At 42.3% G+C, this 288,358-nt stretch overlaps 4 protein-coding genes across 10 annotated transcripts; 3 read left to right on the forward strand and 1 right to left on the reverse strand.

Moving 5' to 3' along the window:
• Window positions 1-57,366: 57,366 nt before the first annotated feature.
• On the forward strand, window positions 57,367-184,176 carry FBXW4 (F-box and WD repeat domain containing 4). 2 transcript variants are annotated; one of them, XM_069979036.1, is made up of 9 exons: window positions 57,373-57,736; window positions 89,123-89,218; window positions 95,838-96,023; window positions 101,152-101,284; window positions 107,061-107,155; window positions 137,630-137,695; window positions 174,442-174,582; window positions 183,345-183,486; window positions 183,856-184,176. In XM_069979036.1, the coding sequence occupies exons 1-9, from the start codon at window positions 57,546-57,548 to the stop codon at window positions 183,985-183,987; spliced, it is 1,182 nt and encodes a 393-aa protein (XP_069835137.1). In that variant the 5' UTR covers window positions 57,373-57,545; the 3' UTR covers window positions 183,988-184,176. The 2 variants fall into 2 exon arrangements, with proteins under 2 accessions (XP_069835138.1, XP_069835137.1); XM_069979037.1 differs by lacking the exon at window positions 183,345-183,486 and having other exon boundaries at window positions 57,367-57,736.
• A 10,468-nt stretch (window positions 184,177-194,644) lies between these two features.
• DPCD (deleted in primary ciliary dyskinesia homolog (mouse)) lies at window positions 194,645-206,021 on the reverse strand. Of its 3 annotated transcripts, none has more exons than XM_069980180.1 (6): window positions 205,998-206,021; window positions 204,358-204,438; window positions 204,107-204,231; window positions 202,724-202,857; window positions 197,491-197,593; window positions 194,645-194,825 (listed from the first exon to the last, which is right to left on the reverse strand). In XM_069980180.1, the coding sequence occupies exons 2-6, from the start codon at window positions 204,395-204,397 to the stop codon at window positions 194,721-194,723; spliced, it is 507 nt and encodes a 168-aa protein (XP_069836281.1). In that variant the 5' UTR covers window positions 204,398-204,438; window positions 205,998-206,021; the 3' UTR covers window positions 194,645-194,720. The 3 variants fall into 3 exon arrangements, with proteins under 3 accessions (XP_069836281.1, XP_069836279.1, XP_069836280.1); XM_069980178.1 differs by lacking the exon at window positions 205,998-206,021 and adding an exon at window positions 205,808-205,988; XM_069980179.1 differs by lacking the exon at window positions 205,998-206,021 and adding an exon at window positions 204,956-205,324.
• On the forward strand, window positions 205,622-224,277 carry POLL (DNA polymerase lambda). 4 transcript variants are annotated; one of them, XM_069980173.1, is made up of 9 exons: window positions 205,622-205,798; window positions 209,232-209,351; window positions 210,761-211,058; window positions 212,204-212,369; window positions 214,262-214,576; window positions 214,687-214,860; window positions 215,066-215,194; window positions 222,025-222,193; window positions 222,544-224,277. In XM_069980173.1, exons 1-9 carry the CDS (start codon window positions 205,720-205,722, stop codon window positions 222,903-222,905), a joined length of 1,812 nt encoding a protein of 603 aa, XP_069836274.1. In that variant the 5' UTR covers window positions 205,622-205,719; the 3' UTR covers window positions 222,906-224,277. The 4 variants fall into 4 exon arrangements, with proteins under 4 accessions (XP_069836274.1, XP_069836276.1, XP_069836275.1 ...); XM_069980175.1 differs by having other exon boundaries at window positions 205,709-205,790; window positions 222,544-224,276; XM_069980174.1 differs by having other exon boundaries at window positions 205,750-206,143; window positions 222,544-224,276.
• Window positions 224,278-245,427: 21,150 nt separating this feature from the next.
• On the forward strand, window positions 245,428-286,933 carry LOC138799255 (serine-rich adhesin for platelets-like). The gene is made up of 8 exons (XM_069980181.1): window positions 245,428-245,570; window positions 259,464-259,518; window positions 261,735-266,775; window positions 269,979-270,131; window positions 278,481-278,622; window positions 283,152-283,288; window positions 284,871-284,975; window positions 286,615-286,933. Exons 1-8 carry the CDS (start codon window positions 245,549-245,551, stop codon window positions 286,768-286,770), a joined length of 5,811 nt encoding a protein of 1,936 aa, XP_069836282.1. The 5' UTR covers window positions 245,428-245,548; the 3' UTR covers window positions 286,771-286,933.
• The last annotated feature ends 1,425 nt before the right edge of the window (window positions 286,934-288,358 follow it).

The raw sequence follows: 288,358 nt of genomic DNA on the forward strand, positions 1-288,358 counted from the left end.
TACACATAAAATGTTATTTCAAAAAGTTAGTGCTATCTGTAAGAGCCGAATAGTTTCCACAATGAGCAGTCCATGGAAACTTCTCTGACCTTAGTGGCCACTGCAACTTAAAAAAAAAAAACTTTTTCAGAAGCAGATAAGATAACACACCATCCCTGATTACACTCATCTCTAATAAGTTCAGGTCCAATCCAACAAAATGGTTTTCTCCGCTATTTATAGGTCCCGTATCACAATTGTTTGGTATGTTTCCTAGGAGGATGTTTCCCAAACCTTTTCTCAAGAAACCCCTAAAGGCCATGATTCGAGGCTCTCCTTAAAGGTGTTTTGCAGGACTTAAAAATTGATGTCCTATCCTAAGGAAAGGCCATCAACGTTTGATTGGTGGAGGCCGACTCTTGGGATCCTTGCCGGTCCATAGAATGATTCCACAGACGTGGCGGCTCATCTGTAGTGGTAATCAGCACATATGTTTTCTCTCTGACAAATCAGGCCGATTTTCCTTGAGGACAAGTTTGGGAAACAGTGTCTTAGGGCATGAACAGAGTGTACTTTGTGCACATTATTTTAGTCAACAAACTAATCACCAATATTTGAAGAGCATATCCCAAGATAGGGATATCACTGGATAGATACAACAGAGAGAAGGAATAAAAAATTATTTTCATTTATATGTTTCCATCTTTGGTTCAAAAACTGTATTTGTGATTTCACCCTTAAAGGGAAACTATCAGCAGGTTAGAAGCATCTACCCTGCTGATACATCCCTATAGCTCACAGGGCGCTAGGGATGCAGGTAATTTTCTTACTTTGATCCTTAGTGACATTGTCAGGGATATTTGTAGGTTATTTCATATGTTAATAAGGTGCACTGGGGGTAGGGCTACCACCCTCGGTGTACCGATCTGCCCCAGCTGGCCCACACTTCCTAATGAATATTGGGGTGGCACTCTGCTCTGCTAATACTCATTAGAAGGGGCCCTCTGGATGGGGTTGAACAGTGCACTGATGGTGATAGTGCTGCCCCCAGTGCACCAAATGCCACATTAGCACAACTATTCTTGTAACAAACAAGCCCTTACATGGCCTTGTAGATAGAAAACTGAAAGTGCTAGAGCTCTTAGAAGGGGATGAGGGAAAAACAAAAGCGCAAAGATCAACATTTGCGCGGTCCACTGGGTCATTTTGGGCCTGGTCCTCAAAGGGTTAACATACAAAACAGGTCAGCTACTTTTTTGTGTACATTACAAAAAACTGATTCATATTGATCAATTTTTTATTTATAATGGAAGTCAATAGAAAAAACGGATTGAAATGGATGCACACAAATGCATACGTTTTTTGCAAAAATGTATAAAAAAAACTTAGTGTGAACCCAGCCTAAGCGATGCTATATCTTTGATCTTAGCCTACAGGAGCATAGACATAGACATAAATAAACATCGCCAAAAACAAACTCAGCCTGGAACTGCCCCTTTAAATAGGTAACAGCTGGCAACAATGTAGCTTTCCACCCAAGTATAATAATTTCTTTCAGTAAATAACCTTTGTCATATAGTAAGTGACACATTTCCCTAATTTATAGCCTTATGTCCTAGAACTATTGTATAAGGACAGACATAATTATAGCAGGAAGCATCAGGAAGAAGATAACTATAGATGTAAACATCACAGAAACGTCCATTCATTAATAACTTTTTTTGTGATATCCATAACCCAGGCTAGTAATTTTGTGCACCTGCAGTACTTTCCTAAGCAAGCAAATATATTCTCAAACAGTACTCTAATGTGGGCCAATTTTTACGCCTCCCTGACCAAACATTGCTCAGCCACATAGTTGAGGTTGGAAATATTTTGGTTGAAGTCCTTTTTTTTTTAAATTTAATAAATAGTAAAACCTATGAATTGCTTGCATTTGGCCATTGAAAGTTGTCCCATCTAATAGCTTTCAGCGTTTTTATTTATTCCATTTTCAAATAGCAACAAACATTAAGGTTTTTTTTTTTTTTTTTCGTGAAGAACGTATTACAAGTTCCTTTGAAATATCCATGACATTCCTGTGTTTGCATTTCCTCTCAGCAGTCTGCATTTTTGCAAAGAAATGGGCAAAAGGACAGAGCCTGGGATTTCAGAAGCTCAGCTCCTAGTCCACTTCTTTGCAAAGTGCTTAAAGTAACATTTAAGTATTCAATGAGTTTGTAGCCAACAAAAAAAAAAGAAAATCTGTTTAATCATATTTCATTTATTTCCTTTGCTACTATCAGAAGATGTTAAAGCGATATTCCATCCCTAAAAATATGTAAAAAAAAAAAAAAAAGCATTTCTTCTCATTTGATAAAGTGCTATAATAAAGTCCATGGGAACACAGCTCTCTGTGTATATTGTAAAAAAAAATTGTTTTGTTTTTTACACAGTTTATGCACAGACATTTTTCCACTTTTGCTTAGCAGATTATTAAATAAAAAAAGGCCATTTTTTATTTTACAGCCTTATTTAGATGTAATCTTGCTCTGATTGAACCCCTAGCATAAAGGTTCTGACACACCTTATACTTTAGTCGGCTGCATCTGCTGCTCATGATGGGTTCAGCCATTGGTATAAGGTGTACGAAGATCTCCCGACTGCCAACGAACAGATTACATCCTTCCCCATAGAGAACACAGGATACCATGTTGAACATTCCTGTGTATGTGAAGGACGGGTGTTGGATGGGAAAGACAACTGATGGCCTAACGATCACTCAGCAATCAGTTGTTCAAGGTGTATGGCCAACTTAATAGCCAATGGAGGCTATGTGGCTGCCATAGGGCCCTGGAGAGGTGGATGATCCTATGGTGTTACTATTGCTGGGGTTGGAGGGGGGGTGAGGACCTATGCAACATTCACCTTACCAGAGAAGCTTAATTGTTAACAAATAAAACTCTCGTTGTAGTTAGTGAAGAAAGTGCAAAACAGGAGTCCGTGGAGCCTCAGTTGCGAGTCTCAAAACACGGGACAGCCAGATATCACTAGCCTGTTGCCACGGGGTGCCTCCATGATAGGGAGAGCACCACACCACCCTGATAAATAGCCCCTTAAGTCCCACTCGGTTGCGAGTATTGGAACATAAATAGGGAAGCACCAGGGTGGCCCCTTTTTGTCAATGTCTAACTCAAGGTGCGAGTATTGCGATCATGACAAGGGCTTGCCAAGGCAGGCTTCCATCCACAGGCAGCCGTTTCGGGGTTTTTGCCCCTCGTCAGTGTGGAGTAGGATTCTGGCTAGTTGGGGCAATAGCAAATCGACCAACAAAACACAGTTATCACTGAACTCAAGGAGAACTGTGAAAAAAAATTCCAATGAAGTACTCAATCAAGAGTCTCCACTGATGCCCCCCAAAATTTTAATATGCAAAACAAGAGTCCGTGGAGCCTCAGTTGCGAGTCTCAAAACACGGGATAGCCAGATATCACTAGCCTGTTGCCACACGGTGCCTCCATAATAGGGAGAGCACCATACCACCCTGATAAATAGCCCCTTAAGTCCCACTCGGTTGCGAGTATTGGAACATAAATAGGGAAACACCAGGGTGGCCCCTTTTTGTCAATGTCTAACTCAAGGTGCGAGTATTGCGATCATGACAAGGGCTTGCCAAGGCAGGCTTCCATCCACAGGCAGCCGTTTCGGGGTTTTTGCCCCTCGTCAGTGTGGAGTAGGATTCTGGCTAGTTGGGGCAATAGCAAATCGACCAACAAAACACAGTTATCACTGAACTCAAGGAGAACTGTGAAAAAAAATTCCAATGAAGTACTCAATCAAGAGTCTCCACTGATGCCCCCAAAAATTTAAATATGCAAAACAGGAATCCGTGGAGCCTCAGTTGCGAGTCTCAAAACACGGGATAGCCAGATATCTCTCGCCTGTTGCCACGGGGTGCCTGCATGATAGGGAGAGCACCACACCACCCTGATAAATAGCCCCTTAAGTCCCACTCGGGACTCAGTGCCCTGAGCTCTAGTTGATCCAATACTTTTTCTTTTGGTTGGTGAAACTCTATGCAGGATTCCCCTCCCCAGAGGAGCTGAATTATTAGCAAACAAATCTCTGCTTGTAGTGACCATCCCAAAAAGGGACAAAATATGGGTGCTATGGGACCCTTGAAGGGAGTGTACCAAGCTTTTGTACTATGATTTTGTCATTTGATGGGGACAATCTAGGCAGGACTTCTCTCCCAGGAGGAGAAAAATTCATAGCAAAGAGGTGGGGCACTGACCCACGTTTGTCCTGAGTGGTAAAACATGCAAACATCCATCATTTTTGGGAGGCATTTAGGATGAAAATCTGTTCAGTTGATGAGATGGTCACACAACGAGAAATCTCACTACCCGGACTTAGATCTGTATTGAAAAATCCCTGTATGATTATCCTATACACAGGATGAATTGTTAGTATCTGGTAGTAAACAAAGGTTCCGGTGCAACAATGACAAGCTAAGAGACTGATGACTGACAAAACTGTGAGGAATACAGAAAGTACAAAAAGAAAAACACAAAAAATCTGAGAGGTCTCCAGGTTTCGGCAAATAATTTTACATGATGCATGATGTAAAGTACAATTTTTCAAAATAATATATGTATCAGTTTCTCACAGTTCCTGAAGTGAATCTGTCAGCTTTATTTTCTGCCAACGGCTTTGGATGTCTGTTAGGCTACATATTGTACAATTCCTGGAGCTGATGGTGGTTGTCAAACTTATGAAATTACCTTTTAACATCTCAGCCAAGTGTCAAGGAGGTGGAGCTTAGCTGCTTAAGTGTCAGAGCCTGGCACACCTCCTAACTCACCCGCCCCTCCCTGCCCATCCTTCATGTCTTCTATGTCAACTTCTTGCTCTAATAAATAGGGAACTTGCATTGTTTATTTCCAGTAAATAAAAACCTGTCCTTGTCCACACAGCCATGATATTAGTCCAGTTATAAGCAATGTACCGTGGTGTCCATTACATGACTTTTATCCACTGCAAGCAATGAAAGTCCCTACTAAATGACAGTAAGTAAAGATCTCAAAAACTGTGAGAGGCTATGTTCACACAACGTCAAAAAAAGAGAAAAGGCGTCCCCTTTTTCTATTTAAAAAGACGTCCGTGTTTGCCGCAATTTAATTGACTTCAGTGCAATACATTGAAGTCAATGGGATGACGGACATCCAATGCACACAATGTATAAAATAACGGATGTTGTCTGCGCGGACTTCAAAGTAATGATCATGTCAATTATTTCTGGACTTCTAAGCAGCGGTCGTTATTTTTTAGTTGTTCACACACAGTTTTTCTTTTGTCATCGTCCTTTCTCCGTTTTTACTATTAAATTCAATGGACTTTTCAATTAAATGCACACCTATGCGTATTATGCGTAAATGCACACTATGCGTATTATGTACCTCTGTACTGTATGCATAGAAAAAAAAGCGCTGCGGAATCTGTTGGCGCTATACAAATAAATGTATTATTATTACCTAAAGGCCAATTAGTAAACTCCATCGTGAAATCCATCATTTTAAACTCAAAATGACCAATGTCATTTTAAACAGAGCTGAAAAAACATTGCGTGAACATAGTTGGAAGGTGATACACAAAGTATATAATAAAATGATAAAATGTTTCATTAAACAAAGGACATATATATTCAAGAAAGGACAAAAAGAGTATTAAAAAAGAAACTAATATAAAATGTAAAAAAAATAAATAAACTAAAGGCTAAAAAAAAAAAAAAAAAGCTAAAACAACTGTGTGAAAATATAGCCTTTCAGTTTTTACTTATTAACTTCTTTTTTAATGCTAGATCTGTGGAAAGAATACATTTTATTTACCATAATCCTAGTTAAATCTGCACATAAAAATACCTAAACCCAATATAAACTCTATCTAAGTCTATTGTATTAAACGATCAGTAAAATTTTATTATCGGTACAACATCAAAATAAAATAAAAATTAAAAAAATAAAATGGTAAAATTACAAATAAAAGAACTGAATAAAATAAAACACATAAAAGTAATTCTATTGTGGGGAACAAATAAATAATTCGAAAATCCATTTTTAAATGGTCCCATTTGTTAAGTCTTTCATTATCTATTACAAAGCCCAGGATTACGTATCAGTAATACACCGTCCAAGTATTCCTAGAGATTCCCAAGATTATATCTTAAGCAATCAATGAACATGAAGTCAAGTGAAAGAAATGATTAGAGGATAATCTATCTCCAATATCTATAACATACCTTTGAATGGGACATGTTCCTGGAGTGAGAATATGGGCTACTGTTACTTGCTGAATGGAAGCCACTCCAAGCTGTTTTTCCCTGTGAATAGGCTGGGGTCAGAGAGTTGCATTGGGGGACAATGGTAGCCACAGAGTGGCTGAATTTCTTACACTCACACACCATACCCCCTGATCAAATAGCTCTTTTGTTAATGTGATCTAAAACATGTCATACAATGATGATTTGGAAGAATAACATGGATATGCTTCCCAAAGAGATCAGAGGAGGCCTGTCATAGACAAAAACATCAGAGAGCTGCTCGAAACAAACAAGTGCTTGGGGATGAAAAGGCCGCTCAACAGGCCAAGTATTCTGAGATGAGTGGGGATCGTATGCAGGGACTCCTTACTCGCTCCAAAACCCTTCTTATGGTATGCAGGTAATATCAACCATATGTTCTTCGAGGCTCTGATATCACAGTTGTTAATCTATTTAGCGTATAAATTAGTCAGCTGCTTAAACTAAATAACATAGGCTTCTGTCCCGATCTGGATAGGATTTATGTGGAAAATTCACAATCTGTTTTCCCCATATAACAATTGGATTTAAGGTCTCTAGTTAGCATACATGTGACCCAGCAGTCCCATACATAAAGAGATGCCAATATTAGCTTCCCGTAGGCTGTACAGCGCCATAAACCAACGCTCTTACCAACCGCTTTCCAAACTTTTGAGTCCATCTGCAAAAATAAGTAGATTTTAAAGCATGCCTTTCCCAGACTCAAGAAGTGCCTTACACACTAGCTTTGGCGACTATAAATGTCAAGGAGAATAAGAAAAGGGCTAAGTTATATACTGTTTCATTCAGATACACTTAGAAAAACAATATTGGCCGGCTGGCCTTCCCCCAGTGCTCCATGGCGGCTGGTGCTCGGGAATAGACCAGTGCTGTGTGCGGGAACCAAGCAGTTTAAATAAAGGACCATGCCACTGGCATCCCCATTCCAGCACTGATCCCTGGCGTGGGGATGCCGGTAACAAACCCAAAGCGCTTAAAAATTTTATAAATAAAATAAAGTTTCACGTTTCAGGTTAAGGCTATGTTCACACTACGTAAAAGTACGGCCGTTTTTGCCATCGGCAACCACAGCCGCACTTCGTGCGGTGTGTAACATAGCCTATCTTTTATGGGATCCCGGCTGGAGCGTATACACATCGTACACGCTCCAGCCGGGATCCTGTACAGGGCCACAAATAACTGACATGTCAGTTTTCTGCAGCCACAATTCAATGAATTGCGGCCGCAGAAAGACCTGTCAGTTCACACAATGAAGCGAGCGGCTCCGGCTCACACTACGTAAAAGTACGGCCGTTTTTGCCATCGGCAACCACAGCCGCACTTCGTGCGGTGTGTAACATAGCCTATCTTTTATGGGATCCCGGCTGGAGCGTATACACATCGTACACGCTCCAGCCGGGATCCTGTACAGGGCCACAAATAACTGACATGTCAGTTTTCTGCAGCCACAATTCAATGAATTGCGGCCGCAGAAAGACCTGTCAGTTCACACAATGAAGCGAGCGGCTCCGGCTGTGGGAGGTTCTGATGCGGGCGCACACTGATGCAACCGCATCAGGACCCTGCGGCTGAAAAGATCATACGGAGACCGGCCGGCCGGGTCACAGAACGGCCGGTCTAATACAACGTGTGAACATAGCCTAAATACGTATCTGCGTTATACAAGAATCATTATGTTCTTTAACCAGATTGGTATATAATAATGCCCAAGACACATAATTGAATAATGACAATAAAGACATTGGGGGAGATTTGTCAAACTGGTGTAAAATAGAATTGCCCCAGTTGCCCCTAGCAACCAATCAGATTCCACCTTTCATTCCGCACAGATTATTTGAAAAATGAAAGGTGGAATCTGATTTCTACTTTTTCTACAATTCTACTCTACACCAGTTTGATAGATCTCCCCCACTGAGTATGTAATGCGATGTATTATATATGTATGTGTATATGTCAGTCAGCGGTACAAGCATTATACAATGGGATGTGAGATTTAGTTGCACATTACCAGGGCTAGACAGGGGCCATAAATAAGCTTTCCCAGATCAAGACCACCTGTTTATATTGATATCTTTATATTGGCACTACTGCCAACCATAGTAAAATGGAAAGCAGATGTTTCATAGCTGATTTATTAAAAGCGGAGCTAGCAGGCTGACATGAGGCTAAGCAGACCAGATCCAGACGAATGAATTCACTGCAGATCACTAATACTCTACGGGATCCCAGACCTATTTGCAAGAGGCCAGATTTGTCATATTTCCTATCTGGGTCTGTCCATTATTTCCCTCTTCTACTGTTTGTATTAACCTTGTTAATACCATGGGTCACCTAAAGCGAGCACGGCGGAGTCTGTGACTCTATTCCAATATTTTACTGGGTCGCAATTTATTATCTGTTCTGCACATGTCACTATTTGGTAACTCAAAACTCTAAACTAGAGATGAGCAAACCTTGATTATGCTAGAGTTTGTCCGAACCCAAGCATGTGGCATTTCATTACTAGTGGCTCAAGAAGTTGGATGCAGCCCTGCCTGGAAAACATGGATACAGCCATAGGCTATGTTCACACAATGTATTTTTTTTTTTACAAGAATGGCCGTTGTTAGCCATTTAAACAATTGGTCGTTCTTGAAAAAAAAGAATGCACTGTGTGGAATCCTATGGGGGACAGCGGCCTCTGTCCACACAATGTATTGCACAACGGCCAACTTGTCAGTTATTTCCGACAGGCAGACTGTGAACAATGGCCGTGCTCACGGCTATACATTGTATTGAGGTCAATTGTAATTTGGATTGCAGGCACACCCAAATATGCCCACAATCCAAATTAAAATAATATTCATGTAGCTGATACTGCAGAAAGACATCAGCCATTTTTTGACACGGCCATGTCAAACAACGGCCGTTGTCAATACATAGGGGGAGATTTATGAAAGGGTGTAAATATACGCCTGGTGTAAATTGCCCACAGCAACCAATCACAGCTCAGCTTTCAGCTCTGGTAAAATATAACAGGAGATGTGATTGGTTGCTGTTGGCAGTTTACACCAGGTGTATATTTACACCCTTTCATAAATCTCCCCCATAGTGTGAACATAGCCATAGTCTGTATCGATGTTTTCCAGGACTCCCTAGGGCTGCATCCAATTTCGCCAGCCACTAGTAATCAAATGCTGCACTTTCAAGATCACTTATCTACTTATCTCTATTCTTAACATATACTTAACTTTATATTTCCTATTTTTTATTTCCTTTCCTGGCTTTGGCCCAAAAAAAGAACTGCACTAAAAACGGCAAAGACATGTTTTTTAAAATGAAAATAAAAAGAAAAAAAAAGCTAAGCGTGAACCACCCCTAATGTTATAATGTTCTGTTTGCCACCATCTTCAAGGCAATACCAGCATCAGGTCATTTTTCATGACTTAAAAGGGCTATAAAATCTGTGCTCTATCCACTCCTGCCAGCTCATAAACGCTGGCACAGATACTACAAGTAGCATTCAAGTCCAAGTAGTTTGTGAGGCAAATGACAACATGCCCTGCCTGAGCTTTCAATTAAGATCAGTGATTTCTATGATAACACCTGCTCAGACTGCAGTGACTACAGGCGAGGCGGAAATGCTACTAAGAAGACTACGTGCCAGGTGGGACATAAAACAGAACTGTGAAGAATTATTTTTAAATAAAGGATGATATGTAAAAATATTAATAATAATGTGCAGAAGGGACAGACCGGCCAGAGGAGTCTCTGTTGGCTATATTTATGGACTCCGAAAAGTCTGACAGTATACCTCAAAATTAGAAGCCACAATTGGGGACAGACAATTACACGAAACGATTATCGTTCGAATTTTCCCGATAACGATCGCATTTGAGCAATAATTGGCTCGTGTAAACACAGCAAACGATCAAACATCGAGCGAGAAATCGTTCATTGTGATCTTTCAAAATGTTCTCAAATCGTCTTTGTTCACTCGATAAAAATTTGCAGATCACTTTAAGTAAACAGTCTTTCACCGATTCACCCTATGTGTGAGATGGGCTTAAAGTGACTGTACCACCAGGCCCAGGCTGAAGCAGTGGAGGCGGGCCGACCCACTCTAAGTGGGAGGAAACCCTAGCCCCTCTATGAGTCACATAATGGAGGGGCTGGGGTTCTTCCCACTAAGGGTGGGTCGGCCCACCTCCAGTGCTTCAGCCTGGGCCTGGTGGTACAGTCACTTTAAGCGATCTTAAAATGATCGCAATAACGATTTTTCAAACGATTTTTCACTTCGTCTAAACGCTGATCGTTATAAAAACCAAATAGTTGCTTCAAAATTGTTAAACGATCAATTGGGCGAATTATCGCTCCGTGTAAACGTAGCATTAGGGTCTAATTTAGGGTGTTAACCAATGACCTAGTAACATTACATTTATCCACAAAAAGAAAAAGAAAAACTGTGTGTGAACAACTAAAAAATAATGTCCACTGTTTGCACAAGACGTAAAAAATAATTGACATAATCCTTATTTTGACGTTCACGCAGATAACATCCGTCATTTTATACACTGTGGGCCACATGTATCATCCGGCGAACGGATGATTTTCGGCGGAAAGTGCCGATTTGCGTATTTTTTTATACACAAATGGCCGATCTGCGAATAAAATATTCGCAAATCGGCACTTTCCGCCGAGTACGCCAGGGGGGCGGAAAGGGGGCGTGTAGTGGGCGGAACGGAGGGCGCGGACTCAGAGTCCGCGTGATTTACCATCCGTTCCGCCCAAATGTACGCCGAAAACCTACTCCAGTCCTCAGCTGGCGTAGGTTTTCGGCGGTGCGCACCGGCGCGCACAGGATTTATGGAGAGGCAGTCCACCTCTACATAAATCACCATAGAAGCAGAGGAGCTGCGGGGGCATTTATAAGTCCGGCGTAAAAAACGCCGGACTTAATAAATGCCCCCCTGTGTGCCTTGGACGTCCATCATTCCATTGACTTCAATGCATTGCATTAAAGCCAATCAAATCGTGGCAAAAATGGAGGTCTTTTTAAATAGAAAAAGCGGACGCCTTTTCTGTTTTTTGAACATTATGTGAACACAGCCATAGCTGGAGACTAAGGGCACTTTTAGATGTACAGATAAATCGCATAAGCGCTTGATTAGCAAAAGACGAAGTTTTTTTTTCTTTTAAAGGATAGGTGTTTAGAAGAAAAGATAAATAGCTAAACGTTTCGTATGTATACTGTGAATGATGAGTGTTTACAATGAAAGACTTGGGAACGATAAACAACGAATTTGAGGTCAGCTCAAAAGATACAACCAACAACATGCAAATGATTTTACGTTCATCATTTGATCGTTTGAACCACAAGATTATCGATTAATAGAGCTGATTTGGTTTCCTGCAGCACAGTATAAAACTCCTGTGAAGCTCGCAGCAAGTACCGGCCGTGGTGGCAGCAGTAGCTTTATACCAGAGAAAATGAAGTTTAATCCCCTCGCATGCAGCAGGGAGAGTGGCAGCAGGTAGTCATCTAGGCGGCTCCGCGCTTGTGTCTAGTCACCGATCTCTCCATTTCAGCGCGCTCGGCAGGGATGAGTGATATCCATTACTGGATGACAGGGAGAGAGCGGTGACTAGACATGGACAGGGAGCCATTCAGATGGCTACCTGCCACCCGTGGGGGGATTAAACTTAATTTTCCTAGGTATAAAGCTGCTTCCGATGCTGATGCAAGTTGCACAGCAGCTTTATACAGTGCCCAATTGGGCTGATTGGTACCCTTTAAATTTAATCGATTTAGCAGTTTATAGCACAATAATCGTCCTGGACCTGGAAACAATGTGGAAAACATCATGAAGAGGCCTTCACAAGGGAACGTGTCTTACACCCAGAATTATGGGGTGGGGTGGCACAATGTATGGTAGCTGGACCACTCTAATCTTCATTCTTGGTACACTCACAGCTTGACGTTACATTGATTGGGTTGTGGAACCAGTGGTATGACCATTTCTTTAAAGTGTTCCAGGAGCCATTTTTCATCATGAAGCCAGGTCACGAGTTGTTGTTCTACTGTAAGCAGTCTTCATGGACTAAAGTATCCCCAATGAGCACATCTAGGACATCATTGGTGAGGTATTGGAAAGGGAGCTGCCAGCAACAGCTCTTGATGATTTTCCTTCCCAAGTACATTCAGCATGACAGAACACTGCCCAAACAACCATTAAAGGAGTAGTCCGGAGAAAATTTTTTATTAAAGTATTGTATTGCCCCCCAAAAGTTATACAAATCACCAATATACACTTATTATGGGAAATGCTTATAAAGTTCTTTTTTCCCTGCACTTACTTCTGCATCAAGGCTTCACTTACTGGATAACATGGTGATGTCACTTCCTGGATAAAATGGTGATGTCACTTCCTGGATAACATGGTGATGTCACGACCTGACTTCCAGAGCTGTGCGGGCTGTGGCTGCTGGAGAGGATGATGGCAGGGGGATGCTCAGTGTCCCTCCAGTGCCCTGTGTCCCTCAGCATCCCTCTGCTATCATCCTCTCCAGCAGCCACAGCCCGCACAGCTCTGGGAGTCGGGTCGTGACATCACCATGTTATCCAGGAAGTGACATCACCATGTTATCCAGGAAGTGAAGCCTTGATGCAGTAGTAAGTGCAGGAAAAAAAGCACTTTATAAGCATTTCCCGTAATAAGTGTATATTGGCAATTTGTATAACTTTTGGGGGGCAATACAACACTTTAATAAAAATTTTTGCCAGACTTCTCCTTTATTACCCTCCTTGATAACAGGGCAAGGCAAGTGTGTGCGTATTGCAATCAGTGTTCCCATTTGCACAGCAGTAGAAGGTTTACTGACCCTGTGGTGTCTATAATCCTACAACTTTTAGAAATATCTGTCCAATCGGGGTCACAAGTTCATAGTAATTCGTTCTAACTGCACTCCCATATGTTTACTCCTTGTACAAGACTGGTATTCATCACATCTTAGAGAAACATTCAGACTTACATTTTGATATTTCATGGATTATTATTTATGTGAAGAGCCTGTAGACAGAAAAAACATCTTTCAGATGTCTAACGTATACAATCCCCTCTGCCTCATAGTCTTGAATGAACGGACTTCCTGCGTTTTTCCATCCTCACCTGCCGTCTCGCTGCACAGTACTTAAAAAGCAATTTGTGTCTGTAACTGTCCACCTCTCCTTCTCCTCAGATATTGATTTGTGACCACTGTGGTTTGTAGTTTATGTAGTTATAGGATCATACAGGCCGCAAATTTAAAACAGGTGCAACGTTAGCTTGACTTACTAAATAATCCCAAAATAGAGACATTTTCAGAGAGTTCACAGAAGTCTTTAATTAACTCATCATCAAATACATAATGCGTTTTCCCACAGGATATTTCCAGTCGGAATGTAGTGTCCCTTTTAATTAAAGTAGCAAAGGCATGATATTACCATCAGAAAAGACGTGAAAGAGGCTCTCCGATTCTCCACCTAAAGATATTCTTCACAAAACTAGTTACTGTGGCAGCAAGAGACAGAAAAGGTGTCACTTATCACCCATTCTCTGCCCTCCGTTCAGTAGCAATTCTGCTTTAGGCCAAAAGGAAGCATCATATGAGGCAGATAGGTTGCTAAGAATAAAGAAAGATAGATAGATAGATAGATAGATAGATAGATAGATAGATAGGAGATAGATAGATAGATAGATAGATAGATAGATAGATAGATAGGAGATAGATAGATAGATAGATAGATAGATAGATAGATAGATAGGAGATAGATAGGAGATAGATAGATAGATAGATAGATAGATAGATAGATAGATAGATAGGAGATAGGAGATAGATAGATAGATAGATAGATAGATAGATAGATAGATAGGAGATAGATAGATAGATAGATAGATAGATAGATAGGAGATAGATAGATAGATAGATAGATAGGAGAGAGATAGATAGATAGATAGATAGGAGATAGATAGATAGATAGATAGATAGATAGATAGATAGATAGATAGATAGATAGATGATAGATAGATAATAGATAGATAGATAGATAAGAGATTAGAGATAGATAGATAGATAGATAGATAGATAGATAGATAGATAGATAGATAGATAGATAGACAGGAGATAGATAGATAGATAGATAGATAGGAGATAGATAGATAGATAGATAGATAGATAGATAGATAGATAGATAGATAGATAGGAGATAGATAGATAGATGACAAATTCAGACTGATTAGAATTATGATGGAAATAGAAAACAATAAAATAAAATCGTAACCAGTGAAGCTCGGATAATTGCAGTATATAATACAATACACATATATACATCTCTAACATTTCCATCTGTTTTGTGTTCAGGTTTTTCATCTGTAAAGTCCTTTTCCCTGCAGAGCGGAGGGTGGCGGGTAAGATAGCTTATGTTACTTGTAATTAATACATGGTCAGTAGGATGGCTTGATTTACATGCATACAAATAAGAAGATCACAGGATTTCCCTCTGAAGACAAGATTTAGCAAAAGGGTAAAAACGTTACATTAAGTAAAAGAGACGAGTTGAATTGCTTTTAGCCCGTTCAGGTCTAGCTGTAAAATACAATACAGTGAAACAGCCCTTTGGATAGCAAAGTCTTTTTCTAACGTTTTCCCAGGGCCTAAAGTGGGAGGGCTTCAAAGAGAAAAAGTAATGCAAGTGGAAGGCTTTACTTAGGAGAAGACAAACAGTTTCTTTTTGTACTTCGCAGCAACTTTGATGTCGTCCTCCATAGCTGAAGACTCTGAAATGTTTAGCCTCTCGCCTATTATGCAATATTAGGGTTAGAGAGTTAGCTATTTACCAGTCTTTCTAAATCATCCGTCTAGAATAAAAAAAAAAAAAAAAAAGACCTGAAAAGGTATAAAAATAAAAATGTTGCGTATAAAAAATTTCTGATCTTTTCTATTTCCCTGGTCAGGCCCATGTATTTGCACATGTCAGCTGGATTTTATGACATGGGATTCATATTTGGTTGCTAACAATGAAATAGCTGTGACCGTGGAACAGACCAGCAATAATGTTTTCCAACATCCTAAAATAGTTTCAACCTTGTTTTTACATTAGGGAATGTGTTCTCAGACAGGTACTCACACATGGCACAGGGTCTTACGCTGTATCTCATCCAAAAGTGGACATTGGATAAACACTCGCAGCTTATTAAATGATTCACTAAAGGCCAAAGATCAAGACAGACACTATTCAGCCCAAAATCCCCCAGCCATTTACGCACAGAAAAGAAATGCCATTAACTTGGGGAAACTTGATGAATAATTTGGTGCTGAAGGTGACAGAATGTACGCCCAGGGACAGGGGCGTAGCTAGGATTCACAGGGCCCCATAGCAAAAAATTTTAAGGGGCCCCCCTCCCCTACGCACAACACAAAGCACAGCACATATATACATATATCTGCTTTACTGCTGCTGCACTGATAACCCCTGACCTCTGCATGGAGCTCTGCACATTTTCCTTTCCTACTTGACTGCTGCAGGTAGCTGGAGAAGAGAGGTCAGAGGTTATCAGTGCAGTGAAGCAGAGGTCTCTGTCTTATGCTTGTTAACCCTTTTTTGTGTTGCAGCATGCAGCATGTCACTTACACACTGCAGTACATAAGGGGTTAAGGAGAAGGACACATGCTCTTACCTTCTCCCCCGGGCCCCCCTCCTGCATGGGCCCCATAGTAACTGCCTACCCTGCCTCTATGGTAGCTACGCCACTGCCCAGGGAGGAGGAGGTTTTTGGCAACCTTTATGGGGTTAATTAATAGTTTTTACGATATTTGAATAGTTGAGTACATGTTCTGCCTTGGTTATACAGGCATAATGTTGGGGACCAAACTTTTTATTGTTATACTTTTTGCTATTACATCACAGGTGTAAAACTCGTGGTTCTCAGGCTGTTGCAAAACTACAATTCTCATCATGCCTGGACAGCTAAAGCTTTGGGAATTGTAGTTTTTCAACAGCTGGAGGGCTGCGAGTTTGACACCCTGTATTACTTTATATCGACATTGCATTCTATAAAATGCTTTTATTTGTATAGTACCAACTGATTCCATAGCACTTTACATAGTTTGTCAATTTTGGTCCCAGTCCCCATTAGGGCTCACAATGTTACCCTTGGTTGGATTTGAACCCAGGAGCCCAGTGCTAACAACTGAGCCACCATGCTATAGATATACCAATGTAAAGTATTTGTATAAAGGTATTTATATGAGCAGGAGAACAGACTGGCTATGTTCACCCAAGGTAAAAAAAAAAAAAAAAGGTCCACCTTTTCTATTTAAAATGATGTCTGTTGCTGCCGCAATTTAATTGACTTCTATGCAATGAATTGAAGTCAATGGAATGACGGTCGCCCAATGCACACAGTGTATAGAATGACGGACGTTATCTGCGCAGACGTCAAAATAATGATCAGGTCGATTATTTTCGGTCGTCTATTGCAAATGGCAGACTATTTTTTAGTTGTTCACACAGTTTTTCTTTTTTCACTGTCCTTCCTATTACATTCAATGGACTTTTCAATTAAAGACACACCAAAAAGGCAATTCGTCCACCTGAACTAGAATACGGTACCAACAGCCATCATTGCACTGATGGGTGGCCAAACAGCCAAATGACGGATGTCATTTTTTCTTTTCAAAAAATGGAGAGGAAAAAACTTTGTGTAAACATAGGCTATAATGTAAAAGTGTCAAATACCATCATATTGCATATATTATATTACATATATAGAAACACAGAAGATTGTCGGAAGTAAAAACACCTGGTCTATCTAGTCTGCTCTATTAGTATTACCTTTCTTACTACCTTAGGATAGATATATGCCAGGCAGGCTTACATTTAGTTGTCAATTTACCTACCACATCTGCTGGATGTTTGTTCCAAGAATCTGCATCTACTACTCTGTCAGTAAAGTAATATTTTTTGGGCTGTTTTGCATGTTTCTTCCAAACAACTTCAGATAATGTCCCCTTGTTCTTGTGTTTATTTATTTTATTTTTTTTAAATAAAAAACTCCTATGGCAGGATGGAAAATATAAAGGGAGGACTTTTACTTCTTTTTCCTGTTGGATCTTCTTCTGGTTTTGGCAGAAGAAAAAAAACTGCAAGCATACATGTTAAGGCTATGTTCACACTACGTAAAACTACGGCCGTAGTTCTCGCCGCAGAACTACGGCCGTAGTTTTGCGGAGTTGAACATAGCCTTGTGTGCAATTGGATCCCGGCCGGAGCGTACACACATCGTATACGCTCCGGCCGGGATCTGTGCGGCGCTGGAAAAAACGGACAGGTCAGTTTTCTGCGGCCGGAATGCAGAAAGACCTGTCAGTGCACACAGTGAAGCGAGCGGCTCCAGCCACTTGCTTCACTGTGGGCTATGGGAAGCTCTGATGCGGGCGCACGCTGATGCGCCCGCATCAGAGCTCCGCGGCCGGAAAGATCACCCGGCCTGTACTTAAGTACCGGCCGAGATGATCCGGCCAGAGACAAAGTTTAATACTTCATCTTGTGCTGAAAAAAAAATGTTTTTTCCCCTCAATACCACTTTCTGTCACTGTCTAAATGGAATGATGTAGTGTCTGTAATCCACAAAAGACCAATGAGGAGTGTAAGCAGGGGGACATGTGAGTCCCTTTTTTCTTCTGGGTTTGCTTAGCTTTGCCTACCTATAGGTCCTTCCTTGGTTGGATGGTAATATAGATAGATAGTTATGAGGTAGACAGATAGAAAAAAAGATAGATAGATAGATAGATAGATAGATAGATAGATAGATAGATAGATAGGAGACACAAAGGGGGACATTTTCTATTGACACTAAAACGTGCAACAAGTATTCATCTGTTTTTACCTAGCCAAATAGGACAAATTCAACAAATGTTTCATAAATTTGTAAATAGAACATTCTCACAATATTTACAGAATAATCGCAAAATTAAAATATTCGTTTAAAAAAAATTGCGCAAACATATTTACCTGGTACCGACCAGACATAGGCCTGCTTGTGCGTTTTTTTTTTTAAGTTGCAAATGATAAATTGGGTGCAAATCCCAGACTATGGTAATTTTTGGGTGCATACTCAAAACAGGCAGATTAAAAAAAAAAGTTGCATCTAAAAAATATTTGCCTGTCAAATACTGGTTCATAAATAGAACTTAGACTAATAATGGGAAAAAAAACAAATGTTGTTGTTCAGTTTTTTTTTTTTTACTACTATATTGGCTTAAAAAATTAAAAGCAGTGTTCACCTTCCTGATCCCCCACCACTGCCATTTCAGCTGTACCCAGTTTGTTGTTGCTCTCCCCTTCTGGACACAAAGCAATGCCTGCTCAGCCAATCCGTAAGGTGGGTAAGCACTGAGACGAGAAACTGGTTAGAAGGGCATTTTCTGTTTGTTCAGAGCCCACCAGAAAGTTGTGATAAGCAACAACTTTGGTATTGTCAGAAAAGCAGTTTTTTTTTATTTTTTCATCCATCCTAAGCACTTTTTTATTGATCTGTATGAATTGTTAGACTAGGATAAATAGGGCACAACTTCAAATTTCTGACAAGGAATATGTGCCCATTCTATCGAGTAAAATTAGAATCACATGAGAAAAAAAATTAAGTCTTCCCAAGAGATGAGGAGCAAGGCCAGGTAGAAGAAGTGGTGTATTTTATTGTTTATTATTGTAATATTTCATGATTTGTAATGTAGCTGCTTGTGTGTAACCGAGCCGCCTGCTTGTCACATACTCTATATAACAGGCCAACTGTGTTAGTTATCCATATATTATTAGCCAGCTGGTAAAGTCATCACTGGTCTCTCCTAGTTACAGAGTACAACATCCACTGTTTGGCTTCTCTTAAGGACAAGTGAAGTTGTTGCTAACTGGCACTGTCTATGGACCTTTCCATTGAAAATGGCATCCAATTCAGTAGCTTAGCCGGCCTAAGTTGAGTTCAACTGTTATTCCTGTTAAAATATGTTCCTTTTGACTCTTTCTGCAAATGCAGTTAAGGTAATGAGTCGGAGGCCAGCTTAGAAGGAATGTTCCTTGCACGGCACCGCATGAGATTTTTTGACATGCCCTCACAATGCGTGGTTTTAGCCACCTTGATCATAATGATGAATTAATGCTACATAATATGGATTGCCCTGTAATAAAACTATGGTAGAAAATAATAAATCACGCTTATGTTTAACAGGAGTAGTAACTGGTGGCTTGGCAGTGCTGGTCAGATGCAGTAATAAAAATGTTCTCCGCACTTTGCAGTTCTCCCTCTTACTGTAATGTTTTTCCTTTTACCTTGGGACTGGAATAAAATGTATCAAAAAAATGAGGTACAACTAAGTGTTTAAAAAAAGTGACAAAAAGAAATCAGAAAACCAATTCCATTCAGGACCATGAAAAGTGAAATTTATTAGGAAAAGTGAAAAGTTATTAGGAAAACCCATTGGTTTGATCAACCTTTTGTGACTTGTGCATGATTTGTGCCAGCCAGGTTGATAGGGCTTACGATGAAGGGGGCATGGCTTGGCACAAAGGGGACAACTCCACATGCTTAATTTATTACAATGAAGTGGAAATCTGTGCCAGCTGTGAGCTGGACAGCCTCAAAACCTGACTGGTGTATCAACAGAGGTGAACCCGTAAATATATTCAGTGCAAAAGAGCACTGACGGGGGATTACTTAAGACCGTCGGTCTTAGAATATCCCCCTTCCCTCCATAATGGTTATATCAAAAAAGGAAGAGGCAAGTAGGCAGTGCCATTTGTACAACTTAGGCCCCGTTCACACTATGGAACTGGCGCCGAGATTCCGCACGCACTCGGAAACGAATCCTGCCTTCAGTGTATTTAAATGGGACTTGTGTGCCTACGCTCTCCGCGCCTCTCCGCTTAAAGAATTGACAGGTCAATTGATAAGGGTTTCCGCACGGAATCTCGTCGCCGATTGATGTGAACCGGGCCTTATATAGAGAAACTTTGACACCCTTCAGACTCTACTACTCTACTGTATCTCTACTACCTGGTCCTATCAGCCAGTGGTGGGGGTTCGACAATGTGAATACTGAGATATATATATATATATATATATATATATATATATATATATCCCAGTTTTGCTCTTTTTTAAATATAACCAGATGGAAAAAAGGAGGTAGTATACAAATGATAGATAATAGCTAGCTCACACTCATTCACGTGTGTAGCTGTCGCTTCTCCATCGTACAAGGTACATCTCGAGCAGAGATGAGCACAACTCGTGCATGCTACAGTCTAATCACTTGGCATTTGACTACAGACGGTTGAAGAAGTTGAATGCAGCCATAGGGTGTCCTGGAAAACATGGATACAGCCTATGGCATTAAACATCAGCTCAAATTATTCACAGAAAATCCTTGAAGGACAGCTCCAGTCTAATAGGCTTTCTGCTGATTAAGCCTGCCTGTGGCAAATTCAATCAGCAGAGTGCCGATCAGACCGCACGGAGGGATTTTAGAGATAGGGACCCCTGCAGGCACACTGGGGGGGTCCCGATCGGTAAGTGAGAGGAGAGGCCCCTGTCATATACACTTTAAGGCTATGATCACACTGCGTATGAGTCCGGCCGCATTTCGTACACCGCCGTACATGTGTGGCTGAAACTACGGGCGTGGGAAAAATAGACATGCAGCCGGATGCATACGAACCGCGAACATACGGCCGTAGTACAGTTATGCTTCCCTAGCTTGTTTCGAAGCGATCTGAAACAGGTCATTTACTTGGAAATCTTCGCCCAGCCCCGTAAACCACACAGAACTTTTTGGATCGAAAAATCAAGTTCAATTTGGCTGGAATAAGTACTCCGTACGGGACCGCATGTAAATCCACGGCCGTGAGTTTCAACATTTCCGTCCTCAAACAATGGTCTTGTTTATTTTTCATGGCGCCGTATATGATCCGGCCGTAAGCTCATACGTAGTGTGCACTGTGCGGGCGTATATCGTATACTTTCAAGCGAACGCATCAACCTCAAAACTACGTGCGTATATTCGCGGTTCGCACTACGGCCTGAATCATACGCAGTGTGAACATAGCCTAACGCTGCGGTCTGTCATTAACGGTGAGGACCCGGCTGCTCACTGCAGCCAGCCCGCACCTGCTATGAAGCACGCTCCACTTCGGAGAGCGCTTCATAGCTCCCTAGAGACCCAGGACGTTATGTACGTCCAGGGTGGTCTGGTGACAGACTTCCAGTATGTACATTTACGTCCAGGGTTGTCTAGGGGTTAAGAGTAACTTGAATTAAGAGCGTTTTGCAAGAAGTTTTTCAAAATTGGAACTTGCTTTAAGAGCTTTGCTTTGGTTTAAGAGCTCTCTGTACTGGGTAGGAGGGCGAGTGGGGGCGAGTGGGGGGGGGGGCATGGTCTGCATAGCGGGGTCTACAGCACTGTACTCTGACCTAGGAAGTCTCCCTCACCTTCAAAATCATAGCAGCTCCACTTCAGGCTGGGGCTTACATCAGGGGACAGGACTGTAGAGGCAATATCTTCATAGCTGTAACCCCTCTTTCCCTGGACAGAGAGTGCTGCATGTATGTGCCCACATCTGCCTTGCTCATTCCTTCATGCTGCCTTCAGTCTCTGTCAGCCATTGTGTTTCCCGTCCTCTCCATTCCTGCTATAATGTACCTGCACTTACACTCAGCTATAAACACTGCTGCTATGTGATTGCACTTACACTCAGCTATACACAGTGGCATAGCTATAGGGGTCGCCGGGGTCGCCATGGCGACCGGGCCCCTACGCTAGGGGGGCCCGCATGGCCCCCCCTTGCCACTTGTGACAGTGTCACTTTAAGCATCCCGAGAAGCTGTGGCCGCGCAGCTTCTCGGGATGCACTGATCGCTTTGCGGGCGGAACATTAAAGCGATCAGAATACAGGAGAAGGACCTGTCAGCGTCCTCCTCCTGTATTCCCTCCCATAGGCTGCCGGGACTTCATACCAGCAGCCTATGGGAGGCCGGGCCGTGACCTCTCCGGCAGGCGTGACGATGTGACGTCATCACGTCTGCCGGAAGTCCCGTCCCTGCGGCTCGCAAGATGGAGCCCGCAGAGAAGGAGGAAGAGCTGCTGCCTGCACAGCGCGGATTAGGTGAGTAGGATGTTTGTTTTTTAGGGGTACCTCTGGGGGCATTATTAGTGTATGGGGGGCACCTCTGGGGGCATTATTAGTGTATGGGGGCACCTCTCGGGGCATTATTATTGTATGGGGGCACCTCTGGGGGCATTATTATTGTATGGGGGCACCTCTGGGGGCATTATTATTGTATGGGGGCACCTCTGGGGGCATTATTAGTTCTTGGGGGCACCTCTGGGGGCATTATTTTTGTATGGGGGCACCTCTGGGGGCATTATTAGTATATGGGGGCACCTCTGGGGGCATTATTAGTATATGGGGGCACCTCTGGGGGCATTATTAGTTCTTGGGGGCACCTCTGGGGGCATTATTAGTTCTTGGGGGCACCTCTGGGGGCACTATTAGCTCATTATTGTATGAGGGCACCACTGGGGGCATTATTAGTATATGGGGGCACCTCTGGGGGCATTATTATTGTATGGGGGCACCTCTGGGGGCATTATTAGTTCATGGGGCCACCTCTGGGGGCATTATTAGTTCATGGGGGCACCTCTGGGGGCATTATTAGTATATGGGGGCACCTCTGGGGGCATTATTAGTGTATGGGGGCACCTCTGGGGGCATTATTAGTATATGGGGGCACCTCTGGGGGCATTATTAGTGTATAGGGGCACCTCTGGGGGCATTATTAGTGTATGGGGGCACCTCTGGGGGCATTATTAGTATATGGGGGCACCTCTGGGGGCATTATTAGTATATGGGGGCACCTCTGGGGGCATTATTAGTATTTGGGGGCACCTCTGTGGGCATTATTAGTTCTTGGGGGCACCTCTGGGGGCATTATTATTGTATGGGGGCACCTCTGGGGGCATTATTAGTTCTTGGGGGCACCACTGGGGGCACTATTAGCTCATGTGGGCACCTCTGGGGGCATCATTATTGTATGGGGGCACCTCTGGGGGCATTATTAGTATATGGGGGCACCTCTGGGGGCATTATTAGTTCATGGAAGCCACCTCTGGGGGCATTATTAGCTCATGGGGGCACCTCTGGGGGCATTATTAGCTCATGGGGGCACCTCTGGGGGCATTATTAGTTGATGGGGGCAACTCTGGGGGCATTATTAGCTCTTGGGGGCACCTCTGGGGGCATTATTATTGTATGGGGGCACCTCTGGGGGCATTATTAGTTCTTGGGGGCACCACTGGGGGCACTATTAGCTCATGGGGGCACCTCTGGGGGCATCATTATTGTATGGGGGCACCTCTGGGGGCATTATTAGTATATGGGGGCACCTCTGGGGGCATTATTATTGTATGGGGGCACCTCTGGGGGCATTATTAGTTCTTGGGGGCACCACTGGGGGCACTATTAGCTCATGTGGGCACCTCTGGGGGCATCATTATTGTATGGGGGCACCTCTGGGGGCATTATTAGTATATGGGGGCACCTCTGGGGGCATTATTAGTTCATGGAAGCCACCTCTGGGGGCATTATTAGCTCATGGGGGCACCTCTGGGGGCATTATTAGCTCATGGGGGCACCTCTGGGGGCATTATTAGTTGATGGGGGCAACTCTGGGGGCATTATTAGCTCTTGGGGGCACCTCTGGGGGCATTATTATTTTATGGGGGCACCTCTGGGGGCATTATTAGTTCTTGGGGGCACCACTGGGGGCACTATTAGCTCATGTGGGCACCTCTGGGGGCATCATTATTGTCTGGGGGCACCTCTGGGGGCATTATTAGTATATGGGGGCACCTCTGGGGGCATTATTATTGTATGGGGGCACCTCTGGGGGCATTAGTTCATGGGGGCAACTCTGTGGGCGTTATTAGTTCATGGAAGCCATCTCTGGGGGCATTATTAGCTCATGGGGGCACCTCTGGGGGCATTATTAGCTCATGGGGGCACCTCTGGGGGCATTATTAGTTGATGGGGGCAACTCTGGGGGCATTATTAGCTCATGGGGGCACCTCTGGGGGCATTATTAGTATATGGGGGCACCTCTGGGGGCATTATTAGTTCATGGGGGCACCTCTGGGGGCACTATTAGCTCATGGGGGCACCTCTGGGGGCATTATTAGTTCATGGGGGCACCTCTGGGGGCACTATTAGCTCATGGGGGTACCTCTGGGGGCGTTATTAGTTCATAGGGGGCAACTCTGGGGGCATTATTAGTTCATGGGGGCACCTCTGGAGGCATTATTAGTTCATGGGGGCACCTCTGGGGGCATTATTAGTTCATGGGGGCACCTCTGGGGGCATTTTTAGCTCATGGGGGCCACCTCTGGGGGCATTATTAGCTCATGGGGGCACCTCTGGGGGCATTATTAGCTCATGGGGGCACCTCTGGGGGCATTATTAGTTGATGGGGGCACCTCTGGGGGCATTATTAGTTCATGGGGGCACCTCTGCGGGCATTATTAGTCCATGGGGGCACCTCTGGGGGCATTATTAGCTCATGAGGGCACCTCTGGGGGCATTATTAGCTCATGAGGGCACCTCTGGGGCCATTATTTGTTCATGGGGGCACCTCTGGGGGCATAATTAGCTCATGAGGGCACCTCTGGGGGCATTATTATTGTATGAGGGCACCTCTGGGGGCATTATTAGCTCATGGGGGCACAGCAGGGAATCCTACATACAGGGGGCATCCCACATTCCTACTCACTTTACTGCACATTACACCAAACAGTGCAGTTACTATGGGAGCCGACAGGAGGAAGGAAGGGAAGGAAGTTGCTAGAAATGTGCGGAGCCTAAATTGTTTGTCTCGCGGGTTCTAAGGGGATGAAACGTATCTGGAAGGAATCATCATGGAGGTCTGGGCCGGATGGAGAGGAAAAGGGAAAGTGACGCCTCAGATCAAAGAAGACATCACCGGTGAGTCACTGTATGACGGTTTTCTTATTTTGTAGAACATCATTTAGTAGGGGTGCCCCGAGGTGGAAAAGGTTGGGAAGCACTGCACTAATCTGTCCCGCTGCGCCCGCTGGCACATGCTGTCATCTGATTAGGCCTCTTACCTAATCAGATGACAGCAAGTACCAGCGCCCCCTCCTCCAGACATCTGCCTTGGCGGCCCAAGCTATGTCCTATGGCCGTATCTTTACCGCGTTGAGCTCCAGCTTGTGCTGCATCTACATTATCTGTACTCAGAGATATCACTGTGTTATCTGTGGTGTTACATAGGACTGCAGGGGACATCTACTACATGATCTGTACTCAGAGATATCACTGTGTTATCTGTGGTGTTACATAGGACTGCAGGGGACATCTACTACATGATCTGTACTCAGAGATATCACTGTGTTATCTGTGGTGTTACATAGGACTGCAGGTGACATCTACTACATTATCTGTACTCAGAGATATCACTGCGTTATCTGTGGTGTTACATAGGACTGCAGATGACTACTACATTATCTGTACTCAGAGGGATATCACTGTTATCTGTGGTGTTACATAGGACTGCAGGTGATATCAGGTGACTTCTCCAGGTTGCAGAAGTTCAAACTTCATCGTGCCCTGCTGACAGTTTATAATGGGAGTTGTAGTTTTGCAGCATGTGGCTCTTCAGGTTGCAGCACTACAACCCCCATCGTTTCCAACTGGCAGTTCATGATGAGAGTTGTAGTTTTTCAGCTGTAGAGTCAAAGATTGGAATACAATGATTAGACAATGACACAGTACTGTCCATTAATTATAGGGGGCAGTAGTGCAGTACATGAGGTGGAGGCAGTGACAGGGCATTAGAACATGGTGGCACATTAGAGTAATTGGATATAACGTTAGATAGGACTTTGCCTGATCGGGGGGAGATGGGGGGGCCCCAAGCTAAAATTTTGCACCAGGGCCCATCAGCCTTTAGCTACGCCCCTGGCTATACACACTGCTGCTATAATGTGCCTGCACTCACACTCAGCTATACACACTGCCGCTATGATGTGCCTGCACTCACACTCAGCTATACATACTGCTGCTGTAATGTGCCTGCACATACTGTACACTCAGCCATTCACACAGCTGTATAGAAGTCTCTGTCACTGTCCTCCTGCACAGCTCTGTGATTCTCACCTCCTGATTGGTCCATGCTGAACACACCCCCCTCCCCATTGCTGTCATGTGACCACACAGACCTCTGACGGCAGCCCTGCTTCTCTATTCTAGTCTGTTGTACTACACTACTTCATTTAGGTGGATCTGCAGCTCCATCCTGTATCTACAAACTGCTGCTGTTCTTTCAGGTTTATGCACTTATTATACATTATACTTCACATGCTGATTGCTATACTGTACAGTAACTTATAACATGACATATTCAGCTGTTTCTCGTTGTTTGTTTCATCTGTTCTACATGTTATTCAGAATTTAAAAAAAAAAAAAAACATTTTTGCGGTGTGGAACCAATCGTCTGCATTTCAGTGATTTCCTATGGGAAAATTTGCTTTAGTTTAAGAGTGATTTGGATTTCAAGCACGGCCCCGGAATGAATTATGCTCGTAATCCAAGGCACCACTGTACAAGGCAGTATGCAGGGTAATCATATAGGTTGTGTGTATGTATTTCTATGTATTTTAAAGGTGTCTATAGCCATTATGCAGGATTTGAAAAAAAAAAAAACAAGTGGGGTATTACAATTTAGCTCCATTCACTTTAATGGAATTGAGCAGCAAAAATCACACCCAAACTGAGGACAGGGTGATGCTGTTTCTGGAAGAAAGCAGCCATGTGTTTCAGAAAGAGTTTAATATTTTTAGGGTTTTAGGTTTTTTTTTATTTCATAAGCAATCTTTTTTTTCAGTCAGTGTTGCCATGTTTAGTACATACTAGAAAATGTACCCGGCGCTGCCCGGGTATAAAGTGTCAGTGTGTTAATTAGATTTGTTCTAAGGTGCCCAGGAGGCCAAGCTAAAGGTATTGTTTAATCTGAGTTAATCAGTGGAATTAGTGTATATCTGTAGTGCATAGTTGGAGGGGTTCTGTATACCCACAATGTATAGTTTTTAGGGGTCTCGCATATCTGTAGTGCATAGTTGGGGGGGCTGTATACCTATAGTGTATTGTTGGGGGGGTCCTGTATACCTGTAGTGTGTAGTTGGGGAGGGGCTGTATACCTGTAGTGTATAGTTGAGGGAGGTCCTGTATACCTGCAGTGTACAGTTGGTGAAGGTCCTGTATACCTGTACTGTATAGTTTGGGGGTCCTGTATACCTGTAGTATATAGTTGGTCCTGTATACCTGTAATGTATAGTTGGTGGAGGTCTTGTATACCTCTAGTTTATAGTTTGAGGGTCCTGGATACCTGTAGTGTATAATTGGTGGAGGTCCTGTATACCTGTAGTATATAGTTCGGGGGTCCTGTATACCTGTAGTGCATAGGTTGGGGTCCTATATACCTGTAGTATATAGTTGGTGGAGTTCCTGTATACCTGTGGTATATAGCTTTGGGTTCCTGTATACCTGTAGTGTATAGTTTAGGGTCCTGTATACCTGTAGTATATAGTTGGTGGAGTTCCTGTATACCTGTAGTAAAGAGTTGGTGAAGGTGCTGTATACCTGTAGTATAGAGTTGGTGTAGGTCCTGTATACCTGTAGTGTATAGTTTTGAGGTCCTGTATACCTGTAGTGTATAGTTTGGGGTCCTATATACCTGTAGTATATAGTTGGTGGAGTTCCTGTATACCTGTAGTGTATAGTTTTGGGGTCCTGTATACCTGTAGTGTATAGTTTGGGGTCCTGTATACCTGTAGTATATAGTTGGTGGAGGTCCTGTATATCTGAAGTATATAGTTGGTGGAGGTCCTGTATACCTGTAGTGTATAGTTTTGGGGTCCTGTTTACCTGTAGTGTAAAGTTTGGGGTCCTGTATACCTTTAGTATATAGTTGGTGGAGGTCCCGTGCACCTGTAGTGTATAGTTTTGGGGTCCTGTACACCTGTAGTGTCCTGTATACCTGCAGGGTCGTATTTACAATTAGGCACCCATGGTCTGGTGCGTAGGGTAGCACCTTGCAGAGGGGCAGTACCCTCCCGTTCAGACTTGCCAGAAAATCTTTGGTCAGGTCTTGTATAGCAGTGTTATTCAGTCACAGTATGGCGGCATTGGACAGGTCTGGTATGGCAGTGTTATTCAGTCACAGTGTGTCGGTATTGGTCATGTCTGTTATGGCAGAGTTATCCAGTCACAGTATGGCGGTATTGGTCAGGTCTGGTGTGGCGGTGTTCTCCAGTCACAGTGTGGTGGTATTGGTCAGGTCTGGTATAGTGGTGTTATCCAGTCACAGCATGGTGGTATTGGTCAGGTCTGGTATAGTGGTGTTATCCAGTCACAGCATGGCGGTATTGGTGAGGTGTGGTATGGCAGTGTTATCCAGTCACAGTATGGTGGTATTGGTCAGGTCTGGTATGGCAGTGTTATCCAGTCACAGTATGGCAGTATTGTTCAGGTGTGGTATGACAGTGTTATCCAGTTACAGTATGGCGGTATTGGTCAGGTCTGGTATAGCAGTTTTTTCCAGTCAAAGTATGGTGGTATTGGTCAGGTGTGTTATGACAGTGTTATCCAGTCACAGTATGGTAGTATTGGTCAGGTCTGGTATGGCAGTGTTATCCAGTCACAGTGTGGTGGTATTGGTCAGGTCTGGTATAGCGGTGTTATCCAGTCACAGTATGGTGGCATTGGTTAGGTCTGGTATGACAGTGTTATCCAGTCACTGTGTGGCGGTATTGGTCAGGTGTGGTGTGGCAGTGTTACCCAGTCACAGTTTGGTATACCTGTAGTGCCCTGTATATACATGTCCTGTATAGATGGAGTAGGGGGCCCTGTATATACATGTACTGTATAGATGGAGTAGGGGGCCCTGTATATACATGTACTGTATAGATGGAGTAGGGGGCCCTGTATATACATGTACTGTATAGATGGAGTAGGGGGCCCTGTATATACATGTACTGTATAGATGGAGTAGGGGGGCCTGTATATACATGTACTGTATAGATGGAGTAGGGGGCCCTGTATATACATGTACTGTATAGATGGAGTAGGGGGTTCTGTATATACATGTACTGTATAGATGGAGTAGGGGGTCCTGTATATACATGTACTGTATAGATGGAGTAGGGGGTCCTGTATATACATGTACTGTATAGATGGAGTAGGGGGCCCTGTATATACATGTACTGTATAGATGGAGTAGGGGGCCCTGTATATACATGTACTGTATAGATGGAGTAGGGGGTCCTGTATACATGTACTGTATAGATGTAGTAGGGGGTCCTGTATATACATGTACTGTATAGATGGAGTAAGAGGTCCTGTATATACATGTACAGTACTGTATAGATGGAGTAGGAGGTCCTGTATATACATGTACTGTATAGATGGAGTAGGGGGTCCTGTATATACATGTCCTGTATAGATGGAGTAAGAGGTCCTGTATATACATGTACTGTATAGATGGAGTAGGGGGTCCTGTATATACATGTACTGTATAGATGGAGTAAGAGGTCCTGTATATACATGTACAGTACTGTATAGATGGAGTAGGAGGTCCTGTATATACATGTACTGTATAGATGGAGTAGGGGGCCCTGTATATACATGTACTGTATAGATGGAGTAGGGGGCCCTGTATATATATGTACTGTATAGATGGAGTAGGGGGCCCTGTATACATGTACTGTATAGTTGGAGTAGGGAGTCTACCAGTTATTACTGTGGATGTTGTGAGGCAGCTTCCCTAGCAACCATTGCTCCCTGTGAAAATGAAAGCAGTAATCCTATTGGTTGCTAAGGCTCCAACTGCCGTGTCTGCTGCAGCTAATTTTATCACCTGTGTTTGCAGTGAGGAGATTTTTCCATTCATCTCAATGGGGCGCCGCTCTTTCCCCTCCCCCTCCCTTCCTGTACATCTGGCGGGGACGGGACCTTCGCAATAATCTTCCCGGGCACCCAATGTATCTGTGTGCCAAATTTGGGGTCAAAAGGTTCAGGCGTTTGGAAGTCTATTTGGGACAGACAGACAGACAGACTTTGATTTTTATTATATAGATAACTAATTGATTAATTTTTCTGACAGGAAATGGAAAAATAGTGAAATTTCATTATTGTTTTTACACTTTATGGCTATGTTCTCACTGCGTATGAATATACGCACATAGTTTTGAGGTTGATGCGTTCGCTTGAAAGTATACGATATACGCCCGCACAATGCACACTACATATGAGCTTATGGCCGGATCGTATACGGCGCCATGGAAAATGAACAAGACCATTGTTTGAGGATGGAAATGTTCCAACTCACGACCGTGGATTTCCATGCGGTCCCGTACGGAGTACTTATTTCAGCCAAATTGAACTTGATTTTTCGATCCAAAAGGTTCTGTGAGTTTTATTGGGCTGAGCGAAGATTTCCAAGTAAATGACCTGTTTCAGATCGCTTCGAATCAAGCTAGGGAAGCATAACTCTACTACGGGCGTATGTTCGCGGTTCGTACGCATCCCGCATGTCTATTTTTCCCACGCCCGTAGTTTTAGCCGCACATGTATGGCGGCGTACGATCTACGGACGGATTCATACGCAGTGTGAACATAGCCTAAATTTTACCTATTATATAGATTGCAAAGTGAATCATTATATACATACTTTTTATGTTTAACTTCAAAATAAAACATTAAAATACATGTTTTTGTCGTAGATTTCGAGATTTGTACCTTCCTTCCTCTGATGTAGCCATATGTGGCCTTACTATTTACAAGAGGAGATATTCATTGGTATCATTTTGGGGTAGATGAGATATATTGAATAACATTCATAATTTATTTGGGGGGGGGGGGATAAATTTTGCCACTGTTTTTTTTTCATTTTTCTTTATTTATGGCACTAACCAAGCAGTTTTAATAATGTATTAACATCTTTGTTTACATTGTTCGAGTGTTTAAAATCCCTGCGATATCATTTATATGTACTTTTACAAACTAACATTTTATAAATGTGTTTTTTGGGGGTTTTTTTTGCACTTTTTTAAATTAACATTTCACTTTATTTGATTATTATTATATTTGGTCCCACCTGGTGCAACTTTTTGATTGTTGATCTAATGCTTTAGAAAGTACAGTATACTAAACCTTTATGGTCCATCTGTGTAATGTTTGCCATGGGGACCATTGGCATCCTTGATTGAATTTGTGCAGTGCTCATGGGCATCCTTGGGAAACCCCTGTCTCCGTCATCCTACCTTGACATTTATTGAACTCTGTGGCATAGCCAGACTCCTTCAGTGGTTGTACATGCAAAGGTCCTATGCCGGTGTGATTTGAATCATGCATATATATATATATATATATATATATATATATATATATATATCAGGGGTTAACAGCTTCCAAAGCAGTACCATCTGTGCTAACATCATTTGCAGAGAGTGACTGGAAGGTAGAAGTAGCTGAACCTTCATCATTTACAGGAGAAGGCAGTACTGTCTGGGCCTACACCAATTACAGTAAGAGCTAAGAAAACAGTACTATCTGTGCCCACATGATTTAGGTAGATAGATAGTTACCCACAAACTGTAGGCACATATTCTTATAAAAATATTGACAACCATGCTAAGAATAATAATAAGGAAAACATGAAGGCCACAAGGTTTGAGTACACGCGGGAGGGGTCAACTATAACATAGTAAAAAAAAAAATTCACTGGCGCTTTCCAGTAAGACTTGTATGTAAACAGACACACTGTATTAATCACACAGTGCTATATATAGCATAGTATGTTACAGAACATGACATTCTCTAGGAATCGAAAAAGTCTTGAGCAACGGTAGACTTACATTAAGCAAGACATTCCAACAAGATTTCCACCACCGCACAGCAATAACATTTCTGATACATCTGGAATTCAGAATGGACTATTTTCACACCTACATTCCACGAAAATATAAATACAGAAGAGGTCAAGTTTATGTCTGTATTGCCATGATGAGAATTTTTTTTTTTTAGAGAATTACAAATATTTCTCTTGTTTATTCAACTTATTTTTTAACTATACTGTGTTTCCACTCTTAAAAAGCACATAAAACCAACTATATGTATCGGTATAATAATATGACATAATTGTACATGTCTTATTGCAATATGCAAGATTTCCTGAATGTCAGGGAAATATATTCAGAACTATGCAGGTGGAATCCAGTAGTACTAACTAACTAAAATCTCCCCCCCTCCCCCCTCTTTCGCCTTTACTATAGGAAGAAGGCTGGCTCAGGATAAGGTTGTCCAGTGATACAAATTACCCACCTGCCCTATCCCTGACCATTACCATTTTGTTGGTGCCCATGTATCCATTGATCTCCACTTCCTGGTTCCCTACTAAATATATAGAAAAATAAAATAAAAAAAAATATATTAAACATAAGCTCCTAAAGGCCTATGATGAGTGTAGTTTATATAGATTACATGGAGATTACAATGGGAAGATTTCTTCGTTGGAGTCTGCACCGATTCGGCCGGCTGGGTTGATTATCGCTTCATGTAGTAGAGACAATGATTAGGCGAGGACAACGATCATTGGCTGATCGTGTCTTTAGGTCCAAATCAAAAACCATTGCCACCGACCTCGCATTTCTACTTGTAATAGCGATGCATGGCCAGCGGCTAATGATTAAATAAACCATTATACATTACCTTTCCATGCTTCCGGTTTTCTCCTACCCTCTGGTTTCACTCCCGGCCAGTGACTGGCTGAGTGGCCTGTCAGCTCAATCAGGCCTGGGAGTAAAAGCAGAGGGCAGGAGAAAACCGAGAGAGTGGACAGGTAATTTATAACACTGTAGGGCAAAGGCTGCACAAATATCACTAACAATGTCCGTGCAGAACTTGCTAAAGAAGCTCAGTAAGCGAGCACCAATCTAGCAGATTGGCGTGTATTTATATTATCTAGAATCTGGCGTGTATTTATATTATTGATGAGGCCGCCATGGGCCTGTCTAATAGGACCCTAAGGTTACTGACTGTGTGTGAGTGACCATTATATAGTGACTCTGTACCCACAATCTTACCCCCCCAAAACCACTTGTACCTTCAGATAGCTGCTTTTAATCCAAGATCTGTCCTGGGGTCCGTTCAGCAGGTGATGCAGTTATTGTCCTAAAAAACAACTTTTAAACTTGCAGCCCCGTGCTCTACAGGCATGGCCTAGATTGTGTATACATTAGGCTGGCACAACCTCTCTGTCCCTCCTCCCCGCCCTCTTCATCATTAGGAATGCTCCAGGCAGATTTTCTCCTATTCATCAGCTGTGTGAATACTGAACATGGGCTGGATCGTTAAGGACCTGTGCAATGTTCAAACAGGAGAAAATGTTCCAGTGGCATTCCTAATGATGAAGAGGGTGGGGAGGAGGGGTGGTACAAAGTTAGGGCACAGATACTCCCGTTGGGCACGGGGCTGCAAGTTTAAAAGTTCTTTTTAAGACAATAACTGCATCACCTGCCGAACGTACCCCAGGACAGATCTTGGATTAAAAGCAGCAATCTGATGGTACAAGTGGTTTTGGGGGGGGGGGGGGGGGGGGTCAGATTGCGGGTACGGAGTCGCTTTAAGTGTCAGTATGGTGGCAATGATGAGACTTCTTTCTTTATTTTTTGTTTAGATTCAGTATGATGGTATTGCTCAGTCATAGTATGGTGTTGTTACTCAGTCATGGAATGGAGGTACAGCACATATTATTATGGGGGTGATATTTAGTCAGTTGAAGAAAAAAAATTTTTTAAAAGATATTCTGATACAGCACTGTGTGCTCTGTATTCCCATTGACTCTTGCTCTGGTGCTCCGTGAACGGTGCTTCGGACCGTGGATTCAACTAACTGCAAGGGAATGGTGCCGAGGAGGAAGGTAAGAGACATACCACCTCAGCGCCCTATATGGAATATATCTGAATGTGTACCCACTACCCCTACAATTTAGAAATATGCTAGCAGGGACTACACTGCAACTTTTTGTAGCGCTGCAAGATTGATTTTAACTATGAAGCTACAGCCGCAGCTCATAGAAATACATTGAACTGTACACAATGTTATGGGCTGTAGCTGTCACTTAATGGTTAAAATCAATCTTGTAGCACTACAAAAAGTCACAGTATAGCCCTAGCCTTAGTGGAGAGATGGCTATTTGTATTCTGAGCTGTCTCAAGTCTAGTCTATGGCAGTTACAGAAACATAGTGAAACACATATCTGTAAAACATTGCCAGAGAGTCCGTACAGCAGAGAGTATTACCTGAACTGTTCACCGTAATGAAGCAAGAGCTTAATCGTTTCATCAACACACAACAAAGCTGACCGTGGTCCTGAAACCATTCTTCTCTTTCTCTGCTTTACATTTATTGTATTATACACCATGAACGAGTGAGAAAAGTTACCATAATACATTCCAAGTGATAAAGTATATCTGTTCACTAAATACTCAGAAAAATATGAGAACCATCGGGAGCGCTGGCTTTTCTGAGAGGTTAAATAACCATGTTTTCATTTGCAATGTATTCAGACCTGAGCAGCATTATAGATGGAAAGCTGCTCCATTGCATCATGTGTCACTTCAATTATTGATCTGTTTAACCAACAATGAGCCATCAATGCACAGATGTCCGTACGAATTTACTCAGTGTAGCAGGAGGCCTAAGGGCCTAAAGTTAATGTTAAGCCTCACTGGTCCTAACAAACTAGATAGATAGATAGATAGATAGGAGATAGATAGATAGATAGATAGATAGATAGATAGATAGATAGATAGATAGGGGATAGGTAATAGATAGGAGATAGATAGATAGATAATAGATAGGAGATAGATAGATGATAGATAGATAATAGATAGATGATAGATAGATAGATAATAGATAGGAGATAGATAGATAGATAGATAGATAGATAGATAGATAGATGATAGGTAATAGATAGGAGATAGATAGATAAGAGATAGATAGATAGATAGATAGATAGAAGATAGATAGATAGATAGATAGATAGATAGATAATAGATAGGAGATAGATAGATAAGAGATAGATAGATAGATAGATAGATAGATAGATAGATAGATAGATAGATAGATAACACAGGTCAACAAAAAAAAAATTTACTGGTGTCCAAAATATTTTAATGATTTTGGGGTATTTTTGGGGTGCTGATTCTGAATATGCTATCAGTTTTGCCAGATTGGCTCAAGTTTTTTTTCATGTCTTGTTCATTTTTGAAGATTACTTTCTAAAACTAGTTAAAATAAACTAAAATCAACATTTACTTTGTAAAATTTATTGTATTCATGACAATAGCAATAAAGTTAATGTGCGTGTAGCAAATTACGTCTTTTTTTTTTTACACATTTCACGAAAATTCTCAAAAACTTGAGCCAATCTGGCAAAACTGATGACATATTCAGAATCAGCACCCCAAAGTTACCCTAAATTCGTTGAAATATCTTTGGCCCCAAAAATGCTGTTGACCTGTGTAATAGATAGGAGATAGATAGATAGATAGATAGATAGATAGATATTAGGTAGGTAGGAAGGTAGATAGATAGATAATAGGTAGGTATATAGATAGATAGATAGATAGATAGATAGATAGATAGATCATAGGTAGATAGATAGATAGATACATACATAGATAATAGGTAGGTAGATAGATAGATAATAGGTAGATAGATAATAGGTAGGTAGATAGATAGATAGATAGATAGATAGCAGAAAAAAGAGCTTAAAATATCACTTTTCTTAATACTTGTTTAAAAGTTCAAAAAATAAACCAAAATGAATAAAAAAAGTATATCAAGCAGCCATCACAAATGATATGCGTTTCTTTGGAGTTAGGTACTTATTCACATTAGTGGTATGCATTTTGTTGAATTGCTTGTGTGTCCCTTTCAGTAGTTTCTAATTCATATACATCATGCAGTTCATTTCACATTTTGTTAGACCTGTAATAAAAGGAGCGGCCACCCTGTCCCTACACACCACAACTGCGGCAAGGCCCCTGAAGATTTACCACTGATGAAACGCGTAGGACCATCTGGTATAAAATCTAAGGGGCTTCCAAGCATATAAATGCAAGATAAAGGGAATTACATATCTTCAGTTTTCCCTTATTACAGGTCTAACAAAATGTGAAATGAACTTCATGGTGTATATGAACTAGAAACTACTGAAAGGGACACACAAGCAATTCAACAAAACGCATACCACTAAGGCTAGGTTCACACTGCGTTTTCAGCATCCGTTTAACGGATCCGTTTTTTTTAACGTCCAGAAAAATAGGGTCAGCAACGTTTTTTGGTCCGTTTTGGTCCGTCAAAAAAAACGGATCCGTTTTTTTTTATAATGGAAGTCAATGGAAAAACGGATGCACACAAATGAATCCGTTTTTCATGCGTTTTTTTGCAAAAAACGGATGCGTTAAACGGATGCTAAAAACGCAGTGTGAACCTAGCCTAATGTGAATAAGTATCTAACTACAACGAAATGCATATCATTAGTGTGAATAAGTTTAATAATAGGACAGTGCAATTTAAGAAGAAACTAAACTTAAGTTTACACTATTTGTGACCTTTTACACGAGGTTCCCATAGAGCCAGTGGTGATGGCTGCTTGATATAGTTATTTATTCATTTTGGTTTCTTTTTAGAACTTTTAAACAAGTATTAATAAAAGTGATATGTTTAGCTCTTTTTTTCTACTCAGTAAGATACATACTAAATAAAGAGGCTATACGGACAAAAAAAAATATTGATTGTCTCAAGAAACTAGATAGATAGATAGATAGATAGATAGATAGATAGATAGATAGATAGATAATAGATAAATACAAATTGTTATAATATTTTTAAACTAAATTAAAAAAAAGTTAAAGAAAATATATTTTTATTTTCATGTCACTGTGCTGGGACCAGGGCTTGAGCAGCCCTGTAGTTCAAATTACAGCCATTGGTGGCAGCAAAGGATCTGTGTACCCCCTTCCTCCTGCCACTAAGTTAAATATTACTTTTTTTTTTTTTTGTACAACTTTATAGGGGTTAGACTATGTTCCTACAATGTTTTTTTGTCCTGTCTATTAAATTTTAAAATCAGGTCCCTCATTTTACTGTTTGGCCGCCTGTTGGCACATTATTCTTGTTTAGGTGGTCTAATTGTCCTTTGGATGTGTTTTTAAATAAAAAGTTTAATATATTTAATAGTAAAGGACACTGAAAGGATGTTGAAAAAAGAAAAACTGTGGGTAAACAACTCAAAAATAACGTCCAGTGTTTGTAAAAGACGTCCGAAAATAATTGTCATGATCATTATTTTGATGTCCACACAGACAACATCCGTTATTTAATACACTATGCACATTGGATGTCCGTCATTTCATTGTCTTCAATACATTGCATTGAGGACAATTAAAATGCGGTAATAACTTGTACTTAGCGTGAACATACACTTTATAAAAATTTTTAAAAGGCTAACTACCATCTTTAGTGGGCAGCAGGATACACTGTCAAAATCTTGCCGCCACACTTCCGATGCAGATGCGTGCCGGAGAGACAATTGTTCTGGCAGTTGACTGCATTGTATACAATGGCACTGCCAGAAGAAATCCATCTCTGGCACATGCCTGCATCGGGAGCATGGTGGCAGGATTTTGACAGTGTATCGTGCTGGCTGCTAAAGATGATAGGTACACTTTTTTTAAAAAAAAAAAGGTAGACATTGGCAGGAAATCCACGAATACTTACAAAATTGTTACAATTTCCCATTAGGTGGGTCCAGGAATGGGATTATTGATCCCTGATGTGGACGACTTGTCTGTTAATGATCTTACAATTATTATATATGTTCTGCTAGTGGTTAGGAATAGTATCGCCCAAAACTGGCAAAGCGACAAAATTCCCACTTAAGCAGAGGTTATTGCCAAAGTCCAATGTAATTTTGTGATGGAACGCATGATCACTTATAAACTTGGGAATATCAGCAAATTTCGTCAAAACTGATCTAGATGGACACTAGGAGGTCTAGTCAGAAATGGACAACAGTAAGGTGGGAGGGCTGTACTTACTCATGTTGAGCAAAGGAGGTATAGTTACATTATACATAGGATGAGTAAGAATTGAAAGAATTCAGTTCTTGTCTCAATTATTGTATGTTCATGTTATGTTAAATTTGTTAAATAAGTAGGTATTGTGCAGGGATGCTGTTGCTCAATGCTTTCTGAAGTCTATTTCTGTATCCCCCTGACTACATTGTAATTGCTTTGCACTCTATCTGGGTGCGCTATTTTCAGTCCTTCACAACACCTGTCTTGCAGGACACATTTTATTGATCTGTGTTTATTTTGTAATTGTAATAAATTCCAATAAAAATTTGTCGTAAATGTATTTTTTTATTTTTTTTAAATTTGCTGGAATACTCCTTTAACTTTGAATACTGGGCAGTTATAAGTGGATATACCATTTTCATTATTTACACAAACGTGTGCAATTGGCTTGGACACTTTGGGCAACAGGTATGAATGCTAGTGCTTTGCTGATTATATTCAGACATTAGACCAAAAATCATAGGATTCCTATAATAACAAACAATACAATGTTGTACAGTAGTTACCTTGTAGACATTTCAGCAGACAACAGAGCACCATTCCTTAAACCAGAAGGTGCAGTTGCCAGATCTATTACAATGGGGCTTCATTCTATAGTTTAGATGCATTTAAATTATATTTTTTTTCTTCATTGTTCTGTAGACATTGCTTTCAAAGCAATTTGAAAGATGGCTCTATAGTTTAAATTTATGGCTTCCATTAATCTTAAGGCTGGGTTCACACTATGTATATTTGAGGCTGTATTTGGTCCTCATGTCAGGTCCTCATAGCAACCAAAACCAGGAGTGGATTGAAAACACAGAAAGGATCTGTTCACACAATGTTGAAATTGAGTGGATGGCCGCCATATAACAGTAAATAACGGCCATTATTTCAATACCACAGCCGTTGTTTTAAAATAACAGCAAATATTTGCCATTAAATGGCGGCCATCCACTCAATTACAACATTATGTGAACAGAGCCTTTCTGTGTTTTCAATCCACTCCTGGTTTTGGTTGCTATACAGCCTCACAAATACAGCCTCAAATATACATAGTGTGAACCCAGCTTAAAGGAGAAGTCCGGGCAAAGCTATTTTTTTAACAAGGGCTAAGGAGGAGGATAAAAGGATAACATGCTCTTACTTTCCCTACTTCAGCACTGGTGGCCGCATACTGCTGCTTGGGTCCCGGCTGCTTCCTGGTCTGAGCGAGGACCCAGGTCGTGATGAGTGTGGTCCACTCAGCCTGTCAGTGGCTGGAGCAGGGGAGGTAAGACCACATTATTTCTTTTATTCTCTTCCTCCCCCGCACTTGTTAAAAAATAATATTAATCCTACCGGTAAGACGTTTTCTCCGAAACCTTTACGACGGCACCACAGGAGTTAACTCATGCCCTAGGGACAGGAAAAGCACAAACACGAGAGGTTAAAAGCCCCTCCCCTTCCCACTAGCACTAACGCATTATAACAATTTCTGAGCACCACGTGAGTATTGTATTCAGCAATACAATATAGGGAGGGATGTTGGTGCCGTCGTGAAGTTTTCGGAGAAAACGTCTTACCGGTAAGACTAATACTATTTTCTCCCCTCACCTTCACGAAGGCACCACAGGGGAGATACCAACAATTTCCTTGGGGGGGGGCACAACCTGAAGACCTTTCTTACTTAAACCTAAAACCAGGTCTTCACTGAGCTGAACTGCCGACTGTGATGCATGGCAATAGTAGTAGACCAGGTGATAGCTCTGCAATCTGATCTAAAGATGTGTAATTAGCCTATTACACGGGTCGTTTAGAGGAGCAAACGAGCGCTCTCAGCGCTCGTTTGCTCCTCGTTCCCCGCTCGCTGCTGCCGCTATTCAACGCGGCTGCAGCGAGCAAGTGAGTGCGGGAGGGGGCGGCGGGGAGCTGCGGGGGGGCTGCCCGGGGGGTCGCTGATCGTCCGGGCAGCCCATAGGATATAGCAGCGTCTGCTGCCGACGCTCCTATTCAATGGAGTGACGGCAGCAGATCGCTGCTATATCAGTCGCTTGTTTTTCAACATGTTGAAAAACACGCGACTGCAACGATCAGCCGACATGAATGATGTCGGCTGATCGTTGCACTCTATTCCACGGGACGATTATCGTCCGTAGCGGCCGGTATCGGCCAAATACGAACGATAATCGTTCCGTGGAATAGGGCCTTAAGCCTTCTCCGCCCAAGAAGTGAATACAGCCCTGAATGAAAGGCCCTTGATCAATAAGGATAAAGGTAAGTCCTATACCTATGCTTCCATACAGCATTCCTGATTCCACAAGCTAGAAACTGCTGGAAACCTCTTCAGTATATTCTTCCTCTGGAATTGAATGAAGATCAACCTGATCTTTTCCTCCAGGTGTTACAGGATTCCAGGAACTATATTACCGCTTCCCTACGGTCCAGGAATAAAGTTTCCATCCTTAATCATGTTTGGAGTTGTTACAGAATGGTCATAAAACAACGAAAGATGATACCACCGTGGAACAAATCAGGATCGGTATGACACTATTCTGTCCCTCTGGAAAAGACAGGGTCACAGATAGTCAGTGTGCGGGTCTCCGATTCGTCTTATCTAAGATTATGGTCACAGGAAGACAGTCTTGTAGAACAGGAACTTGAGGCTGTACTCCAAAATAGGTTTGGAAGGAAGACGATTAAGGTCTTCAAGTACAATGTTAAAATCCCAAGGAGAAAGTCGATTTAAAGTAGGATTCCTGTTTAAAAGCGTTCCTCATAAGATCTAAACACATCTATGATTCATGATGATATAATGATAAATAGCAGATGATATATGATATAATGATAAATAGCAGATGATATATGATATAATGATAAATAGCAGGTGATATATGATATAATGATAAATAGCAGATAAGGTTGCAACATGCACCTTAAGACTTGAGACCTTCAGATATATCCTAGAAGAGAAAGGCCTCCTATTCTTCTAGACTGTAGAAATCACAGACTCAGAGAGGCCTCTGCTCCTTAACATAGACTCAGGATTCAGGTCGACATCTTGAGTCTTGACAGATCCAGACTGAATTGGTCCCTGATGATGTAGAAAGCGAAGGCTCAAATCCAAAAGTGCCCCAGAGAAAAAAAAAGAACCTAGAGAGCTCCAGGACCCGTCTCCGCACAAGGCCTAACCATACCTTCTGGCCGAAATGGTACCAGATAATGACAGCTGTTTCCCCTGTCAGGATTTCCTGTAGTGTCCCAGGAATGAGCCAAAGATAGAGAAATGTATACAAGACTGAAAATCAAGGCTGTTCAAGTACATCCACAGCCACCAGATTGTCTCTCGGAAAGAACTTCTATACCTCCTTGTTCTGACAAATCTGTGAACAAATTAGAGGCAGACCCAATTGAGGAAGAAAATCTGGACCTTCCTCCTTGAGACACCCTTCACTCATGAGAATGGATTGACTGCTACGATAAACCATAAATATGTCGCTCCCCTAGAAGAAGATCCAATCTGAATGGACTGAAGCGGATTCTGCTCTGCACTGTCCTGGTGTCTCAGATGTGCCACAGTGGTACTGTTGTCCAATAGGATGTAATTGTTATTCCAGATATTCTTTGCCTGCTGTAAGGCAACCTGACTGCCTGCATTTCTTTAAGGCCTGAGGACCTTGCTGCTGTCCTTGGAGACAGCTGCAACTGGCCAACGTCTGTGACTAATCTTATCCTAGGAAGAGGGATCTAAAGAAACCCCCATCTTCAAGTAAGCAGTGTAGGCCAACAGATAGAGACCACCAGACCTGTGGAGAAAAGGATTGTCAGGGCTGCGGCGGCGACCCCCTCACCTTGTCCTGCAGCCGCCGGTGTCCACATGCAGGGTCCCGGCGCTGCTGCCACTTCGGCCCCTGGGGGCGCCTCCTAGGGCGCCCGCACGCCGGCTGTCTCAGAGTTAAAGGGGCAGTCCGTCCCTAATTGGTTCCTGCTCGCACTCTCCTATAAATTCCAGCCCTGTCCCACCACAGGTGTTGGAGCCTCTACATGCTTCCCATAGCGTTTGGCTCAGCTCCCTGTTGTTCCTGACCTCAGTCCTTGTTCCTAGTTCCTGTCCGCTGTCCCGGTCCCTAGCTCCTGTCCGCTGCTTAACCCGTTGTTTCCTGAGTTCTGTCTGCCACCTGCGGTTACACCTACAGACCTCTGCCTGCACTATCTTCTGCCTACTGCTCCTGCCACGCCTCGCCTGCTGTCACTAGCAACCAAGCCAGGGGTAGCGACCTGGGGGTCGCCTGCAGCAACAAATCCATCCCGCCTTGCGGCGGGCTCTGGTGAAAACCAGCGGCCCCCTTAGTCTCCGCTCCCTGGTGCGGTTAGTGCCATTGCTAGTGACGGTTCAGTGGATCCACGACTCCAGGCGTTACAAGGATACCTGTGTCTGATTCAGAATGACAAGTTTCTTAGTTTATTACAGTAAGAATCTGGAATGAGTCTGATTCTAAGGTGCCACTGGAAAATAAGTGGTTATGGATTCCAAATGGACATGGTCCTCAAGTGTAAACAGGCCTCCTACATTTAGAAGAGTCTGGTCTTCTCCATCAGGGATACTTAATCTGAGGGGAAAGAGGACATTATTACCTTGGAATCTGGAGAATCCCCAAATATATTTTGAGTGTCTGGGTTGAGATCAGATTTCTGATTGTTTATCGGCCACCCCCAGAAGTGAAGATCATCACTGGCTGCCGTTATATTCTGAACAGCTTCTATGCGGAATCTGTCAAAGGAAGAAAACTCGACCAGACAGGCGGAAATATTTATCCCAAACCGATGAAGGTAGGGAATAACCCCGCCCCCCCCCCCCCCCATAAACTAGAGAAGAAGCAAAAGGGTTGAGGAAATCCCGAAGGAGAAAGAGCTGAATTGATAATGCTGGACATAACTGCCCATGCAACCCGCAACTAAAGACAAGAGTTAAAACATAGTACAAGCATCTCTTTAAGTCGATTAACACCATCATAGCATCCTATGGATTAAGTGGAGTAGTCGACTACATGGATTCCATCTAGAATCCTCTGTATCAGACAAATTTGATGGGTTTTCGGTTCATACTAAGCCTATATATTCCATTTAGTTACTAAATAAGGAACAACTGAAAAGTACCCCTTCCCTAACCCTGGCACTGAGACAGAGGTCACAACACAGGGCATTATCAGCTTCTAGACACTGTAGAAGAGCCCAGCCAGTACTATACAAAACTGACCCCTAGCAGACTTTAGTTGGCACACTTACCACCAGCAGTGGCAACAGCAGGATTCCTCATAGGAGAGGAAGTGGATCAGACCTCAGAAGATGGATGCAACATAACTCAGATTTTCAAAACTTGACGCACGGCGTCCTCAGAAGACCGAAGTTCTGCCTCTTCCTGCATGTGGCTTCAGCACCCCCCCACAGAAGGCACCGCTGAAAGACTAGGCCTCAGGCCTCACCTCCGCCAAACGCCCAGACATTGCGGCCGCAAACACCCGACCACTAGGCAGCAGCGCCTGCCACAGCATGACTGGTCCCGTGACGCGCGCATACAAAGGAGAGGTCCAGAGGCCGCAGCAACGAAAAACTCTCGGCACGCCCCCACCATGTAAGGGATGGCGTGAGAACCAGCGGGCCATCCCTAATCCCAGATCCGAAGATCAGCCAGCCGCATCCCTGGGAAGGAAGGAGGTTAAACCCTTATCGATTCCTGCTGGTAAGGGGAAAATAAATCTTCAAACGGGGGGGATCTTCTCATCTTCACCACTCACCTCTCGTGCCTGCCCTACAGGGACAGGAAAAGCACTGGTGCTAGTGGGAAGGGGAGGGGCTTTTAACCGCTCATGTTTGTGCTTTTCCTGTCTCTAGGGCATGAGTTATCTCCTGTGGTGCCGTTGTGAAGGTGAGGGGAGAAAAATAGCTTTGTCCGGACTGTGCAAACCATCATAAGCCATATATTTAAAGTGTATTGTTACTTTTAAAAACAATTTTAAAAACCTGTATGTGTTTGTTACATTAATTTTTCAGGGCAGTCACAGGATGATTTTTAGACAACTCCATGGGGAACTCACTAAGTACTCACACCTGGATTTCCTGTCCCTGGCCACGGCGGTCCCACTGTGGTCCCAGCCAGTGATTGGCTGAGCGGCCTGTCAGCTCAGACAGGCCACTCTAAAGCTGGAGTGCGCGGGACCCGGGGAGAAGAAGACCGCAAAAGGAGCCCCGCAGCCTGGACAGGAAATGTAAATCGTCAGTCACCGGCCACGCAGCCCTAATACATATAGCGATGCGAGGTCGGCGCCCTACAATTATAGGTTTAAACCTATATCAACGATCAACCGATGATCGTTGTCAACGGCTGATCATTGTATTTATTCCATGGAGCGATAATCTGCCGAATCGGGCCGTAGAATAGGCCCCTAAGTCACAAATCCACCTCTGTTGATGGCAAAGAGCACAATTGACAAAGACCTAAGCTTTTTATATATACATTCTCACAAGGTATAGAATAAAGCATGGGACATTGAAAAATCAATCTTGGTATTATGTACTTCACTAGGGATACACATTTTTCAAAATAATAAAAGTATCATTAGCCCTATTTTCCAACTCTTCTGCATTGTCATAGTAGGATATGATCTAACAGGACCGGCCATCCACAAGGCCAACCAAAGGGGAAAGTGTCCCACTTAAAGTTATACCTGACGCCGGCAGCTGCTATTACTGGTTTACATACGTCAACATGACACCAATTTCTCTTGAAGTTTCGGAGAGGAAATAATTAAAGGGAAGTTATAAGAAATGAACTCAATGTATATATAGTAATGGATAGAATGACTCTGTGCACTATACGACTACAGGGTAAAAACATACATAAAACATATAAAAGTCAACATAAACGTCACTGACATCAGCGTTACAAGCCGAATTCTCAGATCACAGTGGAGGGAAAACAAGTGGCCAACCAGCATATATTTCTTTTTCAAGTGGAATTGTATAACAAAATACTAGGAGGGTGTAGCTACATTTTTAGGCCTTGCAGTTTTAAAACATTTTGAAAGGAAATAGTTCTTAGCTTCACAGCCAGCCTATAGCAACAGCTGTGAGACTACTTATTTCTTCAAAATGATCTTTCAAGCAGACACCTGAAAAATAAATGTACCAGGATAGACACATTACTTCATTTAAAAGTCCCCCAGATGTAAAAGTATATGAAATGGAATGCAAGGCATGCAAATCACAATCTATCTCATGGTGGTATGAAAATTCTTTAAGATAAACTTGTGGGGGCAGCAGACCTGCTATACTCTTCTAGTAGTTAAATTCTTGGCATTATCTTTAATTATGTGCTATGAAGTCTTGCAATAAAAATATGGTGAGTATTACGGGTTTTTGAAGACTAATTTAAACTGAAGAAAAGTAAAGGGCTTATCCAAGAAAAGCAGATGAAGGCAGACGGCCGATTGCCCCCTGTTTATTTTGAGCTTTTAGAGAAGATACGTAAAAGGCAGAATGAAGGAGCAGAGGCATAGCTGTAAGGGGGGCAGAGGTATAGCTGTAAGGGGGGCAGAGGTATAGCTGTAAGGGGGGGCAGAGGTATAGCTGTAAGGGCGGCAGAGGTATAGCTGTAAGGGGGGGGGCAGAGGCATAGCTGTAAGGGGGGGCAGGGGCATAGCTGTAAGGGCGGCAGAGGTATAGCTGTAAGGGGGTAAGAGGGCCTAGATGTAAGGGGGGCAGAGGCAAAGCTGTAAGGGGGGCAGAGGTATAGCTGTAAGGGGGGCAGGGACATAGCTGTAAGGGGGGGCAGAGGCATAGCTGTAAGGGGGGGCAGAGGCATAGCTGTAAGGGGGGGCAGGGGCATAGCTATAAGGGGGGCAGAGGTATAGCTGTAAGGGGGGGCAGAGGTATAGCTGTAAGGGGGGGCAGAGGCAGAGCTGTAAGGGGGGGCAGGGGCATAGCTGTAAGGGGGGCAGAGGTATAGCTGTAAGGGGGTAAGAGGCCTAGATGTAAGGGGGGCAGAGGCAAAGTTGTAAGGGGGGCAGAGGAATAGCTGTAAGGGGGGTCAGAGATATAGCTGTAAGGGGGGGCAGAGGCATAGCTGTAAGGGGGGGCAGAGGCATAGCTATAAGGGGGGGGCAGAGGTATAGCTGTAAGGGGGGCAGGGACATAGCTGTAAGGGGGGCAGAGGTATAGCTGTAAGGGGGGGCAGAGGTATAGCTGTAAGGGGGGCAGAGGCATAGCTATAAGGGGGGGGGCAGGGGCATAGCTGTAAGGGGGGCAGAGGCATAACTGTAAGGGGGCAGGGGCATAGCTGTAAGGGGGGCAGAGGTATAGCTGTAAGGGGGGCAGGGACATAGCTGTAAGGGGGGCAGAGGTATAGCTGTAAGGGGGGGCAGGGGCATAGCTGTAAGGGGGGCAGAGGTATAGCTGTAAGGGGGGGCAGGGGCATAGCTGTAAGGGGGGGCAGGGGCATAGCTGTAAGGGGGGCAGAGGTATAGCTGTAAGGGGGGCAGGGACATAGCTGTAAGGGGGGGCAGAGGTAAAGCTGTAAGGGGAGCAGAGGCATAGCTGTAAGGTGGCAGAAGCATAGCTGTAAGGGGGGCAGAGGTATAGCTGTAAGGGGGGCAGGGACATAGCTGTAATGGGGGGGGGAGCAGAGGTATAGCTGTAAGGGGGGCAGGGACATAGCTGTAAGGGGGGGGGCAGAGGTATAGCTGTAAGGGGGGCAGGGACATAGCTGTAAAGGGGCAGAGGCATAGCTGTAAGAGGGGCAGAGGCTTAGCTGTAAGGGGAGCAGAGGTATAGCTGTAAGGGGGGCAGAGGCATAGCTGTAAGAGGGGCAGAGGCTTAGCTGTAAGGGGAGCAGAGGTATAGCTGTAAGGGGGGCAGAGGCATAGCTGTAAGGGGGCAGAGGCATAGCTGTAAGGGGGGGCAGAGGCATAGCTGTAAGGGGGGGGGCAGAGGCATAGCTGTAAAAGGAGCAGAGGCATAGCTGTAAGAGGGGCAGAGGCTTAGCTGTAAGGGGAGCAGAGGTATAGCTGTAAGGGGGGCAGAGGCATAGCTGTAAGGGGGCAGAGGCATAGCTGTAAGGGGGGGGCAGAGGCATAGCTGTAAGGGGGGGGGCAGAGGCATAGCTGTAAGGGGGGGGGGCAGAGGCATAGCTGTAAGGGGGGGGGCAGAGGCATAGCTGTAAGGCGGGCAGAGGCATAGCTGTAAGGGGGGGGCAGAGGCATAGCTGTAAGGGGGGGGGGCAGAGGTATAGCTGTAAGGGGGGGGGAGCAGAGGCATAGCTGTAAGGGGGGGGGGCAGAGGCATAGCTGTAAGGCGGGCAGAGGCATAGCTGTAAGGGGGGCAGAGGCATAGCTGTAAGGGGGGGGCAGAGGTATAGCTGTAAGGGGGGCAGAGGCATAGCTGTAAGGGGGGGCAGAGGCATAGCTGTAAGGGGGGCAGAGGCATAGCTGTAAGGGGGGCAGAGGCATAGCTGTAAGGGGGGGGGGGCAGAGGCATAGCTGTAAAAGGAGCAGAGGCATAGCTGTAAGGCGGGCAGAGGTATAGCATAGAAGTTGCATCCATCTTTGCCACCTATTATAAATGAGACATGGTAATTGGGGGGAGGGCGGATTACAGAGTTTGCACTTGGCCTCCATGAAGTCACTTATATACATGTACCATTTAGAATGAGAACACCCAGGGTTAAAATGAGACTCCAGGCATTGCAGTGATATGAATGATAATAGGGCTATACTATATATATTTTATACTTTAACATAGACATCTGATTTTCTATTTGAAATTTAAATTTTTAACCATTTTTCCTCCTGGGCGGAGCTTAGCTGGTGTCTGACGGTAGGGACCTGTCAAGTGATCGGAGCACTACATAAGGGTGTAGTGTCTACCCTATTTTTTTTAACAAGGGAAATGTGAGTCAGAGTTTTGTCGGCATGGAAAATTTGTGTCATGTTCACACAACTGTGTTCAAGCCGGGTCAGCAGATACAGAACCGTTTTATTCATATAAATGTCTCTGTATTGATTTTCTTTTTTTTTAGCGGTTTCTTCCAAATTATACAAGTGATGAATTTAAAAGTGGGATCAATTAAACTTGTTCCAATCTATAAAAAGCTTTGTATAACTCTCCACCGGAGCTGCAATACTGTACACAAACCGAGGACAGATGTAGCACTGTTTCTGTATGAATGTAGGAAAACAGCTGTTTTTCTATTCTGTGATCATGCAATAGTGAAAATTTTCTGCATGCAATGGTGTTACGGCCGCGGCGGCGTCCCGCGTTCCGGGCCGCCGCCGCGACCGCTACCTGCCCTATGCAGCAGCCGGTGTCCATAGTCGGGGACCCGGCGCTGCTGTCACCTCGGCCCCGGGGGGCGCCTCACCTCTCCACGCTCCTGTCTCCCGCTGTGCCGGCCGGCGCGCGCGTCCCCGCCTCCTCGGGCGCGCGCGCGCCGGCTGTCTCAGATTTAAAGGGGCAGTGCGCTCCTAATTGGTAGTTGCACCCAATCACTCCCCTATAAATCCCAGCATGCCCTGTCCTTAGTGTTGGAGCCTCTACATGCTTCCCATAGCGTTTGGCCCAGCCCCTGTTGTTCCTGAGTCCTATCTGTTACCTGGTCCCAGTCCCTGTTCCTGAGTCCTATCCGTTACCCGGTCCCTAGTCCCTGTTCCTGGTTCCTGTTTCCCAGTCACTCCATCTGTTCCTGCGTTCAGCCTGTCACGTGCGCTCTCACCTGCAGACCTTTGCCAGTGCCATCTCCTGCCTACTGCTCCTGCCACGCCTCGCCTGCCGTCACCAGCAACCAAGCCAGGGGTAGCGACCTGGGGGTCGCCTGCCGCAGCAAGTCCATCCCGCCTTGCGGCGGGCTCTGGTGAAAACCAGCGGCCCCTTAGACTCCGCTCCCTGGTGAGGTTTGTGCCATCGCTGGTGCCGGTCCAGTGGATCCACTACTCCAGGCGTTACAGTAGGCTCCAACCATGGATCCCGGCGAGGTGCCAGATCTCCGTGACGTCGCCAGAGTGGTCGCGCAACAGGCTCAACAAATCCAGAAACAGTCACAGCAGATCCAGCAACTCACTGCCGCCTTACAGCAGCAGACTACTGCCCAGCGCACACCATCTCCTGACGCTGCTTCTTCACTCCGACTGGCCCTCCCAAGCAAGTACTCTGGGGACTCTAAGTTGTGCAGAGGATTCCTGACTCAGTGCACCATGCACATTGAACTTTTGAGTAGTCAGTTTTCCACCGAGCGCTCTAAAGTGGCTTTCATCATCAGCCTATTAGAGGGTAGAGCCCTGGCCTGGGCCACGCCACTGTGGGACCGTGATGATCCTGTGGCTGCCAATCTCCGGGCCTTCCTATTCGAGTTTCGCTCCGTCTTTGAGGAACCTGCCCGTGCTTCTTCGGCCGAGACTGCTCTCCTCAACCTCTCTCAAGGCAGCTCCTCTGTCGGTGACTACGCCATCCAGTTCCGCACCCTGGCAGCTGAATTGGACTGGAACGAGGCCGCCCTGTTGGCCACCTTCAAGAAGGGCCTGTCTAGTCGAGTGAGAGACGTGCTCGCTGCCCGAGACCTGCCTACCTCCCTGAACGAACTCATTCTACTGGCCACCCGAGTTGATACTCGTTTTTCGGAGAGGGAGGAGGAGGTTCGGCATGAACATTTACTAACCCATTCTCGTCGCCACCCCCAGCTGGCGCCGGTTTTCCAGAATCCTGACCTTCCGATGTCCCAGCCCTCTCCTGAGATTCCTATGCAGGTGGAACGGGCTCACCTGACGCCTGATGAAAGAATCCGGCGCCTGGAGCAGAATCTCTGTCTCTATTGCGGTGGTTCCGATCACTTCCGGCTGGGATGTTCCCTACGTCCCCAAACATCCGGAGGACGCTCGCACCTAGGTCCGGTGGGACAGGTGTCCCTAGGTGCGAATGCCACCATTCCAAGTCTGTCTATGCCTGTTTCCATCCGGACTCCCTCAGGACAAAATCATCAGACTACTGCCTTCCTCGATTCTGGCTCAGCAGGCAGTTTTATTGCGGCAACATTGGTCCAAAGATGGCGGCTACCCGTGACCCGACTAGCCAGGCCCCTGACTATCTCCTCGGTCACGGGCGAAATTCTTACCGACCGTGTGTACTACCAGACCGCATCTTTAGTCCTCCAGGTGGGTCCTTCACATCAAGAAGAGATATCCTTCTACGTCCTGCCCCATTCTTCCCCCGCGGTCCTCCTGGGACTCCCGTGGCTACAAGAACATGCCCCTCAGCTGGACTGGAGAACCGGGGAGATTCTCAGTTGGGGTCAGGACTGTTCCCACCAGTGTCTCAAGTCACCTCAGACCAAGTGTATTATGTCATTTCCTGTCCCGGCCAAGCCTCTATCCGGCCTACCGGCAGAAGACCAAGACTCGGCGGATGCCTTCTCTGCCGAGGTGTACCCTCTCCCCGTACCCAAGACTAAGGTCGTGTCCTCTCACCACCGGAAGAACTTACAGAAGGTCCCTTGCCACGTTATACCGCCTGATCGCCTAGTACCAGTCGTCACCTCCACTCTTCAGAGAGTACCCCCCGGAAAGACTCATGTCCACCCTGCGCTTCGAAGAGGTATTTTGAACTGGGGACATTCCTCGTTGGAGGCCGGGCACCCGGGAGTCCGTAAGACCGGCCAACGGATCTCTCGCCACTACTGGTGGCCCAGCCTATCCCAAGATGTCAAAGACTTTGTGGCTTCCTGTGCCATTTGCAGGCAAGAAAGAGGGGGAGGCCAAAGGGGGGGGGTACTGTTACGGCCGCGGCGGCGTCCCGCGTTCCGGGCCGCCGCCGCGACCGCTACCTGCCCTATGCAGCAGCCGGTGTCCATAGTCGGGGACCCGGCGCTGCTGTCACCTCGGCCCCGGGGGGCGCCTCACCTCTCCACGCTCCTGTCTCCCGCTGTGCCGGCCGGCGCGCGCGTCCCCGCCTCCTAGGGCGCGCGCGCGCCGGCTGTCTCAGATTTAAAGGGGCAGTGCGCTCCTAATTGGTAGTTGCACCCAATCACTCCCCTATAAATCCCAGCATGCCCTGTCCTTAGTGTTGGAGCCTCTACATGCTTCCCATAGCGTTTGGCCCAGCCCCTGTTGTTCCTGAGTCCTATCTGTTACCTGGTCCCAGTCCCTGTTCCTGAGTCCTATCCGTTACCCGGTCCCTAGTCCCTGTTCCTGGTTCCTGTTTCCCAGTCACTCCATCTGTTCCTGCGTTCAGCCTGTCACGTGCGCTCTCACCTGCAGACCTTTGCCAGTGCCATCTCCTGCCTACTGCTCCTGCCACGCCTCGCCTGCCGTCACCAGCAACCAAGCCAGGGGTAGCGACCTGGGGGTCGCCTGCCGCAGCAAGTCCATCCCGCCTTGCGGCGGGCTCTGGTGAAAACCAGCGGCCCCTTAGACTCCGCTCCCTGGTGAGGTTTGTGCCATCGCTGGTGCCGGTCCAGTGGATCCACTACTCCAGGCGTTACAAATGGGGCCTTAGTAAACCCCCCTCCCTTTTTTTAATTTTTTAATTTTACACATTGGTGCTGGCACGGGGATCCCAGTGGCATGGTCTGTTCTTTTGCAGTGCACTGGTCGGGCTCTATACACTGGGGGCAGGCCTGCAGCCCCGCTGTGTTACCATATCCCCTCTTCTCTGTGATGCGGCTCCATTGGAGTCAATATTAAAGGTCTGTTAAAGAGGGACTGATGATAGAAAAATTGTTTTTACATCAACTGCTACCAGAAGGTTATATATACAATTATTTCTATCTAAAAATCTCTCAAGTACTTATCAGCTGCTGTATTGGTGTATTCTTTCCAGTCTGACACATTGCTCTATGCTGCCACCTCTGCCATGTCAGGGACTGCCAGAGCAGTAAAAATCACCATAGCAAACCTAGCCTGCTTTGGACAGTTCCTGACATGGACAGAGCTGGCAGCAGAGAGCACTGTGTCAGACTTTAAATAATGTACCACTTGCTGCAGGACATACAGCAGCTGATAAGTACTGGAGGACAATTTTTTTTTAATAAAAATAAATTACAAATCTATATAACTTTCTGAGTTAACAATACTCTCCAGAGTTCCTCTTTAAGCCAATCCCGGGCTGTAGTGGCGAGTCACCTCAGCAGGTGATAAGCTGAGCAAATGGACAGATGGCAGGTGGTTTTGCCATATTATATAGGATCCAAGAAAAGGTGTAACTAGAAGAAATGAGTGCATTGATTGAAATTGATTAGCAGTGGCTGCAGAAGTTGTATGCAGCCCTATGGAATCCTGGAAACATGGCTACAGCCACCGCTAATCAAATGCTGCACACTCGGGTTAAGGAGGACCCGAACATGCTCATGTTGCACTCATCTCTAGTAGCTGGTCACGTTTTGTTGCAATTCCTTGTAATGAAATCACTTCTATTAATCATTTCTTCAATAATAAATCGAGCGGAGTGATTTTTCCATATTTTCCCCTAGATTTTAAAGTTACATTTGCAGCATCAGCCACTTAATAAACTGCTCCCTTAACATAAATAGACAAAAAAAGAAAAGTACAGTATGCAGTCCCTTAAGAAATCTTACAGCCAATGGAATCTGGGTTTTATTGTCTACATTCCTTAGTCATGATATCCATGTCCTTGTGTGATACTCCTGTCATCCAGTGCACTCCTAAATTACACAGTGAGTACCCTCCAAAGGTTCCATAAAACACAACAGGGTAGCTTTTCCTTGTCCAAGTCAATATCAGACAATGATAATTATTATACTTTATTGTTATTTTTTTTAGTGATTTTACTTTAGCAACAGTAGAATTTATGACATGATTACCACAACAGGAATATGCTTCACGCTTGACATCCAGTCTTCTGTTTTACTGAACTGGAACATTTATCGTCTAGTGCTGGCAAAGACAACCATAGATCCTGGAGGGGGACAAAACCAAATAATTAAAATGTGCTAAATACTATCATTCGGGTAAATATAAATGCAAAAATAACATTAAAATGTTACGTTAGCATAAGGAAGGTGTATATGCATCATTCAACTTAGAGCTTTTTTTCCCCCTCTCAATTATCAAACTTTCCTTTATTATAACCTAAAAGGGAACTCCGGATAGGGAAAATTATTTACTATTAAACAATACATTGAAAGTTATATAGACAGGGGGAGATTTATCAAACATGGTGTAAAGTGAAACTGGGTCAGTTGCCCCTAGCAACCATCAATCAGATTCCACCTCTTATTTTCCAAAGAGTCTGTGAGGAATGAAAGGTGGAATCTGATTGGTTGCTAGGGGCAACTGGGCTAGTTTTACTTTACACCATGTTTGATAAATCTCCCCCATAGTCTCTATATATTACCATGTTTGCGCAGTTCTGCCGCACTGGTGGTTGATATTTCAGTTAGTATTGTGGTCCTCATATTGCAACCAAAACCAGGAGTGGATTGAAAACACAGAAAGGCTCTGTTCACACAATGTTGAAATTGAGTGGATGGCTGCCATTTAATGGCAAATATTTGCTGTTATTTTAAAACAACGGCTGTTATGCCTTATTCACACGTCAGTATATTTTTCCAATCCGCAAATTTCATTCAGTAACAATCCGCAAATTCAGTCCGTATTGCATCCGTAAAAAAATACGGACCCCATAGAGTTGTATTGGGTGTGTCAGTTACTGTCTGTACTAGGGCCTGTCCTTTTTTTTTTTGCGGAACGGATTGCAGCCCAGTACACAACACGGATGTGTGTATGGGTCCATTGAAATACATTGGTCCTATTTTTCTGCGGATTCGCAATTGCGGACAGGAACAGGATGTGTGAATAGGGCGTTATATTGAAATAATGGCAGTTATTTACTGTTATATGGCGGCCAGCCACTCAATTTCAACATTGTGTGAACAGAGCCTTTCTGTGTTTTTAATCCACTCCTGGTTTTGTTTGCAATATGAGGACCACAATACTGACTGAAATATACGTAGTGTGAACCCAGCCTAATTGGGTTTGTGACTTCTCCAATAGGATTAGGAACTACCATTTCTGGCATGTTTGGCCAACTGAGAGTGAAGGTCTACCAATTCTCCCCCAATAGATGATGTCTGAATAGAGAAGGTTTGGGCATGTTGGACTTTACCTGTCTGATACATTTGCTTTCTGAATGCTACTGAGATTCGGAGCGGATTATAGTGTGAAACTTGCAGGATACAGTACGTGTGGACCCTACAGCATGGACTCAGACAGCATGTTTTTACAAAAACAAAGAAACAAATAGAAATGCCAAAATGTTAATGGGGAAAATGAACATGCTACCCACATGACGTTTTTGGTTTGTCATTTTTCAGTGAAGTTTGGCATTTTTGAGTGCAGAAAGAATGTCATGTGCTACATTCAAACAGGCGTACAAATCCTGAAATCAAATTATGAAAAAAAAATTGTGACCTGTAATGAGGGGAAAAAAACAGGGAAAAATGATAATACACTTAAATAAGAAAACACCATTTTTTTTTCAGCCCGAAAAACCACTGCAAAATCTGTGTCTAAGGGGAAGCCTAAAAGATACAAGCAGATAGCATATATTACTACTGATAGAAAAATACAGTGGTACCTTGGTTTAAGAGTAACTTGGTTTAAGAGCGTTTTGGTTTAAGAGCTCACAGTTTTTTAAAATTGTGACTTGGTTTAAGAGCATTGCTTTGGTGTAAGAGCTCCCTGTACTCAGTGGGAGAGCGAGTGGCGGGGGCATGGTCTGCATAGCGTGGTCTACAGCTCTGTGCTCTGACCCAGGAAGTCTCCCTCACCTTCCACATCATAGCAGAGCCACTTCAGGCTGGGGCTTACATCAGGGGACAGGACTGTGGAGGTAATCTCTCCATGGCTGTAACCCCTCTCTCCCCGGACAGAGAGCGCTGCATGTATGTGCCCTCATCTGTCCTGCTCATTCCTTCATGCTCCCTGCAGTCTCTGTCTGCCCTTGTGTTTCCCATCCGCTCCATTACTGTACAGTAACTTATAATATCACATATTCTGCTGTTTCTGAATGTTTGTTTCATTTGTTTTACATGTTATTCAGAAGAATAAATCATTATTTTTGGGGTGTGGAACCAATTGTCTGCATTTCTATGATTTCTTATGGGAAAATATGCTTTGGTTTAAGAGTGGATTTGGATTACAAGCACGGTCACGTAATGAATTATGCTCCTAATCCAAGGCACTACTGCTGTATGCTGTAAAATACACAGAAATTCTGAGAATAGCTCCTGATTTCTGACTATTATGACCACACCTTCTTTTGCGGTTGTGGACACGGACTAGCCACATGTCCATCCTGGATTTCTGATGCTTTTTTATTTTATGTAGATTATTGGGACTGACTAGTCACTTCTTCTGACATATTAGAAACAGGCACAGAAAAATTACTTCTGTAAACAACAGTATTGCACACTTTTTTTGCACATTTTTATTTAGTAATACCTACCAAAATTGGCCTCAAAAACACTTTTCATGACCCCGATCGAAGGACTTATCCCTGGAGGAAGCTGAGACCAACAGAGACACAGCAGCCATGGGGAGGGGGTGAGTATTATATGTTTAGTATTTTTACACCACTTCCAGCCATAGAGCATATTTCAGATCCTTTGTATGTGTATGCATTTTCATGTTTATAACCAAAACCAATATTCAAATTGAAATCTACAACTTTATTTGTAAAGACTTTACACGAAAAGTATTTTCCAAAGTAAAAATATATAGAAACATATAACTATATATTAAATAATTAGTACACATCAAATAATTGTAGACATAAGCATACCCACCACACCCGCGTCTGTACTTTTAGGTATGCATGTACAGGAATGTATGTTAACAAGGTGATCTTTCCTTCATCCTCAGTATCTGTACCTTATTCCCTATGTAAATGACACAGTTTGGTGCACTGGGGGCGGGACTAGCACCCTCAGTGCACAATCTGTCCCAGCCAGCTCCTCCTAAAGAATATTCAGCCCCAGAGGGACCTCACCCAATATTTATTTGGAGGGACAGGACGACCGGGGAGGAAGGACGCCCCCAGGTCACCAAAACCCCTAATTTGCATATAGAACAAGGTGTAAATTTCCTGAAAACGACCGAGGATCAAGGTGAATAAATTTAATTTACCATCCGGGCCCCATGCACTGTAGGTTAGAGACCTTTAACCTGCTGTCAGTTTCCCTTTAAATAGCTAAAAGTACAGGTCCTGAAAGAAAAAATCTAATTTTTCCCCCTTTAGTGTGTTTTTTCAGCCGCCTTAGGTTCGTATAATGGCCCAACAAACTATGGGGGAGAGTTATCAAACCTTAGGCATAGGAACAGTGGAGCAGTTGCCCATATCAACCAATCAGATCGCCTCTTACATTTTTTTAAAAAGAAAGCTGTAACCTGATTGGTTGCTACGGGCAACTTCTGAGCTGTTCCTCCGCACAAGGTTTGCTAAATCTCCTTCTATGTGTGAACAAGGGAAGAAACTGAAGAGCCTGGACAAACACAGGAATAAGAACCATGGTTTCCTAGTTACATATAATACAGGGTATAAAAACTACTAATCAGACAGCTTGATGATCTAATGTGCCTTGTTAGGTTGCTATGGGCAACAGAATTTGCTGTGGACCTCATTGGACCATACATAAACTGAAACCTTTGCTCACAGCAACCAATCAGATCTCTTCTTTCACTATCCATCCTGAACGGACACAAGCGAAAGCTGGATTCTGATTGGTCCGCGCACCTCACCGCTCTGATCTATGTATCAGTCCGGGTGCTGCCGCCGCTGAGAGTTCCTGTTAGTCACGTGACTCGGTCAGACACTGACATGGCTCCCAGTCCCAGCTACTTGTGACCCGAGCACCAACCATGGGAGAGAAGAGAGTGCAGAGACCAGAACCCCTCCAGATCCTGCGCGCCGGGCGCCCCCTGACATGGGAGCCCATATTCTGCAGCTGCCTGAGGAGATCCTCCTGCTCGTCCTCTCCTACCTGGACGGCCGGGCGCTGGGGCGGCTCGGGCAGGTGTGCAGGAAGCTCTACCACGTCAGCTGCCGGGACGCGGTGTGGCGGAGGATAGCCCGGCGCTGCCTCAACTCCGGCTTCGTGCGGCAGGGCACAGACGTGTGAGTTACCTCTCCGCTCTCAGGCTGCGGCCTAGTCTCTGGGGAAGCTTTACGTGAACTACGTGGTTGCTAGGGCGTATCGTCACTGACTCCTGCGTGTTTTACGTAAGAAAATAGCGTACACACTGCTATTCTCAGTCTGTGTAACTCGTAGCCTGTGCAACACCACAAGGCCCAGCAACACCTGACTAACAGTGACAACTAACAGTGATAGTGTGCCCAAGCTGACTCTGCTGCTGAAGAACTACAACTCCCATCCCCTCTCAGTGCATGATAGGAGGGGTAGTTTTGCTACAGCCAGGGGACTCCTATGTCAGGATATAATTTTTATATATATTATTATTTATATAACTTTTATAACAACGCTCCGGATTATTCTGTGGCTCCTGGCTCAGCCAATCAGGACAGCTAATCGGGAGCCACAGAACAAGCTGGAGAGCGGACTGGGTAATGTATGCACTGGGGGTTGCCGCTTACATACTTGCAGTGGGATGACAAGTCCGCTGCGAGTATGTAATCCTATTGAAACTAACAGGAGGGGAATCGCAGCGGATTTTGCTGTAAATTCGCAGTGTGAATTCCCACTGCAATTCTGTTACGTGTCAAGCTACCCTTTTGATAATTGAGGCCTAAGGATATCCTGAGGCTAATGCAGGCCTAGTACTTGTCTCAACCGAGAGATTGCTACAATTTGATGACATTGTGGCAATGTTTTGTAAACTAAGCAACATTGTAGCAACCTGTACAATATTAAGTCTATAGATTGTCTGGACTGGACACAGTTGTAACAAATTCAGTATCCAATGCAGTATCAGGGTCTTTGTACATGAGAAGCCCCCATCGACTTGCTCAGGGTATTGCAGATGTATACAGCAGCATACTGACAGCGAAACCATCACATTTAATGGACTGACCACAGTGAATACAGTGCATTTCCCCAATGCATTAGTTTATGTTGTGTGGTCTGCTGTGTTTTTGAGTCCAGCAAAAAGATGTGAAAAATGGTCCAAAGTCGCCACATTTGTCCATTGAAGTCAATGTTCCTGCTGTCAGTATGCCATGGTATAGGATGGCAACCTTTTTTGTCAGGTTGCTGGTGTATATCTTAAGTGAATGTGATGTATGCATAGCCTCAGACAACCCTTTTTGTTAAGACATCAAATTTTTTCAGCTACATTTATCATGTAAGCAAGGAAAGCACCTGATGTACATGCTAAATGTCTCTATAGGGTTACATTGGGTTACGGTCAACGTAAGGAAGCCAGAAGGCTAGCGGTCACTGTCTCCTATCACCAGCCATATATTTCTCACGGTTCTGCAGTGAATCACTGACAATCACAACCTGATGGCTAGCCAGTCATTCATTTGCGTATTAGGTGTGGAGGTCTGAAACATAAGAAATGCATTGCTGGAGATCAGGAGGCAGTGTCAGCTAAGTCAGTCTTGTGATTTTCTTAAAGGGGTACTCCTGTGGAAAAAAACCTAATATGACAAAGTTATACAGATTTGTAAATTCTGTTTAAAAATCTTCCAGTACTTATCAGCTGCTGTATGTCCTGCAGGATGTGGTGTTTTGTCTCTGCTGCCACATCTGTCCATGACAGGAACTGTCCAGAGCTGTAAAAATCCCTATAGCAAACTAAGCCTGCTTTGGACAGTTCCTGACATGGACAGAGGTGGCAGCAGAGAGCATTGTGTTAGACTGGAAAGAATACATCACTTCCTGCAGGACATGCAGCAGCTGATGACTGAGATGACTGAGATTTGAGATTTGTAAGTAAAAGTAATGTATACATCTGATTTGAAAACCTTTTCTTACCCCTGTAAGTTCACCTAGTAATAGGCCCTCTTTAAGTGCATGCCACAGTCCCCTATGGCTGTCAGATGCAACATTCATTGGTGTCTCTCTGTGGCTGATGGGCAGTCAGTCACTGCGTGTATAGTGCAGGGAGGAATCAGAGACTTAAAAAGCCACAGAAGACAATATCGGTACTATATACTTACATTTGGGGCCATGGCATACATTTTGCTTTAGGACCCAAGAACTTTAAAGGAAACCAATCACATAAAAAATGCCTATTAAGCTAGGGAAATGTGCGGATACATCACCCAGCACACTTCCCATACGTGTTCCTGTCCCCATGCGTCCCTGCAATGTAAAAGTTATACACTTTGGCTGGGTTTACACTATGTTTTTGCAATCCGTTTTTTTCATCCGTACTTTGCAAATAACGGATGGAAAAAACGGGTGCATGCATGTGCATCTGTTTTGATCCGTTCTTCCATTGAATTCCATTATAAAGAAACGGATCAAATCGGATTTTTTTTTTTTTTAATGTACACAAAAACATAGTCAACCTCATTTTTGTGTCCGTTAAAAAAAAAACGGATCCATTTTGATCCGTTTTTTTAATAATGGAATTCAATGGAAAAGCGGATCAAAACGGATGCACACACTTGCATCTGTTTTTTCCATCCGTTTTTAGGGTGTGAACCCTACCTTGCTTTTATAAATTGGCGTGCCGTATGTAAATCGCCCACAACTAGTCATCTGGGCTGTGAGCCTTTTGCAAGTAGTCACTGTCCCCTGGACAGTCCTGTAATGTAATCACACCTCTCTGGGCATGAGGGGCGTTATTCAAAAAGCATCGGTACCATGACGTCATCCAGAGGCGCACCTACATTCTCATCACGCCGTACATGCGCAGTACAGCAAGTATAGCCAATTTATAAACGTAAATTTACAACTTTTACTTTGCAGGGACGCAAGGGATAGGAACATTTATGGGAAGTGTGCTGGGGGATGTATCAGCACGTTTCCCTAGCTTAATACGTATTTTGTTGTGATTGGTTCCCTCTAAACATGACCATTCCATAGATTAAGGCCACATTCACACACCTGTAGTGCAGTCCGCGACTGTGGACCGCCCTACGAATGTGCATCCTTCATTCACTTCATTCACCCTAGCGATCCGTGCCACAAAACCGGTCCGCATTACAACATGATTTTTTGCGGCATGGATCGCGGCCCCTCATACACGTACGGACGTGTGAACGGGGCCATTGAATAACATTGGTTGTTGCGGGCACGCAATTGCGGACAGAACAACAGACTTGTGAATTAGGCCTAATACTCCAGCGAGTAATCATAATAGACCATTATTATAATGTACGTGTTATAATCTGTGTATAGTGGCTGTCCTGTAATGGAAACAAGGGTGTGGGATAACACTTAATTTTATCATTGTGGCATCTATTTATAGTGACTTCTCATAGAATTGTCTGCTCCGAGTTTCTAAAACTTTCTTTCAGCAAGTGATAGAAACATGAGGGTGGAGAAAGCATAGGCAAGACACTGCTAAAAATGCTGCATTGTTTGTCTGCTCCCAAGATGGCGATAAGACATTTAAATAGAAGTTGGTGTAGTCTCCAAGTGATCGGACAGATTCCCTCTTTGGTGCCACAGCCATGATAACATTGTTACTGTACAAAGAGTGTTCTGCACTAGAAATAGTCATCGCTAGTTGTCGTCCAGCGTCAGAGATCTTTAATTCGGGCATTTTCAGTAGCTGCTTCTATCCAGGAGGTTTAACTATATGGCTTACCATAGTTCTGTCTTCACATCTCTATGACTAAAGAAGGGGTATACGGACATGGGTCTTATAATACAGTGGATGATGTTCTCCTTGGATTAGGTGTTTGCTCTGGGTCAAGGATTGGGAACCTATGCTTTCCAGGCATGATGGAAATTGTAGTTTTGCAACAGCTGGAGGTCACCCATCCCTGGTCTTGGTGTACAGAACAGGCCTGGACTTATTGTTGCATATGTCTAGGAGGTATATTAGAAAAAGTTAGAGACCATTGGGACGTGTTCACACTACAGAATTTAGTGCATATTTTGCCACATATTGTTTAATGCAGATTTGCATTTAGAAGACCTAATAAGTGACATGTCATGTTTTATGGGGCCAATCTGTGTCTAAAACCATGGCAATATCTCCAGAGGAGGCTGGAGGTATCGTTCAGTTGCAATGTACAATATAGTATGAATACTATTGATGATATGTAAAGTGCAATGAAACGTATCCAGGTTGTGTGTGATCTATTCAGTATGTATTGTTAGACAAAGGAGGAATGCCCAGATGGTGTTTTACCAGGATCATTGGACTTGAGAACTTGATGGTATGTAATTCTCCCATATAGAAGATAAAGCAGTAAATAAGTTACAGATTGGAGTGTAAAGAGATACTGCTCAGGCTGGGGAGCACAGTTGGTGTGGCATCCATACAACGCCCACTTAGTTCCACGCATGGATCTATTTCTGATTAATGTAGCGCTGTATACAAAGTAAGAACACCAAGGTGCACATACGTGCGGTTTCTCCTATCGGGAAGAGACAAGGAATCTGTAGAGAGTACATAGGAATTTATCATGGTATTGATCCTATAAGTTGTGCTGTAGGCACAGCTCTGTTGTGGGTCTTAAAGAGCGTTCACACGAACAGATTTACGAAAGATCAGTGTATGACTAACAACGATTTGTGAACTTGCTCACTCAAAGACAACGATGAACAATTTATTACTCATCTCTTGATTGGCCCAAGTGTTTACACGGGGCGATAATTGTTAAGATATGGTTGTTATACCAAAAATCTAAACGATAATTGTTGCGTGTAAACCTGGGCTGTAGAGTCTGTAAGCCGCAGCTCCAACTCCTATACCAGGGAAGTTATTTATCACACTGGCTTAGAAGCTTCTCCCTAATGTCCTACATCTTCTGAGGGAATGAGGAAGGATATAAAGCAGATTCTCCTGTGTGTGCAGTGGATGCAGCTAGTCTCCAGCCTCCATGTCCTGAACTACTCACAACTAGACTAGATGAAGCAGGTGGTCTTTTTCTGCTGACAATCTTCTATGTTTCTAACTAAATATTCACCATACAGACAGAAAAACTGCTAACAATGCCAGATACCTGTAATATAGATGTCAGTCATAGTGATATAGTGGGGGTCACACAGTGATATAGAGGGGTCACTGTGGGTGAGGGGGCACGCCATAGCGTGCGCGCGCATACAAACACATAGCGTGCGCGCATACACACACACAGCCTGCTGCAGCCATAGCATACACACACACACAAACAGCCTGCTGCAGCCATAGCACACAAAGTCCTACACACACGCACAGCCTGCTGCAGCCATAGCATATATACACACACCCACACACACACACAGCTGCAGCCATAGAACACTGAAGGAAAAACACCACACTGAGGAAAGAGGTTACTGCTATACTACTTTTGTCTTATCCTCCTCTATATTACACAGGATATCTTCATATTACACTGCTGCTTATATACAATCATCCAGCATCCAGGAAGAGAACAGTACAGATCTCTCCCCACACAATGGACTCATCCAGCTCAGAAACAAACCAAATAGTGACCGACAACTTTTCCCCGACCCCCCTTATGTAATAGGGCCAGTGTCCTATTACTGATATATTCCCCGACCCCCCTTATGTAATAGGGCCAGTGACCTATTACTGATATATTCCCCCGACCACCCTTATGTAATAGGGCCAGTGTCCTATTAGAATGTTGCTCATAATATATATTGATGAGCAAAACTTCATATCAAAACTGAATTTTAAATTATTCTAAGATTATTTTTTTTAAAGCTGGAGTCGGACTCGGTACACTTTTTCCGACTCCGACTCCAGCCAAAATTGGTTCCGACTCCACGACTCCGACTCCCCAGCCCTGGTGTAAACGCACCATAACATATATCACTTACAGGGGATGCTGCCTCCAACAGACCCTGACCAGTAGAAGAACATTGCTGTTGGTGAATGGAGCTCACAGATTGTTGTGGCATTGTCTGCGCGACATATTAAATGTTTTTTTAAAATGTCAATAACACTTTAATGCTTAAGCACCATAACATTTTGGAGAGTTGTTGATTCTAAGATTGTAGTAACTGTTTTGGTTCGGCCATTTTCTGCTCCAGAATAACAGCAAGGACCATTCAGACTTGGTTGGGAAGAACTTGACTGACCGCCAAGAGCCCTGACCTCACCCCATCTCACTCCTTAGGGATGGACTAGAACAGAGATAGTGAGGCAGGTCCTGTACTCTATTAGTGTCTGACCCTCATCGTCTGGATGACTGGGCAGAAATTCCCCTATACACATTGTGTCAGATCCCGTACAGATTTATTGTAGCTTTTACTCATTGACAGCAGTCAAAATGCACAATACGCAGAAATGTTGCGACACTTTTATTGTGTCGGGTTCATTTCTGGATGTGTATACATAAGGAATACAAACATACCCAAATACATATAGAACATATATCAAATGTATCTATTCTTACACAATAAAAAAAGATCTATATTCTTATTCTTTCCATGGTTTTTATTTAGCACTTTTAACCCCGTTTCATTCCCAGGGGATGGACGGGCTCCTGGAAAGAGATGTATTAATACAAAGTCTACATGTGAAAGCTATCTGGCCACAAATTGGCACTTATTTCAGCACCAATGAATTACAAGGTGTAACTATAACCGTAAGGACAACTGTGCATTCTCAGCCTCCAAAATTCAGCTTAAATCCACATACAAAGTGATTGGCCTTGGCAGTATTCTTCAGTACATGCTAGTGCCATGGCTGAAGCAAGTGATAGGCTACATCATGTGGATCTATGGCATGTCATTGCTGCAGAAGTAGTTGAAGACCATCAGCATGGAGGACCACTGGACCATGTAGACAACACTAACCACCTCTAACTTTCTCATCTCTGTTCTCATTATTATTTAGAGAGAGTTTCCCAGCTGAGACCACCTGGGACAGGTACCTTTTGGATGAGCTTAGCGCAAATGTGCGGGTAGTGTGGGTAGTCACACGTATAGCCAGCAATATTGTATATACCATTCGCTATAAATACAGTAACGGAACGCACTCCAACAGTAGAAAATAAAAAACTTTAATATAGGCAATGTGTTTTTGCTCTCTATAAATGGAGCACCTTCCTCAGACATACAGTACCAACAGACTCACATTCTTATATGATAAATTATTATAATAATTAACCATATGTTGTGTCAAATACTTCCAGGTGAAACCGCGCCATCACATAGACTATACAATTGTACTTTTTGTACTTGTATTTTCGATCCTGAATACCTTTGTTATAGTATAAAGGTATTTAGGATTGAAAATAGGTGTATATGGACTTGCGCACAATATGTAATAGAGCTTGCACAATTGTATAGTCTGTGAAGCCACGGTTTCACCCAGAAGTATCTGACACAGCATAAGGGTAATTGTCTATTCTATATAAAAATGTGAGTCTAATGGTGCGTTTACACGTAACGATAATTGGCCCGATCGTACGATTAACGATGTCGGAGTAACAATTTTTTTTCATAACGAGCAGCGTTTAGACGGTACGATATATTGTACGGAAAATTCGTTTTGCGAACGCTTAAGCCTATCTCAAACATTGGTTAAATCGGCGAACGACTTTTCACACGGAACGATTTGCAAATTTTTTGCGAACGACTATTTGATAACATGTTGAAAGATCAAAATGAGCGATGTATCGTTCGTCGTTTGATCGTTCGCTGCGTTTACACGTACGATTATCGTTCGAATTCGATCGTTAGCGTGCAAATTCGAACGATTTATCGTTCTGTGTAAAACCACCATAAGACAGTGCTTCTCAAATCCAGTCCTCAGGCGTCACCAACAAGTCATGTTTTGAGGATATCCCATACAAAGAACAGCTGTGATAATACCTGATGCACTGAGTAGAATTATATCAACTGTGAAATTCTAAAGAAATCCTCAAAATATGACCTGTTGGTGAGGCCTGAGGACTGGAATTGAGAAGCACTGGTGTAAGACATAGGTGTGAGGTGCAGCAGCTCCTTTCTCTCCATGTCCGTAAGAATGTGAGTCTGTTGGTACTATATGGCTGAGGAAGGGACTCCATTAATAGAGCGCCAAAACCCGTTGCCTATATAAAGTTTTTTTATTTTGTCATATTGGAGTTCATTTTGTTACCACGTTTGTAGTGAGTGGTATATACGATAAATACTTTACACTGGCTATATGTGTGACTACCCATACCCACACGTGCACATGTGCGCTAAGCTCATCTAAAGAGTACATGTCCCAGGTAGTCTCAGCTGGGAAACTTTCTCTACGTTGTACACTCCGGTCCTTGACCGTGTGTGTCCTGGAGCTAGCTGCGGTGGGGGAGATGTTTGTGCGCGCTTGATAGAGTTGTGCCTATTACTTAGCACAACTCCCCTAGGTGAGTGAGCCCTACACTATTTCCTCCTATCTGGCTGAGTGAGATATACTACATCAGTCTCTTTTTCTCTTTCTTCTTTCTCCTTATTATGACCTATTAGCTGTACATGCACAGCAGACGTTGGCCTGTACAGCAATATATGAGTCTGTAGTTATTTCAGGTTGGTGCCGTCACCGTACACTTGTCTTCAGTGACCACCATCATTTTCCACTTCCCTCCTTGCAGAGTATCCAGCTCCTACTCACGCAGTCATTAGGTATACATTGTTTCTCGGCTCACATTTCAGCCCTGGGTTTTATGATTACACAGGATAAAAAAAACAAAACACTGTTTTATTAATTTGCATTGTTTGCGGCCCAGTTGAGATAACTGTTATAACGCTTTCCACATGAGTTAATAAAAAAAGGTTTATTTTATATTCAAAATAGTTTTGTACAGCAGGAAATGACCCATCTTAGCAAGCACTTAAATCATTTATTGGGGGGAAACCTGTCTGCGTCGCCCTCTTCCCCACCATATAAGTGCAAATCCTCCTTTTCTCTCCTTGAAAGTTGTAAAGCAGGAAATCTCCTGGTTTTTATATCAAAAATTAACCAGACCCCAAAAGTAGTTCTTTAAATTCCATAATGTTACCTCCAGTAGATTTAGAACAGATACGTCAATAACTTCTAACTCGTGTGACTTTGTTTCAGGAAGTCTGTCTGCACTTGGTTTTGTGTTTATATAGGCTTAGAAAAAGAATTGGCTCTCCGTCCATTCATTTCATAGTACAGGGTCAACACAACAAAATAAGTAAAAGGCGTACGCTTGATTTTAGGATGCGGTGTATCGTTGTGTCCTCACATTTGCAGTTTTGTTTACATAATTAGAGCTTAATTAGAAGCAACGTGAGAAAATATTACTTTACTGAAAGAGTAGTAGATGCTTGGAACAAACTTCCAGCAGATGTGGTAGATAAATCTACAATAGCAGAATTTAAACACACCTGGGATAAACATATATCTATCCTAAGATAATGAGAAGGGAAATAGTAAAAAGGCAGACTAGATGGACCAAGTGGTCTTTTTCTGCCGACAATCTTCTATGTTTCTAATCCATTAAAGTGTATCTGTCAAGTGTATCTTGGACTGGGGTATCTGGGGCCCACCAGAGGAAATGATCCTGGGGGCCTACCAATGAAGAAACAGTGAGAAACGACATGTCAATCACTGTTAGTGCAGGTTCTAAAGCTGCGGGGATCCTCCAATCCTCCGGTAGGCCAGTCCAACACCGTGTCTGTCCTATCTAACAGAGACATGTCAAAGGTATCGGTATTGATCGATAAGGGTTTGAGTGTTTAGACTGCGATTGTACAGAAAGGGGAACAAGCTGCAAGAAGTCTGTGTGCAGCATGTTCTTTCCCGACTCTGTATCATGTGACCACGATGGCCGCATAATGTAAGTCTAAGGGGCCGCCCAGGAGGGACTCGGAGCAGGAAGAAAGAATGTTCTGCTCACAGACTTCTCTTCACAGACTAGAGACGAGCGAATTCACAGTATTAGCGAAGCGCTTTGCTAGACTTGTCGGTCGGCTTGTCAGACAGTTTCCTTTGAACTTTGTGTCTCTCCATGCCGCTCTGCTTTGGGTGCCTGGAAAAGCAGGATCCAGTCCTAATAAACTTCTCCCATTTTCCCGGGATCCAGCTTTTCAAGGCAAGAAGTGGCATGGAGGCAGCAGGTTTACAAGCTGACCGCCAAGCCTAGGGAAGTGCTTAGCTAGTGCTGTAAATTCACTCATCCCTACTACTGACTCCCTGATTTTCCTGATCGGTCCCAATGTGAACACTCAGATTCCGACTGATCAAAAATGGTACATAATAAGAAAATGGAGATCCAACAGCACCGTAAAATGAAGTCTGTAAACACAGCTTGTGTAGGTGGATGCAAACTGGAAAGCTGACACTCTCAATGTTGCCAGATAGATGTGAAGAAACGATGGAATCCAACAGCATCCAGTTTTGAAGCAAAAATCCAAAGATTTTATTACATGTCCATGGTAGAACAGCGACGTTTCAACCCATAGAGGTCTTTTTGCTTCTAAACTAGATGCTGTTGGATTCCATCATCACTTCATGTGTCTTTTGACATGTCAAAAGTATTTTTATAATAGGTACACTTTATGGGCGCTCTGCAATTTTGTTTAAAATTGACTGTCTGTGCTTTGCTATGTGATTAGCCTTACCAGGCTTCATCAGATTTTAATAGGAAGATAACTGCAATTAAACCTTTTAGGGTAACTTCACACACACCGTATTGCAGAAGATTTGATCAAAATAACTGAACAAAGCATCAAATCTGCTGCGGATCCTGTACGTGTGAACGCACCCTTAATGTTGATCACATGGCAAAGCAATTTAGGAAAAATTGCAGAACCCACAAAATCAAATGGGGTTCTAAATATGTAAACAAAGAAACACAATAAAGCTGTGAATCTGGGAAGACAGCCTAAGGCTTTGTGTATATAGCTATGCATGTTCTCCTTATGAGCTGAGTGCTTGTGGACACACATTCTCAGTCACTTACAATCTTTTCTCTGCATAGCTATATTCTGTGCAGTTAAAGGAGAAGTCTTGCCCCCAAAAGTTTTATACAAATCCCCAATATACACTTATTACGGGAAATGCTTATAAAGTGTTTTTTTCCCTGCACTTACTACTGCATCAAGGCTTCACTTCCTGGATAACATGGTGATGTCACTTCCTGGATAACATGGTAATTTCACCACCCGACTCCCGGACCTGTGCGGGCTGTGGCTGCTGGAGAGAATAATGGCAGAGGGATGCTCAGTGTCCCTCCAGTGCCCTGTGTCCCTCAGTGTCCCCCTGCCATCATCCTCTCCGGCAGCCACAGCCCACAGCTGGGTTGTGACATCACCATTTTATCCAGGAAGTGAAGCCTTGATGTAGTGCAGGGAAAAAAGCACTTTATAAGCATTTCCCGTAATAAGTGTATATTGGTGATTCATATAACTTTTGGGGGGCAATACAATACTTTAATAAAAATTTTTGCCAGACTTCTTCTTTAAAGTGTCACTGTCGTTTAAAGTACAGGTGATTTTAAGAAACTTTGTAATGGGGTTTTGCCGAAAAATGCATTTTTATCATGAGAAAGCAGTATGAAGCTCTCCCCCCTGCCTTAATGGTTTTCTCTGGAGAGGGGAGGGGTGGAGAGAGATGAGGCACCAAAACAGGACAACAATGAGTTAATTTACAGCTACATCACAGGGCTATCTCCTCTGAAGTCAGCACTGACCTCTGAATACCTGCTTTCACACAGGTCCTGCTGTGTAATCCTTTGTTCTGTGCTCTCTGCTGGCGACTAATCTGCCTCCTTCCTCCTCCCCCTTGCCATAGAACAGATAGGGCCCAACTGATGTAAAAGAGTCAAAATTTCCTGATAATGAGCAGTGAATGAGAGAGAGGAGGGAGGGGGACCTGGGGAAAGTCTTTTTGAATGCAGATAATGGCATATTTGCCTAATAAACCGAATCACAAAGTTTTTTTTTAAATCGTCTGCATTATTGATTTCTGCAAAAAAAAAATAAAATGAATAAAATGACAGTGACACTTTAAGCAAAATTACTTTTTGCTTGTAGGGAATACAGTGGATCCTCTACAGAAGCATATCAGTATAGCTGAGAAGACTCCTGCAGGGCGGTAAGACGGAATATAATATGCTGCGGATCCTGTACGTGTAAACGCACCCTTAGGGATATTAAAAAAAAAAGAAAAACCTTTGCTACAAGCACAGTATTATCCTTGGTTCCCAGATCTCCCGCAGGTCAGCCTGGCATTACCCAGTGGTAGTGGTTGTCCAGCCGCGGTTTGATATCCTGCTGTACAAGTGACTAAATATTGGCTGATATGGTAGACAGATGAAGGTGATGACACAGTGCTTCCCGTTTTAAGCAAATACATATCTCTCCTCCCTCTAGAGCCTCTCCAAGTTATTTTCATTTGTTTTCAGACTCCACAGACCTCATTTATTATTCCCTGTTACAATGTACCTGAGTTTCTCTATTTTTATCAGCTATCTTTCCCAGCTGCGCCTGACAAAGCGTAGGACCAGCCAACTACCATTATTAATGATGCGATCATCTCCATAATGCACAGGGATATGTAATTTTTTTCATATTTCCTCTTGGAAGACGTGATGCATGATGAAGAGGTCTCTTGTTTACTGAGGCCAAGTCTTCCTGGAAAGTGTTTTCTGCATCGCGCCAGTTAGCAGAACACATAATAGGCTTATACATTGGTTAAACAATAAAAAAAGTTATATTTTCCAAATACCGCACTATAAACGCTGTTGGAGTTGGCGCTTCTCTTTGTAGGGTAGACAGATCTCTATTTTGTTTTCTTCTTTGTAACGAACGTTACAGTATGGTGGTCGTGTAACTCCGCTGTGTATTGGATAACTTGTGCAGATCTTTTAGTTTGAGTCTTTTTGTGCATAATATTAAAGACACCGGGGTGGATTTATTGATGGATTTCCATTTAGAACCCCATTTTTCTGTGGTTTAGGAATTGGAAAGGGAACATGACTTAACGTTTGAGAGATTGCACCTATTTTTTAGTACGTAATATTGGCACAAAGTATACCAGGCAATAGTTGGCATAAACGAACATGTCTTATCATGTGCAAAATGTATCGCACAAACACGAGCCACTGCAAAGATTTTGAGCCTCTTTAGAGCCCTATTACAATATTGTCAGGAAAATCATTACATCGTTAAAATTTAAACAATAATCGTCCCGTGTAATTGCAGGCAACGATCGAAAAATCATTTATGTGTCATTGATTTAGTGATGCTAAAAATAATCGATAATCGTTCGCTGTAATTCCACATTTCTTTGCTGTTTTTCCGCATTTGTTCACTAATCGTTCAGTATAATTGCACATCATTCCTTCTTTTGCTGGCATCAGATGGAAGTAAACGATTGTAGTAATGATTGTTATAACGATCGTAACTAACGACTATCGTTCTGTGTAATATGCTGAACGATTAATGATAAACAATCTTGTTTGGGATCGTTTATCATCATTCGGTAAAAACACTTTGTCTAACAGGCCCCTTAGAGTATGTAGATGGACCAGACTCTTCTGCCATGGATTTTTACTTTCAGTGCTGAGGTTTTTGATGCCTTTTATCCATTTTAGGCTGATTCACACCCAAGCACCCTGATACACCCTGATACACCCAAGCACCCTGATATAGATTTTTTACATGTCTTTTCTCAGAAATCCAGGTTACTTTCAGCACCCTGATACAGATTTTTTCAGCAATACAGCATTTACTTTCTTTATGCTTTCTTGGTATATTATGCTTCTCTCCTGGTCAGACCTAGACTGTATATTTGCAGCCTAGGGCTATGTTCACACAAAGTAAGTTTAGTATTAATCACAGCTGTTGTTGCCGATTTGCAAAAACGTCTGTGATTAATACTTAAAGGGGTAGTACGGCGTTAGAAAATTATTCACTAAATAACACACATTACAAAGTTATACAACTTTGTAATGTATGTTATGTTGGTGAATGGCCCCCTTCCCCGTGTCCCAATTGCGGCTGAGCAGCTGATGACGCGTCCCTCATGCCGGCCCCCCTCTGCCGCGTCATCAGCTGCTCAGCCGCAATTGGCTGAGCTTAGTTATGCTCAGCCAATCGCGGCTGAGCAGCTGATGACGGGTCTAGCATGGGTGGGGGGAACACTGGGAAGGGGGCCTTTCACTAACATAACATACATTACAAAGTTGTATAACTTTGTAATGTGTGTTATTTTGTGAATAATTGCTTAGCGCCGCACTACCCCTTTAACTTACATTGTGCTGCAGCTAGAGGGAATCCCAGAGGGAGCGTATGTACATAGTATACACTCTGGCCAGGATCGCTAGTGGCCGCACAAAAAACATGTCAGTTCAATGGAGTGTGCAGCGCTGAATTGGGATGCAGGCCCACACGGATTGGCCCGCATCCCAATTCAACAGAAATGAAGATCATCCGGCCGGTATTGCAGTACTAGTGGGGATGATCTTCAGTAACAACGGCCAGTATTATACTGTGTGTGAATGTGGCCTGGCAGTGTTTGAGACTGAAGCCAGCTAAAACCCATGGTCAAGACTTGTGAGTCTATATGATTCACCAGTGGACTTCTCAATAAAAAGGGGATGGATATCACAGTTGGGGCAGGGGCAAAATTCAGGAGCGACCAAATTTCACTCTGTTCCCCTACCTTTTAACAAGGGCTGAAAGCCACAGTGGGGGTTAATGTATGAAGAGGAGGTATAGTGATGTCAGTGGGGGCAGGGGATGGAAAAGCAATGGAAGATCTCTGCGCGCAGCAGTGATGTAGAATCAGACACTGCTTCTCCACAGTTTTTAACTGGGAACAACCATCTAGATCATATTTTTGGAAATTTTTATTGATGGGATATGCAAAGGAGCCCCTATGGAAACTATTAAATGGGAGCCATCGGTCACCCTCCCCATTTATACACATGCACATTATAACTTTTAGCTAGTAGTTTATTAGTAATGTGAAGCACTTTATTTACTTTGTTATTGAAACCATATTCACCCAAAACCATAGAAGTCCTGAAAAATCAACACAGGATAATATGGTGGGTAAGGAAAGTATTCAGACCCGTTTAAATGTTCCCTCTTTGTTTCATTGCAGCCATTTGGTAAGTTCAAAAAATTAATTTACACTCTGCACCCCATCTTGACAGAAAAAAACAGAAATGTTGATATTTATGCAAATTTATTAACATGAAAAACTAAAATATCACATGGTCATAAGTATTCAGACCTTTTGCTCAGTATTGAGTTGAAGCCCCCTCCCTTTTGAGCTAGTACAGCCATAAGTCTTCTTGGGAATGATGCAACAAGTTTTTCGCACCTGGGTTTGGGGATCCTCTGCCATTCTACCTTGCAGATCCAATCCAGTTCCCTCAGGTTGGATGGTGAATGTTGGTGGACGCTATTTTCAAGTCTCTCCAGAGATGATCAATTGGGTTTAGGCCAGGGCTCTGGCTGGGCCAGTCAAGAATGGTCACCGAGTTGTTGTGAAGCCACTGCTTTGTTATTTTAGCTGTGTGCTTAGGGTCATTGTCTTGTTAGAACCTGCGCCTCAGTCTGAGGTCCAGAGCACTCTGGAAGAGGTTTTTCGTCCAAAACATTTTATATTTCCTTCATTTGCATCAAGTCGTCCTATCCCTGCAGCTGATAAACACCCTTATAGCTTGATGCTGCCGCCACCATGTTTCACTGTTGGGATTGTATTGGGCAGGTGAAAAGCTGTGCCTGGGTTTCTCTCCACTCATACCACTTAGCATTAACACAAAAAAATTCAATCTTCATCTCATCAGACCAGAGAATCTTATTTCTCATAGTCTGGGAGTCCTTCATGTGTTCTTTGGCAAACTGCACTGAGGAGAGGCTTCCGTCGGCATACTCTGCCATAAAACCCCAACTGATGGAGAGCTGCAGTGATAGTTGACTTTGTGGAACTTTCTCCCATCTTCCTACTGCCTCTATTGCACTCCACCACCGTGACCTTTGAGGTACCTCTTTCACCAAGGTAAGATGAATGCGGCCAAGTACAGAGAGATCCTGGATGAAAACATCTTCCAGAGTGCTTTGGACCTCAGACTGGGCCGAAGGCTCATCTACCAACAAGACAATGACCCTTAGCACACAGCTGAAATAGAGCAGTGGCTTCAGAACAACTCTGTGACCATTCTTGACTGGCCCAGCCAGAGCCGTCTTCTAGACCCAATTGAGCATCTCTGGAGAGACTTGAAAATGGCGTCCACCAACGTTCACCATCCAACCTGAGGAAACTAGAGAGGATCTGCAAGAAAGAATGGCAGAGGAATCCCCAAATCCAGGTGTGAACAGACTCATGGCTGTACTAGCTCAAAAGGGAAGGTGCTTCTACTCAATACTGAGCAAATGGTCTGAATACTTACAACAATGTGATAGAATTTGCAATGAAACAAAGAGTGAAAAATTTAAAGGGGTCTAAATATATATTTTTTTGTACCCACTGTAAATGATCCTCATCGGGGTACAGTATGTCAGTGGTTCCACTTCTCTGTATACAGCACAGTTCCATTCCCTCTGTTTTCATGTGTATAGTCTGTGGTTCCTATTGTTTCTTTTAAACTTTGAGTCCACTTTTTGTTATTTTATATCAAAGACAATAGGTGCCAGAATAGTGTTCTCTAAGGCTGTACGAGGAAGAACTGTGCGTCCTGATGGGCAATTAGGATTCTGTCCCTAAGGTCCAAACACTTCCAGTAACATTGGAAGTTTAAGAAACCTATATGCAGAAAGCTAATATAAATTGCCATAAGAGCGCTGCCTCTACCTTAAACAGCTTAACTACTCAAGCAGATTACTCCTAAAACAATTTGTAAGTCCCCAAGGGCTTTTCTCTTTTAAATGGATCAATTAGACACCTCCTTAGTACTACTACAGAGGAGAGGGAGGGCGGTACATGGGCTCAGATGGCTTTATGTATTCCCTTCTATCGCTTTCTTACCATTATGGTATGAAATTCTTGATTTAAATATAGAAGATTAAGTACAGGCTTCCTAAAGAGTCTCTGTCAATAAGACAACCCCTTGTCTGCCCAGCGATCAACTGGTACCACTGAGGGAACATAATCTGGTGCCTATTTAGACTATTTTAGTGTCTCTCTCCATTGGCCAATACAAAGAGGTCTATAGCTGTGGGCTTCCTCTCTATGGTGGCCATATGGTTATTCACACAAATATGTAAATGTTTCTGGGGGTTCACATGAAAAGCTATGTACACACAGTATCTTGGGAATTCTTTTCCCTAAGAAATTGCTTTTTAAAAAATTTGCTGTAGTATGAGAAAAAGTTAAAAAAATACTAAGGAATAGAGATGAGTGCAACTCGAGTCCAATCATTTGGCATTTGAATACCGTTGGATGCAGCCCTAAGGAGTCATGGAAAACATGGATACAGCCATAGGCCTAGAACTGTATCCATGTTTTCCAGGACTCTCTAGGGCTGCATCAAACTTCTTCAGCCACAAGTATTCAAATGCTGAACGATCGGGTTCGGGTTGCACTCATCTCTAATAATGAATAGTGTAGCTGCCTTGTCTAGGATTTACCTGCTTAACATTGTCCACATAGGGACTGACTACTTTGTGGAGCAGTGATGTCAGACTTGTGGCCTCCAGCTGTTGCAAAACCACTATTCCCATAATGCCTGGACAGCCAAAGCTGATCATAAGTGCCCATGAGGCAAACTCTTTATGCTAAGTGCTGTGAGCTCTCTGCATTGAGCCCTTCCCCAGTCCCCATCTCAGTGCTGTGTTGGCTGAGAGGAGGCATGAAGAAGTGCTTCTGCAGGGTCACCACTGAAGGTAGGTTTATACTGCTCTTCCCCTCTTGCTCAGAATTGGTGATAGACACCTTTTAAATTAGTTTGGTTCCTCCCAAGATCTATAGCAAATATTTTTTTAGACATATAGACATCATAGAGGGAGGTGCCTTGTTCTGGACATCTATTCTTGAGCCAGAATGAAGAACTATGTGTATGGGGGATGTGTAATATAGCAAATAAAATAAACACTCATTGTAAGAAGTGATTGCCTACATGGGGTGGCCTCTTTAACCCCGAGGGCCTTATTTCATACTTTATATGGAGAAAGGTAGGCTTATTTGCCACAACCAATCAGAGCTCTTCTTTTGTTTCCTAAACTGCTGGAGGCAAATGAAAGCAGTGCAGTGATTGGTTGCCATAAGCTGACAGTTTTGGTAAGTGAGGCCCACTGACTGTAATGACCTATAGGTTACAACCCCTGGTAAATGAATATAGAAAAGCTACCAAGTCTACCCATACGGAAAACAGATCACTGATTTTAGGGAGACCAGCCAAAGGTGACACTGTCGGCTAAAGTGCTAAATACAGTGAAATCCTAGGTGCACTGCTCCCTGGGATATATGAATATGCAAAAAAAGAGCATGTAGAGTCTTATTTAATAGTTTAATAACACAGGACGAGCCAGATATCCCTCCGGGAAGGGCCCTGCCTAGGGGTGGTTCCTTTATGGAAACCACAATATTAAGTGGTCCTATAAGACAAGGGAAAAACCAAGGCCAGGTAACCATCCACAAACAGCTGTTTTGGGGTGTTGCCCCTCATCAGTGTGGAGCAGGATTCTGGCTAGGTGGGAGCAATGCCTTGTAGAGCCATACATGAAACAGATAACTGATCTCAGGGGGACCAGCCAAAGACAACACTGTCGACTGCCGGCTAAAGCGCTCAATACATTAAAATCCTTGGTGCATTGCTCCCTGGGTTATATGAACATGCATTAAAAGTGCAAGAGTATGAGCCCTTCCCGGAGGGATATCTGGCTAGTCCTGTGTTTTGAGACTCCTAAATGAGGCATATTCCAGTATCTATCCAAGAATTTATGTATCATAATGTCCTTATTATATTATAATTTTCTAATACATTGCTACTATTAGGCTTTGGGTACAAAATCTATGGTTACTTGTAGAGTGTTATTGTACTACTGACCTGTTGCCTCACAGGGCGGATTTCTTATAGGAGAATTGTAAGTCTGGGAATGGAGAGTCTCAGAATAAGACAGTCCGACCTCTTCCTGGACCCAGCTCTCAGACTTCACACGACTCTTACAGGCAAGAGCTTCTGGAATACTCAGCCGTGACCTCAGCCACTGGCAGAGAACGCTTCCAACAACTGGAAGACATTCCAAGGCATAGATGTGTTTTTTTTTTATTTTTAGATTAAAGACAAGGAAAAATTAGAAAATATTGCACATCTAAAACATTTTAACATTGTTTAAGGCTTGCAATGTGTGTTATATGGAAAACTCATATCGGAGGAGTTATAAAACAGCAGAGTTTGGAAAACTTTTGAAGTTTTATATGTCATCCACTTTAAATGTATTTGCCTATTGTTCCTGTCACTGTTACCCACTATGTCTTTTATATAGATCAGAAAAAGAGGGAAAAATCTTTAATTCTGAACCTGCTTCCTGCATTCAAAGTACAAGGACTAGTGATGAGCAAACTTGCTGAACGTTTGGGTTTATCCGGACCTGAATCTGAACACTTGGTGTTTGACTCCCACTGCCTGGAGAAGTAGGATACAGCCCTAGGGCGGCCAGGAAGACATGGATACAGCCTATCACCTCTGGCTGTGTTCTTGTTTTTTCAGGATTCCCTATGGCTTCATCCAACTTCTCTAGGCAGCGGTTGTCAAATGCCAAGTCTTCAGATTCAGGTTCGGATGGACAAATTGTCTATGCCAGATTGCTGATCGCTAGGAAATAGCTTTCATCCATAACACCTACTATTATTGAACGGAAGGCCTTAACTGGTACACTTGAACGGTATCACCGAGATATCAGGTAAAGATGCTCTGCTGAGGCTGGATGGAGTGAGCACTTCGGTAGATTTGGGGGGAAGAGCTGTTTTTTTTTTTGTTTGTTTTTTTTTATTTATTTATTTATTCTTCATTTTCTGATTTATGTCTTTTTTTCCCTCTTAGCTCTCAGTGTTGCCAGGGGGAGGGGTTGGAGAGTGGGATGGTACTGCTTTCCTATGTGAAGCAATGGATGTGTGAAATATAGAAAGACTGTTTTATGGGGGAGCTTGTTAGTTATATGGGAATCGATGTGTTGTTTTTTTTTTCTCTTTATTCTGGGTTCACACTACGTATATTTGAGGCTGTATGTTTGAGGCTGTATAGCAACCAAAACCAGGAGTGGATTGAAAACACAGAAAGGCTCTGTTCACATAATGTTGTAATTGAGTGGATGGCCGCCATTTAATGGCAAATATGTGCTGTTATCTTAAAACAACGGCTGTTGTATTGAAATAATGGCCGTTATTTACCGTTATATGACGGCCATCCACTTAATTTCAACATTGTGTGAACAGATCCTTTCTGTGTTTTCAATCCACTCCTGGTTTTGGTTGCTATGAGGACCTGACATGAGGACCAAATACAGCCTCAAATATACATAGTGTGAACCCAGCCTTAGTGATGATATGTAAATGTGTACTAGATTCCTATGAAACTGGAGGGTTTTGTATGTACTTAAAACTAAATAAAATTAGTTGTTTGCTGGCTGGTATATAAGAGGTTAATGGCGCTTGTGGAATGACGGTGGTTTTCTTGCGTGCCGCGTTGGTGACTAGTGAAAGTTTCCAGCTCAGGTGCAACAGTTCAGTATTAATGGCAGCATATGGTGTTCATCAAAGCAGAACAAATCACTTTATAATCGATACAGGTAGAATTTTCTTCTTTTTGATTTCTTTTTTTTTTTTTTTTTTTTCTTTCTGTTATTATTTTATTTTTTTCCTTTTCCACATGGTTATTTGACTCTCGTGGTGATGCAGATGCCCTGGTAATTTCAGCAAGTCCAGCAGATTATTAAAGAATTACTTAATTGTGTTTCTGTCAAAGAGGTCTACAGCAGATCGTAGCAGAGTAACTTTATTAGGCAGCGCATGTTAGATGAATGGCTATGTTGGCCTGTTCTTTTGCAAAGTACAGAACTTTATTTTCCTCGAGAGAATACGTTGCCTGTGACGGACTTGGCTGATAATCCCACTAGAGACTCGTTCTACGAACCACACCAGCAGTTTAGTGCACATTATTACCATTCAATTGATAATGCAGAGCTCGGAACATGTCTTAAAGGCACACAGACCCTTGTTTTTCATTTCAGTCTCTGATTGTACAAATTTTATGTTTTTTGTTTTTTTTTTAATTCCCAAATCACATATTGGAATTTTATTATTTACACCATTACGGTAATATAGATTTGTTGCCAGGGATACACTGTCTAGCAGTTACACCCTATTCAGTGGAATTTTCACTTTCCCAGCAGCCAGTCTGGAGCAGAGGGCAGAGGAGACGCGTACTATACATGAAGGGGATAGGGGTGTGTGCGAAAATGAGGCCAGCGTGTAGCTGTGTGTGTTCTGTAGTGGCATTTTGGCACAGAAGGTCAGTCATCCTCCAGCAAAATTATCACAGCTAGGCCATAGTTAGACAGCCGTGTGTTGCTGTAAATAGGGAGCAGTCGGGGTATGACTGTGCTGTCTTCTGGAAATCAAAGCCCCACCGGATCTACATTGTCTACATTGTTGACGGATCCTATTTTAAAGTACTGCTGTGATATCAGTTGGGTTAGTGCCTGAGCTAGACATGTGATGTTCATATGCTGTGAGTGGACATAAGGACAAATTATTTCACTAAATATAATAATGGTGCGTTTACACGAAATGATAATTGGCCCGATCGTACGATTAACGATGTCGGAGTAACAATTTTTTTTTGTTTCATAACGATCAGCGTTTAGACGGTACGATATATCGTACGGAAAATTTGTTTTGCGATCGCTTAAGCCTATCTCACACATTGGTTAAATCGGCGATCGACTGTTCACACGGAACGATCTGCAAATTTTTTGCGAACGATCAACGACGATTTGAGAACATGTTCAAAGATCAAAATGAACGATTTCTCGCTCGTCGTTTGATCGTTCGCTGCGTTTATACATAAGATTATCGTTCGAATTCGATTGTTATCGCGCATATTTGCACGATAATCGTTACGTGTAAACGCAGCATTAGACTATGTTCACACGGCGTATCAGACCGCCCGTTCCGTGACCCCGGCCAGAGCCGCTCGCTTCACTCTGTGCACTGACAGGTCTTTCTGCATCCAGAATTCACTGAATTCCGGCCGCAGAAAACTGACCTGTCAGTTTTTTCCGGCGCCGCATGGGATCCCGGCCGGAGCGTATACGATGGGTGTACGCTCCAGCCGGGATCCCATTGCACATAAGGCTATGTTACACACCGCAAAACTACGGCTGTAGTTCTGCGGCGAGAACTACGGCCATAGTTTTACGTAGTGTGAATATAGCCTTGATCTGGAAAATCTTCTCTTAGCATTCTGCCTTGCGTCATCCCTCATATTTAGTTTTCATGTTCTGATTGGACAGTGACAGTGCTGACCTATCCCTCAGCTGACAGTTTCAATTTTAGAACAGAGTATCTCTGTATTCTTGAAGAATTTACTAAAATAGGCTTTACAGAGGAGCTCATTGGTTCTCCTTCCTGCCCTATGACAAACCATAACATCATACGAACGACAGTGTAAGGCTGAGTTCACACTACGTTTTTACAATCTGTTTTTTTTCTAATCCGTTTTTAGCAAAAAACGGATGGAAAAATGGACGCGTATGTGCATCCGTTTTGATCCGTTTTTCCATTGAATTCCATTATATAAAAAAAAAATTATCAAAACGGATCCTTATTTTTTACGTACACAAAAACATAGTCGACCTAATTTTTGTGTCCGTTAAAAAAAAACAAAAAAACATTTTGATCCTTTTTTTTATAATGGAATTCAATGGAAAAACGGATGCACACACATGCATACGTTTTTTTTCCCGTCCATTTTTCATCCATTTTTTTTAAATAACTGCGAAAACTTAGTGTGAACCCAGCCTTACCTCTGTTCTCAAACTGCTCTGAATTCAAACAATTTGGTTTTCAAACAATATACTTCAATTTGCTTCAGAACTCAAACACTCTTTCTGCACCCAGTCTTGAAGTCTTGTGTATAACCGGTATAACACACCACAGATCACACATAGAGACATAGGTGCAATTTGGTGTCACTTTGTGGCTGCTATTCCACCTGCTTGAGTCTTTCCCTCCAGTCCTCCCATATACTGTATTGTCTGTACCGGCTTCTCCTGCTGATGCCATGTACCTGCACTAAAGAGATTGAGGTGTGAGGGTCTTTGTGTGCATTATTTTGCTTTACATCTATAGTTATGTACTGTAGTGATTAAGCTGTACATACAGGCACAGTATTAGCTATTAAACAAATTTACATTACTTCTTATGGGAAAAACTGCTCGGTTCTCCACCAGCCTGCCAGGACAGATTGTGGTTGGGAACAGAGGTACCTCTGTATACATTTTCAGCAAATTGACGCTCTACCACAGCATAGAGAGTGGACACACGAACTGTTACTGTCGTACTATGCAGCTGTCTAATAGCCAGAATCATACATATCCACCCTGGACATCTAACTTCTCAGGTGGCAGGGTGCTGATTGGTTGGCGTCGTAACCGAAAGCCTTCGTAATCAGACGATTATGCTGAAGTCGGATTAAAAAAATAAAATAAAGTGTTTAAATATATTAAAGTGTCACTGTCATTTATTTATTTTTTGCAGAAATCAATAGTCCAGGCGATTTTAAGAAACTTTGTAATTGGATTTATTAGGCAAATATGCCATTATCTGCATTTAAAAAGACTTTTCCCAGCCCCCCCCCTCTCCGCTCTCTTATTTACTGCTCATTATCAGGAAATCTCGACTCTTTTAGATCAGTCGAGTCCTGTCTGTTCTATGGAGAGGGGAGCAGGAAGGAGGGAGATTAGTCCCCAGCAGAGAGCAGAGAACAAAGGATTACACAGCGGGACTTGTTTGGAAGCTGTATTCAGTGGTCAGAGAGGTCAGTGCTGATGTCAGAAGAGATAGCCCAGTGATGTAGCTGTAAATTAACTCTTTGTTGTCCTGTTTTGGTGCCTCATCTCCCTCAACCCCTCCCCTCTCCATAAGAGAACCATGATAACAGGGGGGAGAGCTTCAAAATGCATTTTTCGGCTAATAAACACAATTACAAAGTTTCTTAAAATCGCTGTACTATTGATTTCTGCAAAAAAGTTGCTCGAGTTGCGCTCATTTCAGTTGCAACCTGTTTGCAGATAACTTTAACCCATTTGCTATGTCCCAGGTAAACTTTACTGTGGATACGATGGTATTTTTGTTCCTTTACTTTTCTTCCTTGGCAGACAATAAAATATGATTCCATCCGATCCCTTCCAGAACATGTTCAGCTATTACATTACATGGGTTATTTCTCCAGGCTGGACATCTCAGTGTCTGAGCATCATCACCGCTGCTTTGGGAGGGTCTCTACTAATCCCCCATGCACTCTCCTTTCAGAGTCAGAGGCTCTGCGTGGGATAGATAAAGTGGCTGTAAAGTTCCGTTCCTTGTTGGTTGTGGAGTTGCGAGCCTTCATTACAGCTCCTTCCTGCAGCTGGAACCTGGAGCTCGCAAGGGATATTACATTTCTTCTGCTGTACTGGCCAAGTTAGAGAGGAAAACCTTCATTTGAAGACCCCCCTCACCTCCTCATTGTTTTCTTACATATTTTTCATACAATAAAGTTATCTGCTTAGGGGAAATGTGCTGTATACCACGTTTCATTTGTACTGGTTACTGGTTGAGCCCCAAATGTATATTTAGTACTGCAATGCTATATTATGGAAGGAAAACTACATAGCATTGCATATTATGAATGTAAGCATTGCTTTTGGGGGGTAAAATGGTGCTTCAGAGAGACACCATATGACCGAATGCAGTCCTACGGGGTCTTTAGTAGAGATAATCGAACAGAGATGATCGAACCATCGGCATTTGACTCCCGCAGTCTTCCCGTTCATTGGGGAAGGTGGAGATAGCCCGAGTGCTGCCTGGAAAACAGGAATACAACCTATGGCCCAGGCTGTATCCCTGTTTTACAGGTGGGACTCGGGCTGTCTCCATGACTTCAGCCCCAAAACCCCCCAAAAAACAGCTCTAAAGTCTTTCCTACTAGGTGTCTCCCTTCCCTGTAATCTGCTGTCAGCTTCCTGTTTCCCTGTAATAGCCCTTTTACGCACAGGTCATTGAAGCCAAAGCCAGGAACAGACTATAAACAGAGATCAGGTCATAAAAGGAAAGACTGAGATTTCTCCTCTTCTCAAATCCATTCCTGGCTCAAAAATCTGTCAGATAATCTGTGTGTGTAATAGGGCCTTTTGGGGAAATCTGTCTGTAGTTACACCCTCAGGAAGACATATTACAGGAAGGGGATGTGGCATTCCATATGCGCTGTGCAGGAGGATGAGCAACAGAGAGGAGAGCCTAGGTTCTTTATTTCCTGTCACAGCACCCTACAAAGCCAGTGCATCAGTAACCCCTTCTCCACATGACATCTATAGTATTGTACTGTTTAAATCACCCCCAGCACAATGCAGCCTGTTCAGTGCTTGCTGTGGTGCTGCTGCTGGTTTTTATTTCTGCTCTCATAGCACCTTGTAAGGTCTGGGCACCAGTTCTACTTAACTTGTCATCTACAGTAAATATTAAATGCCTTAAAAAACATGTTTTTTGTGGTATATTTTAGGCTGTTATCCATACAGTGAAGTCTCATCCCTTATTTTTCCATTCTGGTACATGGTAATTTTGGCTTCATCTGCACGGGGAATCTTTGAGTGTTTGAGATAAACCCCTCTGTATTTACCATCATGAACACTTTGACAATGATATACCAACCTCCTTAAAGGAGAAGTCTGGTGAAAATTTTTATTAAAGTATTGTATTGCCCCCCAAAAGTTATACAAATCACCAGTATACGCTTATTACTGGAAATGCTTATAAACTTTTCCCCCTGCACTTACTACTGCATCAAGGCTTGACTTCCTGGATAACATGGTGATGTCACTTACTGAATAATATGGTGATGTCACTTCCTGGATAACATGGTGATGTCACGACCCGACTCCCAGAGCTGTGCGGGCTGTGGCTGCTGGAGAGGATGATGGTAGGGGGACACTGAGGGACACAGGACACTGGAGGGACACTGAGCATCCCCCTGCCATCATCCTCTCCAGCAGCCACAGCCCGCACAGCTCTGGGAGTCGGGTCGTGACATCACCATATTCCCCATAATAAGTTTATATTCGTGATTTGTATAACTTTTTTTTTTTTTGGGGGGGGGGGGGGGATAAAATACTTAAATAAAAATTGTCACCAGACTCCTCTTTAAGAATGTACTTGACTTGGCTAGAGGTTGTGAAAGGGTTTTTCTCTACCAAGGAAGCATTGGTGGGAATTGTGTCACTACTCAAATACTTGTAGACCCATCTGTCCGTAGACCTGACGTAGACCTTCCGAAACGTCGCACGGCATGTGAACGCAGACGTTCCATCAAGAATTTGATCCGAATGGACAAATAGAGCTCGGCTTGAGCCTTGGACTTTATATTTCTTCCTTGTTTACTTCGAACTTCAAAGTGGTGAAATGTTTACGAAATGTAAGATTTGAACTTTCATATAAAGAAAATCGCTATTGAATTTTGTGTGTGTGTTTAAATAGGTTTTTTTTCACCTTTTATTTTTTTCCAATAACTAAATATTTTATAGATCTCATGTAAGTCGCCTGCACTCCACTGTATCTGTATACACCCTGCCTTCGCCTCATTCGGATATCTTTACATAAAGTTAAAATAAGCATGAAGGTCCCGGGTCTCCCCGCATACAGCTTGGAGGGGAGAGATTAGCACGATGTGTGGTCTGTTTCTGTGCTATGGCATGCTCTGTTTGGGTAACCAATTTGCTTGAATGCTGAAAACAGTTTTTTTTTTTTTTTTTTTTTTTTCCCCCAATTACTTCTTCAGCCTGCGATTGTTACTTTCTGATACATTTTGGCATCTATATTCCATTGGGGACGTTACGCACCATTGACTTTGTTTTTGCGCTGAGTTTTCAGAGCACTAGCCATAAAGTTCAGCACAAGTGCAGTTATTGATATATAGGTTGGGGGAACGTATTGTGTGTACATTGAATTTAATGTTACACGGGGACTAAACTATTCTTTGGGATACGTCTGCATTTTTTTTTCCTCTTCTTCTGGGAACCAACACAATTATTACTTTTTTTTTTCTTTTTAATTTCTGGAATCCTCCCTCAGTAGAGCAGTTGTAAGACCTCTAAATTATTCTCTGGTCTAGCTTTGCTGATCATAGGCCAAGTGCCGGCGAAGATTTAAATGATCGAAAAGCTTTGCTTTTTGTTTTGTTTAAAACAGGTCAGATGCCCAGGAATGCAGTCAAATTATAATGGTCTCTAAGTGCCGGAAGATGGAGAAGAGAGAGACGAGTGAAAAATGAGCCCTGGGCTTTGAGAAAGGGCTGGGAAAATGGAGATTTAGGCAGGCCCCGAGGCCAGGTTAGAGATTCCTACATGTATTAACAGCTAGGTGTGATGTTTATATACACGGGACTAATCGTTTTTTATGTGGCCTCTCCTCTCAAAGCCTCCGCTAATGGGCTGCGAGTTTTACCCAGGGTTGTGCCTATTCTTCTCTCTGTTTTGTTTTTTATCTCCTGGTCCGAAGGGATTTTTTACTGAAATATTTGACTTTCTTCATTGTGATATTTGGCCTCTCTTGGGATTTGCTTGAACCGTCATTTCTTTGAACAATACATTTTTGGTAATAGATTTAATTTGCAGCAGCAAAGAAAAGGAAACAAATCAGAATGATAAAGTATAGCAGCGATGCCTTTTATCATAGGACTGACAAGTGTAATACAAAAACGTACCAGCACCTATGATAAATGATTCCAAAGAGTCCTGGAGGTTAGTTCTGGTTATTTAGTTACCACTGATGTAACCTTCATAGCTTCATGTTTTCTTGAAGGGATATGTTCACACAATGGGGTAAAACCTGTCCCATATTTCTGCAGCAATAATTTCCGGCTGATCCTCAGATTTCTGCATTAGATTTGCTGCAGTTAGCCTAAGGGCCAGTTCACACTGAGGAATCAGCGCTGAATTTTAGTGCTGATTCCTCACTGAAAATTGTGCCTGATAATATAATGAGAGCCAAATTCCATTGAGTTCAATGGAATTTGCGCTCTGCAGTTCACACGGTGTGGAATTTTCAGCAGTGTATCCGCTGTCCGCCACAAGAATTGACATGTTAATTCTTCTGGCGGATTCGGCTGGTGGAATCCCATGGAAATGAATTGAGCAGTGAGTTTCTGATCTGAAATTTTTCAGCACGGAATCAGCGTGGAGTGCTCACTGAAATTTAGTGCAGAATTGGAAAAAAACGAATTTGAGTTAAATGAAAAATTAATTTGCACGAGGTCCGGCTGGAACACTTTTCTTGCACATTCTGCGCAGAAATCTGTGAGAATTCTATGCAGAATTCTGCGAGTCTTCCAGGACATATCAGCTGCTGTATGCCCCGGAGGAAGTGGATTTTATTTTTTTTAAAGCGTACCCTTTTAGGGTAGCTTCACACGTACCGTATCATAGCACATTCAAATTAGATTTGTCTAAATGAATGAACACATCATCAAATCCGCACTGTCAAATCTGCGGCAGATCCATAGCAGATTTGATGGTGCAGATTTGATGCTGTGTTTATTCATTTAGTCAAATCTGCGGATCAGCAGCAGAAAGTCAGAAAGGTACGTGTGAAGATACCCTTAGGGTGCGTTCACATGTACAGGATCTGCAGCAGATTTGATGAAAATTTTTTTTTTGATATGGTAAAACTTATGGAAAGTTATACAAATTTCTAATGTACATTAATTATGGGAAATGCACATATAGGGCTATTTCCCTTCATTTAGTAGATTATGGAGTGTTAGAATCAGGGGCGTAGGTAGGATTCACGGGGCCCTATAGCAAAAAATATTAAGGGGCCCCCCTCCCCTACGCACAACACAAAGCGCACTATATATATATATATATATATATATATATATATATATATATATATATATATATATATATGAGAGAGAGAGAGATATAGCACTGATAACCCCTGACCTCTGCAGGAGCTCTGCACATTTTCCCTTCCTACTTGATCGCCATTTGGAGAACAGAGTTCAGGGGATATCAGTGCAGTAAAGCAGAGATCTCTGTCTTCTGCTTGTTAACCCTTTTTTGTGTTGCAGTATGTAAGTAAACATTGGGTTACTTACACACTGCCGTACATAAGGGGTTAAGCAGAAGGACAGACGCTCTTACCTTCTCCTCCGGGCCCCCTCCTGCACAGGCCCCATAGCAACTGCCTACCCTGCCTCTATGGTAGCTACGCCACTGGTTAGAAATACTTTCAGAAACAGTGACGTCACGACGAACGGTGTAATTCCTATGGAGTGTCCAGCAGGGGGCGCTCTATATGTAGAAGTCTATGGGACTTTATTGTGTCTATGGATGTCTATATAAACTAATGTAATGTTATGTACAGTGTGCTTTATTGAATGAATACATTTATGCAATACTTCGGGAGCAAGTGTCCTTGCTCCCCAAAGTATTCCATATATGTATTCAATCAGTACATTTGCAGGGCACCGAGCAGGGAGGGAGAGATGTGCCGGTGCATCTACCTCCCCCCTCCCTCCCTGCTTGGTGCTGCCGCCGGCATCAGGCAAGTGATAGGCATAACCCAACTACTACTCCCATCACCTGCTCATACTATGAGCAGGTGATGGGAGTAGTAGTTCAGTGTATATAGCTCAGTGTGGCGGATCGGCGGGCATACCAATGATGGAGATCAGCCCTGGTACTATTCCCCCATCATCTTGTCACACTATGAGCAGATGATGGGGGAATAGTACTGCGCATAGGTGGCCGCGGCAGCACCGAGCAGGGAGGGTGGGGGGAGGTAGATGCACCGACACATCTCTCCCTCCCTGCTTGGTGCCCTGCAAATGTACTGTTTGAATACATATATGGAATACTTTGGGGAGCAAGGACACTTGCTCCCCGAAGTATTCCATAAATGTATTCATTCAATAAAGCACACTGGACATAACATTACATTAGTTTACATATACATCCATAGACACAATAAAGTCCCATAGACTTCTACATATAGAGCGCCCCCTGCTGGACACTCCATAGGAATTACACCGTCGTGACGTCACTGTTTCTGAGAGAATTCTAACACTGTATGATCTACTAAATTAAAGGAAATAGCCCTATATGTGCATTTCCCATAATTAATGTGCATTAGAAATTTGTATAACTTTCCATAAGTAATAACATATCAAAAAATAATTTTGGCTGGACTTCTCCTTTAAGAAGTTTTTATACAGCTTGATCATTGTATGTGAACAGGGTGGTAGAAACTGCTTTCACATACATGGAATATTGTCATCAGATCTCATGCAAGTTTTGGTGTGGAATATGCTTCCAAGTCCCTTTTGTAATGGTTCATGTACATGAGTGTGTTGGACATTTCTCTACCTCTGTTAGGCAGGGTGCACGAAGGATACGCCAGGGTTCATTTGTAGAGAATACACAGTGATATTAGTAAAGTTATGTTTAATGCTGCATTTCTTTATTCCGTAGTTTGGCCTGTATGATGTACAACGTATGAATAGTGTCATGTCCATCTGAATGTTGTTCTGCACATTCTGGCTTTGCTATGTGCATGAGATTTTATTCCTGGAGCCTCCTCACCTACATTGTGGCTGGTAGTGAATATGCATATACATGTAGATGTAGCAGAGCTGAATTAGTCTTTGACTCTTCAGGGTGCAAAGTTTGTGCCCTCAGTTCTATGTAAAACCACTGAAGGAATCCTAGTGATATAATCTTCTAAATGACATAATGTGCTCAGTCAGTCAGTCATAGCCGACCCCTAAGCTCTTCTACACTATAGAAACCAACATATAATGGGATTCTGGGTTTTTGCTTTATACTAGATATCTAGTCTATAGTTACAGCTGTGAAGCCTCTATACTATTTGAGTTTTGTACCATTTCGAAACTTGTGTGATCAAGGGAATAGGGGATATGTCTGTGGCAAATTATGTAAAAAAAAATAAAATGTTATATATATATATATATATGATGGGCGTGGAAGTGATTGTATATGTGTAATTCTATATACTAGATAACGTTCTACTATTTAAAATTAGAATTTACCTGATTTTATAGTTTTATCATCATGATGTGTGTTTTTATGTGTTTGTACTGGTTCATACCTGCATTCTTAACTTGAACGGTCTTACTATAGGAAAATGTACCACTACTTTACTTTTCCTTGAAGTTGGACAGGTAAAATGGTTTAATTCCTTATGTAAACCGAAGAGCTTTTCAGACGTGGATTTGAGGAATAACACCAGTCTTTGTCTGCAGGGTTCCTGGAATTCCTGTGAAGGAAAGAGTACGGGTTTCTCAAAACTGGAAAAATGGACGTTGTCGGCGGGATATCCTACTAAAGTGGAAACGCAAGCAAGTGACTCTTCCTTACTACTGTCCTATAGTATATATTTTTAATGTGAATTGCCTACATGCCACAAGTCTTTTTATTGTAGCAGTGATCTTGACTTGACCCGAGTAATTTTATTGTATTTTGTCTCTGCCATTACTAGAGCAAAACGCCACAGCTGTTTATTACATAAGATCCTCTCTAAATGACTGAAAAATGTTGACTTTAGCATAGGCAGAACACATCAATTTATGTGATTGGAAGACCCTTTAAATGTGTATTCCAGCTCATAACGCATATCCCCTCTCCATAGGACAGGGGTTAAGTGTCTGAACGCAGCATTCTGATCATTTAATCACACACTTATGCTCTGTCCTATGGATATGTGTTATAAGCTGGAATACCCATTTAAAGGGTCTTCTGATCACATTAGTTGGTGGCATGTCATTAGTATATTTGCAAAAAAGACCAATACGCACTAAATCATTTATAAGCAATACCTCCACACTACCCGATTCCACAGTAATCCGGTATCAGTCAATATTTATACAAAAAAGTGTGGAAAGAAATGGATATCTCACCATTCTGCTGTCATCTTTTGGTGAATAGATTTCTTACTGTCCGATATTGACATCAGGCGAATAATGACTCTTGGGGATTCATCCACCATGTATTCATTTATTTCATTAATTGGTAAGATGCAGCATACAAAAGAGGCTCACAGCTGATGGTATAACTCTCGGATGCCCAGACATGCCACGCTCCCGTGTTTCTTGAGAATGAAACCGGATCGGTTTAGAAAAGTGTTGTGTCGCCATGAATGTTTTTACAATAAATTTTTAGTTATTATATTCACGTTTTGCATCACTTCTGGACCTGCGCCCGAATACACCCTGGTTGGAGTGAGGTGTTTTTTTTTTTATAGATTTTTTTTATAGATGTTTTGTTATAGATGGAACAGGTCTGGCTGAGTTAAAGGAGAAGTCCGGCGTAAATTTTTATTAAAGTATTGTATTCCCCCCCCAAAACTTATAAAAATCACTAATATACATTTACTACGGGAAATACTTATAAAGTGCTTTTTTCCCTGCACTTACTACTACATCAAGGCTTCACTTCCTGGATAACATGGTGATGTCACGCCCCGACTCCCAGAGCTGTGCTGGCTGTGGCTGCTGGACAGGATGATGGCAGAGGAATGCTCAGTGTCCCTCCAGTGCCCTGTGTCCCTCAGTGTCCCCCTGCCATCATCTTCTCCAGCAGCCACAGCCCGCACAGCTCTGGGAGTCGGGTCGTGACATCACCATTTTATCCAGGAAGTGACATCACCATGTTATCCAGGAAGTGAAGGCTTGATGCAGTAGTAAGTGCAGGGAAAAAAGCACTTTATAAGCATTTCCCGTAATAAGTGTATATTGGGGATTTGTATAACTTTTGGGGGGCAATACAATACTTTAATAAAAATTTGCGCCGGACTTCTCCTTGAAAGACAATGTATGTTCTTGTAGTATTATGCTGGCTCATAGGGGGTCATCAGTGAGAAACCCTGCTCTATGACCTCAGTATATAAGGAAATAGGCTGTTGCCAAACCTCTTAATAATCGCAGAGAGGTGCGATAATCGCACCTCTCTGTATATATTTTATGAATATTCCTCATCTGTCAGACATTCTTATCCAGGTCTTCTTACTGATGGCAGTGTACTTTAAGGCTGGTTTTCTGTGAATTAATGTCCTGAATAAATCAGTTTTAAAGTTGACTTTATCTCTGTAGGGAGCCATATTTACACATCGCTTTGATATATAGCCGCAGTCCATTCCCATGATCCGAGCAGTCTGCTCACATCCTAGGCTTTTCTAGTTATCCCCTTTGAAACATGTTCAGGTGCTGAGGAGGTAGGAGGTGTCTTCTCCGGAATGAGATGTGCAAAATGGGAAATAAAAAAGACGTTTTGCAGTTAAGTATAGAGTGGCACGCAACACAATCTATAGTTTTGCCTATCGACTTTAGTGATGTATGATGCAATTAGGAAAAGGGGTAAAATACAAAGGCTTGTGATGCTGGTGGCTTTGTACCTGCTGCTATGCAAGCAGAGAAGCAAAGATGGATGTGTGCGAGCAGGAACTCCTGTCCCCTAAAACATCTCCTGCCTCTGCCGCTTCATAATCATCTACTTGTGATGACAGAGTTCGCTGGGAAATGACTCTCCTGTCATTGAGAATCTAGACGCCTGGCGTTAACTGTAGGAATGCCTGAAGGGTGACCAGTGCCTGAGCCCCACCACTCGGGGAACATTACAATATCTCATTTCCTGCCTTGAACTCCAGACTTTTTATTAATCATGCTGGCCATTGAATAGTTGGAATCAAAGCTGGATACAGAGGATGCTTCCAGATGGGAATAGTCCCTTAATTGTTCAATTCTTTTACATTTTATGTTTAATTACTGGCCTGCGATACCATTGCGGTGACTCAGAAGTTAGAAGCGTGATCCTATGCGTTCCTTTTGTAGCGGCCTGAATATCCTAAAATCCTAAGGCCTATTCATGAGTCACTAATGAATATAAAGGGAGATGACTTTAAGGAATTGTTCACTATTTGCACCATAGGAATTAATGATCACTTCCGTTTTAAATTAAAAAGTCTTGAGTAAATATAAACCACCGAGTTGTTTTTATGTTGAACGGGGTTAACCTACGAGGGCAACCTCTTTTCTCTAGGCAGCTATGTGGACAGGGCTTAGGTCAATCTCTTTTAAAAGGGAACCTGTCACTCTAAACATACAGTCTGATGTACGGCCAACAAGTTATGGACCAGGAGGAGCTGAGCAGATAAGACTCAGCGTAACTTTTTTTCATTTTAATTTCCTATCTTCTAGGCTTAGAGGACAGAAACAGTCACTAAATGGCAGTATCCTATGTACTGTATGTACAAGGAGGTTTGTTAAATGGGCACTGTCACCTTTACACCAGGGTTCACATTTCCATTGGGGCACCTCCATGGACACTAACTAATACAGACTTACACCCAAGAGATCGTCCTGACTTCCCTGGGGTCCATTGGGTTTCTGTCTGGTGTCAGTTTATTTTGCAGGACCTATAGTGAGGCTTCCTTTAATATGGTCTGCCTGCTTCTTATCTTTCCCTTCTGCACTTTCCCCCTTTTCTCTGTATCCCGGGCTGTGGTACATATAGTACCTGCTCTCCTTCTTCTGCTCTTTCCCCCTCTATTCTCTATCCTGGGCTGTGGTACATATAGTACCTGCTCCCCTCCTGCTCGTTCCCCCTCTATTCTCTATCCTGGGCTGTGGTACATATAGTACCTGCTCTCCCTATTCTGCTCGTTCCTCCTCTATTCTCTATCCTGGGCTGTGGTACATATAGTACCTGCTCTCCCTATTCTGCTCGTTCCTCCTCTATTCTCTATCCTGGGCTGTGGTACATATAGTACCTGCTCCCCTCCTTCTGCTCTTTCCCCCATTATTCTCTATCCTGGGCTGTGGTACATATAGTACCTGCTCCCCTCCTTCTGCTCTTTCCCCCTCTATTCTCTATCCTGGGCTGTGGTACATATAGCACCTGCTTCCCTCCTGCTCGTTCCTCCTCTATTCTCTATCCGGGGCTGTGGTACATATAGTACCTGCTCTCCCTATTCTGCTCGTTCCTCCTCTATTCTCTATCCCGGGCTGTGGTACATATAGTACCTGCTCCCCTCCTGCTCGTTCCTCCTCTATTCTCTATCCTGGGCTGTGGTACATATAGTACCTGCTCCCCTCCTGCTCGTTCCTCCTCTATTCTCTATCCTGGGCTGTGGTACATATAGCACCTGCTCCCCTCCTGCTCATTCCTCCTCTATTCTCTATCCTGGGCTGTGGTACATATAGTACCTGCTCCCCTCCTGCTCGTTCCCCCTCTATTCTCTATCCTGGGCTGTGGTACATATAGTACCTGCTCCCCTCCTGCTCGTTCCTCCTCTATTCTCTATTCTGGGCTGTGGTACATATAGTACCTGCTCCCCTCCTGCTCGTTCCTCCTCTATTCTCTATCCTGGGCTGTGGTACATATAGCACCTGCTCCCCTCCTGCTCGTTCCTCCTCTATTCTCTATCCTGGGCTGTGGTACATATAGTACCTGCTCTCCCTATTCTGCTCGTTCCCCCTCTATTCTCTATCCTGGGCTGTGGTACATATACTACCTGCTCCCCTCCTGCTCGTTCCTCCTCTATTCTCTATCCCGGGCTGTGGTACATATAGCACCTGCTCCCCTCCTGCTCGTTCCTCCTCTATTCTCTATCCTGGGCTGTGGTACATATAGCACCTGCTCCCCTCCTGCTCGTTCCTCCTCTATTCTCTATCCTGGGCTGTGGTACATATAGTACCTGCTCTCCCTATTCTGCTCGTTCCCCCTCTATTCTCTATCCTGGGCTGTGGTACATATAGTACCTGCTCCCCTCCTGCTCGTTCCTCCTCTATTCTCTATCCCGGGCTGTGGTACATATAGCACCTGCTCCCCTCCTGCTCGTTCCTCCTCTATTCTCTATCCTGGGCTGTGGTACATATAGCACCTGCTCCCCTCCTGCTCGTTCCTCCTCTATTCTCTATCCCGGGCTGTGGTACATATAGTACCTGCTCTCCCTATTCTGCTCGTTCCTCCTCTATTCTCTATCCTGGGCTGTGGTACATATAGTACCTGCTCCCCTCCTGCTCGTTCCTTCTCTATTCTCTATCCTGGGCTGTGGTACATATAGTACCTGCTCTCCTCCTGCTCGTTCCTCCTCTATTCTCTATCCTGGGCTGTGGTACATATACTACCTGCTCCCCTCCTGCTCGTTCCCCCTCTATTCTCTATCCTGGGCTGTGGTACATATAATACCTGCTCCCCTTCTGCTCATTCCTCCTCTGTCATCTATCCCGGGCTGTGGTACATAGAGTAGAAATGCTAGAAGCCTAAGAATGCAATAAACCAATTCCAGAGGAGGAGGATTAAAACCATCTTTGTGGTTTGTGGTATTTATTCACCTGCGCTCCCTTACCCCATCATTGTCCTGCGCAGTAGAAGCAGGATTTGTGGTTTCACAACTCATGGGATTAAAATCAAACATTCAGCCAAAGCGTAACCTGTTAAAATGTTGTGGTACTTTATCCTTATTGGCTGTTACATAATGTATATTGTGCTCCCTGCTATAAATTATTGAGAATATTACAAGTTACATGATCTGACTTCGGTGAAACAGCAGACTGATGCAGGGAACCTTAGGGGGGCAACCTATTTGAATATGTGCGTTGTCAAACCACAGCTGCTGCACAACCTCTTTCTGAAAAGTAAGCAGGAGCTTCAGGCCGATCCCAGATTTTATCATTTAAAGGGATTTTTCAGTATTAGAAAAAACACTGCTACTTTCTTGCAAAAACATCACCACCTCTGTCCTCGTATGTGGTATTGCAGTCCAGCTATATTAAATATTAGTCCTTTTGTTGTTTTACAGCATTGTAAAAAAGAAATGATGGCAAATTATGGAAATTTGAGGCTTATGACTTCATCCATCAAACTTAAAACCACTTTTGACATAGAATACCATAAGACAGAGACCACTAACCCAGCAGGGTGTAACCCTTTGTGCTATCTTTAGTTTAATAGAAAAAAATATGCTTAATAAGAAGTACTTTAAGGGTGGGTGCACACATAAGGGATCCACAGCGAATTTAACGCTGCGTATTCTCAGTGAAATCCGCTGCGGATCCTTAGCTGTCATTTTCAATGAAAATCCATACTCCCAGCAGGATTGTCATCCCGCTGCTCCCGGTGCTCAGCCAAACAGTGCGCTGCCCCGCCGTAGCACATAGATTAGCTGAGCAGGACGTCCAGATGCCGGGAACCCACGAAGCAAGCTGGAGCGCGGAACCGGTAATGTATGTACCGGGCCGCGGGGGTTAAGGGGGCTGACTTTAACATACACAGAACGATGGTCGTTAGTTATGAGCGCTACTGCAATCGTTATTGCGATCGTTACTATGATCGTTAATTCCTTCTGATCCCAGCAAAACAATGGACAATGTGCAATTACACTGAACGACTAGTAAAAAAAAAAAATTCGTAACTTGAGCGAACGAATGTGGAATTACAGGGAACGATTAACGATAATTTTAGGTTCAGATCTAAATCAACGATCAACGACATTTGAACGATTCAATCGTTGCCTGCAATTACACAGAACTATTATCGTTTAAGTTGGAATGATATAACGATTTTTTTTGCACGATAATTGCCCTGTGTAATAGGGCCCTAAGTGTTGACATGTAACTAGGACATGGCGTCACTGTCTGATCAGTGGGGTCTGATCTGCTGAACTCAGACGAGTCTCAGAGAGAAGGGATCCTGCAGAGTGAGTGTCCAGGAGCGCAGCTGTGCCAGAGGATTGCTGAGGGACCTTTTACCTTTCTCTACTAAGTAAAACTAACCACATGCTTCTAATATTATTTTCTGTTACTGAGATTAAAATAGAGTAAATCCAAAGTTTCATATGATTTGTGATCTACTGCTTGCTTGTCCTCAGTGGTAATGCTTTTCCTGTTGCATTTTATGACTTTACCTTGTATTTCCCAGCATTCCCAGTGTATCATTATACTTCTCTCTAATTCCTTTTAGTTTGATGCCCTGGTTACAAGTACATGGGGACGTGTTATATTTTACTCAGGCTGAAGAGATCAGAGCACACCAGCTCCGAGCTGATGGCGGCGGACTTCACAAAAGACCCTTTGCAGTGTTTTTGGGTCATCAGGAAGATGTCTGCCGCTTTGTTATCGACGATTCTCACATAATCAGTGGAGGAGGGTATGTTAACACTCATGAATTCAATATATATTTATGATCTGTACCTATTGAAAAACAGTAGATGAACTTTTGTTTGTAGTCTGTTACTAAGTAGACACAGATAAAAATATGAGCTGTAGGTTTAGGTGCAAAAAAAATGTTTAAATATTCATACATTAGCCTTTTAATAAGAACGTGGTAGCTAATGCCTTTAGGCTATGTTCACACAGCGTTTAAACCACGGCCACTGTTTGCCGCGTAAAACAACGGATTTTTTGACATGTTCCTTCAACCGATGTTAACATATCACCCGCAAAAACATAATTTTATTTTATTTTATTTGGATTGCGGGCACATTTGGGTGTGTCTGCAATCCAATTAACAATTAAAGTCCATGCAATGTACGGCTGTCAGAACAACGATACATTGTGTGGAAAGAGCAGGAACGTCAGTTACTTGTGCAACTGTAGGGGAACAACGGCCGTTGTTCAATACAGTGTGGGAACAACAGCCGTTTTAATTTCCAACAGCTGTTCTTGTATTAAAAAAAAAAATACACTGTGTGAACATAGCCTCATATTGAACATGACAGTTGTGTTAATAAAAATAGTCAAGCAATATTTTTGCTTACCAGAGCCCGATAGATATATAGGAGACTGGTTTTCAAAAAAGCTTGCTTCCCATCATGCTTTGTACTATTTCCTGTTAACAACAACAGTAAATATGCCCTGCAGTTCTATATCACTATATTGAATAGTACATAAATAATGTTCACTTTAATTCTCTCATTTCTTAATGAGGTTGTAAAGGGGTATTTCTATCTTATCTCTAGGATAGGCCATCAGCTTATGGCTGGTAGGGGTCAGAGCACTGGGACATCAATACATCATATTCATAGTTTGTCATAGTTTAATAATTCAGTTACTAGTCAGATGGGGGTGTATTTAATTTTAACAATGGCAGTGACTATCGGGCGATGAGTGTGATTATAAAGTCAGGGGTGTATGTTAGGTATTACATGTTCCTCAATGAAAAATATTCACACCCATCACCTGACATTCACTCCCATTATCAAGACTAAGTTCACCCCCAGGTGATTGTTAACTGAATTGTCAATGTATAAACCCACATATTTTGGGAACAGTAGGGGATATTAAGAGACTGTAAAAAGGTGTATGACATCATGCATTAGCTACAGGGAACGTGTCAACAGACAATGACTTATTGTTTAAAAAATGTTTAATATTAAACCTACTTTATTTTTCATTCTCACCACTGGGGCTAAAACTAAGCTGAGACTCTGTTTTGTCTCTAGTGATAAGTGGATGCAACTGTAAAGTAATTTGTACAGCATTGCAGCAACATGTGACATCAGTAGATAGAGGAGACAATAGCAGCTCCCTGTGGAATGACTTCTTCAAAGGTCACAGAGCGAGCTCCGAAATGTTTTAGATTCATCTCAAGGAAACAGAATCTGTCTGTTATCGTCTATGTCCATGAGTCTTGCTGTAAAGCATGTCACTAAGTGCTGTTAAAAACAGCTCAGGCAAGATGGCAGCCTCCTTATCAATGTAAAAAAAGTGAAATAATGGAAAAAAAGATACAGTCACAAAATAGAAACGGATTGGAATAAAATAACAGGTTTTAGTATCTGTTTCTAATCAGTAAAAGAACATTTAGGTGACACATTCCCTTTAAGGAGATTAATCAGCATAAGAGAACAGTATCTCTCCAATGCAGCATGCAAAAGATTCATCAGCGGGACATTGTGATGTCCCATCACCTTTTTCCAGTAAAGCCCCTATTCCACGGCCCGACTGGAGGAGCAAATGAGCACTGTCAGCGCTCGTCTGCTCCTCGTTCCCCACTCGCTGCCGCCGCTATTCCATGCATCGGCAGTGAGCGGGTGAGTTCGGGGGATGGGGGCGGGGAGCTGCGGTGGGGCTGCCCGGGTGATCACTAGGTTGTCCGGGGAGCCCATGGCTTATAGCAGTGTCTGCCGCCGCCGCTCCTGTTTCAAGGAGCAATGGGAGCAGATTGCTGCTATATGAGTTGGTTGTTTTTCAACATGTGGAAAAACAAACGACTGCAACGATCAGCCTTCTATTCCACGGGGCGATTATCGCCCGTAACAGACGATATAGGCCGAGTATGGCTGATAATCGTTCTGTGGAATAGGGCCTTTAGTTCTTATGTCTTGGCTAAGGAATGAGGTCCTGGGTGGGAATTGTCCCTATGTAGTAATTGGGTTTAGTGTAATTTATATGATCACTTAAGTCTTGGAAATATAAACCTGTAAAAAAAAAAGTCAACTAGTAAATTTGGTAATATCATAAACTGGAAGTAGAGTGTCTCTAATGTAATGTCTTGGGCTAAACTTCCCTATGGTTGACTATTGTTTTGTCATTCCTATGTTTTGGCATTTTTAGTACTTTTTGATCTCCCCTGTAGCTCCCACTTGTCATGGAAGGTTACAATTTTTGCCCCAACACGTACACATAAGACAATGTAGTTCTTCAAAGGTACAATGTATCCGAAGCCTAAACCTGGGCTGAGGTCATGGCTTTTTGAAGATTCACTCTAAAATGTCAGTATGAGCAGAAGAGTGTTAGAAGATAATCCTCTTCATAAAAGAGATGAATAGTCTTACTCATTCAACGGCAAGCTCTGTTGCATTGCTTAAAGGTGAGTTCAATGGATAAGCCTGCTGAGGCAGGTAGGAAGTGCAGCGCTGCAGCATCCCCCTTTGTGTGTAATGCCAACTGCATAGGAAAATGTTAAGACATCGGCCTGCTGAGCCATTCAGCATCCTCAAAGTGATGGGAAGAAAAAAAAAAGTTTGGTGTGGAATTTTTAATGGAATCCTTACTTAAGTAAGCCTGGACATGGGCATGTAAAGGAATTATATCAATTATGTTTGCTTTGAGCAACAGTTTATAGCTGGAAACATTATAACTAAGATTTACTTTGATCCCTAATGTATGGTTTAATCGTCTTTTTCCTGTGCTATCGCTCGTCCTGCCTCGTGACTCATCAGGATGATTGCAGGGCTCAGTGCAGAAACACAAATCATATGGCCATGGCTTTTGTAGTTGACCATATATCATAGTTTTCTTTCTTTTTTACATTAAGGAACTTGTTAGCTAATTGTATATGTGACCGTTTCATAAGGTGGCCCACATTATCAGTATAATTGAAGGATAGCAAGCCTAAACTCTTAGGCTACGTTCACATCAGCGTTTGACCATCCGGCACCGTTCCGTCTACCTTTTCAGTTTTGGAGTAAGCAAAACGGAAACTGTCGGATCCGTTAAAATCCCCATAGATTCCCATGATATATTAGTTTGCTCCGTTTGCCCTAATTGTGCTCCGTTTGCATGCAATCCGTTCAAGATCAGTTTTTTTGAACGGAAGAAAAAATAGTGTTTGCAGTATTTTTCTTTCCGCTTAAAAAAACGGATCACGAACGGAAAGTGCGCTTCCGTTTTTTTTTACATTGTAGTCAATGAGGACAGATCTAAAGCGGAAGGTATTTCCGTTTTTTTTCATCCGTTTTTGCACTGAGCATGCGCAGAAGCAGCAAGAAACCAAAGAAAAATAAACAGATAGAAAAACGGATGCAAACTGATGTACAAAAGTCCGTTTTTTTAAGCCAAAATACAAACGGACCATTAAAAAAAATAAACATTTTGCAATCAGTTTGCATCAGTCTGCTCATCAGTTTATGCTCATCCGTTTAATTAATATGGTTGGATCCGTTAGAAACAAAGAAAACCGCTAGTGTGGCCGAGCCTATTCCACGGAGCGATAATCGGCAGAATCAGCCCGATTTGGATGATTATCGCTCCGTGGAATAGAGACAACGATCAGCCGATGATCGTGTCATCGGCTGATCGTTTATTTAGGTTCAAACCTAAAATCATTGGGCACTGACCGTGCATCGCTGCGTGGAATAGCGATGCGCGGCGGGCGACTATTTCACCAGCATCATACATTACCTAAGCATGTTGCAGAGCTTCTCCTGTGCTCCTTCTTCCTCCCGGTCCCAGCAGCAGCTTCGGTGCGGCCTGTCTTAGCTGACAGACCGCTCAATCACTGGCCAGGACCGCCGCGGCTAGTGATTGGCTGAGCGGACCGGGAGGAAGAAGGAGCGCAGGAGAAGCCCTGCAACATGGATAGGTAATGTATGGTGTTTAAACAAGGGGTGTAAGGACATCGGTAACGATGTCCCTGCAGTCTCGCTAAACGATTATCAGCCCGTGTAATAGGCCCAGTAAACGAGCGCCGATCTAGCAGATCGGAGCTTGTTTACATTATTGATCGGGCCCCCATCGGCCTGTGGAATAGGACCCTTAGTCTCCAACAATGTTTAGTTAAAGTTCTATCCACAAATGCTAAGATCATAGGTTTGCTAACAAAACTTTGCCCAAAGCATCACTCTGCCTTCTTCCCATAGTAAATCCTTGTACCTCCTCCCCAGTTAAGCAATGCACCTGCACCTAGCTGTTTACATGATGTAAAAAAGAGTGTGATCCATTAGACCAGGCCACATTATTCCATTCCTTCATGGCTGGTTCTGATGCTTATGTGCCCACTGTGGGCACAGGGGCCAGTATCGGCGTTCTGACTGATGCAGTCGCACATGGATTTTGATTTTCCTGAGAAAGAGCACGATTCTATTTAATAAAAAATAATCTAGAATACCCTTTTCATCTGTTGTGGAAAAATCAAAAGCCTTTCTATGCAATGTCAGCTTTTCCGGGGCAACTAGAATGCCAAAATGGATAAAACAGCCTTGTTGCCAATAGCAACCACATCTGGGTGCAGCCTTTATGCCTACAGAACAGGGTAAGCAATAAATACTGATTCTGATTTGTCCTTATGGGCAACACAGACATTTTCTCTGTTAGACAGCTATGATGGGCCAAATCGAGAGGGATTAACATTTTTTTTTGTTTATAAAAACATAAATAAATCTCTGATCCCTGGCTTTATTTGTATTCTTTTTATTATTTTCAATGTTCCTTAAGGTCATTTGCAAGCAGATCACAGGGTATTACCTGCCGTCTTTTTATAGCAGCACAAGCCATGCAATACAATTCTCCCCTTTGATTCAGCTAATGAATCTGTGACTTCGATCTTACTGCAGGGATGGAAAGATCGCCCTTCATAATCTTCACAGCACTGCCAGCATCCAGTTCACTGCACACGAGCAGGATGTGAACTGCGTGGATTGTCATGGAGGAATTATAGTCAGCGGCTCCAGGGACAGGACTGCGAGGGTAAGTCCTCTTGAAGCTGTCACTCAATCGTTCCATTTGACCACTGACTCCCAGATGGATGGTGAACAAGAGAGATTGAGTACTGCAGTAAAGCACATTACTCACACTCACGCCGAAAGTTGATTAGCTAAAAAGGTACGTGTAGTGAGGAGCAGGAGCTGGACGTGTGCCACACTATTCTCATTGCCATTCATCTCATATATTTCATGGAGCTTGAGCACCACCATTCTGGCAATTCATTTAAAGGGGTGGCTTGATTTTCTGCCATGTTTAACTCCTTGCTGTCTATTGCAAGAATTTTTAAGTATGTGACCCAAGTATGTATACATAAACATGACTCCATTTAACTCTTATTGAAATGTAAAGTATATGCGTCACTACTTCCCACACGACAATACATTATATTTGTCACAGTTTAGAGATTAGTAATGTGCGTCATTGTGCTGGCAATTAGGTATACCCTACATTTAGTAAATTGTGCCAGACCTCTGTCATTACTCCTGGAAATGTAGGAACAAGTTGGCAACTAGGTGTTAAAGTGTTACTGCGGACAACCAAACAACGTCTTATTTCACAGAACGGTGCGCAAACAATCAACAATAAAAATAGGTCCTAATTCTATGAAAAAAACCCTGAGATTTCTTGTTGGTTGTTTGATCGTTGTTTGCTATTACGCGAAACGATTATCGTTCAATTACGAACGATCTTAGAATGCACAGGTCATCTTTAATGATTCTATTCAGCCATGTTAGCCAAGTTAGCCCATGTACTATGAGGGTAGCTTCACACGTACCGCATCCGCAGCAGATTTCACGCTGCGATTTGCAGTGAAATCCGCTGCGGATCCTGGTATAGTGAAGCTTTATGGGGTCACATACTCACAGCGGAATTTTCATTCCACTGCAGATATGTGACCCGGCCCCTTTAACCCCCGGCTGGGTCACGTCACGGCAGCACTGATTGGCTGATGAGGAGCAAGGGGAGCCGGGAGCTTCACACAGCCGCGGTGCCGAGCAGGTAATGTATGCTTCGGGCTGGGGCTGCGGGCGGCCGGGGGGTTAAAGGGGCCAGGTCACATATCTGCAGCGGAATGAAAATTCTGCTGTGGGTAATTGACCCCATAGAGCTTCACTATACCAGGATCCGCAACAGATTTGCTGCAAATCGCAGCGTGAAATCCGCTGCGGATCTGGTACGTGTGAATCTACCCTAAAAGCCACATGATAACCACAACAACTATGTTTCCAGCTCCAACATGGTTCATCCATCTTTCAATGGTCTGTAAAGGTAAATCTTACTACTTGGTCAGGGATATAACAGCAGAATGGGATCACCAAGTGCAGTGTCTTTGATGTGTGAGAGAGTTGAGAGCTGGATAGAACAACTTAACAGGTAAAGACAAATCGGGGACATGTACGAACAGTACTAGTGAATATATAGGGAGAAATGTTCTTTCACAAGAAGAGAAATGCTAAAATATTATAGATAAAAGCCAGTGAAATATAATACCTGAGTGATAGCACTACATTCTTCTCATTGGTCATCTCCACTTAGGCCTCATTCACACTTTCAGTAGTTTTTCACAATCATATATTCTGTCCGCAATTTGCAAAAAAGTTGTCTGTAGTGCATCCCTAATCCGTATTTTATTGCAGATCCAGATTTGGTTTCCTCCATAAACATTACAGATTCTATGGGTTAATCCAGATGGCAGATCTGTAAAAGTAGGGACAGTGTGAATACCCCCAATAGAAATCAATGATCTTTAAATTTGTCTGGATCCTCAATTACAGATCCATTTACGGAACATGTGAATAAGGCCGTAGTCATCTGCCTTCAACTATGTCAGACAAGTTCACTGACATTCTCATATTTTATAACCTGACAAACCACCACATAGCAGATTAAAGGGGTTGTCTGGTGGTTAAGGACTTGTCATATCTGGAGCAGGGCAAGAGGTAGTCTGAAGATGAGACACTAGTCATGGACAGAGCTTCTATTTTCCCTCCTCCCTCCATGAGCTGTAGAACTCTATAAAACACTTCCAGGCAGCGTCTGCTGGGAATAATCTGACATCGCAGTTAAAATGTTCAAACTGGTTTCTCCAGAGCAATGTCATGCAGAAATCTTGTTTCCAGCTGGTTGTACTACGGTTACTCATGTGGGAATTCGTACCGTTTGATCTACACGGGCACTTTGAAAAGAGTTAATGAAGAAGTGAATTTCTGAAGGCCGAGCATGTTTTAAACTTTTCCGTATTCGGATTTTTTGATTATTATTTCAGGTTTTTATGCTATTGTTTTAGTTTATAGTTTGAAATGTTGATTTTTTTCGGTTCTGAAACTAGAACCATTGCCCGTAGCAACTTTTAGAATGGCTATCCACCAAAAGCAGTCATCAGTAAACGTTATTCCTTCTACTTCTGTGTAGAAGACGTCCAGTTTTAGATGAAGAATGAAAAAAGTCCTAGTAAATGCAAGACAGCCGATTGGGTTATTTTGAGTCATTGTCTGCACATGTTCCGGTTTAATGTGGGTTGTGCGGCTGAGAAATGATAACACAGGTCCACACAAATTATCCAGCAACCATTTGTGCACCCCTACTCATTGTAAAGGCTCTGCAAACAAGCTCAAATCTACAGGGTTGCCACCCATTTTCAGTCCAAGTCAGAGAGCCTATTAGGGCAGTTAATCTAATCCTGCAATACTGGATTAAAATGAAGTAGTCACAATGAGACCTAAGGCCCTATTACACGAAACTATTATCGGCCGTTACGGACGATAATCGTCTTGTGTGATAGAAGGCAACTATCATCCGGCATTAACGATGTCGGCTGATTGTTGCAGTCGTTTGAAAAACAAACAACTTGCATAGCAGCGATCTGCTGCCGTCGCTCTGTGGAATAGGAGTGGTGGCAGCAGACCGCTTCTATCTGCTATGGGCTGCCCAGACAATCTAGCGATCACCCTGCAGCTCCCCGTGACCCCCCAGCTCGCACCCACTTGCTGCCGACGCGTGTAATAGCGTGGGGAACAAGTAGCAAATGAGCGCTTACAGCACTTGTTTGCTCCTCTCCTCTCAGGGGCTTTAAAGTGATTGGACCATCAACAAGGTTTATCACCAGGTAGGCAATAAATGTATAGAAACATAGAAGATTGTCGGCAGAAAAAGACTACTGGGTCCATCTAGTCTGCCCTTTTAGTACTTTCTTTCTTATTATCTTAGGATAAATATATATGTTTATCCCAGGCGTGTTTAAATTCTGTTATGGTAGATTTACCAACCACCTCTGCTGGAAGTTTGTTCCAGATATCTACTACTCTTTCAATAAAATAATATTTTCTCACGTTGCTTCTGATCTATTCCCCAACTAACCTCTCACTGTGTCCTCTTGTTCTTGAGCTCAGTTTTTTTTTTACTAAAAACACTCCCCTCTTGAACCTTATTTACTCCTTTAACGTACTTAAAGGTTTCAATCATGTCCCCCCTTTCCCTTCTTTCCTCCAGACTATACAGATTCAAATCCTTAAGTCTTTCCTGATATGGTTTATGCCTCACACCCTCCACCATTTTTGTAGCCGTCTTTGGACCCGTTCTATTTTATCAATGTCCTTTTTTAGATGAGGTCTCCAGAACTGGACACAGTATTCCAGATGTGGCCTCACCAGAGCTCTATACAGCGGGATCACAATCTCTCTCTTCCTACTGGTTATACCTCTAGCTATACACCCCAGCATACGATTAGCTTTCCCCATCGCCTGGTTGCACTGGTGACTCATTTTAAGGCTGTCAGAAATCACTACCCCTAAATCCTTCTCTTCTGAAGACTTTTCCTACAAAGTACTGCCGATGTGATACTCGGATAGAGGATTCCTCCTCCCCAAGTGCATTATTTTACATTTGGAAACGTTGAACTTCAATTTCCACAGTTTGGACCACTTATCTAGCAAAGCAAATTCATTTTCCATATTACTGACACCTCCTGGAATATCAACCCTATTGCACACTTTTGTGTCATCAGCAAACAGACAAACTTTACCTACCAAACCTTCTCCTATGTCACTTACAAACATATTAAAAAGAATAGGACACAGAACAGACCCTTGTGGCACACCACTTGTAACCCGTCTCTGCTCAGAATATTCACCATTAACAACAACCCTCTGATATCTATCCTTCAGCCAACCACAAATCCACTGAACTATCCAGGGATTAAGTCCAATTTTCTCCAACTTCTCTATCAGCTCTTTATGGGGAACTGTATCAAAATCAAAAAAAAGATCGTCTGTGATCCGAATAATGTGTCCCCTTCCAGCCATGAGTACCAGGTTCATGTATGTGCACTGCTGCTCTATTTACTGTATGTAAGATATCGGTAAAGATTTAAGGATTTGAATCTGTATAGTCTGGAGGAAAAAAGGGAAAGGGGGGACATGAAATCTTTAAGTATGTTAAAGGAATAAATAAGGTTCAGTAAGGAAGTGTTTTTAGAAAAAAACTGAACTTGAACAAGAGGACACAGTGAGAGGTTAGTTGGGGAAAAGATCAGAAGCAAAGAGTAGTAGATGCTTGGAACAAACATCCAGCAGGTGTGGTTGGCAAATTTACAATAACTGGATTTAAACATGCCTGGGATAAACATATATCTATCCTAAGATAATAGGAAGTGAAATACTAAAAGGGCAGACTAGATGGACCAGGTGGTCTTTTTCTGCCAACAATCTTCCATTTTTCTAGGTAAGAGCGATGGATTTGGCTAAGCACCAAATTTTATCTCCATCAGTCCAATAAGTAGTGAACCAAGTGACAGTGAGCAACTTATAACCTGCTTTCTCCTGATTGGAGGGGTCCCAGAAATTGGACCCCCAGGAATTCTACATTGACCACTTATCCATGGGATGGGTGATAAATGTTGTCTCGGTCCAACACCTTTACAATTCGATAAAGTTGCAATGCCATGACGCCACTGGTTCTGTATAAAACTAGAATTCACATGTCATGGTAAGAACTAAGCAAAAGGATTATATAATATAATATGCTTTTATATTGAATCTGTGGTTCAGTTACATTTTTACTAGCTTTTTCACAGAGCTATGAACCTGATTGTTAATACTGATTTTAGGTGAATTGGGGCAATGTAAAGTTGATTTTGAGGTTTATTTTAGCTTTTATCATGATTATTTAAATACATGGCACATATTTGCGCTCTATGCATTTATACATAGTCATTCTTTGGTTGCTGGAGTCCCAAGCTAATGGCAGCTCTAAATGCAGAAAGTGTGGCTGGGACGGAGGACTCGGCGGAGTGTTGATTAGTGTTAAGCCCAGAGAAGCTGCTAATGTACATTCCTCACTGATAGTCAGGAGATAGGCTGCTCCCAGCAATATTTTTAACCTGTTGAAGATAGGGAAGCTTAGGCTAGTTAAGCTTGCCACCTTCATTTGGTTACTCGTGGCGCGATAGTAAATTCCTGTTGACATGAATAAAACACAATGCCCTTTGTGGTCAATAAACACGTGCGCGAAAAGAATTCTGAAGATTTGGGGATCTTTTGTGCATAAAGAAGGAGATTAGGCATAAAAACACAAACATTCATCAGACAAGGTCTTCTGACCGCAGGGGAAGCCATCTCCAGCAGTGCTCTAAGACACATTTAGTATCTTTAGTTTTATTTATAAACTCTTGATATATAAAAAAAAAAACATGAGCCACCCCTATAATTACTGTATGGTCTTTGTATCAGGCTCATTTTATGTCTTGTTGCAACCTTTGCAGGTGTGGTCTCTTTCCTCCACCACAGACGGGAGATGGTTGCACACCATTCAGACAGAAGACAGAGTATGGTCAGTTGCCATAAGTCCACTTTTAAGGTAATGAAATATTTATTGCCTCAGAATATAATTCATATTTACATAAGACCAATGTGATTGACAGCTCATTTTACAGAATAAATTGTTGGGCACTTTCTCAAAAACTACATACTCTTTCTAGCTATTATATAACTTTGTGTGCTGCTTTTATGCTGCATTCTGCTCCCCTATCTCTTTCACACACTTGCACACAAGCAACAGCAGCATGACTGGTATTATAAAATAAAGCTGAGCTGTATTTCTATGACTCTAGGACTGTGATGAAGCTGCTCCCTCCTCCTCCCCCTACTTTCACCATAGGCTTCTATGGGCAGCAGCTATAACTTGATCTCTCAGTGAGCTGTCAAAGTATGAATTTTACCAGTAAATTAAAGCTAATGTACCATCAGATACAGCACATTAATAGACTGGTGCGGGGATGTGGGCCAGTTCCTGGGCGTGGCGCTGGTCTATTACCAGGCATCGGACTAGCCTGAAGTGACGTTCTGTTCTGCCCTCCCCTCTGTGTGGTCCCATTACAACCAATGAAGCCAGAGGGGGTTTCCTAACACTAGGGGCCGACTATCAGCCTAATGTTATAGAGCAGAAGTTGCTGATCAGATTGATAGATATATCTTTATGGGAAACTTGTAATTTATTTATTGAAATCTCTTATGGTGCATTTACACAGACAGATTTATCTGACAGATCTTTGAAGCCAAAACCAGGAGCAGACTATAAACAGGGATCAGGTCATAAAGAAAAGACTGGAATCTATCCTCTTTTTGAATCCATTCCTGGCTTTGGCTTCCAAAATCTGTCAGATAAATCTTTCTGTGTAAACACACCCTTACATTTCCATGCTAAGGGCCCATTCACAATTCTTTGGGCGGAGTGCATATAAGGCATCCTACTGAATCAATGGAACAGGTGGAACTTCAAGTAGGGTCCGCAGCACAGACTCCGCTTTAAATTCCGCCCTAATTCCGTAGTGTGATCGGGCCTTAAGAAGTCCAGTGAGTGATCCTACCATTGAGTGGCACTGTTCACTGGACTCCTTAAAGGGGTTGTGTCATGAAGCTAAGAAGATGTAATCAGATGTGTACCACATATGTATTTAAAAATGAGAAAAAATATGCTGTTTTTAGTAAAGCAGCTTACATCACTGTATCTGATTCTTCCTGGTTTCCTCTCTGAACTCTGACCCTGCTGTCATCATGCAACAGTGCAGACACTTTCCCACAATTCCCCTTTACCACATGGGAAGTTAAAAACCAATTGCCAGTACTAATCAGACAGATCGTGTGACTGGGATTGAACAGAGCATGAGTGACCCAAGAAAGTGGATGCCTGGTGGGCCGTTACCAGGGGCAACAGGTTGTCAAACTAATCAGCACATGGGGGGATTAGTCAGTCTCTGTCTCTCAAACGATACAGTTTAAGAAATGCTTGTAAATTGAAAATGTTTTGTTTAACAGTCCATCACTACAGACCTAGTTTTCTTCATGACGCCACCCCCTTTAACACACTGTGATCAGGGATTTCATTCAACAAGCTATACTAAATCTTTTCTCGCACTGCTATATATCAATCTGCTCAGCTCCCCCTGCTCTATAATATCCTGTCTATAGCTTAGCCAGCACTGGCTTGGTGACGGGTTACCTTTAAAGGGGTTGTCCAGCGAAAATCTTTTTCTTTCAAATCAACTGGTGTCAGAAAGTTATATAGATTTGTAATTTACTTCTATTTAAAAATCTTAAGTCTTCCCATACTTATCAGCTGCTGTATGACCTGCAGGAAATGTTTTATTTCCGTCTGACACAGTGCTCTCTGCTTTCCTGCCGAGACAGGAACTGTCCAGAGCAGGAAAGGTTTTCTATGGGGATTCATAGAAAATGGAGACGGAGTTCCTGTCTTGGCCAGAGATGTCAGCAGAGAGCACTGTGTCAGACTGAAAATAAAACATTTCCTGCAGGTCATACAGCAGCTGATAAGTATGGGAAGACTTGAGATTTTTTAATACAAGTAAATGACAAATCTATATAACTTTCTGGCACCCGTTGATTTGAAAGAAAAATTTTCGCTTGACAACCCCTTTAAGGCAAAACGTAAGCTTGTCTTGTAGGGGTTAACTAATTCTGATAGGTTTACTTTGACTAAATATACATTTTATTATAAGCTTTTGGATTGCAATCTGAACCATGACATTTTCCCTCTTAGTTTCTTTAGCATATTGGGAGAATAGATAAATGAAAGACAATATGTGCTGCTCTCTATATAGTAGAAAGACCCCCGAGCCTTCCTCCAGGTACATGGTAAATGCTGTTCATAGGCTTTATATAGTAATGTGCCACAATAGTTTGACCGATTGGCGCCAAGTTGCACAAAGTTCTGTATTTTGTCAACTTTTCAAATAATACATCAAGGTTTAATCTGTAATAGCCGTCTATGGGTCTTCAGATTTTATATTTTAGACCTGATTACACAGATGCAGGTTTTTTTTTTTTTTACAGACTTTAGGATTTATTTCTTCTCCAGACTAATGGGATTGAAAAGTTCATGGAAAAGCAATTTTCTGTCCTAGCACACCAACTTTTCCAAAACTCATTTTTTTTCTAGTATTCCCCAAACAAAGTCACTGAAGAAATAATGTAATATATTTTTGGCATGTGAATCTTCTTTGAATTCAGGATTGGAGCACAGGGAAGTATCCTAGGATGATGTGCACAGGCGTCCATGCACAGTCCTCTTTGATCATTGTAAAAGTACACATGATGGGTCCTTCCGTCAATCATTCAGGGTATTGTCTGGAGATGGTCCTCCAAGTTCTCGGCAAACAAATTAAACTTTTTTTTCACTTTTCTTCTACTTGGTGTATGAACCATGAAATTGCCTGGACGTTTAATTAAACAGTAAAGACGATAAAAACAGTAGTCAAATGTAGCATGCCTTATATCTGCAAAAGTATATGAAGCAGCATTGCAGTTTCTTCCCACCGGTCACTAAAACAAAGGCAAGAGGCACTCGACTCAGCACTGTGCACCTTAGTTTCTGCTCAGCGCTCCTCAGAAGATGTGTATGGATTCAATGAAAATCTTATGAGACCCCAACCGAGAGAGAAACACTGGGCTAAGTGCCTCTCTGCCCAGTCTCTGTGCACATAGTCAAGATGGACCCATAAACTTACATGGGAAGTTTGTCTCGGTCACGTGGCACAGAGCTAGGAAAGCGCACGTCTTTTATATTTTGCTAACGATATAACTAATAAGATGGATGAGGTATAAATGCAGTTTAGAATTAATCCTAGGTGCTCAGCATTTCGCAGAAAAGCCCAGCATGTCCTGTGAGTTTTAATGTTTGCACGAAAAAGATCACATTCAGGGGTGAGTTCCCTCTTCATTTTTCTTCCGTTGCTGGATTGTTACGTTTTCCTTATATTTCAAGAAAGTGAGCACCAACCAGTGATCTTACACTGTGCACGTACTTGGTCGGCCATATACAAGATTTTTGCTGTCAGTGATGCCTCCAGGAGTAGTGCCGGTAGCTTTTGCTTCCTATATAGCAGTTTAGAATTAAGCTACTAGTTGTATAAATTTATGGTAGTTCCCATTTATAACCCAAGCACCAGTTGATCTGACTTTTTTTTACAAGATCTACAAAGAATGATGCTCACAGTTGAGGCTTCCACCAAAATAGAAAAAGATCTGAGAAAAATTCTATTATAGAAAATTTCTACTATGGTGATCAGGGGATTAGTGTGTTACATGTTTAAAGTGAAAAGCCTACAGAGGTACAGTAGAGATTGCATTCCCCTTGTTGACCCACTTTATGGAGAACCAAGACTGGTTTAAGTGATGACCCTTTTAAGCGTGTGTCTCGTCAGGTCAGTGTCACCTTTACCCTGGCTCCGTTTTGAAGCGGTTCACCGTAGACGTGCACACTCTTACTGTCACAATATTTACTCAGAGTGTTTTCTTTATAGGGCTGGATGATAGACGTGTCTTCACGAGGGGGATGCAGGGTTTGGGGCTGCAGCCCTCCAGTAACTAGGCTTGAATCAGTCACCCATTTTATGTGAGGCCATGAGGTTCTCCCTTCGCCCCAATTACCCATCCAGTCTCCAGTCCATGCAAATTCTTCTTGAATTAGAGACCATTATCCACGTCATTAATTCTTCAATTTGATGGCTGGTATAGCAGGGCCTGCAACACACTACTGACCTCAGATAATGGAAACCGCTCTTTAACATATTGATGATGAGAGAAGTTAATTAAAATTCCTGGGAGTAAAGGTGTCGGCCAGCCTATAAACCTGTCATCTGACAACACACAGGAGTGATCTACAATAGGAGAAAAGAAGAGAGGAAAAATAGGTGTTCAGGAGAGTGGAGAGAGATCAGAAGAAGATACATTTCCTAAAATAATAACCAAGTCTCTTCCAGCATGGACCAGCAGTTCCAGAGATCAGACTGCGAACGACTTGTGGCTCTGGCCATATTTTAGCACAGCTGAAGAACACTTGACCCAGCCTCCACGTACAGTGTGTGCACTCCATATGGATCCCGAGTGCTTCACAGATAATGTTATGTGTTCATGCCTCATCATGATAACATAGCAGAACACATGTTGCTTTTAGGAAATATACCCCATAGGGCAATAATTTATACACTGGTTAAATAAACATCTCAAGGATCAACCATGCCCCTCCACCGTGCCGTGTATAACCGATTAAGATCCCACTGAGGTTTGAAGGATTGTAAATTCAGCTATGTGGTGGTCCTGTGAAGTGTGCCTCACTGAGAATATTTGCTGTTCTGCAAGACATTAAAAACTTCCAATGATGTCTTAATTTTTTTTATCATAGAGTTACTGTGAAATATCTCTGTGTAAGAAAAAAAATCTAAAGTTGGGACAGAGAAGAGTTGTGATGCTGGCAAGCAAATCACAATATCTTTTTTTATTAAGGATTATTTGTCCTGCAGGGGCTTGAGACGTGACGTTTCAAGTCTGCCCAGCCAGTCAGTAGCAGAGGCGGCATCCCGCCTCTGCCACTGATAAATGTAAGGGGCCCAATCGCATGATCGATTGAGCCATTTGAAGATTCAGCAATCGCAAATTACCAATATCATTACCATGGCATCGTCAGCCTGTTCAATGTTTTTCTCTTCATAGTGGCTTCTGAACAGTGTATTGCAGTGTGGCACAATTTAATTCAATATGGCCTACTGTGTTCCTGGGATCACTGCTGTGCACGCTGCAGCACTCAAGCTAGGGCTGGGCAGTATACTGCAAAAATACCGATACTGTAACTGGCGTCGGTTAACAGACTTCAACTTAGGGCCCTATTCCACCGAACGATTATCGTTCAGATTATCGTTAAATCGTTTGAATCTAACTGATAATCGTTCGGTTGAAATGCAATTAACGACCGAACGAGAAATCGTTGATCGCTTTATAAGACCTGGACCTATTTTTATCGTTGCTCGTTCGCAAATCGTTCGCATTGAATAAGATGTCGTTCGGTTGTTCGCGATAGATACGAACGCAATAGCGATGAAATAGCAAAGAAAAAAATGATCGCAATTACGATCATAAGTAACGATTATCGTTCCATGGAAATGAGTGAACGTTTTCAGGTCTTTCGCAATATCGGTTGTTTGAGATCGTTAATCGTTAACGATTATGCAAACGATAATCGTCCGGTGGAATAGGGCCCTTAGCCAGGACTGTAATTGTGGTATTTCTGTATTTCTATGTCCCCACGCCTGTCCTGTCAGAGCCCCACGCACACACACGAGCCACCCGGCACAAACGCTGCACATCATGTGCAGGGACTCCGGTATCGGAGCGGGAGTTGGAGGAGCAGCAGGGCCCAGGTGACAATGCTGTCCGCCCCGCTCCCATCTGGTCCAAGCGACCCTCCCCGCTCTGTGCACGCACCTGTCCGCCCTCTCCGAGGCCCCGTCCTGCCGCACCTGTCCCGTCCATGCGCCTATCACCCGCCCGGTCCCGCGTCCCTGCACACTGAGGGGAGTACAGGACAGCCGCCCTCACGTGCTGCTGCTCCTCCAGCTCTGACATGGCCACCTCCCTGCGTGTGCAGGGACGTGGCCATGCCAGAGCTGGAGGAGCAGCAGCACGTGAGGGTGGCTGTCCTGTAGTTCCCTCAGTGTGCAGGGATGCGGGACCGGGCGGGTGGTGACTGCTGTCCGCCTCCCCCCCCCCCCCCCCCCCCTGTACAGTCATACACCACTGCCTGCCCCCCCCCCCCGTACAGTCATACACCGCTGTCCCCCCCCCCCCCCCGTACAGTCATACACCCCTGTCCGCCCACCCCCCACCCCCCCGTACAGTCATACACCCCTGTATAGTAAGACACCCCTATCTGCCCCCCCGGTATAGTCATACACCCCTGTCCGCCCCCCCTGTATAGTCACTGGAACAAACTAGCAAGGGCCAAGAGCCCAAATCTCATCCAGTAATACCTTCCACTAAAGTAAAACGTAGCTTTTATTGGCTCTCTTATTAAAATGTAACCTCAGTTATTGTTGTGACACTTAAAAACCCACTGCTACTAGTAGTCATCAAAGTATCAATTCATAATATACATAGTGATCGTAGCTGCAGACTACTCACTATCTCACAGTTGTAACTGTCTAACTAAACTCTTAGTGCAGTGAAAGTTAAAATACAGCCGCAAGCCCCTCACCTAGTTTCACCCATACATGGGCTTCATCAGGAGGAGGGCTTATAAGAAAGGTAAATAGATTTGTAATTTACTTCTATTAAAAAATCTCCAGTCTTCCCATACTTATCAGCTACTATATGTCATGCAGGAAATGTTGTTTTATTTTCAGTCTGACACAGTGCTCTCTGCTGACATCTCTGGCCGAGTCTCGGTTTTCTATGAATCCCCATAGAATACCTCTCCTGCTCTGGAGAGTTCCTGTCTCGGCCAGAGATGTCAGCAGAGAGCACTGTGTCAGACTGAAAATAAAACAACATTTCCTGCATGACATGTAGTAGCTGATAAGTATGGGAAGACGTGAGATTTTTTAATAGAAGTAAATTACAAAAGTGTATAACTTTCTGACACCAGTTGATTTGAAAGAAAAAGATTTTCGCTGGACAACTCCTTTAATGTCTAGCTGTCATCTGGGTCACTGCCGGATTAGTGGTGAATGCCACACTGCTGGCGGAAGTTCGGGTCTTCATGGCTGTGAACACGGGTGAGATTGTAATGCTGCGATCCCTATTGGGTCAGAATGATGTAACTGGTTTTATATATATATATTTTTTAAATACTGTTCATAGGATATTACATTGGGATGAAGTTATATTGACTGTCTGTATACGATACCATTTTGTTTCTAGCTGTGAGCTGTAGTGTGTTTCCGCCTTTGGCCTGATGAATTATGCTGTGTAGTTTGATGGTGCTGGGCAGTGCGCCTTTGTTTTTTCAGCTTTGATCAGCGCCCTGCAAGCAGATAATTTAGCAATCGCATCCCCCGGTGGAAGTGTGGAGTTAATGTTAAAATTACTTTCTTTTCCCCCCTTTTTCTGTTGGGTGATGAAGCAGAGCAAGAGAGAGGACAGGGGCTATAAATCCTACTATTACAAGACGCTGTCTCTGTACATCAGTCCTGCTTTACCTACACTTCAATGTTTGTGGAGGAATCAGTAAAGCTTGTTTTTTCAACAAGAATAATAATTTACTTGAAAATCCTAGACTGTGTTTTGTTGTACAACAAGGCTGGAAGAGTCTGAAAGCGAATGAGAATGTTTTAAAAAATTGGACTCATTAGACACGTAGACAATGGTCTGCCTTCCATAGGCATCTCTAGTCCAGAAAAATAAATGCTGATAAAATATACCACTTTTACAAAAAACATACCCCATTGTCCAGCATTTTTATTTAAAGGGACAATTTACAATTGACTGATTATTGAACGTTAAATAGGTCTGCAATTTACGTCTATTAAAAAAATCTCCATTCTTCCTACTTATCAGCTGCTGTATGTCTTGCAGGAAGTGGTGTTTTCTTTCCAGTCTGACACAGTGTTCTCTGCTGCCACCTCTGTCCATGTCTGGAACTGTCCAGAGCAGTAGCAAATCCCTTTAGAAAACCAGTTCCTTTCATGGACAGAGGTGGCAGCAGAGAGAACCATGTCAGACTGGAAAGAATATACCACTTCCTGCAGGACATACAGTAGCTGATAAGTACTTGAAGATTTGAGATTTTTAAATAAAAGTAAATGACAAATGTGAATAACTTTCTGATGCCAGTTATTTTAAAAGAAAAAAATGTTTGCTGGAGTACCCCTTTAAACAGTTTGGCTTTCATTTACCCCTATTAGTGGCTTCAGAGGGAATAGAGATGGTCCTCCATTCAGGACCCACAGTGTCCTCAAACAGATAATCAGTGCTACAGTTCATATAGGTGACAGTATAGGTCCATATGTTATTACTGAAAGATTTGCGGGCCTGGGGATATCTATGGGTATCATCTGGTTTGGGAATTCCTATCTGCTCACTTTCCTGTTCTCCCTATCCTTGTTATAAGACCTTACGGATATCGATGCCTCTCTCTATTCTACCTGAACAGCTGGTAGATAAAATAATTGCTGCCATATCCCAGCTGGCCAATCGGGACATAATAACGAAGGCACCAAAAAATATTCCACAAAGTTTTTTGTTTTGTTTTGTTTGTTTTTTTTTTAAAAAAAATGGTTCTGATAATAATGTTATTCAATACCAAGGTAACATAGAGAAAATTATTCTTATGTTTGTCTTCATGCTATGGCAGGGGTGTCAAACGCAAGTACACAGTTGGCCAAAATTTTATAATCTGCTGCGACATCAGGAGGGCCACGTGATCATAAAAGCCGCTATGTATGTCTATTTTATGATTGTCAGGAGAGCTCAATACACATGAACAGAACAGAAATGAGAGTATAGAAGACTTAAGCGTCTTCAAGAAGGTTGTTAGTACTGTATATACTGTGCCCGATTGCTCTATACAGGTGGCTTGTTAGACATGGAACATTTTAAGATCTGACAAGAGACGAGGGGGTGTGGGAAGTAACAAGCTGCGCTGCAGTAACCTGGCGTACAGACGCTTTATCTTAGAGGGTTGATTTATTTCAGTATCATAAGGCTTTAGAGGTAAGCCGAATAAAAGCCAGTGGGAGTTCTCGCAAGGAATTAGTTTCTCTTTATTTAAAACGTATGTAATGATTTTTGTGCATTTTATAAAGTTTTCCTCTCCATTTAGCAACATTCTGATACTTGAAGCTGTAATAAATGCTGCCAGGTTATTATTTCAAGGTCTGCCCTGTAGTTGCAACCCTTTATGCCAGAATAAATTATAGTAATGTAACAAGATAAAATCTGGTAGCTAAGCTGCTCTCCACTAAACAGCTGCCTGGAAATTCACACAGCTTTGGGGATAAAGGGATATTTTATAATTCCTGGTGTCATCTCATTGACGTACAAGTGTTTGTCAGAATTATGGTGTGAAGACATACAGGCCTCTTGATACAGTCCGAGGCTCTTCACCCTAAGCAGCGTTTAACCGATTGCAAAAGGAACAAAATACATATTAAATCTATACACTTCTTGGCCATAGATACGGCATGTGAACTTCACAACATGACTTTTTGCTGGTGTAACAGTGTCCACTTTAAGGCATTTTATGCTTATTTTACTGTTGTATTTTGCCTTTTATTTTACTGTGTGCGAATATAACCTTAGAAATGCTTTCTGCTTCATTATTGGAACAAATTGTGGATTTTTGGGGGCAATTCATCCAATGAGATGTTGCAGTGATGTTGGGTGATGATCTCGGCCCTTTCTGTGGGTTCCATATAGAATGAATAGAGATGGGGGTCACATGCCGACCCATGACTGTATTCAAAACAAAGAAGCTGGGGGATGATATGGAGATCGCTGCGGGTACGGAGGTCAGCCCCCCCCCCCCCCCCCCCACAATCTCTTACTTGTCCCCTATCCAGTGGAAAAGGGACAAGTTAGTTTTAATTGGAGATTCCCCTACCTCTTGTACCACCGTCTATGTTGGTATGGAATATCCCATGTGTATGGTATGAACATACTTCATGTAAGTGACCTTCCATGAGATACCAATACATAAACTCTTGCAAGCACATACTAAAGTATGTAAGGATATGTAGCATAAGGACAGCCCCTTACTAAAGCAAACAGATCCAGCAGTGATCAGTAGCTGCTTGACCACTATCAAATCCAATGAACAGATTGTATGGTTCCACTGCTTCATCTCTAGAGGCAATTGTTACAGATTTCACTGGTCTGTGTCTTGGGAGACCGCCACTGGCCTCAAGAACAAGCAAAGCACTCAGTTCTGGACTTCTCTCCTTGCATCTCACCTTTCTGCAGGAAATGGAGTCTGTTTAAAGGGGTTATCCAGTGCTACAAAAACATGGCCACTTTTCCTCCTCTCTTGTCTCCAGATTGTGTGGAGTTTCGAACTCAGTTCCATTAAAGTAAATGGAGTCTAATTGCAAACCACACCTGAACTGTCAAGAGAGGGGGGGAAAGTGGCCATGTTTTTGTAGTGCTGGATAACCCCTTTAAAGTCTATTGAGCCCATCTACTGCAGTGAGAATCAGTAAGAAAAGCGCTTAGCATAGTGCTTCTCCCTGCCTATTCTAGCAGTTAGTGGGGGTCTCAGCCCTGTGACCGGTCAGCTATGCCCACCCAATTTTCTTGTTGTGTGTGTTTCTTTTTATTTGCGTGTACAGCCATGTTAGTATGTTGACTAAATGACTAGTGTAGAATTATAATCTGATTTTTTTTTTTTTTTTTGTATCCTGAGTAATCCCTTTAATTGAATGTTTTTTGCTACTTGCATCGAAAAAAAAAACAAGAAAGATCAAAATATAACTTAATATAACTAAAGCAATCCTCATACTCAAGAGCCCAGCTTTTATATAATCCCTTAAAGGGATTGTTCATTCATTATACTTTTTTGTGTGTTGTTGTTGTTTTGTTTGTTTGTCTCTTGTCCTTTAGCCTTTTTTATTTTGTTAGATTTTTTTTTATTTTTTTTAAGTAACTGTTTCCTTCCTTCCACCTTCACTCTCACTGCTGATTATACGTATTGATCTATAAGCCCTAAGTATATAAAAAAAATATCTTTGTGGATGAATTTCCCAAGCTTTTGCATTATTAGGCCTGCACATGAACTGTAACTATACATGATAATGGAGGACAAATGAGGGAATGATTTGGCAAAGGAGATCTCTTTCTTCCCAGGCTGGATACACTTGTAAGCAAAGCCATGTATTTGAGAACAAATAGCTAATAATATGTTTGGGACGGCATAGTGCATCTTTGATTAGGTGTAGGTCAAAAGAATTTACACATTGTGCCCTTTCCTCACTTGGTGTGATTGGCAGGCTGTCGTTTGAGGGAGCGCGGCCTCTCCCTTTCATCTCACTTAGTACTGCACAGGGACAATAGGAAGCAGATTTTCCTTGTTGATTCTCATTTGAAAAGGTCTGGTATCTCTACTAGGTACCTGTAACATAGGGGTCTTGATTGGGGTCTCATAAAGGGCTCTGTCAGTATGTCCAAAGGCCAAGAATACAAAAGCTATCAGTGGGTGGGGGTCTCAGCTGACCACTGAAGAAGGGAGGGGAGGATCTGAGAGGCAGTGGAGGGAGAAGTAACCCCCGATGAGAGCCTTAAAGAGAGAGCCATTTTTGTCTAAAACCCATCAAGCACATCTGCAGAATTGTCCCAGTTGCTGCCTCCCAATTTCAAAAGAAAATGATCGTTTGATAAACCGTCCTGATTCACCACTTTCTCACAAGAGCGAGAGACTCACCTTTGACCTTCGTATGATTTCACATTAGGCCGACTTTTCTTTCTGCCTCAAATTGCTATAGAAACTTTGAAATGCATCTCTTGCTTTTCTATATTCCCTCACCCCTCCTTCTCTTCTCTCTCCCTCTCTCTCTTTCTTTTTCCCTCTGTCACTCTCTGTGCATTTCTGCTTTTTTTTTTTCTCTTATTATTTTCCCCTCACTTGGGCTTTGTAAAGCCAACACGTTTTTTTTCTTCTTCTTCTAGAGTTGGGCAAGTAATTAGTGTTACAGAAAATACAACGGTCACTCTTCTCATTCCCACAATTTACTCGGGAAAAAAACAGGTGCTGCCTGACAGCTACGTAGCAGCGACAATTTATTAACTCCTGGCAGCTTCAGAATTTACATGCTGAACATATGTATCATCCTTAGAAAAATGTCATTATTCCAATGAAACAATAACTTTGGATACGCTTGTCTGGTATATTTCAGCAAATAGACACATCATCTTTATTAATGGAAGAGTCAAAGTTATAAGTCCTCCAGTAACCAATTGAAAATTAGCTTACTATCGGACATTTGTAAATGTTAGCCGTGTCGCCTTTATTCCCATTTGCATTTTTTTGCAGTTGGATACATACAGAAGACATAGGGTTAACTTTATTTAGGCCAAGTTCACACAACGTAAAAATAAGGGCAAAATATGTCCGTATTTGGATAAATGCAGCCTGAAATAAAGAACAGGGTAATTATTTAAGGCCGTATTTATACAAATATGGCTGTATTTTGCCCTTATTTTTACGTTGTGTGAACATGGCCTTAGACTGCATTAGAATATGGTAACACCATTGCACTTGCTGCATTTGGACAAAACCATGCGTGTATGCAGAGCCCTTTGGCCTGATCATTTTGCCAGGATAAATTGTGTAGCCATTAGCCACCTCATGTGGTCATGGTTTTGCCAAACCGTAGCAGCTACAAAGTGGAACCATATACTTAAATGGGTTATCCAGCATTCAATAATTTTTTTTTACCTTGCTGGCCTTTGGGTAAGCCTAATACACATGTTACATTTGCCTCTCCACGCTCCCCCAGTGTCCTGATGCGGTGTTGCCAGTATCCTCCACTGACTGCAGCCCAGCTACTTCCGAGACTAACTTTTATCGGGAGCAACAGCCCAATTACTGGCTGAGACGGGACAACACCACGGCCAGTGATTGGCTGAGCGTGCTGTAACTCCCGAGACATAAACGACGTCATCTGCTAGATCGGCGCTCGTTTACTGGGCCTATATCACGGCCCCGATGATCGTGAAACAAGGGCTGCAGGGACATCGTTACCGATGTCCTTGCAGCCCTTGTTTCATACATTACCTGTCCGGGCTGCAGGTCTTCTTCTCCCGGTCCTGTGCAGCAGCATCGGCTTCGGAGCGGGGCTGTCTGAACTGACAGACCGCTAAGCCAATCACTGGCCGCGGCGGTTCCGGCCAGTGATTGGCTTAGCGGTCTGTCAGTTCAGACAGCCCCGCTCCGAAGCCGATGCTGCCGCGCGGGACCGGGAGAAGAAGACGACCTGCAGCCCGGACAGGTAATGTATGGTTCTGCTGAAATCGCCGGCGCGCACCGCTATTCATCCGTAGCGATGAGCTGGTGGCGAACGACGATTTTAGGTCTGAACCTAAATGAACGATCAGCCGATGACACGATTACGTTCTCTCTATTCCGCTGAGCGAAAATCGGCCGAATGGAGACGATTATCGTTCCTGTGGAATAGACCCCTTAGAAGTATCAGAGCTGCAGTCAGTGCGGGACACCAGAGAGGCCACATCAGGACACCGGGGCTGCCCGGTCTGTATGATTTTTACCAACCCCTTTAAAGGGGCTCTCCACTTTGGGAACTCTCTTTTTGTTAAAGGAGTCCCTTGACAATGATCAGGGCCATCATCTGTAATTTATGGAGAAACCTAGTGGTAAGTGTTTCGCTGCAGCGTCAAGACAGGTTATATGAAGCATTACTCCATGACTTTAAAAGCCTTTAGACATTTCAGAGATACTTTTCTACAGAATCTGTAAAGGGGGTATGTCCAAAGTTGTCCCATAATGCACCAAAAATGCTCCAAAATTAGGCAGAGGCTGGGGGGCAGGGGGAGAGGCTGCTGGGCAGGGGAGAGGCTGGGGGTCAAGGGGAGAGGCTGGGGGTCGGGGGGGCAGGAGAGCAGTTGAGGATGCAGGGGGGAGAGGCTGGGGGGGGGGAGACAGAGCGGCCAGGGGCAGGTGGAGCAGAGCCAGGATGGTCAGAATGGTCCCCCCCCCCATGCAGCGCCGGGGTCCGGGGCTGGGGTGAGCTTCCGGCACACACAGCCTGACAGAGGCCGGAAGCTCACAGCTGCAGCCCCACGGTCCCGGACTTCTTCCCTGCTCATATGATGTGACGTCATCACCGAGCAGGGGAGAAGATCGGGCATCGCGGGGCTGCGGCTGTGAGCTTTCGGCCTCTGTCAGGCTGTGTGTGCTGGAAGCTCACCCCGGACCCAGGCAATCAAGGACCCCGGACCCCAGCAATCAAAGACGACCAAATATTCATGTTACTAAACAGCTTATATGGAAAATGGGAATGGCAGTACAACAGGTCAAATGAGGTGTAAAATGCATGTGATCCATAGAACGCCAATAAGATTCTTTGGGATCGGGACTGAGACCTTCTTCCTAACCCTGTGTAAACATAACCTTATCATCTACCATTGGTCAAGCAGAAATGATCAGAAGTTACATGAAACCCACAGATGATTATTTTTTTCAATTATGTTTTTGTGGTTTACTTTTAATAAAATGTTTGCATTTAGCTAGACAAGAGCAATGCCAACCATCTCTGACTGGCTTTTATATGATGATTTATGTTGTTCTCCTGTATATAACGTATAGTCATGGGACTGAGGTACGGTTTGCACACACAACCTAGGAGCATTTTGCCTACAGGAGCAGATCATTTCCATCTGTGTGGTGGCTGCATGCATGTGTTTCACTTGTCCCTGGAATCCAAAACTAAATAGAAACACATTAAAGAAGATCCATCATCCTTGGGTTTGAGAGAAACTTTTTTTTTGACATGCGCTCTCATAAAATCTTCAGTAATGAGAACACCCATGTCATGTGTTTACTAGCTGTAGGTCCCGCCATAAAATTGTATGCTGTAGGTGGCTTAGTAGACTGCAGAAGCACAACTTTGTGTGATCTAAACCCATAAATACATCTAGAGTGAATAGTATATAATAATTTTTATTTTTATAGCGCCAACATTCCGCAGCACTTTACAATTCTGGGGGTACATACATAGACAAAAATCAGACATTACAGAGATATACATATAATTATCAGCTATACATAAGGAGTGAGGGCCTCATGCTCGCATGCATGAGCTTACAGACTATAAGGAGGGGACTATGCTTTTTAGTATTGCAGAATTGTCATATTGATTAGGCTTATGATAGCATAAACATAATTTTAGATGACTGAATATATCATACATTTTTTTTTTTTTCCATTTTTTGTAAGGTCATATTCACACGTTCAGTGATTTTCAAGGTCCGTGGATAAAGTTTGCTATCTACCCCCGTGATCCGTAAACAACAATTTGTGATTGCATCCGTGTCCTTGTTTTTCACATATCTGTTTTTAAATTACACCGATTACATCACCTACATGTTTATCACCGATTGCATAGATGTAAGATCTGTGCATTCCATGAAAAACACAGATCTCATAGACTTCTATAAGGAAATCCGTGCCGTGATCCCGTCGAGTTATAACATTGCGTATTCGCAAAAAAAAAAAAAATGGAACGTGTAAATAGCCCAGTAGGAGACAATGGGCTATGAAATTGTCAGCGATTACAGACCCGTGATCAGACAACTTCACAGGATGTGTGAATAAAGCCTAAATATCATAGGTTTTATGAGGACTCGTGGCAATATTAATTGTGTAAGTGAGAACAGTGGTGGAATTCAGTTCTCTTCTGCAGTCCACTGAGGAAATGTATATAAATTAAACAGTATTTTATATTGCTTAGTTTTCTTAGTTGTCGGCTACTATCATATCTTCTATCCACATCTCACAGAAAAGAAGATGATCTTTTATCTTTATAGCACATTCTCAGAAGAAGCAGCATGGAGGACATTATAAAGCCGTAATTTTCCCCCCACTTGTACATGATTTTTCGGAATGTTTGTTAAAAGGTTAGTCAGTTTCATTGTGTAACTGATTACAGCACCCTTACAGGCATTCTGTTAGATCTGAAAACTTATGAGCCAGCAAATTGCTTTTTTTTCATATATACATATGAGCAGCAGGTACCCAGTGGCTGATTTCCTTAGATTCCCAGCATACCACCCCTACAGGACAGAGACTGTCAATCAAATGCAGAAGATAGGGGCAAGCAATGAAAATGGTAAAGGGGTTATCCAGCGATACAAAAACATGGCCACTTTTCCCCCTCTCTTGTCTCCAGGTCAGGTCTGATTTGTAATTAAGCTTCATTTACTTCAATGGAACTGAGTTTCAAACCCCACCCATTCCGGAGACAAGAGTGGGGCAAAAGTGGCCATGTTTTTGTAACGCTGAATAACCCCTTTAAGCCTTTTATAGAATTATGAATACTGATCAATTACTATTTAATATTTCATTGACATTATTTTATATAAATTATAATTTGCAACCCATTTGCCTTCACCATAAGTGTATATTATACACAGCCTATCTGCCTCTAATAGTTAGCTTGCATTGCATAATGCCTTACTATAAAAAGGTTGCATAATATTAGAAAACGTAGTTTCTCTATTTCAGTCAGCACCGCCATTATCCCTGCCTGATATTGTGACTCAGTGTAGGTGAACTAGGGTGAGCTCTAATACCAGAATCAACAAATGTACAATAGTCGTGCTGTTTCTGGAATAAAGCAGCTGACATTACGTCCACCCAGTCCTACTGAAATGACATTGCCGTGTTCCAAAAGACATTCAAAATAACTGGATTCACATGGAGGAGATAAATAATAACTTTGTAAAAGAAAAGCAGTCCTATTTGCCCATAGCAACCAATCAGAGCTCAGCGTTCATGTCTTAAATTGCACTTATAAATTAAGAGCTGAGCTTTAATTGGTTGCTATGGGTAACATACTTTTTCTTATAGAAAGTTTTTATTCCTTTTATTCTTCTTTTCTAAAAGCTAAATTCTTGGTTTTTAGAGCAAAATATAGGTTGAGCCATGTCATTAAAACTCATACCAGTAAATAAAAATGAGGTGATATATATTGGGCAGCAAGTGAACAGTCAGTTCTTCAAGTTAGATGTTAGAAGCAGGAAGGATCTGAGCAACTTTGATAAGGATGAAATCATGACTAGAGATGATCGAACAGGGCCGGGGTTCAAGTTCGTACGAACCCCAACCATCGGCATTTTACTCACTGCCTTCCTGTTCTGTGGGGAAGGTGGAGACAGCCCGAGTACTGCCTGGAAAACAGGGATGCAGTCTATTACCTAGGCTGTATCCCTGTTTTCCAGGCGGTACTCAAATGCCGATGATTCGGGTTCGTACGAACCTGAACCTCAGCCCTGTTCTGACATATCTAATCATGACTGCTAAACAAATGGGTAAGAACGTCTCTTAAATGGTGGCAGGATGAAGGGGTTGCGAGGTTCATTGAGTGATGGGAGCCGTAGTTAATCCATCGGGTCTGATCACACAGAAGAGCCGTGTGAGTGTCTCTACATCAATCCAGCATGGCTGTGCACTAGTTGGAGTTAAGACCAGAGTGTAGGATGCTGGTCTTAGTAAATGCCCCCAGGTTATGTGATGGTCTTTTATATAACTGCAGATCGGTCAGCGGGTATTTGAACTTCAGAACTGGACTGCGGAACACTGGAAGAAGTGGGTCTGGTCTAATCACATTTTCTTTTCCATCATGTAGAAGGTTCTTGTAATTCACAATGTTTTGAAGTGGCAGGGCCCTCTTACTCATGAGGGCACCCTTAAAAAAGTGAAGTAATGTTGAATCATCTCACATTGTGAAGTTGCTTTAAGACTCTTAAACAGGACAAAGAGTTTCAGAAAATGTTCTGGAAAGAGGGCCGATCAATGGAGGCCTCAAAAACTTACAGGACTCAAATGGTGGGCTGTTATTGTCCTGTTGACCGTTTCCACTGGGCACCTTAAGAGGTCTTGTGGAGTCCATGCCTTGATGACTCAGAGCTGTTTCAGTCAGTGGCGGGACTTACACAATATTAAGAAAGTAGGTATAATATTATTGCAGTTTAGTGTATACTTGTTTTTTTCCATATAGAATAGACTGAAGATTATTCTTTTTGCCATACTTTTTTTTAAATTAAATTTGAAGGTTTTTTTCCCATGCAAAATCTAAGAAAATTAAATGTATTTGCTGTTGTTCTATGCACTATAAGGAAACCTACCTAAGTAACTAAAAAAGAAACAAAAATGTTTATAAAAAAAAGACAAAAGGTTAAAAAAAAAAAAGAAATAAAGTCCTCCTATGTCCTCCAGAAATTCTTGAATTGCTTGTTCTGATCCCTGAATGAACAAAATCTCAACATTTATTCTTAATTTGGTGGTCACGTTGCACTTTGATCTGCCGGCAATCCCATTGTGCACCCAAAAATGAACAAATCATAGTGTAATAAAAGACTACCGATGTAATAATGGCATTCTCCTGATGGAGTGGATTAGTTGAACTTTCTTCCCGGGACTGCATTTTAAGTGACTTTGTTATTTGGTAACATTATATAAAAGGCAGATTGTATTTCACATAGAAGTAAAAATCACAAAAGGTATTACCTTTTTGTAGTGAAAAGAGATATACAACGTCACCTACTATAAAATCAAAGCTATGTTGTGGCTGTAAGGTTCACTACTAGCAGACTGTCTTATGAATGGCGGCATTATAAGTGTTCTTAGTCATTTTGGGAAACCCAACCTAAGCTATCAGAGAAGAAGAAAAAATATCCTTAAAGGGCTTGTCTGTATTTTATGTCTCAATGTTAAAGTGATGTCCTTAACAAGAGTTTGCTTTAGTAACTTGTGGAAAGCCCCGGAGTGAATGGAGATTTATTTTTGGTTATTAAAAACCAGGCACTCACCTGGTGGGTAATGACACCCTGTAGTAAAGTTAGTTATTTGTCCAGTCATTCCTTACCTTCATCTCATAGTACCTCATTGACAAAAGTTACTAGCTCATTTGTTTTTTCATGCTGAGAGCAGGTCCACAGTTACATGTGCTTACGAGGATGTTTGGCATGCACAGCTTGCCTATGAAAGAGCCTCCGCTAATTGCATTGTCTTAAAATTACAACTTTCCATCAATTCGCCCCTTTTTTTTCTTTTGTCCTGCTGGGAAACATTTTGAGTTTTCATTGTATTTGAACAAACAAAGCCCTCCTATCGATACAAGCCCCTCATGCAAATCTTCAGGTTCATATGTAAAAGAAAAGAAAGGTAATTACAAGTTTGTCCAGGTGAAAGCAGCGTTAAACTTCCAGAAACAAATTAGGCAGAATTGGAAGAGTAAGGGAAACTTTGTATCCTTAGGCATCGGATTAAAGTAATTGTAAATGCAAAAAAAAAAGTAATTGTAAAAGAAAAAAGTTGAAGGAAAAACTTTAAATTCTAAACAATAAAAATGTAAAATTTTTGGTGAAATAAATGCATCTATAATCACAAATAAAAAAAAAATATTTTTTTATGTCTGTCTCCCTTGTAGGAGGATTGAAATTTTAGAAGTGAAATCTTTGTACCAACCTTAATCCTTTAAAATCCCCACACAGAATCCATGTTCTAGCAATTAGGAGCTTATGTAAAAAACGGAGACCTCTTCTACTTAACAGGTTTCTTGTGCCAGACTCTATATATCATCTTCACAACTTAAGATGACAACATTCTAAAAGGAACCAATATATCTTAAACTCTACGGTATTGTTTGTTTCTAATACATGTTATCCTTTTTGAAGGCTTTTGTGATGGTGACCCCATCACTAATCCAGCATTAACAGGGCTGTTCAACACTCATTTATCAAATATGCTGGGCTTTTAAAAGGATAAACTGTTTAAAACTTGTGGTTAGAGAACTTCCAGCAGGAGTATGAAAAAATATCAACACAAAACAATTTGGGAGCCACCCAGTAGTATATGGGGTGCAGAAATGCCATGTGTCTGACGTGCCGACTGCATTGTACAAGGTTGTTTTTTTGTGTTTACTTTTTTGGTGCACACTGGTTAGTAAATCCCTGTTTAGATGCAAAATGCTAGGGGGAACTCCGAAGATGTTAATACTTGCTGCCCAAACAGTGTACAATATTAGTAAATGGTGTAGACCTACCATGCAATTTACTAAAATGTGAGTGAGGAATAGTGAATTACCCCCAGCGTATATAACAAATACAAACAACACAATATTATTTAAAGGGGTTATCCAGTGTTCGAAAAACATGGTCACTTTCTGTCAGAGACAGCACCACTCTTGCCTCCAGTTGAGGTGGTTTTGCAACTAAGCCCCATTCACTTCAATGAAACTGAGTTGCGAAACTCCACCCAAACTGAAGTCAAGAGAGATGATGTCTCTGGAAAAAGGTGGCCATGTTTTTCTAACGCTGGATAACCCTTTAACACCAACATTATACAGTATATGGCAATCTTGAGCCTTAGAGCAAGATGCACCAATTTTATTGTGGGAGTCATGAAGGGTGTAACGGTATATTTTTAAACTGCTTTTTATATAGATATGCATTAAATGGATGCCATCATAAGCACAGCAACATTTTTAGAAGAACAGTTGCTACTCTTGCTATGATCATCAGGTCTGTAGGGTGGCATGAGACCCCGATCAAACATGCTGCCAATAGGTAATGTGTTTTTTTCTTGTGAAAAACCCCTTTAATAAACAGTGCTTCTGTTACCAAATCTTTGCCACGTTTCAGGACTCCTGAAGGCATCCGTCTCTTTTAATGATACTATAAGGGCCTCCGAATTCCAATCCATGGATACACCAAATATAGGAATTAGGCAATCATGATTTTTCTTATGCATCATCAAGTGTCAGAGCTCATAAATGGATTTCATTGACAGGAACAGGCTTTTAAGATTTCCAAGACAGTGAGATAAGACATCCTCAAGTGTCATGGCAGCTTAAGGGATGACATTCTCTCTCTACCAGCTATCTTATCTCCTAAATTATCTGAACCGCTGTTAATTGCGTACTGCTCAGTTCTGTTTTGATGGTTGAACCCTTTTTTTATGACATTGTCAATGGGAAAATCGACAGTGTTGAAAATACAAAGGGATATTTTAGAGCGAGTGTTCAGTTATCTTTTCAACGTCTTTATAGGAGAAAAATGCATTCTTTAGAATTTTTCTCTGGCCTGGGAAAACAATAAACAAAGTAAACTCACCTGTCCCTGTGCCTCTGTAGCGGGAACTCCCGGGTCCAGCTGACTGCAGCCAGATGTCATTTTTGGCTGGATGTCATGGCCAGGCTGACCGATGGCCTGTTCAGCCAGTCAGTGGCTGAGGTGGTGTCCTGCCCTAGTCACTGATTGGCTGATCGGGCATTTGATCACCCAGGTACAGGATGTTGCAGCTGTCAACGGGACGCAGGAATGGTGCTACGGGGTACAGGGATGGGTAAGAATATTTTGTTTATTATTTCCGACACCCCCTGGCTTTCTCCCTGTTTTCAATTTCACTGGACTTGTCCTTAAAGGGGTTATCCAGTGCTACAAAAACATGGCCACTTTCTTTCAGAGACAACACGACTCTTGTCTCCAGTTCAGGTGCGGTTTGCAATTAAGCTTCGTTCACTTCAATGGAACTGAGCAGTAAAACCCCGCCCAAGCTGGAGACAAGAGTGGGGCTGTCTCTGGAAGAATGTGGGCATGTTTTTGTAGCGCTGGAAAACCCCTTTAAAATGCAGGAACATGTGCTAAGGCACTGGATTATGCCATATGGTCAGCACACATTACTGCTACAGTATAATGTAATATGGACCAGCTTTACCAGCAAACATATTTGCATAAAATTGCTTAAATAGTTTATCTGTTGGCTGAATGCTTATTTACTTGACATCTATTTTTCCCAGTTCCTTTACGTACACCAGTGCGCTTGGCCGACCTTCATCTAAAATGCATGTAGACCCTAAGGATAGGACTAGAGAAGAGCAAACCTCAAGCACGCTTGGAATTTGATTATTGGTGGCTCAAGAAGCTGCCAAATATAAGTAAATTACCTGCACTGATTGTCGGAATGGAGTAACCTCAAATCGAGAGGAGTTTATATGGAATGGTGGTCTAGCATGCGCACCATTGGTCCATTAAAATTGCTATAATTGTTACTAGAGCCAGTGTAGTGTGACCCCTGATGTAAGAATAGGGGAACCTATTTTTCTCACACTGCATGGCAATAAGTATTAGGAGTTTAAAGCATATGTCATTCAGATTCTTTGGCATCATGGTAAATGCTAGATGCAGTTAAACTAATTCTGGGCCAGCATTTATCATCTATCCTGTGAAGCAGTGAGAAGTGCTTTTTGCTAGACTACCCCTTTAGAGGTGCTGATTCCAGAGCCTATGGCTGTATCCATGTTTTCCAGGACTTCCTAGGGCTGCATCCAGCTTTAGAGCATGTTCAACTTGCGCTCATCTCTAGAAGGTACCCTTTAACATAATAAGTCCAGTATGAGTTTGTAAACGAGTCCAGTATAACCATGGTAGAAAATATGTGTCCATGCAGTAGTTTTTACAGACATATAAACTTGTGCCTACTCGGAAAGGTTGCCTCTTGTAATGCTTACAAAAAATTCCATGTTGTTTGGTTCTACTTTTTGAAAAATAATTTTTATATTCTAATCGGCCTATGTATAAACCCCTAGCTGGCTGCAGCTCTGGCACTAGATGCATGCGGCTTGGTACCTTTTCACGACTAATGACAGCTGATTAGGTCACCGAGACTGAAGCACTTGCAGTTGGAATGTAGAATGCTCTAATGACTCATTGTTGCAGCTTGCAAAGTAATGAACAAAATGGGTGAATCCAGGTGCTGACAAAGGCTGTGACCTTTGCTGCTATAATATCACTGTTTCACAGGCTGGTTGGTTCTCTAACCAACTTTCAGCCCATCAAAAATTGATTTAATTGCAATTCTAAGCTCCCCCCCCTCATTTGAAGCATCGGAGTATGACTAATTGTAGTAATAGAGAGTAATAAGGCTCAGATAAAAAGCTTTCCTTAGCCCCTTTTGTATCTTGTGTCACTGTCTGTCAGAGGTCAGAGAGCTTGCATATTCTATTAGTTGCCTTCATTTGGACAAATTAGTTTACCCAACAGTAATTAAAATGCCAGTACGGGTCGGGAATAGCTGAAAGCACTTGATGGGCACAATGATGAAGGACTTGACAGCTATGGTGGCCTTCCTTGCCAAAGCGTGTCACTGCTGAATTAGAGGATACGCAAACCACAAACTTATATGGTTAGTAGCATTGGGGTCATGTCTTTCTTTTTTTCCGCTTATCTACTTTTATCTTCTTTGTCACCTGCCATATGTCTTCACTTGGTTGTTATTTTTAGCCATTGTTCCAAGAATACTTTCTTCTCAACCAAATGAAAAAAAAAAAAAGTGGCATGGTCTATTTATGTAATCATTGTCATTGGTGACTTGCAGAATATGCACTGAAAGAAAAGCCTCTGGGCAAAGCACATGGTTAATTCAAGTTAAAGTATACCGCTCACTGTTGTGAGTAGAGATAAATCTATGGAGTTGGTCATCGAAGTGTGGAACACAATGCGGTACTTCTAAAATAATATATGGAACAGATGGCCCTCAGGTCTCATGCTGTCTGTCTTATGGTGGATCTGTGCTACATTGATCTGTGATATGTTTAGTATAGATTACACTGGGCCTATACAAGGCTGCTTTGACTTGACACAGTTAAATGTGACTAATACTCCTCATGCATACCAATGACAGAAGGCTGTACAGTGGGGTACATTGTCCTCTCCCAAAAGGAAGCTTTAGAGAAACTCAGATGATGTAATTATCCATATATGGATAGTCTGCATATGGTTACTGTCCATATATGGGCAGTCTGTTATATGGTTACTGTCCATATATGGGCAGGCTGTATCTGGTTACTGTCCATATATGGGTAGTCTGTATCTGGTTACTGTCCATGTATAAGCAGTCTGTATCTGGTTACTGTCCATGTATGGGCAGTCTGTATATGGTCACTGCCTATATATTGGCAGTCTGGTTACTGTCCATATATGGGCAGACTGTATATGGTTACTCTCCATGTATGGGCAGTCTGTATATGGTTACTGTCCATATATGGGCAGGCTGTATCTGGTTACTGTCCATATATGGGCAGGCTGTATCTGGTTACTGTCCATATATGGGCAGGCTGTATCTGGTTACTGTCCATATATGGGCAGGCTGTATCTGGTTACTGTCCATGTATAAGCAGTCTGTATATGGTTACTGCCCATATATGGGCAGACTGTGTCTGGTTACTGTCCATGTATGGGCAGTGTGTATATGGTTACTGTCCATATATGGGCAGTTTCATTACCGTACTTCCCCTGTAAAGCCAGGTAGTTTGGCTCTGTAGACGTGGGCCATATGGCTGTCTGCAGTACCACCACTATGGGTAAAGGGAAAGAAGGAGGTGTCCACATTTCTGCTTGGAAAGCAACAGTGATAGTGATCACAAGGCTGAATTCACACTTACAGAAAAGCACCAATAAGAACATCATAAGTTCATTGTTTAAAACAGCAGAAAGTAATTATATGAGTGCCTGGCTAATATCTTCACTTTCTGTCTCGCTGAAGGAGACAGTCTCTATAGACGTACAATGCTGACTGTCTCCTGCAGTGAGATGGAAATGTTAAAGAGCTGTGGAGTGAAGTGCTTAGCCAAGTGCTTCTCCCAGCTCAGTCTAATGATCTGTGGTGGTCTGAACACCCAGACCTGTCTCTGTCACATGTAATAAGTTTTTTAAAATGACCAGGACACTTTTACACAAAAAGATTATACCAAGCAGACAGTCAATGTAATAAAACTTCTTAGGTTGCAATCATGTTCCCTTTTAGCCCACATGGGCAATTTTTAATCTTTTTATTTAGGGTTTTTTTTTTATGTGTCTTACATGTGCAACTTAATTAAAAAAGAGCTGCAAAAGCTTACAACTAAACAAGAGTTCATATTACCTTTTGGGCCGTCTAGAAAAATCCATGAGAATTAAGGCATTTGGTTGTTTTTTTATGCCTTTTTTTTCTGTCACACATACTCATGTAGGGCCAATCTTATCAAAAGAATAAAGAAGCAATTCTGTTGTATTAAAGAAGAGGAGCACTGGAGTGGAAAGATCAAGGTGGTGGGAAAACCACAGGTATCTTGGTGGGACAGAACGCCTTTACTAAACCAGCGGCTCAGTATGCACCTGGAGAAATGTCCTGAAACAATATGGGGAGGGAAACTCGTTTGGTCTTAGTCTGCTTACTGCATTCTGGATCTAGTCATAGAGGCGAAAGAAGGGGGGTCCAAGGGTGAAGGGCCATTGGGGTAGAGATATTAATCCCTACCACAGGCCTACTGGGAGGTCAGATTTGCCAGAGTGGCAGGGATTAGAAATGGTTTCCTCCCCTCTCTCTTCACTATTGACTTACCTTGATGCTAATTTAGACCCGTGGCAAGAATCAAAGAGTGTTATTGCATACCTTCCAGAGGGGGGAATAACCCAGCTCGTCTCTTCTTTGTTTACATTTTTTTAAGCATCTTAAGAAGCAAATTGCTGACAAGAATGATGTGTGAGAGGCTGGTATGTTACTCACTACAGTAATTGGCTTTGGTAGTTTTTAATGGATTATGTGGAAGAAAAAGAAAATAATGTATTACTTTGTAGTCTCATGCTTCATTGACAAAATACTTTTCTCACATTTGGGAATGCCGGTTGCTATTGAAGAACATTTTTTGGAGTGAAAGGACGTAGAATAAAGAATATAAGATTTTGTTTTCTCATTAATTCTTATGTGGTTTTTAAAGAAATTACCTTTTTTTTATTTAATTGATAATGGTCAATAGATGTTGTGATCTCTGAAATTAAATAATAATTTATTGAAGGGGAAAAAAAATATATATGTGTGTGTGTGTGAAATATGTATATCAAAATTTCCTTTTTTTTATAACTAGAGATGAGCATGCTGCATTGGATTGCCAGCAGCTCAAGAATTTGCTTGCAGCCCTAAGGCTGCCTGGAAAACATGGTTACAACCTATGACTGTACAAGCAATCCAGAAATCATTTGTGTGACCCTCCTCGTACAACGCTTGCGCCTTGTAATAGACTCTGTAAATTGGCTAACCTTCTGTCTATAGGACCCTTAGGCTGCGTTCACACGTTCCATGAAATTGTCCATGATCAGGGATCCATTACAACAGAAATTTTAGAGGCCATTAGTGGCCTATGAGTCTATTCAGATGATCCTTGCTGCGATCCATAACAGGAAAAAAAAATTAAATAAATAAATAACTTGTACGTGATCTTTACATGGATTAGCCAATAGAAGTCTATAGGATCAATGTTTTTCACGGATGTCACAGATGTCACATTTTGCTTTTGCAAACGACAAAATCGTTCACTATAATACATGGAACGATAGTCGTTAGTTACGATCATTGTGGCGGTCATTCTATCCTCGGTAATCTTATTATTATTATTTTTTTTTGCTTTCTTTTAAATATACTCTCATTAATGACCAGCGAACGACCTGTACCTACACTAAAAGATTTGTAAGGGTATAAACCCACATACCGTATACACAGATGCTGTCCGGGCGCGGGGGGACTCCGGTAAATGCATTCCACGTCCGTGATCCGTCAGGATCACGGAACGTGGGAATGCAGCCTTAGTCCCCCGGCTGATGTGCGGCTGCCGGAGGTGTCCCATCCTGTCTCCGGCAGCGCGCGCATCAGAGAGATCCCCGTGCGCCGGAAGTCACAGCCACAGGCACACGGGGAGCTCTCTGATGCGCGCGCTGCCGGGGACAGGACAGGACACCCCGGGCAGCCGCACATCAGCCGGGACCAGACCAGAGAGGCTCGACGGGGGAACGGATGGCAGGTCAGTTGTGTGCTGTTTGTTGTTTTTGTTTTATCTGCTGTGCAGGGGGGGGGGGGAGAGGGGGGCCATCTATAAGGTAGGGGGAGAGGGAAGAGGGGGACCATCTATAGGGGGGGGGGGAAGGGGACCATCTATAAGGGAGGGGGGAAAGAGGGGGACCATCTATAAGGGGGGGACCATCTATAAGGGAGGGGGGAAAGAGGGGGACCATCTATAAGGGGGGGGGAAGAGGGGGACCATCTATAAGGGAGGGGGAAAGAGGGGGACCATCTATAAGGGAGGGGGACCATCTATAAGGGAGAGGGGACCATCTATAAGGGAGGGGGAGAGGGGGACCATCTATAAGGGGGGGGAGAGAGGGAAGAGGGGGACCATCTATAAGGGGGGGAGAGGGGGACCATCTATAAGGTGGGGGAAGGGGGGGGAAGAGGGGGACCATCTATAAGGGAGGGGGAAAGAGGGGGACCATCTATAAGGGAGGGGGGAGAGGGGGACCATGTATAAGGGGGGGAGGGGGACCATCTATAAGGGAGAGGGGACCATCTATAAGGGAGGGGGAGAGGGGGACCATCTATAAGGGGGGGGAGAGAGGGAAGAGGGGGACCATCTATAAGGGGGGGGAGAGAGGGAAGAGGGGGACCATCTATAAGGGGGGGAGAGGGGGACCATCTATAAGGGGGGGGGAGAGAGGGAAGAGGGGGACCATCTATAAGGGGGGGAGATAGGGACCATCTATAAGGGGGGGGAGAGAGGGAAGAGGGGGACCATCTATAAGGGAGGGGAAAGAGGGGGACCATCTATAAGGGAGGGGAAAGAGGGGGACCATCTATAAGGGAGGGGGGAGAGGGGGACCATCTATAAGGTAGGGGGGGAAGAGGGGGACCATCTATAAGGGAGGGGGAGAGGGAAGAGGGGGACCATCTATAGGGGGGGGAAGGGGACCATCTATAAGGGAGGGGGGAAAGAGGGGGACCATCTATAAGGGGGGGCCATCTATAAGGGAGGGGGGAAAGAGGGCGACCATCTATAAGGGGGGGACCATCTATAAGGGAGGGGCGGGAGGGGGACTGTCTATAAGGGGGGGGGGAAGAGGGGGACCATCTATAAGGGGGGGGAAGAGGGGGACCATCTATAAGGGAGGGGGAAAGAGGGGGACCATCTATAAGGGGGCATCTATAAGGGAGGGGGGAGAGGGGGACCATCTATAAGGGAGAGGGGACCATCTATAAGGGGGGGGAAGAGGGGGACCATCTATAAGGGGGGGGGGGAGAGAGGGAAGAGGGGGACCATCTATAAGGGGGGGGGGGAGAGGGGGACCATCTATAAGGGGGGGGAGAGAGGGAAGAGGGGGACCATCTATAAGGGGGGGGGAGAGGGGGACCATCTATAAGGGAGGGGGGAGAGGGGGACCATCTATAAGGGAGGGGGGACCATCTATAAGGGAGGGGGGAGAGGGGGACCATCTATAAGGGAGGGGGGAGAGGGGGACCATCTATAAGGGAGGGGGAGAGGGGGACCATCTATAAGGGAGGGGGGAGAGGGGGACCATCTATAAGGGGGGGGGAGAGGGGGACCATCTATAAGGGGGGGGACCATCTATAAGGGGGGGAAGAGGGGGACCATCTCCTAAAAGATCAGCACCCTCCTCTCCTGACATCCTCTGTGCTGCTGGGACCTCTCCTATAGGATTAGCCCCCTCCTCTCCTGACATCCTCTGTGCTGCTGGGACCTCTCCTATAGGATTAGCCCCCTCCTCTCCTGACATCCTCTGTGCTGCTGGGACCTCTCCTATAGGATTAGCCCCCTCCTCTCCTGACATCCTCTGTGCTGCTGGGACCTCTCCTATAAAGTCAGCCCCCTCCTCTCCTGACATCCTCTGTGCAAAAAGGGACCAAACATTATGTTTATTGGGGACAGCAGTGGGGGGGGGGGGGGCAGTAGTGGATTATAATGTGGGTGGATTGACGGGGGGGGGGCGTCATTCTATAGTTCGCCTCGGGCAGCAGAGAGGCTAGAATCACCCCTGCCTATGCCTGATGCTGCAGCGATGTTAAAGCGACTCTGTACCCACAATCTGACCCCCCCAAACCACTTCAGATAGCTGCTTTTTTAATCCAAGATCTGTCCTGTGGTCTATTTGGCAGGTGATGCAGTTTTTTGTCCTAAAAAACTACTTTTAAACTGGCAGCCCCTCCGTCCCTCTTCCCCACCCTCTTCATCATTAGGAATGCCACTGGAACATTTTCATCTGTCTGAACATTGCACAGGTGCCTTGATGATCCAGCCCATGTTCAGTATTCACACAGCCAGTGAATAGGAGACAATCTGCCTGGAGCATTCCTAATGATGAGGAGGGCGGGGAGGAGGGACAGAGAGGTTGTGTCAGCCTAATGCATACACAATCTAAGCCCCGCCCGTTGGGCACGGGGCTTCCAGTTTAAAAAGTTGTTTTGTAGGACAATAGCTGCATCACCTGCCGAACGGACCCCAGGACAGATCTTGGATTAAAAGCAGCTATCTGAAGGTAAAAGCGGTTTGGGATCATTATGATCCCATAAGCTGATGTCCTAAAACGACCTGGGCATTGATGCATCAATGAACCATGGTCGTGAAAGGGTTAAGGAACCTCCATGTCTGTGAGCCTTAATAAAAATTTGAGAATAAAGAACATTTTACTAGTGATGCTAAGAATCATAACAGTAGGTTATACTACTTAATGAATGACTAATATTCCCCATGTAAATCATTTTATGGTATAACTTTACTGCAAATAGTACACCTGATTGGGCAACACTTTCCCAACCTGCATGATAGTCTCCTAACCTGAAGTCTGATGGTACCTGCAGGAATAAACTTTTTCATTATACTTTATTGTAAACACTACAACATTTACTATACAATATTTCACTTTTGCAACAATGTATTGACTTGTAAAGTGAAACTTATGACTGCAATGAAAAGTGGTTTGCTTGACATTTGGATTACACATTCGCCATGTGATTCCCAAACAGCACTCCTCGGAAATGTTTATGGGAACCAAGGGGAAGAAGCATGTAGTTCTGGGTTCCATTCTCACTGCTGCATTCGGGTTATGATGACACATCCAGCACATGGATTTGTGTGAATGGCAGTGATACATGTTGTAAGCATATCTATAACAGGCTCCTAAAAGAGAGCAGTATTTAGGTGCTGTAGGTATAAGGTTGTACATGATTAGAAAAACATGGTTACTTTCTTCTGGTTTTGCATCTCATATAAACTGCAGTGAATAGTGCAGACACAACCTGTGGACAGATGTGGTGCTAATTTGTTTTGTAAATACAAACAAGCAAAAAAATAAAAACAGCCATTTTTTTGTAACCCTGGAAAACTTCTGTCAGGTATGATACATCCGTTGAATTACTGTGTGCTCCATATGGGACTGGTGACCGCCCGATGATCCCTGCTGTTGGGTAATGTTCTCCCTCTATGTGTCTTTACAGCTCCTTTGTTACCGGGACAGCCTGCTGCCACCATACATCACCACTCAGGATTTGGGACCTTCAGAGGTAATATCAATGTGTAATATCAGACATCTGCTGTCCGCCAACACACTCATAATATAAATGATCTTTCAAGATTTTTTTTATTTTTATTTTACTGTGCTGTGTAAATTTTCCTCTAGATGTGTAGTGACTTGTGAAACTGATATGGCAATCTAGAGTATAAGCAGATGAAGCAATTCATCCTGTTCTGGTATATGATCACATTATAAAGTAATATAACTATACTATATAGGAGGAATCGGACATAGTAACCACACATTAGTATCTTGTGCCAATGCTGTTAAGATGTTTAAGGAGAAAAACTTATGATAGCCTATCCACCGAAACTACCACTGATCAGCTGTTTAGTGCCTGCAGTATGCAGAGCCTATCCACCAACCACTCTGTCCATTAGCTGTTTGGCGGCCACAGTGCATCGGGAACAAAGACTGAAGCGGTTGGCTCTATTCCATGTGTAGGAGCTTTAAATGCAGTACCCTGGCGCCATCACTACACAGGGAACAGAGCCAACTGCTTCCAACTTAATCTTCTTCATATTGTGGGTGCTGTTCGCAAGGGGGGCTACTGTCAATTGCTGATCTGCCCATAGATTTCTTTGGGATTGGTACCCTTGAAGTCAATTCTGTCACTGTTTCCATTAGAGATGAGAGCAACTCGAGAATTCTCTAGTCCGATTGTTTAGCCTTTCAATATGGGTGGGTGAAGAAGTTGAGTGTAACCCTAGGGGGTCCTGGAAACCATGGATACAGTTTGGTTTGAGATTTTCTAGGTGAGCTGCACCAGACCTGTTATTGTTTTTATTGTATCCATGTTTTCCCGGACTTCCTAGGGCTGCAACCAACTACTTCAGCCACTGGTAATCAAATGACGAACCATCGGACTTAAGCATGCTCCAGTTGCGCCCATCTCTAATGGAAACTATAACAGTGGTGAAAGCAGAATTCAATTTGAAGATTGTAAGCCCTCGCGGGCAGGGTCCTCTTCCCCATTGTACCAGTCTGCCATTTGCCTTCATGTAATGTGTTTTGATCTTGTGGTGTTTCTGCTCGTTACCCCTATCTATTGTATAGCGCTCTGGAATTAAGGGCGCTCTATAAATAAATATTATTATTATTATTATTATTAACACTTCTAGTCTAGAAGTATTTTCTAAAGTTCTACAAAAGTACTTTACAAATACCATAGAAAACGTTACATACTTAGGCTGGGTTCACACTATGTATATTTGAGGCTGTATATTTCAGGCCTCATAGCAACCAAAACCAGGAGTGGATTGAAAACACAGAAAAGCTATGTTCACACAATGTTGAAACTGAGTGGATGGCCGCCATATAACAGTAAATAACTGCCATTATTTCAATATAACAGCCATTGTTTTAAAATAACAGCAAATATTTGCCATTAAATGACGGCCATCCACTCAATTACAACATTATGTGAACATAGCCTTTCTGTGTTTTCAATCCACTCCTGGTTTTGGTTGCTATGAGGATCTGACTTGAGGACCAAATACAGCCTCAAATATACGTAGTGTGAACATAGCCTAAAGGTTTACTTTGTCATTGAACTCGGTAAAACCCTATGAATTAAAATCAGGCCCATATTACTAAGAGATGCGCCAATAATTTTTAACAGTTTTTTTTAGGGGCGTGGCCATTGTATAAATGCAAAATATTGCAATGCGATTAGTGAAACCTTTGACAATCAGTTCTTATAATTAGGCACAGCTGCACATTTCTTTTACAGTGGCCACTTCAGGAGACATTTGGTATTGCATGAAGCCCAATCAACTGAATGGGTCACCATTTAATACATGACTAGTGTTGAACAGACTGTCCAAACTGTTCGGGTTCGGCAACATTCTCAGAACCCAAATGCTCGGCATTTGAAGAATGTCAAATTCTTCAGCAACCTAGAGTCAAATGCCAAGGCTTCAGGTTTGGAAAACATTGCTGAACCCAAACAGTTCGGCAAGTGTACTCAACACTATACATGACCAAACTCCAGCAGCTCCAAGTCTGAAAGACTTGGAGCTGCTGTTTGCAATGGCTCTCCAGTGTATGAGCCCTATTACACAAAGAGATAATAGGCCGAATCAGGCCAATTCGGCCTATTTATCGATCCATGTAAAAGAGGTAAAAATCAGCCCAAGCGATAATCGGGTGTCAGGTGCGCACTGCTACGTGTAATAGCGATATGCCGCCAACAGCTGATGATTGTAGTATAAAATTGTAAAGTATTTACTTACCTTCCCACGTTCTCCAGTGTCTTCAGCTCAGCCTTCTGTTCCAGTCTTTGCACTGACAGGCTGCTCAGCCAATCACTGCCCGAGACATGATCACGACCAGTGATTGGCTGAGAGGCCTGGCAGTGCAGAGACTGGAACAGAAGGCTGAGCTGAAGACACTGGAGAACGTGGGAAGGCAAGTCAATTATTTTACACATCGCTAACTATGTCTGTGCAGCCCTTGCTGCATGATAGTTAACCCGTGTAATTGCTCAGTAAACGAGCACTGATCTAGCAGATCAGTGCCCATTTACACTTTATGATCGAGCCGTGTAATAGGACCCGATGTCAGAGGGGGATCATTAAGAGATTATTTATAGGATGGGTTACAGCTTTTAATTTAGATCTACAGTAAGTAGCATATAACCAGCTTAACTTGGATGTGTAACAACTTAACATTAGTATGCTCATATGAAATCTGCAGTCTAGTGTGTGGCCAGCTGTTTTCTTCTGGTTAAGAGGAATTTTACTTGGGGTATGTAATACATGGCTGTTTTAGAAAGATGAATCTGTGTTCACTCCTGACAAACCAAAGCAGGTGGGTTATACTATGGGTGGTATGACCGAGCAAATCGGCTCATTTGCAGGGTACACGTAATGGTATTTGGTATGAATTCCATAAATATTGGCTAAGAAGCACTTGAAATGGAGAAGAACTCAGTCAATTGATCTTTTGAATGTGTCAATCACATGTATAAAGGGCCAAAAGTGCATTGGAAAATATGCGATTGTTGGAATCTGTATAATAAAAACATCTAGTGATAGATTGCATTGGTTTAAATGTGCAACTCAAAAATGTAATCATAATGAATAATATAGCTGTGGTTTTAGATCACAATGGATTGTACTACATGACAGCTTAATACAGTAACCAATAATGTTGAACGTTGATAACCTTTGTTCATATGTTTTTGGTTCCCTTTAAAGGGAGTCAAACAATAATGGCCTATCCTTAGGATTGGTGGGGGCCAGTGCCCAGGCCTCTTACTGATCAGTCACTTAAATGCGATTAGGTGCTGTGTCGGTCTTGCTGACAGTCAGGGTTCCGACCCTTTCTATCAGTATTTGTCTGCTTAATGGAGATATACTGTATACTCATAACATGAAATCCGCAGTGTATATGGTACGTGTGAAAATTCCCATAGGCAGGTATTACTGTGACACCTGAGAGGGTTCCTCAGTTTAGGTTGGCCCCTTTATTTACTGAACTCAGTTGCTGCATTTTTTATCAATATTTTTTTTGCATTACTCATCTTATTGAAAAAGAAGTAATGAAGCAGCTAAACTTTACAATGTGATGTGGTAGATGATGCACGGGGCTGTTTAATACAAGCTGCAGCTGATGCATAACCTCTTTGTAAAGAGAGTTATTTACACCAGTGCTTCTCAAAGTGAGGCAGGCGTCACCAGTGAGGCGCCCCCTAGTTGTTGGTGAGTCCCAGCTGAGGAGCCAGTTTTCATAAAAGAAACTATGATCTGCACAGTCCGTTTGCTGTTTGCAAAAATCTCCATTTAAGCAACATTATAAATGTATTTTGTACTTGCTTTATTAGCATATAGAACTTGGGAGAGGGGTGAAAGCTAGCCCTAGCATTGTTTTCTGCTTTTAAATGGTGAGGTCCCTGGCATTCTCTTGGTCAGTCTGGTAAAGCCCAGGCATTGCCTCGGTCTGTTAAGTGAGGCGCCAGTAGAAAAGGTTTGAGAAGCACTAAATTACATTGCTCGATCTTCACAGCAAGTAAGTGCCGACCTGTCAGGTCAGTGCTCACTTGCCCCTCGGTCCCCCGCTTGCTGCCAGTGCTATTACAATTGCTAAGAACGAGAGTGATGCTGGGAGTTGCGGCTGCCAGGCGATCGTTAGATCTTCCAGGCAGCTCATAGAAGATAGCGGCAGTCTGCTGCCGCCGCTCCTGCTCCATCCGTTCTTTTGCCTTTCAACATGTTGAATAACACTGAAAGACAACGATCAGCCTACAGTGTCTTTTATTGCCTTTTGTTACCCGAAGTGATTACGTTAGTAATTGTCGATAATCTGCCAAATATGGCCGATAGTCGTTTCGTGTAATAGGTGCCTTAAGACAGATTGCTCTTGCAAGAGAAGGGAAGTGGTGCTTATGTTGCCTCTAAATCGTCTGGATCTAACATCATTATAATAGTAGAATTTACAGACATGTTAAAGGGAAATTGCTGCTGACTTTCTATCAACTTAGGGATAACTAGTTTCTTTACTTTTTTACTTGGACTATAAAAACAGGGAACTTTCCATGAAATTGCTAAATTGGATGCCGTGGTCTATCAGTTCTGTCCATTCTTCACTTCAGAGAGATATCTAAATTGCAGCATATTTCAGTACTGTATTTTTCCCTGACACACCATATGGTAATGCTATTCAGTGCAACATAATCTACAACGTATGCCAGTAGTTGCTTCCCTAGGTAATCCTAGCCTCTGACCTATGACTAACTGCATTTCAATGCACCATAATATGTATGTGAATATACAGTATGCTTGTAGGTGAGTGGGTGTTTTGTGAAATTACTGGGAAGTGTACTATACAAAGTGTACGTCCTACCATGTCCATCCACTCTGTATGTATTTCAGGCTGCCTCGTATTTTTAAGTGTAAACAGCTTAGAAACACATAAAAGCCTTAACTACATAACCATACGTAGGACATTAATATACACGATCAACCTCTATTATTGCTGACACTGCTGCTGCCTGGTTTGTGACATCATTTTTCCATACTTTTTTCTATCTCCTTTAGAATGTTTTGTCGTGGGGTTAGCATAGCATAGCGTATCATGGTTAAAAGGTTTAAAAAGACAAGAGTCCGTCAAGCTCAACCTACAGAAACCCTACTGTGTTGATCCAGAGGAAGGCAAAAACCCTTATGAGGCAGTTGCCAATTTCCCCATTGCAGGGAAAAATTCCCTCCCGATGTGTCTGCCAGAAGAAAGGTTACATATTGACAAACTTTTAACATCAGTATCCCATGAAAACAAACCTGCCTATATGGTCTGATGGGGTCCCCTTTAACCCCTTGGTGCCCTTTGACAAAAATTCATGGCAACTGGAACAGTGTCTAGCGATATACGTTTTTACCGATGTTACAGATAACTATTGGCCGTACTTGAAGATGTCTTTAATATATTGGAGTGTCGCTTCTTGTTTATAATTAGTCTTCAATGTTTTATAGGTTTTATTTTAAACTTTTCAAAGCTCTGCCCCCTTCTTTTTTTAAAGTTCAACTTTAAAGGGGTATTCCAGCATTGGGGCCATTTGAAAATAGAAAAATAAGTTATACTTAGCTACTGTAGGTTTTACGAGCCTAGTGCTCGATTATTGTGCAGCCCTTACTGGTATACTGGTATTGCTGGCCCATGCTGTGTTTATAGAAAACAATAAAGTTATACTTACCTCTCCAGCTTCCCCCAATATTTTCTGGCTTTTCCTCACATTCCCCGCTCACCGCAGCCACCCTTGATGCATCTCTGCAGTGACAGGCCATTCAGTGCTCCGTGTAATAGGGCCCTTACTGTGGCTCCTCTTTGGCTTCTTTCTGTCCTCCACTGCTCATCCTGCCTGCTTTCGATACAAGAATTTAGTGTAGGACCTTCCTGCACACACAGTCACCGATTTTAAATGCCATAATACCCCTTTATCTGTGCTGTTACACTTGGTGCATTTGGCATAAATAATAGGATAAGCCCTTGATGATTTTTAGTACAACATATGATCTATGAAGTTTTGGTTGGCACTTTTAAAGGGGTAGTGTGGCGCTAAACAATTATTCACTAAATAACACACATTACAAAGTGTAGTGCTCTATACTCACCTGATCAGTGTCGACCCCCGTCCGCCATCTTGTGACAATGATGTAATCTTCCGAACCGCTCCAGCCATCCCTGGTGCCGGCCGCCCTCTGCCGCGTCATCAGCTGCGATTGGCTGAGCACAGTTATGCTCAGCCAATCGCGGCTGAGCAGCTGATGACTTGGCAGAAGATTACATCATTATCCCAAGATGGCCGACGGGAGTCGACACGAATCAGGTGAGTATAATGCATCACACTTCCGGGTCTAGCATGGGTGGGTGGGGGACACACGAGGAAGGGGACCATTCACTAACATAACATACATTACAAAGTTGTATAACTTTGTAATGTGTGTTATTTAGTGAATAATGTCCTCAGTTTGGTTGTGGTTTTGCAGCTCCATTCCATTGAAGTGAATGATGGCAATACCACAAAAAACCTGGGGAATTCTGTAGCACTTTAAATAACTTTTCATCACTCAAATTGGTCCCTGTCCCCATTAGGGCTCACAATTAGAGATCTGGTTGGTACGAACCCAAACCATCGCCATTTGAATTCTGCTGTCTACCTAATCTTTAGGGAAGGTGGAGACAGCCCGAGTCCCGCCTAGAAAACATTGATACAGCCTAGGTCATAGGCTGTATCTCTGTTTTCCAGGTGGGACTTTGGCTTTCTCCATCTTCCCCATGGGAGCAGGAAGATAGTGGGATTCAAATGTCGATGGCCTGACATGCTCTTCTTTACTCACTATTTAAATTTCACTGGGAGAACATACAGACTCTTTGCAGATGTTGTCCTTGTTGGGATGTGAAAAGTGCCGCAAGGCTACTGTACCTCCATGCCATATTATAGCTTAAAAAAAAAAATCACCCAAAAAAGTCCATGTTAGTTACTATTGAGTTTTATTAAACTCAAAGGTAAGACTTCTCTTTGCATTTTACATGCTGTAAAATTGAGTAACGGGACCGTTTTTCGGTACACATTTGTTATGTAATTTGGGATCTAGTTTGGGACGTAATTTACATGATAAAATTTCACTTTTAATTTGATTTTATAATCTTCAGTTTGACTTTCACTGTAACAATGCAAACCAAAGAACATAACAGGTGTGCTACAACATTTCCAGAGAAATAAGTCAAGATCAGCAGCCTTAAGGAAAGCAGACAAGTACAATTAATAAATTGTAGTGTCAGGTTCCCCATTTTGCATTTTTTAGCTTCCAGTTTGGTTTCAGTTTTTCTTACTCTGCGGTTTAGAATTCTTGGACGGGAGAAACAATGCTACAAGAAAACCAAAGGAATTCGAGTAAACTTCAACCTCTGAGCAGTCGTCGCTAAGAAAGAGCCGGATGCACAAATGAATAATTTCATCACATAAGGAAAAAAAAGAATTTATTTTAATTCATCATTTTTCAGTAAAAACAAAGGATGTTTTTTTTTTTTTGTACTCGAAGAAGCTGAAAAGAAGTGGAGACCTGGAAGCCTGGCGGATTGTTTATTTAGCAGATTTGTTAAACGTTCCTTGGTTATGAATGAATGCTCTTTACCTGGAGAAAATAAACCCAAGAGAACGTGCCATCCTTAACTGCTTTTCCCAGAGAAGCCGAAACAGATAATAAAGCTGTAGAAAATAGGATTAAGGTATTGAACAGGCAGGATTTAGTCTGATCTTTCAATAACACCAAAGCCTGATTGAAGAGCGAATCAAGAGCCAGAAAGCATGCAGCCAACACAAGACTTGACTATGTCGGCTAAACGTCCAACCTGTCACAGCTGAAAAGTGCTGTTCTATTTTTCTTTTATGTTTTTCTTTCTAATGTAGAAGTCAATGTGTTAAGTTTATCCCTTTTTCATGCCTTTTTTTAAACCAAGAAACAATAAAGGCGGAGGTTCTTTAGTGAAAGGTATGAATATACTTCATTCATTAGCACATCTGAAGTGATTTCTTTTTCTTTTTTTTTTTTCTTTTTACTTGATGTCTCATCCTAAAAAGTGTTTATAGCTATTAAATAAAATGGTTTCCTTTTTCTGTATAAGGTGAATAGGTTTAGGCAGTTGTACTTAATGGGCATGGGCAAAATGTTATACAGAGATGTGGATAGTTATTAAAAAAAAAACTTTTATATAGTTCTATAATCTTATATATGTATATTAAATTTCAGCACAGGGAATGTTCACCTGTAAAAGTCACTTATAAGAAGATCAATGAGGGACTGCGCCCCATGTTATTGACTATTTGTTTGTCCAGAGGGTATAGCTCTGCCATATTCTCAAATGATGTGCATTACTCTCCCATTGCATTGGTCATTTCCAGCTACTGACCTCCACTGATGACCTCTTCTGACATGTCAAAGTTACATTGAAGATAAGGTTTTAAGGGTTTGTCCGCTAGAAGGGTCCATCAAAAATGAAGCTTATTGCTTGGTGTGACTTTGCCAGGGCCATCAGGATCTATGGGGCAACAAGTGTTAGATTTCCCTGCAGCGCCACCACAGGAAAAGGAAACTATTAAATGTCACGTCCTTCAGTCTTTTTTTTTTAATTATTTTATTTTTTATTAATGTGTAAAAGAGCAGTACAGAAGAGAAAAGGTCACATGTACAGTCAACAGAAGAATATCATGTACAATTCAAGTATAACCATCAGTAGGTAAGAATAGCAAAAGGCACTGCATTAAAGCAATTTTCAGCCAAAACAGATTGGTCCAAACTTACATAACAGAGGCGTTCAGATTATGCGAACAACTAAGTTAATTACTATCAGGGGGAGATATTGTCAGGTGGGAATCTTTCCATGCTCCCCATACTTTAGCGAACTTTTTGGGACATTTACGGTGTAAATAAATGATCTATCATACATCATTACTGTATTCACCTGTTTTTTCCACATATGTAGATTCGGAGGGCGGGAGTCCATCCTTCTGATGGCAATGGATTTCCGGGCCATAAACAATGCCTCCCTTAGAAAAATGCGCTGGTGGTGTGTCCAGACCTCCTCCTCCAACAAGCCAAATAGGCACACTGATGGTGATAGTGATATTGGCATTGAGAGGACAGAGGTCAATAGCTGGATCACTTCTCCCCAGAAAGAAGCAATGGTCGGGCATGCCCACACCATGTGCCAAAAATCTGCAGGGCCATTCTGACATTTGGGGCATGTAGCGGCCGGGATGCGACCCATACGATAGAGACGCTGGGGCGTTAAATACGCCTGGTGGATGAAATACAGTTGGATCAGTTTGTTATTGGCCGCGGGGGATACGAATCTGTGAGACTCTAAAAGGGCCTCACAGTCCTCATCATCAAGATTGGGGATAAGTGATTTCCATTTGTCTAAAGCTGGAAGAGGGCTGGACGCCACCACCGCTGCTATCAGGTAAGAGTAAAGAGTGGAGACAAGGCCTCCAGGGCCTTGAGATCTTATTACACCTATTAGGGGGTGCGAGGACATTGATGTTGATGGGGCTGGGAACTGCGCATTCAAGGCGTGGCGCAGCTAGAGGTATCTGTAGAAGGAGGTGCGCGGAATGCCAAAGGAGTCCCTAAGTGAGTCAAAAGTGCGTATAGCGTGATCTTCATACATGTCACACACATATAGGACCCCAGCCTGTACCCAGTAGTTATAATCAGGGAGAGATAATAGGTGTGAAAAGGAGTGGTTGTTCCATAGTGGAGCCTCCAGGGGAGTACTCTGAAACTGTAGTTTAATTCTGGCAGTTGCCCAGACTTTACGGCCTACTTTGTGGGCTGGTAGCGCCTGCACTCGGGGGCAAGTGGACGCCTGTCCTCCAGTCTTTTAAACCTATCTACTCCGACTAATGTATGGAGGCCTAAAAAAGAGACTGCCCTCTATTAACTGTAAAATTTTAAAATATTCTAAACTTGACAGCCCTTTTTAAAGGTCCTTTGCTTCTCTTAAAGGGAAGACCCCTGCTTTTATGCTGCCATAGCACACAGAATGGTAGAAATGAAGGTGATTTTCTTACCTTCATCCTCAACGCCATTGAGCTAAACCTTCACTTTAATCAATCTTTTCATGCACTGGGAGTGGGACTGCTGTCCTCAGTGCCCCGATCCATCCCACTGCCCTGTCCCTCCTAATGGCCCACCCCTATGGGAACATGACAACAGGCTAAAGTCCTTTTCTTTTTTACCCCCAAATATACCATGTAGACAGAAGTGATGGGCCTGCCTCAAGGGGTTTTGAGTCTCGAATTTTATATTAATACTTTAGAAGTGCTGGGGTCAGTGGTAGGAATGACTCTTTTTATATTGGCAAATTCAAAGTAATATAGAATGTATATAGTTTGTTGGCTTTTTATGTGCTGTAGTTACGTAGTTTCTGTTTACATTAGTTCTTGACTCTGAATGGGAAAAAAAATTACCTTTTCATAAAAAAGTAACTAGATGAAAGGGAAACGTATGTCCTACATACTGGTGTAATCAAAAACAGATTAGGCCTTGGCAGGTTTAGTATTTGACTCATTTAACAATAACGTCAATCCTCTAATGAAGCTGAATTAGTCATACTTTGCATTTGTTAAGGGTAGTTTATTCTAAGCAGGTAAGCAGTTGTCTATTATTTACCTGAGACACATTAGTCACGAAGTCTGCCCCTTGGTGTTCAAATGTGCATCTTATTTATAGAGTCAAATCACAATCTGCCCCAAAGGAAAGGAAGCAAAAATATAATTGCCATAATAAAGAATTAACTTCTTCCTTACCTCTATTTATTGGGTGTTCAAATTGTCTAGGAGGATGTTCACGCCGAAAAAAAACTGCTGTGAAAAACATCCTCAAAATCAGGGTGGAATTTGACGGGTGTTTTTTTGTGCTTCTTTACACGTTCAAGTTCCCATTGATTTCAATGTGAGATTCTAGATGCCATGTCAATTCTTTTTCCAGTTGCCTTTGGAAAACACCTCTTTTTGCCCATTTAAACATACCCTAAAAGTTGCTTTGTGGACACTGCCATAATATTTGCAAAATGTAGACTCTGCTTTTCCTACAGACTACATTGTGGGCACACATCCCTAAACCATAGGGGTTTACTATAACTTTAGGAGGACTTCTTTGTAATTTGCCTTCCTTTTCTTGGTCAGTAGAAGCACTTGTTGGAAAATTCTTAAATGTGCGGGGTCCTTGTGTGAAGGGATAGTTGTTGTATTACGTTAAAAAAAAAAAAATGTATACCAAAATGGGTTGTGCTTTTTTGTGGGCATGATTGTGCTTATTAGTTCTATAAAAATACACACTTTGTTGGATTAGACTACAAATGATGTCCCGATGATTTTTTTTAATTTTATTTTTACATTTTTTTAGGTATGCATGCATTGGAACCAAAGTGCTTCATAAACATGTTATTACAACAGTGACCTCTACAGGCTATAAGAAAACTGCCTCCACATACAGCAGAGAGCTGTAGTATTTTGACATATATTTTTTTGACATGTACATTAGTAACACAAAGTTGCCGGAGTGTTCGTATTAAAGATGGTGTGCAGATTTAATACGTGCAGTATGTGAAAGTTTGAGAGAAATGTAACAGGTCTTGAACTTGTATCTAGGAAGTGCCAACTGAATTTTTTATTATATTTTTGATTTTGATTTTTTTCCTTTGAATTTGAAGTAGGTCAATTACTTACATCTTCAAGTTTAAATGCGATTGTTCAAGAGTTTAAAAATGAAAATAGGGCGACAATTGGTATACTCCTGTTAAGTCCTTTGCAACGCAAGGGATGATGCTCTGGTGGTTCCTTTTCATCAGTTCCCTCCTGCCTTAACTTTAAGTAGCATGAAACATGGTCTAACTCTCTTATTAAAGGGGTACTCCAGAGTTATTAAATCATCTGGTGTCAAAAAGTTATACAGGTTTGTAACTTTATTTAAAAAAAATCTCAAGTCTTCTAGTACTTATCAGCTGATGTATGTCCTGCAGTATTCTTTCCAACCTGACACAGTGTGCTCTGCTGCCACCTCTGTTTATGACAAAAAACTGTACAGAGCAGTAACAAATCCCCACCGAAAACCTCTCCTGCTCTGGACAGTTCCTGACATGGACAGAGGTGGTAGCAGAGAGCACTGTGTCAGACTGGAAAGAATACACCACTTCTAGACATGATCGAACGAACCTACAAATTAGCGCTGTTTGATCATCTCTAACCACTTTCTGCAGGGCATACAGCAGTTTTGGCTTAGGGTCCCCATACACCTTAGACTTTGATCGGCTGTCAATCTAAATTGTAAGGGGCTCTCCTGACCATCCACCGACAGATGATGATGATGGTGGAGATAGGGAGATAGGGATTCTGGAGAGATGAGCCCTTACCCCTCCCAATAGAGAGCCCTATGGTTGATCGTGTTGAACGTTCCTGTATGTTGGGAGGAAAGGAGTTGGTCTGGAGAGGAGAGAACTGACTGCCATTGTTTAGCCTTCAGTTATTGAAGGTATATGGGGACCTTTAGATCCCTATTTCTAGACTTTTTATAAAACTCCAATTCCTGCAGTTAAGGCAGCATGAAACTGATGAGAATTTTCTTTTACAGGTGAGTAACCCCATTTTTTTTTTTTTTTCATAACTTTTATTGCAGTTTTATTTTTTAAACTTTTGGACAACTGGTATAACATATTGGCATTGTCGTCATCGTCGGCCTAGTACTTTCTTATTGCTTCTACTGGTAGTACTGTAGTAGTCTTTGGCTCTATAAAGCTTTTTTATTAGTTGAATGTTGACTGATAGCAGCAATTGTGCTATTATTTGACCATCACATTTTGTTATGACTAGAGCTTGTAATGTTTGTGGATACATTACAAAGTCAGGAAACGTCATGTTCTGTTCTGCTCCGTCTTCAGATTGTGGTTTGTGATACCCACCTATTTGAATTCCTTTATGAGGTTGTGTACACAGGCCAAACGTAGCTGGATGGAGGAGCGTGGGATTTTAGATAATACAGATGTCAAAAAATACTAAAAGCTGTTAACACGTGGCAAATGAAAGAGACATTTGTTATATGGTTTCATAAAGCTTTACGTACTCATTAGACATACACATTACAATCTACATGGATACAGTTAGTAATTTTATGGATGGAGATTATAAGAATATGAAAATTTCACAGGCAATAAAATATATTATTGTTAATATCACAGTACTGTTACCTATTATAGGTAACATGGCCGCGTTCTTCCAGAAACAGCATAACTCTTGTCTCCAGTTCAGGTTTAGTGCCCCGGTTTGGTTTTGTAAATAAAGCGACTCTGTACAAACAATCTGCCCCCCCACAAACAAGCTGCTTTTAATCCAAAATCTTTCCTGGGGTCCGTTCGGCAGGTGATGCAGTCATTGTCATAAAAAAATACTTTTAAACTTGCAGTCCTGTGTTAAATTGGTGTGGCCTAGAGTATCTGTGGATTAGACTTGCACCACCCCTCTGTCCCTCCTCCCCGCCCTTTTCATCATTAGGAATGCCCCTGGCAGGATTTTTACTATTAATCACCTGTGTGAACACTGCACATGTGTTGAATGGTTAAGGGAAGAAAACCTACCCAGAGGCATGCCTAATGGTTACATAGTTAATACGGTTAAAAAAAGACACATGTCCATCAAGTTCAACCAAGGAGGGGATGGATACAGGGAAGGAGGAGGGGTGATAGGTTCTATACATATGCATTTATATTATTTTGGTCTAAGAACTTGTCTAGGCCGGTTTTGAAGCCCTCTACTGTTTTTGTTGTGACCAGATCCTGTGGTAGACTGTTCCACAGATTCACAGTTCTCATGATAAAGAAGGCTTGTCGCCTCCGAAGGTTGAACCCCTTGTCCTTTGGGGGGGGGGGGGGGGGGGGGGGTTACCTGGAACATCTTTTCCCCATATTTCTTGTAGGGGCCATTTATATATTTAAATAAGTTAATCATATCTCCCCTTAAACGTCTCTTCTCCAGACTAAACAAATGTAATTCTTTTAATCTTTCCTCATAACTAAGATGTTCCATTCCCCTTATTAGTTTAGTTGCCCGTCTTTGTACCCTCTCCGGCTCTAGAACATACTTTTTATGAATCTGGTTCCAAAACTGGACGGCATACTCCAGATGAGGCTGCACCAAAGCTTTATAAAGCGGTAATATTATATCCCTGTCCCGAGAGTCCATGCCTGTTTTAATGCATGACAATATCCTGCTGGCCTTAGAAGCAGCTGACTGACATTGTGTGCGGTTCTGTAGTCTATTATCTACAAGTACACCCAGATCCTTCTCCATCAGCGACTCTCCCAGAGTAACTCCCCCCAGGACATCTGATGCATGCGGGTTATTAGTACCCAGGTGCATAACTTTACATTTATCCACATTGAACCTCATTTGCCAGGTGGACGCCCAAACACTCAGTGTGTCTAAGTCATCCTGTAATATCTGCACATCCTCCATAGACTGTACTGTACTACAAAGCTTGGTGTCATCTGCAAAGATAGAAACATTGCTGTTAATTCCATTCTCCATATCATTAATAAACAAGTTAAACAGAAGAGGGCCCAGTACTGACCCTTGGGGTACACCACTTATTACCGGGGACCATTCGGAGTAGGAATCATTGACCACCACTCTCTGGGTACGATTATTAATCCAGTTTTCAATCCAGTTACACATTAAACTTTCCAGACCGATAGACTTTAACTTACCCATCAGACGTCCATGAGGAACTGTGTCAAACGCTTTTGCAAAATCCAGGTACACGATATCCACAGCCGCGCCGCCATCCAGGCTTCTACTTACCTCTTCGGAGAAACATATTAGGTTGGTTTGACAGCTTCTGTCCTTAGTAAAACCATGCTGGTTATCACTTATAATACTATTAGCCACTACATATTCCTGGATGTAGTCCCTTATAATCCCCTCAAATAGTTTCCCCACAATGGACGTTAAACCTACGGGTCTATAGTTACCTGGGGAAGTTCGAGAGCCCTTTTTGAAGATCGGCACTACATTTGTCTTACGCCAGTCCCTCAGCACAATACCAGTTACTTATGATCGTATTTGCGATATTTCAACCGAACCATTATCGTTTAGATTCGAACGATTTAACGATAATCTAAACGATAATCGTCTGGTGGAATAGGGCCCTTACATGTTATAATCATGGTGAAGAGGATGGACAGAGGGGCGTCACAATTCTAGGGCACGGGTACTCTAAGCCTTGGCAATTTGACACAGGGCTGCAAGTTTAAGGGTGCCTTCACACCTACCTGATCTGCTGCGGATCCAGTCCCATTCATCCCTATAGAGCACATACTCGCAGGGGGATTTACATCCCGCTGTATGTGCGTTAACCCCCTGCAGCCCCACAGCCCTCCACTGAGAGCATACATTACCTGCTAAGCATCGCGGCTGCATGTCTCCCGGCTCCGGTCCCACTCAGCCAATCAGTGCTGCCGTGCACTGATTGGCTGAGCGGGACTGGAGTCGGGAGCCTGACATGCAGCCGCATCGCTGAGCAGGTAATGTATGCTCTCTGTGGCGGGCTGCAGGGGGTTAACGCACATACAGCAGGATGTAAATCCCCCTGCGAGTATGTGCTCTATAGGGATGAATAGGAATGGATCCGCAGCGGATCTCGCTGCAAAACCGTAGCGTGAATTCTGGTAGGTGTGAAGGCACCCTGAAAGTATTTTTTTAGGACAATAACTGCATCACCTGCCTGACCCTAGGACAGATCTTGGATTAAAAGCAGCTATAAGAAGGTACAAGCGGTTTGTGGGGGGCAGACTGTGGGTACACAATCGCTTTAAGCTCCATTTACTTCAATAGAACTCAGTTGCAAAACCTGCACCTAAACTGGAGACAAGAGTGGAGCTGTTTCTGGAAAAGAGTGGCCATGTTTTTCCAATCCTGGATAACCCCTTTAAAGGGGTTATCCAGCGCTACAAAAACATGGCCACTTTTCCCCCTACTGTTGTCTCCAGGTCAGGTGTCGTTTTCAATTAAGCTCCATTTACTTTAATGGAACTGAGTTTCAAAACCCCACCCAAACTGGAGACAACATTAGGGGGAAAGTGGCCATGTTTTTGTAGTGCTGGATAACCCCTTTAAGTGCCTATGCACTGTGTAAATGAGAACTGATCTTGTAGGTCACCAGTGGTTTTCTGGGCTTATTACAATGCTCAACCATCTCTTGGCACATTTCTGCATTTGTTCATAGGACGTATGTTAGTGCTGGAGACGTGCAGCCAACAAACTATTTTTAACAGGGCAAAATAGAACATTTTAACTGTTCGATGACCCCTAGAGGCCCTGTTTGGCTGCAGCTGAGCTATGGACTTCTGGTGCGGAGCTGAGGTGGTTTTTCTCTGGGAGGACAGAGGATTCAGACAAGAGTTATTTCTCATCATTTCCATCCAGGCTACAAAAATCCCTGAACAGGGTTGTGGAAATTCCAGTCACCTGCATGGGATGGGGATTGTCATTAAATTTGTCAAATTTGACTTTTGTTAACTGGACCAAAGTTTCCATAAAAGTGCCCAATCATAATACAGATCAACAAGGCTCTCTGGGGGAGATTTATCAAACATGGTGTAAAGTGAAACTGGCTCAGTTGCCCCTAGCAACCAATCAGATTCCACCTATCATTAACTATCTCAAATGACCGCTATTGCGAAAGACCTGAAAACGTTCATTCATTTCCATGGAACGATAATCGTTACTTATGGTCATATTTGCGATTGTTTTTTCTTTGCTATTTCTTCGCCATTGCGTTCGTATCTACTGCGAACGACCGAACGACGTCTTATTCAATGCGAACGATTTGCAAACGAGCAACAATAAAAATAGGTCCAGGTCTTATAAAGTGATCAACGACTTCTCGTTCGGTTGTTAATCGTTAACTGCATTTCAACCGAACCATTATCGTTTAGATTCGAACGATTTAACGATAATCTGAACGATAATCGTCCGGTGGAATAGGGCCCTTAGACGTTAAATGGCTCAACTAGTTATGATAACGGATCATATAGATGAGTCAAAAAAAATTTTTAAAAAACTTTTTATCTTTCATTTTAAAATATCCACTTATATTCTAAAGCATAACATATCAAAGCGTACTACAAAGTGATATATGTGTTACAATCATCAATAAGAACTACAATAGTACTCACAATTATCATTGTTTGTTCCATTGACCCCATACTCTGTTGTAAACAAGGCGCCATCTTTTTTTCGCTCTGATAATAAACCCTTTTTATAGTTATGTACTTTGCTGACAGTTAACGGTAAATTTGGTGTAATCCAGCTCCTTAGCACCATTAACTTAGCCAATAGTAGAAACTTCAGAATCAGATCTTTATATTTTGTCAAGCCCAATGTACATCACAGAATCCCACACCAGAAACTATCGGGGAACTAAAATCCCCAGTTTACCACTTATTTGTTCGAAAACAAACTTCCAAAATTCTTGGCATATCTGACAGTAACATATGTATATAGGTAGCATTTGCTTGCTCACATTTAAGGCATTTATCATTGTTCCATTATCCCATCTTGTGCAATGTGGTGGGTGCATAATGCAAACTATGATTGATTTTAAATGGTGCTAATTGAGGGTTTTTGTGAATGGCACCCATTTGTGTGTTCCCCAGCACATTATCCCACTCCTCCTTAGTAATTGGACAGTCCTCGTTTTCCCATATTTGTTTTTTGATTGCTATTGAGTCTACCATTGATTCTATTAGAATACGTTGATATATTTTCCATATATATAGTCTTTAATAGTATTAACCTTGATAACTCTATAATATTGCCACTGCCTCTCAATGGGCCCTTTTTTTTTTTTTTTTTTTTTTTACTGACGAAACGCTCATGCGCATGAAACAGCTAAGATAGCTTGTGTGAATCAGTGGTTGGCGTCCGAGCCCGCTACTGATTGACCTGCCAAAATTTTTAAATTTATATGAAATAAAGCTTGCATACCAGTACGGTGAGTCCCTCTTATCTTTTTTTCCTTAGCGGATGTATCTATGAACTTTATTTGTATTACATGAGGAGAGCCCCGCCCCCGTACAAGGCTTTCTATTCTATGCAACCTCATTCCACTAGCTAACACAAGTCGTACCTAAAGTTTTTTTTTTAATTCTCTTACTCTACATCAGTTTGCCGGGGTACTTTTTAGCTGCCCCCCTCCCCTATTGGGGCAATATATCTTTGGCATTATCTAAACTTATCTCTATGAACAGACCTCCCATAGCTATAAATAATTCTACCTTTATAGTATGTGCTGTATTCTTTGAGCTGAGAAGACCCAATGAGTAGTATCAACAGTAGTAAACTGAGTGATTCTGGGTAATATCCAGCGATGTAACCCTGTCTTGGCATAAAAGTATTTTGTAATGTATAGAACATTGCTTTTACTGCTCATTCATCTGTTTACATAAAGAGAAAAACAGACACTGAGTTTGATCTTTGTTAGTTTAGCCAATAAAGCACACATCCCACTCTTCTCACTGCAAGAACCACAGAATCCTGCGGTTGGCTTTCTGCAAGAAAGAAGCACAAGTACTTAAGTGCCTCTTCACCAGATTGGAGGATAATGACAGATTTTCTCTCTTCACCCCCGTCTAGTATTTACTGAGGGATTTGCCCAGTTAAGTGGAGTGTTCCTAAGGAGACATCACTTTAAAGTTATGCACGGCAATGTAATACAATACTTCAAATTTTACCGTCCATGCAGATCAGAGAAAGGTTCCAAAAGAGGAGATTTGGATAGCAGGGGTCAGTGGCAAACTCTTGTACACACCATTACAAGAATACCCAGCGGTATCTGTTGCACTTCTGTCTGACTGCAAAGAAAATACAGACAAAAAAAAAGAAAAAAAACCTGATGTTTAAGAGGCTTGTCTGAAATATTGGCCATTTCTGTATGTTTTGACAAGTTTACCGCTAACCCTCAACTAAACATAGAGCTTCATTCTAACAAAGGAGGAGTAACCGATCCTTAACTGTAAAAATGTACAAAAATGTTTTCATTCTTTTCAATGTTAAAAAAAAATACAAAGACTAAAATCATAAAACCTCATTATTATAACATAAGGACCCAGAGTGAATATCAATTTCTTTACACATATTATACATGATAACCTAATAGGATGCTGAAAGTGTTTCCAAACCTATATATATATATATATATATATATATATATATATATATATATATATATATTAGTTTGTCCCACAGTGCCTTTATGGAACCTATCAATGGACAGGTTCCCTAAGCTGATGATATTAAATCCACAAAATATGCAAGTTCCCGTTCCCAACAGGGCGTACAATGTCTCTTATGTATTCCAATGCCACATTCATGTTTACTAGAGATGAGCGAACCTGGAGCATGCTCGAGTCCATCCGAACCCGAACTTTCGGCATTTGATTAGCGGGGGCTGCTGAAGTTGGATAAAGCGCTAAGGCTATGTGGAAAACATGGATATAGTTATTGGCTGTATCCATGTTTTCCAGACAACCTTAGAGCTTTATCCAAGTTTAGCAGCCCCCGCTAATCAAGTGCCGAACGTTCGGGTTCGGATGGACACGAACCCGAACTCGGTTCGGTCACATCTAATGTTTACCTATCTTTTAGAAGTGTGAACAGAAATCTGGGGCTTCTGGGGTCAGAAGCCGGCGCGCACGTCCGTAGAGAATGAATGAAGCCGTGCGTGCTGCAGAGATGAGTCCGGCTCCATTCATTGTCTATGGACGCCGGACCTATCTCCACAGCACGCGCACTGGCTTCTGACCGGGATATCTCCATCCTGGGACCGGCTCCGGAAGCAGGACTCGGCCAGATGAGGTCTGTATAAGGGGATCTAGCTGGGGGTCGGGAGCCTGTCACCCCGACACGGGGGGTGACAGGTCCTCTTTAAAAAAAAAAAAACTCCTTCCTCTTTCAAGTAAATTTCATGTAAATTTTCTCCAATTTTTTGTAAGTTTTGATTTATCGAGTTTTCGAAAACTTTTTTTTCAGTAAGACATTTACCTTTCAATGTTGTTGCTTATTTCTACTATACGTTTATACATTACATGCTTGTATCTTATGGAGTGTTCCCTGCATAGCTTAACAAATGAAGACTCTGTATCGGAAGATGAACGGTTTGTATAAGATGAAGTATAATTAGAGTGATTATTACACTTTCAGGATGCGTCTACCTTGTTCTAGTAAGGGAGAATAAAGAACTTTTCAGACTACTTACTTGGGCAAATAGTTTCTTTATGTTCATTTGAATTAGTCACCATGTTAGGTTTGTTTGCCCACTGAGACCCCACTGATGCTCCCCCCCGGACTTATATACATCTATTCCCACACAAGAGGTGCAAACTCAGGGATGTGTACTGCAAGCCACCTTTGCGATTTCACCCTGAAAATCACAGTTTGAGTGAATTGCCACAAAGACGAGAATTCTTGGCATTCTTTTTTCATAAAGGGGTTAAATGTCTGAATTTGGGGGTCACAGTGTTATACAAATTGCAATCTAATCGTTTTTACAAGAACACACGTGCAATAAGAAAAGAAATGGCAGACAAGAAAAGGAGACAGACAGCTTGTTTTTTTTGTCCTCTATCCCAAAAGTTTTGGCCAATTGTCATGTCCCCTGAGAGGGAGAGAGAGCATTGGTTTATCATTAAATTGGTCCATAAGCAGAGGGGCTCAGTGCCATTTCTGTTTGTTTTCCTAAATAAAAGACCCAGTGGGGTCTCCCTTGTACCATCCTGGCTTTATTTGACGAAGCTGGCTGTTTCCCATAGCCCAGCATGTCCGTTTATACACTGAACTTAACCTTACGGGAACCTGGACAACAAAACGTGGCAGGGTCTCTTAGCAGGGATGGTAAAGAAATTGTATCTTTTTTTTATTGGTCCATTTAAAATGTGTGTGGGCCAATTCAGTGAAAGGAGGCAAACCTCTATTATGGGAGCCAGCATAAAACATGTTTTGATTTGGTCAATTGCTTGTATATATAGTCACATTTTGATTAATTAGAAGAGGGAAAAAAGGAAGAAAACATAACACTTGATAAGATTTTTTTTTTTTTTAATTCTCTTTTACATGTATATGTATGTCATCAGTGCTTTAGCCTTTGGTTTATGAATAGGAGATGATGTGTTAGACTCATACTTGTGTTATGTAGAAGCTTATAGTCTACACTAGGGCTGGGCGATTAATCAAATTAGTTTGCCTAGATTTTCAAAATCGATTTCAATTTCTTTGAAAACCGTAAATTTGATTTTCAAGGAAAAGAAAAAAAATGCGCTCCGATATGCAAGGGGAGCAGTGGCGCTCCGGGCAAGCTGCTCCTCCTGCAGGTCAGAGCCGGACCGCACTCCCGCACCCAGAGAACTGCAAAAGCCGCCCTACCAAACACACACCCACCTACATGATCACCGCCCGCACCTGGAGCACCGCTGCCGCAGTACTGTAAGACTACTCTACTACTACCCCCACTACTACTCCCCATACTGCTCTGTTACTACCCCCAATACTGCTCTACTACCCCAATACTGCTCTACTACTACCCCAATACTACTGCTAATACTGCTCTACCACTACCCCCAATACTTCTCCCAATACTGCTCTACTGCTTGCACTACCATTGCTACTACTACCCCCAATACTGCCCTACTGCTTGCACTACCGTTGCTACTACTACTACCCCCAATACTGCCCTACTGCTTGCACTACCGTTGCTACTACTACTACCCCCAATACTGCTCTACTGCTTGCACTACCGTTGCTACTACTACTACCCCCAATACTGCCCTACTGCTTGCACTACCGTTGCTACTACTACTACCCCCAATACTGCTCTACTGCTTGCACTATCATTGCTCTACTACTACCCCATTACTGCTCTTAATACTCCAATACTGCTCTACTACTACCCCCACTCCTGATACTACTGCTACTCCCAAAACTGCTACTCCCCTTATCTACTACTACACCCCTCATCTTCTATGCTTCTACACCCCTTATCCACTATACCTCTACTACTACACCCTGCATAAAATAAATACATTTAAAAAAAATCGAGGAAAAAAATGGCCATATCGCCCAGCCCTAGTCTTCACCATATTGTCTTTTGCATTATTTTTATCAAACTCCTACAGAAAGTGTAAAAACCTGGTAGCAGTATACAATAGGATCACTATGTTTCAAAACAAAAACAATGTATTGTTAAATACCGTTGAACATTTCTTTTGTACCCCAGTAGTAACCTGTCTTAGTGTACAAATATATTTATAATGCTTTGCTGTCGATTTTTTTTCTCTACGATTCTTTCTTTTCCTTTTTAACATGCAAACGTGAAACAAATTGTTTAGTACACACTGGAAAATTCCATAAACAGAATCATATGTACATTTACATATTATGGACCTGTAGGCCCTTCATGTGCTGACTTAAGGTGCTTCATTGCAGCATTGCTTCTAGGAGATGATCTCTCTCTAGTGCAACATGCATCCAAACATGCTTTTTTTTTTTTATTTTAAGGTACAGTATTGCTACATAGGAGCGCCCTGTAATATGACAACAGGGCTGATTTAGTAACGTGTTTTTGTCATCAAATTGATGTTTTACCAGTTTTTCCCTGTTGGTTTCTTGTTTCACCATATTTACTAATGTTTTGCAGCACAAAAATCTGTAAAAACCACCACACCTGTCTTTCTGTGCTTTAAAACCGAAAAGTTGACGTATTGTGGGAGCGACCTTTTTAAAACCCGCCATAATTAATTTTTTTGATGGTTTTCTAATCTGTGTGTGTGTGTGTGTGTGTGTGCTCCTTTCAGCTTTCCATTAAACATGACCAATTAGGTCCTTAAGGTGCTTTATTTTTTGTAATCTCCAATCAGCTTTCATGTGTCTTCTAGGAATAGGCTTCTTGCTAGACACTGTGCCATAAAGCAAGACTGGTGGACTGCTTCAGTGATGGTTGACGCAGGATCTTTGGAGCTCAGCCCGAGTAACCATTGGGTTCTTGATTATCTCTCCTACCAGCACCCTTCTCCCCCATTACTTTAGTTTAATGGGGTGGCCAACTCTCGAAAGATTCGTACCCTAGAAGAAACATCCTTTTCTATCATAATTCCCCTTTGTGTTCATGTCTTATATTCTTTCTATTAAATCAATATACTATTATTTTGTCCAGTTAAAAGCTGACACACTCACATCTTCTTACGATTTGTAAAAGAGAACTCCAGGCAGGGACACTTTTTTTCAAAACTTGCGTTTACTTGCTGAGTGGACCTGCCACATCACGTTTCCTTTTAATTTAATTTTTTTCCGTCTTTTGTGACTTGGAGTGATGCTAAAAAAAATGCCCAGCTTCAGGTAGGGCATTTTTTTAAAATAAAAACTGCCCACTCTTCAAACCATGTCTTCTAGGAAATACCGAGGCCATCCCCAGCGATAAACTTCAGTATAAGGTGGTGTGGTAGGAGGAACAGACGGGCGGCCATATTGGTTGGCTCCATTTGTCCTAGTTCACTTCTAACAATAGTAGATAAAGAGGTTTTCCACTGATTTCTTTCTTTTTTTGAAAATGCCTGATCCCTGCCACTTGTGTTCTGATGGTACCTGGTCCCTTCTGCTCACCACTACCTGTTCTCCCATCAACAAAACAAAGTGCTCAAGCAATGACTCGCTGTGGTGGTTCCACTCTGCAACCAGTGATTGGCCAAGTAGGCCCTTCTTTATGTTTAGAGGAGGCCAGCAAGTGGTACTTGGTGGGGACTGTGCACTCTCGGAACAGCGGCAGCCATGATCAGGCAGGCAAGTATGAATTTTTTTTCATTTTTATTTTTCAGCCCAGCCTGTAATCAAAAGAACATCATGTTCTTCTAAAATTTAGAAACTTCAGTGTGTTTCATCTCAATGTAATGTCTAACTGCAGAATCCTTGCGCGATTTTGATAAAGAACTGTCCTGTTTCCCGTAGCTAGGGAGATTGTGCCATTCAGTACACTGCACACCAGGCTGTATTAATATTGCCGGGATCAGCGGCCTCATATTTATATACTATTTTACCACACAGTCAATAGGACTCGTCACAAAAATCTTCAATTACGGGCAAGGCCACCAAGAGGCGTTGACTTGGATTTACGTATTGTGAAACAAGTGACACTAAAATGTGCCAAGGGCTTTCTTAGACTAGAGACATACTGAGCAGATCCTTTGAAATGGCACTTTCTCATTTTGTTGTTCTATCTGTGGAGGCCAGTAGTGAAAGAAAACCTGCCTTCCTACAGCAGGATAAAGCAAACTCCCTCTGCAGACCTGCCTCTCCCTTTGTTACCTCCAATTCACCCTCCACAGACACCCTAAGCTTTCTTTCACTGCAGGTTTCTTCATGCTCATGTCCCCAAGCTGTGTAAGCTGGGTGGGCAGACCATAAAAAGCTGGGATATCCCACCCTCTGTAAAATGCAAACCCTCGCTTAGCTTTGATGTATACAATGCAGCCACATAATAACAAATTTAGCACTCAGGTGTTAGAAAGAAAAGAAACTGCGAGATATTGTTATACTCTGTGGGGATCTGAATGAAGAGACGTTTTTGTTTCAAATTTAGCTTAAAATATATTTTTAAGATTTAGTTTACATTTTTTACAAACATTTAGGACATGATTAGAGAGGTGTAGCAGTATATCATTACTTTTTTTTTTTTTTTTTTTTTTTTTTTTACATTTAATAGGGAAGTGTCCAGATTAATATATATATATAAAATTTAAGACTGGATTAGTTTTGGCTTTTTTTTGGGGGGGTTGCAATCACCCCCGATTTCATTTTTCTCGATTTGATTGACATAGGTTTTTTGTAGAGATGAGTGAACCTCGAGTACGCGTGGGTTGGTGTGAACCCGAAGTCTCTGCATTTGATTAACCGTAGCTGCAGAAGGTGGAAGCAGCCCTAAGACTGTCTGGAAAACAGACATAGGCCATAGGCTGTATCTATGTTTTCTAGGACTCCCTAGGGTTGCATCCAACTTCTGCAGCCACCGATAATCAAATGCTGAGAGTTCGGGTTCAGACAAGCCCGAGCGTACTCAATGTTCACTACGGCTGGGTTCATACTAAGTTTTTTTTCCCATCCATTTTTACAAAAAAACAGATGCATTTCTGTGCATCCGTTTTGATCTGTTTTTCCATTGACTTCCATAATAAAAAATAAAGCGGACCAAAGCACATCCTTTTTTTAGCATACACAAAAACGTGGTCAACCACATTTTTGTGTACACTAAAAAAAGTGCGCTTTGATTCGTTTTTAATAATGGAAGTCAATGGAAAGACGGAACAAAACGGATGCACACAAATGCATTGTTTTTTCACCCGTTTCCTGGAAAAATGGATGCAAAAGAACGTAGTGTGAACCCAGCCTTATTTGTAATTTAAAACCTAAAGATAATATATTTGCGTAAAAGATGATGGCATTGGAGTTGGCACTGCCAGGTGTCTGCCATATTATACTGTATAAGTCGGAACTCTTCTCCCCTTATTAGCTGCCCATAGTGCATGTTATACAGAGTATTTTGGCCTGAGTGAGGCTACATTCACTCCTTCCTAAATTGTTCAGGCCCATATATTTTGTCTGCAATCATCCTCAATCCGCATAAAATACATCTGTAATGCATCCATAATCCGCATTTTTCGCAGATCCATAGAAATGGGAAGTCACATGTTAAAACTGCTGCTACAGCTGTGACTTCAGAATTATGGATCCAAATTTTGGGAATGTTACGGACAATACTTCCATAATATGCAAATTACAGACGCTTCCATAGACAATCCGAGGGATTGTGGTCTATTCACGGATCCATAGAACTACGGACATGTGAAGAGCCTAATAGGAATAAATAGGTCCTTAATTTTGCCTGTAATTGGATCTGGAATTTTGGACAAAAGTATGAAACATGTAAATGTAGCCTAACTACTATACTGGGAATTTAAAGGCCCTATTCTACCAACAGATCTGATGACAGATTATCTGCCAAAGATTTAAAGCCAAACCCGGGAGTGGATTTGAAAAGAGGAGAAATCCAGTCTTTCCTTTATGACCTGTTCTCTGATTAAAGTCTGTTCCTGGGTTTGGCTTCAAATCTTTGGCAGATAATCTGTCATAGGGCCTGGATTCGGAAGAACATTGGATGCAGGGCACAGGGGAAACTCTTAAAGGGAACCAATCACGCAGAAAATCACCCTAATGATAAGGAAACGTGCTGGCACATCACCCAGCACACTTCCCAAACATCCCTCTGTACCCTCCGTGCCCCCCTCTATTAGACCGTATTCTTACTCTTTATGATGTCCCGCGCTGTATGTAAATGCCGGGCAAGTAGTCACGGTGGGCGGTCCTGGGTGCATCTAGTCATGTTCCTGGGCGGTGGAATAGCTTTAATCACGCCCAAAGGGACGTGATTGAAAGACCTGCGTTCTGCCGACGTCACCTGGGGCCTGCGTTTAACGGCGGCGGCGTGCCGATGTCTTCAGGATGCCGCGCATGCGCAGTGCGTCAGAGTGTTCTCCCGCCGTACAGCACATGCGCGGCGTGCTAAAGACATCGCCGTCACACCGACGTGTAACGCAGGCCCCGGGTGACGTCGGTGGAATGCAGGTCTTTCAATTACAGCTATTCCACCGCCCAGGACCGTGACTAGATCCGCCCACTGTGACTACTTGCCCGGCATTTACGTACAGCGCGGGACATCATAAAAGTAAGAATACAGTCTAATACAGGGGGGCACGGAGGGTACAGGGGGATGTTTGGGAAGCGTTCTGGGTGATGTGCCAGCACGTTTCCTTATCATTAGGGTGATTTTTTGCGTGATTGGTTCCCTTTAAACGCTTAAAATCACAGTTTTGCAGTATTCACTGTTCTCGCAGAATAGGAGTGTGCAGCTAGATGTTATACCAGAACAGTCGATCATACAGCAGTAATCTCACCCCTCATTTAGGTTCTAAAGTTGAAGCCACGCTGTAATGGTCAGTACTGTCAGTGAGTTATTTATTTTCCTAAACAATTTCTTTAGTCTATAACTGGTACCTTACAAAAGTTATTGCAGTGAAGGACTACACTTAATCTCTATTTGTAATATTGTACCTGTTGCTATTCATTTATTTATTTATTTTCTTAAGTCTCTTAAGTCTCTCATTAAGTTTTTAAGTGTTTTTTTTTTTCCCCCTTATATTTTTCCCCACTTATATTTTCTAACCTTTTCCCAGATTTTCCAGGATTTAGATTGTGAGTCGCAATGGTCTTAAACAGATCTTTGCTGATTAAGTGTAAGAACAGGTGGCCCCCAACAAGGTGCGCCATGGTTAAATGTTTCCAATTATGGCATATTATAGCACACTCGCCTTACAAGCTGATGCTCTTATCACATTAATCAATAGGACATCCATGACCATTTTTCCAATTTTTTTCACACTTTCCTTAAACAAAATAAATAAATCTCTACTCTCTTAATTTCAAATATTGTTTAAATTAAAGGAGGGCTCTGGATCTATGTAAATGACACCTGATCATGGTGTAAGGAATCTTTCCTACAATGTCTCTCTGTTTTCAGTGTCTCTATTTCTGCAAGGGAAAACACATTCTTATGTGTATCAAGAGGCCAAACACCTGTACAGACCTAATAGTTCTCAAGGCCAAGGGTTTGCTACAATTGTATACCGTGTAGGCAATCGAGTCTGTAGAAAAAAACCTCTCTAATGTCTTGATGATTAGCTATAGTGTATCCTTGTATAATTTATCAGTCTGGCTTTAGCTCTAGAAGCATTGCTACAATTTATGCAATTACATCAAAGTTTTAGCTGTTGTGTTAAATAGGACCTGTCAGCTCTCCTGGCGTATGGTACTTGTGTTTAAATATCATTTTTATTTCAAAGACTTTTTTTAGCTATTGACATGCATAAAAGGGGGATACATCAAGCCATAACCTTTAACACCTTTCCATCCCATCCCGATACACATTCACGGAGTAGTTACCCTCTTTCCACAAATAGTTTAAAAATGTTCCTGTCATAAAAAAAAATACTTTTGACATGTAAAAAGTTTTGATCAGTCGATCTCTGCTAGGAATGGGCTGTATCTAGTAAGATGACAGAAGTTTTCTGGCCTAAGGGCCCTTGCACACTAAAGAGGCTGAATTTATGAACGGAGTCTGCGTGGCAAATTCCGCCCTTAATTCTGCCTGTCCTATTTCTTCAATGGGATTTCTCTTGCGCCTCTCGTTCATTCTTTGAGCAGAGGCAAGACTTTCTGGCTGCTAGATCCTATGTAACATCCCTACTGGTGCATCAAAAAAAGAGAATAATGCAAGGGCACTCACCGATTCGTGCTGTGTGCTTTATAGTAGAAACTTCTTAAAACATGATATTTAGCAGGCGGCAAGGACGCTGAACACCTTCAGCATGCTGAAGGTGTTCGGCGTCCTCGCCACCTGCTAAATATCATGTTTTAAGAAGTTTCTACAATAAAGCACACAGCACGAATCGGTGAGTGCCCTTGCATTATTTATTATATATATTTTTTTTAAGACTATGTGACTGCGTATCTCCAATTCAAGCAAGAGAGCACCACCACGGCAAGTAGCCTATATAGTGTAATACTCCTCCCATCCTGCACTCGATCCAAGCCACATGGTGATAGTGGTGCCGGTGTCTGTATCCTGCTAAATCCCTACTTGTGCATTATGGTCCATACTGCCCTCTATAGTCTTTCTGGCATTTGGCTGTACCATTGATGCTGAATTATTGGAATTTTACATATTACTTTACTCTGAGCTCACAATTCATAATTCCCCATTTTTTTATTATCTGCAGTTCTATTGCAGTCAGATGTTTTTCAGAAATAAGGTAATCTAGCACAGAAGCTTCTCTTATATAATGATTCCATAATCTGTTATTTTTACGTTCGGCTTCTGTGTAGGACGTTTGTTTATTTTCTTCATTTCAGTAGATACAATGGTCGCATCCCTGAAATGCCAAGCTGCCACTTTATCCCAAATCAGGGAGGCATTTGTGAATAGATAATGCTGGCTCTGTACACTCATACCTCCTTAACACTGCACACTGGCATGCCCGCACCCAGCAAGTGCCAAGCAATTCTGGCCCCCCCCATCCCTTTCATCTGCTATAATATAAAATAAACAAACAAACAAAACGTACATTACTTGTCCAGATTAAAGCAGACAAGAGCTCTTCAGTGCATTTGGCCTCCGCACATTATAGACTCATTAGTGAATACTCGGCGTAAGGAAGAAAGGACGAGGAGGGGAGAAGGTTAGAACCCAAACAATACATTTGGTAATATTGGGAAGCTGGGCAGATGTTTTAGTAATGAATGGTACAATAACAATCTGTACAAGGAGCGCTCTTCATTATTTGGTAATGAATATACCACTTGAAAGTGTCTTGGGTGTTATTAGGAGCAGAGGACCTCACAAGACAAGACCACTTCTTAAGATGACCATTTGTTGTGTGACGGAGGCAGCGATTCACGAGGGGTTAATGAACTATTAGCTGATCAGATTAAGGAGGCCTCCTTTACTAGAAGAGGCTGTTATATGCTTTCTTTTGCCCGCTTTTCTCCAGCTTAGTCTATACAAGTGGACTATGGAGAGCTTGTACTTTAGAAGGCTGAATGAAAGACAAATAGATCAATGCAGATGTTACCATTTGGATTAGTTTACAGTTTGTTTGTTTTTAATTTTTGTTAAGTTTTGCATCAGAATCAGCACTTACATGGAGTTATAATTTATTGCTTATAGAAAGTTATAATTCTAGTCAAGTAAAATGTCATTTAGCATTAAACCCTTTTATTTTTAAATAAACCAATACTTTTTTCCTTGAAATTTAAGTCCCCCCTCCCAAAAATTTTTTTAAAAAAAGACACATTCGAACAATTCCGCACGCTACGATATGTAATATGTTTAATTTTTTCTTTTTTACATATTTTTAGTTTTATAATGGGCAAGGAGGTATTTTAAACTTTTTCTTTTTTTAATACTTACTTTTTTTTATCACACTTTTATTTCAATGTTAAACATGCAATCATTAGATTGCATATACTGATGAATGCTATGCCATAGCATAGATCAGTAACTATCAGCGATCTGTACATAGAGTCTGCCTGAGAGCAAACTCTATACACAGAAAGCCGATCCGACAGGATGGAGGTAAGTGGCTTACCCCCACCCATCAGTACAAGTGATCGAAGTCCCCGCAACATGGCTGCAGGGGTCCCGATCAGTCAGTGACAGGTGCTTAACCTGTCACTGACTTCCTTAAACACTGCTATTGAGTTAATCTACTAGCAAAAGACAGCAGTTTTTCTCCCTCTCCCTATTGAATAAAAGCACATCCTTTTCGACTCTCGAGTACATTTTTTTGGAAGAGGATGTTTGGGGGGAAAAAAAAACTATTGTAAGTGGTAGAAGAAGAGAGAGAGAGAGAGAGCGTTCACAAAATAGTTGCAGCACTTGCATGGCTATATACAATCAAAAAGCTAGGAGATAGATAGATACTTCAGTTATCATGTTCATTGTTGGTGATCAAACCACCCTAAGAAAATGTAACCTATGCTGTGAGGTTTGAGGCAGAACAGTACCAATATTACCTGGTAGTAATCTTTGTTATCCGTAAATGTCTATATTGAATGATTGCACACTTCTAATACTCTGTTATCCCTTGATGTGAGTCCTGTGAGAGTGCTCGCATGTTCTCCTGATGTTATCGCTGTTAGAGATTCCCTGTTCCTCCCTCACCTCTATATAGCGTGCATATATGTGTGATGACGATCACAAGTAAAGGACACATTTTTCTGTCTCTTGTGAGCCGGGGATGGAATGACTGCAATGTTATTGTAGGCTCAGCCTCATTGTTGTCTTTGTGGTGGTCGCCTACCTTCAGGAGATGTCTAAAGGTAAGGAATGATGGTGAGGGCTTTCTTTTGAAGTTAAACACATGACAAATTTGGCTTTTAATCTGCTCTCATGTTTCATCTAGCACTCTATAAGATGTAGGATGACTGGAGGAGATAAGGGTGCAGGTTTGGTCACAGGATAGCGTTTCTGCTCCCTTCATATCGTTGGGAACATCAGGCCCTCAATGTAAATAACATCCTTTCCTTAGACACTACATCTTCTTGCCTCCGGAATTGCGATCAAGCCCGGTGATGTTTGTCATTGTGTTTTATGTCCTTCCACGTTCTGGGCTGAGAATGTATACCAACCATCTGTAAACCTATTCAAAGCCTTGATTTTATTTACTTGTGTCCAGTTTTAATATTGGACATCTTACGCTACGTTTTTATCATCTTTTCTTTATCCATTTTTCCATTGACTTCCATTGGGGAAAAAAACGGATCAAAACGCATCAGTTTTTTTTAATATACACAAAAACATAGCTGACCTTATTTTTTGTGTTTTTTTTTAAAGAAAGGATTTTTTTTGATCTGGCTTTTTTTTTTAATAATGAAAGTCAATGAAAAAACAGATCAAATCGGATGCACACAAATGCATTGTTGGCAAAATCGGATGGAAAAAAAAAAAGGATTGTTAAAACGTAGTGTGAACCCAGCCTTAGCCTAGTTTCTATTTATTATTTACTATTTATGTAGCAATTTCAGCATATTAATTCATCAATTTATCATATTACTACTAAAAAATTGTGCTTTAAAAGAGGAAACAGGCCATACCATTCATTTACAGTAGAATATGATTCCCACCGAACTTTAATCAGTATGGTGGTATTATACGCACTGTTTAGACATGGCAATAGGGTTTTTGCTACCTCCCTCCCACATATCTTTTTATTTCTTGCCTTCCAGTACTATGTGTTTTCTATGGCCTCTCCTGCCTGTTCTGGGAAATACATAACATAACAATTGTGTAATCTTTTATAACTCTGTTGCGCTGTTCCTCTTTTATTCCTTCTTAATATTCATGAATAAATTGACACCTGGGTGTTGAGATTCCTCTTGTTAAATGCCCATGTCCTTACACAGTTTGGCCCTGTCAGCACTGATTAGATGGCGTTAGGGGGGCGTTCACACATTCAGGACCGCTATCACAATCCACGCTAGGACATGTCCTATTAGGTGTACCCCTAAGCTGATGAAGGCCATGCTTGGCCGAAACCCGTCCTTGTACCATATGTTTGCTACACTACAATAAAGAAGCATAATTTACTTGGTGAGTGCCGGGCTCTTCCTAATATCTGAACATTAATAAGAGCCAACACCTGAGGCTGCTCCATACATCCACAACGGCATCATGGCATACACGCACATCGTGTAGTGAAAAGGGCTTAATCAATATAAAACAGCATAGACAATCATCATTCGGCTGACGCTTTTCAGATTTATAGGGTCTTTACTGATATCCTTTGTGTGCATTTTGCTCATGCTTATGTACATGCACTATTTGGAAAGAGTCCAGGTAGGTAATTGTGAAGTTAGAAAATATCATCTTATCCTGTCCAGGAAAAAAAAAAAATTAAAGAAAATACATTCATGTAAGATTGTACAGAGAATAAAGTGCATTTTTTTCCTCCTGATTTTAGAGACTACAAATGCATTTGGAAGCAAACCATGTTGCTGATGTCTACACATCCAATGCCCTGAGAAAGTCTGAAGTCCAATAACTAGAACCCCTGTGTTCAGGTTTGGGGGATTAGTTCATGCACTTGATGTTAAAGCTTGCCCGTGATGATCTCATGGGAGGCTGTTGCTAGGGCTGTCAAGCCTGTGTAAATGGTTGCTAGGGACGAGGCATCAAGGGTCGATGTTGTTGCCCACAGTCACGGTCACGGAGGGAATTACACATCGACAATGAAATTGTTATTCTACATAATCTGCTCTTTGGAGAGCCACTGGGGAAAACGGGCCGGCCCCAGCATGCAGCCAGGGCTGTGATCACAGAAGCGTGCTGGCTACAAAGATCGTACAGGACTTCGCCCTCTGATCTGAGAACTCCGGCGCACCAGACGCTAATCTGCTTTATCAGCTATTTCGCTGACACAAAGGTGTTTACTTATTTTAACATCTCCTAGGACTCTATTTCTCCTTTTGTGTGGTCTTTATCCCCCAACAAGGTTTTAGCCCAGATTACAGATGGTGCCTCAGATCTGTGACACTGGATCAAGGAGCAGAGGGCGACCAAATAATGGAGTCCAACACATGAATCTCATGTCAGATTCCATTCTTTTGACCTAATGTATATGGTTTGTAACTTTCTTAAAGAGCAGGTGCTTTCGTTCCATTGTGCGGGGTACAAGAGGAGCAGTTAGATTATTGAGCAAAGTAGAAGATTATGATATTGCGTTATTTGGCTTAATTTTCCCCTAAGCAGGTCATTTAGACGCCGTTCCCAGGGATTACCCGGCCATGATTAGTTTTCAGTAGTAACTAGGCAGTGCTAAGAATGGGCAGATGAGATTACCCATCGGATACATTCCAGCATATTGTAATGAATGCTAACTCGCTCCTAAATAATGCCCTTCACAAGGGTGGATTGTAAGGAACCAGTCAACTACACTTTATTGAAGTGCCTACTTATTTTCATGCCTTGAAGCTCTTAAATCGTTTTGTACTAATGGAAGATGAAACTTTAATGTCTTGTTTTTATTTATTTGGTATACTGAAACTAAAATAGAACCAAGTGTGGACCGTCTTATGGGATTTTCTGGTCAATATATGCCACTTTTGTTTACTTGTCAAGAACCTGTAAGACAGGTACGCATGTAAAAAGAAAAGCATGGCAATTATCAAACACCTTAAGGCTATGTTCACACAATGTATATTTTCGTAAAACCATGGCCGTTGTTGCACATTGCAACAACGCCCGTGGTTTTACGAAAATATACGTTAACTTGCCGTCTATGGGATCCTGGCCGGAGCGTTTACACATGGTATACGCTCCGGCCGGGATCCCTAGTGGGGCTGCAAACAACTGACATGTCAGTTTTCTGTGGCCGCTATTCATTGCAGAAAACCCTGTCAGTGCACACTGTGGAGCGAGCGGCTCCGGCCGCGCGCTTCATAGTGAGCAGTGGGCAGTTCTGATGCGGGAGCACGCGGATGCGCCCGCATCAGAACTCTGCAGTGGTAAAGATCATCCGGCCAGTACTGCAGTATAGGCCGGGATGATCTTTTTAGAGACTGTCTGTTCTGTGAACATAGCCTAAAACTTGACAATACTTTATTGATGTTCCTAAAACCAACTTACTGAATCACATCTAGATGCCCATACTGTTTCCTATGGATTGCAAACCATTGAAGGGGTTGTCCAGGGAGCAGAGTACTTCCTCTCCTTCCAGACCATGACCGATCAGGCAAACATGCCAGAAGAAATCTGTGTTTAACGTATTCCCGTATACGAAGCCCTTCTGGCTTAGTGTCACATGACCAAGATAAAACATTTCAAGAAAGACTTTAGGTATTCCACTCAAACATAACTTTTCATATCTTGCTGCCCATGGTGAGACTAACAATTCCTTCCATACTTGTTATTATCTATTTAGTCTTCTTTTCCAAGTTCTGAGCTGCTGCTTTCTGATAAAGACACAAAAAGCCGTGTGTGAGGTTTTTCTCCCTGCTACAAAGTTGCAGATAGGAAATACAAACATGATGGGCACTTTCAGTTTAGGTTCATATCAGGGACAAGACAAGGCTGTACCTGGGGAGTTAAGTAACCCACCAGACCACTTTCTCCTCTATTCCAGAGCACAAGGATTAAAATGTGTTAATACTCTGGATCACCAGAGCTGGTGCCATTAAAACTACTATATCTATTATAGAAAAAAATATTAATGAGCATTGAATATAATATATTTTGCTACTTTGTCAGGATTAAAGAAGTCAAGCGAAAGCTTTTATTACAGTATTGTATTGCCCCCTAAATGTTATACAAATCCCCAATATACACTTATTACGGGAAATGCTTATAAAGTGCTTTTTTCCCTGCACTTACTACTGCATCAAGGCTTCACTTCCTGGATAACATGGTGATGTCAAAACCTGAATAACATGGTGATGTCACTTTCTGGATAACATGGTGATGTCACTTCCTGGATAACATGGTGATGTCACACCCCGACTCCCAGAGCTGTGCGGGCTGTGGCTGCTGGAGAGGATGATGGCAGGGGGACACTGAGGGACACAGGACACTGGAGGGACACTGAGCATCCCCCTGCTATCATCCTCTCCTGCAGCCACAGCCCGCACAGCTCTGGGAGTCGGGTCGTGACATCACTATGTTATCCAGGAAGTGACATCACCATGTTATCTAGGACGTGAAGCCTTGATGCAGAAGTAAGTGCAGGGAAAAAAGCATTTTATAAGCATTTCCCATAATAAGTGTATATTGGTGATTTGTATAACTTTTGGGGGAGCAATACAATACTGTAACGACAGACTTCTCCTTTAAGTATGTATTACTTAGTAGATTTACTACTGTTGGAATAAGGAGGATGTATTTCATAGTCATTTGTATAAATTAGATAATAAATGCAAAAGTTTGACATGACAGCGTTTGCCAAGCAGATTACCTTGAGCTCTCATCCAGGGTTCTCCAGCAAGATCTTTTAAAGGTAGGCTATGATCACTTCTATGCTGCCCGAACCATCCCATGGACGGTCCTCTTGGCTTCTTATTAGAGCTGTTCCTATATCCATATATAGGCATGTGAGGAGGGTAAAAGCCACCAGGGACCACCACCCCCATGACTCGTGGTTCAGGCAGCATGAAAGTAATAACAGGTTCGCTTAAAGATACTTTGTAAAGCATATCAGAGCTATTTTTTTGCAAGCGACAAGAATTATACAGTACTTTTCCATCAGGTTTCCTTAAGGGAAGGAATGGTATTAAGCATAAACAGGGACACATATTTAGGGGTTCCCCTGCAGGTTGGGAATTACTGCTGCAGGTAATGCCTGTCCATTACAGTATTTAGGAAGGAAAACTGTTCTCACAGTATAATGAATGGGCTACAAGGGCCCTTATGTACTTAAAAAATATGATTTGTTTGTTGAAAATATTGTGTATGTATGACTGTAACATGAACAATGATCGGATTCTACTTGGGGAGTCCAAGCGTCAGCAGGTTCTAGAGTGTATTGGAGCAGATACACATTTTAATATGCAATGTTGCTGCCTAAGAACATAAAGTTGGAAAGCTGCCTCAGACACCTGCTTCAGGGACCAGCATCGAGGATTGAGACAGCATTTCAGTATGAGGAGCATATGTTCCAAACATGAGACATATAGGCATCTGGTTTAATAAATATTACTGACCTTTAGAGTATCTGAAAAAGGAAAATGTATTCTCTTGTGCTCTTGATTTATGATCCATGGTGAGATTAGATTATCTGGTGATGAATATTTTCCTGCTGTATTTTCAACTCAATTTGGATGTTCAAAGTAAAGCCAATACTTCTATTCCAACATTGATCGCGGACAACAGTGTACAAGGCCTGTGTTATATATGTGTGTGTGTTACCCTGTCATCCGACATGCCATATATGATACTAAATTGAAGCCTATCCCAGATAGATCCTAGCTGGTACTTACATATAGGTGTGTGTGTATATGTATATTTATACCATTGACATCTATACCATTTCTTATTATAGTGGCCAGCTAATGAACTGTCTTGGAACTGAATTCAGGAGAGGAGCCGGAGTTTTGGATGTCTGCTATGAAACCCCATCTATACTGTTGTCATGTGGCTATGATACATACATTCGGTGCTGGGACTTAAGAACAAGCTTCAGGTATTGTCTATATTTGTATCAATGTAAATACATGTAAACATTTCTTTAGTTAAAACCTTTTCTTGCCATGAATTTTATTGTGAACCCAATAGATGCCTATAGAGTCTTTAATTCTAATTAATTTAACCCTTAGAGGACCGTGCCAATTTCAATTTTTGTGTTTTAGTTTTTCCCTCTTTGTGCTTAAAAGGCCATAGCAGTTGAATTTTTTCACCTAGAAACCCACATGAGCCCTTATTTTTTGCGTCACTAATTGTACTTTGCAATGACAGGCTGAATTTGTTCATAAAGTACACTGCGAAACCAGGAAAAAATTCAATGTGTGGTGAAATTGAAAAAAAAAAAAAGCATTTCTTTTATTTGGGGGATTTTCGTTTTTACGCCGTTCACCCTGGGGTAAAACTGACTTGTTATATATGTTCTTTAAGTCGTTACGATTACAACGATATGTAACATGTATAACTTTTATTGTATCTGATGGCCTGTAAAAAATTCAAACCATTGTTAACAAATATACGTTCCTTAAAATCGCTCTATTCCCAGGCTTATAGCTCTTTTATCCTTTGGTCTATGGGGCTGTGTAAGGTGTAATTTTTTGCGCCATGATGTGTTCTTTCTATCGGTACCTTGATTGTGCATATACGACTTTTTGATTGCTTTTTATTACAATTTTTCTGGATTTGATGCGACCAAAAATGGGATTCTTTTGCGCTTACGCCATTTACCGTGCAAGATCAGGAATGTGATAAATTAATAGTTTGGGCGATTACACACATGTTTATTTATTTTTATTTATAACATGGGAAAAGGGGGGTGATTCTGACTTTTATTAGGGGAGGGGGCTTTTTATTAATAACAACACTATTTTTTTTTCTTCTACACTTATTCTGGAAGCCCCCTTGGGGTTAGGGTTATTCCCCCTGGGGGACTTTTAGTATCAGGTAGCCGCGTTTCAGAGTGCGGCCTGAACACATGGAGGCAGACCTGGACGTACGGGTACGTCCAGGGTCGCCTAGGGGTTAAAGGGGTTGTCCGGGCTTAGAAAAACATGGCTGCTTTCTTCCAGAAATGGCACCACTCTTGTCCTCAATTTGGGTGTAGATTTTGCAGTTCAGTTTCATTCAGTGAGTGGACTTGATGTGTAATACCACACACAACTTAAGGAGTGGTGATTATAGATGAGCGAACCGGGTTCGGGTTCGAGTCCATCCGAACCCGAACTTTCGGTATTTGATTAGCGGGGGCTGCTGAACTTGGATAAAGCTCTTAAGGTTGTCTGGAAAACATGGATACAGCCAATGACTATATCCATGATTTACACATAGCCTTAGGGCTTTATCCAAGTTCAGCAGCCACCGCTAATCAAATGCCGAACGTTCGGGTTCAGATGGACTCAAACCCGAACCTGGTTCTCTAGTGGTGATGTTTCAGCAAGAAAGTAGCTGTGCCTTTTCTTATAATGGAAAATTCATTTAGGTATAAGCTGAGAACCAAGTTTTTCCCAAACTTAAGGGACTCTTAAAACTCTTTGTTAGTGTGGTAACCATCAAATTATATAATATATATATATATATATATATATATATATATATATATATATTTATTTTTTTAGGGCAAATGCTTAGGTATTCTACGGAGCTGTTATATATTGATGCTCAAAAAAAAAAAAAAAAAAAAAGAAAAGTAAAAGAAACAGATTTGGTTATTCATTACCAGGGTTTTCCCAATAAACATCACCTGTCCACAGGATATCTATATATAAGGGTCTGATGAGTGGGGATCCAGCTGCTGGCATCTACCTTCATCCTTTCAGTTTTAAATTTCCGGTTTTCATTCACAGGGCCTGTTCGCCATGTCTGTGTGCCGTCACATAACCACACCTCCTAACATCTTTGTTAACATCACAGTGGATTTTGGCCTTAAGGACCTGGCCAATTTTTTCATTTTAATTTTTTTCCTCCTTCTTTTCTAAGAACCATAGTGCTTTTATTTTTCAACCTACAGGGCCGTTTGAGGTCTTATTTTTTTGCTCCATAATCTCTAGTTTTCATTGGTACTATATTCGTGTAGATGGGACATTTTGATCACTCTTTATTATTTTTCTGATATATAATGTAACAAAAAGTCAGCAATTCTGGTGGGTTTTTTGCTTTCTTCATTTATACAATTATATTTATATAATCTATATAACAGATTTATTTAATTTTATGTATTTTATAAATAAAATGGGAAAGGGGGGAGTAATTTAAACTTTTATTATGGGAGGGGCTAGGTGATTTTTTTTTTTTTTGTACACTTTAAGTCCCCCTAGGGGACTATAACATGCAGTTATTAGATTGCATACACTGGTCAATACTATGCCATTGCATAGCATTGATCAGTGTTATTGAAGATCTTCACATAGAGCCTGCCTGTCACAGAGCTTACTGCACGGATGTAAGTAAGAGACCTGTCAGTCAAGGGAAACAATCGGGACCCTCATAGACATATTGGGGGTCCGGATCAGGAGCACAGCGATGATGTCACTGAAGGAGGTAATGACGGGCAGGATAGCTGCGGCTGGTCATTAAGGGTGGTATTACATGGGCCGATGGGGGCCGGATAATACCTGTAAACGAGCAGCGATCTGCTAGATCGTCGCTCGTTTACTGAACCTATTACACGGCCCGATAATCGTTAAACAAGAGCTCCAGGGACATTGTTACCATACATTACCTATCCACGTTCCAGGGCTGCTGCTGCGGTCTTCTTCTCCACGGGTCCCGCGCGCTCTAACTTCAGCGTGGCCTGTCAGCTGACAGGCCACTCAACCAATCACAGGCCGGGACCGCTGCGCAGGTAATGGGTAATGTATATCGTCAGTCGCCGGCCGCGCACCAATATTACACGTAGCGGTGCACGGTTGGCGCCCGATGAAGATAGGTATAAACCTATATCAACGATCAGCCGATGATCGTTGTCATCAGCTGATCGTTGTATTTATTACATGGAGCAATAATCGGCCGAATCGGGCCGATTCGGCCGATTATCGTTCCGTGTGATAGTACCCTAACAGCGAGAACCTCCTGAGCTAACTTCATAGAGCCCCTGGACCTTCTGGCATACCGGTACGCCATGGGTCCTTAAGGGGTTAAACAGCCTAGATGGCAGACAGTATGTCGAAACAACCATCCTGCTTTTCTTAGTCTCTTTCTTAATGATGCGCCCCCTATGAAAGTCTTTCAACTGGGCAAAATGAATGAGTGTACCATAGAGGCTTGTCTAGCAGCCAATGATCTTTCACCAAGAGGTACACTACTCAGAAGTAGCCTCTGAGACCTTTTTTCTTTTCTTTAAGGCAGGACAACTGTTTTTACACCCTCTTTTTTCCAGACCAAGCTCCCCAAACCTGCAAGCATTTGAAAAAAAAAATGCAACTATTCATAAAATAAATGAATAATGAATGAATGTCTTTCTTTTGTTGACTTTTAACATATATGCTAACCATAGACCTAAACTGTGGTGTAAACAGCCCCTAATGCAAACATTGCAGGGTCCAGAATGATCTCTGCACCACAAAGCCTTATTGAAAGTAAAATGACTTGTAGGACAGTCATCAGGTTTCAGGGATTTCTGAGTCCAATATCTGACAATCCAAGATGTCTCCCCGCTGCCTAGCACAAGCTTTATGTGTATATTATCACACCAGCTGAGGTCTGAGAAACAGTTGAGGGAGTGAAAGGCATTAGAGGAATGAGGAATCACACTCCCACTGCAATTAGAAAATAATTTTAGAATAACTTTTAATTATGAGCACTGGCGAGGCTCCACGGTGGATCTGCTTTGTTGTTGCCTAAGTGTGCTTGACACGTCCAGTTCAGAAGCTGGTACATACTGAGAACATTTGTTCTTTCTTAGACCAGTTTGATTATACTGACCAGGATCTAGTGTCCTTATTATTAATCGCGCCACATATTGATTACAGTTTACATTTTATAGATCAGTATCATTTCTAAATTTGAAAAAAAAAAAAGAATTGCAATTTTTTTAAAAAATTGCATATTTGTCAGCCAATAGTTTTATCTTTAGTTACATGGCTGTGATCCAAAGCCTCATCTTCTGGTTGGGAACCCAATGGCACATTCTGCACGTAAGTGGAACAAAGAACTAGGATGTGACATGTGCCTACCACCAGTACAAATGCTGAGTAATGTTGATCCAAAAAGTAACCCTAATTTATTATACACAACAGCTTTCATATGTAAATGTTAAATTAAAGTTCTGGGGGGGTTAGGGATCAAAAGTTTTAAATTTAAGCCAGATGGAATTTCTGCGACAAATATCTACCAGCTTATACACATTTGTATATTACACACACTGTTAGCGAATATGATGATGCATGGGAATTAATCCTTAAAGTGAATGTCCACAATTTGGTGTAAAAGATGGGAATTCTCACTTCAGCACATTGGGTTCAAAAATGGCCACAACCAGGCAATCTTCATAAAAGGCAGAATAGTTTTACTACACAGTGCAGAAATAAACCCTAGGTCATATAACTTCTAACTAAGCACATGGGGAGGAGGCCACTGCATAAATCCCAGTGCATCTGAGCTCAGAGCTGGCATAGGTTTCAGCTTGAGGCCATGCCCCCCTCCATGTGTAGCTGCACCCACTGCCTCATCCCAGGGGCTAGCACAAATCTGTAAGCAGATTGCAGAGAAAAAAAAACACAAGGCTACTCTATGTGAAGACTTTTATATGTGAAGTCAGGGGGTGGAGGTAACTGCACTCACCTTGCAGTGTTGTGCAGATGGGCTCGGCACCCATTGTTGTCTTGGCATTTAATCCAGTTGTGGAGTCCAGTCTTCTTCCTAATAAATTTTTATAGCTATTGGCTTCGATTTTATTTTAATACAGAACTGCAACCTCTCTGTATAGATTCTTAAATTGTACCTGTCATTTGGAAAAACTTTTGACATGTCAAAATGTATCATGTATTAGATAGTAGATATTAGGTAGTAGATACTTGGAACAAACTTCCAGCAGATGTGGTTGGTAAATCTACAATAACTGAATGTAAACCTGCCTGGGATAAACATATATCTATCCTAAGATGATAAGAATGGAAATAGTAAAAAGGCGGACTAGATGGACCCAGTGGTCTTTTTCTGCCGAAAATCTTCTATGTTTCTATCGATAGGGAGAATGAGCGGGGAGAGGGCCGTGCTGCAGCCCATCCACTCCTGCTCTGCGTTAGAAAAAAAAGAGTCAGGCTTTTTGTTAAAATGCACAAAAATAAAAAAAATAAAGTCAATTACATTTTTGTGTATGTTAAAAACAAAACAAAAAAAAAAACGTGTTTTGATCCCTTTTTTTATAATGGAAGTCAATGGAAAAACAGATGCACACAATTGCATCCGTTTTTTGCAAAAAAAACAGATGGCGAAAAAAACGGATTGCAAAAATGCATGTCTGTAATGCTAGGTTGACAGTGTTTTTCCATCCATTTAAATAAAAAAAAGTTACTCAGACTCAAAAATGCAGTGTGCTATGCTTTTGAGTCGATGTAAAAACTTTTTTATATGTGGGAAATGACCCAAATGTAGTCACTAGCTGTCGATGCTTTGGCCACTGAAGTGAATGGGACCCGTGGCTCTTTGTGCAGGTCTGCTGGCATCTGATTTTGCCTGGTTGCCAACATATATACGTGCAGTGGAGGCTGGAATCATGATGTGAATGAGCCCAAACACTTTCCCTGCGTGTGCTGTTGTCTAGGATTGATAAAAACATTTGCACCATTCTGGTATCAGAAATCCAGCAGAACTTTGCTTCACCTTCTTTTATTCTCTGTTCAGACAGAAAATTACATCCAAGATATTTGCAGAGATATTCAACATTTTATTTATCTTTTTCATCAGAATTTTCCTCTAAATACTGGAAGCAGCGTTCTTTTAAGCAGATGCTCTTTGCTGCATGTCTATGGTAATGCCCGGGTGCAGAATATCTAAGTGCAGTCTAAATGAGCAGCGCTGGCTGCCAGCAATGTGCAGCATCCAGCAGCTCAGCTCTATTGATTGGGTACATTACCACTTAGCACAGAGTCAGTGTGACTGCACATAAGGTCAAGGGGAACACTTTGTTTACTGTCAGCGTCCTACATTAATGGGAGAAGGACAGGTCGGGTCTCCATAGAATTGATTATCTTTCAGCTATGGGTCTTTTCTGCCAGATACTAATTGGTCTTCCTGCTTTTCACTTATTGGGATAGACAAGATGTCAGACAAGTGAAAGTGATGCCATCCTATTATAATTTATTAATGCAGATCCCCGTAGAACACTAAACATTCATAGGTAATGTCAAATACTTATTCACCTCCTTACCTAATGCTGAAGCCACAGCTGGTCATGTTGCAGAATACAGAAGAGAGGGGAAGGGGGGGTGCCGAACCCCTGAAAATATTTTATATAGCGATATGCTTAGTAGAACTATTGAGACATGATACTAATGCTAACCATAGGGGTTTCCTAAAATTACATTTATACGAAGCCCAATTGACAAGGAGAAGGAGCCTGGCACCATTCTGGGTTTCAGAGGAGAGGAAGGTGCAAAGTGCGGCTTTATAACAGAGGCCTTCCATGGTTCCCCATTCTGTCGTTTCATTGCTTCATGGTTTTGCCTACAGGCCTAACTAGTAGCTTTCAAAGGAGGAGTCGGCAGCATAAGGCTAGGTTCACACAACGTCTTATTTTGGCAGTCTTTCTGGATGCCATCATTTTGAGGCCAAATAACATGCGTTATTTTGAAATCACAGGTATCATTGCAAAATAACGGACGTTATTTGGCCTCAACATGACAGATGTCCTGAAAAAATAGTAAATGCTAATAGTAAAAGTCGGGTAGAAAATTTTCAGAACTTTCTATCAGAACTCTTATTTAAAGGCACAGTCTTAGGACACTGGTATATCTTTGGCCATCATGCTGAGGGCTGGAGAAAGCAATCGAAGCCATCAGGGTGGCACAGTGCTGTAACACTTTGCACTAGCAAATGGCAGTGCCCACAGTGGTCAGACCTCCACAGATTCAACAAACTTACACAGCATAATGGCCCTAAGCAATGGCAAAAACCAGTAGTATCACCACAGGGGACAGGCTGGTAACTTGGCTGGTAGCTGTGGGTCAGCATTACACGAGGCAGCCGTGCTAACATTATAAATAATTTATTTTCATTAGCAATGACATAGACTCTCTGTAGTTAAATAGGGAGAGGCTGTGAATGTGATGACCAGATAGCAGCCTTGCTTAGAGACCCTGCACTATGGCAGCCGATGAAGCAGAGGCATTGGAAAGCTTCCCTTCTGAAATGAGAAGCTACTTAAAATGCTATTGATCCACACACAAAGGGGTACTTAGGGATTTCCTGCTTATCAGCTGGCCTGACCTAAGAGCGAAGGAAATATAATCATTAGTACAGTCAGTTCTCTCTCTGTGCATCGTGTCTCCCTAAAGGTGCACTTGGCAGGGGCTGAAGGGTGGTTTCAGAGCTTGTTGTGTGGATTGATCCTTTGGGCTTATTTGTACTTTACTGTGACCTTCCATTTATCCACTGTATTTTCTTAAGCGATATTATATAGTTTCTTTGTACTAACTTTTCTCCAATTTCTATAATGTATGTAAAAAAAAAAAACCACAAAAATGTTTTTATGTTACTGTATTATCTATAAAAAAAAATTCAGGCTACTAAAAAAAAAATTCAGGCTACTAGAGCCACCATTATAGACTGATACTGGTTTCTGTAGCTAACCCTCAAAGCGACTCTGTAACCACCAACCCACCCCACCAAACCGCTAGTACCATCCATTTAATGAGAGTGAATCCTTACCATTCATGTCTTTTAAAATGTGCCTTGGTTAGAGCAAAAAAATATCTTTTAATCTGCAGCGCTGTGTTATATTGGCGTGGCCTAGAGTGCCTGTGCTCCAGGTCTGTGACGCCTTTTTCTTCTTCCCCACTCTCCTCATCATTTGGAACACCCCTAGGCAGGATTTCTCCTATTTATCTCTTGTTCTAAACTGCACCCGTGCTGTAGCAACACAGGTGCAGTATAGATGAGCGATGATTAGAAATCCTGCCTGGGGGGTGTTCCTAATGAGAGGAGGGTGGGGTGGAATAAAGGAGAGGCGTCCAGACCTAGGGCACAGACACTCTAGGCCACACCAGTTTGACTTTTTGGCTCTAACCAAAGTACCAGGTGCCTTTTTTATAGACACAACAAGTAAGGATTCACTCTCATGAATCAGATGGTACTAGCGGTTTGGTGGGTGGGTTGGTGGCTAAAGAGTTGCTTTAAGCTTAGATCAGTAGAATAGGATAGAATGAGCAGAGTTATCTCATTACCAGTAGAGGACGGGTGAGATAAAGGCTCTGTTGTACTGCTGAAAGCTTACATAAGGTAGTATAGCAAAAGTATACACATAACGCTGAATATGTAGGAGGCATTACCACATGTGGGGTCTTACATAACACAACATACCTGGCATTGGTCACTTTTGCCTATGGTAGTAGCCATTAAGGCTGTCTTGCTGCGTGTGTGCCTTACACTCAGTTTATCGGGTCCGCATGTGACATCGCCAACAGTGACACCCCGATCAATAACATCCCCCACTGAACACATCTTCACCTGTTTGAGTCTAAGATAGCTATAAGACATAATAATGCAGCTATCAATATATTACAAAAATTATACTGATAGAGCTATATTGTATATATCTTATCATTTCAGGAGGTGTGTCAATGAATGGGAAGAACCCCATGACAGTGCCCTGTATTGCATTCAAAGTGATGGGAACAACATGATAGCTAGTGGATCTTCATACTACGGAGTTGTCAGACTATGGGACAAAAGAATGAATCAATGTTTACAGGTGAGAGCGGACAATGGGATTTACTACTACTATAAATCTCCATGGGACACTCTACGTCTGTCTGGCTAAGCTCATATTTTTTTTAAAAAGTCACCACTAAGGGAATTACTGCTGCAGTTATTTAGCTGAACTTTTTTTCTTGATGCCCTCCTGACAATGTAGGTTTATGTTTTGTCTAGTTTTTATATAGGGGGTGAGGGGTGTGATTATATAGGGGTGAGCATTAGGGAAATAAATATACCCCCTGACTGAATAATCGTGCCCATCAAATTCTAAATCCTGATAGCATTTTCTCAGCATTCTCTTTATTTATAAGGTTGAGATTATATGTTCATATTTTGATATGATGTTTTCCCTTTGTTGTTCTAGTCCTTCTCCTTGTCATCTCCGACCAGCAGCCCGGTGTACTGCCTTCGCTTCAATACCTCTCACCTTTATGCAGCCCTGGCTACGTCGCTGCATCGTCTGGACTTCTCCAGCTACCAGTTTACAGCCTTGTAGTACCAGGGACTACCGCTAACATACATCCCATCACTAAAGGGCAAAAAGGCAAATAAAAACTAGCATTTTAGCCCTTATGAAAAAGGCCTTAAAGGTGTTTTAGTGTATGCCAGCAGCCTTCTTTATACAGCTTCTGATTCCTTACATACCTTGTCTGGTCCTGTTTTAATAAAGCTTCCTCACGGTGTTGTTGATTGTTATCTCTCTAATCTACGCTACTTACTGTTCTGATTCCTCAGTGTTTTAAACTGACTCTGTACTCACAATCTGACCCCTGAAACCGCTTGTACCGTCAGATAGCTGCTTTTAATCCAAGATCTGTCCTGGGGTCCGTTCGGCAGGTGATGCAGTTATTGTCCTAAAAAACAACTTTTAAACTTGCAGCCCTGTGCCAAGGACAGAGCTTGGATTAAAAGCAGCTATCCGAATGCACAAGCGGTTTGTGGGGGTCAGATTGTGGGTACAGAGTCACTTTAAGACCTCTGCTTGATGTTAGCAAGTATAAACAGTGAAGAAATAAACTTTTAAATACCCTCCTAACCTGATCCGGCTCACACAGTTGCTGTATATGAAAGCTACATTATCCTAGGTTGATACATTGAAACAACACCAGCAGCTGAGGGAGCAGACTTATTCATGGATGCCAATGGGTTTTCAGCATTTAGCAAAGTTTAACTCTGCACATTTTGTTATTGGGACATAACATTAGTGGGGTCCACAAGCTGGGGTTCATACTACTTTCTAAACTATAGGGGCCAAAGCATTCTCCTAAAGGCCCCTCAAAGCAACCTAAAGGCCCCTCTAAATGTCCGTGTTCTTTGTTTTCTATGTATACTGTAAAATGAAGCTGGCGATTATACATAGTAATAAATACATAGAGGACAATGGACTTTTCATCTTTATACATAAAAAATATATTTTTTCCCAATGTTTTTATGAATGTTTAATGATTATTTTCAGACTCCTTAATGGGACTTTTCACTGATGTCGGCCTCAACTTAATCATTTTGATTTGTTTTTACCAAATGTAAAAAGATTTGACTCCTCTCTATAGGGGAGCAGGACGGCGCTCAAGATATAAATCTATTTTTATATTGGGAATTACCGCTATCACTTCAATGTGTTATTTAAATCTTTCATGACCATTTTTTTTTCTCGATGAATGTTATTTTATACATTTAACTAGAATTTATTAAAGAAACATGACAAGCAATCATCAGGTCACCATAGGGTATTTTGGTCCTTCTAAAAGGAACCTCTCCACAGGACAGGGCTCTTTACATTTCTTACATGTTATAGATAATGCTAAACTAGTCATGGGGCTGGGAAAAAATAACCTCATACCTTCTCCTTCACCATAGTACAAGGCAGACAGTGGTCACATGACACACCTTCCAGCTGGGCTTTGTCCCCAAAAAGTTTTGGGGTAAGGATTCGTACCATCAAGATCAACATCCACATAATATGTGAGATATCATTACCAAGGATGAAGTGTTTTATGACGATTGACTATAAATAACAATTCAGCAATATGACTTAGGGCCCTATTATATGTGGCGATTATCAGCCGAACATCTCAACCAACATCTCAATATATAAGGGCCAAAGATAGGCAAACAAATGACCCAACTAATCGGGTGATTTTTTTTTTCCCCCCCACTAAATTATCATCTGTCAGCTACACATCTTCCTATTATGTGTAGCTTAGGCTCATGATGTGAACATTTTCCTAATAGCCATTACCAAAATACGGTACATAGATACCATTGTGTATTCAGATCAGGACAATCCTAAAGGGAACCTCATTACTTTTATTCTGCCTGAACCCCAAGTTATTGAGGTGTCCTTATCATCCCCATCTGGGGAAGCCTTCTATCCGAGACCCTCATCTTAAAGTGTTGCTTATCCCACGCATTTTGTTACTTTATTGTAGAGCTAGCTATGCAAATTGGAGAAGATGTATCAAAACTGGTACAAAGAAGGAATGGAGCAGAGGTCCATGGTGACCCGAGTGATTTTATTGGTTGCTGTGGGATACTACTTTGCACCAGTTTTGATATGTTTCGTCCTTTGTCCAATATTAAAGTGTGTGACCTTTTCCTGTTGTCGTGACGTGATCCCAATTCCCATTGGCTGGTGGCTTGTACTAGGGGGTCCCCTCGGTATTGTGCTCACTGAAGTTTTCATATCTATAACTTTTTTGTTATTTTGGATGTTTTAAACATATTTATTATAATTGTTCACAAGCTTTGACACATATATTCAGCGTTATTGTCTGCGTCTTAGGTCTTATGTACACAGAAGATCCCCTGAGGTCTCTGGTGCCACCATACTACGCTTTATTAGGGTATATATATACCGTATGTGAGAAGGACCTCTGTAATTGGGAATACGATGGAGCATTCCACATGGTCTGTTTGCCTCTGATCTATGAAGGGATATAAAGATGTCTTATGCTTATATTGTCTTTTTTTGCCAAAGCAACCAATCACAGCTCTTATATTGCTGAGCTGTGACTGGTTGCAATGGGCAACAAAGACGATCCTACTAGAAGAGTGCGATAAATATCCCATCATGTTCCTCTATGACAGCACTTCTTAACTCCAGTCCTCAAGACCCAACAACAGGTCATGTTTTGAGGATATCCCATACAAAGATGACCTATATTAGTATAATTAGATCACCTGTGAAATACTGAGGAAATCTTCAAAACTTCAAGATCTTGAGGACTGGAGTTGAGAAACACTGCTCTATGGGAATATTGTTATGGCTCCATACAAAGCTGAACCATTATGACTGTGTGCATGAGGCCTAGCACTGCAGCAGTTAATGTGTCTCCTGTTCATTTGTTTCACATTGTTCATTGTTGTGGTCTATATACATTGTATATTGTGTATATGTATACATATACTTTGGTTATGATTGGCTTTCAATATCTGCATTTATATCCATATGGCATGAAGACTGTTAGCGCGATCGGATAAATGCAAATCTGAGTGGCTTTTTGTGGCTTGGAAGTAAATACCAATAAAAGACAATTCCTCCAAAATTCTGTTATTCATCTGCTTTTGTCTGTGAGCCATGATAATGGGGCTTAACTATTCAAACATTCATATCCGATCAATATATAATTTCTATGAGGATTCCCACAAAAAGTGTAGAATTATTTTTATTATGTCTCCAGGGTTTGGAGCATTTGACAGAAATGTTACAAGCGTGATGTAAGGGAGCGTGTTCAACAGCAATGAAGCCATAGAGAATCCTGTCAAGTTGGGCTTATAAAAAGATTAGGACAAGGATGGAGATGGAAGAATTCAGTAGAAAGAATATCTTAGAGAATTTGTTAACATTTAGAGGTTGTATGGTAACCAGAGATGAACAAGCTCAAGTCCGATCGTTCAGCATTTGGGTACCAGTGGCTGAAGAAGTTGGTTGCAGCCTTAGGGAGTCTGCAAAAACATGGCTAGAGCCTCTGGCTGGTTTTCCCAGACTCCCTAGGGCTGCATCTAACTTCTTTAGGCACCAGGTGTTTAAATGCCGAACGATCGAACTTGTGTGTGCTCGAGTTGTGCCCATCTCTTATGGTGTCTTATTAAAGCTGATCTAGAGGCTGTAGATGTGGCCCCTTATGCTCACCAAAGTGCCAGTCAGGGGAAAAAGACGACTTTTTTGTTTTCAGGAACAGACTATAAACAGAGAACAGGTCATAAAGGAAAGACAGATTTCTTTTCAAATCCATTCCGGGCTTTGGCTTCAAAAATCTGTCAGATAAATCTCTTTGTGTAAAGGCACCATAACTCTTGCCTCCTCTTGTTTTACATAACTTGTGCTTGCATTAATCAAAAGCAAAGCCTCACCTTGTAATCTACATTCATTTCAATTATTCAACCCAAATGATCCTTTCTCAAATGAAGGAAAGGTATTGCCTACATTTTTTTTTTTTACTGATTAGAGATAAAGGTTTTTTTTTTTTTTCGAATGTTTCAATTTTCTGATTTTATTTTTTTTTTAATTCCATTCACAGCATTTAGTGATATACTTTACAGCATCCTCCTCCTTATCTTTACAGGAAGTCAGCTTAGTTTTTGGCCAAGTGCTGAAAATACAAACTGTAAGATGTAAAGATTGTAATAGTAAAATTGAAAATCAAGTCTTCAAAATAATGTTTAACACATCAACTTAATTTAAACAATAGGTCAGTTTCTGATGGTGCATTCACTATTCATGGGAAAGTACAGATAGTCAACCAAATTGTAAAATCCTTATATTTTGGGAACAGGGGTACCAGGATAAATGGGGTTATCAGGATTAGAAAAAACACAGCTACTTTCTTGCAAAAACAGCTCCGCCGCTGTCCTCAGGTTGTGTTCGATATTACAATTCAAGCCATGCAAATAATTTATCAGAATCCACATAAAAAGCTTATGCATACAATATTCATTCATTCAATTAGCTCCATTCACATCAACAGAACAGAGCTGCAAAAGCGCAGGACAAGAGCGGTGCTGTTTCTGGAACAAAGCAGCCATGTTTTTCCAAGCCTGGATAACCCTTTAATGGTAGAGCGTAAAATAAATATGGGAAAATATACTACAACTTTGGAAAGCTACATGGAGCCAAGTGTATAGAGGAATAACTTGAGAACAACTACTATGTATGTAGCAAATGTCAGCTGGATCAGCTTATAGTCTAGTGTATGAGAGCTTCCAACAGTCTCCTAAAATCCATTATCGGTGGCAAAGAAAAACTGGGCTTGCTAAAATTTCGACACGCCCAATCCTACATTAGCAAAGGGTGCAAAATCATGGTTGCAACTACTCTACCAATGGAGTATATAAAATGTATCCTTCCTACTATGTCTACTTTTTGTTAAGACGTAAACGTGGGAGTATTTAGTACAGATCCAAAGATGAGCGTTTCTGAAAACAGGATACCGCTGACAAGACCTAATAGCGTGGAGCTCGAGATCCATCATGTGAAGTTGTGCACTATTGTCAAGAGGTCAGACGTAAGGGAACAAGCAGTCACCTGAAACAGGAGCTAATCTGATCACCTTTGAATAAAGACAGTTTTCCTTCTTTATCTCAAAAGTGTAACATTACTCCTAAAATGAATTGCGTTCAGCTCTCTGGCCTCTCAGCTCTGGGGCAATATAAACATCTGTAGAAGAAAAAACATACAAATAACTTGACTCCTTCCCAATATTGAAGTGTTTTTACCAAAGAGTCTGAAGTATTTGAGTAGACGTGTCGCGCTTGTATCAGATAAAGCCGAGGTTTTGACTAAAACCTTTGTGTTTTACTCCTGTAGAGTCCAGGGATGGTCACATATCCCACCATTTGTCAATCAGACTTACCATCAAGATATCTGGGGCTTCGGCTCGCTGTGAATGTAGATGCATCTCTTAATGGTCTGCTGCTCACTATAGACACTTTAGACACCTATAAAAGAAAGACTAGAACTGCCACAGCCCTGAAAAGAGATCAAAGGAAAACATGTAGCCCATGAAAGTCAATGGATCATTTAACGGTAAAAGTGCTGGATACTTTTCACACATTCTTTAAAGAGAAGCGGTGTATTTCCCATAGCACAGCAAACGTGTAACTATAATTATACAAGTGAAAAGACTATTCTATAGATGTAGCTTGCAAATCCATACATGTAAGTCATTGAGTAGAGGCAAGGGGACCACAGTGTGCCATGCTGAGCAAGAAAAGATGGCCCCAGATGCCTAGCACAGAACAAGAACACATCTGTTAGCTTTTCTGCTACCCAACTTGGCCTCTCCATGTATCCACTGACAATAAATGTGATGGCTACATTAAAGGGTCTTCTGCTTCTTGTATGTAAGTTCCTTTTGGGAAAAAAAAGGAGCCTTACATGGAGGATATGTGTGTTGTATGTCTCTAAACTGGGCAGCAGAGCGTAAGGAACTAAGGGGTTTTTCACCTTTCAACCCTGCAATGGTGTGAAGGCTTTAGCCTCCATAAGCAATGGCTAAAACTTGGACAGAATTTGTACTTCAAGACAGGAAGACGAAGAAGTGGCCCACTATAGTACTGCTTTAAAGTGTCACTGTCATTTACTTTTTTTTTTTTTTTTTTTGCAGAAATCGATAGTACAGGTGATTTTAAGAAACTTTGTAATTGGGCTTATTAGGCGAAAAATGCATTTTTATAATAAAAAAGAAGTTTGAAGCTCTCTCCCCCCCCCCTTCATTGTTCTCTATGGAGAGGGGAGGGGTTGAGGGAGATGAGGCACCAAAACAGGACAACAAAGAGTTAATTTACAGCTACATCTCCTCTGACCTCGGAATACCGGCTTTCACATAGCTCCTGCTGTGTAATCCTTTGTTCTCTGCTCTCTGCTGCCGACTAATCTCCCCTATTCATAGAACAGACAGGACCCGACTGATGTAAAAGAGTCGAGATTTTCTGATAATGAGCAGTGGATGAGAGAGAGGAAGGGGGGTGGGGGGACCTGGGGAAAGTCTTTTTAAATGCAGATAATGGCATATGTGCCTAATAAACAAAATTACAAAGTTTCTTAAGATCGCCTGGACTTTTGATTTCTGCACAAGAAACGAAACGACAGTGACACTTTAAAGTTTTTTCCAATTGAAGAAGCTTCTGCCAAAAGTGCAACACAATAGTTCTATTCACATAGCAGTACCCATAGAGGATATTCACCAAATAAACATCCATATAAATGTGCCAGCCATGATACCAAACAGCACTGAAGATTGAAAATAAAGAAGTGAAGATTCCATGCTATTAAACCAATTGAGTAAATACAGTATATAAGAAAAATAAATGTCATAGCCTATGGCTATGGCTGTATCCCAGTTTTCCAGGCGGTCCTCAGGCTGTATCCACCATCTCTACGGAGCGGGCAGACAGCGGGAATCAGAAGCCGAGAGTGCAGGTTCATACGAACCCGAACCTCGGCTGGTTCTCTAGTGATAGGGAAAGAAAGCAATTGATGCCTTTGTCTTTGCGGATAGACATTTGCAGAGTTACAAAAATTGCTTTTTTCCTCAGAAGCTGAAGTGACACAAAAGTGATGCTGAGCCACAGCATGCACGTCTTCTCCCTTCTGTGACTACAGGGCTAAACGCTGAACCCTGTATGCCTTTCAGTCAAGACAGGGAGTGCATGAAGGGAAGAGGAGTGCATGCTGTGGCTCAGCATCACTTCTGTGGCACCTCAGATTCTGAGGAAAAATGCTTATTTTGTAACTCTGCAAATGGCCAGTAGAAAAGACAAAGGCATTGTTTTCTCTCCGTACCCGCCTGCATTGATACAAGCAACTAGGACTCTCCTAGTTTAAAAAAAAAAAAGGAATTTAACGGAATGCTTCTATTTTAGTAGAAACAAGATGGTAATATCATTCACACGATATTACCTTTTTATTTGCAACATATAAGGATTTCACCTGGCAGCTACAGTTAACCATTGTGGAGAGTCCGCAACATGGATCCACTGCGCGTGCACTCTATAGATTATTTTTTAGCAGTTTCATTTAAATCCAGTTCCTTAGTATCCCCGAACATGTCATGTTATCAGACTTTTCTTAAGGGTCTATTTTAAGTCACTCTTTTCTCACAGTGGAATAAAATCCAAGAATATCCAAAAGAATATAGAGCCATAGCCCTGTAAAACTTAAATATTAGGCTGCTGTGAGGTTAAAAAAAATAATAAAGACAATTCTTACCTGTCTGCGCTCCCTCAGTGTCCTCCTGCAATGTCTCAGGGTTCCCAGCGTAATAATGGCCCATTCAGCCAATAACTGTGAGCGCAATGATTGGCTGAGAGGTCAATCACTAAGTGGGGAGCCCGGAGACATCATCGGTGGAACACGGACAGGTAAGAATGGTCTCTTTATTTTTAAACATTACAGCAACACAATTTCAAAGTTTTACAAGGCAATGGCACTATATTCTTGCAGTAGACTGAAAATCCATTGCAAGAATGGGGTGCCATGGACTTTACAGTAATCAGATTGACAGCTGAGAAACTTGCAAGGACGTGTGAATGGACCCTAATGTTCACTGGCATTCCACTCCTGACCTTAGAAAAAATAAAGTCTTGGCCAGTAGGTATCTCATTTTCCCGAAATCTTCTGTTCACTGTCTGCTGTTAGGCTTATTCCAGCTCTAGTAACAGAAAGACTATGGAAGAACACAGAAAGTCAAGGCAGGGTTTAGCTAGCCTGACAACATCGTGCAGTTATTGGACATCATTTGAAGATGTGCTACTCGCCCCCTCTCAGGAGGTACATCTCTGAGACATGCCTAGGGCAGTAATGGACCATTAGAGAGCAAAACAAGTAAGATATTCTCTGCTCCCTGGATAAACGCTTCAAATCGAGAGATAGGCACATTCCTGGTCTGAGTTGGGACTCGGGTCATGACATGTCAGGTCCACTCAGCCAATCATTAGCCGCTGACTGGCTGAGTGGGCCAGACACATCACGACCCAGGTCCCCACACAGACCAGGAAGTGACCTGGGGACCGGAGCAGCTGTACATGGCACCAGCACTGGACCAAAAATCACCCTGCCCAGATTTCTCCTTTAAATCTTTGCTTATCTTGAATTAGGTGTCCGGTGGGTAGTACTAATAAGCGACTGACCCCTCTCAGTACAAGTTTACCATCCATTCTTTGATGATCCAGGACTATTGGTACCCGTCTCTTCCCAGTACCCCCGTGGTGGTGGGTATTGGGTAATAATGGAGGGGGGTTAGTGTTAGCAAGTAAAATGGCTAACACTAAGCCCCGACTTAGTAATTGATGCTGCCTATTAAACAACTTCCTCTACAACGTCCGTAAATTAAAAAAAACAAACAAAAAAACACAATACACCAATAATATTAAAATCCATTGGTCATTGAAGTAGCCCAAACAAATTGACGTAAACCTCTGGATACGGGCATCTGAAAAATGGAAAAACAGTGTGCCCACACCAGCAAGTAGGGGTTAACTCCTTATCTGCTGGGGTTAGCAAGTGGGGGAGGGGCAAAACACTAAGCAGTGATTTGTGTCTGGTCCCATCCCCACTTGCTAAAAATAGCAAGTATGGGGTTAAGTGGGGGGTAACCCCTTACTTTCTGGAGTGGGTGCACTGCACTCAGCAAGTGGGGGAGGGGCCAGACACTAAGCCATGATGTGTAGACTAGACTAAGCTTGTTGGGCTAAGTGCACTGACCAGTAAGAGGTTCAGGAGAGGTGGGGTACTGTTATCATACAGTACATACGATTCGGACGGACACCGCTGCAGCCGCCGATTAACTCAGAATATACAGCAGCAAACCTGGCACACAGGAAGCTTAGTGTGAAAAGACTAAGACATAAAGAAGACTTTAGCTGCGAGGATGGTATGTATGATACCCCCCCTTCCCCATAGCAAGCGCACTATGCCCACCCCAACAAGAAAGTGCGGTCACTTAATCCTCTTCCTTGCTTGCCCAGTGTGAGAACAGTCTGGCCCTCGGGGTTAAGCCCCTGAAAGCCAGACTTGTAACTCTCGCTCCTAGTCCTCCTTAAAGAGGACCTGTCACCCCCCGTGCCGGAGCACATGCGCCGGGCTTCGGGCGCTGAAATCTCCGTCACTGGACCAGCTCAAGAAGAGGTACCTGTCGCGATCAGTTAAGTAAAGGGGGCTCTAGCGGGGGGTTGGGAGCCTGTCACCCCGCCACGGGGGTGACAGGTTCCCTTTAAGGAGAGTCCACTATATTCACAGTGGAGCAAGCATGGCCTTAAAGTATCACTCTCGCTATGAAAAACTTTTGACATGTCAAAGACTCATCAAAATGTTTGGATCGGTCCTGGTCTGAGTGTTCAGACAGGCTGACTGGTGGGGATGCTAGATATCTGATCCTAGCTGATGTTATGTTAAGGTCTTATCCTGAGAATAGGCTACCAGTAGAGATAACGCAACTTGAGCATGCATGTTTTCCCAGACTCCCTAGGGCTGCATCCATCTTCTTCAGTCACCAGTAATCAAATGCCGCACGATCGGACTCAAGAATGGTCAAGTTGTGCTCATCTCTAGTTACCAGTTTTAAACATTTTGGACACATGGGTCTGAATGGACAAAGACTGACAAGTTTTGTGAAAAAAAACAGAACTAAAAAAGTTTAAATTATATCTGGCTGAAAGTAGGCTTATACATTTAGCAGGCAGGCTGGGCTTCGTATAAGAGTTTGTGTCAAGGTGGTGAAGCACCATGGTACATGGGCGACTTCTGCATCGTAACGTTTAGCTCCAGCCCGACCTCATGGTTTCTATGACAGCATGCAGCTTCACTATATATTTTCCCCAAGTCATCTAAAACACTATCCTAGCACATTTGTCTTCAAGTCTAAGCGTTCATGAATCATCATTTAATCTGCACAAGTCTATAATGTTGGTCTGTTAAATGTTACTATAATCTACACTACATTTCTTTTTATTTAAATTGGAGCCATTAAGCCGCCTTTCCTGACAGAGGGTCTACGAGGGCTTAATACAAACACATAAACCCTGACTGCCCAGCACCTCTCATCCATTAACCTCACATGGATGATATGGGGGTTTCCATTGAAAGTCTAATTACTGAATTCTGTGGAACAGTGTAAAGATGGACGCCTTTACTACACAGTGAACAGGCAGGGACGTACTTGTCATATACAGATTTATTATTATAAATACAAAATTATCAAAACTATAAAGATAACAAACACTTTACACAAGTCACTGAGTTTTGCACTCAACGTCCCCTTCGGAAACGGATTTCATAGCTTTCAGTTCTTTCAGCAACTCTTCTTCAAGGGCGAGGATTTCCTTAGGTTTCTGATACTATAAAAGAGATGGTCTTAGTGTTAGATGCAACACGTAACAGGGTTAAGTTACATGCGGCAGATTTGTTGCAGAAATTGCTTGTTGTGGCTATATCTCTTATAGGCTGAACCATAGACGTTCCCTAATAGATGACTTACCAAAATATTACTGACAACAGTCTTGTGGTATAGAGTACACCGAAGCATTATAAATGTGAAAGGAGGTGGTAGCAGTAAGGGTATAAACACACACAGGATCTGCAGCCGATTTCACGCTGCGAATTTGCAGCGAACTCCGCTGCAGATTCCTTGCCAGTCATTTTCAATGAGAATTGACATCTCACTGCGAGTATCTAAGTGACAGCCCCCTAAACCCCCCCTGCCGGCCGGTACATACATTATCTGCTCCATGCTCTGGCTTGCTTCGGGGGCTCCTGGTGTCTGGACGTCCCGCTCAGTCAATCATTGGCTGCCCCGCAGAAAGATTATGTGACAGATTATCTGGCAACAATTTGAAGCCAAAGCCAGGAATGGATTTGAAAAGAGAAAAATCTCAGGCTTTCCTTTATGACCTGTTCCATGTTTATAGTCTGTTTCTGGCTTTGGCTTCAAATCTTTGGCAGATCATCTGTCAGATAATCTTTCTGTGTAAATCGACCCTTAACCTGGGCTGCTTCATAGTAGAGGAACTAAAGTACTAAAGCAAATTACCTACCATTACAGCAATCTGAGGTCAGTGACAAAGTACAGCCCCCCATCTTTCCTCAGAAACAGGTGAGAGAGCCAGATTCCCATCTGACATGCAGTTATGTCTGGAGAAATAACAGGTTTATTGAAGGGGTTGTCTGGGGAGCAGAAAAGTCTGACTTGTTCTGTTTGCTGTCGCTCACATCTTTTCTCTGCACCCCTTGGGGGTATACCCTACCAAGACAAGAGGGGGCAGCTACCAGTTACAGTCATTGCACGCAGGCAACGACCAACATCCTGCACAGGTGTGGAATGATCACAACTTGCATCTGCTCAGGAAACTTCTGATATGTGCTGAAAGTGGAAGTAAGCAGCACAGAGTAGGACAGGTAAAATCTTCTCTGCTCCCTGAACAACCCCTTTAAAAGGGTTTATAACAAATATGTTTTTTTTTATTCCAATAACAGCACTACACCTGTCTATGGGTTGTGTCAGGTGTTACAGCTCAGCTCCATTTAAGTGAATTGGGCTGAACTGCAATTCTATTTACAACCTGTGAATAGGGGTGGCCCTGTTTCTGGCCAAAAGAAACCCCTTTAATGTGTCTTTTAACAATGCTAAATGGTTTCAGTTTTACACTTTGTGGAGGCGACTGCTTTTTTTCCACCAGTGCTAGTCTTGTGACACCCAGTACATTACATACAAGGATGCCTGTGGGACCTTAACCCTTACGTCTTGTAGAAGACACAAGGGATTCTCTAGTCGGAGAGTTATTTTTAGGGGAGAACTGTTAATAATTAGAGGCCGGGCTGGAAGTGACAGCACTAAAGACCTTGAAATGAGCTTTTTACTTTTGGTGGAAGAAGCATTCTGGACACATACCAAAATCCCCCAAACAGCAATGCAAGTCATCTGCATGAAGTCACTGAACATATGTGCCGCACATCTGCACTTTTTTAAGTTTTGGTAGGGAACCTCAATGACTTAAAGTGAACCAGTCACCATGCTTTCCCTTATGAACTGAACGTTGTGGGGTGTACAGGACCTCTAGTAGAGGTCACTGATTATATAAATTTCTGTATTTAAGGCTTTCCTAGATTAATGTGAATTGTTTAAAGACATGCACAATAGAGAAGAAATGCCACTACGTCATGTGACGCCAAAAACTAAGCAGGACTCTTCATCTGCCATGTTAATACGAAGCATCTATAATTTACACTTCCTACCAAAAAGATTTTGGGGCTGAAATCCTCATTATACAGCAACATATAAAATAAAAGGTAGAGCAGACTTATATGGCTTTGTCCATATACTGTGCGACCAAGCTAAAGCATGAGGACAGCAAGCTACCCCCCCTAAAGATGCAACATGTATACCCGGAAGTACACGGACTAAGGGTTCTGAGACCAGCGCTGTTATTTCAACACGTGTCACTGTGATCAGTACGCATTCGGGTGCAGAAACTAAGAGCACAGTGTCCATTCTTTTCTACTCAGTTCGGCTAGGAAAGTCACGCCAACACAATGTGGGTATGCAGAGAGTTTTGGGGACTATCTGAATCCGTATAGTTCTGGCTTGGCTCTCCCAGGATAACAGGGCAGAAACAAAGAGGCACAGCGCTCAGCACTCCTGTCCATTTGTTCTAGTGATCAGTGGGGTATCAGCACCTGGACCACAATTTCTGACATGTCTCTATTAGAGACGAGCGAGCAAGCCGCAGTTCGGATTCGTACAAATGCGACCGATCGGCTTTTGAATTCCGCTGTGTAGAGAAGGTGGATACAGCCCAAGTACTGCCTGGAATACTTAGATTAAGCCTAACTCATAGGCTGTATCCAGGTTTTCCAGGTGGTACTTGGGCTGTATCCACCTTATTCATGGAGTGGGAAGATAGCAGAATTCAAAAGCCGGTCGGTCGTGTTCGTATGGCCGGCTCACTCGTCTCTATGACATGAACTGACAGGTCCACTTTAATCTATAAACTAGTCAAAACTTACAGTTATGATTAAAGTATTATTTGCATGAGCAAAACTCAGGGCGCCCTCGTCCAAGTCCAGCTGGCATCGGTCTAGGTCCGGAACAGAAAACTTTTTATAATACCTGCAAAAACAGAGCAGACAGAAATCAGCGCCAAGGCCCAGGAAGCAGGGGTACAGGATACACAAGGGGAATATGAGGACTTTTACTATTTCACACCAGTAACCTGACAACTCCCTAAACTCCAGTCTTACTGTACATCTCATGTTATCAGGAGGGTTTGCTTATTACAGGACAACCGTATTTTTCACATTTTATTAGTTTGTGTTTTTTATCCTATGTTGTTAACGCCGATGTGTATGGCTTTTATTGTTCCCAGAAAGCCCAGAGAATGAACACCTCTAGATCTCCAGTCAGCCCAGCCTCCCAATACTTTTAGCACTTACTGACGGACTAACAGGAATCTCAGCAAGTGACTGGCTGTGCCCTCACATTTGCGGTATCAGACGTGAAGGAAGATATCTTAGACAGCTGATAGGTCTGCGATTTCTCAAAGAGTGTGAAGGGAGGGGCAGGCGTGTGGCAAGAATGTCTACAGTACATACCAAGACGCTGCAAAGATGGCAGTCACTACAATAAGACATCACACAATAGGAGCTATCAGAGATTATACACTCCGCTTAGGATTTCATAGAGCCAAGATGGTCTTGTATAGAAGATTTCCCTAAAAACTTCATTTGGCTAAGATTAGGTCATGTGGTTTTAAGATTGAAGAATATTCTCCTAATTCTGTCTATTTTAGCCCAGGGCCAGATTAAGACTTGTTCCACTCCATCTGATTTGGAAAGTATTTATTTTCCTTCCTTCTCTATAACGTTAATAATTTCTCTCCTCCATAAAGTTGGGGTCAGGCGGCCGCCGTGTAATATAGAATATTTTTCTATTAGTAAATGCCAGAATATCCATAAATGAAGCCAGCCGGGAGAGAACAGAGAGACTGGGTGCAGAATGTGCTCTGACAGAGATTAAAGTTTCCTGTGATGTAGCTTCTCTTGGTATTTGGCAAAGGTGGCAGACGTGGATAATAAGGGAGATGTCAAAGGTTAAACAGCAGAGATTAGATGAACACAAAGACATGTTAAAGAAGTGTTAACTTCTCAATGATAGATAAAAAGACTATACAAAGCACAGAACTTTGGTTGGGACAGGGAGGAACTGAGCAAGTAATCCAATGACTGAGTGTTCCTTACAATTAATATATCTGGTACATTGTTTGAGCTGATAACGTGCAGCAGCAGAGGTGCCGGGACTTGCACGCCGCCTCCCGCTCCACCAGCCTGTATTAGTCGGTTTTATTTTCCTTTTAAAGCGTGTTCTAGCAAGAAAAACTAAAATGGATGAAGGTAGAGCCCGGAGACTGGTCTTACTAGACTAAAGCATATACTCAGCTCTCCAAACCTTCGCATCAAAGCTGTTATAAGTGTTATAGGGGGACCTGTGGCTCTCGCTTTGGGAGCCACTGCAGGTATTATACAGACACCTATTTTAAGGGTAAATGCAGACTACATGGACTTGCTTTTTCAGGCAGCAATGTGCACAGCAAACCTGCAACAGATTACAGTACCAGCAAACTGAATGGGATTATTGAAGTCATTTGCACAGTGGGAATTCTCTGTCAGTACAGTAGCGCGAACATTTGAACAGTTTCTGAGTTCCCGGCATCATAATGAATACTGATGCCAGGAGTTCCGAGGTCCGGTCTGCAGAATACTAAATGGTCTCCTGAAATCATTGGGGAAGGTAAAATCCACGCCAGATCCAAAGCCTTTCTGCACCAAATCTGTGGAATTAAATGCTATTGTGGATTTTTCTCCCAACAAGTAACTGAGTGTTTATTTACCCTAAGATTTCATTGTTTTCTGAGACAAAAGAAAAGTAAAACAGGAAAATGTGATAAAATAACAAACAGAACATCAGTCGCCTGATAGATACCCCTGGTTCCCGTTCATACCCACTGATCTGTGTTTACTTGGCTACAGCAGTGACATGCCCCATGCCCACATGACTGCTATCTCAAGGTAAGCACAGACCTGTGGGATGGAACAGATCGGTGGCACTGTAGCGGGTGGGATCTATCAGATAAGTTAGGGTGGGTTCAGACTACGGAATTCTTGCAGATGAATTCCGCGGAATTTATCTGCGAGAATTCCGTAGTCTGAACCCACCCTAATAGTTCATCTGTCATTGTATTCTTTTATATGCTCCATGTTTTACATCTTGGATCAGAGAAAGGATGAGTCCAGCTCCCGTCCAGGTAAATGCAATTCGAGCTTTTATTATCAGCTTCGCACCGTGCACACACTGCGGCAACCCCCCCAAAAAGACGCCAACGTGTTTCAATTGCCCACCGCAATCTTAATCATGGCTGGAATTGTCTGCCACGGAATACCATTAGCCTCCCGCTCATAATGGGAGTCTATGGGAGGTGCGCGCTCCTGCCCTGTCCGCGCTGAAGAATGAACATGTTCATTCTTCAGCGCGGACAGGGCAGGAGCGCACGCTAGTTTTGCTCAGTGGGAACGGGGCCTTAGGGATTCAGATTTGACGAATAGAATCTGCATATATCCTGCTCCAGAACAACGTCCCATTATCTTCAGGAGGATTCCGAGAGATTTCTGAATACATGTGTTGGTGAGCAGTGAGGTAAACCCCTGTCTATGCTGCTAGTTTTGCTTAGTGGGAACGGGGCCTAATACTCATAAAGGAATGATTTAATAAAATGTGTACAGAGGATCAGTAGCCCATAGCAACCAATCTGATTCCAGCTTTCATTTTTAGAGGCCTTTGAAAATAAAGCAGCAATGTGATTGGCTATTATGGTCTCCGTTGTTCCTCTGTATAGGTTTTTATAAATCTCTCTAACAATAGTCTTATAATTTCCTTCCTGAATATTCATGCTGGTGCAGCCCATATTTTCCTTAATATTTAGAAGGCATTTAGAGTGTAAGCTCCTCGGGCAGGGATCTTTTCTTGTCTGTTTGTTTTTATTACTTATCCTTTTAGTTGTTTGTCATGTCCCCAGTGGTACAGCGCTGCGGTAGAGCAGCTCAATACTTTCATGCGGCATCAACTCCAACAGCGCCCTCTATTGTTCTATGTGCACAATGATCTCATGATAAAACCAACCTTCTCTCAGATCAGCAATGTATTTGTGCCACCTAACTAAATACAGTAACTACAGTCTATAATTCTGTACTGTGTAAGTATCAGGTGGTTAAATAGGCTCATGGATTGTAAACATATTACCACAGCAGTAAGGTGTAGTAAAGTATATAGGGCTCCAATGGCGGCATCCACTGACATACAAAACTAGGTAGAAATACTGTTTTCTGTTCATCTCACCCCACAAAAAAAAAGTAATACCAATTAAATATACAAGTTGTCCTGCAAAAAAACAAACCCTTGTGCAGCTACTACTATAGGATGAATAAAATTTATAGGTCTTGGAATGCAGAAACACAGAGACTTTATTGATTCTAATGGACACACATCACAGAGGAGAGATAGTCACACTGGGGGTTGGCAAGCCTGCCCCTAGTGCTCCATGCTGGGCTGGTGCTCGATTACGTCGTCATAATAATTTGTGCATAGGTGACATAATCTTGGGATAACACCTATATGGGCTATTCCCATATTGTATAGAGAGCTTTCTGGGCCCTTCAGCTTGTTTGTAGCTGGAGGAGGTGGTCAGAAAGCCAAAAACAGCTGATGTATGGGACTCAATTTGCGTAACTTCCTTTGACTACATTGGGAGCTCCACAAAAAGCGTAAAGCAACAGTGTTTATGTAACTTCAGGAAAACGCTGTAGGTCACTGGGCTGTTTTTGGCTTAACTGGCCCCAAATTTGCTAGAGGGAGCCAGGAAGCCATCTTTACGATATAGGAATACCCCTATGGAAAAACTTAAAGTGTACCTGTCGTGGCAGTCTGCTGCTTTCCTTTGTTCACCTGGTAGTTCAGGATTCCATGGATACTAACAGGCAATGATACCGTAATGTGCGCAACCAATGGTCATATAGGTCTCATCGCCTGTTGCTATCCATGGAAAACCGAACTTCCAGATGAACAGCAAAACCTGCTGCTGATCCGGCAGCAGTCCGCCATAACAAGTACACTTTAACCCCTTCAAGACAGAGCCCTTTGATGCACGGATGCCCAGGTCAAATTAATGCAATGTTCCTCCCTGTCTTCTAAGAGCCATAGCACTTTTATTTTTCCACCCACAGGGCTGGTTGGGGTGTCATTTTTTGCGCCATGATCTCTAGTTTTTTTTAATATAATATTGGTGTAACAAAAAAATTGATTGCTTTTTCTTAATTTTTTTCTGATATACAATTTTAAAAAAAATCTATGTGTTTTTTTTCCCCCCGTTTACGCCGTTCACCATGCGGGAACAATAATAGTTATAATTTAATAGATTGGACAATTCTGCACGCTACAATATATATGTTTATTTTATTTTTTTTATACTTAAAAAAAAATTATTACACTTTTTTTTTTTCACTTTAATCATTAGATTGCATGTACTGATCTATGCTATGCCATAACATAGCATAGATCAGTGTTATCGGCGATCTATGCACAGAACCTGCCTGAGAGCAGACTCTATACATAGAACACTGATCAGACAGGACGGAGCTAAGTGACTTACCCCCGCCAGTTGGCACAAGCGATCGGGACCCCTGCAGCATGGCTGCGGGGGTCTCGATCACTCAATGACAGAAACTTGTTTTGTCACTGAGTAGCCTAAACGCAGAGATTGCTATAGATCGCTGCATTTAAGGGGTTAATGGCAAGCAGCTGCGGGATCGCTGCGGGATCCCTGGACTCTGATGTGTGTGGGACCGCTCTCGCTGCAGCGGTCCCGCACACATCAAACCCCCTGAAGTCAGGAATGTATATGTACAATCCTACTGCAAGGGGTATGTGCAGTAGGAACGCATATATACATGTTACTGACGTGAAGGGGTTAAACAGAAGGCAAAAAATGTAAAAGTGACGACTCCACCTTATCAAGATTTGCCACACAACATGTAATAGTTTTCCTGTTGCTACTCCAAAGAATAAAACTATAACCTTCAATGGTTCTCCAAACTATTTTAATGCCTCTATATAAATAAAAGTACATCCTCACTGCTTACTGTGGACATGGGATTTCTGGAAGAAAATTGGAGAGTGAAATAAGCATCTTACTTCTTGTTAGTTGTCCGCACAATGCAGCAGCGCTCCTTCTTATCCACTGTAACACTATAAACCTCTTTTGGATACGGAAGATTACGGATTCTCCACTGAAAACTTGTCTTTGTGTCTTTTCTCATAAAAACTGGCTGCAGGGACAAAACACAAGGAATCTTACTTTTTTTTTTAAAGGGATATTCCAGTCCCACAGTCACAAACAGTCTGCACCCATCAGCGTTGTGATAGTCCCTATATATTATATACAATAAGACCTCCTTATCATGCATCAGTAGTAAGCAAATATAGGAAACAAATAAGGCTGTGTTCAAAGCCACCACAACCGCAGAATAAAAGTGGCAAAACCTCATGTTAGTACATGTGGTTTCTGAGGCTTTTAACAGCTTCCATTAAAAACCACAATTTTACATGTGATTTTCAATGCTGTGGTTTTTTTCCCCCATTAAAATCATTCAGGACAAACTGCATCTAGATCACAATAGGGCAGGCTGGCTTTAAAGGGTTTATCCAGCCTTAGAGAAACATGGCTACTTTCTTCTAAACACAGCACCTCTCCTTCCCTCAGTTTGGGTGTGGGGTTTTGTAGCTCGGCTCCACTGAAGTGAAAGGAGCTGAATTGTAATACCACACACAACCTGAGGACAGGGGTGGTGCTGTTCTTGCAAGAAAGTAATTGTTTTTTTCTAACCCTGGATAACCCATTAAATGTGTTTCCACAACTATTTTATCTCCAGGAAAGGTCATCAATATCTGATCATTGGCGGTCAGGTGTCTAACCCCTTAGATGCTGTAGTCAGCACCCCCACTGGTCTTATGGTTCCCAGACCACAACTGATTGGAGCAAACCCAGCAGGTAACTCCCCCTCTCAATCGGTACCCCTCCAAAAGTTCTGTGATCCACTCAATTTTATTTTTTAGAGTCACATATTTAAAGGGGTACGCCAGAGAAAATCTTTTTCTTTCAAATCAACTTTCAGAAAGTTATATAGATTTGTATTTTGCTTCTATTAAAAATACCAAGTCTTTCCATACTTATCAGCTGCTGTATGTCATGCAGGAAATGTTTTCTTTTCAGTCTGACACAGTGCTCTCTGCTACCATCTCTGTCCATGGCAGGAACTGTCCAGAGCAGCAGCCAATCCCCATAGAAAACCTCTCCTGCTCTGGACAGTTCCTGTCATGAACAGTGGTGGCAGCAGAGAGCACTGTGTCAGACCGAAAAGAAAACACTATTTTCTGCAGGACATACAGCAGCTAAAAAGTATGGGAAGACTTATGATTTTTAAATAGAAGTAAAATACAAAATCTATATAACTTTCTAAAACTTTCTGTATTCATAGTAGAAAATAAAATATGTGTAGTTATATCAGGTATACTTACATTTGAACTGTTCTCCTTTAAGAAGTCTTGCTGTAGTGTCCCAACAATAGGGGGAGCTGCTTCCCCAACTTCAATCTCCCACTGACCATACGCCCCCAGAGTAGACTTCTGTCTCCATTTTCTTCCTGTGAAGAGGACACAGAGCAATTCTCCGTCATCTAATGATTGGTTGGAGCCAGAACCCCCAGATCCCGACCGATCAAATCTTCTGACAGTGACAAAGACAAGATAAAGAAACTGACGCTTCTTACCCAACAGCTCATGTGTCTTCTGGTCATATTCTTCAGCCATTTCTTTGCCATCAGAAAACAAATAATGGACTTTCCTCTTGCCTATAAAGACAAATTGGTAAAAAATAAATAAATAAAAATCTACAACCTAAAAACCTGAAATGTTATGTGAAATATATAAGACGGGTGCAGCAGAGCCGAGTCGTCACACTGTGTTTACATCAGAATGCAGGTAAGGGTCTATTTACAAAGAAAGGTTATCTGCCAAAGATCTGAAGCCAAAGCCAGAAATAGATTTGAAAAGAAAAGAAATCTCAGTCTTTCCTTTATGACCTGTTCTCTGTTTATAGTCTGTTCCTGGCTTTGGCTTCAAATCTTTGGCAGATAATCTTTCTGTGTGGATGGACCCTTACCCTTGTCAGTTCTTCTAGTGGATTAAGCACAAATTGAGCTCTGCTACATATGATGGTACGGATTTACTCAGGAACAATATACAGAAGTAGGTAGCAGTCACAAAGAAAAAGAAACTTTATGGGGATCCCATAAAAGGAAAGAAAGAAGGGCTATCTGGTAATGGCATCCCATCCAGAGAGAAGGGAGAGAGTGGCAGGCTGTGTACCTGCAGTCACTCTGCCTGCTAAAGATGATCCACACTGTTCCTTAAAGGTAAATCATGGCTTCCCTCCCATCTCTGACCACCTATAAAGGTCAGAACAGCTGCCACAGGGCTGCAGAATAATCTTGCCACCCTTTAGCTTCTCAGCAGCAGTAAATCATCAGTCCAACACTATGTCATGGTACAGTAGAGAGGAGTATGTGCTGTCCTGTGATTGGCCAGAGAAGTAAAGGAAGTCCCTGTGTGTGTCCTATAGGTAAATACTGTGGTGCATCTGCTATTGACCGGCAGCTACCAGCACAATATAAGATGCACCACCTGGTAAGTGCATCCAATGATAACACGGAACGATTGCCCAATTACAACCCAGAGATCTTTTTCACAGAGGTCTATTAGAAAATGAAAGCAAGCACCTGATTGGCTACAGACTTGCCATACCACTCTCCCACCCCCCTTTATGAAGCGGTTACTAAGAGTGTGCTTGTAGCCAATCAGATGAGTGCTTCTTGAAGCCAATCAGATGAGTGCTTCTTGTAGCCAATCAGATAAGCGCTTTCATTTTTAAACCGCTTATGTTAGAATCGTATTGGATGCTTACAGCACGTGATCCAATCAGATTCAAGCATAGGCCGTTTAAAAATGAAAGCAACCATCGGATTGGCTACAAGCTCATTACAGAGAACACCACGTGATCCATGACTAGTCACCAGCTACAACTACATTGCACGGCCCACGTTACAGTATACAGCTCGGTATAATCCAACCGCATGGGCCTGTTCCCACGTGCAGACCCCGGAGCAGCGCTACCGCACAGACCCCGGAGCCCGCACGTAGACTGGTGCAGGTGTCAGTCACCGTCTTGTAGGATGCAGGTCTTCTTAGCTGCCCGCAGACTCTCCTGCCACTGCTGCACCGCCATCTTCCTCTACTCGCTGCACTGTCAGAGCCGCGTCACCATGGCAACCAGCAGACCGCTTCCTGTTACTATAGTGACCGGACCTCTAGTTATGTTCCCGCCACAGGCCGGCGCCTTTCTAGTGTATACCTGAGGCGGCTCACTACAACTCCCAGCAATAATAAGCCTATTAACCCCTACGGTGCCGCTATTAGAGACGGTGACCGCTATAACAACATCCGGGTCAGCCGGAAGCGGTAGTGACCTAGCTGTGTAATCCCGGCTGCCCCGGAGCTGTAAGTAATGGATGTGTGACCACCGGAGCGGTTACTGTGTTACAGAGCATGCTGGGAGTTGTAGTGCTGCAAAGCAATTACACTACTATATCCTATTATACTATATTACACTACAAAATCCTATATACTATTGTCATGCTGGGACTTCTAGTACCACAGCAGCCTATGACTGGCCTCAGGACAATGCAGTACTCACACGCTGCAGTATTGTGTGCGATTGTTACATATGATACCGCAGTGTGTGTACCCGGACATAGTGCCCCATATAGTCTCCTTATGTGACTGTCAGAACAGGAGCAGCCTCCCCTCTGGTACAACAGGGAGGATAGTGTAAGGAAGCCTGGGCTGTGATCTCAAGTGTGGAGCCCTGACCTGATGGTGCCTTTACACAGACAGATTATGTGACAGATTATTGAAGCCAAAGCCAGGAACAGACTATAAACAGGGAACATGTCATTAAAGAAAGACTGAGATCTCTCCTCTTCCAATCCATTCCTGGCTTTGGCTTCAAAAATCTGTCAGATAATCTACCTGTGTAAACGCACCATTAGGCTAGAGCCACAATGTGAAATCACGATGTTGCACCGCTGATATTGTAACAGGACGGTGATGGACAGATGTGCCCCAGTAATGTGCTCGCTACATGAGTTGCACAATATTGTGATGTAATGTGGCGTTCACAAAAGTCTCCATATAACCCTTAGCGGCCCCATGTACAGTTATATAACGGCAGCATTTATAAATCTGTATTATGGACACAAGTGTAGGGGCTGACGGCAGATGAATCCATACGGTATCCGTTGTAGACATAGAGTATAAAAGACATACTATTATTGAAGGAGAAGCCCAGCAAAATTTTTTATTAAAGTATTGTATTGCCCCCCAAAAAGTTATACAAATCACCAATGTACACTTATTATGGGAAATAAACAAGTGCTTTTTTTTCCCTGCACTTACTACTGCATCAAGGCTTCACTTCCTGGATAACATGGTGATGTCACTTTCTGGATAACATGGTGATGTCACCCGACTCCCAGAGCTGTGTGGGCTGTGGCTGCTGGAGAGGATGATGGCAGAGGGATGCTCAGTGTCCCTCCAGTGCCCTGTGTCCCCCTGCCATCATCCTCTCCAGCAGCCACAGCCCGCACAGCTCTGGGAGTCGGGTCGTGACATCACCATGTTATCCAGGAAATGACATCACCATGTTATCCAGGAAGTGACATCACCATGTTATCCAGGAAGTGAAGCCTTGATGCAGTAGTAAGTGCAGGGAAATAAGCGCTTTATAAGCATTTCCTGTAATAAGTGTATATTGGTGATTTGTATAACTTTTTTGGGGCAATACAATACTTTAATAAAAATTTTCGCCGGACTTCTCCTTTAACCTGGCGAGATCTACAACTCCAAACCACATCTACTTTTGTAGACACTTTTCAAAATTGCCTATTATGCCTCCTTTTTGAGCAACCAGTGGGCTTAAAAGAGGTCTCGGAAACTGATGGTATATTCGCACTGTAGGCAGTCAGTATTAGATCTAGAGAGGTCCAGATTCTCACCATTCCAAACCTTCAACATTTTGCTATGAGATGCAAGAGGTTTGCTTAAACTTCAGGAATACAATAAATTTTTCCTGTAAAAAAAAAAAATAAATAAATAAATTATCCTAGAAACTAGGACAGAGACTGCTACAATTGTTAGACACAGTTGGGAGAAGTGCTTGGCTCAGTGCTTTTCTCCCTGACGTGCTGCAGCCTCTATATAACTGCGGGAACCAAACGCCATAGACTTACAATGAGGAGCTTAGCCGAGCAGTGTGGGTCTTAAAGGGGTTATCCAGCGCTACAAAAACATGGCCACTTTCTTCTAGAGACAGCACCACTTTTGTCTCTAGTTCAAATGCGGTTTGCAATTAAGCGTCATTCACTTCAATGGAACTGAGCAACAAAAGTGGGACTGTCTCTGGTGGCCATGTTTTTGTAGCGCTGGATAACCCCTTTAACACCCAGACTCAGAACAGTCAATCTTCTGACATGTCCATTTCAGCCCATATTGGTTTTTAGTCTGTGATGGAAAAAAATCACTATCACTGACTGCAAACAAAGAGATTGAAAATGGGTTAGAGCTGAAAGTATACAAAGTATATATGATTGTTCTATGCTCATAACCAGCATAAGCAGCTTCCCCCTCACCTGTGCAGGCATGGACGCCACACTGTACAGACCCAGAGTATTACTCTCACTACATTGATTAAATGCTTGTGCTTTTTATTTGTTCAGATCCCCTTTAAGGTTTTACACATATTTTGGCTATTGGAAGAGTCAGAGGACCCTGTCCTGAAAGCTGAGGGACCAGCAGCAGATGCATCATAGAGGAGACTGAGCGGTGGACACACATGCAGATATCTCCATGACATCCTAAGGGAGTGGCAGAACCGGCTGATCGCCTCTGGTGATCTACGTTTGGTTCAGCAGAACCACTGCCAAAGTGGTAACATGGTTTTTATACGGCCATGTGAAACTGACGGCAGTGTCCATGATAAAGAATACGGTGGTAGTGTTTTTTTAATTGTTTTTTCAAATTGACACAATAAAAACAAAGATTCTTGCTATCTTATCCTCAAAATGAAAGAACATTGCAACTGGGAAATGATAGTTCATAGTGACCTGCAACCACTGGCTCTACAGCTTGTATGATGCTACAACTCCCAGCATGTCTGTATAATAAACTGGTGTATAAAAGTGGTATTTTATACAGAAAAATAGAACAAATATAGTTTTATGTTATTATTGTACACAAGCATTTTACAGTCTACATATAACCCATATATATGTTACCGTACTTGTATCTTGCATTACTTCTGAGCTACAGAGTATGTTGCAGTACAGTTGTGTTTGTGATTGCTGTTGGAGACAGTCAGCAAGTTGTCAATGCAGATGTACATCCCTGACAACCTGTAAACCTTACAGGACAATATAACGGGGCATAAAGGCCGCTGTTTCTGGGAGACAGATTATGGGACATGACACCCAGTGTTTTTCTTTGCTATTTTTCTATGGATTTAAGACTCCTATTTGTTTTTTTCTCTTAGATTGTGTGTGCATGGAACCAAGAGGGATTGTTAAGGCTTTCCCTAAAGTTAAGCGATCGAGAGAAAGTGGTGACCCCACACAGGACAAAAAGAAGATCAAAACAGATGTGGACGCTCAAGGTAACCATGTTACATATCCAGCAGAATAAAGAATGCCATTCTCCATCAAAACCCTTCATAGAAGAGACAGGCACACAAAAATCTTGTCAGCCATTTTAGGCTCCGTTCACACGGAACAAAACGAGCAGAATTCCGCCAGCCTCCATGTCATAATGGGAGTCTATGGGAGGCTTGCGTGCCTCCTCTCTGCACGCTGAAGAATGGATATGTTCATGTGAACGGAGCCTTAAGTGTTATTAAAGAGGTCATGCCATAAACGTCATACCACAGTGATTAGGTAGCCAGGCACATCATTGCTGCAGTACAGTAAAGCAGTAGGGGACAGCAGTGCCGGATCGGCATAGGTGTATCTTCCCCTTGGCCCAGTATTTTCTTTTTCTGATCTCCAGAAATCCCTTTAAGGGTGCCTTCACACGTACCGTATTGCAGCAGATACATACTTACAGCGGAATGAAAAATCTGCTTTTAATATGTAAAGCCATAAAAAATGACAGTACCGGGACTTGGACTGTGGAACACGGTATGTGTGAAGGCACCCTAAAAGAGTTTTCTGAAACTTTTCTCTTGATGGAGCTGTGACCCCTTCTAAAACCCTGCTAACTGGATAACGCTGGTTTATCCTATTCTAAGGCTAGGCCATATATAGAAAAAAAAACAGAAAATTCCCTTTCAGGGTGCGTTCACACCTACAGGATCCGCAGCAGATTTGATGGTGCAGATTTGATGCTGTGTGCAGTTAATTAAATGAAATCTGCTGCGGATCCACAGCAGAAAATCAGCTGCGGATTCGGTAAGTGTGAACGTACCCTTAGGCTATGTTCACACTACGTATATTTGAGGCTGTATATTTCAGGCTGTATAGCAACCAAAACAAGGAGTGGATTGAAAACACAGAAAGGCTCTGTTCACATAATGTTAAAATTGAGTGGATGGCCGTCATTTAATGGCAAATATTTGCTGTTATTTTAAAACAATGGCTGTTATATTGAAATAATGGCAGTTATTTACCGTTATATGGCGGCCATCCACTCAGTTTCATCATTGTGTGAACAGAGCCTTTCTGTGTTTTTAATCCACTCCTGGTTTTGGTTGTTATGAGGACCTGACATAAAGACCAAATACAGCCTCAAATATACATAGTGTGAACCCAGCTAAGGAGGAAAAATGGAACTTTTCTTTTGTACAGATTTATAGATTGTTAATGAAACGTTTTTTCCTAATCACTTTCTAATTTTTATAATGTAGATCGTAAAACAGAAAATTAGAAAAAAAACACATCATGCCTAATATGAAAACTTGATGCAAAAATAGTTCATTTCATGACACAAATTTCTCAAAACTGATACAAAGGAAAAGTTGCCTATAGCAACTAATCGGGGCGATATTGTGTATTTTTTCTACCCATGTAGGAAAATGTTTCACTGGAGTCCACGCACACATCCTTACTGCTGGGATCGGCCAGGCCAGATCAGGAATCTTTCAGAAACAAATCATTCAGAATGGCGGTCAGGTTTCCAACCAGTTTTGCCCAGAGGTGACGCACATCATAGTGGATGAAGGAATGGACTGTGACCGCGCCTTTCGACTATTGAAGCTGCAGAAGCTTCCGCCAGATGTGCAACTCGTGAAGTGCAGCTGGCTGAGCCTATGCATCAAGGAAAAGAAGATTGTGAATACAGCGGGGTACAGCATCTTTATCCCTGAGAGGTATCCACTACTATTATTACTGTTGCACGTTTGCAGATTGTAGGCTAAAAACCCTATTTTATTCTATAATTAAGATCCCCCCCCCAAATCTGTGTTTGTTTTCATGACAATTACTAGTATAGTGTCTTTAACATTTTTGGTATCAAAACCTGTTGTTGTACATAGACATGAGTAAACGTTAAATGGGCACAGTCGTTACCGATAAATGTTAAATCACCAGGGGAGGTCGTAAAACTGGAAAACTACAGTTAAGGCTCCAACACTAAGGTCTTTTGGTCTTGCGTTACAGGAAAAAAAAAGAGGCAAATGTCATTTATAAAAAAAAAGAGGCAAATGTCATTTATAAAAAAAAAGCCCCCTACTACCACCACCACCACCATCTTACAATGAAATGCAGAAGCATAAGGAGTGCAGTCAGGCACTAAATGGACAGATGGAGCTGCGGAATTAAAATTAAAATTCACAGCATACATGAGGCAGGCATTAAAGGGGAAGTCCAGCGTGGGGCATTTTTTTCAAAGGAGTCACAAAGGGCGGGGCCCCACCTTGGCCGCTGACAGGCTGAGCGGGGCTGACACATCACGACCCGGGTCCCCGCTCAGACTGGGAGCCGTAGCGGAAGACAGCGGACCCCAGCACTGGAGACAGGGAAGTAGGTGCATGTTGTTATGTTCAGCCACCTCCTCCCTGACTCAATGCCCAATGCTAGACTTCTCCTTTAGTTATATATTTGCTGGGTTTTTCTATTCTTTAATATGTCATGACAGGTACACTTTAAATCCAATGTATAATGCAACAGTATTCATAAGGAATATTGGCTGTGTATAGAATCATTTTATATCTATGGTATAATCATATGTTGTTGGGGAGATGGATGCAGGTATGGATCAGCCTGTTGATGTGCGCTGCTATGCCGGCAGCTTCAGAGGCCAGACATGTACCCGTGTTGGTAAATATTTCTGCCTTCCTGATAGCTGTATCCATTTTTCCTAGAACTGGCTCCTGAGATTTCCTATTATCACATAATAGTCATGTTTCCCCCTACACTCCGGAATGTGCCCTGTGGGCATAAAAGCGCTATGTCTGAAACTTCAATAGAGCCACAAATAAAGATGATTCCTGAAATGACTATAATCGTTCGGCAGGTACCTGGATGTGAAGGACGAGGCAGAGCCAGAACAAAGGCACAGGGATATTGTGGTCGACAGGAAACCAGATGATGAACATCCACCGGCCACAGCCAGCTGCTCGCAAACAGAACCGGCTTCTGATGTCTCCAAGCTGAGTGACAGCAAAGACATGAAAGTACAGGTGATGTTCACAACATCATTTCCTTCTCTGTCACTGAAAATTCAGTACATTCATCCTAAACAACATAATAGTTTCCAGTATCAAATAATTATGGGCTGCTAAATATTCAAGGCCCACTGCCCGTGCCGATAACGGTAAAGACATATAATTGCAGGGAAAGACTAGAAGAAGCTAAAAGAAGATTGATAATACATTTATTTTAAAATACCCTATTGAGAGGGAGTAGAGAACGGTCAGTAAGAAAGTATGCTGCTCTGGGAGCTGGTGCATGTTTGTGCATTATGTTAATCGACCATTTAGGGGGTAGCTGTCTTTTCAAATAAACTTTTGGCATAGTATAGTGACATGTTAGAGGTTTTGATTGTTGGGGTTCTAGGTGTTTAGACCCCCACTGGTTGCTAAAATACTTGTAGAAGTGCTCAGCTTTGCCCCTTTTTTTCTCATTTGTGCTTTCCAAAGAGCTGACCATGCAGTGTATACAGTCTGTAGAATTTCTATGGATCTTTACACTACATGCTTGGTTCTTCAAGGATAGCCAGTTGGAAATGAAGGGGCAATAGGACACTGGGGAATTGTGTGGGTCTCAGCACACAGATCTGCACTGATTAAAGCTTCCGACACACTCTGAAAGGGCTAAAATATTTAACTATTATTGGTCTATTGTTCCAATAGCAGTTAATGGAGTGGCAGCACACTGGAGTGGCTATTTCATTCATGTAGGGCACTCAAGACTGCTCAAGGTTGCCACGAGCTATTACACAAAACAATAATTGCCTGGAACGGCCGGTTATCATTACATGTAATAGGACCCTTAGATGTTGGTGGCCTGTTGGCTAAACTTAAAGGAGAAGTCCGGTGAAAAATTTTATTAAAGTATTGTATTGCCCCCCCAAAAGTTATACAAATCACCAATATACACTTATTACGGGAAATGCACATAAAGGGGGAGATTTATCAAAGGGTGTAAAATTTAGACTGGTGCAAACTACCCACAGCAACCAATCACAGTTCAGCTTTAGGCAGTGCTGAAAGGAAAGCTGAGCTGTGATTGGTTGCTGTGGGCAGTTTGCACCAGTCTAAATTTTACACCCTTTGATAAATCTCCCCCAAATTGTTTTTTTCCCTGCACTTACTACTGCATCAAGGCTTCACTTCCCGGATAACATGGTGATGTCACGACCTGACTCCCAGAGCTGTGCGGGCTGTGGCTGCTGGAGAGGATGATGGCAGGGGGACACAGGGCACTGGAGGGACACTGAGCATCCCTCTGCCATCATCCTCTCCAGCAGCCACAGCCCGCACAGCTCTGGGAGTTGGGGGGGTGACATCACCATTTTATCCAGGAAGTGACATCACCATTTTATGCAGGAAGTGAAGTCTTGATGCAGTAGTAAGTGCAGGGAAAAAGCACTTTATAAGCATTTCCCGCAATAAGTGTATATTGGGGATTTGTATAACTTTTGGGGGGAAATACAATACTTTAATTTTTTTTTTTTACCAGACTTCTCCTTTAATAAGCATGTTAAGATTACCTCTCCGCGCTCCCCCAGTGTCCTGATGCAGTGTCGCCGGTGACTACAGTAATGCTACTTCCAAAACAAACTGGCTTAGACGGAACAGCGCCGTGGCCAGTGATTGGCTGAGCAGGCTGTCTCTTCCAAAATGAGTTCATCTAGGAAGTAGCAAAGCTGCAGTCAGTAGGGGGCACTAAAGAGGCCGCATCAGGACACCGGGGGAGGGTGGAGAGATAAGCATAACATGTTTATTATGTTTACCAGCAGGGAAGCTATATATAAAAATGTTAAACGCTAGTTAACCCTAAATTCGAACATTACATCAGTCTCAATATATATATTATAATACATTGAAAATACTTTTTGTTTTATGTGAAGGCCTTTGATGACGAAGCCAGTGATGGAGAAGATGGTGTCACACAGGGAGACCTGGACGCATTAATGTTTGGTCAACAACTTTTGAAAAATAAAGATAGTGAAAAGACGTCTGAAGACAAAACAACCGTGGCAGGAAAGTGGGTGTGTGCCCACTCATCTGAGAGTAAGAAGGAGAATCACAACCAGTTCATCACGGACAAGCTGGAGGTGCTGGCCAAGGCGTATTCTGTGCAGGGAGACCGATGGAGATCTCTGGGTTATTCAAAAGCTATAAATGCTCTTAAAAGTTACCATAAACCAGTGACGTCAGCCCAGGTAAATGATCACAGTATATCAACTTTTAATGTATTCTGCACTCTAGTAATAAAGGGTTCAATTTTATATTATATGGTTTTATATATGGTTGTCTGTGTTTTTTTCCCTAGGAAGCTGCTAAAATTCCCGGTATTGGGAAGAAGATGGCTGAGAAAATTGATGAAATTTTGGACAGTGGCCACCTGCGCAAACTCGACCATATAAGCGACAGTGTGACTATCTTGGAGGTGTTCTCTAATATATGGGGAGCTGGTGTGAAGACAGCCCAAAGCTGGTACCAGCAGGTGGGTAGTGTGCTACACACTACTGCTTATACTTAGAATGTAAATAAGTATTTTTATAGTCTGTGGATGCTGTCCCAGATTTTTGAGGGTGTAAAAAAAAAAATTGTCTGGGAGGGAATGGATCAATGACATATTGAGAGCATGATCTATCACAGTTTTCACTAACATATTTTTTGTGTTTCATACTATTAATGTTTATTCAAAGGGATTTAGAAGTCTGGATGACATCCGCACAAAGGCAAACCTAACCACACAGCAGGCCGTTGGCTTGAAACATTATGATGACTTCCTAGATCGTATGCCCAGGGAGGAGGCTGCACAGATTGAGGAAACAGTAAGATTTTTATTCTTATATGAAATTCATAGTGGTTCTAAGTGGTAGTATCCTGTCTAAGTCTGCAGTAGCACAAATTTTTCAAAAAAAAGTTAAAGTTATGTGTGATAGAAAACTATGAGAGTACTCAGAAAGGTTCTACTGGAAAACCGTGAGTCCTGGCATTTATGTGGTTGCCATTTTACATGTACCTCAAACCTAAACCTTGTACAAACTAAGTACACCTTTTCATGGCAGATGTGCTCCCTACTGACAGTGGCCTCTCACATGGCACTATTGTTTGTTTCCACCCTCTTTGTTCAGGGATAGTAAGAGGAACATGGAAGACTTCATGGTATTAAATTCAATAACTTTCAAATTCTCAACCTACAGGATGTGCTGTAAAAACAAATTCAATCTATGAAGGTCAAAGTTCTTACTTACAGAACTTAAAGTGTCACTGTCGTTATAACTTTCAAAATTCAAATCAACAGCAGATGTGATATAAAGCAAGTTTGCAATATACATTCATTATTTTTGTTGTTATCATGCTGTAAAACAAAGCTGTACTTACCAGAAATCCAGGTCCAGTCTCCAGAAGGCAGATTTTCTGGTGCTGGTTGTAAAAAAACAGACTAAACACAGGAATTCCGTCCAGTACAGAGAGTCACGAGTCAATGTGTTTATCAGTCACATGACTGCCTCCTCTCTGTGAGCGGTCAAATGACCTGGAGAACACAGGACTTCATGTTTTCTGACACTTTGAGAAAAAAACAGGAAGTGCCGTGTTTTCCATGATAACTAAAAAAAAATTAATGAATGTATATTGCAGACTTGCTTTATATCACATCTACTGTTGGTTTAGATTTTGAAAGTTATAACGACAGTGACCAGTTGTTAGAATCATGTTTATATTTTAAACATATTTTTAAAGAATTATTGGTGATGTTATTTGATATTTTCCATTTTACTAAGAATATTTAAGAATAATCCTAAAATCTTGCCGTTTTTATTTTGGCCACTAGTCTTAAAAGTAAGCTGAGACATCTTGTTCTGTACAGATCGTTTCCCAGCGATGCCCTCTTTATCATCACAGACAGGAGAGTACAGTGACTTCAGTATATAGATAATAGAGGTACACATAGCAGCTGTTGCTCACAGCTCAGCATCCTCTCGTAGAATAAGCCCACTAAACATGCTCAACAATGTGTCACATACAAAGAATAAGGTTTGGAGATGTTTGTTGTGTCTATTTTTATGAGGCTTGCTGGAAAGCATCTCACTAAATGTTGTTAGAAACAGCTCAGGTAAACCGGCAGCCCCCATAATAATAAAAGAAAAAATTAAATAAAAAATATAAACAGATTAGATAAAAAGAACATGTTCCAGTATCTGGGCGATACATTCTTTAAAGGGATTTTTTTACTATTGTGTTAACCTCTTCTAGACTGCCCACTGATGGCAGGCGGTTCAGGTTCTCAGTCTGCAGTGACGTCTTTTGGTGTTACTGCAGTAGAAGGGGGTAGCGGCTCCAAGGCTACTCTTCCACTAGGAACTGGAAAATGTCACATACAGGCATCCTCCCTTCAATCCTACTTGTTTAAACTTAAAGTGCCATAGTCCATGACCGCAGCATGATCAAAGTGGATTTCTGTAAGTGTAGCCCTTGCAGCAGCATGTGACACAGAGACATAGACAAAGTATAAGCATACATGCTAATGCATCATAACTATAAAATAAAGTTATTAAATAGTAATCATATATAAGGATAAAGAAAAAAGAGAATCAAAAAATTTATAACGTTTAAAGAAGTATGAAAGGAACCCTAGAAAACAACGCTAAAAAAAATGGGAAAAATAAGTTGGTCACTTAGGGGTTAAAAGGTGCATAATGTACATTGTTTATTTCCTTGTTTATTTTTTATATTCCATTGTTTTACTGTTAAGGTCCCCATACACCTGCAAGCAGTGGGTTCGGCCATCAGTCTAACATGTATGGGGCTCTCCCGAACGGCCACCGAAAGATGATGTTGGTGGTGATAGGTATGGGTGTGATGGAAAATAATCATCCGACCCCTTTGTTCTGGGAAAGATAAGTCCCAGCGAGAACTCTGTTGCTTCGGCTTACCCCTCCCTTTAGAGAACGCATGACTGCTCATGTCATAGGAACACAGGAACGCCCATTAGGCATGTCAAAAGTTGTTGATTACAGCAAGTCTCGCTACCGAGACTCTCTGCAATCAGAAGATATAGCCCAGGATGAGTGTGATGGCCGTGTAATCCATTCCCCAGCCGCTCGCTTATTCTAATACTTTAGCCTCATAGACTATAATGAGGCTAAACTATCGGAGCTAGTGAGCAGCCGGCTATATCTCCTGATCGCATTGAGAGCCGCTGCGATCAATAACGTTTGACATGCCTGATGACATATCAAAAGTTGTTTGTTTTGGCAGCAAGAGGGGGATTCTGTCTCATCAGTGTATATATTTCTGTACGCCTTTTAATAGCTGTACACACATTTTACTTTTTTTTTCACATTTTGATAATATTTACTATCCTGGATTGTATTCAGTATATGAGAACATATACACGACTCTACGCTCATCCTCCCCATCTGCGAATGTTAAAAGTTCTTCTCTTTGTCATTAGATGTTGCTTTAGTATTGCAGTGATTCAGTGCCTAGACCGCAGCCATTTCTCAGAGACAAGACCCAGGTCATGCAGGCGCAGGTTTTCCCTGAGATCTGCCTCTCCGTCACAGATGGAGGGGCCGGAAGGTTGGGAAGGGCAGATATTTCAGCAGCAAGGGGTGTTATAACATGTACAGTTATGTTCTTAACAGTTAAACTCTGGGTTATACTGCCTCTGAATAAGGACTTGGGGTATTGGTGGACATTAAACTTAACTTTAGTGACCAGTGTCAGGGAGCTGCTACAAAGGCTAACAAACATGGGATGCATGAAAAGAGCATAAAGGCTTATAACAAGAACAAAGCATTGCCTCTGTACAAGTCACTGGTCACATCATTCATGTAATACTGTGTACAGCTCTGTGCACCCTTATATAAGAACTGGAGCAGGTGCAGAGGAGGGCAGCCAGGGCCATTAGGGGAATGGATGGGTTACAGAACTAAGGGTCCTATTACACAGAGCGATTTTTAATGATTAACGCTCGCAAACGAGATTATTTATCGTTAACCTGAAATCATTCACCATATTACACAGAACGATAATCGTTACTATGATCGTTTATTCCTTCTGATCCCAGCAAAACAATGTGCAATTACACTGAACAATTAGTGAACAACATTAGGGAACTTTTTGCGAACGATTAACGGTAATTTTAGGTTCAGATCTAAATCAACGACACACGAACGATTTTTCGATCGTTGGCTGCAATTACACAGAACGATTATTGTTAAAATTCGAACGATATAACGAATTTTCACACGATAATCGTCCCATATAATAGGGCCCTAAGACAGGGGATCAATAGACAAGTAGAAGGAAGGACTGGATGCTGTTCTTCAAAAATATATTACAAGCTGTGGTCACTAGATTTCTAGTGATAGGATATTGATCCAGGGATTTGTTCAGATTTTTGGAGTCGGGAAGGATTTCCCTCCTGTAATATGTGGCATTTTAAATCTGCCTCATCGGGGTGTTTTGCCTTCCTCCGGATCGTCACAGTAGGTTTATAGAAGTAATGCACATAGTGATTTCGACTGCACCATTAGCCAGCAATGGATCCTATGGAAACTTGTCCTCCTAACCTCTGCGTGTGTTTCTCTACATATATGAGATGGGTTGTAACACCTGTAGGATATCAACCAATCACATTCCAGCTCTTACATATTCCAGTGCATGGAAGAAAAAGAAGGGAGTGAGCTGGTACTGTTGTCTGCACTAGTTCTTGCCTTCTGGTGACCATGAATACACCTCAATACAACCAAGGTGCCTAGCATGCAGCGGGGACACAATAGATGGCCGCATTGTCACTTTGTTCATAAATTGCTGGCAACGTATGAACAAATTCCTGGGCTCCTTTGCCAAGGCTAAAGTTGATTAAAATAAGGTTAAACTACATCTGAGATCTTTTGCTGCTGGGAATGGAACCAGAAGACATGATCAAGCTGTGCAGATAAACTCCGCTTTTGTTTTCCGGCTATTTGTGCCTTTAGCCTCTGCAATTTCTTTCTCTTCTATTATGCGGTCACAACATTAATATATTCTGTTAAGAAAGGGGTTTTCTCTCCCACAAGCTTCTATAAGAACACGGCTCTTTGTGATGATCATCAGGACACACTATTTCAAAGACAGTCTGTTGGAGAAAATGAAAGGCAGCGGAGTTCGAATGTTGGTGTTGAGTGACAGGATCCCTTGGGGTGGGTTGGAACGAGTCGCTTTATGTTACACCTGCATACCCCCATCACCGTGGAAGCATCGGTCATTGCGACGCTGTCACTCAGCCACACAGCCTGACCTCAAAGAATGTGCACCAAACCGGACCCCACTGAGAAACTTGTTCCCATGCGTATGATTAAAGGCCAAAGGCTGCGTCCCCCCCAGAAACACCCCTCCTTTTTTCTTCAAACACGGTTGTCACGTAAAAGATTTTCAAGAATGACTTTCCAATTTCAAGTACCTTTTTTCTCTCCTCCCCATCTTTTGAAAAGTCAGCCAGGTTGTTGTGGCTGCTGTTGGAGGAGGACCCGGGCCCTATTGTTGTTGTTGATTGGATTACTCGTCCTGGGTCTCTGGGCCCCCGTGGGTGCTACACAGGAGAAAGAAGGGATTAAGGGATTAGCCACTGTCCTTGCTGTATGTCGCATCAAGATCTTGGGGGGGCTTTGCACTCAATTGCAGTGTAGCAGCTCTTCAGAAATCTTCATTAAAAAGAGACAAAATATGCATTAGAAAAGAGTTGTGACCTTCTTAAGCATGTCACCGGCACACAAGACAGAACTAATGGGTTTATTCTGCTAATGAAAGATGATCCGTAATTGTTATAAGGAGATAAAGAGAAAGACGACACAGAAAGGGCGATATCGGGGGACTACAGACCCTTTAGTGTGTCATTGTTTGTCACATCTGGGAAACGGCTTACACACATATGTCACTGGCTATTCACCCATCGCCATTTCATTTAGACCTATTCTTCACCACTAGCCATCGTAAAATAAAACGTTACAGAGTCAGCCTTTAAAAAGAACTGGTCAGCAGAACCTATTCTATCAGTGCAGATGTGTGTCTATATAACACAATACGGACCCGTACTCACTGGAGGATTATAGTAATCTGGCTGCCAATAGCCCAAAATGTATATAAATTCAGTGTATTTATCTAAAATTGTTCATTTAATGGGTTGTCTCATGATGGACATTTCGCGTGGATTCACAGAAAGTGATAAAAGTCTTAAGCACTGGGACCCCCTCCAGCTACTAGGGCAGGGATCATTTTTACTGCCTCACCATAGAATAGAGGAGTGATTGACCTTGTGTTCTTTTACTCAATTTAATGTGCTTGGGGTTTAGTTGGTCAATGCAGCAAGGGCTGTCTCCCTCAGTCCCATACAGTTTGAGGCTATGTTCACACAACTTATTTTTTCGTAAAAGTCTGGGCGTTGTTGCCGATTGCAACAACGACCGTGCTTAATACGAAAATATACGTTACCTTGACTTCTATAGAATCACGGCCGGAGTGTACACACATAGTATACGCTCCGGCCGGGATCCCTAGCGGCGCCGTAGAAAAAACTGACATGTCAGTTTTCTGCGTCCGCTATTCATTGAATAGTGGCCGCAGAAAAACCTGTCAGTGGACACCGTGGAGCTCCATAGTGTGCAGTGGTTAGCTCTGATGCTGGCATGCACTGATGCGCCCACATCAGAACTCTGCGGCCCTAAAGATCATCCAGCCAGTACTGCAGTACCGGCCGGGATGATCTTTTCAGAGACCGGCCGGGTCACGGAACAGCCAGTCTCCGCACACAATGTAAAAACAGTGATGATCCCCACTTAGCGCCCTATTACACGGGACGAATATCGTTCGAAGAATTGTTAGATTGTTCGGATTGGAAAGATAATCATTTAGCGTAATAGCAGACAACGATTTCTCGTTGGTCGTTTGATAGATTTTGGACCTATTTTTATTGTTGATTGTTTGCAAATCTTTGCATGTTAAGACATAGTTTGCAGTAGCGACGAACGTAATAGCGACGACAAGACGACCGCAAGAACGATCATAAGTAACGATCATCGTTCCGTGTAATTGGGTGAACGATTTCAGGTCGTTCACCATAGCGTTCGCTAGCAGAGATCCTGTCATAGTGAATATAGCTTAAAGAGGTTGTCTAGGGGACGGAAGACGTGAAAGGGGTTATCCAGGCTACAAAAAAACTTTCTCCCAGAAACAACACCACTCCTGTCCTCCGTTTGGGGGTGGGTTTGGCAGCTCAGTTCTATTGAAGTCAAAGGAGCTGAATTGTAATACCACACATAACCTGGGGACAGGGGTGGTGCTGTTTCAGCAAGAAAGTAGCTGTGCTTTTTCTAATCCCGGATAACCCCTTTAAGTCTAGTTGCAAAAGGTATAATAAATTAAAAAAAAAAAAAAAAAAACACCGTCCCAAATGACATTCATTATAATAAATTAAATTTACTGGATTAAAGTAAAATCTTTAAAGCTGCAAAACCTTTTTAGTTCATCATCTAACTTATAATATATTGATGTTTAGTAACTTATTCCTGTGATGCTACTATATTATATAACTGTGACTGTGCACTATCCCAGCATCTACCCAGTATTCTGCATTAAAGAAATGGAACAGTAATTTATGCTTTTTTTATGTCAGGTCAGAAAAGCTGCTAAAGCGATAAACCCAGAGTTGCTGAGCGTGGCCTGTGGCTCTTTCCGGCGACAGAAAGCGACGTGTGGCGATGTTGATGTATTAGTTACGCATCCTGATGGCAAGTCTCATAAAGGAGTTTTTAGCAAACTGATTGACAGCCTTAAATTGCAAGGTAAGAAAATCCTTACTGTCCATCACATAAGAGAAAAACATATATAACCTGACATTAAATACCAGTCTGTATCACAAATCAAATCCTAACAATGTTATAGATCCCTGTGATGAGTTGGAGCTGTACTTAGTTATTAGGCAGCAAACAGGAACCAGCGCCCTGGAGTCCATGACGGCGAGCCCTGTAATTTCCACGTGTTAATCATAACTCCTACGTCCCATTCATTTCTGGATTTCTTTCACCTGCTATCATGGAGCTCACAAATAACAAGATAAATGGCCTTTTCTGATTAAAGCTACCAAGTGAATATTTCATGTTACTTTCCTTTCTTTTGTGTTTGATCCATCCAGGCTTCTTAACTGATGATCTGGTGAGCCACGAGGAGAACGGAAATCAGAAGAAGTATATGGGTGTATGTCGCCTACCAGGTCCGGCTCAGAGGCACCGTAGACTGGATATCATCATTGTGCCTTATGGGGAGTTTGCCTGCGCTCGGTTATATTTCACCGGTTCAGCTCACTTTAATCGCTCCATGCGAGCTCTTGCAAAGACCAAGGGCATGAGTCTGTCTGAGCATTCCCTTAACAAGGGTGTGGTACGAAATGGAAGCCTGAAGGTTAACCCTGGATATCCTCTGCCGACACCGACCGAGAGAGACGTGTTTGAGATTCTTGGGCTTCCTTACAGAGAGCCGCATGAAAGAGATTGGTAGATCTATCTATAACTATAAGGAAAGAATATGTCAGCTCTGGTCAACAAATAACTCGTCTTTCAGCAATTCATATGAAATAGGTTCCTGTGTTGATCCTCATAAGAACCCAATGATCAGCGAATTTTCAGCTGATAGAGTCTCATGTTTCTAAGTCATACATGGTCACTGGAGCCACCCAGGGCAAGAGAAAGCCTGTGCACTGGCTCTTAAAGGGATTGTTTATTGAACATTTGTTTTTACAAAAGTTGTTTTTAAAGGCTGGGAATGTTTACACATGCAAAAAAAAAAGTTGCCATATTCCCCCTTTTCCACAATATTTGTCTGGTTTCCTGCTTGCTCTCAACACAGAAAATGTGACAGCTCTGGCCGTACCAGGTCACTGCTGAGGTTACTGATTAGATACAGCAATCATGTGACCTATGTCGAGAGGGATCAGAAGGTGGACGTAGTCTGTGGACCAGGCAGGGATCAGTACAGTGGGTATAGCTACTACTTTATATGACTTTGAGCCTTTCATAAAAACAACAGGCATATGATAAGAAATAATTATTGACCAATTCTAAATGCAATGTTATTCTATAATATCACTGACCGTCCAGAATCCTGAATGTATGGTGACGCTTCATCTCATCGCACAATGTTTCCATTTACTGACAGCTATGACAGTTATGTTAGCGGGTGTAGCATGTCTGGATTAGGGTCCCCCCCTATGTTATTACTTGTTTACAGCAGAATGCACTATATGTTGTATACAACACCATTACACAACTAGTAATAATGTATTACATTACAATATTTGTTCTTGCACTTTATACTTTAACATATGAATGTGAACATGATTATTTTTGTTTTCTATAATGCTTTTATGTAGACCTCCAGCTCTCCTGACCTGTCGGTTTCAGTAAACAGAAACACCAGATAGAAACCCGACGGATCCCTTTGAAGTCAATGCAGTCTCTCCGGATGCGTTTGACTCCATTGGTGTCCATTTTCCAGCTCAAACCCAGCCCCCAAACAGCTCCAAGCCTAACCTGCTCAGGGGATTTAGCTCATCTGTTTTACTGCAGTATGTTCAAATCATGGTCAAGGCACGTTGTCTCTTCATTGTATTCATTTTCACTCATCACTTTGGCAAATATAGTCTCATAGCAAAATTAGCAAATGGTATTTGCAGTTTATGCTTTTTACTTTTAATCTTGCACTAATTTTATACAAGGTCTGAAGTCTCGTATAGATTTTTTTTTTGCAAAAAAAATGTAAGATTGAAGGCTGTATTTTTTGGATACATGAAGGGTTTAAATCTGATGAAATTATGTGTACATTATATGCTTTGTCCATAATAAAGTAAACTGTGCCCAATTAAGTGATCACTTTTGGAGATGTGGTAGATTCAGACTATGCTGACTAAAAAAAGGCAAAAAAAGAGTAAAATAGAATATTTGCTTTATTGTTTTTTTAAAATCCTGTAGCTTAATGTAAACAGCAGCTGAGCTGCAGTAACCCTGTTTGGCCACTACATGGAAAATGGAGCTAGCTGCTTCTGGCCCGTTCACTGTGTGGTTTGGACGACAAACAGCTGCTCAGCAGGGGTAGTATTCTTTTTACATGTTGTTCTTAAAGGGGATCAAAAAGTTGTTATATCTTCTGTAGAAACATTGCTGTTACATTCAGTCTAAACTGCTTTATTTTAGATTCTAAGCGATCTATAAAAACATTCATAGATAGAGAAAAGCTACCCCAACTGTGGTAGAAAGGAACACCACCGACATCTATAGCAGGACATGGCTTTAACAATGACAAATTTAGCAAATGTTGATAATCTTTTGTATGAAACACCAAGTTCAGTCCAACTAAAATCTGTGATATCAGTTGTAACATTCATACGTTGGTCAATTGTTTTCTCACCAATAGTGGTTAATGTTATAATCTATGTCTGGGGATCTCCCCTACAAAAAGATATTAATGAAATAGAATGGTTCCAGAGACTGCTACAAGAATGGTGGAGGGTCTAAAGCATAAAACCTAACATTTTGCTCATGCGGCAGGATACCCTTTCAAAATGTGGCAGGTTCACTGCTAAATCATGGAATGGAACTGCCGGGAACCACCATAGCTTTGCATTGTAAGGTTATTTTGCTTCCTACAGTTTTGTACACCGATTGCCTTAAGAGTGGACTATGAACCTGCTGGGTTTTAAAACAGAGATCCTGCTACATGATTGAAAAAATAGGTATCCTTTAAGGAAATAAACTGAATAGTCTTGAGGAAAGGGGGGACATGATCGAAACTTTTACATAAGTTACATGGCCAAGTAAAACTCAGGAGGGGAGTGTTTTTAATTAAAAAAAAAAAAAAAGGACACAATCTGAGGTTAGTTGGGGGAAACAGAAGGAACATGAGAAAATATTACTCTACTGAAAGAGTAGTATACACTTGGAACAAATTTATGCAGAATCCACAATAACTGAATGTAAACCCGCCTGGGAGAAACATACTGTATTTTCCTCCGTATAAGACTTCTCAAAAGTCAGGGGTCGTCTTATAGGGCAGGTGCCGAAAACCTTTGGTCCGGACTGGAGAATCTGTGGTCGCTGCATACTGTGGGGGAGCTAAAAAAAAAAACTACTATGTCTTCTATGACTTTTATGTCTACAAAAAGTAGTTCTGCTTTGTAACCATTCCGATCCCCTGCAAAAGTCAAAAACTTTGGAACACTTAAAAACTTGACATGACTTTTTCTAAATAAAACAAATCCAATACTGCAGGGGGCGATTCATAAGGTAATTTTCTTCCTGTGGACCATACAGTAGGGTTATAGGCTGGACATGATGGACCCTTATCAACTATGTAAGCAGAACTTTAAGGTCCTCTAACACCCTCCACTGTCATTCTTAGACTTTAATTTTCAGAAGCAGCAGCAGGGGATTAGTAGTGTGAAAGAGAAACTCTGTGTAGTCTTCTTTATTATAAACCTTTATCTGCTCCTTTTCATACCGCTCCTTAAATATATACTAAGGACATAGGAAAGAGATTCTAATAATTGTCTCCAGAGAACCTGATGGTTTTTATAAATCACTGATCTGATTTGTCCTCTATTTGATTGGTAGTTTAGTATTTTTCTCAACTTTTTTTAATTTTTTTTGTTTTAGCTTTGCAAAATTAGATCTTTAAAAAGAAATAAATTGTGTAGAAGAACGAGGCTCACACAGCAGCCACGAAGGTCAGCAGATTGTAGAATAATGTCATTGACAAGGCTACGTTAACCCTCACACAATGGTTCTTCAAAGAACAAGGCAAAGTCATTAAATCTTTTATGAGCCGCTGTCACAAAGTGCAGGTCCAGGTGCATAAATTGACAAGTAGGTGGCAGGCTTTTTGCTGTGGTCGGAGTAAGTCACGGTTTAACCTGGGACATCACACAGCCTTTACAGAGAGGCCAATAAAATGCAGTATTTTACGAAGCTCTGAACCTCTCAAAGGGGGTTTTCTATTGTCATGGACGGTGTGGGAAAGGTGAACTGGTGGGCTGGGGGTGTGCTATTAGCATTCATAAAAACCCAATTGGAAGAAGAAGAATATGAAAGATGTGATCACACTTACACAACAAAACCCGACACTGATGAGTGTTTTCACACGTCATTGACTGAGAGGCTCAAGTAGGGGATTAAACCCATAAATGCATGTAGAGACCTCTGCTGCTGGTCAGCTGTGCCGTCCAAGGGTTTCTTATGTAAAGTACCTCTGTGTACACTGCTGGTAATACTTTCCCTCAGTAGTGGATAAACCTGTAGCCCCCGTAAGGGTCCTATTAGACAAAGACGATTAGACGATTTTTAACAATTAACGATTGACGATAAACAATCGCAATTGAGATTGTTTATCATTAACCTGAAATCGTTCACCATATTACACCGAAGGAATGTCATCAGTTACGATAGTTACAATGATCGTTACTGCGATCTGTTACTCCATCTGATCCCAGCAGAAGAAGGAACGATTTGCAATTACACTGAACGATTAGTGAATAGATGCGGAATTACAGCGAACGATTAACGATGATTTTAGGGTCAGATCTTAAAAAAAAATCAACGACACACAAAGGATTTTTCATTCAAATTCGAAGGATATAACGATTTTCCACGAGAGGGCCCTAAGAGCAGCCCTGATCTGACTGCAGGCCTGATGAGCTGAACTAAAGAACCATAGGGATCTATGATAGTTTTAGGGTCCTATTACACAGGATGATTATGCCGCGTTTACACGGAGCCATAATTCGCCCAATCGAACGATTAACAATTTCAAAGTAACAATGTGTGTTTTATGACGATCAGAGTTTTAGACGGAACGATATATCGTTTGGAAAAATCGTTATTGTGATCATTTTAAGATCTCTTAAGCCCATCTTACACATAGGGTGAATCGGTGAAAGACTGTTTACACAAAGCGATCTGCAAATTTTTAGCAAACGACCAACAACAATTTGAGAACGTGTTGAAAGATCGAGCTTGAGAAAGACCATGTAGGTTGAAACGTCGCTGTTGTGTATGTGCCATGAGGTAATAAAGCACTTTTTGATTTTTGCACTTTAAATCGCCTGGATGCTGTTACTTTTTCTTTTTATATATTTATAGTTTAACAGCATACCTAGGCTTTATTTACACTGTATTCATGGTCTTCATTTGCCTTATGGTTGCAATATTGCCCATACACTATGGTTCTAAACACAGTGTAATGTGAAAGAGTGCAGCCTGGTTGCATAGGGAAAAGCTGTTTTTTTTTTAAAGCAAGAAAGCTAATGTATACCAGCCCGTATGCCAATTAGTTACTCTTTTGCCATCAATTGGGCCAATAAGAACACATTTGGTGAACACATTGGGTAACCTTCTGGCTCATCCACTATATACATACATAGGATGGGTTCACACTGCAATCAGGCAGTACATTGGAGGTATGTGCCAGTATAGAAATGGATGCAGACATGTATTCTGGCAGGCCTATTGTGCTTAATGGACTAAATGTAATCTAATATGGACTATGTTCAGCCCATTGTGGGACTCAAAAGTGTGGTCTGCTGCACTTGGGTCCCACAAATAAAAGTCTACATTTAGGAACCAAAAGTAGTTACTAGTAGACAACATGCGTTCATTAGATCTGCTGCACTTTTGCATATTAGCATAGCCTTTTACCATAGCTTGGTATATATCTCCAGCCTTACAGATTTGTTTTTACTCCTTAAAATCAAAATATCACATGTAACCTGGGAAAATTATATTTCTTGGTGAGAAGCAATTAAGCCAGAAATTCATAGTTCCTATCTATCATAACTAGAGATGAGCGAACCTGGAGCATGCTCCAGTCCATCCGAACCCGATCGTTTGGCATTTGATTAGCGGTGGCTGCTAAAGTTGGATAAAGCCCTAAGGCTATGTGGAAAACATGGATATAGTCATTGGCTGTATCCATGTTTTCCAGACAACCTTAGAGCTTTATCCAACTTCAGCAGCCCCAGCTAATTAAATACCGAACGTTCGGGTTCTGATGGACTCGAACCCGAACCCGATTCGCTCATCTCTAATCATAACCTATCTAACATCAAATCCAGAACAGAAGTTAATGGGTGACTTCATGGACATGGAAATGTACCATGGGAAATGGGAGATATCTGGGTGAGAACCCTATGGCAGCTGTTGGCTGAAACAGATACAACTAAGAAACAAGTGAAGAAGGCTTGAGAGTGGACCGCCACTACCGGGACAGGGTCTAGTGGGGCACTACTTCTGTGCAGGAAACATTGCTATAATTTGGACTGTTAAGGGAGAACCACAGTGGGTTTAACCACTGGAACCCCCATCAATTATGAGAATGGTGGTCCTTTATACCTCTATGCAACTCCATTCACTCTATGGGATTCACAGAGATAGCCGACTACAGCAAAGGAAGAAAGTGGCAACACACACGTTTGTGACCCCTGTTTTCATTATCCGAGGATTATGATCATTTATAGCCCCCCCCCCCCTTGTATCCCCCTGTGATCAACATTGAAGGACACCTAACTATAACATTTGGTCAAACACAAAACTAATTGACACCAGAAAGCTTTGTCACAACGCTAAAGCATCATGAATGATGATATCAAGGTATGTATGTGTTTATATATTATTAACCATATAGATTCTGGAAAGTTATGACATGATGTCACTCTGGTATTGCTTAGTTTAAAAACTGCCGGGAACAAGACAGGAGGAATAATTGGGAAACAAGGGACTGGTGACAATCCTTTAGTTATTGGTTGTACAGCTCCCTCTGCTGGACAACAGGTCGTACCACTGAACAGAAAATAAATTTGGCAAAAAAACACTGTAGTACTCTGTAAAACAATTAACCAAACCCTTTAAGCTGTACATAAATACACTTCTCAAAACAAAATGAAAATAGCTCAATCAAACGTTCAATCTTGATGAACAATTGATTCAAATTAAAAATCTTTACGGATTTAAATTGTGTGTTCTTTGAGTGGGGCATTGTGATGTCACAGAGGCACATTGCATTGTCAGATTGCGGCACTGTCTCGTCACACTTGTGTATTGTGATGTCACATGTGATGTCACATTTGGGAGATGCCCTTCTTTTGCCCTTTAAGTGCACCTGCAGTCACTTTTAATTGCAACAAAGCTAATGAAATTGATTCACAGTCACCTTTGCTTCCCAACTTGACAGACTGATAGCCCTGATGTTTATTTAATTGCAGATATACTGTGATGCTTATAGAATACCTGTCATCAAAAATAACTTTTAATTAGTCACGAGACATGTCAAAAGTTATTGATCACAGCCGGTCTCACTAATGAGCCCCGCTGTGATCAGAAGATTTAGCTGAGGAGAGAGCGCAGCAGCTGTGTCATCCACTCCCCGGCCGTATCTCCGTAATGGCTAATGGCTTATACCGACCATGTAAGTCATGGTCGGAATTAGTGGCCGGCCAGGGAGTGGCTGCACTCTCTTTTCAGCTGTATCTTCTGATCACAACAGAGCTCAGTAGTGAGTGGAACAAACTTTTAGCAGATGTGGTAGGTAAATCTACAATAACAGAATGTAAACATGCCAGGGATAAACACATATCAATATAGAAACATATCCCAAGGTAATAAGAAGGGAAATACTAAAAGGGCAGAAAGTGTTTTTTTTTCTGCCGGCAATCTTCTATGTTTCTTCTAAGTGGTGTACCCCAAGGGTCAGTTCTGGGCCCCCTTCTGTTTAACTTGTTTATTAATGATATGGAGAATGGAATTAACAGCAATGTTTCTATCTTTGCAGATGACACCAAGCTTTGTAGTACAGTACAGTCTATGGAGGATGTGCAGATCTTACAGGATGACTTAGACACTCTGAGTGTTTGGGCGTCCACTTGGCAAATGAGGTTCAATGTGGATAAATGTAAAGTTATGCACCTGGGTACTAATAACCCGCATGCAGCATATGTCCTGGGGGGAGTTACTCTGGGAGAGTCACTGATGGAGAAGGATCTGGGTGTACTTGTAGATAATAGACTACAGAACAGCACACAATGTCAGCCAGCTGCTTCTAAGGCCAGCAGGATATTGTCATGCATTAAAACAGGCATGGACTTACGGGACAGGGATATAATATTACCGCTTTATAAAGCTTTGGTGCGGCCCCATCTGGAGTATGCTGTCCAGTTTTGGAACCCGATTCATAAAAAGGACGTTCTAGAGCTGGAGAGGGTACAAAGACGGGCAACTAAACTAATAAGGGGAATGGAGCATCTTAGTTATGAGGAGAGATTAAAAGAATTACATTTGTTTAGTCTCAAGAAGAGACGTATAAGGGGAGATATGATTAATTTATTTAAATATATAAATGGCCCCTACAAGAAATATGGGGAAAAGATGTTCCAGGTAAAACCCCCTCAAAGGACAAGGGGGCACTGGCTCCGCCTGGAGAAAAAAAGGTTCAATCTCCGGAGGCGACAAGCCTTCTTTACCATGAGAACTGTGAATCTGTGGAACAGTCTACCACAGGATCTGGTCACAGCAAAAACAGTAGAGGGCTTCAAAACCGGCCTAGACAAGTTCTTAGAGCAAAATAATATTAATGCATATGTATAAAATCTACCCGTCATCCATACCCCTTCCCTGAATCCATCCTCTCCTTGTATACCCCCCTTCCCTGCATCCATCCCCTCCTTGGTGGAACTTGATGGACATGTGGCTTTCTTCACTCGTACTAACTATGCAACATCTCTAGTACAGAAGTAAAATAGCTCAAGCACCCAGCCAGCAGCAATAAGGATGACTGTATTTGTTCTCCCATTTTTTTTTTGTATTTCTTTTAACAAAACTAACCTAGAACCCAGTAGGAAAAAGTAGGAAGATGTGTCCTGTCGTAAAGGTTTTTACTTTTTCTCTTTGCCGGGAACTGTTCCCATTTTTGTCAGGAGAGAAATCAATAGTCTACAGATACAGCATGTAACTGGGAACGTACGCTGCCAAAACCCTTACGCACCACGAGGTGGCAGCGGTCCACAGTTTTTAGGCACCAGGACAGCTTCACATTGTGCGACGTGAAGGTTATTACTCTACAACTACCAACTAGATTTACAATTGTGTTGCCCTCTGGTAAGAGAAAATAATCTGTAAAAGTGGAAATGTTTTGTGAAGGATAATTACATCTTAATTGTTTCGAGTCATTTGCCAAACTTTCACATTTGTGTGCAAATTAGTGACACAGTGTATAGTTCTGTATGGGGGCTGCGCGAGGCTTTAGGGGTGTAACAAACTGTAGTAACTGGATTATTACTAGAAACAAACAATGCTAACATGGTAAAGTAAAAGTAAAACTATTTAAAAGGTATTGTCAGAAAATAGTTAAAGTCAGAATATTCCAAAAACATGTAATAGTTGACTTAAAATGACACCGGACAAGAAATCTAAAATTAGCATTTAAAAGGGGTACTCCAGGGGTGGGGGGTGGGGGGGGAATCAAATCTACTGGTGTCAAAAAGTTATACAGATTTGTAAATTACTTTTATTTAGGGTGCGTTCACACGTACAGGATCTGCAGCAGATTTGCTTTGAATCTGCAGCTCCAAATCTGCTGCACATCTGCTGTAGATCCTGTATGTGTGAACGCACCCATGAAAACAAAAAAAAAATCAATCTTTCCAGTAATTATCAGCTGCTGATTGTCCCGCAGGAAGTGGTGAATTCTTGTTCTCTGCTGCCACCTCTGTCAGTGACAGGAACTGTCCAGAGCAGCAGCAAATCCCCATAGAAAACCTCTCCTGCTCAGGACAGTTCCTCACATGTACAGAGGTGGCAGCAGAGAGCACTGTGTCAGACTGGAAAAAATACACCACTTCCTGCAGGGCATACAGCAGTTGATAAGTAGTGAAAGACTGACATTTTTAAATTACAAACCTGTATAATTTTTAAAAGGTATCGCTTTTTTTTGTTTGTTTGTTTGTTTCATTTGTGACCTTTGGACCTGCTCTGACTTGCATAAGATGTGTCAAAGTGGAGGGAAACAGCCAGTTCTTGGTAAACCACCCGAGGTACAGTATGTAGAATGCAGAACTTGGTAATAGAACTTGGTAATGTCAGCGTTTAGGTAAATTAACAGAGCAAAGCAAAGAAAATCCTGAGTGCCAAGATGTTTGGCCCCATCCAAATGGCCAGACTACTACTGGGGGCTGCGTTCACACTTCGTATATTTCAGTCAGTATATTTCAGTCAGTATTGCAACCAAAACCAGGAGTGGATTAAAAACACAGAAAGGATCTGTTCACACAATGGTGAAATTGAGTGGATGGCCGTCATATAATGGTAAATAACGGCCATTATTTCAATACAACAGCCGTTCTAAAATAACAGCAAATATTTGCCATTAAATAGCGGCCATCCACTCAATTACAACCAGGGCCGGCCTTAGAGTAGATGGCGCCCTGTGCGAAACTTTCTTTTGGCGCCCCCCCCTCTGTTGATACCCCCTAATAGTGACATAGATTAAATCTTACAGCCTCCAGACCACCCCCACAGAAAAACCATAAAAGAGATGGGAGGCTGTAGTATTAAGATATGATAGACTAAATCCTACTACAACAATCCCCCCCCCCCCCCCCCCCCCGCGACTGTTATATATGGGACCTTTTCATCACTTTTTAATTTTTTTTCTAGGATGTGATTTCACTAAAAATCAGCTAAATTGGACTTAGCCTTTTTGCGATTACACCGTTAACCGTGCAAGATCAGCAATGATCATTTTATAGTTTGGACAATAACACTTCAGATATCAGAGTATGCTGGGGGTAGTAGTTATGCACTGTTTCAGCTATGAGGGTATACTGGGGGCAGTAGTTATGCTCTGTTTCAGCTGTTGGGGTATGCTGGGGGCAGTAGTTATGCTCTGTTTTAGCTGTTGGGGTATGCTGGGGGTAGTAGTTATGCATTGTTTCAGCTATGAAGAATGCTGGTAGTAGTAGTTATGCACTGTTTCAGCTGTTGGGGTATGCTGGGGGTAGTAGTTATGCAGTTTCAGCTGTTGGAGTATGCTGGGGGCAGTAGTTATGCATTGTTTCAGTTATGAAGGATGCTGGTAGTAGTAGTTATGCACTGTTTCAGCTGTTGGGTATGCTGGGGGTAGTAGTTATGCATTGTTTCAGTTATGAAGGATGCTGGTAGTAGTAGTTATGCACTGTTTCAGCTGTTGGGGTATGCTGGGGGCAATATCTATCTATCTATCTCCTATCTATTTATCTATCTATCTATCTATCTATCTCCTATATATTATCTATCTATCTATCTATCTATGTATCTATGTATCTATCTATCTATCTATCTATCTATCTATCTATCTATCTATCTATCTATCTATCTATCTATCTCCTATCTATCTATCTATCTATCTATCTATCTATCTATCTATCTATCTATCTCCTATCTATCTATCTATCTATCCTATCTTTATGTACACATACAACATAGTATATCCAATTACCAAAACCTAGTGATCTAAATTTTTGACATGAAAAAACTACTTTCATTTATTTGTATATCAACAGGGTTTTAGACAGATCATTCTATAGATGAATATAGTATATACAGATATACAGTATGCCTTTAATAGATAGACATGAGATAGATAGATAGATAGATAGATAGATAGATAGGAGATAGATAGATAGGAGATAGATAGATAGATAGATAGATAGATAGATAGATAGATAGATAGATAGATAGATAGATAGGAGGTAGATAGATAGATGGATAGATAGATAGATAGATAGGAGGTAGATAGATAGATGGATAATAGATAGATAGGAGATAGATAGATAGATAGGAGGTAGATAGATAGATGGATAATAGATAGATAGATAGATATAAAAGAGAGGGAAAGAGGTAGATGGGAGGGAGGATAAAGAGCTAGACAGAGGAGAGAGAAGAAGCATCAGGCTTACATCAGGGGCAGAGGATACTGGACGCTGCAGGAATTGCTAAGGAGGAGGGAGGAGGCACATGGCTAGGCAGAGGTCACAGGTCACCACATTGATGCTACTGAGAACGGCTGACACACACAGCTGATGACACTGTAGTTCAGCAGGCCATTGTGGCAAGGAGTAAGTATCCCACCCGTGGTGAGTGCCGGGGCGGGGCTTGTCAGCGGGGGGGGGGGGGGGCTTGTCAGCGGGGGCGGAGCTTATCTGGACGTACCCGGAACGTTAATTTGCCAGGTCCCCAGCCTGTCTGGCTTCAAGAGCGCCCGAACCAACCCCTATGCAAGGAGGGCAGGCGGCCAGAAAGGGGGGGCGCTCTGGCAGATAGACAGAATGTCTGTCTGCCAGAGCAGTTAGATGTGCAGCTGACTGTCTGCCAGAGCGCCCCCCTAGCTGGCCAGGAGTGATGCGCCCTGTGGTCCAGAAGTCGGTGGACAGTATGTGTAATAGGGTTATGAATCGGGGGAGATTTATCACACATCAGATTACACCTTTCATTCCTCGCAGACGCTTTGGAAAATGAAAGGTGGAATCTGATTGGTTGCTAGGGGCAACTGAGACAGTTTCACTTTACACCATGTTTGATAACTCTCCCCCTTCATGACCCTATTGCACATACTGTCCACCTAGATTTGGACCCCCTGTACATTGTGTATATTATATATCTACACACAAATAAATGTGTAAGTATATATGTCTCTATGTACCGTGTTTCCCAGAAAATAAGACGGTGCCTTATATTTTTTTTCCCCTCAAAACAGACACAATTAGGGAGATTTATCAAACGTTTACACCTTTTTTTGGAGTGGAAAAGTCGCAAAATCTTGAGCAACCGCATAGCTGTGCAAAATTTAGCGACTTTTCCCCAACATAGACTGATCATGCCTACTTCAGCTTACTGCTGAAAGTAGGCATGATTTATCATGTGCGACTATCTAAAATAGTCGCACATGTGTCGCAAACTCACTCCACACTAGAGGTGGTCTATTTCACCACCTATACTGTGGAGCGAGTTTGCTCTGTGGGTCGGGTGCAGTGCACCCGGTCCACGGAGTGTAAAGGGTTAAGTAGTGATGCTGCAGCATCACTACTAACCCCCTGGAGCTGTACAGTAAGGAGGGGTGCTTAGCGCACCCCTCCTTGCAGTACAGGAGCAGGGAATCCCCTTAATTAAGCCGGGATTCCCTGCCTACAGGGTTTCCCACCCAAAAGCAGAAAGCAGTCTGCTTCTGGGCGGGAAATTTAAAATCCTGGCACAGAAGTTACAGTCTGGCTCCCAGGGGCTTGAGCCCTTGGGAGCAAGACTGTAACTGCCATGCCCATGCTGGAGGTCACCCAGCTTTCCCAGCATCCTGTAAGGTTAACCCTTACAGGATGCTGGGAAAGTTGGGTTACCTCCAGCATGGGCGTTACAGTCTGGCTCCCAGGGACTTAAGTCCCTGGTAGTCAGACAGTTTCAGTGGAGGAGCTTATCGTCGCGGGGGCGGAGCTTACCGGGACATTCGGGGACTGCTGCCAACTGCTGAAGAAGACTCAGCAGGTAACCCCCAGCCCCTAGCATCAACCCCCCCCTCCCCCATGGAGATCGCACTGCATCTACCCCAGCAAGGAAGGGGGCACTTAACCCCCTTCCTTGCTGGTGCAGGTGCAGTGCCAAAACTGCCTGGTCCCCAGGGGGTTAAGTCCCTGGAAGCCAGACTGTAACTCCCATGCCCATGCTGAAGGTCACCCAGCTCTCCCAGGATCCTGTAAGGGTTAACCTTACAGGATGCTGGGAAAGCTGGGTGACCTCCAGCATAGGCATGGGAGTTACAGTCTGGCTCCCTGGGACTTAACCCCTTACTTGCTATTTGTTTTTGCTTGTGTCTTTTCTTTTCCAGATAGCGGCATGCAGAGGATTACGGCGGATTCGTTTGGACTACGTCGATGACCGGCGGACTTTACTGTTCAATAAAATGGTCAACGAGGGGTGTGGGGGTGTTTTTATTTGAATAAAAACATTTTCTCGGTGTGTTGTGTTTTCTTTCATTTCTCTATAGACTTAGTAGTGGAAGCCGTCTAATAGATGGAATCCATTACTAAGTCGGGGCCTAGTGTTAGCCGGTATAAAATGGCTAACACTAACCCCCCATTATTACCCCAGTACCCAATGCCACCAGGGGTACTGGGAAGAGCCGGGTGCCAGTGGTCCCGGAGAGTCAAAATTGGCGCTCCGGCACTGGGCGGCAGCAGGCTGCTAAGATTTAGGCTGGGGAGGGCCTAAACCAATGGCTCTTTCCACCCTGATGTTACCAGGCTGCTGTCGCTTGGTTTTTATCCCGGCTGGTTATGAAAATAGGGGGAACCCTATGCGTTTTTGTTTTTTTAAAATAAATAAATAATTTAAAAAAAAAAAACGCGTAGGGTTCCCCCTATTTTCATAACCAGCCGTGTTAAAAACCAAACGACAGCAGCCTGGTAACATCAGGGTGGGAAGAGCCATTGGTTTAGGCCCTCCCCAGCCTAAATCTTAGCAGCCTGCTGCCGCCCAGTCCAGGAGCGCCAATTTTGACGCTCCGGGACCACTGGCACCCGGCTCTTCCCAGTACCCCTGGTGGCATTGGGTACTGGGGTAATAATAGGGGGTTAGTGTTAGCCATTTTATACCGGCTAACACTAGGCCCCGACTTAGTAATGGATTCCGTCTATCAGATAGCTTCCACTACTAAGTCTGTAGAGAAATGAAAGAAAACACAACACACCGAGAAATTGTTTTTATTCAAATAAAAACACCCCCACACCCCTCGTTGACCATTTTATTGAACAGTAAAGTCCGCCGGTCATCGACGTAGTCCAAACGAATCCGCCGTAATCCTCTGCATGCCGCTATCTGGAAAAGAAGGGGAGAAGAAAATGCTCATTACCCAGGAGGAGAACCAGGGCAATGAGACGAATTAGAGACAATTCTGAGACTATTCAGAGACAATTCAGAGCCAAAAAAATCAGCACCACAGAAAATAGACCGGGCTTATCCCTGATAGTAAATTGCACTTTAAATAGACCAGTCTATTCTTGTCAAAGCAGAAATAGACCACATCTAGAAAAATCCCCTGTTGATAAATCTCCCCCAATGTCTTATTTTTGGGGGATGTCTTATTTCTCTCCCCCGGAAATAAGACATCCTCCCCGGAATACTAACCTAGAGTGGCGGGTGAGGCGTGTACAGTCAGGCGTGTGTCGGGACGCGCGGAGGACATGGGGGTCATGGACCAGGCTGTCTGTGGTGCTGGTTTCAGAGGTCCACGAGGGTATTAGGTGAGTCCTGGGTGGTGGCGGTGGCCTTACTTTTGAGGGGTGCCTTACTTTTGGGGGGTGCCTTACTTTAAGTTAGAGGGTAGAGTAGGTGGGGTGTCTTATTTTAGGAGGGTGTCTTATTTTCGGGGAAACACGGTATGTATGACATCTGAAGCCTGACAATTGTGCAGCCATATTCTCAGTTTTTTTTCCTCATTGCAGTGTTTTATTGGAAACAGTTGTTTTTGCTGTGTCTACCTATTTATTTTAACATGTAAAATTAGCATTAAAAGAAAGCATCTTACCTAGCAAAAGATTAACAGTGATTAATGCTCGGCTGAAGAAATATTGATTAATGAGCGCAGAACACCGACATCCTGGCATAGCCGGAGCTGATCTGTGTCTTAGCTGAGTGAGACTGTTTCTTCCTGAAGTGATAGAGCGTGCAAACTAATTATCCTCTGCTAGAATCCTTATACTCATGGAAAACACTTTAAGAGCTGGTGATACCCAATGGGGGCTCTTCTATGTGTGCTTTGGAGCCCAGACCACAGAATGTACCTGTATAGGTTCTAGTACACTCTAAGGTTAGTGATTTTGTGCAAATTGGTGATTTTCAGGGGCCCACTGGAGGATCCACCTGTTCCTCTACGGGTTATCCAGGCCTGGAACAGAAGAGCTGTCATATCTCATCTGTTTTCTCTCTCTTTACTATAAGGGCTCCGAAGGAAGTTGGTAAAAAGTGACACTCTCACTTCCTACTATAAAAGAACACTGTGGTCCTAAACATGAAAGGTTGTCTGATTTAAAGCTCGTGGAGGGCACTGTGGTTTGCACAGATCATGTTCTAGGGCAGCTTTGTGTTCCCAGGGCCTAGGCACATATAGTACTTGTTGATGTGGTCATGTTTGTATATACATGAAAAAAGTCAAGACAAAGTTAGTAAATACTGCATATACTCATGGCCCTAGCTATAAACAAACACAATATTCTGACAGAATTTAACATCTCCATAATGTAGAATGTGGATTACCATTTCCCTATAATGTTGTGATCCGCACAATATGCATGTTAGGCTGGGCTCACGCTACGTTTTTTTCCATCAACGTTTTAGGATTTTCTAAATCTGCTCCTTTGCGCTTTGTCCATGTCTTGGCTATGGGTGCACTCAAACCCCTCCACTCTTTTCTACCTGAAAATGTAGTTGTCCCGCGTGCACCGTTTGCATACCTACAGATTAGGCAATTTCACTCCTCCGTATCTCACCCCTCACTGACTTCGAAAACATGTGTATGGCTACCTCTTCTCCACCACACTCGATCTCTGCTATCTATAGTCTGCTGATCTCTTCAAGGTCAGTAAACCCCCCTCCCTTTTGTGAGAAATAGGAGACTGAACTGGGTAGAAAGTTTACCAAGGAACAGTGGTCCAAATGCTTCTTCCTTACGCACAAAGCGACTATTGCCAGGAAACCTGTTACAAAATTCTTTCCAGGTGGTACAGGGTTCCTGTGGCTCTGCATAGTTGGTTCCCCTCGGTCTCAAATCTGTGCTGGAGATGTAGCAACGCCCCTGGTACTATGTTGCACATTTGGTGGGGCTGCTGCCGTATCCAATGATATTGGAAGGCAGTATTGAGCATTATCTCTTAAATCACTGGTGTGCTCATCCCATATACTCCTGAGTCCGTGCTTTTGTTTATGTTCCTTATGAGCCAACTAAAATACAAAAAATCCCTTACACGCCATCTCCTGCAGGCGGCTTAAACGATGATTCCCAGACATTGGAGATCCACGGACATTCTGTCACTTGAGGAATGGTTCAAGGAAGTCTCACACATTAAGCATATGGAGGAACTCCTTGCTGTTTTCTCCATAGAGTCCTCCGCATATACCTCCACATGATTCGTGTGGCTGGACTTCGTTGCCTATCCCAGATATAGGATCATTTCATTGGGGCAATCATAGTGTGGCCCCATCTTGGTCACCCTGGGGTGCTGTGAAGATTGGTGGGGCGCTCCAGGACACCCAGGCTTTTTAGGGGATTTTTTTTGGTTTTCAGGTTTAGGATTGGTTGTCTTCACCTGGATCACTTACTCTTTCTTTTTTCTCTATTTCTACTCTGTTCCTTTTTTTTATTTTTCCCTTTCTTTTCCTTTTTTTTTTATTGTGATACCACTGATTTTGTTTATTGACCAGTTACTATATAGTGTCATGACTCCTTAACAGGTGGTCTAAGTTTATTCTGATTCTCACTGTGGCCTTAGTACGTATTTTGAGTTTAGTCTTTCTCACAGGAACCACAGTGTTTATATTTATATGGGATTCCTGTGAGTCTACCTCGATCTCCATGTTTGCCCACTGGCGTGTATATTGCACATTACATATTTTATCTCTATGTAAGTGTATACATAGCTGTTGCTTCTGTTTCGCCTTCTTTTTCTTGTACTGTACTCTAAAAGACCTTTAATAAACGGTTAAAAATTTGTATACTGTGCATATATCTAAGCATTTACAGCGTGCTATTGTACTAAGTTACAGATTGCACTGGGTCACTTCTGAGACCTGCTGCCATCCTGAGATACAGCCATGGGGAGTGTACTGCAGTGCTTTTCTCTTCCCATCTGTCAATCAAATCCGACGCATTCTCTCCACTAGAGCCTATGCAAATGAGTTAGAAGTTCCTGCCGGCTGGGGAGATGCTGGCTCTCGTGCTGGAGACGGAAGTTACTTTTTCAGTAATGACTGTAGGCACACAATCTGCAGACAGCAAGTTATACAGCAGGAGGTGCTGAGCGGATTGATATATAGTTTTGTGGGACAAGTTCCAAGATAACTTGTCATTTACCTGCATAAATATAATTCTGGGCTAAGTAGTCATGTGGGCATGAAGAGAGAGCTGTCCCTGGGTAGAATCACCCATTTGACTACTTTCTCTTTCTGGGTAAAGTATTCAAGTGGGAAAACAAACAATGTACCCTAGGCAAGGATGTAGGGTACCCTAAAACTTTTATTGTTGTATATTAGAGATGAGTGCAGCTCAAGCATGCTCGTTCAGCATTTGGATACTGGTGGCTAAAGAAGTTGGATGCAGCCCTAGAGAGCCTGGAAAAACATTTATACAGCCTATGACCATGCATCCAAGTTCTTCAGCCACCAATATCCGAATGCTTAAAGCGACTCTGTACTGGCACCTTGCTGCCCCCGAACCGCTGGCACCGCATTGCAGTGCTCCTCACATTGGGGGTTGTCCTATCTCCCGATGCCAATTAGAAGAAAAACGACTTTATCAATGCGGTATGGCGGGCAGTCAAACTGGTGTGGTTTAGAGCATCAGTACCCTATGTCTGTGGCACCTCTCTCCCTGTGTCAGGACAGGGAATGCAGGGACAAGACACGACAGTGAGCCCTGAAGCTGAACCCACCAACTGTCCCTACCTACTTGCCTCAATTGGCCGAAGGCAGCCGTGGACAACCCCAAAGACGTTCCCTGCGCTGGATACGTGCACACAGAACAAGACAGACAAACAAACACAATATGGGATAGTCAAACAAGCAAGGTCAGAACCAAACGGGCAGCGTAGTAAAGAATCAAGTAATAATCTAATAGTCAAAAAGTCAAGCCAGAGGTCAAGTAACTAGACTACTGTAATCAAACAATACTCAGCTGTGAAAATCAAGTCTAGCAGCTTCTCAACTTAACTCCTGCATTGCCAGGAAGCTGAGAAGCAAGCGGGTGTGTCACACAAAAGCAAAACAGGCCCAGTTCACACCAGGTTACTGCACAATCCTGACACCTTGCCTCTCTTCACTTTTAGCATACCCCCTAGGCTGGATGGAGGCAGGGAGAGAGGCACCACAGGCCTAGGGCACTGATGCCCTAGGCCACACCAGTTTTACTGCCCGCCCGCCACATTGATAAAAGTCGTTTTTCTTCTAAATACCGGTAACGTCGTGGGTACTTCTACAACACAGTGCCGGCACAGAGTCGTTTTAATGATCGGACTCGAGCATGCTCATCTCTATTGTCTTAAAGTGTGAAGGGTATATAAATGTGAGCCAGAAATTCTAATACTATATAATCTTTGATCGTATAGAGTCGCTGTGCCTTGGTGGAAAGACACCATTACGACCATTGATAGTTAAATGTCTTCAACCTGAACCTTCCCCATACTTCTTCCTGACCTCATTTCTGATCAGGAAACACTTCCCAACTTTAAGCAAGTTACTTTTGTTGAAGACCAACTAATCAAACTATGTGACACTTGTTGTGTTTGGGCTGCTGTACTTTTTAATGGTCTAACAATGTTTTCTATTGATGGCGTCTACCGTCTCTCATCCTGTCAGATATAATGCTCTGTCAGGCATTTTCTGTGATCTCCTGAAAGCTCTAGTAATCAAGCTGACAAATAATACTTTCACACCAATAAATGGAGATTGTAGGAAGGAGAATGGTTTCCTCTTTATTTATTGATTATTTATACCCTATTTATCTGCGTGATGGAAGGAATTCAGCTGCCACAAGTTTGCTACACAGAACAATACTTTAATGATGTCGTTTTTTTTTTTTCTTTAGAGCTCAGAAAGAAGATGGGAAAAGCAAAGATTTAAAGGGGTTTTTATAGTTGAAGACATTGGTGGCCTATACTTATGATGTGTGATTTTAGAATGCTGATCTGTAGAATATAGAAGTACTAAGAAAAGCTTGAAGGGCTACTGCAGAGAAAAACATTGTTTTCAATATACTAATATTCTTATATAGATTTGTAAATTACTTCTATTTAAAAATCTTCCAGTACTTATCAGCTGCTCTATGTCCTGCAGGAAGTGGTGTATTCTTTCAGGGATTCCTGCCATGATTCCTGTCCCATCTCAATCAGTGATTGGCAGAGCGGGCTGTCACTGCTAAGATGGATCTGTCTCGAAAGTGGAGCCGGTATCGTTCAGTCAGGACCCGAAGATGCCACAGGAGCGCAGAAATGTAAGATTAGGCTGTTTGTAATGTTCGTACCAAGCAACATATTTCAGTGAAATACCCCTTCAACCACATATGAATGCTTAACTGGAACTGGTCATACTTTGAAGGATTTTCTGTTCTGTTTTTGTACTGCTGATGAAGCAGTCAGTACCCATTATTTTTTCTCTTAAAGGGGTAGTCCACCCAAAAAAATTTTCTTTCAAATCAACTGCTGCCATGAAGTGACAGAGATTTGTAATTTACTTCTATTAAAAAATCTCAAGCCTTCCAGTACTTATCAGCTGCTGTATGCCCAACAGGAAGTTGTATTATTTCCAGTCTGGAGAGCAGGAGGGGTTTTCTATGGGGATTTGCTCCTGCTTTGGACAGTTCCTGACATGGACAGAGGAGGCAACAGAGAGCACTGGGTCAGACAGGAAAGAAAACACTACTTCCTGCTGGACATACAGCAGCTAATAAGTACTGGAAAACTTAAGATTTTTTAATAGAAGTGAATTACAAATCTCTGGCACTTTATGGCACCAGTTGATTTGAAAGAAATTTTTTTTGGGTGGACTACCCCTTTAAGGGTAAATTCACACGGGCGTCTCGCATAAGAAATCCACAGCTACACCGCAGCTAATCCGCAATACACATATTAATAATAAGAATAATATGTGTATTGCGGATTAGCTGCGGATTTCTTGTGCGAGACGCCCGTGTGAATTTACCCTAAAACCTCCTTAACTTGACCTATAAAAGAGACAGCAAGGTCAAACATTAGTTGTAAGACAATCACAATAGAACTTAAAGGGAATCTATCATCAATTTCATGATGCCCGAACCCCAAGTCATCTGGTCCCTGGGGTCTTCTCCCTGCCCCACCAGCCTTGATTGTTAGACCTCTCCCTGGGTGCAAAAGATGAAGGTTTCCTTTAAAGGTTACTAACTTGATCAGAACATGAAAGCTGTTCTTACTAGGAACATAGTCGGCCAATGTTCACTAGTGTCTACCATGCATGGAGGAGGCAGGTTCTCGTAGCTGCACGTCTGGCTGGTGGCCCAATGTGCAAGTACCTTCTGGTGATTTGTATAGACAGTGTTTCATGCTGTGGCTTAGTACTCTCTTATTTCAGTCACAGTAGAGAATGGATCACTACACGTAGTACTCTGACTATGCGCCTGTGCAGAGACTAACCCCTATGCACATCTTGCTGTCATTCCAGTTCGATGTTGGTCCCCCAACCACTGGGGCTATGGGGCCCTTGCAGGAAAGGGGCCCCAGAAAGCCTGCTCTGCCTTCATGGTGGATATGCCACAGAGAGCCGCCTACCGCATCCCCCAGGGGCCCGGGGAGGTAGAGGGTTCCGGCATTGTACTCTTCAGCCCACTCACTGTAGTTCAGGGTGAGAGGAAAAGAGGAGCCTGCCAGGTCCTGCACCGCACAGAAGGAGAGGACGAAGGACCTTATCACATGACCCAAAGGTCCTCAATACTTCTGTGTGAAGATCAGCCGACTACAGGAGGAGGAGGGGGAAGCCTGGGAGCTGTAAGTGCTGAGTCTGTGTATGTATGTGTATCAGTGAGTGTGTGTATGCATGTATCTGTGGCTAAATATGTATATGTTAATGAGTGTATCTACTCTAGCTATGCATTTTTGTGTGTGTATATGTCAGTAGTGTCTGTGACTGGTGTATATGTCAGTAGTGTCTGTGACAGGGGTGTATATGTGTGTATATGTCAGTAGTATCTGTGACAGTGGTGTATATTTCAGTAGTGTCTGTGACAGGGGTGTATATGTGTATATGTAAGTAATGTCTGTAACACTGGTGTATATGTGTGTATATGTAAGTAATGTCTGTAACACTGGTGTATATGTGTGTGTTTGTTTATGTCAGTAGTGTCTCAAGTGATTGACAGGTTTGCTCCCAAAGATGATCTGCAGCAGATTCTACTAATGCTGGGCTCTAATAAAAGAACCCACCATTAAAAGAAAATGCAGCAGATATTATTTCTGGTTCAGTATTTCTTATTACACTGAGATGATTTCCCTGTGTACAGTCTACTCATGGTGTATACATCTGCACTAGTGTAATCACATTCTAGTGTGAATGTGTGTATGTCAGTGGTGTATCTGTATATATGTTAATGGTGCCTCTGTGTGTATATATGTGCGTCATTGTGTGTGTTTGGGAGTTGACCATAAATGATGGGCGTACAGGATTCATGGGGCCCCATACTGTTTTTTGCTATGGGGCCCCATGAATCCTAGCTACGCCCCTGTGAACACAGTAGGGTTTATCTAGGTTGAGCCTGATGGACTCTTGTCTTCTTTCAACCTTATTAACTATGTAACATCTATGCTAACCTACAGAGATAAATGAACTGTCCGAACCCAAACACTCTACATTTGATTACCGGTGACTGAATGAATGAACTTGGATACAGCCCTAAGGCTGTTTGAAAAACATGGATATAGTCATAAGCCATAGGCTATATCCATACTGCATCCAACATCTTCAGCCACCGGTAATCATACTATCTACTAAGCTTCCCATGGAAATCAAAGTAAATGCTATATGTATACCTGCCAGCACCGGGGGGAGCTCACAGCATTTCAGACAATGATACTGTAGGTTCTGCTGTCTTATTGCACATGCTCAGGAACACTTGACTTTCACTTTCTATATAGCCAGAGTTTATAATGTGACGTTCAGCTTGTAAGCAGTTTAGTCGGGGGTCATCAAGCCTTCTGCTCATTCTTATTGCCCTTTCCAAGATCTTGGCTAGGTTGAGAAGAAATTAAAGATGTCTTAAACCACTAATGGATATTCTAGAAGCTTTGGAAGGAGCCTTGAAAACTTCAGCCCTCTCCCGGCACAAAGTGTGCAGCTCAGCCCTCTGTCATGGCGTTCTTCACATGTGAAGGTATGCTTCTAGCTGTCAGCTTCTATCACCAGGAAACAGATGGACGCCACTGATTTCTGTGACTGCCTGTGTACGATATACCAGTCCTGTCCCACCTGTAAGAGCTAGATCTACAGGCTGCCAGGGCATACTGAGACTTGTAGTCCTACAACCGCTTGTGTCTAGATGCATGAGGGTTTGCAGGCCACTATTCTGTGTGTATAACTACTATTATACAGGATTATTAACCCCTTTTGCTTTAGTTTTGCTGTGCCTAGCAGATTAAGAGATTTTTATTTCCCGTTTGTCATTTTATTCCAGCAGAAGTGAGTGTGGTTTGTGTTGTGCGCTTTTTTTTAATTTGCAAATCTATTGAAAAATGTGAAGTTATACAGTACAGGTTGTTTTGCATAATTTGCATCAAATGACCAGCTTGTATCATAAATACATTTATATTAAAATATGACTTAAAAAGGCTTACATTGTATTTTTTTTTTTTTTTTTGACTGGAAGAAGATGGGAGTGAAGGGTATGTCAAATAAACAGCATGATGTTGTATGGATGGCTTTGCATGATATTTTGCCTGTGAGACAAGTACAGAAGAGGCGTGAATTGATTAGGTATGAAGTGTGTCCAAGAGGTGGTTGTGGGTCAAGTGAGGCATGTGATGTGGGACTGTGATTTTGCGTATAATGTATGGAAAGGTGTTGGAGGTTTGTGCAAGGAATTGGCTGGTGTCAGGCTCACATTGTATATGTAGAATATATGTATACAATATATTGTATATGGTCACTGCTGTGTATTATGGTCTTCTATGTAGCTGATGGTTTTGAATGTATCCACTAGATGTTTAGTCTCTTGTAAAGTCCGTGAAAATTTTTATTAAAGTATTGCATTGCCCCCCAAAAGTTATACAAATCACCAATATAGACTTATTACGGGAAATGCTTGTCTTCGGACGGCCGGGCCGAATCCCTTCGAGCGTCCTGAGTGCCGGCCGCCCTCTTCAGCGTCATCAGATGCTCAGCTGCGATTGGCTGAGCACAGTTATGCTCAGCCAATCACGGCTGAGCCGCCGATGACGCTGAAGAGGGCGGTCGGCACTCAGGACGCTCGGAGGGATTCGGCCCGGCCATCCGAAGACGGCATCGCAGACTGAAGATCGAAAAACGAGTCGGCACGTGACAGGTATGTATAGCGCACCACACTTCTGGGTACACGTGCGGGGGTGGTGGGACACGGGGAAGGGGGCCATTCACAGACATAACATACTTTACAAAGTTGTATAACTTTGTAATGTGTGTTATTCTGTCAATAATTCTTTACCGCCGCACTACCCCTTTAATATTAAGTAGATACTATGATAGAATTTTTGGTCTATTTTATTGGTTTTGTTTTCAATTACATTGGATTCTGTGTATATATATATATATATATATATATATATATATATATATATATATATATATATATATTTTAGAGAAATGAAAACTGCAATTTCCTGAATTTAAAATTTTGCAATCACTCCCTTCAATGTTGTGAACATTTTAGTAAATACAAAGGATCTTTACATCATAATGATAGAGGTGACAGAGAAAGATGACGGTATGCCCTACATCTACTCCCCTAGTTTATCACCTATGGCTGTTTCCATGTTTTCCAGGCAGCCTTAGGGTTGTATCCAACTTGTTCAGCCACCATCATCAAATATAGAGTGTTAGGCCGAATCCAAACATATTCAGATTCCCCCATATCTATTGATCAACGATACGTATTTATAATTTTAGAAAATAGTATGCACTCTACAAAAGTTTAAAGATCAGAGCCCTAAAGGCGATTTTTTTGGTTATGTGTTCCCTAGACAGTGAATGTCGCTGTGCTCATGCTGATATTCTAATAGCTATAGTATATGACCATAGTCTTGAGAATACCTGAAGGTATTTGTTCAGTAATTGTTACTTGCTCTAGAACAAAAATTATGAGAAAGCCTTCTTGATACACTTGTATTACTGTACACTAAAAAATGGCAAGGCAGCTTTTCCCCTTTTCCTATAATATAGGATTTCACAAGAGTGAGCCACAATCTGATTCCGTGCACATGACACGATTCTGTGAAGTCATGGTACTCTAAATTCTCCATCAGACACAGTATCTTGGAATAAAATATTTAAAAAAATCAACTTATTACTTCCTTATTATACTGCCCTCAATCCCCCATGATGACAAAGCGACAACAGAATGTTAGAAATCTTTGATAATTTATTGAAAATAAATACTAAAATCTACTAAAAAAAAATAAATAAAATATTGGATTGCTAAAAGTATTCAAACCATTTACTCAGTACTTAGTGGAAGCCCCCTTGGCAGTGATTACAGCGTTCCAGTGTTCCTGGGTGGGATACCACAAGATTTGCCCATCTGTATTTTGGGAATTTGGGATCATTGGATGCCATTTTCAGGTTTTTCCAGAAATGTTTAATTGGCTTCAAGTCAGAGCTCTGGCTTCTAGGCCATTGAAGGACATTGACAGAGTTGTCTCTAACTTGTCCTGTGTTGTCTTGGCTGTGTGCTTAAAGGGGTACTCCGGGCTGGGGTTAATTTTAGGGTATGGCCGGGGAAGGGGGTGAAAATAGAGGTGGCCGCTCACTTACCTCCCTGGTTCAAGCGCTGAGTCCCGAATCGCGCCGCTTTGTCCTTCCATCCCGCAGCTGCTTCCTGGTCTGAGCTGTGGCTTGAGACGTGACGTTTCAAGACAGCTCAGCCATTCAACGGCCACAGTGGAGTCCCGCTGAGCCGCAGCTCAGACCAGGAAGCGGCTGCGGGACGGAAGAACGGGGCAGCACGATCTGGGACCGGTGCTGGAACCGGGGAGGTAAGTGACCGACGGCCTCTACTTCCACCCCTTCCCCGGCCATACCCTAAAAATAACCCCTGCACAGAGTACCCCTTTATGGTCATTGTCTTGTTGGAAGGTGAACATTTAGCTAAGAATTAAGGCCAGAAAGTTCAGTCTTGGTTCCATCAGACCAGGGAATCTTGTTTCTCACAGTCTGAGAGTCCTTTAGGTGTTCTTTTGCAAACTCTGTGAGGCTTTTAGGTTAGTGAAGTGCTGCTGATCTTCTAAATGTTTCTCCCATCTGTACATAGGATCAGATAGGATGCTCAGCCAGGGTAAGCATTGGGCTCTTGGTCACCTCTCTTGCCAAGACCCTTCTCCTCCGATTACTTAGTTTGGTGGGGTAATGAACTCACATCACTCTATAGGCATACAGCCAGAGAAACAAGGGTCACTATGCAGCACCAACACTAACTAAAAGGATCAGTAAAAAGTATAAACTGACTTTATGAGATCAATGCTAGAAAAGCCACTGCTAAAAATAGACGGGTAAAAGTCAAGGCACACAAAAAGAGAACCCATAGGTATTGAATTGACAACTACTGTGATACTGTATCAATATCTATATGACACAAACAGCCATACGATCTTGGCACGGCTGCTTTAACTTCTTTGTTGACAAGTAAACTACACATCACTTCCTTGTAGCTATTATTACATGCACTAAGCTTTGGCTCTTCATAGTCACACAGTGATGGTATATTAAGGGTAGGTAAGGTTCTCACTAAGAAGGAAAGTCACATTGCATGTGAGGTGTGTGGGATATTATGTGCATGTAGTACAGGATTTAGTTCCTGTTCATTGGTTTTTACATGGTAAGCTTTTTTTTTGTTGCTAATACAGAGATCTAAATCCATGAATAGACATGAATATAAAATATAGATGCTGCTTAGGAGCGCTGTATAGTGAGTTGTTATTGTTTAAAGGGTTTGCCCCCATAAACACTCCACAGGATAGGGTATTAGAGCATGATAGCAATCTCCTGGAGTATGCATACCATTGCTCCACTCATTGTCTTAGCAAGATTGGAATCCCCAGCATTTAGACCCCTCCACAATCATAATCTTTTACCCTATTCTGCGGATAGAGGATTAGTGTTCATGAAGGCAAAACCCTTTTAAATTGGCACTGTTTTGAACAACTACTACCCCTCCCCCACACTCCCATTTGATAGCCAGGGTGATCCCGAATATATTTGTAAATCAATACTTTTACCAAAAAATGATTCCATACACCAGGAAAAAAGCTCTAAGGTCTTAGCCACTAGGTGTCTCGATTCTCATAAATCTGCTATCCACTGAATTTTGTTAGGGGAAATCTGTCTCTAGTAATGGCTAGATCAGGACAAAACAGTGGAAGTTGGCAGGGCTTAGCATCTGCTGTGTGCAGAGACAGAAATATTTTCTGTGTACCTGCAGTCTCAGCCAGACTGTCTGCTAAAGAGGATCACACTGTTTCTGCATGGTAAATCAAACCCCTTCACCTCACCCCCTATATGCTATTTACAGTATTGTATCATGTAAATCGTACCCCAGCACTGTGCAGCCTGTTCTGTCCCGAGTACTTTCACCAGCACTATGTCATGCCGGTAGCCAATGCTTTCACTACTATAATAATATAATAAAAATGAATGAACTCAGAATTTTTGACCCAAAAAATAAAATGGTATTTCAGTGATTCTAGACAAGACACTTCTCATCTCCTCCTGCGGGAGCAGTCAGTCGCAGATTGCTTTTGCAAGAAGTTGCCTCTCGTAATGGTGGTAAGTAGTCATTTATAGAGAGAGATTCTTACATATTTCTTACATAGTACTTTGTCCTAGTAACTTTAGAGCATTCAAATACATCTGTTATCATTTTGCATGAACTAGGTTGCTGGGCTGAAGCATAGCCTTATTTACTTGAATAGACCTCTGCTGCAGTTACCTCCCCAATAGGTGGCTGGGCACCACCATACAGGTGAAAACTGAAGTCTGTAGCACCTGTTTAGCTTTTTCAGAGAAATCTTGATACAATGCCAAAAATGTCTGTTTACCTGTGTCTGTCACAGCAGGATAATATTGTGTATGACACATACCTATAAAATACTTACTGGAACACTACTAGATTTATCATAAAGAATAAAAGGAAGTAAAACAAAACAAACATGTACTGTAAGTGAAATAGATGCTGTATGTCATTATATTCCATGTGGTTTAAAAGGCAGTTGCATTGTCCCAGAACCCATGTGCCACTGCTGGGTTCTGTCTTTGTAGGTCGGCACTGAAGGTATTTGTGTGATGGTTATTCTGTGGATGGAGTTTTGCAGCACTGCATATTGGTCACTAGATGTCTCTATGTATTTCTTACTCTGTGTAAAAGCACAGCTGAAGGGTAAAGTGTAATGGATTAATGGTGTGCATGCTTAGGCACATGTTGCTTATGCTTGCCACCAGTTTGCTAACCAATCAATGAAAATATCACGCCAAACTTTCTCTGTCTCCTCATGCCTTCTCTACCAATTAGCAACCTCCCAAAAGTCTATAAGTAGCTAGTGGTGGAGTAGGATATTTTGGATTTGTGGTCTAGTCTAGTTCCAGTCAGTTTATGCACAAGTGTTTTTCCTGCTTATAGGCTTTCCTGGGCCTGGCCAGCCGGCCAGGGCCTTGTTTTCGATTCCACTCCTGTTCCAGCAGACTAGCCATGCTGAGTTAGTAAACCTCTGGTGATCAGGGCCGTATTAACAGCTGCTGCTGCCCTTGGCACTAAACCTGAAGACGCCCCATCTTCAATCACCAATTAGCATAGGAATTTTCTAGTTTCTGAACATCATATTGATATCTGATCATTCTTAGGCCACATTCCCACATTTACTGTACGTCACCATATGCAGCCGAAACCAGACCCTCATGCGGTAACCAATAGGCGTATGGCCAATAATCCTGGTAACAGCACATGACTACTGGGGAAGAAATCAGAGCATGGTTTCAGCCATTGTTCTTCATGGTTTTTAACTGCTTAAAACATAGATTAGAGCAGACTGCATATTGTCTGAAGGAATTCTCACCACAGTATTGGTAGGTTGGTAGGTAATAGCTCTAGGCTTCACATTTATCACCGACACACCAGACCAGACCAATAACACCATATATCCCCCCCAAAAAGACACCAGATTCAATTGCAAGTCTGAACAGGAGGTGGAAGACTAAAAAATAAAAACAAAAATAAAGTTGTTTTCTTCCCCCTGCTCCCTGGTGCTGCCCCCTGCAAGGTGCTGCCCTAGTGGTAAATACGGCCCTGCTGGTGAGGTTATCTATCCCTCTCCTTCTCTTCCAAGCCCTGCAATGGTTGTTATGGGAAAGACCAACTAAGATCAATTTACCTTGCTGCAACTTGCCAGTACTTAAAGGGGAACCCCAATGGCTGTCTCGCTCTTGATTGTGTCACTCTGTGCCCCCGGACAGCAAAGGGTGGACCTTGATAGCTGTAAGTACAGGTTATTCTTCAATTATATTGCAATCAGTGCAAACAGTACTATATGGGTAGGACCCCCTTCTCACAGTAGCTTCCCTAACTTACAAGTCACAAGTTTACTCTTAAAAGTCACCTCTAAAGAGACTTTGCCAAAACTACATAAACTTCTATTTTAAGTATTCTTGCTGAAAACAGTGCCCTCAGGGTTAAGAGGATATTGTCAGCCAACTCTGAAGCTACTGTATTTTTGCACCTTGTGTACAAAGACTCTTTTTTTGTACTACACCTTTAAGAAAACTTAAGTAAAACTTTCAACCTGCTTAAGTTTATCATGCACTCTATGGATTCCTTCACCTGCACCACTACACTACAGGAACATTACAGAACTTTAATGACCATGTGTTGGAATCCAAGCAGGGCATATACCATTCTAAGCCCTGTGACAACCACCACGGCAGTACCGCAACACCTGCCCAGGCAAGAAACACCTAGCACCCCTGGGTCACCACACAGTCTGTAAGATATAATGGTAATGATTGTGAGAGTATAGAATCCATGTGAGTAGAATTATAAAGGGAAGTTAACACTAAAAAAAATATTTTGAGTGTAATCTATAGACCCCTCAACATCACTAAGAAGATAGATGTTCAGCTGCATACACAAATAGAGTGGTCTGCCTTGGCGGGGGGGGGGGGGGGGTAATCTTGAGAGTAATGGGAGATATTAAGTATCCAGATATAAATTGGGGTCAAAGTTTAAGCGCAACTGTCATGATTTTTGTTTTAAAGAAATCAACAGAGGTTGTGATCGCAAGCAGTTTTGCAATATACTCACTTTTTTTTTTAATGTTTAAATCAATGTTATACATACAGTCAGACTGGGGTCCATGCCCCCTTTGTGCCAATATTTGGTCTTTCCTCTGTTAAAAAAAAAGAGACCAAACACAGGAAGTCCCAGTCCCTTGTGCACTCATGTTAGAAAATACTCATACATCATGCAGGTTGTGTATCAACTGAGGGCAAGTAACTTAGGCTAATTATATTACTAACTTTTGCTAATATTGTTATCAGCTTTGCATCCTTACCAGGAGACAATGCTCTTTGTCATGAAACAATTCAGTCAGTATAATGTCACTGGTTTTGGTGCTGTGTGACAGGAGAGCTGACCATACAATGCGAGCACATCCAGGATCCTCTGCTACTGATTGTGGACAAGCTGCAGCTGTAAACATGGATAGCGAAAACATGTCCCGCTCTGTGCGTGCTCAGGAATGGCTGTCAATAAATACCAAGCCATGTCTGTGAGGACTGGGACTTTCTGTGTTTGGTCTCTTCTGGGTAAGGCAAATGTAGTGCTGGTCTTCAAAAAGGGCTCAAGGCCGTAGATAATTACTGTATAGACCAGTAAGCTTGATGGGGTTATCCAGGTTTAGAAAAACATGGCTGCTTTCTTCCTGTCCTCAGTTTGGATTTGGTTTTTCATTTTAGTTCCTTTGAAGTGAATGGAGTTGAACTGTAATACCAGACCCTTTTTACCTGCTTTTTTTTTCTAACCCTGGATAACCCCTTTAAAGCGAAAATATTTTTCTTTCAAATCAACTGGTTTCAGAAAGTTGTATAGATTTGTAATTTACTTCTATTGACAAAGTCTTCTCATACTTATCAGCTTCTGTATGTCCTGCAGGAAATTTTGTTTTCTTTTCAGTCTGACACAGTGCTCTCTGCTGACATCTCTGGCTGAAACAGGAACTGTCCAGAGCAGGAGAGGTTTTCTATGGGAATTGGCTTCTGCTCTGGACAGTTCCTGTCTTGGACAGAGAAGTCAGCAGAGAGCACTGTGTCAGAGTGGAAAGAAAACAACATTTCCTGCAGGACATACAGCAGCTTATAAGTATGAGAAGACTTGAGATTAAAAGTCTTAAATTAAATAGAAGTAAATTACAAATCTATAAACCAGTTGATTTGAAAGGAAAAGATTTTCGCTGATTAACCTCTTTAACGTCCATTGTGGTAATGACAGTCCAATATACTCTCACCAGCACTATGTCATGGCATAGCAGAGAAAACCATATTCAGTTAGCCCCTTCTAGGGTTTATCTGCAGGTAGGCAGCCTGTCATCTGTGTCTCTGCTGGAGACTAAAGGTACTATTACACGGAACGATAATCGGCTGAATCGGCCCGATTCAGCCGATTATCGTTCCATGTAATAAATACAACGATCAGCTGATGACAACGATCATCGGCTGATCGTTGATATAGGTTCTGACCTATTTTTGACGGGCGCCGACCGAGTACCGCTACGTGTAATGTCTTCTTTTCCCCGGGTCCCGCGCGCTGTAACGTCAGAGTGGCCTGTCAGCTGACAAGCCGCCCGGCAAATCACAGGCCGCGGCGGTCCTGACGTTACAGCGCGCGGGACCCGGGGAGAAGCGGACCGCAGCAGCAGCCCTGGAACGTGGATGGGTAATGTATATAGTATGCAAGGGCTGCAAGGACATTGGTAACGATGTCCCTGCAGCCCTTGTTTAACGATTATCGGGCCGTGTAATAGGCCCAGTAAACGAGCGGCGATCTAGCAGATCGCTGCTTGTTTACAGGTATTATCGGGCCCTGCTCGGCCCGTGTAATACCACCCTTAGAGCTCTGTAAGCAAAAGACCACGCGTCTGCTGCTATAATGATAAAATAGGATGTGAATGAGTTCAGAATTTTGGACAAAAAAATTAAATGGTATTTGAGGACTGGCATTTATTTTCAGGGTCTGTTCACACTGAGTTAAAGTGGTGAAATTCCGCGCAGAGCCCCCGCTGTGGACTCTGCCCAGAATCCTGCTTGCCTCAGTGTGTCAATGCGATGCCTCGTGCATGCCTCCGCTCTCCGCTCAAAGAATTGACAAGTCTTTGAGTGGAGAACGAAGGCGCAAGGCATCGCATTGACACACTTGAGGCAGGCAGGATTCTGAGCGAAGTCCGCAGCGGGGGCTCCGTGCAGAATTACGACACTTTTACCCTTCACATAACGTATGCTTTGCATTAATAATGGCCGTTGTTGCAATTTGCAACAACGGCCGTGATTTATGCAAAACAGACGTTGTATTTGAAGAATGGAATCCCATCGGGAACGTATACACATAGTATACACTCCAGCTGGGATTCTAACCGGCCGCTCGAAGAACTGACATGTCAGCTTTGTGCGGCCGCGCGCTCCGTTGTGTGCAATGTTGTATTGGGATGTGGGCGCACACGGGTGCGCCCGCATCCGAATTCAAACAGAAATGAAGATCATCTGGCCGGTACTGCAGTACTAACAGCCGTTCTGTGACCCGTCCAATGTCGTATGGCTTGTAAACATGGCCTAAGGCTGCAAAGCTCTATTTAGAGATGAGTAATCCTACAAAGGTGCGTCTCATCTCTCCCTGCAGTAACAGTCCATCACAAATGGCTTGTACAAGAAGTTTCCTCTCCTGACTCATTGATAGGTAGTGCTCCCTCTTACATAGCAGGTTGCCGGGCAGGAGAAATCTGAAGTTGCTATATAGCTGGTGTAGCTTTTCTCTTTATTATTAGAGTCGGAGCAGATCCAACATAGATAATCTATCACTTCCTGAGACAGGAAAACCTGTCCAACAACTCTGAGCTGCTGCACATTGCCAATGAGTTCTGTTCACCTGCCAGTGCTGGGTTATTCTGTTGCATTCCACCATTAAAGGACATGAGGACCCAACTGGGTTTTGGCTCCTCAGATCCCCTTAACATTGCAGGAGAGGATAGCAATATTACCCAAATGTATGTTAATATTATTGTAGTCATAGAGAAAGGAAGCCCTGTGTTGGTTCACACATCACATAGGATAGCAGAAAAAGGCAAGCCTGAGCTTCATAGCACATCTGCTGGGTCCTAGTACTAGATTATAAGGTGGGCATCTTGGGCATATAGGGGGCCTCTTCTGCTATCCACTATCATTATATGCAATCTAGCTAAGGGGGAGATTTATCAAACTGGTGTAAAGTAGAATTGTCTTAGTTGCCCCTAGCAACCAATCAGATTCCACCTTTCATTCCTCAGATTCTTTGAAAAATGAAAGGTGGAATCTGATTGGTTTCCAGGGGCAACTAAGAAAATTCTACTCTACACTGGTTTGATAAATCCCCCCCTGATTACCTATTAACCCAAACCTAGAAGCAAAGGCATCAATTGAAAAGGACCCCAAAAGTTATATAGGTACTCTGTATACCGTTTACTGTAAATAGGTGCATGCATGTGGCTATCTCTGTTATCGTTTATAGAAATCACTAGTTAGGTTGTCTCCATAACCTAAATAGATGTTATTGGATAGGTCTATGCACCATGCATGGCTTTGATAGGGGAAGGTCAGGTGGTGTGTGTGTTTGTGAAATAGTCCTTTACAGAGTATAGTGCTTCAGTGTCTATCCCTATCCTCAATTGGCACTGTTATGAACAACTAGTCCCCCCGCACACACACGCACACTGCCATTTGATAGCCAGTGTGATTCCTAATATATTTGTAAATCAATGATTCCATACACCAGGAAATAGCTCTAAGGTCTTAGCCACTTGGTGGCTCTCATCTCTTCTACTATCCACTGCCTGTTGTTAGGGGAAATCTGTCTCTAGTAATAGCCAGATCAGGACAAAAAAACAGGAAGTGGTCAAGGCTTAGCAGCCGCTGTGAGCAGCAGAGGGAGAGAAATATTTGTTTGTTAACCTGCAGTCTGAGCCTGGCTGTTTGAAAAAAAAAAGAAAGGATCAAACTGTTTCCAAATAGTAAATCAAAGCTATCTTAAGTGGATCTGAAGCAGTGTTATAGATATTATATACTTTTCGGGATGTTTGTGAGATAGGGACATCGACTGTTGTTGCAACAGCACTGGTCGGTCACTAGAAGGCAGAACATTTATAGCAGATGCCTTTCTTGGTTCCTAACTGTAGCTCCCAGTACCCAGAATGTACAATAAAGCTAAATAATTTGATAAGCAGGCAGTCACAAGAATCATATACAAAGTATGAAAAAATACTGGCAGGTAACAAGAATCAAATTAATATCTCACCAGAAGTGGAATGGAACTGGAGGTGATAATCCCAGTAGTGATGAATAAAGCAAATGAGTTACAAAATAGAAACAAACACAGGAGTAGCCCTAACTAGCCCTAAATTTTCCTAGATCTTTCCCTAGACTCTCACTTCCCCTGCAATGTTCATATGGAAACCTTAGGACCTAGAGAAACAAACCTGAGCAGAACCTAAACAGGGAAAATTAAGACAAACTACGCAAAAACAGCAGTAACCACCAAATATCAGGACAACATAAACAGGAGCCAAGAAATACCTTTGCAACACATAAAATAGTCCTAAAACTAGAGGTATTGTAATCCTACTGACTTGAGGAACATAGATACGTAGATAACATGTCAGCTTTACCACTGAGGGAACGACCTGTGGTAAAAAAAAAAACCTAGAAATGAAAAAAATTAGTTTTTTTTACAATTTCACAGCACAAATAATTTTGTATCGGTTTCTCAGCATATTTATGGAAAAGTTAAATCTGTCTTTGGAAAGTTCAATTGGTGTGGCAAAAAATAAGGCCTTATGAAGGTTTGTGGCTGATAAAATGCAAGCGCTATGGCCCTTTAAATAAGAGGAGGAAAAAACAGAAGTGCAAAACAAAAATGGCCTGGTCCTTAAAGGAGAAGTCCGTCCGGCAGGGGGGAAATCTGATAAAAAAAAAAATGAACTTTTCTCTCCCCCTGCCCACGGTGAGTGGCTGGACCGGCCTCAGGACCCCTGCTGGGATCTCAAGTGCTGACATATCACGACCCAGCTGATGGACTGGCCACTCCAGTCAGTGATTGGCTGAGCGGCCAGTCCATCAGCTGGGACAGGCATTTTCTGGGACAAGTGGTGACATCATCACAACTCTGGGGAAAATGCCTTCAGCGGGGTCCCAGGGTTGGTCCTGTTGCTCACTGCGGGCACGGGAAGAGGTAAGCTCGTACTTTTTATCAAATTCCCCCTGCCCCTGCCGGCTGCCAGATTTTCAAAACGTCCGGACTTCTTATTTATGGGGTTAAATCTAGATAATCAGATTTCCCTTTTTTTACTGTTGCAGATTGTGTTATGTTTTACACATAAAGCAATGTAAACCTTCTAGATACGAACTACTGACTTCAATAGGAAATGAATACAAACTAATTTTTCTTCTTATAGAAAAGAATATATAAATATACAAATATACATATATATATATATATATATATATATATATAAACCAGCGTGAATGGAGCTGTATCTACAATTCTTTTTCTGTTTGCATTCCCTATGTTTACATGTGATGTAGGATTTAGCCTAGACATAGGACTGTAGTACTGTAGAAGTAACAGGATAATTTAAGGTAATTTCCTTAGGTCTCCTGTGTTCCATTCCATCTAGGTGCTGCATGTTTGTTTTTTTCCTTTGCTTGCCAAAGGTTTTTTCCCATGCCTGTGAATGTTCCATCTATTTCTCATGCACTTGCACTTTTGTTATATATGAATTATTTCACTTGAGAGCAGGATCCTATTTGTGATTTGAGACTAGTATTATGTTATTGGATGGGGTTTGAGACAGTTACTTGGAGTATATGGTTCTCCACTATTGGCCCTGAGCACATGATTACAATCATGATCTCTTGTTCTGTTTTTAAGTGTTTTTAACTTTTTCCAAGTGTTTTTCCTTCATGTTTCATAGTTTGTTTAAATAAAGACTTTTATACTTATTCTCATTTTTGGTGTGCCATTGCCCCTTTTTGCATACTTACTGTTGTTCGTCTCTAGTGTAATACTGTAGAAGTAACCGGATAATGATAGCAGTCACCCCAGTACAACCACGAGCAGCTCTGGAAGTACACTTTATGTATTAATGCAATCAACAGCGCAAACAGTTTACAAGATGTCTCCCATTGACCTGGAGCAACACCCGTAACCGAAGCATATGTGTCTCCTTGTGCATCCGGTGCTTCCACATGCTTCGCTCTTATTCTTGGTTACGCAGTAACCGACTATTATTTGGCAATCTAAGTTGATTTCCCCGGAATCTTCTGTGTAATTGTTACGGATTGTATGCTGATACAATACTGTCCGCTCTATGCCCCGTCTGACCTCATATTTTTATAGTTCTTTACATAATTTGCCGGCGGTCCAGCATTAGCTTTTTTGTGGTTGATAGAGTTGGAAACAGAGACTTCAGCACAGACTGAGACCCAGGAGAGCTGACGCTGGGATTCATCAGCTTGTTTCTGTCTGCTGCTCTCTTTCTATTGTAATGTCTGGCTGCTCAGCTAAAACCTTAGTTTGTTTACAGAGCCAAGGAAAATACGCTATGTTATCTGCAATGGCTTGAGAATAATTCTCTCATACCTTTCAATTCTACACCACCAACCATCTTGTAGGAAGTGTCAGAGACTATGTAGCCTCCTAGTAGTAGATGTATATGTACTGTATCTGGTAATATGAATGCTTTCAGTAGTACTATGCTTTTATATTGACTTGAATATTTTTTTTTTTTCCTTTAAGATCTTCCTTATGAGACCATCGCAATTTCTGCAAAGGAAATCACCTGCCCAACCAAGTAAGACTACAAATTAAGAATAAGAAGATAGATTTAAAACTGGAATAATAAAATGAAATTTTGGAGGACAAGGGGAACATAACCAGAGTTACCATAACACATTGCATCAATATTATGGCACCCCCTGGCGTTCTCTGTATTCCCTGTTCTGTAAATCCACCTAAGGTTTGCAGTGGTAGTACCACTAGTAAATTCCCCAATACACCTCTAATAGCTGATGGCTGAACGATCCTCAGTAAGTTATGTCACCTGCCCTCCCCCCATCCACCCCATAAACAGGAACGTTCAGCACAGCCATCATGGCCAATCCCTATCACCACCAACTTCATCTGTCCGTGGTGGTTCCCTGCAACATCGTTCACTTCTCTGAGATGACAGCAGCTCTAAGTCGAGTAACTATAGACTATTTCTCTCTTGTTGTTGGCATCTGATTCTAGAACCTTAGAATCAATATGAACCTTATATTGATGGTCTAATCCACTGCGACCGGCGGATTCGGCCAATCAAAGTCTAAAGTGTATGGGGACCCGTTCCCAGATCCTCTTGTACTAAGTTGGTGCTAAGTGATTTTTGACTTTGCACAGGCTAGTTTATAAGAATGTAGTAGCTTCTACTAGAAGTGTTTTCTTTCCCCAGCACTGATCACATTACATGGATGTTCTCATTCTCGCAATGGAATCAAAAGGTCACAAAGTTGATAAAGTTAAAGTGGTACTCCAGTGATGCTATAATCCACAGGATAGAGGATAACTGTCAGGACCAGTCACACCAAACAAACACACAGTGAGCCCTAAGCTAAGCCCCGCCCACTGTCCCTGCCTACTTGCCACTATCTGCCCTAAAGGTGGCAGTGGGCAACTGGGCGGCGGTCCCTGGCCTATATTAGTAAAACAAAAAGACAAAACAACACGTACAAACACAATAATGCAGGGTCGACAGTCCGGGTAATAACAGGCGGACAGCAAAGGTACAGAATCACCAAAATGAAGAGAAGTCAAAAGTCAGGCAAATGACTGGGATGGTCAGAATACTGTACTGGGACACAAAAACCAGAGGTAACACAGATAAATGCAGGCAGAGCTGGGATGCAGGACAGGAAGCTATACTGAATAACTAGCAATGAACTGGGATACTGAGAATGACTTATAGTGAACCAGAGCCCGGTCCAGAATCCCATTGGAGCAGCCTCCTTACTCCAGAGCATACACAGCTAATAACAAGGAAACTGACTGGTTACAAGATCCCTCAATCACAGAGAAACCAGAGCAAGAAAGCTTAACTCTGAACCTGCCAGAGAGCTACACAGGTGGACACGGGTGTGGTGGAAGCCTGCTAATCACCACCCAGCAAGGGCTGGAATAAGACAGTGTTCAGACCAGGTTCAGACATAAATGAAATACAAACATATTACATGTTCGTATCTTACAAACTAAGGACTGTGCCAAGGTCCCAACAGGAACATTCATGACAATAACATGTAGACTAGTTTGCTCAGACTCTAGAATGGAGTAAAGTTGCAGCCCTGAATTAATGGAGAATGCTGTACATGTAGGACCACTGCTTTATTATTTCTCTATGAGCTTTCCATACTTTGCCATAAGCAACATGTGACAATATTTGGAAAGCCCATAGAGAATAAATAGAGTGGTAGTGGTGCATGGATGGACCATTCGGTGCATTCTGAGGATCAGCGGGGTTCTGACATTTTGGTAGCTCTGCTGCATGCAGCACTAGTGATACTGAGCTTCCCCTGATGTCTATTCTGGTACACAGAATTAGATTAGACATTAGAGGTTAGAAAGCAGCCTGTGTAACTAGCACTGGTATTGCAGCATAGTGAAGTAGTGCTGCTGACACAGCCAGCTTCCCCAAGTAAATGTCTATTTTTAATGCTTACCAGGAATTAGAATAGACATCAGGGAAGGCTCAGTATCAGTGTGGCAGTGCTAGCTCTATGTTACTATATAGGGACCAGGGCTTGAGCAACCCTGTACTTCCCCATACAACTATTAATGGCAGCAGAGGGGAAGTGTTGCTTTTAAATAGTATACTTTTTTTTTTTAATAAAGCTTTATTACAAAGCTTTATTGTTTGCCAGACTATCCCCTTTAATCATGGAACAACCCTTAAAATTAATTTAATAACTTACTAATAAATAATGGCAATTGCAAATGTAAAACTTAAAAAAAAAACTTTGAAACTTTTTTTATTCACAGAAGCTCCACAAAAGATGACACTAACTGCAGTCATGAATTCAGCCACAATTCAGTCATTGCCACAGAGAGTTCACAGGAGGGATCAATGCATCACTTTACTATGGAGTCTGATATTGATAAAACTGCTGAACTCTTACCATCTGGAAGTACTCAGAGTCTTCAGAATGGTATAAAAACCGCAGTCACAGAGACTTCTTCAACACAACTCAGTACTATTTTTAATCCTAAAGTCAGTGATGACCCTATGGAAAAACAGCCAAGCCTATTTCCACCAATGTTTTCTCAGGGGAAAAACTTTATTCAACAAAGGGGAGCAGAATCAACAAAAAAGTGGGTTCAACCAGAAGATGTATTGGATATGGGTACAACTGAACCTCAAAGCAATGATACCATAGATCTCTACTGTGCTGGAACATATGGAACACATCAGAAAAGGCCCAACTTCACTGAAAGCATTAAACAGTATGGCAGTCTACAGAGAAAATCAGATGATGACGATGCTAATGAAGATGATCAAGATCTTTACACCGACAAGTTTAGCGAAGACAAACACATTTCACTTCTACATCCTCCACCATACATGAATGATGCGAGCAGAGAGATCAAATCAAAATTAGAAATCATAGAAGAGAGAAGGCCCAAGAGTAAAGTATGGAACACATCACAACGTGCTGGAAAGAAATTAGAATCTGGGATCAACTATCAAATGGGATCTAAAGAAACGGGTCATGAACAGACTGATAAAGAAACATTGTTGTTTAAAAGTACAGAACATGGAAGCCAGGCCAATAGTCCACTCTGCCAGGATGCAGTCAGGTCTCAAAAATTTCCATATGTTCTAGTTTTTCGTGAAATGAATGCAACTGATGACATAAAATTGGAAAACTTGAAACAACTGCAAGACGGTAAGACAGAAGATCTTATTGCCAAGCATAATGCTTGCTACCTAAACCAAACAGAAAAGCTTTCTGACTGTATTAGTGAAGAAATACATCCATGTGAAGGTGCATCAGTGAATGATGAGACACAAAAGGATGAAAACTTCCTAAAAGCAAATGACAACAAAAAGGACCAGATGTTAGAAATAGAAAACGATGTACGGAAGTTATACGATGAGTATGCAAACTCCAAAGAAACATATGATAACATGTCTGCCATTACCAGTATCCATAAAGTTCCTTCCAGTCCAGTCACAGTCTTACCTCTAGAAGGTATAAGTAATGAAAATACAGATAAGACATTATGTTATGAAGGTCGACTCTCTGCTCAACCAAACGTACTGACATGTACTTCACAAGAAGATAGAACTTTGTCCACGAAAGACACTGGGGATCAGCTTCAGATCTGCCCAAACAATGTAGTTATTGAAAGTATAGGAACTCACAATGAAAGTAATGGTGACACTAAAATGATATATAGTGAGGCAAGAAACAATCTAACAAATCAACTAGAATTAAAAAAAAATAGAGACCCTTCATCGGAAAAGGTAGATACCAGAGAGTCAACACCTATGCCTAAAGAACTAAGTAGTAGTCAGTCCCATCAGATCAATGGCATTACTCCGGGAGATGACGTAATTTCTACTGATTCCTCTAATGGTAGTAAAACAATTAAAAATTCTAGCAAGAGTTTCAAAAAAGCTGTAGATACTGAATTAATGACTTTTGATGATGAGCGATGTGCTAAACATTCGTCCTCAGAAGCAAACCAGACAGCTTACTTTGAAGTCATTGACCAACAAGACCAAGTTTCCTCAAATTGTGTGAATATTGATAAGCATTGCAGCATGGATGACAGTAATGTATTGGTAGTAACAAAGAAACCATGCGATACACATGGCAAGTACTCTGAGATGGCCAGTCAGAAGGAATCACCTGAAAAGATAGGTAAATCTCTTCAAGTAATGGAAACCAAATCAAACAGGGACAACAATGATACTGTCACAGGTTCTCAAACAATAAGCAATAAGCGCTTACAAGTCAATTTACAGATATCCAGAAGATCTTCTGACCTATCCATTAACTCTCGTAAGTTGACCAGCAAGCCCACATGTACTTTGACTAATTTATCGACTTGTTTCTCCAATTCATCCAACTCATTTGAACCTCCCTCACCAGGTGAATCCAGTCTGTGTGCATCTACATTTTCTGACCCATCGCTCCAGAGCTTGACCACTTTTCCTGGTTGTTCTCACCAATACGCAGCCACCTCTTTGGATTCATTATATCAAAACAGAACCAATTCTCTAGACCCTACTGACCAATGTCCTACTGTCTTTCCTGAATCAATACACCAGTCAGAAAGGAACTCAGATTTGTCCTATGAGTCCACAATCGCTTCAGATGATCCACTTAATGAGTGTACAGGTACTATTTCAGACTCAGCCAATCACTGCATGATTAATTCTTTAGATCTATCCAACGAATGCAAAACTACAGTACAAGAATCGTCTGTTAAGAGTCATGATCCATCTGGTCAGATCACCTCAGACTTCCATAATTTAACCTACCAGGAAACAAACAGCTCATCTAATTCCTATGCCTTGTGTACTACCACCTGCACGGATCAATCTGATCACTGTAAAATGACTACTTCAGATTCATCTTATGAGGACAAATTCAATTCTCTAAAGCCATCTGATCAAAGTTCAACCATGAATGCAGATTCACCAATCGGGAGCATTGAATTTTCTTTCAATCTATCTGATCTCTGTCTAACTTCCAATCCTGATTCTGACAAGCACTGCAGAAATAACACAGGTGACTTGTCCCATCATGTCACACGCATCTCCTCAGATCAATTTAATAACTGCAACACATCTGCTCTAGATGGACATAAGCATTATCCACCAATCAATCTTGGTTTAGCCTACAAGTCGAAAATAGACCCGTCTACAGACCCATCTGACTCTTCTGCCATCTGCAAAAAGAATTCCTCAGGTCAATCTAATCATAACAGAACAACCACACCAGATTCATCTTACCAGGGTAAATTTATTTGCCCACCAACATCTGATCAAAGTTCAACCATGAATCTAGATTCACCAATCGGGTGCAGTGACTCTTTTTTAAATCTATCTGATCAGTGCCCATCTCCCAGTCTTGATTCAGCCAGCCTACGCAAAACCAACTCATCTGATTTGTCCTATCATTTCATAAGCATCTCTTCAGATCCATTAAATCACTGCACCAATAATGTAGCGGATGGAACCAACCAGTGCACACCCTTGGATGTTGATTCAAACCACCAGTGGAAAAATGACTCATCTGCTACTGAGTCCTCTGCCCTGTGTGCACAGATCTCTATAGATCAGTCTGATCACATAAGAAATACTATGTTAGATTCATCTTACGAGAATAAGCCTAGCTCCGTACGTACAACTGGTCCACATTCAGCTCTGAATCCAGATTCAACATTGGAGTGCACTGACTCTTCAAGTCCATCAGATAAATGCACATCTGCTTTTGATCAATGCAAAACTATTACAGACCCAATTAAAATCAATTCTCTAGATACATCATATGCACCCCAGTGCAGTGTCCCTTCTCTATATCCATCTGATCAGTGCACAACTTTCTTTCCTGAGTCAACTAACCAGCGCAAAAAGGACTCATCTGATTTGTCCTACCAGTGTACGCCCACCTCTTCAGAGCCATCCAATCAGTGCCCAACTACTGTTTCAGATTCATTTTATCAGAGACCATTCACTTCTGGAGAGCAACCTGATAAGTACACTGACCAACCAACCAACTCTTCTGACTTAATCCACCAATGGAAAAATAACTCATCTGATATCTCTGATCAATGTTCACAGAACTATTCTGCTTCATCTAAACATAGAGACACTGCCCTAAACTCATCTGATCAGCACAGTATCACTTTTCTGGAGCCGATTGGACATTGCACAACCATGACTTCTGATCCAACCTATAAGTTAAGCAAGAATTCTCGTAATTCATTGTATGATGATACAGTTACCACTTTGGGTTGTTTGGATCAGAGCAAAACCACTTCTCTCTCGAAAGAGTGCACAACCATTTCCCTAGATTCCTCCCACAATATACTTCCACCTTCTGAATCAAACCATCAGTACACAAGTTGTCCAACACCACCCCATAATTTCATAACTAATCCTTCTGATTTGCATGAAAATGACTCATCTGATTCAGCTTGCCCATCGGAGAACTATACAAACAACTCCTATGTAACAATGACTCAGAATCCAACAATGGTGTGCAGAAGAAACTCAGTAGATCCAATCCCCCAAAGCAACTTCATAAATGCCAATCAGTCATTGAAGCTCTCAGCCTCCACATATATATCAGATCCATGCACTATTGAGTCTTCTGGTGATATTTACAAATGCAGAACCACACCTTTAAGTCAATCAACCTGTGAGGACATGGCCACCTTGCATGGATTTTCCTACCAGTGTACAGATGACTTTTCCAATGATATAGATCGGTTGACAAATCAACATGATCAGGGTGGGGACAACTCTATTGACCCAATCAACCAAACTGGAACCCTTACTACTAGTTCAAGTCATCAGTGCAGAACTACTTCTAATGCTTCCCATAATTGTACTACTTCCTCGGATCCATACTGTCCTAGAACCTCTTCACCAAATTCACCTCAACATGACTTAGCTTCATGTCCCGATCTTTGCACATCCACCACCAATCCTGATCTACCCTCTAAATCTATGGTGCTCTTTGGTGGTCCACACTTGCCAGATGCAACCATCTCCCTACTTCCAAGCTGTGAGGATTCAACCACCTCAACTGAGTCACCAGACCAATGTGCCGACATCTATGGGGATTTTCAGCTCTCTTTACCATGTAATATAAAAGACAGACTCCTGGTAGCACCAACACAAGATGAATATGGAGGCGTGAATAAGCAGTGTGAAGGTGTCTTTTTAGGAGAAATTAGGAGAATATTCCTGGATAATCAAGATGGAGGCTTTTCACTATTAGATTCTGGACTTATTTTAATAAAAGCAAAACAGTATTTGGGAAATACTGCTGTGATGATACTGGTAAGTTGCCTTCTTTATTACTACAATGTCTACTACTACTAAAACTATTATTATTATTACACTTTCAGCTGCAAATTAAAATGGATGTAAGGCGACAAGGTAAGTTTTACAACTTAAGTTGTAACAATATTGCAAGTAGTTTAAGATCATGTTCACGAACCTATCAATCCAGATCCTTAGCGTGCTTTAAGATACCCCTTCCCTACATCCATCTCCTCTGATGGTTGAACTTCATGCATGTGTGTGTTTTTTCAGCTATACTTTGTATAATTGGCAACTTTGCAATCTTCAATATGTGCAATTGTGTGCTCTTTTGAACTTTTTTTTATTACCTATTTCTTCCTTATTTAAGACAGTCTGATTTTAGACTATAGTCTAAATTTAAAGGAACTTTTCATGACTTTCATACTGCCTGAACCCTGGTGGCTTCTCCCCACCCCACCGACCTTGATTGATACATTTCTCCCTATACCCAAACAGTTAGCAATCTATCACTCTAAACTAGCATGTATGTGTGTGTGTGTGTGTGGGGGGGGGGGGGGGTTGGAGTAGCTCTCCAGTGTAGATCTCCAGAACTGGTCAGATGTGGTCTCACTAGGGCTCTATACAGTGGGATAACAATTTCCCTCTTCCTACTGGTTAGAACTCTAGCTATACGGCCAAGCATTTGCATTCCCTACCGCCTGGCTGCACTGATGACTCATTTTCAGGCTGTCAGAAATCAATACCCCTAAATCCTTTTCTTCTGAAGTCTTTGCCAGCACAGAACTGCCGATATAATACTAGGATAGAGGATTCCATTAGACTTACAGCCGGCAGCAAGTCCATGGCAAATCTGCATCCAAATCCACTAATAACACATGCCGATTTTGTGGCAGATTTGCCTGCCTGAAATTAGCAGCAGGAAAATATGATATAACATAAATCTGAAATTTATACAGATTTGTAATTTACTTCTATTTAAAAATCTCCAGTATTTATCAGCTGCTCCATGTCCTGCAGGAAATGGTGTATTCTTTCCATTCTGACACAGTGCTCTCTGCTGCCACCTCTGTCCATGTCAGGAACTGTCCAGAGCAGGAGCAAATCCCCTTAAAAACCTCTCCTGCTGTGGACAATTCCTGTCTGGGACAGAGGTGGCAGCAGAGAGCACTGTGTAGGACTGGAGAGAATACACCATTTCCTGCAGGACCCTCCCCCCCGCACGATGTTGTCAGGGAGGAGTGATCCCCGTGTCCAGCACCGGCCGGGGTCTGCGGCGTAATGGCGCTGATCATGGCTCTGCAATCGATTGCTTTCGGCTGCAGCAGCCTGAAGCAATCCAGTGCCTATCTCATTGATCTATGCTGTATAACTATACTGCATAGATCTCAATGAGAGATCAGTGTGCATATACTAGAAGTCCCCCAGGGGGGCTTCTAGTATAAGTGTAAAAAAAGTGTTGTTATTAATAAAGCCCCCTCCCCTAATAAAAGTTTGAATCACCCCCCTTTTCCCATGTTATAAATAAAAATAAACATGTTTGGTTTTGCCGCGTGCATGATCACATTCCTGATCTCGCACGGTAAACGGCATAAGCGCAAAAAAAATCCCAAAGTGCAAAATTGCGCATTTTTGGTCTCATCAAATCCAGTAAAATTGTACAAAAAAGCGACCAAAAAGTCGCTAATGCGCAATCAAGGCACCGATACAAAGTAAAGATCATGGCGCAAAAAATGACACCTGACACAGCCCCATAGACCAAAGGATAAAAGCGCTATAAGCCTGGGAATAGAGCAATTTTAAGGAACGTATATTTTGTTAAAATTAATTTTTGATATGTTACTTATGAAAAGTTATACAAATTTCTAATGTACATTAATTATGGGAAATGCACATATAGGGCTATTTCCCTTAATTTAGTAGATCAGGAAGTGTTAGAATTCTCTTAGATCCAGTGACGTCAAAACGAAAGGTGTAATTCCTATGGAGTGTCCAGCAGGGGGCGCTCTCTATATAGAAGTCTATGAGACTTTATTGTTTCTATGGATTTCTATGTAATGTAATGTAATGTAGTGTAGTGTACAGTGCTTTATTGAATGAATACATCTATGGAATACTTTGGGGAGCAAGTGTCCTTGCTCCCCAAAGTATTGCATAAATGTATTCATTCAATACATTAGGATATCACAGTAAGCCCGCTGATCCGCCGCATTCCCGCCACACGCCGATCCGCCGCATATACACTGAACTACAGCTCCCATCATCTGCTTATAGTATGAACAGGTGATGGGAGCTGTAGCTGGGTAATGGATATCACTTGCCTGCGATGCCACTGCTTATGCCGCTGGGTGCAGGGGGAGCCGCTCAGTACACAGGAGCGCTCCCCCCTCCTCCTCCTTCCGGGAACCTTTACCTTATAGCACTATTGACTCCCTGCCTGGCCGTACCGGCTCCCGATGCTTCCTGGTGTCTGCGCTGAAGCATCGGGAGCCGGTATATGAGAGCGGCGGCCAGGCGGGGAGTCAGCAGTGCTATAGGGGGAATTTTTTAAAAGCCATCACAGAATATAAAAGTTATACATGTTATAAATCTTTGTAATTGTAACAACTTGAGGAACAAGCATAACAAGTCAGTTTTACCCCAGGGCGAACAGTGTAAAAACAAAAACCCTCCAAATAAAAAAAATGTGTTTTTTTTTTCCAATTTCACCACACATTTAATTTTTTCTGCTTTTGCAGTGTACTTTATGCAAAAAATTCAGCCTAGGTTTCTAGGTGAAAAAATGCAACTGCTATGGCCTTTTAAGCACAAGGAGGAAAAAAACTAAAACCGCAAAAATTGAAATTGGCCTGGTCCTCTAAGGGTTAAGTTTATTTTGCAGTAACATTTTAAGGGTCTCAAATACAGGACAACCCTTTATTAAAGTATACTTGTATTGACTCGAACACAAGGTGAGTTGTGCTTTTGAGTCATAGTCAATACCTCTATATGTTTGGAAAAAGATCTGATCATAGTTTAACTCATATCTCAGCATCCCATTTTCACAGTCTACCAACATGTACGAAGAGTTTACATAATTGCTATATTTAAAACTTAAAAGTTGACATTTCAAGCGTTCTGGTTAGCGGTCGGCCATAGAAAAGTATGTAAAAGAGAAATGCAAGATTCATTCATTACTGTTTAATATCTGTGTGGCATATTTGTGTCTTCTGTCTTTCTAGAGGAATGGAGAAGAACTGGGAACGGTGATTCATAGTTCAAAGCTTTTCCTATACTACCAACTGGATAAGCATTTCTATATAACCCAGCAGCTGAATCAGGACTGGTACTATACCCAGGACCGCATGACCAAAGCAACCATGCTGATGAAAAAGGTGAATGAGTATGTGAATGAGGGAGAGAATGGTACCCCACTAATAGGGTTCCTAGAGAAAGCCTTGGTGATGAATGAAGTAAGCTAAACTGGTACCTTCAGTATAGGTGAGTACTTATCAGTGTTACTACTGAGATCTATACACCTGACATCCTACCAGAAGAACACATTTAGTTTTCTCCTCATCAATGCCAGGCTTGATGCCCCTCCTTGGGTAGTCGCTCTGTACATTATAGAGGTAAAGTTGGCCTAAATTTACTTAGAAGCGTGTGCCTCATAATACATGTGGTGCATCTAATGTCAGTCGACCTATACTTTTCCCATCTTAATTCATATAGTTATACTTGTAGGATTTGTCAACAAATACATTCATTTACTAAACTTATCATCTTCTCCGTCCTGATATCCCGATATTCTGCTCCCCCCCCAATTGTTGACATTGGTGGCTATCAACCACCACTCAGCTCTAAAAGCAGTGGTCTGGCTGTAGATGTATAGAGATATAGAGGAAGATTTATCAAACTGGTGTAAAGTAGAACTTTCTCAGTTGCCCCTAGCAACCAATCAGATTCAACTTTTCATCCTTTACAAATTCCTTGGAAAATGAAAGGTGGAATCTGATTGGTTGCTAGGGGCAACTGAGGCAATTCTACTTTACACCAGTTTGATAAATCTCCCCCATAGTATATATGTTTTGTATACTATATAGATATGAAAATTATAGATATAGTCAGCCAGACCCCTGCTTTTAGAGCAGACTGGTGTTCGGTAAACACCATCGAAGTGTAACAATGGGAGGGAAAGAGCAGCATATCAGGAGGAGGCAGGCAAGTTTGTTAAATGAATATATTTTTACAACTATTTAAAGGGGAACTCCAGGTAGAGGTTTAAAAAAAATGAAACTTCTGCAGAAGCATATAGCATTACTTACCTGTTTATGCCAGTTTTGAAACTACCAAAAATCCATTTGTTTGGGGGGGGGGGGGGGGGGTTTGTTCTGTATTGTGTTTCTGTCCTTCCTGGTTGAACAGTGAACAGTTCCCGGAATGCAATGCTTTCCCTCAGCTGATCATCACAGTCCCCCACCCATCACAATCACTAAAATTAGTGCTGCACTTGCTTCTGGCCATTCAGAGATGGTGAATCACTCAGGGGATTGGGGATCCAGCCAAGCCTCCTGTGACATCACGCCCTGCCCCCTGTCTGCATCATCAGCCTGATCTCAGCAAACACGCACAATGTGAGTCAGAGGCATGGAAGATTTGTCTCCTAAGGTGGGAGAGCAGAAGGAGCAGGAGACAATGTGAATTGGCACAGAGGCCATTTTTCTTCACTTCCTGGATTTCTATCAGCTACCAGTGTGACAGAACCGCACAGATACGGTAATACATTATATAGACACATCTACAGAACGTTCAATCTACTTTGAATAGAAAACAAGTTTTTCTTATATGGACTTCCCCTTTAACGTGACAAATTCTACAAGTTTACCTATGTTAGCTGAGATGGGAATACTCCTTTAAAACATGTCGTGTAAGATACCAGTATTAATAAATCCTCTCTCCCAATATGTACCCCAAAATACTGCTATTAAATAAGGCAACCTGTCTTGCAAACAACAAGCCCTAATATCTCTATGTAAATAGAAACAAAAAAAGTTGAAAGGCATAAATGAAAAAACAAACAAACAACATTTTCTGTGTGCTTATAGGGTTACACTTTAAATATCAGATTTGACCCCCCAAAATCTTGCCTGTAAAAACTGGATTCCTGGCTCAGGCGACATGTTCGCTTTCTGCTCAAAGTTTCCCAGAAGTTCCAGTGCACGGTTTACCTCATAATTGGCATCATAAATTGTATGAAGGAGAAAATTCAGCAAGTGGAAGAGAAGAAGGAGAAACAATTCTGTTTGGCTTCCTTTATTTAAAATTATTGCTCATATTCATCTTTTCTCCCCTCCTCCTCCATAACTACATCTCCCTACTGCATTTCCCTAATCATGATAAATTCATACTCATATCCTCTCCCATCTCAGACACGATAGCTCAAAAAGGAAGTTTTGTTCCCCCTCGAATGTCTCGGCAGCCATTTGGCTGTTTGCCGTCATTATTTCTTTAAAATATTTACTCATGAATATTAAGCACGGCTATTAACTAGGGAACCTGCTGACAGATTCTCGGATAATGGAGACCATCATTCCTGGATATTCTCAAGCCCAACGGGAGTGTGGCAGGCCGAGGAGGAGGGAGCATTTGTAATTAAAATTTGAGATTCTCAGATTAACTTGTGGTTATAGTTGTCCCTTTTTTTACGCTGACTCCAAATACATATCACAGTGATGCACTTAGCTTGCTGCATGTAAAATATGGCTTCCAGACGCCATCATTTTGTTTTCCTCTGTTGATCTCTGTGTACTCCATTTTGTCAGGGAGTTTCATTTCTGTCTCCAGTGTGTGTTTTTAACCCCTAGACTGTCATTTTGGCAGATTTACTTGATTTGGTAACAATAACTCGTTCTTACTTTTTAGTTTTTACTTTTGAGATTGATGAAATGCACATAAATAAAGCTATATAATAATCATATTTGTCTACAATGGTAATTCCTTAAAGGGAACCAATCAGCCCAACTGGGCTGACTTGGTTCCCTGCAGCACTGTCTAAAGCTTCTGTGCAGCTTGTGGCACGCATTGGCTGCAGTTGCAGTAGCAGCTTTGTATCAGAGAAAATGCGCAGCAGGTATGATTGATAGGGAGAGGCGCCAGTAAGGGGCGTCTCTGTCTGTTACTCATCCCTGCTGAGCGTGCTGACAGGCAGAGAGTGGACACGAGAGAAAGGCAGAGAGACTAGACACGGGTGGGGAGCCCCCCAGATGACCACCTGCTCCTCTCCCTGCCGCACGTGGGGGGATTAAACTTAATTTTCTTGGGTATTAAGCTGCTACTTCGGCTGCAGCTGGTGCATACCATGAGCTGCACAGGAGCTTTATGCATGGAACCAAATCAAGGCTGATTGGTTCCCTTTAAGGGTGCCTTCACACGTACCGGATCCGCAGTGGATTTCACGCTGCGGGTTTGCAGGGAAATCCCGCTGGGGATATGTGACCCAGCCCCTTTAACCCCCGACCGCCCGCAGCCCCCCGGCCCGGAGCATACATTACTTGCTCGGCGCCGCGGCTGTGTGAAGCTTCCGGCTACTCTTGCTCCTCATCAGCCAATCAGTGCACGGCAGCACTGATTGGCTTATGAGGAGCGTGGGGAGCCGGGAGCCTCTCTCAGCCACGACGCCGAGCAGATAATGTGTGCTTTGGGCTGGGGCTGCGGGCGGCCAGGGGTTAAAGGGGCTGGGTCACATATCTGTAGCGGAATGAAAATTCTGCTGCGATTATGTGACCCCATAGACCTTCACAGTACCAGGATCCACAGCGGATTTAGCTACAAATCGCAGCGTGAAATCCACTGCGGATCCGGTAGGTGTTAAGCTACCCCTAAAAGGGAAATTTTAAATGTAAAGTTTATTTCTGCAGCCACTACGAACCTTCGGCCCTACAGCTGTTGAAAAACTACAATTCCCATCAGCTTTAGCTAATAATTTGGCTGTCCAGGCATGATGGGAATTGTAGTTTTACAATAGTTGGAGGGCCGAAGGTTCCCAATGCCTGCACTAGATCGTCTTCCAATAAGACATTAGGCTAATAAGGGCAACAACACCTTCTGAATGCCCAACTAACTACTGATTGGAGGCATGCACAGGATAGCATTGTTCAGATTTCCTGTCGTGTTGACTATGCAGGCTAATCTGCAGGCGCAATGTTATACAGTAGGAGGAGTTGAGCAGATTGATATACTAATTTTTTGGGGAAAGTTTCAGGATAACTTTTCATTTTTTCGTGTAAATCTCTGCTCATTCCTAACTGAGTAGTCAAATGGGTGGTCCTATTTAGTGATTGACAGCTGTATATGTTTAGGTGTGTATATAGAGAGTTGTAAATCAATGAGGAGTGAATGAAGGGTTTAAAGGGGTACTGTTGGTCCTCATATCTTTTTATATATTGCTGAGGTTGTAAAGAAGATAATAAACAGCCTATTTATACCTACCATGCTCTCCTGGGGGTCCTCTAGTGATGTCTTTATGTCCCTCCCTGAATGCTTTGGTCACTACTTCCAAAATGGGCTTCCCTCATCAGTGACAGCCTGCTCAGCCAATCACTGGCTGGGACAGTCTTCTCCTTCAGTCAGTAATTGGCTTGTCACTGCCCAGACGGGTCCATCTCGGAGTGTTTAACAGGAGACCCAAAGACATGACATTAAGCCCCCCAGACGAGCCTGATAAGTGTAAATAGGTTTTGTGAATGCTTGTTTTGCTTGCAGATAGGGAAGCTTATGGGGGCTGTTTCCCTAACTAGCTCCTTGGCCCTCTCCTCCCTAGGCAGTTGTTTAGTTATAATTCTACCACACCATGACACCATTACCACCATACAGTGATTGGATAGTACGTTCATAATGATGTTTAAAAAAAAAAAACATAGACCAATATTTCCCCAAATACAATGCACATATAGTGGAGATTTCAGCTCTACATAGGGTGTGCAAACCATATAATTGATTACTGGGCAGCTACATAATGTAAGTGCAACAAATCTGCCAAAAATCTAAAGCCCTATTACACCAAATGATGTGTAACAGACTGACTTCAATGGGCAGCCCAGATAGCAGTGGCAGCGAGCAGGGAAGGAGGGGGAAGCAAGCACAGATCTGCCAGGTTCGTGCTCGCTTCCTCCTCAATATCGTGCGTGTAATATGGCCTTTAGTCTCTACACTTTTCTAGCACATTCTCCACTTTTTCCCCTATCTATAGTGCCCCAAATAATACTTCCTTTGGTGCCCTGCATTGGAAGAGTTGCTCGGTAAGTGGGGGACAGGTTAGGCAGATTGGGAGTGAATGGGTAGGAAGTCCCTCTGTAGTTAGGTAGGTCTTTTCTCACCGACATAAAAAAAAATACTTTTACAGCCCCTCTGCTCTAAATGGGCCCTCTTCCTCCTCTGCTTCTTGCTCCACCATCTGATGTATTACACTATTACACAGTGGCAATATGTATTCATTGTATGCATCGCCACTCACTTTACATTCTTAGAAGCACAAAATTTTATGATTATCTAATAGATGAAAGTTTTTACCGAAGGTTTTTCTGACTGGAGTAATTGTCCCCCTGCACCCCCGCGCCACGGCACTTGATAGCACAGCCAAAACATTTATAAAAATATCTTCGTAAAGAGGATTAAAGATGAGGCACTCACCCCTCCATAAGCAGATGGTTACTTTATTGAAAACTCTTCATAAGCACATGGGACGCGGTTGAGTGAATGTTTCACGGGATGACGTTCACGCTTCCTCTCGGCCCTGACGTCACTCCGTAACCTCGTCCTTTTAACAGTGTAATCATTACAAACACGTGATAATAAAAATAACAACGTTAAGATATAAAAAGAACAAGAATACTATCCTTATACTGCTGCGATACCTAGAATCAAGTAAACATTTATCTATTACCATGTAAATCAGAGAGATCTTTTAACCCCATCGGTCCCATAGCTTCCGTTCTCATAATTAACTCCGTCTCCCTCCTCAATAGTCGTTCATGTCTATTACCACCTACCGGGGAATTTCCTACATGCAACAATCCCATGAACCGCAAATCAGACGTGTCACCACCATGTACTAATCACATATGCATTATCACTTTCGGGCACCCTTTTCCAGTCCTTACTGATCGTACATGTTCTGCATACCTTTGAAATAAAGGGCGGATCGTCTTTCCAATATAATAAAAACCGCAACTTCATAACAAGGCATAAACCACATAGGCGGTGCGGCACGTAATGAAGTCCCGTACGGTCCATTGTATGCTACCCAACCGTACCTGTTTAACATCGTTAAGGTATGTATAACATCACAAAGAAGACAGGTTGGATTTATATACTGTTTGACCTTGTTGTGTTACCATGTATACAGTCATTGTTATAAACTAGATAGAAGCACTACACTGAATGTATTGGCAAACTAAACAGAGCTGAGTCATTCATGAGTCATTTGTTTTTATGTTAAGGCGATGGAAGGGTTAATATGAGCTATAAACATTACATCACAACCCTAGATGAAGGAAATGAAATTAAGAAAATAATCCAGCAGAAGGGATATTGTCACACACACACCCTTACCATATAAGGAGTTTTCAGCACCATTCTTAAAGGGGTAGTGCGGTGTTTAACATTTATTCACTAAATAACACACATTACAAAGTTATACAACTTTGTAATGTGTGTTATTTAAATGAATGGCCCCCTTCCCCGTGTTCCCCCCATCCTGGAAGTGGGGTGCACTATACTTACTCAGTTGCTGCCAATCGCGGCTAAGCAGCTGATGATGCAGCAGAGGGGGCCGGCATGAGGGACGGCTGGAGCAGTCCGGCTGGGCTCCTGAAGATGACGCTGTCGACCCCAGATGGTGGCCGGTGTCGACAGCAATTGAGTAAGTATACTGCACCACACTTCCGGGTGGGAGGAACACGGTAAAGGGGGCCATTCACTTAAATAACACACATTACAAAGTTGTATAACTTTGTAATGTGTGTTATTTAGTGAATAAATGTTAAACGCCGCACTACCCCTTTAAGTAAGCAGTTCACAAAAAATTATTATAGCCCCCCCCACTAGGCACTGGCAGGTGATTGGTGTCCCGCAGTGCAGCTTAGTTCTGGTCCAGCTCACGTCAGCCTCTACTGTGACTCCTCTTTTGTGTCCTGTGATTGAAAGCCGGAAGTCGCTTCCATAGAGAATACATTGTAAAGCATGAGACACCGATCAGCTGTGGTGAGTATACGCGCCAGCGCCTAGTGAGGGGGGGGGGCAATAATAATTTTTTGTGAACTGCTTCTTTAAGCTTACATGAACATTTCATATCTTACCATATAAAGGATTTCTTGGTGTCTGTCCCCTCACAAATGCATGTTTTAATGCCGTATGGGCGGAGCCTATGCCTCTAGATTGAGGAATTCTGATAGGCCTAAGCAGTGATGACGTCATGGAGGGGTGGGTCTATGGTGTAAATGTAGGTGGGTATATGGGGCACAACGACTGTAAAGCCCAGCTCATACGGCTCTGTTCGCCAACAATAACATGCCTTTTTGAGGGGAGAGACCACCGAGAAATACTTTATAAGGTAAGATAGGAACTGTCCAGAATATAAGCTTAAAGCGAATGTACCATCAGGTACATTCGGTTTAAGTTCTGCACATGTATAAAACGGCGCAGGTGCGGGGAAGCCAGTGCCGTGGTCCTTTTTTTGAACCGTGGCTCAATTCCCGGGTATGGCGCTGTGCTATTCCTGGGCACTGGAGGCTAATTCTAATAGAGCCATGTCATAGAGGGGCAGGGGTTTCCTCCCAGTGGGAGCTGGTCAGCCCCTCTCCAGTGCTTCAGCCCGGGCCGGTGCCTGGGAAAAGAACGCTGCTGTACACAGATAAACGAGCCGTGGTTCAAAAAAAGGACCGCGACACCAGTATGGTACATTCGATTTAAGACTAGTGCTCAGAACCCCCTATATGGAAAGGGGGTGATGATATCACTTTAAGAGATAATACCTGTTATCTCTACCCAAAAACTAAGGTTTTCATTATGTTCTATCCTCTTTCTAGTTCCAATAAGTTTTATTAGGGTCCAGTGGTTGGAAAAGAAGAAAGTCAAAAGAACAGGACAAGTGAATCTAGAACATGGATTTATTAAAGATATTCTCTGGCTCCAATACATCAGTATCAGCTATGTCAGTTTGCTTAATCAATCTGTCAGTGGTGGCGGGTTTTAAATGACACACCCACAACACTCCTATTTGGCGAGTTTTAAGACATAAATGAGAGGTTTGTTGGGTTTTGGGAAAAATTGTGTCACACACTTTTTGGAAATATGTTGGAACACTAAACCGACAGAGAAAATAGGCAAAAAACTGACAATTTGCTGCCGGGAACATGTGAATAAATCGGCCCCAATGTGTACACCCAGCCGACATTACTGTAATTACAGTGTAATTGCGTGTCAATTCTTTGAGCACGGAGAGCGGAGGTGCGAGGCCTTCCATTGAAAGAGATAACAGGTTGGATTCGATGCAAAGTCCACAGGTGGGGGTTCCGATCTGAATTTTGGCGGCTATTCCGTGGTGTGTACGGGCCCTAACTCAAATTAATTAATTACCTTTCTCAAGCACAAAATTCCTCATCTATACTATATGGGATACCTGATTTAGATGGGAGGAGGCTACACCACAGACTTTTTACTGTACATATATAATTTCTCTTTCTCAGGTTCCACTTACATCCAACTGGTTAAAGACATTACACAACTTTTTGTGCCTTCCAAATAATCATAGGCTGCTGACCCCGTATGCTGTAGTCACTGATCGGAATGGATTCATCCTGTTCTTGATGGAAGACAGAGATGTGTTAGGTATATGCAATTGTGTTATTTTAGTGAGACTTTTGTATAAACACAAACTTTTTGAACTGTTAAAAAGCTATATCTTTTATACATCACTATTAGGCTATGTTCCCACTAGAGATGAGCGAACCCGAGCGTTCGGCATTTGATTAGCGGTGGCTGCTGAAGTTGGATAAAGCCCTAAGGCTATGTGGAAATCATGGATATAGTCATTGGCTGTATCCATGTTTTCCACACAACCTTAGAGCTTTATCTAAGTTCAGCAGCCACTGCTAATCAAATGCCGAATGTTCGGGTTCGGATCGGCTCGAACCCGAACCCAGTTCGCTCATCTCTAGTTCCCACAAAATATTTTTTCTCAGAATTTTGGTCAGGATTTTACAACCAAAAGCCAAAATACTGAGCAAAAATACTGTGTGGGAACATAGCCTACAGGGTATATGCATGGGCTATAGTATCAAGCTGTTCGATTATTTTATAATTATATTGACCCATCAACAGCCATGCATATAGGATTGCCATAGACTAGTTTTGAATTTTAGGAGCACACTTTTTTGTATCTGGTGGCCAGAGATTTATGGCAAATGGGATGGTAACATGGTACTTATACACTTGCATGCGTTAAGAGGAATATTAGTATTTATTGGAGGCCCAGAAAATTAGTGAGGTTACCAATTAGAAGTCCAATATATTACCAAGTGATGATTCAGTTATGGATAGAGGATCTCCCGTCAATACAGAACTGAAGATGGAGAAGTTGGATGTAGGCCGAAAGAACCAAAGCAGAAACATTTGGTAGAATAGTAGGAATAGTATATTATGGTTAATAGGTTCATGTAACATAGAACAGTGTATTATGTTTGTTTGAGATAAATAATATTTGTGGGAAAAAAAACTATTAAAATTGTTTTTCTCCAATTATATTTTTATTCCGGTCACGGAACAGAAAAAGTAAGTTTATAAACTTCTAAGATTCTACCTCTTCTTGTGGTCAAAATGATTCCAGGCCATATTTATTTGAGGCATTAAGATCAGTGTTATAGAGAGTGCTGGGGTTCTTGCTAAGATCCATACAGGTTACTACAGTTAATCACCTGGTCTGTCATATCAAAGATCCTTAAAAAAGCAACTATTCTGCAGCTAAACATGCAAACAGGCAATGCAACTGAGCGTTTCCTGCATCTGAGGAGACTCTCCACGTGAGTATAGCTGGGATGGGGAACCTTCGGCCCTCCAGCTGTTGCAAAACTACCACACCCATCAAGTCCGGACATCTAAAGCTTTGGCTGTCCAGACATGATAGGAATTGTGGTTTGGCAACAGCTGGAGGGTCAAAGGTTCCCCATCCCTGGTATATAGCATGTAAACTACTGATTGACTTTACTTATAACATGGTCACTGGCTGAGAGAAAATATGCTGATTGTATTAGACTTCCTTAGTTTGCTCCTTCTAATAAGATATATTTAAGTTTGGGCAATTATACAGTATAAATTGAATACATCCCTTGGTCAGAGTAGCCAACTCTTGGCCATAGTATAGCGCACCTCTTCTGTTAGAGGACTCGTTTTGTATTCTACAGGTAAACCACTAAATGTAATGTTTAAAGGCAGGGCCGGCTCCAGGTTTTGGAGGGCCCTTGGGCGACAGAGCCTCAGCGGGCCCCTTTGTATAGCAAATCACGTGGCATCACATGAGGGTCTCCATCTCTCCATTCTGTGTAGGCATACAGCAGTGTATTACATACGTATTATACTCCTGTATGAGTGTGTATATATCTCTCCATTCTGTGTAGGTGATCAGCAGTATATTATATACACACTCATACAGGAGGATAATAAATATATTATACACTGCTGATCCCCTACACAGAATGGAGAGATATATACACACTCATACAGGAGGATAATTAGTATATAATACACTGCTGTATGCCTACACAGAATGGGGAGATATATACACACTCATACAGGAGGGGGATAATAAGTATATAATACACTGCTGTATACCTACACAGAATGGAGAGATATATACACACTCATACAGGAGGATTATAAGTATTTAATACACTGCTGTATACCTACACAGAATGGAGAGATATATACACACTCATACAGGAGGATAATAAGTATATAATACACTGCTGTATACCTGCACAGAATGGAGAGATATATACACACTCATACAGGAGGATAATAAGTATATAATACACTGCTGTATACCTACACAGAATGGAGAGATATATACACACTCATACAGGAGGGGGATAATAAGTATATAATACACTGCTGTATACCTACACAGGATGGAGAGATATATACGCACTCATACAGGAGGATAATAAGTATATAATACACTGCTGTATACCTACACAGAATGGAGAGATATATACACACTCATACAGGAGGGGGATAATAAGTATATAATACACTGCTGTATACCTACACAGAATGGAGAGATATATATACACACTCATACAGGAGGATAATAAGTATATAATACACTGCTGTATACCTACACAGAATGGAGAGAGATATACACACTCATACAGGAGGATAATAAGTATATAATACACTGCTGTATACCTACACAGAATGGGCAGATATATACACACTCATACAGGAGGATAATATCTCCATTCTGTGTAGGCATACAGCAGTGTATTATATACTTATTATCCTCCTGTATGTGTGTATATATCTCTCCATTCTGTGTAGGTATGCAGCAGTGTATTATATACTTATTATCCCCCTCCTGTATGAGTGTGTATTTATCTCTCCATTCTGTGTAGGTATACAGCAGTGTATTATATACTTATTATAATACACTGCTGTATACCTACACTAAATGGAGAGATAGATGTGCGGGGGCAGAAGTTGCTGCCCTACAAAGTCCCGCAAAACATTTTAACAGAAAAAATTGTAATATAACACAGTGGATTTATTGCATATTGTGACTCCCCCATGGAAAGTAAAGGGGGGAATCTGCAATAAATGCACTGTAGCAGATAATCCAGAGATGACCCTAAAACCTTCCTACTCCCAGCATACACAGACAGACAGACACATACACACACCACTAGCATACAGACTTACACACATATGCATCTATACCCAGTCACAGCATACACTCACCTCTGTATCTGTCAGGCAGCAGTCCTGTCACCTGTCTCATCTCCCTCTGCCCTGGGCCGCTGTGGAGGTCAGAAGACCCAGGAATACAGCTGGAGGAGGGGGCAGGCAGCACAGGCAGCACTATAGTGAGGCTTCTGGGCCCTGACCTGCTGTTTGGCCTCTACAGGCTGCCGTGCAGTGAGCCCCACCCCCTCTCCTCTGGCCCGACACATAGAGAGGCCTGGAGGAGCCACAATATGACTTCAGTGACTCAACAGCACCCCCCTCATCCCTGCGCCCGGGTCATCCCCCCTCCCCCCACAGCCTTAGGTAATGATGTGTGCGCTCACAGCAGAGCACCACCTGCACACAGTTATCCTTGAGCAGAAGGAAGAGCAGGCAACTACGGCTCCTAGCCTCGCAGACAGCAGACCGCTCTCAACCAGCCAGTTGAAGCGCGCAGGCGCGAAACGTTCGTTGCTCCTTTCTGTGGAACGCACCTGCTATGTGTTGTACACTCTTTCCCTGAAATAAAGCATCATTTTCGCTGAATCGGTGAGTGCGGTGGTCATCTCTACTGGACTTTTGTTCTTATGACCACCTGCACACAGTGCAATGTGTGTCAGTGTGTGTGTGTGCGCGCAGTGAGAGGGGAAGAGATGGTGTGGGCAAGTGCTGGGGAGCCCCATGAGGCACTGTGGGCCCCGGCACTTGCCCGAGTATGCCGGGTGCTGACGCCGGCCCTGTTTAAAGGGGTTATGCAGCATTAGAATGTCCACTTTCTTTAACACGACTCTCGTCTCCAGTTCATGGCCTTAGCAATCATGTGCTTCAACTATTGGTATTAGAGATGAGCGATTAACTGTTCTCAACAAAGAGAATTGCTTTTTTTGATCAGCGCTCGGCAGATCAAGCCCCCAGCCTTTTAGCCCTGCTCCACTCCCTGTCGCTCAATCCTGAGTGCCGGGGTAAGATAGATCCAATCCTTAGAAACTGCATTAAGTTTCCGGGATAGGATCCAGCTTTTCCCGGCATCCTGGGAAGAGTGGCAGGAAACGGAGCAGGGCTAAAAGGCTGCGGGCTTGATCTGCCAAGAGCTGATCAAAAAAAGCAATTCTCTTTGTTGAGAACAGCGATTCTCTCATCTCTAATTGGTATCATGGCTTATATGATGGTGATAGTGATGCCAATAGTACAGCACATGACCACAGAGGCTACCCCAGAATGGCTCCAGTGAAAACTTTAACGTGTCTTGCAAAAATGCTTTGCCATGCTTGGGCTTCTGAGAACCTGAAATGGTGTCTGCAAGTTACTCTAAAAAGAGGTGTCTGAGACCGGTGTTTCAAGCTATGTCAAATACCATGGCCCAGATTTACTATTCTCTCCTCTTTACTATGAATAAAGGCAGTCTCTTCATCTCTCTGCAGGTGTTGGGAGACCACCCTTGGGATACGTGTTGAACACGATGGAGAATTTATCTAAAGTGCTGTGTTTCATGAGATATTGCTGGATTCACAAAGTGTTACCCAGAAAAATTACCACCTCCATTTTATACACAGCTCAGGTCAGTAAGGGCTTATTCCCCCATAGCTAGCCTGAGAATTTATATTTTACTCACTTTTGCAAGTATGTGATTCCCCACCCAATAAGTGTTATTGGGCCCTGATGGGCTACCTGGAGATTAATTTCTTCTCTGGGGCCAAACAAAACTATTCTACCCTAATGGTCCTTTTACGCAGGCCAGTTACGCTGTCAGTTTCCACATCACAAGCAGCAGTCTATACTTAACCAGCCATGCTGCTTTTTTATCCGGCATCTGGTTCTCCAGTCCTCTGACTGCTGCTGTAACTTCAGGCTGCCGCCTCCTCTAGAATAACTGGCAGCCGGAGGAGGCAGAGCCTGAAGATACAGCCAAGGATCAGAGACACAGATACCGGATTAAAAGCAGCGTGGTTGGTAAGTATGCACTACTTGTGAACTAGGAACTGACAGCACGCATATATATTTATCCTATATACATATCTGTGCTGTCAGTTTCCAGGGCACGACAGATAAAAAATCATTCACGCAGCCCATCTGCTCAGTTTCTTATGCAGTTCAAAGGCTCCGCAAATGAGCTGCCAATCTCACTGATCATTACTCACAGAAATGTGCAAAAAGACATTTACCACCTGGGACAGTAACACCTATTTGCCATGCCTTCCTTTCCTTTTTTTTTTTTTTGTTTATATGATATAAACACATTTCCGCTAAAAGAAATGTTATCATTTGTTTCCTGAATGAAAAATTAAGTAAAGTAAAGTAAATATTTAACTAGCTGAGGATAATACGGATTAGTTAAATGGTAACACCATGGTATTTACTTACTGGTGGCTTTATTTTCAACATAGAAGGGCCCATCATCCCAGTTGTCATATTATGTGACAACTGATTTGACTGATTGACTGTCTCAAAGGGTACCTTAAGCACTGCAAAAGGCTGTTCCCAGGTGTCCTGGAGAAGATAGAAGCTCATCTGGCTTTATTGTGCAACAAATGGACAAATGGAATTGATGAAGAGGATTGTCCATTTGTATCATAATAGAACTTAAATTTATATTATTTTTCCCTATTGTCCATGAATGTTAATTGCTTTATTACCTAATGATCGGGATTGCAAAAGATAAACAACTATCTTCTCCAGGAAATCTGGTAATAAACCTTTGCAGCACTAGCATATCTAAACATTATTTATTTATTTTTATTTTTAAGGTGTCCATACCCTTTCAGTCCTTTAGGCGGCGGAATACCGTGGCAGTGTCCTGCAGTGAGTGAATGGGAAAGCGCATGCGCGTCCGCTTCCTCCCCTCTCCACTCAAAGAACTGACGTCATTTCTTTGAGCGGAGAACGGACATGCGTGCACCCTTCCATTTACTGCAGGACATTGAGCACGGCGGAATTCCGCCCTTTTTGCTAAACTGGGCCTTATTACTAGAGCCCATGTAGAGAGTGTTCTCACCACCCATGAAAATATGCTATGAAGCCAACCTGTTCTGGGCTCCTTGACTCTTCCTGTTTTAGTATTCGTACCATTTTCTGTTGGTCCTAACTCGAATTTAGCTTGGTATGTATTATGTAAAAAAAAATAATAATAAATTTAATTTCAGGGAATTTGGTTTGACCCCAGCAGCCTTTGTAATAATGAAGACCTCTGTGAGTTTAACAAGTGCCTGAAAGAATGTCTTTTGACGGTCCTGTTTAACGGACAGCAGGTAGGTGTTGTACATTACTGGTAAGTCCAACCATTAATTTTGCTATGAATGCCATGGTTTTATGGTAGAGCATTCAAAATACTTCAGTGCTTAACTCCAATGATAACTTGATTCATGGATGACACCTATACTGGGCCTCACCACATCACAAAATTTAAGGTAGTTATGTGGAGATTTGTGGCCAGCACACTGGAGAGCTGACGGTCACTGAAAGGGATAGCTTTTCATAACTTTGACCAAATGAGCTGCAGATTCTGTTTCATTGACCAGAGTTCAGGTGTATGATACATACCAACCCCTCACTTAGGTGTCATAGAGGCGGGGCTGAGCTTCTTAAGCAACACAGCACAGATATTTGTTGGCAGTAACTGTGTTCCAGCTATCACATATCAACAAGTTGTTGTGTGGCTGTGATTACCCTTTTTTCTAACCTGTATAGGGACAGTAAGTGTACAATGTAGTTTACATTACATTCATTGCAAATACTGAAGTGAACCAGTAGTGTAAGGGTTAATTTTTGGGATATTCTGTTTATAATGCCTTGTGCATCTGATTTGTCCACATAGTTTCCTAGTGAAACTTGTGCTAGGAACTTTAAAAAGTAGTCTCTAGTTCACCCACTTCAAGGGGTTGGCCACAGTATAAGTGAGTGTACTCATTGTATATTCTGACAGCAGCTCCTGTGTCCCTCATAGAGATAAACTCACTCCCCTACTCCAGGCTGTGCTGTCCTGCTCTGTGGTATTTCTGTCCATAAGATGGCCGACATGGAGGAGCATGTGACCATGCCACGCCCCCTAGTGTTCACCATAGACATATTCAGGCTCAGTGGTGGACACTGGGGGAAGCGGCATGGTTACATGCTCCTCCATGTCTGCCATTTTTCTACTTCATTTTCATCTACTTCTTCCCATCATTTGTAGTGTTTATATATACTATTAGAGGTCATGCATATTTTTAGATGGTGTGGTAATTTTTGTTTTATTCACTTCCTTTTTTCCTGTTCATATTCTAAAATCCATAGTATTGTTAATTCCCCATTGAAAGAGCTGGATGAGATATCGTTTTTGTGGGACAAGTGGTTCTTATTTGGTACAAATGACATGTTTAAGGGAATCTGTGAGCTCTATAGCATTCCCAGAGCTGCAAACATGGGCAGATAGGTAGATAAAACTAATGATAACTGTCTCTTAGCTGATGGCTTGTTGTAGAGCTATAAGATCATGTTTTACTGCTGAGCTGCAGATTCACAACTCCTCCTCCTCCTCTTAGTACCTAGCTTCCAGCAGAGAGCCCTGTACATTAATCTTGCAGGCAGGAAGGGGTGGAGGAGGGAGAAAGTGTGCAAACAGAGGCCCATCCTAGCCTCTACCACTCTTGAGCTTAAAAAAAAACATGATTTTATAACTTTGCAAACAGCAAAGAGACAGGTATAATTTGTTTTATGAGCTATCTGCCCATGTTTTCCCAATGATTATATAGAGTGGACATATCCCCAACATCCAGTGTACTATGAGGATTCTATCATATTCATGTTTTCAGATTTCATAATTTCACTCACTATTTCTGCTAGTTGACTGATTGAATATCTTTTTTGAAAGAATGATATATACTTACATGACACATGTAATTTTTCTAGGAGGAATTTGATGGGATTGTAGACCTCTTAGTGGAGAGAGCTCAACTACTTCTCCAAGAAGACTGGTCACCGCAGATATGTCTAGCAAGACTTCTATTTGCACCTATACCAGGAGCCCTTCCATTCTGCTTTCCTTCTTTCTCAAATGAAAACTAGATGGGTGAATCTGAAGATATCATTGAGAAATACACATAAGCATTACTGATTTATGAAAAGCTAAATAACATAAATTCTATGGGCCACATGTATCATCCGGCGAACGGATGATTTTCGGCGGAAAGTGCCGATTTGCGTATTTTTTTATACGCAAATGGCCGATTTGCGAATAAAATATTCGCAAATCGGCACTTTCCGCCGAGTACGCCAGGGGGCGGAAAGGGGGCGGAAAAGGGGCGGAAAGTGGGCGGAACGGAGGGCGCGGACTCAGAGTCCGCGCGATTTATCATCCGTTCCGCCAAAATGTACGCCGAAAACCTACTCCAGTCCTCAGCTGGCGTAGGTTTTCGGCGGTGCGCAACGGCGCGCACGGGATTTATGTAGAGGCAGTCCGCCTCTACATAAATCTCCGTAGCGCCGGAGCTGCGGGGGCATTTTTACGTCCGGCGTAAAAAACGCCGGACTTAATAAATGCCTCCGTATGTGTTTTATTAGGAGTTTTGACCTTGCCCATGAAATCCTGTTGGCTAACACTAAGGGTCAGATGCATCATTGTGTTTGCAATATTAATTTGCCTAATACTGAGTTTTTGAAAATTTTGGATTTATCATGTACGATTTTTTTTGTAGTTTTTGTGCTCCTACTGTAGAGTAGTTTTGTGGGGTTTTTTGTCAAGCTGTTTTAGCCAAAAATTGCGCTTGATTTATCAAAGCACTTAAAGCTAATGATAATTTTGGCCCAACAACCATAAGAAGTACCACCTGCTCAAATAAATTGTGCAGATGATGCACTTGCCCCTAAATTTTGCTCTATGTGGGTAAAAAATTTAGGCAATATGACCTTATGTATAATATGAGAAATTCCTGAACAATCCGAGAACTGCACCAAAGATATCACTTATCTGAAGTTAATGCATCCGATGCATTCTAATGAACTTGTGGGAAAACAGCCCTTTATTCTCACTTAGTATAATTTTGTAGGTCATTGTTACGGGCTGTTCATGTAAAAATAAAAAAAATATGAACACAATTTGGCACATATTTTGGGATCAATTTTGGCTACAAATATAGGCAAAATCAGTGTCATAAATGGTAAAAAAAAAAAAGTCAAAAGCAAAAAAAATAAAAAAAATTGAAAGACCTGTAAAAATGTTGACATGTTTGCCCTAAAACTACTCAAAATGAGCCTCAAATAGCAGCATGTGAGCATGGCAAAATAAGTTTTACCATTTATATTGTTGAGAATTTTTTGAAAAAGTTTACTTCTAGTCTATGTTCACACATAGGCTTTTGGAGAGGATAATGGGAGAGGGATGCTTAGTGTCCCTCCAGTGTCCCCCTGCCATCATCCTCTCCGGCAGCCACAGCCCGCACAGCTCTGGGAGTCGGGTCGTGACATTACCATGTTATCCAGGAAATGAAGCCTTGATGCAGTAATAAAAAGGGAAAAAAGCACTTTATAAGCATTTCACGTACTAAATGACTTTAAATGACCCCCTTTCCCATTTTACAAATAAAAATATGTAAAAAAATAAAATAGACATATTTGGTATCATGGCATGAGGAATCGTCCAATCTAATAAAAAACA

The sequence above is a fragment of the Dendropsophus ebraccatus genome, chromosome 8 (assembly GCF_027789765.1).
Source record: "Dendropsophus ebraccatus isolate aDenEbr1 chromosome 8, aDenEbr1.pat, whole genome shotgun sequence".
In the NCBI taxonomy this organism is placed as follows: Eukaryota; Metazoa; Chordata; class Amphibia; order Anura; family Hylidae; genus Dendropsophus; species Dendropsophus ebraccatus.

Coding starts and splice junctions, on each gene's coding strand:
- POLL (XM_069980173.1), top strand. CDS start 205,720: ATGGGCCTGTTCCCACGTGCAGACCCCGGAGCAGCGCTACCGCACAGA. Junction 214,861..215,065: donor CCCAAAGCTGGTACCAGCAG/GTGGGTAGTGTG, acceptor GTTTATTCAAAG/GGATTTAGAAGTCTGGATGA. Junction 215,195..222,024: donor CTGCACAGATTGAGGAAACA/GTAAGATTTTTA, acceptor TTTTTATGTCAG/GTCAGAAAAGCTGCTAAAGC.
- FBXW4 (XM_069979036.1), top strand. CDS start 57,546: ATGGGAGCCCATATTCTGCAGCTGCCTGAGGAGATCCTCCTGCTCGTC. Junction 107,156..137,629: donor GCCATAAGTCCACTTTTAAG/GTAATGAAATAT, acceptor GTGTCTTTACAG/CTCCTTTGTTACCGGGACAG. Junction 183,487..183,855: donor GAATGAATCAATGTTTACAG/GTGAGAGCGGAC, acceptor TTGTTGTTCTAG/TCCTTCTCCTTGTCATCTCC.
- DPCD (XM_069980178.1), bottom strand. CDS start 205,871: ATGGCGGTGCAGCAGTGGCAGGAGAGTCTGCGGGCAGCTAAGAAGACC. Junction 204,439..205,807: donor GACCTGCATCCTACAAGACG/GTGACTGACACC, acceptor TTGTCTTTATAG/GCAAGAGGAAAGTCCATTAT. Junction 197,594..202,723: donor GTGCGGACAACTAACAAGAA/GTAAGATGCTTA, acceptor CTGTTTTTGCAG/GTATTATAAAAAGTTTTCTG.
- LOC138799255 (XM_069980181.1), top strand. CDS start 245,549: ATGGCGTTCTTCACATGTGAAG. Junction 245,571..259,463: donor GGCGTTCTTCACATGTGAAG/GTATGCTTCTAG, acceptor TTTTCCTTTAAG/ATCTTCCTTATGAGACCATC. Junction 283,289..284,870: donor CCATTTTATACACAGCTCAG/GTCAGTAAGGGC, acceptor ATTTAATTTCAG/GGAATTTGGTTTGACCCCAG.